Source organism: Coregonus lavaretus (genome assembly GCF_964263955.1).
Source record: "Coregonus lavaretus genome assembly, chromosome: 36".
Classification (NCBI taxonomy): domain Eukaryota; kingdom Metazoa; phylum Chordata; class Actinopteri; order Salmoniformes; family Salmonidae; genus Coregonus; species Coregonus lavaretus.
In genome coordinates, this window is record NC_140023.1 from 27,763,152 (window position 1) to 28,051,509 (window position 288,358).

Here is a 288,358-nt window from a genome sequence, read left to right on the forward strand (position 1 = left end):
CTTATAATTATACTTCAGTATACCATAGTAACATCTGACAAAAATATCTCATAACACTGAAGCAGCGAACTTTGTGAAGACCAATACTTGTGTCAATCTCAAAACTTTTGACCATAACTGTATACTGTGCTGTGCTGTCCAAACTTATGCTGTCCAAACATAGATGTCTATGATTGGTTCAGATTTGGTCCAGTCTGGACCAGACCAAATCTGAACCAAACATTGTTTGGGCCAAATCAAGGCCAGTCCGAATCGGACCAAATCTGAACCAAACATAGACATCTATGATTGGTTCAGATTTGGTCCAGACCAGTACAAAAATAAACGTCTGTAGACGAGATTCCCTAAAAACACGCCACTTCATTACAGCTACAACTTTTTCGTAACAGGTTAGGAGAACATACGCAGCAGGTTAGAGTTAACGCAGCAGGTTACGGGAATTAGGTTAAGGTTAGCGAAAATGCTCTCCTAACCTGCTACAAAAAATTACTAGTATTGAAGTGGCATGTTTTTAGGGAGTCCCGTCTGTGAACGTTGAAATCAAGGCTAGTCCGGACCGCACCAAACAAAGAAGAAAAAAAAGACGTCCAAAAGACGTTGACATAGGTCCCCTTAGTGGGAAGTAGCCATCAACAAGTAAAACACTGGAGGGAGGCTGGGGAATCAGCCAACTTATTCAGTACTTTGAGTCACTGGAACTGGTTTGTGCTTAATTTAAAGCAGCTATTGATATTCACCCCCTCCCCTCTTTAAAGGGAGAATCCATATGTTTTGCATAAATGCGTGTTTTAACGATGCATCGTTTCTATAAAGGCCGAAAAAATCACGTGTTTCCCAAAACATCACGTAGGGAGAACCTTAAAAACGTGCGTTGTTAGAGCATATGTCGATACTGATAGGATCGAAAGAAAGGTGGCGCTGCTCTTAGATCAGCGTTCTCCATTCAAATTTAACCTTAACATTAGATTCTGACAATGGATCAGCTCCTAGAAAGGAATTATCACCTACAGTGCCTTCAGAAAGTATTCATACCCCTTGACGTATTCCACATTTTGTGTTACAGCCTGAACCCATCTACACACAATACCACATAATGGGGTTGCAGGTAGCTTAGTGATTAAGAGCGTTGTGCCAGTAACCGAAAGGTCGCTGGTTCTAATCCCCGAGCCAACTAGGTGAAAAATCTGTCGATGTGCCCTTGAGCAAGGCACTTAACCCTAATTGCTCATGTAAGTCGCTCTGGATAAGAGCGTCTGCTAAATGACTAAAATGTAATGACAAAGTGAAAACATGTTTTTTGAATTATTTTGCTAATTTATTGAAAATGAAATACAGAAATATCTAATTTCCATAAGTATTCACACCCCTGAGTCAATACGTTAGAATCACCTTTGGCAGCAATTACAGCTGTGAATCTTTCTGGGTAAGTCTCTAAGAGCTTTGTACAGCTGGGTTTGCACCATATTTGCACATTATTCTTAAAATAATTATTCAAGCTCTGTCAAGTTGGTTGTTGATCATTGCTAGACAGCCATTTTCAAGTCTTGCCATAGATTTACAAGCTGATTTAAGTCAAAACTGTTACTAGGCCACTCAGGAACATTCAATGTCGTCTTGGTAAGCAACTTGTGTATATTTGGCCTTGTGTTTTAGGTTATTGTCCTGCTGAAAGGTGAATTTGTCTCCTAGTGTCTGTTGGAAAACAGACTAAACCAGGTTTTCCTCTAGGATTTTGCCTATGCTTAGCTCTATTCCATTTCTTTTTATCCTGAAAAACTCTCTAGTCCTTGCCGATGACAAGCATACCCATACCATGATGCAGTACCACCATGCTTGAAAATATGAAGACACATAGAACAGATCTACTGCTTCTTAGACTTGCTTTCAATGAGAATTACACAATTCTATGTGAATTTGGTCAGGTCACCCATAAAGCAACATATTGCAGCTTTAAAGTCACCATTGGCCTCATGGTGAAATCCCTGAGCGGTTTCCTTCCTCTCTGGCAACTGAGTTAGGAAGGACGCCTGTATCTTTGTAGTATTGATACACCATCCAAAGTGTAATTAATAACTTCACCATGCTCAAAGGGATATTCGATGTCTGCTTTTTGCGAGGCATTGGAAAACCTCCCTGGTGTTTGTGGTTGAATCTGTGTTTGAAATTCAATGCTCGACTGAGGGACCTTACAGATAATTGTATGTGTGGGGTAAACTATTGCACATAGATTGAGTCCATGCAAAGTATTATGTGACTTGTTAAGCACCTTTTTACTCCTGAACTTATTTAGGCTTGCCGTAACAAAGGGGTTGAATACTTATTGACTCAAGACATTTCAGCTTGATTATTTATAATTAATTTGTAAAAAATTCTAAAAACATACTTTGACATGATGGGGTATTGTGTGTAGGCCAGCAACACAAAATCTCAATTTAATCAATTTTAAATTCCGGCTGTAATACAACAACGTGGAAAAAGTCAAGGGGTGTGAATACTTTCTGAAGGCACTGTATGGCTGCAAATATTGAGGTGGCTTATTTTAATGCTTAGGCTATGCACTAAATTGAATACTTGGCACATCATTGTTAGGCTTACACATCATGAAATTGATGCAAACATTTGACAGTAGCCTACAATTAGCAAAATAGAACTCAATTGATTGAACATTTAAATTGATAATGCGGTACGACTCGAGTTTCCCCCATCAGCTGGAAGACTGTGTCCCTTTTTGGTCAGTGTTAATAGAGGAAAGGGAGAGCGGAGGGATGTTGAGAGGCGGACCCTCAGTCTGCTGCTCTGTCCCTCCTCTGAGACTGACCATCAGATGCAGGCAACATCAGCCCAGTAAAATAAAAATAAAAAGCAAATTATTTAAATGTGTGCTCAATCAGCTGTGCCTCACCATTGTTTTTATACGAACAACAATGCATTGGCAGGGCAATTCAAGCAATGCCAATATGCAGTGATAATGTATTGGGCCTATAGCCTACTGCAAAAATGTCATCGCTACAGTACTGTTTTTAATTGGTTAATGTTGCATAGGCTTACGTAAAAAAAAATAATATCTGAGCGGTAGATCTCGGCTTGCATTTTGACTCAAAGTGATCGGTGACCACTGTTCTAGAGTTTTCCCTGTTAACACTATCAAAGTTTCCCTTTACTGTGATCGAATCAATGCAATATTAGCCACTTTCAATGCAACATACCGAAACAAAACGAACTATGCAAGATATTTTGTTGTAGGCAGAACGCATTGGAGTAGGATTCTATTGCACTGACACGCACTACTCAGCCTGTACACAGACCTGTGCGGCATAAACAATCAGAGCTGCAGTAGGCCTATATGCAAATAGACCATTGCCATATATGGATCTGTGCCATTTACTTTGAACTGGACTGTGTTTACAGCATGAGCGGTCGTGAGTAGATGCGCTTGTTTTGAGATCAAAGCGAGGGCTGCATGTAGCCACGTGTGCACATTTAGTTAATATTCTTTGCTAGTTAATGAGTCATTAGCCCAGTTATAGATAATTTGTAGTCAGCAATAGGGGAGTGAGCACAAAACGTGTACATTTCTAGGCGTCTTTGAAAAGCGAGTATTTTGAGTAGCCAATATGCAGAGGGTAGCATAATTTGTCTGATTCTCTGTAAAAATGGTATGGTAATAATAATGCATTTTATTTTGTGTGGTTTCTTGCAGCAAACAACACAACAACATTTTCGGACACCTCCTTGTCTGAAGGACAAGTGGATAAACAGGTTAATGTCAAGCCCTGCATGTTTTTTTCAAAAGTCTCATGGAATGTAGGCCTACATTGAACACCACACATTGGCTGCTACTGTAGGCTGAATGATAGAACAGCTATTTCCGTGTTAAAATGTTATGGGATGCATTTTCTCCATTGTTTTTTATGGTAGGCCTCTCTGGTAGGCCTACATTATGATCAAATAGCCACAGTAGCCTACATGGCCACTGTTAACACTGTAAGTTAAAGCGGGTACAGCCTCAGTGTTCACACTAAATGCGAGCTGGAAGTTGCACAGAATTTTCACAACGTTCAAGTTTGCGATTAGCAGACCTCAAATTTGCTCAAGCCAAACTTTTTTGGAGGGAACAATACTCCCATGCATTTCTGTTAGGTTCTAGGGTATTTGAAAAGTATTTCAAAATAGTTTCAAATGGTATTTATAGGAAATAATTTGAAAATACTTTCAAATACTTCAAATAGAATTGGTTGATTTGGTCAAATTATTTAAAAAATACTCAAATACACAGAAAATAAGTATTTCAAATACAAATACTTGAATAAGCATGTATTTGAACCCAGATCTGGTCCGTCAACATGATTTCAATTTGAATCATCTTGCCATGACGTCGAGGTGGTTCGTGGCAGTAGCGTGACTTGCGTCTCCACTTCAACAGCTGTTTACATTTTGCCGCGTTTCACATCTCCAGGAAGCCCTTTCAGCTTGGTTATATTTTACATGTATTATAGTCCCCTGTAGCTCAGTTGGTAGAGCATGGCGCTTGCAATGCCAGGGTTGTGGGTTCGTTTCCCACGGGGGGCCAGTATGAAAATGTATGCACTCACTAACTGTAAGTCGGTCTGGATAAGAGCGTCTGCTAAATGACTAAAATGTAAATGTAAATTACAAAGCCCCAGTATCCAGGAAGGAAACATCTACATCCTATGGGCTCATGCCTTTGATTTACATTTTAGGAGAGGAATAATTAGGAGATCCAGCACAATGGCTATCGCGGAGAGGGCTGCCGATCTCTGCCTATAATTGTTAAAGAATATTCAATGAAGATTAGGCAGCTCATTCTGAAATGATAATTTCTTACTAATTCATGGAGCCCCGGCTCAGACAGAGTGCTTTGGAGCCAGACGTGCCCCTTGTAATAGGATTTGCTATCTATCTGGATCTGTAGGTAGCCCACCAACCACAAGGAAGGCATTTGTACATGTTCTGGTTTTGCATTTTTGAAATCTGTGTAATATAAGCTGGCTATTGTGATTCCTCAAGAATCATTTTTAGAAAGGCGTCTTAGATACTGTTTATTTGCATTGCCATAAATTCATTGTATTGCTCTGACTGAATATTGATATAAAAAAATATCAAATTAGTACAGGAGGTCCAGGTCTACTGGTAAAAACTACCAGCAATTTAAGGCATGAAATGGTAGCTGCTATTACAGCCATGTAATACTGGGAAATAAAGCTTAGGGATACTTATGTCATGTAGTGTTGCAGTCACTGACATTTTAAATTATTACCCTTGTTGTTGCCGGGTGATGTCTGCATGTAGTGACAGTGTGGCTGACCGACTGAGTAGCGCAGAGATGTTGTTCTGGGTGCCGAGTAGCAGATCTTTCTCTCCCATTATGACAGCAGGCTGAAGGGCAGCTTGGGGGCCTCTCTCTCTCTTCTCTCTCTCTCTCTCTGCAACACCCTCCCCCTGTTTAACTCCTCCTTTTTTCCCTCCTGCAGCAGGCACTCCTCTCCCCCCCGGCACCCCCACCATTCCGCTCAGCCAGCTGCACCAGCAGTCCCTGGCCATCTCGGGGCAGCGGGGCCAGACGCTCACCGCATCGCAACTGACACAGCAGGGCCAGCAGGCTGTCTTTCGATTCCCCGCTGCAGTCTCCCTAGGTCAGTCTGTCGGGAGAAAGAGATTAGTTTTGCCCACCACTAGAACCTGGCGCAGTCCTGTAAGTTCGGTGCTGGATGTAAGATGTGTGCTACAGAAACGCAGGGCCCTTATCCTCCCCTTCCTATATTAATGGATAAGCGGGCATCCCGAAGCTCTGTAAGAGAAGGCCCTGCCCCCAGTTGTGTTTTTTGAGATTCGTGGGATGATAAGGCCGGTGTCTTGTGGGCTTTATAAAACACATTTGATTTGAAATTGTATTGTAAGCGGGGGGAATTGGGTAGAGGCCTTGCTACATATTTCGATAAAGGACTGGTATTCATGTTTTATTGGTGTGGATGTAGTTAGTCATGGTCTGATTTGTGCTCTGGGAAGAAATAGGGAGACTTGTCTGTCTGTCTGTGGCTGCAGAGGGGTATGTACAAGGGATAACGGGCATGAGGCAGGCATTAACTTTAGTTGAGTGTATGAAACCATGTCCAAAACTGTATTGGGCAAACTAATATTCCTACCATTTATAAGAGTTCTGACAGTAAAATTAGAATAGTGTACAGGTGAGTGATCAGCTGTTTTGTGTTGCCTGTTCCCCTCCAGGGGGAGGGATGAACCAGCAGCTGCAGGCCATCCAGGTGCACCCCGCCACACACACCAACGACAGCAGCTCGGAGATCTCCCAGACCTCGACTGTCTCCACTGGTAACTCTCCTCTGTTTAACACAGGGCTGTACAAAACCTGGTTATGTGTGATGAGCTGTGTCCATAGTCTAACGTAAGTCTAACTTATCTCTCTGAGTGAGCTGAGTGGGTGGAAGGTTATAGTCTACAATACTGTTATGAGGGGTCAACTTTAGTTGAACAGAATTGACTTTATCCTCAGTGATACAGTGCCATCTGGTGGGCAATGTCTCTTCTCACTTTGTCTCACACACTAATATATTTTTTCCACCCACCACTCCCCCAGCGACCATCGTCACGTCGTCTGTGCCCACGTCCATGGCGGGTCATATGATGTACACCAGCCCCCACACAGTGATGTACGCGTCCAGTGATGTGCTCAACGCCTTTTCCCAGGGCCCCTCAGCCATGCAGGTGTCCCACGGACAGGGCCAGGACACAGGTGAGACAACGCTTGACTACAGTAGGCTACGCTGGGACGCAGGTGAGACTACACCGGCTGTGGGTTAATGGGGGAGGTTGATTGATGTATGATTCAGACCTCGGTTCAATTAGTATTTTTTTCTTTAAAATATTTTTTAGCTGGGTGGATTGAGCTTGGAACCTATGAAATGCTCCCAAAAGTGCAACCTATCCTATCTGGCATTCCTGGCAGGCTTAATCAAATGCTCAAAGGATGAAAACGCATACTGTTTGAACCCAGGTCTGGTATGAATATAGCTACATAGTCAGGAGGTTGACTACGACAGGCTTTGACCCCGACCCAAAGTCCGGAGGTATAGCCTACACAGCATGCACATAGTCTCTGTATATATTCAGTGGTAAAATGTTAGTTTAGATGAGAGGGCTGTGTTCTTCATGTTTGTTTGTGTCCGTCTCTCTCTGGCTAGGTGCTGTCCCTCAGGTATTCCTTACGGCACCCTCAGGCACCATGCAGATCCCGGTTTCTGCAGTGCAGCTACACCCAGTACGGCAAGACCTACATTTTACAAGTGAAACTCTCATATTCTCTCTGCAACCAGCATGCCACTGACCTCCACTAATGCATCCGGACAGAGCACTGTTTATCACTGTGGAGGGAGAGGGTTTGGCCTGCCTCCTGTACTGTTACGTGGATGATATTAGTCCTATGACATTTGGACAACACTTGACACAAGCAAAGCACAAACATCCCCCAACCCCAGTACAGCATGGAAAATTATTGAAAGCCACATATTCTTTGGAATACTTTTTTTATTTTTATTGAGAAAGTCACGCAAGATTGAGATTTCAACAGATTGGCTTTTTATAGAGGTTTTTGTGTGAGTGAATGACTAAAGTTTAGGAACAGAATATAAACCATTGTGTTTCACAGAGTACAATAGGTACAGTACACAGTAACAACACAAATGACCAAACTCGCGCAAAGTGATACTTTTAGAAAAAGCTTTCTTATCTAATTATTAAATTAATCATAGTGGGCAGAACAAGCAAGGAGGTGGGCAGAGCCAAACACGAGCTAGTGAGATCCTATTGCTGCGTTCTAGCATGTATTAGCATATTTTCGTTGGGGAAACGCCTACTCTGTCAAGTGCGCGTGCAATAACTCAATTCGCCCTTGCACTCCTAAACAACGCAATTTTAAAAAACTTTGGCAAAGGGTAAAGTCTACAAAACTTAGTCCACTCTGTTCATAACAGATTCTAGTTTTGGGAACAGAAAACTGTATTGAGATCAACTGTTTCATCGATGAGAACATTCGCAGAATGTCGGGCAAAATCCATCTTCTTCCACTGCCGGCCACTGGGCTTCCTCTCATTACCATATTTGGTGCTGAGTGGAAATGCCAACCGAATGCTTCAGATTTATTTACATTTGTCATTTAGCAGACGCTCTTATCCAGAGTGACTTAGTTTTATTTTTCATACTGGCCCCCCCGTGGGAAGCGAACCCACAACCCTGGCGTTGCAAACACCATGCTCTACCAACTGAGCTACATCCCTGCCGGCCATTCCCTCCCCTACCCTGGACGGTCGCGGCCGGCTACGACAGAGCCTGGATTCGAACCAGGATCTCTAGTGGCACAGCCTTAGACCACTGCGCCACTCGGGAGTACATTTACACAGTACAGACTTATAAGTTACATCCGGTGAAACATCTGGCTCATTGTTCTATCTGTGGTGGACCCATGCTGAGCATAGAATTATGTTCTCTCTTCTCTCTCATGTCACTTTAATTTTATTTGACTTTGATTGGTCTTCAGTGGCGCATGCTGACGTTGATGTGCTGTGTTGCAGATGGTGATTGGTCAGCAGTCGAGCGGCAGCAGCAGTAACCTGACAGAGCTACAGGTGGTCAACCTGGACACCCCACAGAACACTAAGAACGACTGACAGACACACGGACACACTGAGGCCCAGGGAAACCGGCCAGACAGACAGACAGACCTCTATTTATTGATGCCTTCCATCAGCATTTCATTTTACACCTCTGTGTGTTGCATTTACAGTCAAATACTGTAAGTGTGCACACGCACGGAAGGGTATGTGTGTCGCTAACCCTTGTATGTGAGTAGATGTTTGAAAATACGTATGTATTCATTCACTAAAGCATAGGAAGGAATTGAAATATTCACTACATCCTCCTTTTGGATCACCTTGTATGTATTTTTTTTTTTTTTATCTGTAATTATTTGTCAAGTGCACACGATGCAGGTGCTGCGGCTCCACACGTCAGCCAAAGAGACCTTCATGTGTGTGAATGTTTGTGTGTGTGGGTGTGTTTGTGCACGAGAATGCATGTGTGTGTGTATATGTGCAAACGTGGGATTTATAAATGGGAAGGGTATGGGGGACTTTGAGGTTAGACATTTGTAAATGTACATAATTATTTTTTAAATTGAATCAAATTGTATTTTTAGCCTGTTTGTGCGATGGCATGTAGTTGTTTTATATGTAGTTTTGTATATGCAACTAATTTGCATATATAATTAATTATTTACACACCATGTACACTGAGTGTACAAAACATTATGAACACCTGCTCTTTCCATGACATACACTATCCAGGTGAACGCGATGGTCTCTTATTGATGTCACTTGTTAAATCCACTTCAATCAGTGTAGATGAAGGTGAGGAGAAAGGTTAAAGAAGGATTTGAAGCCTTGATACAATTGAGACATGGATTGTGTGTGTGCCATTCAGAGGGTGAATGGGCAAGACAATATATTTAAGTGCCTTTGAACGGGGTATGGGAGTATGTGCCAGGCGCTCCGGTTTGTGTCAAGAACTGCAACGCTGCTGAGTTTTTCACACTCAACAGTTTCACCTGTGTATCAAGAATGGTCCACCACCCAAAGGACATCCAGCCAACTTGACACAACTGTGGGAAGCATTGGAGTCAACATGGGCCAGCATCACTGTGGAACGCTTTCGACACCTTGTAGAGTCCATGCCCCGACGAATTGAGGCTGTTCTGAGGGGGGAGGGGGTGGGGGTTCAATTCAATATTAGAAAGGTGTTCTTAATGGTTTGTACACTGTGTAAATTAATGTAATATACGTACATATTATGTTGATTTATAAATGCGGATGGGAGTTCTTTACAAGTTTATTATTTACAAGTCAGAGAAAGACGCTGGATATTTGTTGACGTTTTCCTGAGGGCTATTTCTTAAAGCAGGATCAACGAGTTGGCCAACTGACCTTACTAGATCATATATTCTGAAGCGTATAATATATTCTGGTAAAAATGGATAAGGTAATGATCCTGCGTTGTGAAATACAAGCCAGCTTGTGCCAAACAACTGACAATGACGGGGGTGAAGAAATGCGTTTTCCTTAGTGATGTCTTTCTAGAGTGAACCACAATGACCTCCTTGCCAGTCACAGTGTTGTGGCCAAGGACTGTGTCTGCATGGCCATGTAGGCTACTGTTATTTTTGCTAGTCTGGGCAGTTGTGAGCAGGGCACTGGCAAGCTCCTGTGTCGGTTAAGAATTGGACATAATGCCAGGATAAAACACTGAACTTTAATGGTTTTCTGCTATTCTCATTTAGCTGAAATACAAAAGGGTCTATGCTCTGGGTGTCAGTACTGTATGAAGGGTTTGTTAGTTTCCTTATAACCATACCTGGATTCATGTATTATATAATACGCTTAATTATGTTAGGTGGGTGGGGTTTGTACTTTTGGGACTTTTATATTGGTTCCATCAGAACAGGCAGGCTCAATCAAGCACAACTTAAGTATTTGAACCCAGGTCTGCTTATAACATGGTTGATCGATCAATCAATCAATAAATCTATACAATGTCATTATATTGCCTCTGAACCATTTAAACATACTATACTGGGATTTTCTTAGGAATTAAAATGTTTGGTTTAACTGTGCTCATGAAGAATAGTGAGGTTTTAAAGGGTAATTCAAAAATGTACTGTTTACTGTTAACCCCCTACAAGTTTTAAAGGAAGCCCTTATATCCATCAAGTGTCACTTCATAGTATTTATTTGGAGAAATAATGGAATATTAAACCCAGTTAGGACCCACTTTACCAAGGTGGATTGGGGGTAGTGAGAGCACCATTTTCTTTCTTTCTACCACAGTGCCTCTCTTTTTCATAGTTGTGGGTTTACGTTCTCATGAAGGGAATTGAAACAACTGTTTATTCTGCAAACCATCAAGCAAGAGCCTTGGACCTTAGCTTATACTGTACATGAAAACTGTCATTGTTGTATTTCGCCCATCCCAGGAATTTGTTTCACCAGTCAGGAATCTTGATGAAAAGTCAGTTTTTTTGCGTATGGATGGATGGACTGGGCTGACAATGTATTGAGTAGGGTCATGCAATGCGTAGATTTTTTAGTTTTTTTGAATTTGCAATCAAAGGCCGGGATTCAAGCCGATGGTGTTTGTAGACATTGCGGCTTTTAAAGGCAATGTTACTGCGTTCGCGGAGATCGCATTCAAGATCAACGGTGCAGATTTCGACCGCTCAATTGGAAATGATCTTTAATGTCAAGCGCGCTATAGCGTGGTTTTGGATTGAATCCCGGCCAAAGTCTTGTGGGTTAGAAGTTGACACTTCTTGTTATATCAGATACTCAGATCCTTCTAATGGATCTCAACAACCTAATTTTTACTTTTTAAGGAGATTATGAATAAATGGAAGTGCAGTCATGGTAAAATAGATAAATGGTTATTTTGTGCAGTTGTTTTCTTTTCGTACTTTTGAATCTAAATGTCACCATATGTACAAAACTTTTTTTAATAAAAACTAATTAAACCTTATGTATTTTGTCCATAATCCAACTTGATTCAGCAATAACAACCAAACAACTTGATGAATAAAGCTACTTTTTATTGGGGACGGAAAATGTTAAAGCCATAATGTCCTGTATGATTTCTCATACACACCGAAAAGTAGCAGGCAAAAAGCAGAAATGGCAGATGAGAATGAAGACGTGATGCCCCTGAGTGTGTGAGAGGAACTGCAGAAAAGAACCCACCTGTCAGCGATAGTCACTTTCAAAACACTGATCATAAGCATCAAGAGGCATGATGAGGAATGAGCATGCAACTTATCTTACATTTAAATACCATTGCACTAAATCACAGAATAAATCATACTGGTCATGAAAAAGTCAAAAAACAAACCATTTCACACCCAGTTTTAAGCAGCAATGGAGGTTAACAATTAAATGCAGCAAACATGTTTACCAAAGATATACAGTGATTGGTCTAAGCGGATACATAACAGGAAAATTAAGTTGGCGTCAGTTTTTTTTGAATAATACTAGACTCTTGCACCCAGACAAGGAAATACAAGCCCTGTACGCCTTTCACAAATAGAGCATCCTATGTGTAACAAACAAACCCAAGCCAAGCAGTGAAACCATTAACGTCATAGTGTGAAGTAAGGCATCATTGTATTTCCCTGTCAGTGTCTTCAGAAGAGGAGCAAAGTGCTGACAGCTAAGAAATCATCATGGATGGGAAGAGAGCCTGGTCCCTGATCTTTGTGCAGTCTTCCCAACTCCTATGGTCATTAGTGTGACAATGGCCATAGGAGTTGGCCAGACAGCACAAACAGATCTGGGACTAGGCTAGGAGAGAGCTGCTGCTTTCCTCATTACAATAAATGATATGCATGCATTTACACCCGGCAATATTACTATTGCCATTGTACACATATAGCCTATATACACAGGTACAGAAAGGTTGGAAACATTGATAACATTTTTGCATGATTAAGAATAAAAAACAAGTCTTTCTTCCATTAAAGTAGACTAGTCACTCCTGAAAGGTACATCCTAATAATTTTTTTGGTTCATGATACAAAAACAAATTGAAAACTAAAAAAGCTTTTTAGTATTGGTATATGTACAACATATGAACAAGAATGAAGACAATGTGCAAATCTGATTTCATGCAAACGTTTGCATAATTAGGTAAGAGGGGTATACTACAAAGCAGGCCAACCAAGTTAGAGAGCTAACTTTAATAAACATGAAATAACGCATTATCTGGTTCATTAATAAAGCTAAACTGCAAAATGGGTTGTTGGTTGAATCAATTCATATAAATATCAAGCATATCCTTCCTAGAAAGTTATCCAGAACATTCAAACAAGTTAGCTGGCTAACAAGTTGATCCTATTTTGTGACATACCCCCCAGGTGCTGAATAGGGTGGACAACCAGAACATCCAGAAGCCAACTTGCTATGGTAACTTAGCAGGAACACCAGATCAGTTCAGTGTCCCGGCAAATGTTGAGTATTTCAACTCCTGACCTCACTGAGACTCATCCAGCCTGCCTGCGTACTACAGCAAGCATTCACACACATTCATCCCCTATAACACAACCACACACACACTGCACACCATCCATGTACAAACCCAAAGCATTCAGACAGGCAACACATCCCCAGCACCGGTTATGTCAAGTAGTTCCCTAATTCAGACCAATTAAAGAATGAAGTGTAAGTGTCCAACCTCCACAAAATTACTCCAACAGGTACTTGCAAGTAACCCTGGTTACACAATCTTCTAATCTACACACCACACAATAGTGTCCTCCATCAATTTTTTTTTTTTGTTTTACATTAAGGGCACATTAATTGGAGTCCTTTCCTCTGCATCCTCAAAGACCATGCTGGAAAACAATATTACTGGTAAATTAAATACCTCTACGGAACAAACTTTATGTATCCAATTGCATTTATAAAATGGTAGCTTATGAAGGAACATATCAAATTCTTGTAATGTGTTCACATACATTTACATGTAGGCCTACATGCCACTGTGTAAGCTAACCAAGACAGAATTAATGATGTAATATGATCACTTTGAGGACCTCCCAACCCCAAAATTAAGATGACCTCTTATAAATAAACACGTAATTAATAACACGTAGAAAATGTGTTCAATGTAAGATCGCTGAAAGACGGCCATGCCAGTAGTACAGATAAAGACAACATAAGTGTACAATGTAGCAGAACACATTTTGAAACAGCAATAATGATTACTGTATTAAACGATAACATTGTCACAGAGGCAAAATGAGAAAAAAGCTGTGTCACTTTCCTCAAAAGCCGACGAAGTTCCCAAAACAAAGCAAAGATTCAGATATACACTACCGTTCAAAAGTTTGGGGTCACTTAGAAACTTCCTTGTTTTCAAAAGAAAAGCAATTTATTGGTCCATTAAAATAACATCAAATTGATCAGAAATACAGTGTAGACATTGTTAATCTTGTAAATGGCTATTGTAGATGGAAACTGCTGATTTTGTATGGAATATCTACATAGGCGTACAGAGGCCCATTATCAGCAACCATCAGTCCTGTGTTCCAATGGCATGTTGTGTTTGCTAATCCAAGTTTATCATTTTAAAAGGCTAATTGATCATTAGAAAACCCTTTTGCAATTATGTTAGCACAGCTGAAAACTGTTGTGCTGATTAAAGAAGAGAAATTGCCAAGAAACTGAAGATCTCCTACAACGCTGTGTACTACTCCCTTCACAGGACAGCGCAAACTGGCTCTAACCAGAATAAAAAGAGGAGTGGGAGGCCCCGGTGCACAACTGAGCAAGAGGACATCAACGTCAACAGTGAAGAGGCGACTCCGGGATGCTGACCTTCTAGGCAGAGTTGCAAAGAAACAGCCATATCTCAGACCGGCCAATAAAAATAAAATATTAAGATAGGCAGTCTGAGATATGGCTTTTTCTTTGCAACTCTGCCTAGAAGGTCAGCATTCCGGAGTCGCCTCTTCACTGTTGAGACTGGTGTTTTGCCGGTACTATTTAATGAAGCTGCCAGTTGAGGACCTGTGAGATGCCTGTTTCTCAAACTAGACACTAATGTATTTGTCCTCTTGCTCAGTTGTGCACCGGGGCCTCCCACTCCTCTTTCTATTCTGGTTAGAGCCAGTTTGCGCTGTTCTGTGAAGGGAGTAGTACACAGCGCTGTTCGAGATCTTCAGTTTCTTGTCAATTTCTCGCATAGAATGGCCTTCATTTCTCAGAACAAGAATAGACTGACGAGTTTCAGAAGAAAAATCAGAGTAGTACACAGCGCTGTTCGAGATCTTCAGTTTCTTGTCAATTTCTCGCATAGAATGGCCTTCATTTCTCAGAACAAGAATAGACTGACGAGTTTCAGAAGAAAAATCAGCACAACAGTTTTCAGCTGTGCTAACATAACTGCAAAAGGGTTTTCTAATGATGAATTAGCCTTTTAAAATGATCAATTTGGATTAGCAAATACAACGTGCCATTGGAACACAGGACTGATGGTTGCTGATAATGGGCCTCGTACGCCTACCTAGATATTCCATAAACAAATCTGCCGTTTCCAGCTACAATAGCCATTTATAACATTAACAATGTCTACACTGTATTTCAGATCAAGTTGATTTTATTTTAATGGACAAAAAAATTGCTTTTCTTTCATAAACAAGGACATACACTACTTTTGAACGGTAGTGTATGTAACGAGTGCAAATGTACATAGAAGTCAATGTCCAAATCCAGTTTGTTTTTCAGGATCCACATTCTACAAAATGAGATGTCACATTACTCTATAATGTTATCCCATTGCTAGTGAGGTTGAGGGTGCAAACAATAAGAAATACACACAACCATTGACATGGTTAGGTAGGTAGCCTAAGCAAAGTTAACACTAACATCTCCACAGTGAAGTTTACTAGTCAGGGACAATTCAAAACTTGACAGATTTGTTGCAAAGTAAGTTGCATTGAGAGTTCCTCCTTGTCTACCATTAGTCCATATAATGGGTAATCTATTAAAATTGGTTAAAAATGGTTTTCTTTCTTTACAAATGCATATGTGACTGTTAAAAAGGCAACCTGAAAGAAACAGTGAAAATAAATACAGGGGCCTTCCATTTCTGCCACAGCCGTGACTAGTATCGTATTATCTCAGATACTACAGTGAAACTTCTCCATAAAAAAAATTAAGTTAAATAATAACATTTTCCATTGTATTGCATGTCCTTTTTTTTTTTTTTACACGAATCGGGTCAATTACCTGATTTTGATAAGAAATTTGGGTGCTAATTAGAGGGGCTATCTTGTCCACATATTTTTTGCGATTTTACATTGATAATCTGACAGAAGAGGAATATATTAGACATGTGGGCTAAAGATAAAATATTTCAATAGGAAACAAACAATCTTTTGAAAATGTAACTGAAAAGGCGTAATAATCCAACACCAAGGCATTGACGCTTACAAACAGCAGAGTCTGAAAAAAACTGAAATAAAAACACACACACAGAAAACAAATTTCTCTCTATGACACACATAGTGAATCATATTTGTTTTGGTTGGTGAGAAAGACAGCGAGAGCGCGCAGGGACTCTGCAGGCCCTGCCCAGCTCAAACCATCCTGAGAATGTCCCCTCTCCTACCGCATCCATCCACACATCCTCTTCCTCACCCTGAAAGCCTCTAGCCCCCAATTGCCAGCCATACTGTTCTGTTCTGGTTAGGACATGGAGCAAAATACTTTCTCTGTAGTCCCAAGAAATTTGAGTCTCAAGACATTTGATGAAACATGTCCTGCTTACAGTATGTCTTTGGGGCACAATCTATTTTAGGGATGACCAGTGGTAAGTAACCCCCCCCCCCAGTCCTGATCTGCCTTGCCTTGGAGGTTGGGTTAGGGGGAGGTGGAGGCAGACGCGTGAAATTTGACAAAGGCAATGGCAGCCAGCTCCTTGCAGAACTCCTCCAGTACAATCACCCCCTCCAGCAGGGTTATGTGGTCGATGCTACATAGGAAAGACCAGACAGACACTGTGTCAAACTTTAACACATCCCCTTCAAGTCAAATACTTCTGGCTACCCGAACTAGGCCTAAATGTGTTTATGTGGTCAACGCTACACAGGAAAGGGGAGGGGTTGGTTTTGGGTTGGGGAACGCTGTCAGCATTGCCGCTGCCCTTTAAATACGTAAATCATTGCTTCAAGCCACACCCCGCCACACACACCAAGTGGAGCAAAAGTAACTCAGTCTGTTCAAGAACGTATAATAAAGTTTTGGGGAAACATACAGTACAAACCATTCCGTATCATGATTACGGATAATCCTGGACGAATCGCGAATAACGATGAGTGATAAAGTTACAAAGGGTCAAAAATCATACCCCTCAACACATGCTAACCTCTCACCATTACCAATAACAAGGTTAGCATGTCTTGGGGGTATGATCTTTGACCCTCCGTAACTTTCTCACTCATCATTATTCGCGATTCGTTAAGGATTATCCATAATCATGGTAGCATCAACATGAATGTAGAAGTGTTAAGAAACATATTATATAATTATTTACAAATAAGAGTGACTCCAAAATTACAATACATGATTTACCATTCATTTATATTGGGGGGGGGAATGCTGCTGAGGGGAGGACAGCTCATAATAATGGCTGGAATGGAAGGAATGGAATGGCATCAAACACATGGAAACCATGTATTTGATGTATTTGACACCATTCCTGCCATAACCACAAGCCCGTTCTCCCCAATTAAGGTTCCACCAACCTCCTGTGTCTGAAACACAACCAAAACGAACTGCAAATACATCCAACAAGTCTGTAGAGTCACATGCTTAATGTAGTCATTGCGTGCTAGGAATATGGGACCAAATACTCAACTTCTGGCTACTTTCATTATAAGGATCTTTAGGAGTGTCAATAATTTTGACGCCTACCTTTGAGAGAACATTTTTTATCACTTGTTAAACATCACCTCTTTCTCTGAGCAACTGTATTAGTATAAAATAATATCATTTCCCCCAAACAATGTGCATACAATATAGCACCGTATTTGAATTATTTATTTTATAAATGCTCATCTTGATCAAGGGTGTCAATAATTTCAGACCTCACTATATACTGAGTATACAAAACAATGCTGCTAGGTTTTTCACGCTCAACAGTTTTCCATGTGTATCAAGAACGGTCCACCACCCAAAGGACATCCAGCCAAAATGACACCACTGTGGGAAGCATTGGAGTTAACATGGGCCAGCATCCCTGTAGAACGCTTGACACATTTTAGTCCATGCCCCGACGAATTGAGGCTGTTCTGAGGGCAAAAGGGGGTGCAACTCGATATTAGGAAGGCATTCCTAATGTTTTGTACACTCAGTATATATATATATATATATATACACATACAGTACCAGTCAAAAGTTTGGACACACCTACTCATTCCAGGGTTTTTCTTTATTTTTTAAAACTATTTTCTACATTGTAGAATAATAGTGAAGATATCAAAACTATGGAATCATGTAGTAACCAAAAAAGTGTTAAACAAATCAAAATATATTTTATATTTGAGATTCTTCAAATAGCCACCCTTTGCCTTGATGACAGCCTATATGTTTTATTTTTGTTCAACGTTTTTTTTTTTACACTGTTTGGACTTAGGCAGCCCAAAAAACCGCTTAGGTGGCCCACCCAAAGATTTAAATGGCAGAATAATCCCTGGTGACACTGTCAAACCTCAACACATACACTTTTTATTTTTTTTGTGGTCATTTAGCAGACGCTCTTATCCAGAGCGACTTACAGGAGCAATTAGTGTTAAGTGCCTTGCTCAAGGGCACATCGACAGATTTTCACCTAGTCGGCTCGGGGATTAGATCCAGCGACCTTTCGGTTACTGGCACAACGCTCTTAACCACTAAGCTACCTGCCGCCACTTCAAGTCAAATACATCTGGCTACCTGAACTAAATGTGCCTATGTGGTCAATGCTACACAAGGAAGATTAGAGAGACATAGCGTCAAATCTTAACACATCCACTTCAAGTTAAATACATCTGGCTAGTAGCTACCTGACTTAAACATATCTTTGCTACCTGAATTCAACACATCTTACTATGTTTTGTGAACTACAGAAACCTTTCACAGAGTACTTACTTCAAACCCTCTGGTTCCAGGCCAAGCAGTCTCTTTCTTACCAGCAGGAGTTTGGGTGTGAAGTCTGGGATGCGCTGAATCCTCAACATGAGGTCCCCAACCACCTGACAGAGTGTAATGTACAGGGGCAAATCAGTGTTACATTATAAAGGCTCAGAGCAGGTTCAATACTGACAATAGCTGGGTTTCCATTCAATTGGCAAGAGATTTTCATGCAAATATTCTAAAAATCAGCATAAAAACAATATGCACATTTTCCCACCAGAGATGTTTCCATCAAATGCAGATAAAAGGCTGTGCGTGAGGACGTAGTGCACTTAAAAATACATTTTGCGGTTAAATTCCCACGTGCCAAATACAAAATACAAGTTAAATGGGTTTCCATTGCATTTTCAACTCTACTGATGGTTTTCTCACAAAGAAAAATGTGCGTTATCTAGTAGCCAACAGCTCACAGGTACAGTAATGGCTAGAGCGTATGGCTAGAGCGTATGGCTAGAGCGCACGTATAACCTACATGATGAGATTATTATGACGAGATCGTTTTTATTTGTCAAGTCACCAGAATAAGACCCTCAATATTGATTGGAAAGGAGCATCTTGCTCATCACCTTGCACTTTCACCACCCTGTGAAGTTCATCATAACTTATTTCATTTGTAGCATAATAAACTGCATGCTTTCCCAACTCGTAGTGGGAGGACCACACAACATGTCATCGCGTGACTCCAAGTTGACTTTGATATGATGGTTATTACATCAATATTTGCGCAAAAAAGCGGTTCAACCGACATTTCTCGCATTAATTCATTTTACCGACACAGAAAGATCCCACTTTGTCTAGCATATTTTGTTTTGTCGACATTTGGAAAGTTTACCGGAAAATGTTCTGTTTCCATCAGGCCTGTCAAGACATGTTTTATCCGACATGTACTTTACTCGCAATGAAATGCTTGGATGGAAACCTGGTTATTGTGGAAATTGTTATATTTACATAAACGTGACTAGAACATAATTGCACTAACTAAATTGATACTCAAGATTTACTCTACTCAACAAAAATACTTCCTCCCTTACTTCACTTCAATATCAGTTCATGAAAGATCAATAGAGGGTATCTGAGTATCTGCTCATGTTGATTCCTCAACATACCCTGACGATGACGGAGAAGAGGGACCTGCAGCCGGGGCCCAGGTTGATGTAGGGATCCAGCAGGTACTCATGCATGTGTGGGTGGGGTAACAGGGACAGCTTGGACAGCACTGACGTCACCTGCAGGTTCACGTCATAAGGCTGGAGGACAGAGAAGGGACAGTGCACCATGATGCGTCTGGATCTAGACACCACAATATCGCTAAACTCACAAAGCCGATTTAAGTGTTTAATCCAATTTGATCCAATTGATACCCAGTCTGAACATTCTGGGTCGGTTTTCCTGACACAGATTAAGCCTAATCTTGGACTAAGAAGCACTTTCAATGGAGAGTCTTCTGGAAATCTGAGATCTTTCCTTGACTTCAAACTCACCTGATCCAAAATACGGCCCATCCTGTCGAAGAGGACTTTGAGGAAGTGGCCCTCGAAGAAGGGACTGTCCAGGTCACACTTCTCCATGGCCTTGGGGGTGCCGCGCCAGTCCCATCTCTGACAGATCCCACAGTAGTCCCTGAACTAAAAAAAGATGAGGACAATGATAATGTTGAGTTATGACATTGGGTAGACAACATGCCATCCATTCAGTGTTAGTTACAAATCAGAGATCCAGGGTGGTATTCAGTAGGCTTGAATCAGAAGCAAACAGTCCAAAACCGAGTGACACAGGGAGATACTATCTAAACTTATATAAGAACAATAAGAAACACGTGCAAAACGGTTTCCAATGGTGTACCCTAATGAACACAACCCAGATTTCTATTGAGTTCAGTGAATTAGAAGCTAGGGAACATGAGAGAGACCTGGAGAACTCACCTGTTTGTGTGCATCTCTTAGGTAGGTGTCATAACCCGTTCCCTCCACATGAGACGAGGATTTGGCTTCATCAGGGACCAAACACAGGAAACTGAAATAAACATAATAAAAACAGAATAGGGTTATATGACGCATGTATCTTACTTGCTAAAAATAGTTTTCAATATGTAACAAGATAAGACACATGCTGCCTAGGAAAGACTGTGTACCTGTTTACAATCTTGTGGACCTCTGTCTTTCCATCAGGCTTAGCGTGGTAGGGATTATGTGTTGGGGAGTTGCTCAACCAATCAGGGCTGGACAACCTGTTCTCTGGAGAGATGACGTCGCCAAACAGAGGGTCCTCTTCAAGGTCTCTGAAAGACATAACAAAACATCAGTTGGCACATTCAATGTAAAATGCATTACATTTTACATCACTAAGGTAATTGGTTACAATTAGCTTAGTGATTTTACATCAAAAGGAGGAGTCTCTGACACTATGCTTTCATATTGTTAGGGATTTCAACCTAATGTTTGGATACTAGGCGTGGTTAATGCATTTTCTAATTCAAAGAGACAGTGGTTCACACAGATATGAAATCTCTCTTATTAGGGTTATGTGTTTGTCATAATGTGAACAGATAGAAGAAATAATGGGCAGAATTCACTAAGGAGTGATATTCCATGGAATTTGCATTAGTTGCCCCAACTAAACTCAGCACCCAGAACAAAATCTAACATCATGCGCGCTGGCCAGAGAATGCTTAATCGGTCACGAGGGACTAGGCCCAAACATACTGAGGAACCATACAAATTAATTTCATATGTTCACATTCCATGATGGCTAAGCTCAAGTCATTTTTGGTGGTGGTTGTAGTGCATTGCCATTTCATTAATGGTTCCAAGTTATGGACACACCATCTGTGAAGTATTGTGTATTGTGGCACATAATGAGGGAATACACTTTTTATTCATTTTATTTCCACTAAATGTAAATTTCTGAATGCAGTTAGATAGTTAAAACCCCAGAGCCCATGCAGGACAGACTCGGCGGAGGGATCCCTTACATGAAGTCGTGGGGCTGGCCGTTCTCCAGGGGCTCCCTCTCCTCCTGGGGCTTGTTCTCCAGGTAGTTCCTCTCCTCCAGGCTACGTAGCACCAGACTGTGGAGGATGTGCTGGTTGGGCTTCTGGATCAGGTGCTCAAACAGACGCAGGGTCATGATGCTGATCTGTGGGAAACATGTTTGGAGACTATGAGCACAAAGGAAGGAACTGAGTTAACAGTGAGTTTGTGAGACACAAATTTAAAAAAGGACAAGTGGTCACTTCTGGTTGTCAGTTTAGCGGTTTAAAGCAAGACTCAGTTATGTAATTTGTTTATATGTCGGGGCGACAGTTTTACTTTTTTGTAAACAAACCCAGGCAAGATGTCATAACGTGCTCTACCTGAGAGCTCTCAAGCGGCCACTGGGCTACAAGCCCACTGGGCTACAAGCTTGGCACATCTGTATTTGGGGAGTTTCTCCCATTCTTCTCTGCAGATCCTCTCAAGCTCTGTCAGGTTGGATGGGGAGCTTCGCTGCACAGCTATTTTCAGGTCTTTTCAGATGTTAGATCGGGTTCAGGTCCGGGCTCTGGCTGGGCCACTCAAGGACATTCAAAGACTTGTCCCGAAGTCACTCCTGCGTTGTCTTGGCTGTGTGCTTAGGGTCGTTGTCCTGTTGGAAGGTGAACCTTCACCCCAGTCTGAGGTCCTGAGCGCTCTGGATCAGGTTTTCATCAAGGATCACTCTGTACTTTGCTCCGTTAATCTTTCCCACGATCCTGACTAGTCTCCCAGTCCCTGCCGCTGAAAAACATCCCCACAGCATGATGCTGCTTCCACCACCATGCTTCACCAGACGTGACGCTTGGCATTCAGGCCAAAGAGTTCAATCTTGGTTTCATCAGACCAGAGAATATTGTTTCTCATGGTCTGAGAGTCCTTTAGGTGCCTTTTGGCAAACTCCAAGCGGGCTGTCATGTGCCTTTTACTGAGGAGTGGCTTCCGTCTGGCCACTACCATAAAGGCCTGATTGGTGGAGTGCTGCAGAGATGGTTGTCCTTCTGGAAGGTTCTCCCAATTCCACAGAGGAACTCTGGAGCTCTGCCAGAGTGACCATCTGGTTTTTGGTCACATCCCTCTACAAGGCCCTTCTCCCCCGATTGCTCAGTTTGGCCAGGCGGCCAGCTCTAGGAAGAGTCTTGGTGGTTCCAAACTTCTTCCATTTAAGAATGATGGAGGACACTGTGTTCTTGGGGACCTTCAATGCTGCAGGAATGTTTTGTACCCTTCCCCAGATCTGTGCCTCGACAGAATCCTGTTGTTTCGGCGCTCTACGGACAATTCCTTCGACCTCATGGCTTGGTTTTGCTGTGACATGCACTGTCAACTGTGGGACCTTATATAAATAGGTGTGTGCCTTTCCAAATCATGTCCAATCAATTGAATTTACCACAGGTGGACTCCAAGTTGTAGAAACATCTCAAGGATGATCAACGGAAACAGGATGCACCTGAGCTCAATTTCGAGTGTCATAGCAAAGGGTCTGAATACTTATGTAAATACGTTTTTTTTTTTTTTAAATTGATAAATTAGCAAAAATGTCAAAAAAACAATTTTCGCTTTGTCATTATGGGGTATTGTGTGTAGATTGATGACGATTTTTTAAAATTCATTTTAGAATAAGGCTGTAAAGTAACAAAATGTGGGAAAAGTGAAGGGGCCTGATTACTTTCCGAATGCACTGTATTATCACTTGTGAATGATGCCCAGCTTAAGGCAAGAAACAGCGCATGCTTCTTTGTTTTGTTGACTTTTTCAAATCATAGTCGCACCCCTCATGTAGTGTAGCCCATAGGCCTATATGTTTTGATAAGGTTTGTATCACAACTAAAGTGGCCAAATAACTTCTTAAAATGAAGCACATTAATCCGCTTTACAACGGGTGTAGAGCCTAACTGGCATACATAGTTTCATGTTTGGGGAAGATAATTTTCACCATAAAAACGCACCTTTATAATAAAAGCATTACATGCATAATCGCATTTGTGGTCACTTTTGAGAATGGTGTTTTCGTGCTAATGGAACACTCGCACTTATAGCCTACTGCCGTGTGCGCATTGCTGTGCTTATAATGTGAAGAAATAGCCTAATAGTGTATCAAAATTTAAGCTAAATGTTCTCATCTGTTGCATCAGGCTCATTGCTTAAAAATAGGTTTTTTGATGCTAGTGGTTGTATTAATTTGGGCTCTATCACATCCCACAACTGTCCCAGACTATGTTTGGAATATTTATTTCTCGCACAGAACAGAATAGGTCAACTTAAGTACTATGGGGGATAGTAGATAGTTGACATAGACTAGTGCTTTTGCTGTTCGTTAAGCCTACTCATCTTGTTGGCTGACGAAAAGTAAATATGGACCGTTCTTCCAATATCTTCAATATTCTCCTCGGAATTGGATAAGGACGCGCGCAGTTGCGTCCCAGATGTGTCTGTCTTCACTTGTAGCCTGTGAGAAAGACCCGATCACGTGACGGAGAGCCATGTGAGTAAGAGGTGCTTCAGCACGCAGCCGGGAGAAGGGAATTATAATTATTATATTCAGCCCAAGGTCACAACGGCCACTGGCCGCAAAAGGCATGGATTTTCTTAGGGGGCATTACGGCCACACAAAGGGGATGCAGCCGGGAAATTCAAGGCATTATCAAGTGCTTGTCAAATTGTGAATGAGAGACTGATGAAGTGTGTACAGCCTGCGCAAAAAAACAAAGCAGAGCTCATGCCTTTCATGCAACTTTTTTCAAATCATCATTAGTCGCATCATGCAGCCTTAGAATGTATTAAAAATCAAAACATATAGCCCAACATTTGTATCACGACTAAAGTTACATAAATAACTCTAAATTAAGCATATAGGAGTACCTGTTTCTTTGTTAACCACTCAACACATAATAGCCGCATGCGCGCACTCCTTCAAATCGTTTTATAGAAAATATATTTTATATTTCATTAAGCTATGTTCAACTGTATTCTTCATACTATAAAATAATATAAAATAATTCCACAGAATTCTAAGCAAATCTTGTCTGCTAAATGAACTAGTGCAGCCCACAGCCATATGGCATAGCCAGATCAGGGCCTAACATCAGGACAACTCAGAGTATGCTATTCTGTTCTGAAATGTACTACATTTTCTTCATATCATGCTTCTTTAGACCTGTCTAAAATAAATAATGGATTTATTGTGATGGTGTAGGCTATATTACATGGATTTATTAGACTTTTTAAAATGTTCAAAATGTCTGCATCAGTGGCTTGTAGGCTTTGTGTGGAAGACAGGAGACGCTAAATGTGTTTATGTTCATTCGGTCAATTACCGTGAGACCGGCAGTTATTTGCTTGACAATCATCTTTATGCTAACCATCTTTATGAGGCTCTAGAGTCTGGCTTCAGGCCCATGCACAGTACTGAGACAGCCCTGGTGAAGGTTGTAAATGACCTGCTCATGGCTGCAGATACAGGATCCCACACCATCTTGATTCTTCTGGACCTCAGTGCTGCTTTTGACACAGTAGATCACACCATTCTACTGTAGCACCTCAGAGAGCACACTGCCATCTGTGGGACCGCCCTAAACTGGTTCACCTCCTACCTCTCTAAACGCAAGAAGTACGTCACCCTCGGAGAGGCAAGACCCTTGCGGTGTCCCACAAGGGTCAGTGTTAGGACCTATCCTCTTCCTACTCTACACGTTCCCACTTGGCCAGATCTTCAGACAACAGTGTCCAATTCCACTGCTACGCAGACGACACACAGGTGTACATCAAAACAAAGCCTGACAACATCTGCTCTGTTAACATTGTCCAACTGTCTGGAAGAGGTCAAATCTTGGATGCAAAACAACTTCCTACAACTCAACAGCAGCAAGACAGAAGCAATGCTGATAGGCACCCCCCAGCAGATCAACTCCTGCAGCATCTGCCCTGTCATAGATGGCCACATCATCCCCCTCTCCTCGGTCGTCATTAATTTGGGTGTGAAATTCGACCCTGCTCTCTCCTTCAATGGCCACATTAGTCACATCTGTAAAACGTAATTCTTTCATCTGAAGAACATCTCCCGCCTAAGACTCTCTCTCACCACATATGAAGCAGAAAAGCTAATCCATGCACTACTTTTCTCCAGAATTGATTATGGGAACGCAATACTTGGGGGCCTGCCTGCAAATTCAATTCCTAAACTACAGCTCATCCAAATCAGTGCTGCAAGGATTCTGACAAACTAAAAAAGTCAGCCCACATCACCCCATCCTTGCTGATCTCCATTGGCTACCTGTTTCTCAAATAATTGACTATAAAATTCTCTGCCTCATCTACAAAGCCATAAATGGCATCGGACCCGCCTACCTGTCAGATCTACTCTTCCCCTATGAACCTCCACGCACCATACGATCAAGCCATGCCAAACAAGGTGTTGAAAGCATTTCCACAGGGATGCTGGCCCATGTTGACTCAAATGCTTTCCACAGTTGTGTCAAGTTGGCTGGGGGGGTGGAAGAAAGTTGTTGCCTGTGCTGCAGACGGCTATATCGGTCTGCTAACACAAGATTATTAAAAAGGCCCAGTAGCCCATTCTTTTCAAATATAAAAGCTTGTTATTATTTTTTGGGTGCTACAGCACCCTAAGCACCCCTACTTCCCACGGCTTTGTGGATTGTTACGGTTCTACTCCAATGATGTCTTTATGAGGACAGAAATATAATGGCAAAGCATTTAGGCTATGTTATCCTTTACGATGAGACAATGTCTGAGGCCAGTTGTCATGGTAACCCATCAAAATACGGGGACAGCGCACTTAACTTATTCATGAAAATGTTTACATCCTGTAATGTCTATTCGTGTGACACTGCTTTCCCATCCACTGACATGCGTTTACACTGGGGTTAGTGCTGTGGCATTGACGTCCAGTAGGCCTAAGTGCAGTACAGATGTAGGATCTTGTCAAGTTGGCTGGATGTCCTTTGGGTGGTGGACATACACCATAATATTGTGTCTGTTTGCTGCTTTTCATTAAATCATGTAGCTGTAGTTGGCCTAAAATACATTTGTTCATATGGGCAGAATATTATATTTTGTAACATAGACTACCGAATGTATGAAAAGAAACAGTTCATGGGAAAATATTCAGATCTGGTAAAAGGCAGATATTTGGACATTTCAAAAGAAAATCAAGACTGTCACATGACAATAAAAATGGAAACGTGATTTTAGAGACACAAAGTAAAAATAGCCTCTATGATTAAAGGGATCGCAGTCCATCTGTTAGTGGGCTTTCACCATCATCATTATTCACATCATTCAAATTCACCAAACATGTCAATAAATATCCTGAATAACAGAAAGGAAAATACCGTTGGGTGTTCGCGCAACAGCCTAGGTTATCCTACACAATTCGCACAGTAGCCTAGACTCGGTTTCCAAGGTAATGCACAGAAACATATGAAAACATTAACTCATTAACTTGATGCTTTGTCTGTGAAATCTTCTAGACCCTACTGTAAATCAAGCTGAGAATAGCAGATAATCAACATAAATGTAGGGGTAAACAGCTGTTTGTCACTTGACTGTCATTCAGAAAAATATTTCCTGGATCAGCTGATGGTCGACAACATCCCTATGCCTGACCAAACAGCTGGATACCCAATGTGCATCCAACAAGTAGGCCTATTAGCCTATGCATATTGAAGAACCATGCATGTTAGGTGACTCTTTCGGTTAAAAGCATTCCATTTTTCAATCGCATACATCATTTCGGATTTGTGTGCCCATGGAAACTATTTTTCACGGCGTAGCCTAAAATATCAAGTTTAACATTTGATAAAGCGGTGCTGCCGTTAACAGCGCACCATTTCATAGACTCAGCAAGAGTTTTGTCCCGCTGATGGCCCATAAGGTGTTGATGGGTTTCAGATTTTATTCATGATTGATTAGAATTAAGCTTCAGAACATTCACACCTAGCCTACTGGTCAATCAGCACACAGTCGTCTGGGCACTTTCCTACCTGTGCAAATTGAAAGAATATAAATTATTACAAGATTGAAATGTATTTTTTCTTTCAGTTTCTCAAATTGACTATGTGCACGTTTGACATTTATTAATGAATGCATTAGTAGGCTTATGGATTACATTTTTCAAGTTATTCGCCCAACCCTTTTTTTTTTTTTATTCTGTCTAAAAGGAAGGCAAAGAATGCAGTGCATAGGAAAATATCACTATAATTATGCTACTAGGCATAAGACTGTTTTTAGCCAGGTTTAAACGAGTTTCCCCGCCGAACCCCCAGCCTGTTGTTTCTCTGCCAATGTGGTGAGGGAGCGCGCACAGGATGGCAGGCGCCCGGACGAAAGGCTTCGCTGACAGGGAGTTCCATGAAGGAGCAGTGTTCACGCTAACATATAACGCGTTGGGGCATTTCTTTGACTAGGAGACCAAACAGTCTTCACTACTTCCGCAGCATCACATTGGAAAAATACAATATATTTGTCCCATGTCAAACCCAACCACCAGAGGCAGAGTGTGTATCAAGGTGTAGCCAACAGAGTATTATGCATGAATATGGGTGGTCACCTCATCTGACAGATGGTCACAGTGCTCTATGAGTCTGTGTCGGAGGGGGTTCTGGGCAGTGCTGGCTAGCGTCTCTGGTCCTTTCTCCTCCCCCAGGAGGAAGTAGACCATGTCCTGCAGCAGGGCCTCCGAGGTCACCTGGCGGATGATCCTGTTCAGCAAAGCCGTGGAGGTCAGGACGCCCACCTCTGACCTAAACAGGGGACAGAAGGGACACCGTCATCCGCTGACACAGCATTATCATCTTTCATTGTCAATGGATCTAGTCAGGGGCAGTCATACATACACATTCAAACGAAGAGAGGAACCTATGAGTGTTCCCCTGAGGATTCTGAATAGGGACTTACGTCTGCATCAGCTGGGGCTCCATGACCGCCACAAAGAACCTCTCTCTCACTGCTTTAGCCAACACTGCAGCAGCCGTCTTAGGGTAAAAGACCAAGAAATGTCTAATTACTCACAAAGTCACTTTGATATAAAAACTATAGATGTACGTAATATAAGTCTTTGTGAGACTTGAATATATAGCTAATTGTATTATCTTATGTTTTTGCTGAATTAAATTCTAACAAGTCACTGTGCCTTCTATTTAAAGCATTTCCCAGTCAATGGTGTGTCAGTGTTGTTACCTTCTGAGCCTCTTTGATGAGCTGGTCACAGTAATCGAGCCAAGACAGGAAGGAGATGAGCGCTCGCTTCCCAGTGAAGATGGCAGCATCATCCTTCATGTTATACACATCCAGTCTGTAACGGACACCAGAGACAATTGAGGTACTATACTTTTCTGATGCCGATTCTTAACTGATCAAGATGTATATTCATTCTATAGTTGTCTTAACTCGGATAGAGATATTTGTTGTGTTTTAACTGAGGAATCGTGTAATGTTTCTATTTTGAACTGAGGCCAGCGTTTGGCCATAGGTTTCTCTCAGGGGGGCTTTTAGCTTGATGGGGTCTAATGTAGCTTGTTAAATGTCCAGTGCAACTAAAACAGGGTTAGCATTGATAAATCATCACACTCAATTGATTAACCAATTTTCTAGGGATGTAACGATTCACCGATACGCATCAGTTCCCGATTCAAATGATCATTCATCGGTCTGCGGACCCCAAACCGATTTAAACCAAACCAATCCAAATGTAGCATCCATTGGTCAGAAAACAGACTCGTAACGTTTGAATCGGCGGTTCACTAAATTGTTTTGCTCATATTACATTCTTTGTACCTTCCTAAAATACGTCATTTTGTGACAACTGTTGTGTCCGCTCTTTCAGTGTTGAACTGCATGTAACTGCGTTGACAGTCATTGATCTACAAATAATTGTGCATACGTGACAAACACCACCAGGCAATATCAGTAGCATTGTCAAACTGCACACTGTGCCCAGTTTTGCGCGCTGACCAAGGCGAGGTTGGAGGCCTGTTCCTGATCTTGCACATCTGGCTTACGTGATATTAGGCTTTATTAGTTGAGTGACAACCTATGTAATTTGCTAGGTTATTGTTATCTATGTGCTGTTGAAAATTGTGTTTTATCGGAATAAAAGTAAGCTACAGGAGCCAACTCTCATCTGGCTATACCTGCTGAATGGGGCTTACAATATACTTTATTTGGATTGTCCAGGTTCACCATCAGCAATAGTTTAGGTAGTTTTGCTTTAAACAATAGGGTAAAGTTGATAATTTCGAGGCGCACTGCATGGCCGAAGCGAAAGGAGAAGATCGCTCTGAAAAAACTTCGAAACGGTCAAAACCATTCGATTTTGAGATAGGGGTGAAATCAAGTCAAAAGATTTAAGTGCCTTTGAACGGGGTATGGTAGTAGGTGCCAGGTGCACTGGTTTGAGTGTGTCAAGAACTGCAACGCTGCTGGGTTTTTCCACGCTTAACAGTTTGTGTATCAAGAATGGTCCACCACCCAAAGGACATCCAGCCAACTTGACAACTGTGGGAAGCATTGCATTCAACATGGGCCAGCATCCCTGTGGAACGCTTTCGACACCTTGTAGAGCATGCCCTGACGAATTGAGGATGTTCTGAGGGCAAAAGTGGGTGCAACTCAATATTAGAAGGTGTTCCTAATGTTTTTTTACACAGACACACACAGGTCAGCTCAGAGAGGCCCAGCTCATGAGCTAAATCAGCAGCAGATTGTAATTTATACTGAACAAAAATATAAACGCAACATGCAACAATTTAAAAGATTTTACTGAGTTACAGTTCATATAAGGAAATCAGTCAATCGAAATGAATAAATTAGGCCCTATGGATTTCACATGACTGGGAATACAGATATGTATCTGTTGGTCAAAGATACCTTAAAAAAACGTAGGGGCGCGGATCAGAAAACCAGTCATTTGCCTCATGCAGCGTGACACGTCTCCTTCGCATAAAGTGGATCAGGCTGTTGATTGTGGCATGTGGAATGTTGTCTCACTCCTCTTCAATGGTTGTGTGAAGTTGCTGGAAATTGGCGGGAACTGGAACACGCTGTCGTACACGTCGATCCAGAGCATCCCAAACATGCTCAATGGGTGATGTCTGGTGAGTACGTAGGCCAAGGAAGAGCTGGGACATTTTCAGCTTTCAGGAATTGTGTACAGATCCTTGGAACATGGGGCCGTGCATTATCATGCTGAAACATGTGGTGAATGGCATGACAATAGGCCTCAGGATTTCATCATGGTGTCTCTGTGCATTCAAATTGCCATCAATAAAATGTAATTGTGTTCGTTTTCCGTAGCGTATGCCTGCCCATACCATAACTCCACCGCCACCATGGGGCACTCTTCACAACTTCACAACTTCAAAATCAGAAAACTGCTCGCCCACACGACGCCATACATGTGGTCTGCGGTTGTGAGGCTGGTAGGACGTACTGCCAAAATCTCAAACGGCTTATGGTAGAGAAATTAACAATACATTCTCTGACAAGAGCTCTGGTGGACATTCTTGCAGTCAGCATGCCAATTGCACGCACCTTCAAAACTTGAGACATCTGTGGCATTGTGTTTTGTGACAAAACTGCACATTTTAGAGTGGCCATTCATTGTCTCCAACACAAGGTACACCTATGTAATGAGCATGCTGTTCATTCAGCTTCTTGATATGCCACACCTGTCAGGTGGATGGATTATCTTGGCAAAGGAGAAATGCTCACTAACAGAGATATAAACAGATTTGTACACAACATTTGAGAGAAATAACCTTTTTTGTGCATGGAACATTTCGGAGATCTTTTATTTCAGCTCATGAAACATGGGACCAACACTTTACATATTGCGTTTATATTTATGTTCAGTGTAGAATGGAAAATGAATGTTTATGCAACAAATGTTACTGCATAGAATCTTATCGCATCGATTCTTTCTCTAATCAAACCTAATAATTTCAAACTAAAACGTATCGTTCCTGTATTGCATCGGAGCCCATGTGTCTAGATACATATCGAATAATCTTGAAAGAGAAAGATGCACATCCCTACAATTTTCCCTTGGCAGACCATTCACTGATACTAATTTAGAGAGGGGGTATGCCGCATACGTGTCCCAAACGTACCCATATAGTGCAATACTTTTGACCAGGGCCCATAAGTAGTCTATGTGCCCTAATCTCTCTTAGACAGACACACGTAACATAGGCTGGCATCGTAGCGCCCATCACCAGACTAACGAGACATTTTTGATTTATTCGTCACTGATCATTTGGACAAATCACGATTTCGCAGTTGTTCGCATGTTTCGAATTTCGGGAGGGGATATTTGGCCCATGCTTTGGTTGAGAGTTTCCGTTTAGGAGGTTGAGACTTCGCTAGTCTGGTTAGTATCTTTTCTCATACATCTCCCCCAGAACATGATGGAGCATCTGACGCAATCACACATGATTTTAGTTCTGGGTTTCCGAGATTAAATGGGCCCTGGTCAAAAGTAGTGCACTATATAGGGAATAGGGTGCCATTTGTCAATATGCCTTGCTTATTGCTGTTTCGGTTATTTCTTATTGTACTATTTCACTGTAGAGCACCCAGCCCTGCCCAACCTGCCTTAGACAGCTCCTTTGTCCCACCCCCCATACACGCGGAGACCAACTCAATCGGTGCCGCCAGTGATGCTATCTCTTTCATCGTTACCCAACGCTTAGGTTTACCTCCACTGTACTCATATCCTTGTCTGTACATAATGTCCTGAATCTACTCTACAATGCCCGTAAATCTGCCCCTTTTTTTCTCTGTACCCAACGCACTAGAAGACCAGTTCTTAAAGCATTTAGCCGTATCCTTATTCTACTCCTCCTCTGTTCCTCTGGTGATGTAGAGGTTAACCCAGGCCCTGTAGCCCCCAGTATCACTCCTACTCCCCAGGCATTATCATTTGTTGACTTCTGTAACCGTAAAAGCCTGGGTTTCTTGCACGTTAACATCAGAAGCCTCCTCCCTAAGTTTGAGTTATTAACTGCGTTAGCACACTCCGCCAACCCTGATGTTCTAGCAGTGTCTGAATCCTGGCTTAGGAAGGCCACCAAAAATTCAGAAATGTCCATCCCCAACTACAACATTTTCCGTCTCGATAGAACTGCCAAAGGGGGTGGGGTTGCAATCTACTGTAGAGATAGCCTGCAGAGCTCTATCATACTATCCAGGTCTGTGCCCAAACAGTTTGAGCTTCTATTTCTAAAAATCCACCTTTCCAGAAATAAGTCTCTGACTGTTGCCGCTTGCTACAGACCCCCCTCAGCCCCGAGCTGTGCCCTGGACACCATATGGTGAACTGATTGCCCCCCATCTATCCTCAGAGTTCGTACTGCTTGGTGACCTAAACTGGGATATGCTTAACACCCCGGCCAACCTACAATCTAAAGTAGATGCCCTCAATCTCACACAAATTATCAACGAACCTACCAGGTACAACCCTAAATCTGTAAACATGGGCACCCTCATAGATACCATCCTGACAAATTTACCCTCTAAATACACCTCCGCTGTCTTCAACCAGGATCTCAGCGATCACTGCCTTATTGCCTGCGTCCGTAATGGGTCCGCGGTCAAACGACCACCCCTCATCACTGTCAAACGCTCCCTAAAACACTTTAGCGAGCAAGCCTTTCTAATTGACCTGGCTCGGGTATCCTGGATGGATATTGACCTCATTCCTTCAGTAGAGGATGCCTGGTTGTTCTTTAAAAGTGCTTTCCTCTCAATCAAAAAATTCAAAACTAAGAACAGATATAGCCCCTGGTTCTCCTCAGACTTGACTACCCTTGACCAGCACAAAAACATCCTGTGGCGTACTGCATTAGCATCGAACAGCCCCCGCGATATGCAACTTTTCAGGGAAGTCAGGAACCAATATACACAATCAGTTAGGAAAGCAAAGGCTAGCTTTTTCAAACAGAAATTTGCATCCTGTAGCACTAACTCCAAAAAGTTTTGGGACACTAAAGTCCATGGAGAATAAGAGCACCTCCTCCCAACTGCCCACTGCACTGAGGCTAGGAAACACTGTCATCACCGATAAATCTACAATAATCGAGAATTTCAACAAGCATTTTGCTACGGCTGGCCATGCTTTCCACCTGGCTTCCACTACCCCGGCCACCAGCTCTGCACCCTCCGCTGCAACTTGCCCCCCCACCCCTTGGGTGCACCTCAGCCACGCTCAAGATCCTAAACGATATTATAACCGCGATCGATAAAAGACAGTACTGCGCAGCCGTCTTCATCGACTTGGCCAAGGCTTTCGACTCTGTCAACCACCGCATTCTTCTTATTGGCAGACTAAATAGCCTTGGTTTCTCAAATGACTGCCTCGCCTGGTTCACCAACTACTTCTCAGATAGAGTTCAATGTGTCAAATCGGATGGCCTGTTGTCTGGACCTCTGGCAGTCTCTATGGGGGTGCCACAGGGTTCAATTCTCGGGCCGACTCTATTCTCTGTGTATATCAATGATGTCTCTTGCTGCTGGTGACGCTCGGATCCACCTCTATGCGGACGACACCATTTTGTATACATCTGGCCCTTCATTGGACACTGTGTTAACAAACCTCCAAACGAGCTTCAATGCCATACAACACTCCCTCCGTAGCCTCCAACTGCTCTTAAACACTAGTAAAACTAAATGCATGCTCTTCAACCGAACGCTGCTTGCACCCGCCCACCTGACTAGAATCACTACTCTCGGCGGGTCTGACCTAGAGTATGTGGACAACTACAAATACCTAGGTGTCTGGTTAGACTGTAAACTCTCCTTCCAGACTCACATTAAGCATCTCCAATCAAAAGTTAAATCTAGAATCGGCTTCCTATTTCGCAACAAAGCCTCCTTCACTCATACTGCCAAACATGCCCTCGTAAAACGGACTATCCTACCGATCCTTGACTTCGGCGATGTCATTTACAAAATAGCCTCCAACACTCTACTCAGCAAATTGGATGTAGTCTATCACAGTGCCATCCGTTTTGTCACCAAAGCCCCATATACTACCCACCATTGTGACCTGTACGCTCTTGTTGGCTGGCCCTCACTACATATTCGTCGCCAAATCCACTGGTTCCAGGTCATCTATAAATCACTGCTAGGTAAATCCCTGTCTTATCTTAGCCCACTGGTCACCATAGCAACACCCACTCGTAGTCTGCGCTCCAGCAGGTATATCTCACTGGTCATCCCCAAAGCCAACACCTCCTTTAGCCGCCATTCCTTCCAGTTCTCTGCTGCCAATGACTGGAACGAACTGCAAAAATCTCTGAAGCTGGAGACTCTTACAGTGGGGAGAACAAGTATTTGATACACTGCCGATTTTGCAGGTTTTCCTACTTACAAAGCATGTAGAGGTCTGTAATTTTTATCATAGGTACACTTCAACTGTGAGAGACGGAATCCAGAAAAACACATTGTATGATTTTTAAGTAATTCATTTGCATTTTATTGCATGACATAAGTATTTGATCACCTACCAACCAGTAAGTGGGATGGGCTACAGGACAATAGGCAAACAGCTTGCTGAGAAGGCAACAACTGTTGGCGCAATTATTAGAAAATGGAAGAAGTTCAAGATGACGGTCAATCAACCTCGGTCTGGGGCTCCATGCAAGATCTCACCTCGTGGGGCATCAATGATCATGAGGAAGGTGAGGGATCAGACCAGAACTACACGGCAGGACCCGGTTAATGACCTGAAGAGAGCTGGGACCACAGTCTCAAAGAAAACCATTAGTAACACACTACGCCGTCATGGATTAAAATCCTGCAGCGCACGCAAGGTCCCCCTGCTCAAGCCAGCGCATGTCCAGGCCCGTCTAAAGTTTGCCAATGACATTCTGGATGATCCAGAGGAGGAATGGGAGAAGGTAATGTGGTCTGATGAGACAAAAATTGAGCTTTTTGGTCTAAACTCCACTCGCCGTGTTTGGAGGAAGAAGAAGGATGAGTACAACCCCAAGAACACTATCCCAACCGTGAAGCATGGAGGTGGAAACATCATTCTTTGGGGATGCTTTTCTGCAAAGGGGACAGGACGACTGCACCATATTGAGGGGAGGATGGATGGGGCCATGTATCGCGAGATCTTGGCCAACCACCTCCTTCCCTCAGTAAGAGCATTGAAGATGGGTCGTGGCTGGTTCTTCCAGCATGACAACGACCCGAAACACACAGCCAGGGCAACTAAGGAGTGGCTCCGTAAGAAGCATCTCAAGGTCCTGGAGTGGCCTAGCCAGTCTCCAGACCTGAACCCAATAGAACATCTTTGGAGGGAGCTGAAAGTCCGTATTGCCCAGCGACAGCCCCGAAACCTGAAGGATCTGGAGAAGGTCTGTATGGAGGAGTGGGCCAAAATCCCTGCTGCAGTGTGTGCAAACCTGGTCAAGACCTACAGGAAACGTATGATCTCTGTAATTGCAAATAAAGGTTTCTGTACCAAATATTAAGTTCTGCTTTTCTGATGTATCAAATACTTATGTCATGCAATAAAATGCAAATTAATTACTTAAAAATCATACAAATGTGATTTTCAGGATTTTTGTTTTAGATTCCGTCTCTCACAGTTGAAGTGTACCTATGATAAAAATGACAGACCTCTACATGCTTTGTAAGTAGGAAAACCTGCAAAATCGGCAGTGTATCAAATACTTGTTCTCCCCACTGTATCTCCCTCACTAACTTTAAGCGTCAGTTGTCAGAGCAGCTTACCGATCACTGCACCTGCACACAGCCATTCTGAAATTAGCCCATCCAACTACCTCATTCCCATATTGTTATTTATTTTGCTAATTTGCACCCCAGTATCTCTATTTGCACATCATCTTTTGCACATCTATCATTCCAGTGTTAATATGAAATTGTAACTATTTTGCACTATGGCCTATTTATTGCCTTCCCTCCATAATTTACTACATTCGCACACACAGTATATAGATTTTCTATTGTGTTATTGACTGTATGTTTTGTTTACCCCATATGTAACTGTGTTGTTGTTTTTATAGCACTGCTTTGCTTTATCTTAGCCAGGTCGCAGTTGTAAATGAGAACTTGTTCTCAACTGGCTTACCTAGTTAAATAAAGGTTAAACAATATATATATAGGGACACAAAATATATGTAGCATTACAGTGCCTTCAAAAAAGTATTCATATTTTTTTATTGCCATTTTTAGCAGACGCTCTTATCCAGAGTGACTTACAGTTAGTGAGTGCATACATTTTTCATACATATCCCTTGACCTATTCCACATTTTGTTGTGTTACAGCCTGAATTCAAAATAGATTACATCGATTTTTCCCATCAACCATCTACACACAATGCCCCATAATGACAGAGAAAACCTGTTTTTAGACATTTTTGCTAATTTATTGAAAATTAAATACAGAAATATCTCATTAACATAAGTATTCACACCCCTGAGTCAATACATGTTAGAATCACCTTTGGCAGCGATTACACCTGTGAGTCTTTCTGAGTAAGTCTCTAAGAGCTTTGCACACTTGGATTGTACGATATTTCAAATCAAATTTTATTGGTCACATGCGCCGAATACAACAGGTGCACATTATTCTTTAAAAAATTATTCAAGCTCTATCAAGTTGGTTGTTGATCATTGCTAGAAAGCCATTTTGAAGTCTTGCCATAGATTTTCAAACCGATTTAAGTTAAAACTGCAACTTGGCCACTCAGGAACATTAAATGTAATCTTGGTAAGCAACTCCAGTGTATATTTGGCCTTCTGTTTTAAGTTATTGTTCTGTTGAAAGGTAAATGTATTCTAGTGTCTGTTGGAAAGCAGACAACCAGGTGGTACTCAGTGATGTGTTGTGTTTGCCCCAAACATAACACTTTGTATTCAGGACATTATTGCAAACAGGATGCTTGTTTTGGAATATTTGTATTATGTACAGGCTTCCTTCTTTTCACTCTCATTTAGGTTAGTATTGTGGAGTAACTACAATATAGTTGATTCATCCTCAGTTCTATCACAGCCATTAAACTTTGTAACTGTTTTAAAGTCACCATTGGCCTCATGGTGAAATCCCTGAGCGGTTTCCTTCCTTTCCGGCAACTGAGTTAGGAAGGACGCCTGTATCTTTGTAGTGACTGGGTGTATTGATACACCATCCAAAGTGGAATTAATAACTTCACCGTGCTCAAAGGGATAATAAATGTCAGCTTTTTTTATTTGTACCATTTTCCCAATAGGTGCCCTTCTTTGCAAGCCATTGAATAACCTCCCTGGTCTTTGTGGTTGAATCGGTGTTTGAAATTCACTGATCAACTGGGGGACCTTACAGATAATTGTGTGTGTGGTACCTAAATGAGGTAGTCATTCAAAATTAATGTTAAACACTATTATTGCACACAGAGTGAGTCCATGCAACTTATTATGTGACTTGTTAAGCACATTTCTACTCCTAAACTTAATTATACATGCCATAACAAAGGGGGTGAATACTCTGACTCAATACTTTTCGGCTTTTAATTTTTAATTAATTTGTAAACCTTTCTAAAAACATAATTCCACATTGCCATTATGGGGTATTGTGTGTAGGCCAGTGAAACAAAATCAAAATATAATCAATTTTAAATTCAGGCTGTAACACAACAAAATTTGGAAAAATTCAAGGAGTATGCATACTTTCTGAAGGCACTGTCTCTCTGACAAAGCAGAGGAAGCTTGAGGAGCGGACAGCAAAGCCTCACCCCCAGTTGACTGACTCCACTGTCTCAATGTCCAGGGGATCCATGGACGTGGGGAGAGCCTTGTAGAAGGCTGACAGTCTGTCAGTCAGGAGCTCACAGAGCTCAGTGTTTTCCGTCAGACACTTGGCAGCGGCCGGCTCGGGCAGACTGACCAGCAGCATGAGGCCCTCGCACGCCTTCACCACTATCCTGCCATCCTGAGAGACAGAGACAGAGAGAGAGAGACAGAGACAGAGACAGAGACAGAGACAGAGACAGAGACAGAGACAGAGACAGAGAGAGAGAGGGGAAAGCATGAATATAGATGCTACTCAAACAACACAAAGACAGTTCAAGCTACATTAAAAACACCACTAAGCCTATTCCCACTGCAACCTCAAATCAAAACAGACTACATCCAACATCAGTGTGGGATGAGTAACCTGGTCCCAGATTTGTGGTATGAGGAGGAACTGACCGGACTCTTGGTGAGGTTGAGGAGAGACGTGACTATGTTGTAGTTGTTGGACTGGGCAGCAGCAGCCTTGGGCTCCTCAGGTGGTTCAGCTGCCTGTCCCTCTGCCTGGGGCTGACCTGTGTCTGGTGAAGCCAAGTCCTCTCTAACCCCCTCTGCACCGGGACTCTTTGGGTCAGGTCTCTTCACTTTATTCTGTGAACCAGGAGATACAAGAAAATAAACATTGAAGGATTCAAACTGTGTGACATCAGTTGAGCTTTCTCTCTAGTCACCTTACTGAAACGCCCTGGGTCGTTTTCATTGGAGCATAAACATAAAACGAAATTTGGCTTTTTTTTATTTATTGGATAAGTACAGATAGTACCTCTCTATTTTAATCTATTTCAGAGCGTTTGGTGCCTAATGAACACAACCCTGCTGTCTCTGTTATGGTAGCATCATATGGACATCATACTTACCTCCAGGAAGAAGTTAACGAGGTAGGGGTCCTGCTTTAGTTTGGCACAGACAATGCAGAGGAACTGGATCTCCTCGTTCTCCGTGGGAGCAGCCAGGATCTCTCCACACAGACGGATGAGTTTCTGAGGAGACAACAAGGGAGACACATTACATCACACTGAAACAGTGTACAAATGACACATCTACATAGTAAAACACATTCATGTGTTAAAACCATCCATATCGTGTTAAAACCATCCATATCGACCAAAGTAAAACAGCTTGGATCTCACCTGTACAGGTCTATGGACATTGATGTGGGGCAGAAGAGGCTGGTGAATGCGTCCTAGCAGCTTGGTGTAGAAACTCAGGACCTGCTGCTTCATTCCCGGAGGACACTGATAGAAACAAAACAACACCAATAGATTAAGATTAAGAAACATCATGGTACTTTTCATACTTGATCTGGTCTTTCTAACATGGTTTGGTATAGGCTAACTATCCAACAGAGTGCAGTTAGGTCTTTTACTTTTTTCACACTACTGAGCCAAGTCTTGCTGTACTGTGCTGGCCTGGGTATACATCCACTAAAGTTGCTGAAAAGGACAATGTGAAAAGAAACTGTCAGAGCCAGTCCAGTGTGGTTTGAGTCGGCATGATAGTGTGAAAAGGGCATTGTTCCCCTTACATCGGCCTTGCCCAGGGTGAAGAGGGTCTCTAGGATCTTGTGGTGCAGCAGGTACTCCATGCAGGGCCCAGTCTCTCCAGACTCCCTCTCTGACTCCTCCTGCGTCAGGATGTCCAGCATCTGCTCCAGATGGGACGGGATGTTGGTGTCTGTCACGGGGGCTTTGTCATCTGACACAGACGAAACAAACAAACATTGCTTTCGATGCATATTGTCATTACAGGTAATACATCATTGATAACATATCTATACTCCATGTCTGTTTACAGTGATTTGAAACTCATACTTGATGTCTATTAAGTGCTGTTGATTTGGTCTTACCTGATGTCTCTATGTAATAATGTGTGATGGCTTTCCAGTGATACACAAAGTCCTCCTGCAAGGGCAGTGAAGGCGCAAGCTGAAACGGAAAGAGAGATGAAATCAAAACGATGTTTATCACACAATATTGAGATATGAGGATGGGATTAGTCCAGTGTCTGATTAATTAGTTTAGCAATCTTTATTACAGGCCTTCAGCCAGTATGTGTGTAAAGCAACCAGACTCTCTTGTCCAGGCAAGATGCACAAACATGTAATCTGCTCAAGCAGATCTTTTCACTCTCTCTGCACATAGGACATGTAGGCCTACTCCTTGTAGTCCCCAAATGTAGTGTCTTATAAACTGTATAAATAGCTTTTGTACAGTCACTCGTTTGCGCAATGTCGACAAGTCACATCTTATCAACAAGGGTGTTGAGAAATCCACCAGAGATGGAACCCTTGCTAACGTTTGACAGCAACAAACGTTGAGTAGCCGACTAACTAGCATGTACATCACAATTAATTTGTCTTTCTTGCTTGACAGGAAACCCATATGGTAACGTTAAAAGGTCAGAGGCAGAGGGGTATACAAAGCAGTTTCAATGAGTTAACCAGCTTTGACAAACATACACAAATAATTGATCTGCCGGCCTTAGGGTTAACTTAGTTCGTTAGGAAAGCTAAACTTAGATTTGTTTTCTGGGTTGTTGACTCAATTAGACCATGCGCCCATTTCAAGCTCATCTTTAAATAAAATAAAAACAGATTTGCCGAGACGTAAACATTAGCTTGCTAGCTAGATAACGTTAGCTAGCCCAGCCACAATCAGGGCAATGTAGCTAACAGCTTTAGCTAATTATTTAAATCACATTGGTTTATATGAAGTGAAACAAGCCCTAAAACCAGAGCGAAACTTGTGTTGTTGTACACCTCTGTTGTTAGCGTCAGCAGCACCTAGGCTCACATCTGGCAAAGCTAACTAGCATACGCTAACAGTTATGTGGTTAACTTCAATAGAACGTCCAGTTGGGCCCAATTGTCTCCGACCTCGATTGAACCTTTCTTCCAGCGGTTTGACATCTTCCACATCAATGAAAAACTCACCGCCTCGACTGCGTGCTGTAGAATCGATGTAAATTTGGAGAACATTTTGTTCTTCGACTGGACCAGTTTGTCACGAGAAGACCTAGAGAATTCCTCTATCTTCTTCCTGTTGTTACCGCTGCGATCCAGATTGGAGTTTTCATATAATAACACCTGAAGGAAAATAAATGCAAACAGTAAAATGCACAGTGGACTCTGGCTTGATATCTCACAACCACTATAACCACACAAACTACTGTAACGTTCGCCTCTGTTGGACACCGTGGCACTTCCCTAGCCAAGAAGTAATATAACAGATTAGAACAATGAGCCAGATATTTCACCGGATGTATAAATGTGAAGCATCTGGTTGGAGTTTCCACTCACTACCAAATATGGTGATGAGAGGAAGCCCAGTGGCCGGCAGTGGGAGAAGATGGAGCGAAATTGATTTTGGCCGACATTCCGCTGATTTTGATCTCAATACAGTTTTCTGTTTCCAAAACTACAATCTGTTACGAACAGAGTGGACTAAGTTTTGTAGACTTTGCCCTTTGCTAAAGTAACAAAAATGTGCTTTCTTTAGAAGGAATGCAAGGGCGAATTGAGTTATTGCACACGCGCACTTCACATAGTAGGCTTTCCCTAATGAAAATATGCAAATACGTGCTAGAACGCGCCAATAGGATCTCGCTAGCTCCTGCTTGGCTCTGCCCACCTCCTTGTTTGTTTTAGACACGACAGGCTTTGGTCTATCTTGGGTTACTTATACAAATCTTTGGTAAAATATTTATTCTGCTTCTTCGTCTTCTTTTTCTTCTTTGGTATCATGGTGTTCGTACATTTTGTTTGTACATGCCGCCACCTACTGTGCGGTAGTGTGTAGTCAATCACGTTACATTTCGTGATACAAAAACTTAAATGGAAGGGGAAAGGAAAACAAAATGCACCACCAACTAACCCTACACCTATATACCACTATTTAATTAAAATTAAAATCACCACCCTATTCCACTAATTTGACCATAACTAATCCTACATCAGGCTGACAGCCTGGGAGGACGGGACACTATTGTTCAACACACCTTGTACCTCTTCTGCAGTAAAACCTCTTACACCCTAGTACTTCTCTGCAGCTGCCACAACAACATCTATGTTCTGTGATTTATCTTCCATTTCTACGGTATAGTTCAAATCAAATCCAATCAAATTGTATTGGTCACATACACATATTTAGCAGATGTTATTGCGGGTTTAGCGAAATGCTTATGTTCCTAGCTCCAACAGTGCAGTAGTATCTAACAATTCACAACAATACACACAAATCTAAAGTAAAATAATGGAATATATGAAATATATAAATATTAGGATGAGCAATGTCGGAGTGGCATTGACTAAAATACAGTAGAACAGAATACAGTCTATACATATGAAATTAGTAAAGCAGTATGTAAACATTATTAAAGTGACTAGAGTTCCATTATTAAAGTTACCAGTTATTCCATGTCTATGTACAGTACCAGTCAAAAGTTTGGACACACCTACTCATTCAAGGGTTTTTCTTTATTTTTTACTATTTTCTACATTGTAGAATAATAGTGAAGACATCAAAACTATATACATACATACATACATACATACATACATACATACATACATACATACATACATACATACATACATACATACATACATACATATACACATACATACATACATATAAAACAAATACATACACATATATACATATCCTTTAAAAAAATACATGACCCTTTAGTACTTTCCAACCCCACCACCCCTTCCCTAATTGGAGTAAACTAGTGAACAACAATACTTAGGCCTCTACTTCCAGCTTATACATACTATATACATTTTATGGACACAGTCAATTTTACAATAATTCTATTTTGTTTGTTTTTACTCCTGAACTTCCTCTACCCTCAACCTCTCCGATCATTTTCATGATGTCCATCCGGTTTGCTTCTATATGCCATATCTCTCCAACTGTGTTCCTTCACATTTTGGGTAGAGCAGAGATTTCCATATGTTTTTGTTAGCTGCATAACTCCACCAGTCCTACCGATGATATAATTTACGAAGATTATACTGGCTTTTTATCAAGTAGTATATTTGAGTTTAACCACAATATTTGTTGCATTATTTATTCTGTTGTTTCTGGAGGATTAAATTGAAATTGCAAACAACGTTTTGGGAGATGATGTCCTTTTCAAATAACTGAAAGTGAAAGGTTGTAATCTGAATAAATGGAAAAATACCATTCTTGAACATGGGGTGAGACAATCTTACTAATTTGCTAGAGAACCAGTTCGGATTTAAGTATAACTTTTGTATGACTGAAGCTTTTAGTGATAGGTCTAATGCTTTAATATTTAATCATTTCTATCCTCCAAATTCATATTCATTATATAAATAGGCCCGTTTAATTTTGTCTGGCTTGCCGTCCTTCTTCTTAGTTGTCTGTTTACTTTCACTCGTTCTGGAAGTGGTCTTCTGAGGACGGCTAATCAGCCATGTCGATGATCCCCTGTGGGGTGATGAGAGCAGTGTAGTAGACGATGGTTTGAAGAGAGTAACAGGATGGTCCCACTTAAATTCACCTTCTTAGATACAGTACTTAGAACAGCTACTCAGCCATGAAATTGATTGTTAGTGGAGTCAACTTTGTCGTATTCACCTCGTGTTGATTTTCAGGGTCGGGACCAAAATGGACAAAAGCTGTAGCTTGAGGTCCGTCTAGTCTGATCTGATCATTCTTCACTCAATCTTTTATGCACTCTGGTAAAGAGGGGCGTTTCTGTCATACTGACTCACTCTCTGAGCTCAATCAGGCGTGGCTAGTTACGAGGCAAAAGTATTATCATCACTATGATCTTGATAGAAAGCTAAAATCACATTCCTATCTTCACGAAAATATTGTCTTCCTCCTTGATATTTTCTACACAACGTATAGGATGTAAACCTGATATTCACAGTGTAAAAGCTCTTCAAGTCACAATGTTTTCGTTATAACGCCTTTATACCATTTTTAATGACATCACAAAATGGACATTCATTTTGCATATTCCATTTCTCATCATTCCCAACATTTGAATGTTGAAATATATTGTCCCATTGTTCATTGTTGGATGTTGAAGTTTTTGGGCGGCGTTAAGTCTCTGAAACAAAGGCATTCCTTTCACCATACAAGAGGGCCAGAGATAGATTATCCTCCTCTCTAATTTATGGCAGTGTTAAGGTGTCAAGACCGGCACAGTCATGACACCTAAATCAATTACGGGCACACAGTTGACCGGCCCCCTTCCCTCCCGGCACTCATCCTTTGGCGTTTCTTCATGTTTTTGTTCAGATAGCGTTTCAGTTCGTCCTCCCAATGGCACATGTTCAAAGTGGATGGCCCTTGATAATGTCTCTCACCTGAGCTGCCACTGTCCTGTACAGTCCATTAAGTCTTGTCCATTTTCCTACCAGTACACCAGCAGCATGAGAGAAGTTTGGATGGGATCTCTCTCCATGCCCACTCCACGTGGACTCATGTTGTACTCCTGAGAGAAAAGGCATGAGAGAAAAGGCAGTTGATAGCTTCGACTGGATGCTGTGTACAGGTTGCTGGCTCGGACTCAGGTCTCACGGTAGAAGTGGTGAAGGATAATACTTCAGCCGGTTAGGGGGGATTGAGGTTCACACTGTTCTTGGTCAAATTATCCCTTCCATGCATCTCGACACCATCTGTGGTCACCTTCGCCATAACCTGAAGAGAGGACAGACCAATATAAGTTGGGTGAATTTTGGCCCATTCCTCCTGACAGAGCTGGTGTAACTGAGTCAGGTTTGTAGGCCTCCTTGCTCGCACACGCTTTTTCAGTTCTGCCCACACATTTCCTATAGGATTGAGGTCAGGGCTTTGTGATGGCCACTCCAATACCTTGACTTTGTTGTCCTTAAGCCATTTTGCCACAACTTTGGAAGTATGCTTGGGGTCATTGTCCATTTGGAAGACCCATTTGCGACCAAGCTTTAACTTCCTGACTGATGTCTTGAGATGTTGCTTCAATATATCCACATAATTTTCCTTCCTCAGGATGCCATCTATTTTGTGAAGTGCACCAGTCCCTCCTGCAGCAAAGCACCCCCACAGCATGATGCTGTCACACCCGTGCTTCACGGTTGGAATGGTGTTCTTCGGCTTGCAAGCGCCCCCCTTTTTCCTCCAAACATAACGATGGTCCTTATGGCCATACAGTTCTATTTTTGTTTAATCAGACCAGAGGACATTTCTCCAAAAAGTAGGATCTTTATCCCCATGTGCAGTTGCAAACCGTAGTCTGGCTTTTTTATGGTGGTTTTGGAGCAGTGGCTTCTTCCTTGCTGAGCGGCCTTTCAGGTTATGTCGATATCGGACTTGTTTTACTGTGGATGTAGATACTTTTGTACTTGTTTCCTCCAGCATCTTCACAAGGTCCTTCGCGTTTTTCGTCGAAGGAATGAGCGTTACACCGAGGCCTGTACTCTGGAGCGGGATCGATTTGGAGGTGGAGGGTCTGTCATGGTCTGGGGCGGTGTGTCACAGCATCATCAGACTGAGCTTGTTGTCATTGCAGGCAATCTCAACGCTGTGCGTTACAGGGAAGACATCCTCCTCCCTCATGTGGTACCCTTCCTGCAGGCTCATCCTGACATAACCCTCCAGCATGACAATACCACCAGCAATACTGGTCGTTCTGTGCATGATTTCCTGCAAGACAGGAATGTCAGTGTTCTGCCATGGCCAGCGAAGAGCCCGGATCTCAATAATAATAATATAATAATATGCCATTTAGCAGACGCTTTTATCCAAAGCGACTTACAGTCATGCGTGCATACATTTTTGTGTATGGGTGGTCCCGGGGATCGAACCCACTACCTTGGCGTTACAAGCGCCGTGCTCTACCAGCTGAGCTACAGAGGACCACTCAATCCCATTGAGCACGTCTGGGACCTGTTGGATCGGAGGGTGAGGGATAGGGTCATTCCCCCCAGAAATGTCCGGGAACTTGCAGGTGCCTTGGTGGAAGAGTGGGGTAACATCTCACAGCAAGAACTGGCAAATCTGGTGCAGTCCATGAGGAGGAGATGCACTGCAGTACTTAATGCAGCTGGTGGCTACACCAGATACTGACTGTTACTTTTGATTTTGACCCCCCCTTTGTTCAGGGACACATTATTCCATTTCTGTTAGTCACATGTCTGTGGAACTTGTTCAGTTTATTTCTCAGTTGTTGAATCTTGTTATGTTCATACAAATATTTACACATGTTAAGTTTGCTGAAAATAAACGCAGTTGACAGTGAGAGGACGTTTCTTTTTTTGCTGAGGTTATATGCTTAACATTGGTAAAGAGGTTTTCATAACTTGCAATACCCTTGCTTCTGAGAAAGGATGGTTCTCCCTTTCTGCTCCCTGCAGCTGGTCTGGGCGTATCGTCAAGGACATGGGGCGACGCAGAGATAACTTGCCACTCGAGATAGAGATAAACTTCTTCTCTCTAAGCTGAGACCTTGACACTGAAATATCCCTTTCTCTAAACAAGGTTCTGGGCGTACTGACAAATTGCAGATTGCAGAGACTGATAGTGAGGATTCGTTCAATCAGTCATTTGCATGATGACAGAAATTGGTTTATAGAAAAGCACAAACATAGAAGATAGAAATTGGTAAATAAAAAAGCTCCAACATAAAATCTTCCAGCACACCATGATCCCCAACATCTTGACAGAGCTTGAATAATTTTTTTAAGAATAATGGGCAATCCAGGTGTGCAAAGCTCTTATAGACTTAAACAAGAAGACTCACAGCTGTAATCGATGTCAAAGGTGTATCTAGCATGTATTGACTGCAGGAGCTCAATACTTATGCAACAACTATATTTTAATTTCTATTAATTAAAAAATATACAGTGGGGAGAACAAGTATTTGATACACTACCGATTTTGCAGGTTTTCCTACTTACAAAGCATGTAGAGGTCTGTAATTTTTATCATAGGTCCACTTCAACTGTGAGAGACGGAATCTAAAAAAAATCCAGAAAATCACATTGTATGATTTTAAGTAATTCATTTGCATTTTATTGCATGACATAAGTATTTGATCACCTACCAACCAGTAAGAATTCCGGCTCTCGCAGACCTGTTAGTTTTTCTTTAAGAAGCCCTTCTGTTCTCCACTCATTACCTGTATTAACCTGTTTGAACTCGTTACCTGTATAAAAGACACCATTACACACACTCAATCAAACAGACTCCAACCTCTCCACAATGGCCAAGACCAGAGAGCTGTGTAAGGACATCAGGGAAAAAATGGTAGACCTGCACAAGGCTGGGATGGGCTACAGGACAATAGGCAAGCAGCTTGGTGAGAAGGCAACAACTGTTGGCATAATTATTACAAAATGGAAGAAGTTCAAGATGACGGTCAATCACCCTCGGTCTGGGGCTCCATGCAAGATCTCACCTCGTGGAGCATCAATGATCATGAGGAAGGTGAGGGATCAGCCCAGAACTACACGGCAGGACCTGGTCAATGACCTGAAGAGAGCTGGGACCACAGTCTCAAAGAAAATCATTAGTAACACACTACGCCGTCATGGATTAATATCCTGCAGCGCACGCAAGGTCCCCCTGCTCAAGCCAGCGCATGTCCAGGCCCGTCTGAAGTTTGCCAATGACCATCTGGATGATCCAGAGGAGGAATGGGAGAAGGTCATGTGGTCTGATGAGACAAAAATAGAGCTTTTTGGTCTAAACACTCGCCGTGTTTGGAGGAAGAAGAAGGATGAGTACAACCCCAAGAACACCATCCCAACCGTGAAGCATGGAGGTGGAAACATCATTCTTTGGAGATGCTTTTCTGCAAAGGGGACAGGACGACTGCACCGTATTGAGGGGAGGATGGATGGGGCCATGTATTGCGAGATCTATGCCAACAACCTCCTTCCCTCAGTAAGAGCATTGAAGATGAGTCGTGGCTGGTTCTTCCAGCATGACAACGACCCGAAACACACAGCCAGGGCAACTAAGGAGTGGCTCCGTAAGAAGCATCTCAAGGTCCTGGAGTGGCCTAGCCAGTCTCCAGACCTGAACCCAATAGAACATCTTTGGAGGGAGCTGAAAGTCCGTATTGCCCAGCGACAGCCCCGAAACCTGAAGGATCTGGAGAAGGTCTGTATGGAGGAGTGGGCCAAAATCCCTGCTGCAGTGTGTGCAAACCTGGTCAAGACCTACAGGAAACGTATGATCTCTGTAATTGCAAACAAAGGTTTCTGTACCAAATATTAAGTTCTTCTTTTCTGATGTATCAAATACTTATGTCATGCAATAAAATGCAAATGAATTACTTAAAAATCATACAATGTGATTTTCTGGATTTTTTTGTAGATTCCGTCTCTCACAGTTGAAGTGTACCTATGATAAAAATTACAGACCTCTACATGCTTTGTAAGTAGGAAAACCTGCAAAATCAGCAGTGTATCAAATACTTGTTCTCCCCACTGTATATAGACTTTTTCTTCCACTTTAAAATTACAGAGAATTTTGTGTAGATTGTTGACAAAAAAAGACAATTAAATCTATTTAAATCCCACTTTGTAGCACAATAAAATGTGATGAAATCCAAGGGGTCTGTATACTTTTGCATAGTGCTTTATAATGTCCTTTACAATGTGTTATACGTATGTACTTCGTAGAAAGTAAAAGATATGGTAATACAGTATATTGCCTCACATAGCATTCACCAATATTGTGGACAAATGTGGACCAGCGTCCGCAGGGTGAAGGGTTCACAGTGAACAGGTTTTAATCCCCCAGGTGGGCCTTTGTTGTGTCCTGGTTGGTCCTAGATTTGAGGGCGATTGTAATTATTTGGCAAGGATGAGGTAAACAACTGCTAGAGATTCTGATTAGAGATACTGACTGTTGTGTGTCCTGTAGGAGAGATGAGCTGACCTCCATAATAATGATGAGTGAGAAAGTTAGAGGCATAAATATCATACCCCTCCCCCCAAAAAAATGCTAACCTCCCCTGTATTTGTAATGGTGAGAGGTTAGCATGTCTTGGAGATATGATATTTGTGCGTCTGTCACTTTCTCACTCATCATTATTCACGATTCATTCAGGACTATCCGTAATCATGGTAGCATCCACATTAATGTAGAAGTGTTTAGAAATATATTCCATTCTTATTTACAATAAAAGTGACTCCAAAATGACACAATACATTATTTACCATTGACTTCTATTTGGCACAAAACAATCTGAAACACAACCAAAACAAACAGCAAATGCATCCAACAAGTTTGTAGAGTCACAAGCTTGATGTAGTCATTGCATGGAGTACAGAGCCACCCCTTTCCCCACAAGTCATAGTGGGAGGACCACACGTCATCGCGTGACTTCCATATGAGGGTTATTATACCAATATTTGTGCATAAATGCGTTTCCACAGACATTTCTCTCACAATTAATTTTACAGACACAAAAAGATCCAACCTTGTCTAGGGTATTTTGTTTTGTCGACATTTGGAAAGTTTACTGAATACTTTTCAGTTTTCCGTCAGGCCCGTCATGACATATTTTATCCAACATGTACTTTACTCTCATAAAAAGGTTGTATGGAAACCTGATTACTGTCCCAATCGTTTTGGAGCTCACTGTAGTGCCCTACTTTTGACGAGGGCCATAGGGTTCACTGCTATGTAGGGAATAGGATGGCATTTGGGACTCACCCCAGTCTCTCTCTGAAGCCCTAGCTCAGTTAGGCAAGCATGCACACAGACCAAGTCGGAATATTAGCCTATAAACGATCGATCATTACAGATTACATGCAGTTTATTAAACAATAGATAATTATATGTAGATGGTTTCACAGATACAGTATAAAGGATAATATCTCTGGTAATGTATTTGATATGCTCAATTAAACTAAACCATTCCAATATTTCTAACTCCATTTGGCATCACCCCTGGCCTCACCATTACTATCCTGTCTATCCATTTAGCTTAACCTCCGCTTAACTGTCCGTTTAGCCTTGTAATCCTCTTAGCCCCTAGCCTCTCCTAGTATTACCGTAGCGCCATCAGGCTTCACCTTGGTATCGCCCTCCATTAGCAATCCCACCTTGAAATATCCTCACAGACATACAGTGGATAGTCACTCACCACACCCTTTAGAATGTACCTCATTTTCTTTTCCTTTTTAATTTGCTACAATTGAAAACCCTTTACATAATGCTTTTACTATGATCTTTTGGCATCTTGACTTTAGATATTATATTCTCCCTTCTCCCCCTTGACTTCTCCCCCTTCCATTGTTGTTATGGTTTATTAAACCTCCCACTAGACCTCTTCCCTAGAATATGGTTCATAGCGCTTTATATGAAGTCTGTTTCATTTGGTTTTCCTTTAGTGGAATCCTTCAGAATTCCCTTAGTGGACTAGTTTTATAAAATGACTCCCTGGCTCTTATCAAGATGACTAATGTGATCCATATTATTCATCCACAGAAGCGGATGTAATTTCGCTTATATGTGGTTGTGTCAAAGACACTGGAGGCAACATCCACAGCCAGAGCCATATATTTTGTATATGGTTCTGTCCCCAGCCAACTCATATGCTCTCAAGCTGTTCACCACACTGTTGGCTTATGCATAGCCGCGGGAAGTAATTTGGGGGGGGGGTTCAGCTAAACCTAGGGAGTGTAGAAATACACCCCCCAGTTGAAGCTAATTTACTGTACTTCTACACAATTTTAAAACTCTAAAATGCTATTTGGAGAACAGCAAAAACAAACCAAAATATATAGATGCATAATACAGGCTATCAAGGCTGACTTCAAATACTGACATCAATGTGAAAGTAACCGGAGCATAAAACAGCTGACTGTGAATGCAAACTATGCCAGATAAATCCTACACATGCATTGAAATAAAAGGCATACATCAAAGGAATTACTTAGGCCTACGATCGACAAGGAGGCATAAAGACAAACAAACTCCACCAAGGAATTAAGAAAAATCTACACGTTAAGGCCATGCTCGTGATTCAGCACCGCTGAATGGACAGTGCCTCGATACAGGAAGGCATAGTGGAGCTCCGTGTGGTGTGGCTGAATGGACAGCGTCTCTGTCTAGTAGCCAGCTAGAATTAGGCTGTTCAGTTTGTGGGCAGTTAGACATTTTCTGGGCACAGTTGAGTAGCCTACAATTGCAAATTGGGACTAATATGAAAAAGGCTGCAGACCCCCTGCTGTAGGCTATATGAAGTCACCCTTGTGGAACGGCGCATAGAGTGTACTATGACAGTGTCATCGTCTCATACGCTTCCCACCAAAATTGCATTCAGAGATGTTCCTTATGATGTCTGCGCCCAGCTCATTTTGGCATTTGCCTGTCTGCATTATTCGCCAGGGATAAGAATATTGAAACATTGTATCAACGAACAAGGTGGCTCTGAGAATATTTAAACGTTTTGAATCAACAAGATTGCTCCGAGAATATTAATATTGCAACATAGTAGCCTACGCGGAGGTGGCCCGAGAACATTTGTCCCCGGGCCAGCTTGTACAGTGGGGAGAACAAGTATTTGATACACCGCCGATTTTGCAGGTTTTCCTACTTAAAAAGCATGTAGATGTCTGTCATTTTTATCATAGGTACACTTCAACTGTGAGAGACGGAATCTAAAACAAAAATCCAGAAAATCACATTGTATGATTTTAAAGTAATTAATTTGCATTTTATTGCATGACATAAGTATTTGATTACCTACCAACCAGTAAGAATTCTGGCTCTCACAGACCTGTTAGTTTTTCTTTAAGAAGCCCTCCTGTTCTCCACTCATTACCTGTATTAACTGCACCTGTTTGAACTCGTTACCTGTATAAAAGACACCTGTCAACACACTCAGTCAAACAGACTACAACCTCTCCACAATGGCCAAGACCAGAGAGCTGTGATAAAATTGTAGACCTGCACAAGGCTGGGATGGGCTACAGGACAATAGGCAAGCATCTTGGTGAGAAGGCAACAACTGTTGGCGCAATTATTAGAAAATGGAAGAAGTTCAAGATGACGGTCAATCACCCTCGGTCTGGGGCTCCATGCAAGATCTCACCTCGTGGGGCATCAATGATCATGAGGAAGGTGAGGGATCAGACCAGAACTACACGGCAGGACCTGGTCAATGACCTGAAGAGAGCTGGGACCACAGTCTCAAAGAAAACCATTAGTAACACACTACGCCGTCATGGATTAAAACCCTGCAGCGCACGCAAGGTCCCCCTGCTCAAGCCAGCGCATGTCCAGGCCCGTCTGAAGTTTGCCAATGACCATCTGGATGATCCAGAGGAGGAATGGGAGAAGGTCATGTGGTCTGATGAGACAAAAATTGAGCTTTTTGGTCTAAACGCCGTGTTTAGAGGAAGAAGAAGGTTGAGTACAACCCCAAGAACACCATCCCAACCGTGAAGCGTGGAGGTGGAAACCTCATTCTTTGGGGATGCTTTTCTGCAAAGGGGACAGGACGACTGCACCGTATTGAGGGGAGGATGGATGGGGCCATGTATCGCGAGATCTTGGCCAACAACCTCCTTCCCTCAGTAAGAGCATTGAAGATGGGTCGTGGCTGGTTCTTCCAGCATGACAACGACCCGAAACACACAGCCAGGGCAACTAAGGAGTGGCTCCGTAAGAAGCATCTCAAGGTCCTGGAGTGGCCTAGCCAGTCTCCAGACCTGAACCCAATAGAAAATCTTTGGAGGGAGCTGAAAGTCCGAATTGCCCAGCGACAGCCCCGAAACCTGAAGGATCTGGAGAAGGTCTGTATGGAGCAGTGGGCCAAAGTCCCTGCTGCAGTGTGTGCAAACCTGGTCAAGACCTACATGAAATGTATGATCTCTGTAATTGCAAACAAATATTTCTGTACCAAATATTAAGTTCTGCTTTTCTGATGTATTAAATACTTATGTCATGCAATAAAATGCAAATTAATTACTTAAAAATCATACAATGTGATTTTCTGGATTTTTGTTTTAGATTCCGTCTCTCACAGTTGAAGTGTACCTATGATAAAAAATTACAGACCTCTACATGCTTTGTAAGTAGGAAAACCTGCAAAATCGGCAGTGTATCAAATACTTGTTCTCCCCACTGTATCTGTCTGATATTATTGTGTTGTCTATGCATCATCTGGGTGCTCATTATATCCAAAAAACAGCCATACATCCACACTATAGCTAAACAACTTAGCAATATTTAATTACGTTTTGCCAACAAGATTGATCTGCTAGAATATCTAATTTTAATTCAGGAAGATGGACAAGCAAGACTGATGAATTATACAATTAATTATACAAGAGGCAGGAAGGCTACAGGCAGAGGATGATGATGAAGCCCTACAGCAAGACGTCCAAAAAGTTAGCCCAACTGGTTAATCATTAATTATTTGCATTATCTCAATTATCATTCTGTCACTGCATGACAATGCACATTTGTTATAGCCTACAACTGCTATTGTCTTTGAAGCCAAAAACAAGACATGCTCTAAATAAAGTTGTTCAGTTGTTTATTTTAATACCAACAGGCCTACATGAAACCAAAATTGCACTAGCCTACTGGGCGAATACATGAAAATAACAATTAGGCTTAAAGCTATCACAACCTATATTTTAATAGCGATAAAACAGCTTATGGTTTTGAATGGTCACCCAAAAAAAAAAAAGAGGTCTCCCCACCTCCCAATTAAATTAACTCTTGGCTATCAGATTACAACAAGGCTTACAAGGCCAAGTTCAAATGCAAAGCAATCGGTGCACTGCCTAAACAGCTGATCGGTAAAGCAAATGGCACTGTCTCTGCCCTCTGCTTTTTAAAAGTGACAGAAAAGGCGTACAGGCTGGCAGATTCTCTCCGAACAATGCTCCGCATGGTCCTAAAGCCAGCCTTTACGGTAAACCGCCATTGCAATGATTTGAATCTACTTTTTTTGTTGTTGCCTACCCATATGACGCCCCTGTTGGGAGGGGATTAACACCAGATTTTTTTTTTTGCCGCGCTACAGACGGCTATATTTGTGACGAGTACTGAGTATACGAAGAGGCAGGACGCAGACGCGGGAATTAACAAGGTCAAGATTTACTTAACAATGACAAAGAGAAGTAACAAAGATAGAGTAAACGACACGAAGCTAAACAAGCACACACAACATCATACAGAACAGTCCAGGGCTAAATAGGGGTGGTGATGAGATGATGAGGTGCAGGTGCGCTGGAGGTGATTAGGGTGCGTTGGGTTTCCATTCCGGTGTTGCCGAGGTGGTGCGCTCAGACCGGTGGCTCAGTAGACTGCCGAATCAGAGCGCCGGAGGGGAGCAACGGGAGCAGACGTGACAGTAACCCCCCCTCCCCCGGACGCGCGGTTCCAGCCGCTGGACGTCGCAGGCCAGGAGGACGACCCTGAGGACGAGGAGCGGGCCGGTCAGGGCGGCAGCAGTGGAAGTCCCGAATTAGGTTGGGGTCCAGAACGTCCCCAGCCGGAACCCAGCTCCTCTCCTCAGGACCATACCCCTCCCAGTCCACCAGGTAATGGAGCCGTCCCCCACGGAACCTGGAGTCCAGCAGGTCCCTCACCGCATACACCGGACTCCCGTCAATGTCCAGGGGCGGAGGAGGCATACCCCGGGGGACGGCATCCGCCAGAGGACCAGGAACCACCAGCCTGAGGAGAGACACATGAAAAGTGGGTGAGACACGGTAGTGAGGAGGAAGGAGCAGCCGGTATGACACCTCATTTATCCACCCAAGGACCTTAAACGGCCCACAAACCGGGGGCTCAGTTTCTTGCAGGGCAGGTGGACACGATCCCCTGGCTGGAATACAGGGGCCTCACTGCAGTGGCGGTCGGCTTGGTCCTTCTGCCGACGAATGGCCCTCTGGAGATGGACATGGGCGGCATCCCAGACCTGTCCGGCCCTGTGGAACCACTCGTCGACAGCGGGCACATCAGTCTGGCTGGGTGTCCAAGGGGCCAGGTCCGGCTGGTACCCCAGGACGCACTGGAAGGGAGTGAGCCGCCAGGCAGATGTCTTCATCCACATCCCAAACGACAGGTGCAATGATGAGATGAGGGCAGGATAGGACCCCCCAGATCCTTCCTTTCTCCGGTATGGTGCATCCTGGAGAGTGCGTCTGCCTTCACATTCTGGGATCCTGGGCGGTAGGTCAGAATGAATTGGAAGCGAGTGAGATATTGGGCCCACCTGGCTTGATGAGAGTTCATCCGTTTCGCTGCCCGTATGTGCTCCAAATTCCGGTGGTCAGTAAGAATCTGGAATGGATGGACTGGGCCCTCCAGCCAGTGTCTCCATTCCTCCAGAGCGAGGACCACCGCCAAAAGCTCCCTGTCTCCAACTCCATAGTTCCTCTCTGCGGGGGTAAGCTTTTTAGAGAAAAAGGCACAGGGATAAATTTTCTCTGGCTTACCGTGCCGCTGGGAAAGGACCGCACCCATGCCATCCTCCGAAGCGTCCACCTCCAGGATGAAAGGACGAGATGGATCTGGGTGTTTTAGGATGGGCGCTGTGGTAAACTTCTCCTTCAGCCTCTTGAAGGCAGCGTCAGCCTCAGGGTTCCAGGCCAGCTTCTCAGGCCCACCCTTAAGAAGAGAGGTGAGCGGCGCGGCTATGGAGCTGAAGGACCTGATGAAACGCCGGTAGAAATTAGCGAAGCCCAGGAAGCTCTGTAGGCCCTTGATGGTGGTGGGCACTGGCCATGACCTGACGGCGTCCGTCTTCACTCCTTCCATGAACACCCCCTGAGGACTGATCCGGTTTCCCAGGAAGGAGATGGCCTGTTGGTGGAATTCGCATTTCTCCCCCCTCACCAACAGGCTGTGTTCCCGGAGGCGGAGTAGGACAGCTCGGACGTCCCTGACGTGCTCCTCGAACGTAGCCGAGTAGATCAGGATATTGTCGATGTACACCACCTTCTGTCTACTCCGCATGTCCTGGAACACGTCATTGACAAAGGACTGGAACACAGAAGGTGCGTTGGCGAGGCCGTAGGGCATGACGTAGTATTCATAGTGGCCTGAGGTAGTGCTGAATGCCGTCTTCCACTCGTCTCCTTCCCGGATTCGGATCAGGTTGTAAGCACTCCTCAGGTCCAACTTGGTAAAGTACCGGGCCCCTCGTAGCTGCTCGATGGCCGACGGAACCAGAGGGAGGGGGTACCGGTACTTGGTGGTGACTGCGTTCAGCCCCCTGTAGTCAATGCATGGTCTCAGTCCTCTGTCTTTTTTGGCCACGAAGAAGAAGCTGGCGGAGGCAGGAGAGGTAGAGCGTCTGATGAACCCCTGTTTCAGGGTCTCCACCATATACTTCTCCATGGCCTCAGTCTCCGCCATGGAAAGGGGGTAAATGCGACTCGACTCTTCATGGGGGTGTTGTCCCTCCAGCAGGTCAATGGCGCAGTCCCAGGGCCTGTGAGGAGGGAGACACGTAGCCTTTAATGAAGAGAAGACATCGGAGAGATCTGCGTACTCACGTGGAATGTTGGGCTGGAGGGCGGACTCCGGACTCTCCACTGACGTGGAACAACAAAGTACCGGCAGGAAGGTCTTCCGGCATGAAGTAGACCAGGCTGTGATCCTCTTGGTGCTCCAATTGATGGTGGGGTTGTGTAGTCTGAGCCAGGGCAATCCCAAGACGATCCGGTGAAGGGGTGACGTGACGATATGGAATGACAGCTCCTCGTGGTGCTCCGATAGTGTGGGAATGGTGATGACGATGGGGAGAGTGATGTGCAAAATGGTGCCTGACCCAAGGGGTTTATTGTCCAGATAGGTGACGTGTAGCGGAGATGGCAGTGGCACGGTGGGCAACCCCCATTCAGAGACCAGCTCCCTATCTATAAGGTTCCTCGCTGTTCCGGAATCTATCATAGCAGTAGAAATGGAAGAGAAGGAATAAAGACACCGTTATGGGAACTAAAAACAATGGTTTTGTGATAGGAACTGACGTAACACTAATGGAGCAGCGACGGGAGTCAGACCGCCTAGATAGGGAGCCGCCAGGAGATCTGTGGTCCGTGGTGGTGTAGGGGGTGCTGCTAACCTCCATGGGTGATGACTCGGAAGCAGGGCGGTTTCCATAGCTCAGATGGGGTGAGCGTCGAGGCTCCGGGAGGTGTTGAGAACGCCGTCTCTCTCTCTCAGCATGTCGTCAAGACGGATGGACGTGGTGATGAGGGTATCAAGGTCCATCTCATCATCCCGACATGCGAGTTCCGTCTTGATGTCCTCCTGTAAGCCTCTCCTGAAGGCCGTGCGCAGAGCATGCTCATTCCAGCCGGAAGACGCCGCCACCGTGCGAAAGCTCAGAGAATACTCGGACGCGGGCCCCTATCTCTGTTGTAGATGGAGGAGACACTCACCCCCGTCCTTTCCCTCCATGGGATGATCAAACACCGCCCTGAACCGAGTGAGGAAGGTGGGGTAGGGTAGTGCCACTGCCTCCTCTCCTTCCCAGACTGCCATGGCCCTATCCAGCGCCTTTCCTTTAAGTAGTGAAATCACCAGCGCTATCCTGGCTTGGTCAGATGGATGTGCCCCAGGCTGACGCACCAGATAAAGTGAAACCTGTAGCAGGAAGCTGCTACATTTAGTAGTTTTACCATCATAGCGCTCCGGTAGGGCGAGGGTTCCCGCAGAAGTGGGTGATAGCACGGAAACAGGTGGATTGGGGGCACTAGCTGCTCCCTGAGGTGGAACCGGAGCGCTGGGCAGATTATGCAGAGTTTGGAGCACTTCCTGCAAGGCGGCGTTCAACTGGGCAAGCTGCTGCTGGTGCTGGTCGAGGCACTGGGAAACTCCTGCTGCATCCATTTTTGTTTGGTGTGTGATGAGTACTGAGTATACAAAGAGGCAGACGCAGACGCAGGAATTAACAAGGTCTACTTAACGACAAAGAGAAGTAACAAAGATAGAGGACACAAAGCTAAACAATCACACACAACATCATACAGAACAGTCCAGGGCTAAATAGGGGTGGTGATGAGATGATGAGGTGCAGGTGCGCTGGAGGTGATTAGGGTGCGTTGGGTTTACATTCCGGTGTTGCGGAGGTGGTGCGCTCAGACCGGTGGCTCAGTAGACCGGCGAATCAGAGCGCCGGAGGGGAGCAACGGGAGGAGACGTGACAACATTGAACCGCTAATACAGGACTGGTAAAGGCCCAGTGCACTACTTTAAAAAAAAATATATATATATAAATTATTATTTTGTATTACTATTTTGCAGGCCTATTGAGATGTTTCCCTGGTATGCAATAGAATAGTCAGGGATGCACACCTCTTCCTCCTGTCCAAAGCCCCACCCTTCCTATGGGAAGGGCCAGCAAGCTCTCCCTACCTGTTGCACTGCAGCAGAATCTGTCTGACTCAGAGTCGGTGCTGAATGGGAAGGCATCGCACCACAGCAGTAACCCAATCCCCTGGCTTCTCCTTAGTCTGACAACAGGACAGGGCTGCCTGCTCACACTCAGCAGCATGAAGACCCTCCGCCTCAGCACTTTCCTGTCTGCATGTGTGTGTGTGAGCGTGTGTGCGTACATTTGGCCTTGTGTGTGACTCTCGTGTGTGTGTGCCTCTGTGTGTGTGTGTGTGTGTCCGTGCAAAAGACTGCATTATTGATGAGAAGGGGAAGGAAGAAGTGAAACAGTGCCGGGACGGGACCGTGAGTGTGTAGAAGAGATGGGAGAGAGGAGTACGGTGCAGCAGCAAAAGCAGCCTCCCTATGATGGTGGGCTCTGCAACTACGCCCAGAAAATCGGCTCCTGCTTCGGACTGGACGGTAAGAGAGAGGGGGGTTTATCCTGTACAGTGTGGAGGAGGGTTGGAAGGAACAGGCCAATGACTGAGGATACATGAGATTCATTTCTCTCAATGATCCAGATGTCTAGGATGACAAAGGGATGCTGTCTTTTGTGTCTAATCATGGTGTGTTTGTGCGAGTGTGTCTTGAAGTGGGTATTTATTTGTGTCGGTGTGTACGGTGGGAGCAGGGGTGTTTATATGTAGTTAGCTACACCCAAAGATAGACCGTTGAATGGAGGAGCAGGGCTGTGCCCCACTGCAGCAGAACAAACCATCCTGTCCTCTAACACACCCAGCCTCTGTCATCAGTCCCTGTGTGTGTGTGTGCGCGTGTCCTCTGCCTCATTGTTTATCCTGCTATATGCTTTTGTATTCATTTTATTGGACTCTTTACTGTACAGTACATTGGATGGATGAGGAATTGATGTAGGCTAGATTTGTGGGTGAAAAATAGACAGATAAATAAAAGATTGATGTCAGGCTCAGCCTAGAGCTATGCCAATCCTCCTGTGTCCGTAGAACTGCTGTGACAAAGGAGCAATGCATTTCATTCGAAATAGAGGCCAAGCCCTAGTTCTCCTCTAGAGTCTGTTTCTGCTCTGTCATCATCATCCTCGCTTGTATCATGATTTTCAAAAGCTTTACAGTGGGTAGTGTAAGGTACAGTATATGTTTGCAATGTGAACTGTACAGTATCTGTTTTGTGGACAGTATATTCCTGTAAGAGAGATGTTAGTAAAACAATTTTTAAAAATGGTTTATACAAAAGTGATGTGTGTGACCTTAAAGTCTTATTCACACTGCAGTCTGAACAGCTAAAAATGCACATGGAATCGGATATTACAAGCCACATTTCAAACCACCTTTGTAGGTGGTTTGGAATCAGATACAAATCTGATTGCTGGCAATGCGACTTGTGTCTAAACGATCAAATCGGATTTATTTGCCTTCAAGCGGTTTTTAGACTTTTATTTGGCATATCTTGTTGCAGGCATTGTTGTCACCTTAGCTTGCTACATAACTTATGAGTAATAGGAAGCACGATAACCAATCAGCCTACACCACTGCGTACACACCCATTGTTACTTTGACAACTAGCGTAGCCATGTCAGCAAATGACTGCTGTCTGAACACACACAAATCCGATTTGGTCATTTGTAAATTGCTGTTTGGACAGCCAGTATTCCAAAACGGATTTGAAAATCTAAACTGATTTGTGCATTAAGGCCTGCAGTGTCAACAAGGCTTAAGTGACGGTGTTCAGTTTGTGCAGGTAGAAGTAGCATGTCAATAAATGTGTTCACCTTACAGACCAAAAAGCGTATATTTGATCTTATATTTTATATTAAATAATTGTTTATCAACGTTCCCTATCAGCATGTTTATTTCTCTGTAGGTTTTGCCAAATGCATACTAGTATGAAAACAGTTCACTTTCTCTGCCTGTTCATTCCACATATAACCTCTCATCAGAAGAATTGGTTGACTCTCTAAATTTGGCATAGGATGGAAAATCCAGTCCTTAATCAAGGTATCATCCTTAATTCATGAAGTCTCATGCAAATCCTTTTATTATAAATCCTTTTTGTGAATCTTAGTGAAAAGAACTTTCCCTCCAAAATTAGATGGTTTCAAGATTACAAGACCAATCCAGGACTCTCTACATAGTTTATATCCCCTAATCCTGTGGCTCAGACTGTGTGTGTGTGTGTGTGTGTGAGTGTGTGTGTGTGTTGCTCATGGTCTTAAAGAAGTAGAGGCAACAAAGGTGTCCCGCGAAGTAATGGAATGGAAATAATGCTATTAATAACGTTTTATTTGGAATCAAGTTGTTGTTGCAATCAATGTAAATGTGACTTGGATCAATGTGGTCCTGTGTGCCTCAGTTGGTAAAAGCATTGCGCTAGCAACACCAAGGTTGTGCGTTCAATTCCCTCAGGGATCACATACATAATGAAAATGTATGCACTCAGTGTTTGGATAAAAGCATCTGCTAAATTGCACATTTAGAGCATATTGTAACTTGAGTAGTTTCGATCGCAATAACCACTCAGCCTGTAGGAAGATCGGAAAGATATGGTCCACTAAAATCGGTCTTTATTGTGTATACGGTCCCGCTTTAAAAAAAGTGTAACTTATGATGGCTTCATAAACCACTCATAAAGGCTTCATAAGCACTACATAAATGGGTCACAAATAATCTCTAACCGTATGTCATGCTCTATAAAGGATTCATAAATGTAGCATAACCATGTGAAATAACTAGCAATGTCAAATGTGACATAACCCGGCAGGTAGCTTAGTGGTTAAGAGCGTTGTGCCAGTAACCGAAAGGTCGCTGGTTCTAATCCCCGAGCCGACTAGGTTAAAAATCTGCCGATGTGCCCTTGAGCAAGGCACTTACCCCTAATTGCTCCTGTAAGTCGTTCTGGATAAGAGCGTCTGCTAAATGACTAACATGTAAATGTGAATGTAAATGTTGACATAAACCAGTGCTTTTTAAAAGGTGACATAAGTACTGCTTAATAAAGGCTTTATAAATCATATAAAATTGAGGCTTCACAAAGCTACTTGAGGCGATCCATAGATCCATAACCTTGTCTATTCAACTCCCCCCCAAAATATAGGATGGCACAACAATGTTTAAGACATTAATTACATCTCAGCTGGTAGAGCACGGCGCTTGTAACGCCAAGGTAGTGGGTTCGATCCCCGGGACCACCCATACACAAAAATGTATGCACGCATGACTGTAAGTCGCTTTGGATAAAAGCGTCTGCTAAATGGCATATTATATTATTATTATTATATTATACATTAAAGATGACAGGCAAAGGTTTCCCTGATTGTTTAAACCTTTGTTTATACATCAGCTAAATACATCATGGGCCCATTTCAACCAACAGACAGAATTAACCGCTGTGCTGCAGGTTAGCGCTGAATTTCTTAAAACGCTACTAACGGGAGATTACATGCACCTATGGGTTAAAACAAACTTGCTTGCAACCAAAAATCCACAAGAATAAACCAGCAGATCAGTTGATCTCTCGTTACCGTGGGAAGTGATTATGATACCAAACAGCTGCGTCTAGGTTCTCTACTCCAGCCCCCAATTAAATTTCGACATGGGAACATTGAAAATCGGAAGGCTGGTAATTGATTTAAAATAGCCTACTTATTGTAAGAATAGGATTATATTTCCTACAAACATTTAATATTGAATGTCAACATAATTAGAATATAATGTGTCATTTGAAATAACTTGATGAGACTCCAATTTAATTAACACATATTTAGTCATTCACAATTGGCTTGATTTAGTTACACATTTTACATATGGACAGTTCAGGGATATTTTATTTTCCCCTCTTGATTAGAAATGACCATAGACCTTCTGTATTAAGACAAGTTGTTCTTATTGGATTAAATAAATTATAAATTATAAAGTGAGTACACCAACATGAAAGGTAAATTGCCACAGTAGATTTGCCATGGTAAACGAGGAAATACTTTATTTCAGTTGTACAGAATTATTGTAAAGACAAATCCTTGGTCTGACAAAAAAAGGTTTAATTTACACCGATGATAATACCCACCAGAGGGCGCAAATGTCTTCAAAGATGTTCACAGCAACCAGGACAAAATAATAACACTGATATCAATTTGAGGGAGAAGCAATACAGCGGCCAATGATGGTTGCAATTTAGATCAACTGGGTGATTTTAGATTTTAGATTACCCAGTGTTAGTACGCTGGCCAATGCTGGTTGCAATTGACCCCATACAATGATCTGCAATAATATTTTGGTCAGAGTAGGCTATAGTATGTATTCTAGATATAACACTATGAGAAGCATGACCAGCTGTCAACATGCTCCTTTGGAAATTATGTCATTTGAGGGCATTGTGAAAATTCCATAATCTGAAAAAACTATTTTGCCCTCTGGTGGGTATTATCATCGGAACAAATTAATCCTGCTTTTTTAGCAGACTAAGGGTGATCTTTTTTTTGTTGTTGTCATTTAGCGGACGCTCTTATCCAGAGCGACTTACAGTTAGTGAGTGCAGAATTTTTTTTTTCATACTCTACAATTGATCTACAATTGATTTTTTCAATCATTCTGTACTACTGAAATAAAGTATTTCCTCATTGACAACGGCAAATCTACGGTGGCAATTTACCTGACAACTTGTATAAATGGAAAACAACTGTTGATGTAGCCCTTACAAAAAAAGATTGCACTCTAACTGCAGTTACACTGGAAAATTACTGCAGTAAAAAAATCAGTGTTATTTTGGATGCAGTATTTGCGGCATTCTGCAGTTATACTTCAGTGTACTGCAGTTATACTGCACTCTGACTGCATTATTTTTTCGTAAAGGAGCCTAGTCTTATGTTTTTTTTGTTTACAATTTATGTAATCCATTAATTACAACTTGTTTTTAAAAAGAAACCTGTCTTTAAAAAGTATGGCCATTTCTTATCAAGATCGGCAGGAAAATATCCCTGGACTGTCCATATTTCAAATGATGTACTGTAACTAAATCAAGTCAATCGTAATCTATCTTTTTTTAATCAAATGGAATTTTATAAAGTTATTCAAGTAGCACATATTATATTATTTTGCCATTGAAGGTGAAACGTTTGAATAAAATATAGGCCTACTACTTCTATATTCTAGGCCTACTGCTTCTAGTATTTTTGCATTCATCAGCCTTACAGTTTCCGATACACCTGATAGGTCAATCTCATTTTGCCCCGGGGGCTGCATTCAGTCTTCAACGAGGTCCGGAGGGCCACACTGAAAATAGGTTATACAATATTTAATCGCTGTCAAAATTGGAAACCAAATAGTCCTCTATCCATCGTTTTGGAAATGTTTGATGATCCCTGACTGCCTAGGTTTCATTTAGGTGATTATTAGCAAGCTGGACACAGTCAAGATTTGGTTTTAGTTATTTTAAAGTATATTGAGTTTGTTTAAAATGTATATATAAAACATTTTTTTAACGTTATGATTTTTTTAAACTCAAACCTCCCGCGGGCTGGATTGGACCCCTTCGGCCAGCAGGCCATATATTTGACACCCCTGAACTAGACGCAGCTGTCTAGAAGTATAATCACTTGACATGGTAATAATGAGAGATCAACTGATCTTCTGGTTTATTCTTGTGGGTCTTTGGTTGCAAGCAAGTTTGTTTTAACATGCAGGTGCATGTAATCTCCCTTTAGTAACGTTTTAAGAAATCCAGTGTTAACCTACAGGTGCGTGTTAATTTCTGCCTATTCGTTGCAATCGACCAATCAGAACGTTTTAGATTTGATCCAGCTATTCCAGACAGGAAATAACCTGGTGCTGGGATTTCAAAGTAGGTTTTACTTTTTACTTGCACTGCACCATCAGCAGTCTGTCAGATTTATGCTGCAGAATTAGAAGAAAAGACTGTGTTCTCCATCTAGCTAACAATAATTAATTTCCTGAAACAACACTACTGTTTACAGTGATCTTTATTTATGGACAGTGCTAAAGCGGTGAGAGTATTTCCAACGCAATTTCGCCAGGAAAGATCGGCCTTGTCCGAATACACCTGTTCTAAATAGTATACTTTTTGGGTATGCGAAAATATAACTTTTTACAGTATGTGAAATGTCAAAAATGTTGTATGCTTTAAATGTCAGGATGTCATACTCATTTGGCTTTTCAGCCAGTAGAATTTGCTGCACACTATTGAGGAAGAGAATAGTCTATTCACATTTACGTGTGTTTGACAACAGCTGATAATCAGAATAGGGCTCTATACAAATTAACGAGTTCAATTGAACATTAGTTGACGCCTTTGCTTACCGCATACGTTTGTACTAAACAGTACGTTCTAAATAGTATGTAGTACTATTAGTACACAGTATGTCGTTTTAGTAAGTAGTAGGCAAGACACATTTTGGACAAGGCCATCATCTTCTTGGCTAGCTAGCCAAAAAACACTTGAGCTAGCTAACTTTTGCTAGCTAGCTAATGTTATAGCTACCCATCTAGCCATTAACCTTGTGTTCACAGTACATTTGGCAGAAAGGGTCTAGCTATATGGTAAGATTCAATCAGAAATACCATAGCCGAATTGTGTTCATGGATAGTGTTAGTTAGCCAGAGCCAGCTCTGGTAGTTTGTTGTCACTTATTAAACATCCTAAGTATTTTATATTTTTTGCGGTCAACTTAAAGGATTGCTGTAGATCATTAGTTATTATTAATATTTTTCCTATTGCCATTATTAAATTTTTTCCACGTAAATTTTTCCACGAGTATTCTGATTTTTTTTTTTTAGCAAGGGGGCATTGCGTTTTCAGTATTGGTCAGGTATATCAGGAGATAATCTGCAAATAAGTTTAGTTTATATTCATGTTTTTTTAATACTGATACCTGTTACGTTTGGGTCCTGCCTAATTCTTTCTGCAAGCAGTTTAATTGCCAGTGTAAACAGGAAGGGGGAGAGAGGACATGTCTTGTGACCCTTTCTAAAGCAATTTAATCAGATAATGTATTATTTGTGTATATTTTTGCTTTAGGACATTTATATAATATTTGTATTACATTTATTATTTCAGCTGAAAAGTTAAAAGCTTCCAAAGTTTTTAATAGAAAAGGCCATTCAAGACGGTCGAAAGCCTTTATAAATCTATATCTTGTTTTTTAGCGTTTTGTATTCAACTGAAACATGTTCTTGTATTTGTTTGTAAGTATCTATTTTTATAAACGCTGTTTGATTGTTATGTATCAAGTCTGGTAAGACTTTTGCCATTCTATTGCTTATGACCTTTGTTATTATTTTATTGTCACAATTTATTAAACTTATGGGTCTGTAATCAGCAAGGGACTCTCCAGATTTTACAAAAAAACTACCAAATGTTCTCATCCATCTACACACAATACACCATAATGACAGAGTGAAAACATGTTTTTAGAAATCTTTGCAAATGTATTGAAAATGAAATACAGAAGTATCTCATTTACTTAAATATTCACACCCATGAGCCAATACATGTTTTACTCACCTTTGGCAGTGATTACAGCTGTGAGACTTTCTTGGTAAGTCTCTAAGAGCTTTGCACACCTGGATTGTACAATATTTGCACATTATTCTTTAAAAAAAGATTTGCTAGACAGCCATTTTCAAGTCTTGCCATAGATTTTCAAGCCTATTTAAGTTAAAACTGTAACTAGGCTACTCAGGAACATTCAATGTAATCTTGGTAAGCAACTCGTGTTTTAGGTTATTGTCCTGATGAAAGGTGAATTTGTCTCACAGTGTCTGTTGGAAAGCACACTAAACCAGGTTTCCTCTAGGATTTTTCCTATGCTTAGCTTTATTCCGTTTCTTTTTATCCTAAAAAAACATAGTCCTTGCCAATGACAAGCATACACATAACATGATGCAGCCACCACCATGCTTGAAAATATGAAGAGTGGCACTCAGTGATGTTTTGTGTTGGATTTTCCCCAAACATAACACTTTGTATTCAGGACAAAAAGTGAATTGCTTTGCCACATTATTAGCAGTTTTACTTTAGTGCCTTATTGCAAACAGGATGCATGTTTTGGAATATTTATATTCTGTAAAGGCTTCCTTCTTTTCACTCTGTAATTTAGGTTAGTATTGTGGAGTAACTACAATGTTGTTGATCCATCCTCAGTTTTCTCCTATCACAGCCATTCAACTCAGTAACAGTTTTAAAGTCACCATTGGCCTCATGGTGAAATCCATGAGTTATTTTCTTAATCTCTGGTTACTGAGTTAAAAAGGACGCCTGAATCTTTGTAGTGACTGGGTGTATTGATACACCGTCCAAAGTGTAATTAATAACTTCACCATGGTCAAAGGGATATTCAATGTCAATATTTTTTTTTTTACCCATCTACACAATAGGTGCTCTTACAAGGCATTGGAAAACCTCCCTGGTCTTTGTGGTTGAATCTGTGTTTGAAATTCACTGCTCGACTGAGGGACCTTACAGATAATTGTATAGTTGAAGTCAGAAGTTTACATACACCTTAGCCAAATACATTTAAACTCAGTTTTTCACAATTCCTGACATTTAATCCTAGTAAAAATTCCCTGTCTCAGGTCAGTTAGGATCACCACTTTATTTTAAGACTGAAATGTCAGAATAATAGTAGAGAGAATGATTTATTTCAGCTTTTATTTATTTCATCACATTCCCAGTGGGTCAGAAGTTAACATACACTCAATTAGTATTTGGTAGCATTGCCTTTAAATTGTTTAACATGGGTCAAACGTTTCGGATAGCCTTCCACAAGATTCCCACAATAAATTGGGTGAATTTTGGCCCATTCCTTCTGACAGAGCTGGTGTAACTGAGTCAGGTTTGTAGGCCTCCTTGCTCGCACATGCTTTTTCAGTTCTGCCCACACATTTTCTATAGGATTGAGGTCAGGGCTTTGTGATGGCCACTCCAATACCTTGACTTTGTTGTCCTTAAGCCATTTTGCCACAACTTTGGAAGTATGCTTGGGGTCATTGTCCATTTGGAAGACCCATTTGTGACCAAGCTTTAACTTCCTGAGTGATGTCTTGAGATGTTGCTTCAATATATCCACATAATTTTCCTTCCTCATGATGCCATGTATTTTGTGAAGTGCACCAGTCCCTCCTGCAGCAAAGCACCCCCACAGCATGATGCTGCCACCCCCATGCTTCACGGTTGGGATGGTGTTCTTCGGCTTGCAAGCCACCCCCTTTTTCCTCCAAACATAACGATGGTCATTATGGCCAAACAGTTCTATTTTTGTTTCATCAGACCAGAGGACATTTCTCCAAAAAGTACGATCTTTATCCCTATGTGCAGTTGCAAACCGTAGTCTGGCTTTTTTATGGCGGTTTTGGAGCAGTGGCTTCTTCCTTGCTGAGCGGCCTTTCAGGTTATGTCGATATAGGACTAGTTTTACTGTGGATATAGATACTTTTGTACCTGTTTCCTCCAGCATCTTTACAAGGACCTTTGCTGTTGTTCTGGGATTGATTTGCACTTTTCGCACCAAAGTACGTTCATCTCTAGGAGACAGAATGCGTCTCCTTCCTGAGCGGTATGACGGCTGCGTGGTCCCATGGTGTTTATACTTGCGTACTATTGTTTGTACAGATGAACGTGGTACCTTCAGGCGTTTGGAAATTGCTCCCAAGGATGAACCACACTTGTGGAGGTCTACAATCTATTTAGTGTCAACTTAGTGTATGTAAACTTCTGACCCACTGGAATTGTGATACAGTGAATTATAAGTGAAATAATCTGTCTGTAAACAATTGTTGGAAAAATTACTTGTGTCATGCACAAAGTAGATGTCCTAACCGACTTGCCAAAACTATAGTTTGTTAATAAGACATTTGTGGAGTGGTTGAAAAACAAGTTTTAATGACTCCAACCTAAGACTCCAAACTTCCGACTTCAACTGTATGTGTGGGGTACAGGGATGTAGCTCAGTTGGTAGAGCATGGCGTTTGCAACGCCAGGGTTGTGGGTTCGATTCCCACGGGGGGCCAGTATGAAAAATAAAAAAAGGATATATGCACTCACTAACTGTAAGTTGCTCTGGATAAGAGTGTCTGCTAAATGACTAAAATGTAAATGTACAGAGATGAGGTAGTCATTCAAAATCATGGTAAACACTATTATTCCACAGAGTGTGTCCATGTGACTTGTTAAGCAGATTTTTACTCCTGAACTTATTTAGGCTTGCCATACAAAGGTGTTGAACGCTTTTTGACTCAAGATATTTGAGCTTTTCATTTCTAATGAATTAGTAAAAATGTCTAAAAACATAATTCCTTTTTATTTTTTATTATTACTATAATTTTTTTTACTTTTTACCCCTTTCCCCCCCCCCCAATTGGTAGTTACAGCGTTGTCCAATCGCTGCATCTCCTGTATGGGCTCAGGAGAAGAGAAGGTCGAGAGCCATGCATACTCCGAAACACGACCATGCCAAGCCGCACTGCTTCTTGACACACTGCTCGTTTAACCCGGAAGCCAGCCGCACCAATGTGTCGGTGGAAACACCATACAACTGACGACCTGTCACCCTAGACCCACTTCAATTTGCTTACCGCCCCAATAGATCCACAGACGATGCAATCGCCATCACACTGTACACTGCCCTATCCCATCTGGACAAGAGGAATACCTATGTAAGAATGCTGTTCATTGACTATAGCTCAGCATTCAACACCATAGTACCCTCCAAGCTCATCATTCAGCTCGAGGCCCTGGGTCTGGACCCCGCCCTGTGCAACTGGGTCCTGGACTTCCTGACTGGCCGCCCCCAGGTGGTGAAGGTAGGAAACAACACCTCCACTTCGCTGATCCTCAGCACTGGTGCCCCACAAGGGTGCGGTCTCCCCAACGCATTACCGGGGGCAAACTACCCACCCTCCAGGACACCTACAGCACCCAATATCACAGGAAGGCCAAAAAGATAATTGAGTACATCAACCACCCAAGCCACTGCCTATTCACCCCGCTATCATCCAGAAGGCGAGGTCAGTACAGGTGCATCAAAGCTGGGACCGAGAGAATGAAAAACTGCTTCTATCTCAAGGCCATCAGACTGATAAATGGCCATCACTAGCAAATTAGAGGCTGCTGCCTATAGACATAGACTAGAAATCACTGGCCACTTTAAGAAATTGAATACTAGTCACTTTAATAATGTTTACATATCTTGCATTACTCATCTCATATGTATATACTGTATTCTATACTATTCTACTGTATCTTAGTCCATGCCGCTCTGTCATTACTCGTCCATATATGTAGATATTCTTAATTCCATACTTAGATTTGTGTGTATTGGGTATACAGTATGTTGTGAAATTGTTAGATATTACTGCACTGTCGGAGCTAGTGTGTATGTGCCTGGCCTGCCACAAGGAGTCGCTAGAGCGTGATGGGACAAGGACATCCCGGCCAGCCAAACCCTTCCCTAACCCAGACGACGCTGGGCCAATTATGCACCACCTCATGGGTCTCCTGGTTGCGCGACAGCCTGGGATCAAACCCGGGTCTGTAGTGCGCCACTCGGGAGGCCTAATGACTGTTTCATCAAAATTAAACTATAGTGGCCTGGAAATACAATGACATTGCTAAAGTAGACAAATAATTGGTAGAAAACGACTTTGCTATCATTATGATGTTGTCAAGCTTACTTTAGAGAGATGGCAATGTTGCCATGAGCTAGCAGTTAGTCAGAAATAGCTAGCAATGCTAACATTAGATAGCTAACATTTCAGTGCTATTCCCTCAATCTTAGCTAGCTAGCTAAAGTTATACTACATCTAAAGTCAATCTGGCGTCATCACAATGATGACCAAAGCATGTCCTACTAATAATTTGCCACCTTTTCAAACGTCACCGTTTTTCTGAGCCACAGTAATTCACTTTAGAATAAATCTTCATCAGCGCCTATTGAGACTGCATTGAGTAGAATGCTCAGCTGAGCATCAGTCCTAAAATGAACGTTCAAAACAATATTGTGACGAAACGTGCAACCGATGAATGCAACGTGCAACCCATGAACTGATAATGCGGGAGCAGATGATGACACAGTACAAGGTGCATTTGTGCTCAGCATAGCAAAATGTCAATGGATATTTCATAGGCCTAATTTCTTATAAAATGCAGAACTTGTAAACATAACTCCCTTTCCCACTGTAATACATTGATATTCAATAGCATGTATAAACAATATTCAATATCATTCCAGTAGCCTAGCCTATGAAAAGTTTTGTTTTGTTTTTGCACGGTAGCCCATCCTGTTACACCTGTATAATTGTGCCACTTATGGATTCTTATATGGGTCCTCCTGAAACATGTAACTAACATATTGACATTTGTGTTTGTGTGAATTTGTTATTTATGAAGTTACTTTCAAGAAAATAACATTGTATGTGTGAATAGTATTTACATTTATACATATTTTACATAATGTCCTTTTTGCTCGAAGATGGCAACTCCTATACAGGTATCGCCGAGGCCACAGGAAGGAAGGCCACAGGAAGGTCAGGGTGTGGTGATATGGGACTGGAGGGTCATGACTGTAGGGTGTAGAGACGAGGTTGTCTTTAGGACGCTGAAGAGCGGGTACTCTTGGTGTAGGGACGAGGTTGTCTTTAGGACGCTGAAGAGCGGGTACTCTTGGTGGAGGGGCGTGGTTGTCTTTAGGACGCTGAAGAGCGGGTACTCTTGGTGGAGGGGCGTGGTTGTCTTTAGGACGCTGAAGAGCGGGTACTCTTGGTGGAAGGGCGTGGTTGTCTTTAGGACGCTGAAGAGCGGGTACTCTTGGTGGAGGGGCGTGGTTGTCTTTAGGACGCTGAAGAGCGGGTACTCTTGGTGGAGAGGCGTGGTTCTCCGTAGGAAGATAATGAGCTAGTGCTCTTGGTGGACGGACGGTGTTGACTGTGGGTGCAGAAGGAGCGGGTTGCTCTTGAAGTTGGAGGCTTGGTGATTCAGTCATGGAGTGGTCATGGAGGAGTGATGGGTTCAGGTGGGGATTGGGACTTTAGGTGTTTGGGGAAGGAGTCCTGTTTGAGGCAGCTGGCTTGTGCAGTGCAGACCCCCATCGGAACCTGCAATAAGGATAGAGAGCAGTAGAACAAAAGGGAGGAGACGGGAGGTGGTGGGATCGCAGGAAGCAAACACACAGGTCAGGGGTGGAACAGGTGAGTATAAATGCAGCTAATGATTAGGTAGAGGGGAAAAACTGATTTGGAGATGAGGTGGCGGAGATGGAGCCAATGGCGGGAGGTGATATGGACGGTTTCTGTGATGAAGAGGGGGTTGTGAGGCACTGCATTTTGTGATAGCCGGAGGTTGAAGAGGTTGGTCAGCGGTTAGTAGGGGCTGAGGAAAGATGGAAGGCGAAACAGGAAGACGGAAGTTTTGCCGAGCTGATCTGTCTTGCTTCTTTTGAGGGTGCAGATGAGGGAGTCTTGAGATTAATAGGTGATGTCGGAGATACAGGGGTGACGGGCAGGATTGAAGGAGTTGGAAGCAGAGGCAAATTCAGGAATCCGAAGACGCGAGGAGGAACATGGTGAGGATATCTGCGGTGAGAGTAAGGGGGTGTGGAGGAAGGACCGGTTTTATTTTTTACCTTTTGAGGAGATTGTGGACTAGAGATGGCAGGGCAAGGGGCACCAGTGAGGAGTTTCACAAAGAAATCGATGCCGTCGGGGTAAACTTGGAAGGTGGACGTGCGCATGGAGAGAGAGGAATGGGCATGGGTGATGAAGCTGGTGATGGTGACAGAGGGGAAGGGGCTGTTGTAGTTGTTGTGGAAAGAGTGGAAGCATCTCCAGGATTTCCAGTAGGAAGAGAGGGTCTGGGGAGTGAGACTAAGGAGGATGGTTCGTTGGGATTGGGCGATCAGGAGGAGGAGGGAAGGGTTCAGGTGAAAATCATTTCCGAAAATGCAGGACCTGGAGTCAGGTGCAGGTTGGAGTCTGGAGCCAAGGTCCTGAATTTCTGGAAAAGAAAACGAAAAAGGGTGTCAGCGATTGAGTTGTGGTGTCTGGGTTTGTGAGCGGTGGTGATGATGAACTGTTGGGTGACAGAAATCCAGGTAAGTCTGCGAAGGAACGACATGATGGAGAGGGAGTTGGATCGGCTATTGTTGATGATATGGACTACGACAAGATTGTCTGAGTGGATGAGGACACTTTTCTGGGACCATTCGTGTCTCCACAGGGAGGCGGCGATGATGATGGGGTATAGTTCGTGAAGTGCTGAGGAGGTTTCAAGGGAGTCAAGAAAGGAGTCAAGAAAGGCGAACTCCGGAGGCTACTTAGAGGAGAACCATCTCCCTCCGATGCCGAGGGAAGGGGCAGCGCCGGTGAAGAGCTGAAAGTCTTTGGGTGAGGAGATGTGGTTGTCATAGAAGAATGTGATACTGTTCCAGTTGGTGAGGAGGAGATGCCAGGGGCGTAGTTCCATTCGACAGAGGTCATTCAAGGTGATGTTGTGGTGGAGGGAAGGAATGGAAGATGATAGGCCAGTAGGTTGGAGATGAAGGAGCAACCCTGGGGGATGTTATGCATGGCGTAGTTGAGGTGGCTGAGGAGGGAGAGAAGCTGTTGTTTGTTGCAGTGGGGGCTTTTGGAGGTGGTTGGAGGTGGTTGGAGATGATGACATGGTGCGCTTGAGTGTGTCCGGAGGTAGTGAGGTTTGGAAGGAGACTGTGTTGAGGGTGATGCCTAGAAATTCTAGGGAGTTGGATGGACCTTCTGTTTTCTCCAGAGACAGGGGGATGCCGATGGAGTTGAAAGCTGATGTGACGGTGTTGAAACCTTGTGCATGAGGGGATGATGGGTAGTCGACGGCCAGGAAGTCGTACAGGAGGTGGAGGACGTTTGGCAGTTTGTAATTGTTGGTCAGGATCCAGCAGAGTGCTTCCAAAAGGGAGTCAAGGAGCCTGGATAGTAAAGAAGAACTGGCCCTTCCAGCAGACCCGAAAAAGATGCCCAAATTCCAGGGCCAGAGGAAGGACCTTGAAGGCACAGATGATATTAGCTTTGGTGAGCTAAGCACCACATCTCGCAAGCTTGATCATAGAAATGGCGTGGTTGACTGTGTGGAACTCTAAAGAGAAGGCTTGGCTTGGGATGATGCTGTTGATACAAGGGATGTGGCTGTTGCGGGGGCAGAGAGGTTGATAATGAGTCATTTCTTTCAGTAGTACTTACGTGTTGCTATCCCTATGGGGCTGATCCTGTAGATGGGGAAGGGTGGTGATGAGAAGGGGCCGATCATTAAGCTTTCTTTAAACTTCTTAGCAAGAAGGGTTTCCACTGATGCGTGATCTGTGCTTGCGGTATGGAGGTTGTGGCATGTGAAGGATGATGATGGCAGAGTAATGAGACTGGGGGAGAAACCATGAGTGAGGCATTTGAGGAGGAACTGAATGAAGGGGATATTGAGGTAAGATGAGAGTTTGGCTGGATGTTGATGGGGTTAGAGAGGTGGTTTGTCGGTCATAATTGCTTGGATTTGAAGGGGTTGTGGGTATCAAGGTTGCGGGGGAAGGTATGACCGGTGTAGGCCATGGCACAGATGGAGAAGACATTGAGCAACTTGCAGGAGGAAGCATTGCAGCGGAGTGCATTAAAGTTATTGCACACTATGCGGCCCCCAGAGAACTTGATGGGACGCCCTTGTTGGTTGATGTCGGTCCATAGGAGCGGATTGGGGACCTGATTGATCAGGGGGCTGGAAGGGCCAGACGGAGGTTCTGGTGTGGTGTGGAGAGGAAGTCTTTGGAGCGTGGCTGGAACAGCGAGTGCCGGGGTGGGAGGAGAAGTTGCAGAGGGGGCACAGAACACCTGGGAGCTTGGCGGTGTTCCTGCAATATAGCTTGTTATCGATAGTACCCTAGTAGGTGCCTTCATTGAGCTGTTGCACCCGGCTGGCGGCCGCGACGGAGAACAGGTGGTAGGAATGGAAGGCGGAGCCACCGAACTGGGCAGCCAGGGAGGTTGGGGGCCGAGAGAGAATCCATCCCCCATCCAGAGCTTGGATTAGGCAGGGGATGGAGAGAGGGGGGGAAGGGTGAAGCATCTGGTTGCATCTGCCATTAGTTGGGAAAGAGGATTGGTAGATGGGAAGATCGGGTTAGGGGGGACGCTGGGGTTACATTGGGGAAAGAGAAAAAGCATCCATCCCCAAGCCATGGCTGTGATTAGGCAGGGGATAGAGAGGGAGGGAAGGCTGCAGCCATACCCGTTAAGGCTTCCGCATGCTTCGGTTCGGCTGGCGCCTAGGCGAACTTGGCTAGGTAAGCCGAACAAGTGTGTTCGCACACTCCCTTAAAAGACCATTGCTTGAAAAAATAGTACTGTTTGCCCATCTTGAGACACCGTAGCCAGTATACACTTCCTCATAACTCAAGAAATCTGTCATTCATTTTGAAGTTTTTGCAGAGGAGATCTTAGTGGCGCAATATTACATCTAACTAAGATGTTTGGTGCAGTGTTGCTCAAGATGAGCATGAAAAGAAGTAATCTATCGTTGAATGACAACAAACACTTAATTGAAGAATCCCTACTGTTGACCAGTGACCGACCAAGGGCTGTAGACTGACCAGAATTCGTCTTGCCTCGAGAATGTTTTTTGTTTTCATGAACAGCAGAAAAAATAACCTTGCTGAAGACCAAAATGAACAAAAACATCACAACATGTCGTCATAATATATGATAATATATGCACAAACTGTTCCAAACTGTTTCAAATGGAAAGCGTGAGGACGCTCTTATAAGACCACTTACATACATCTACGTATGGGTGTGCAAGTTGTATATTATTATTATTATTTATTTTTTCTCCATTGTTACTTTATCATCTCTAGTAACCCAGTATACTTTCCCTCACCAATTCCTCCTTTAGATTAGTGTTCTATTCATACAGGGGTTTAGATATTTACACAAGCTGTTCTATTTAACAGAATATTCGGGAATAATACTATTTTCTTTCATATCTCCATACAGAATCCCTATATAACGTTATAAATCTTTAGTTATTCACATCCACATCACAGCAACGACCACAGCGCAGCAGCCTGAGAGGTACACATATCTTTCATATTGAGGAAATCAGTGTCTGGGGGCTGTTACCCTCTCGAATCTTTCAATGGCTTCTCCTGTCAGTGCTCACTACCTGTAGATCGATGGGCGGTGTTGGACAGAACCCCTAGATAACGTTATAGATCTAAAAACTCAGCTTACAGAACTGGTTGGGGTATTTATTATTTTCCCTATATAACTATACTTAGGTATTCACACCCACACCACTCCATGTGCATCTATGCACCATATGTATCTTCAACGGTTCTAGCCTCCCAGAGACAGTGGTCCCAGACCACATAGACAATTCAGAAATGCCTATAGACTGCCACTTCCTATAAAACTAAATAACCCTCCGTATTCAAAAACACCTTGTGTTATTTGTAGTGGCTGCAGACCACGTAGACATATTCTTATAAATGCCTACAGACAGCTGTCAGCGGGGCTTTCCATGGTACCATTACGCCCTCGCTCTAGTCTTCTCATTAGACTAGTAAATAACCTTCTCTCTACCTTTTTATGCGTTACTCGCATTGATTTTATTTTTTATCATTTATTTGTATTTTTATGCTGATTCATTTAAATTGACTTACTGAAATCAGTTGCCGTCCCTCAATTGTTTGCGGATTATGTGTCTCCTCCTGGGCAGCTAACAGTAAGGTTCTGGTCTGGGTGGGTCTCGTCGTCTTTTGGTCAGATGGGTATTTCCCTCACGCTTCATAAAATGCGCCACCGGTTTTCCTCGCAGACCCCCACTGGAAAGCTCTGCAGGCAGAATAAATTATCCATTGCCATGGAAATGTTTACACAGGTACACTCTAAATCAATCTTAAATGAATTATTGTTTATTAACAGTTAACTGGAGAGGTTCCAACAAACTTGATGCACCATAGTGAACATCTGTCTCGAGCGCTAACGGGGCAGTCCCATTTAGTTCCATTATATACTGGTTACAGAGACGTTACATAGGCATAGTTCATAGGGTCTCCTAACTTAACTTAAAGAACATATTCTGGGCGTTCTGCCAAATGGTCTAAAGGAGGAGGTCATTTCCTTATTTTGGGGGCTTTCATCAAACTAAGTGGTGCCTGGTGTAATGTGACTATCATGATTGCACTTTATAGAGTACGTGTCTTCCTGCAGCATAGCATCTTGGGGAATGTTGGGGTCTGGTCCAATATTGGCTATGCACCCAAGAAGTGGTTGGGCCATCCTAGAACATTTCTAGAGTATGACCAGTGGTGATCCGTCATTTATGTGTTCTGAGCCCCACATAAAAAACAAAAATAAAACATTATATATATATTTTTTGGGGGGTGTTACCTGTTTTGCATGTTATTTTGCATTAATACGTGTCACATATCAGTTTGCAAACGATGTGAATACAGCCTCCATACAAACATGGTGTCTTTTTTGCTTTCTTGAGTAAGGCAGCTCCAAAATGCAGGTGTTTCAGCCTAGCTCAGTGCTTTCTGTGGTGGTAGGGCAGCCAGCGGAAAATATGGAGCATAGGGGTTGGTAATGTTATCTAATTGCGCCGTGATTGGCTCAGTTTTCTGTCACTCATGGGGACACTCCGTCACTGCCAAATCTAAGGGTAGAGCTCGAAAATTCAAGCCCCTTGGGTGCTGCCATGGAGTTACATTAGAAGTGCCCATCCAAGAAGGCTCAAGGTCATTGGCCACAGATAAAATGACGTCAAATCACATTATATCTACAGTAGCTTTGATTGGACTGATCATGTCAAAATCATACTTTCAAAATCTTAGCTAGCAGCCATCATCATGAATCAAGTCGACAATATACTGGCAAATCCTTTTTAATCCTTGTCATACTGTATGAAGAGAAATAATGAAGAGAAATTATACATAAAACGTATCAGTTCTATTCGGCCATTGGACATAAACATTACACAACAAGTTGGAAATCGCAAATTCAACAATGAGTGGTATGGAAGGAATCAGTGGCTAACTGCAAGCATTGCAAAGCAATCACTAGCCTGCTATTCAGTGGAGTGGGTGTGTGGTCCCAATTCTTGGTTTAAGGTTCTCTTTTCCAAGCTTAAAATTATAAACATTCAACATTGGCCATGCTGTCAATCCATCATGATTTCTGCCACGCTCAAAACAACTGTTAACTCAGAACTGGAAAATCTGACTTCAGTGAGTTCAAGACAACTGCGAACTCAGGAAAAAACTAGCTCCGACTTGGAAAATACGTTTTGAACGGCCATCCAACTCGGAATTGTAAGTCAGGAACTCGGGCCTCTTTCTAGAGCTATGACCTGAAGATCACTGACATCATCATGATTTGACCTTGTTTTTTTCCGAGTTCCCAGTTGTCTTGAAAGCACCATAAATCCAGAGAATGCCAGACTTTGATGGCAAAGTTTGATGACAAAATTTGCACACGAAGGACCGCCGCGCCACCTTCCAGTTCAATGAGCACAGCACAACAAGGTCAGTCCAAAAATGTATTGTATGCTGCTGCATGAATGATGTAATATGCCAGGGAGATATGTATACTGTAGCTAAGAAAGTAATACTAAGTGTATGTTGTGTAGTAAACTGTTAGTAGCCCATGTACCTCACCCTAATCATTTGGTCTATTTTCCCCTCTTAAATTAAATTAAATTGGTGGTGCACATGTAGCCTATAACCTGTTTTAGAGGAATGTAATCATCAAATATTATAAGAGCTTTCATTGTCTGCTTATATGCCCCCTTTATTTATCCTACGGTTCTGACTTGACGTACAGGGAGAACACTGTAAGAACGGCCCATGTTCTGAATTCTGTCGATGTACATTTCAAAAGTGCTAAACAAATAGTTATGTTGACTACGTCCGTCCTAGCTCGCTCATTAATGTCTTAATCAAAATTACGGATTGCCTCTTATCCGCCTTTTGTCCCCTTATGCCATAGTTTGTACATCTCAATTGTTAGTAGAAACCACGTTTGTTTAAACCTCCCATTGTCCTAGGGTCAAAATGACCCGCACTGTGTTGAACCAACTTTATTTAATTTTTTTATTTTTGGGATCATTTGTGAGAAGGAGGCAGTGAGACTTTAAAGAAACTATCACTGCCTCCTTCTCACAAATGATCCAAAAAATATAAAAATTTAATAAAGTTGGTTCAACACAGTGGCGGGTCATTTTGACCCTAGGACAACGGGAGGGTTAAGCAAGTCAGCCATATCAGCTATGTTTTTTTAAAAGGCAGTAAATGAGGCTAAATGAACTGTGTTGCTGCCAGACAAGGCTCCGCTGATAGCCAGGTGTAGCAGTGGTAAGGTTTTGGGACTGCTGTTGGGACTCTGCTGTTGGGACAGCTTTATGTAGGCACTAACAGTTTGTGGGCACCATTTGTCACCGTTATAGTGCAATTAATGTATTGTTTAGTGTTGTGTTGTGTAGCGGCTTTGCTGGAATGCGTCCCCCAATTTTTGTTTTGTTTGCCCCACCAAGATTTACATGCTAAAATCGCCACTGAGTATGACATGACAAGGTTATAGAGGCTTTGTGAAGCGTCAATGTAATAGGATTTATAAAGCCTTTATTAAGCGGTGCATATGTCACTGGTTCATGTCTAATTTGACATAGTGGGTTATGTCACATTTGACATTGGTGGTTGTCACCTGGTAGAGTTGGTATACAGAAGCTAGCCCTATTTGGTAAAAGACCAATCCATATTATGGCAAGAAAAGCTCAAATAAGCAAAGAGAAACAACAGTCCATCATTACTTTAAGACATGAAGGTCAGTCAATACAGAACATTTCAAGAACTTTGAAAGGTTCTTCAAGTGTAGTTGCAAAAACCATCAAGCGCTATGATGAAACTGGCTCTCATGAGGACTGCCACAGGAAAGGAAGACCCAGAGTTACCTCTGCTGCAGAGGATAAGATCGTTAGATTTACCAGCCTCAGAAATTGCAGCCCAAATAAAAAGTAACAGACACGTCTCAGCATCAACTGTTCAGAGGAGACTGCGTGAATCAGGCCTTCAAAGTCGAATTGCTGCAAAGAAACCACTACTAAAGGACACCAATAATAAGAAGAGACTTGCTTGGGCCATGAAACACGAGCAATGGACATTAGATAGGTGGGAATCTGATTTGGTCTGATTAGTCCAAATTTGAGAATTTGGGTTCCAACCGCTGTGTCAGACACAGAGTAGGTGAACGGATGATCTCCACATGTGTAGTTCCCACCGTGAAGCATGGAGGAGGAGGTGTTATGGTGTGGGGGTGCTTTGCTGGTGACACTGTCTGTGATTTATTTAGAATTCAAGGCACACTTAACCAGCATGGCTACCACAGCATTCTGCAGCGATACGCCATCCCATCTGGTTTGCGCTTAGCGGGACTATCATTTGTTTTTCAACAGGACAATGACCCAACACACCTCCAGGCTGTGTAAGGGCTATTTGACCAAGAAGAAGAGGTGATGGAGTGCTGCATCAGATGACCTGGCCTCCACAATCACCCGACCTCAACCCAACTGAGATGGTTTGGGATGAGTTGGACGGCAGAGTGACGGAAAAGCAACCAACAAGTGCTCAGCATATGTATGAACACCTTCAAGACTGTTGGAAAATAATTCCAGGTGAAGCTGGTTGAGAGAATGCCAAGAGTGTGCAAAGCTGTCATCAAGGCAAAGGGTGGATACTTTGAAGAATCTAAAATGTTAAATATATTTTGTATTTGTTTAAAACGTTTTTGGTTACTACATGATTACGTATGTGTTATTTCATAGTTTTGATGTCTTCACTATTATTCTACAATGTAGAAAATAGTAAAAACAAAGAAAAACCCTTGAATTAGTAGGTATGTAGGTGTTGCTCATCATTAAGCTCGAGGCCCTGGGTCTGAACCCCGCCCTGTGCAACTGGGTCCTGGACTTCCTGACTGGTCACCCCCAGGTGGTGAAGGTAGGAAACAACATCTCCACTTCGCTGATCCTCAACACTGGGGCCCCACAAGGGTACGTGCTCAGCCCCCTCCTGTACTCCCTGTTCACCCATGACTGCGTGGCAAAGCACGCCTCCAACTCAATCATCAAGTTTGCAGAAGACACAACAGTAGTAGGCTTGATTACCATCAATGACGAGACCGCCTACAGGGAGGAGGTGAGGGCTCTGGGAGTGTGGTGCCAGGAAAATAAACTCTCACTCAACATCAACAAACAAAGGAGATGATCGTGGACTTCAGGAAACCACCCCCCCCCCCCCCCCCCCCCTATCCACACCGACGGGACCGCAGTGGAGAAGGTGGAAAGCTTCAAGTTCCTTGGCGTACACATCACTGACAAACTGAAATGGTCCACGCACGCAGACAGTGTGGTGAAGAAGGCGCAACAGAGCCTCTTCAACCTCAGGAGGCTGAAGAAATTTGGCTTGGCACCTAAAACCCTCACAAACTTTTACAGATGCACAACTGAGAGCATCCTGTCGGTCTGTATCACCGCCTGGTACGGCAAGTGCACTGCCCGCAACCGCAGGGCTCTCCAGAGGGTGGTGCGGTCTGCCGAACGCATTACCGGGGGCAAACTACCCGACCTCCAAGACACCTACAGCACCCGATGTCACAGGAAGGCCAAAAACATCATCAAGGACATCAACCACCCGAGCCACTGCCTGTTCACCCCGCTATCATCCAGAAGGCGAGGTCAGTACAGGTGCATCAAAGCTGGGACCGAGAGAATGAAAAACAGCTTCTATCTCAAGGCCATCTAACTGTTAAATAGCCATCACTAGCACATTAGAGGCTGCTGCTGCCTGTTGGAACACTAGTCACTTTAACAATGTTTACATATCTTGCACTACTCATCTCATATGTATATACTGTATTCTATTCTAGAATATTCTACTGTATCTTAGTCCATGCCACTCTGTCATTGCTTGTCCATATATGTATATATTCTTAAATTCCATTCCTTACTAGATTTGTGTGTTTTGGGTATATGTTGTGAAATTGTCAGATATTACTTGTTAGATATTACTGCACTGTCGGAGCTAGAAGCACAAGCATTTCGCTACACCTGCAATAACATCTGCTAAACACGTGTATGTGACAAACAAAATTTGATTTGATTTGATTTATGTCCAAACTATTGACTGGTACTGTACATTGTAAAGGAAAACAGTAATTTATATGGTACATTTGTGTATTATCAACAGTAAAATGGTGTGAAACCTTTTACTGCAGCTTACTGTAAATTATGGTGCATTGTGGGAAAATGTTTTGGGCAGTGAAAAGATTGCTGTATTAATTGTACTGAAAAAAAAAATATAATTTTAATATAATTTTTCCTTGAGTTTTGGGCTTAGAGTGACAAAAAGTAGCTAACAGCTAACTGCTCTCTCATGTCTCTTCTTTGAGCATAGCAGCCCAAACGGAACCATTGCTATGGATACTCACATACTCAGAGACACCATGAGCAGAGCGCATGCAGAGCAAGCTGCACGCAGGGTGCGAGTGACAGACAGAGAGGAGCAGCTAATGGATTTACTAATGGATAAAGTTATTTCTGATTTCGGGTTTCAGGCAAGGCCGGGCCTTGAATTTGGTAGAAGGAATCGGGCCTAGGTAGGGTAGGGGCCTGAACGTTGCGGGCATGGGTAGGGCTTAAATGTTATGAACAGTCAAAATCATGTTTCCATGAAATTGGATGATACTGTATTTGGATGAAACCAGATGAAAGTATGATGACCAAAGTATGAAAAATGACTGTTGCTTGTACATTGATAAAGTACGATCATAAAGTTACTGGTCCCCTCCCCATGTCAAACACTTAGATTCAGAAAGCGGGATTATTAAGTGTATAGGGTGACATCACCCTAACTCTCATTTTAATACACCAATGGTAACATGATATTCTCTTACCTAATTTAAATAAGTACCGTCTTGTAACTAATATCGGAGAAGGCGTGTTTTTGGAAGGGCGTGGTTTACAGAATTTAGCTAGATAGCTAATCTACTAGTGCCAGAATCTGACTGCAGGGTGTCAGCAAATACACTACATGACCAAAAGTATGTGGACACATGCTCGTTGAACATCTCATTCCAAAATCATAGGCATTCATATGGAGTTGGTCCCCCCTTTACTACTATAACAGCCTCCACTCTTCTGGGAAGGCTTTCCACTAGATGTTGGAACATTGCTGTGGGGACTTGCTTCCATTCAGCCACAAGAGCATTAGTGAGGTCGCGCACTGATGTTGGGCGATTAGGCCTGGCTCGAAGTCGGCCTTCCAATTCATCCCAAAGGTGTTCGATGGGGTTGAGGTCAGGGCTCTGTACAGGCCAGTCAAGTTCTTCCACACTGATATTGACAAACCATTTCTGTATGGACCTTGCTTTGTGCATGGGGGCATTGTCATGCTGAAACAGGAAAGGGCCTTCCCCAAACTGTTGCCACAAAGTTGGAAGCACAAAATCGTCTGGAATGTCATTGTATGCTGCAGCATTAAGATTTCACTTCACTGGAACTAAGGGGCCTAGTGCGAACCATGAAAAACTGCCCCAGACCATTATTCCTCCAAACTTTACAGTTGGCACTATGCATTGGGGCAGGTAGCGTTCTTCTGGCATCTGCCAAACCCAGATTTGTCCGTTGGACTGTCAGATGGTGAAGCGTGATTCATCACACCAGAGAATGTGTTTCCACTGCTCCAGAGTCCAATGGCAGCGAGCTTTACACCACTCCAGCCGATGCTTGGCATTGCGCATTGTGATCTTAGGCTTGTATGTAGCTTCTCGGCCATGGAAACCCATTTCATGAAGCTCCCGACGAACAGTTATTGTGCTGACGTTGCTTCCAGAAGCAGTTTGGAACTCGGTAATGAGTGTAGCAACCGAAGACAGACGATTTTTACAAGCTACGCGCTTCAGCACCCGGCAGTCCTGTTCTGTGATCTTGTGTGGCCTACCACTTCGCGGCTGAGCCGTTGTTGTTCCTAGACGTTTTCACTTCACAATAACAGCACTTACAGTTGATCAGGGTAGCTCTAGCAGGGCGGAAATTTGACAAACTGACTTGTTGGAAAGGTGGCATCCTAGGTTACACATTGAAAGTCACTGAGCTCTTCAGTAAGAGGACGACACAACAGTGGTAGGCCTGATCACCGACAACGATGAGACAGCCTATAGCAGGGGTGTCAAACTCATTTTAGCTCAGGGGCCACATGGAGGAAAATCTATTCCCAAGTGGGCCGGACCGGAAAAATCATGGTATATATAACTTAAAAACAACAACTTCAGATTGTTTTCTTTGTTTTAATACGATCAACATACAACATAAAGCTGGAGCCTGAGGACAGTGTGTCCAAAATAGTACAAGCACAACATCACTATTAATCATAAAACACGTCAAGTTTATTTGAAAATTCTAAAGAAAAAGAACACACAAACACACAATGCCTCAGTGATTAACAGAACTGTTTCACAGATCACAGAACTATATCAGGGTGTCATTTCTCAGGCAGAAATGTAGATAAAAATTATGAAATCCTGTTCCCCAAACAAGTGCAAGAACCACAGAGTCAAGAATAGGTTAAATATACAAATAAAATAAAATCAATTAAAAACAATAGCACATCAACATAAAAACATATAAACATAAAGCTGGAGTCTGAGGACAGTGTCCAAAAGCACAACATCACTATTAATCATAAAACACCTCAAGTTATTTGAAAGTTCTGAGGACAAAGAACACACAAACACACAATGCCTCATGAAAATGGCCAGTTGTGCAACATCTGTAATGTCCGTGCTTTCATCAATTGCAACCGAAAACGCAATAAATGACTTTACTTTTTGCTTCAACTGGCTGTCCAAATCCACTGAAAGATCTGCAACTGTGTTTCTTGTCAGGCTGATATTTGCAAAAACCTGCCGCTTTTCAGGGCACACAATCTCCGCTGCCTTCATCATGCATGTTTTTACAAATTCACCCTCACTAAATGGTTTTGAAGCCACTGCGATTTCATTAGCAATGAGGTAGCTAGCTTTCACTGCAGCGTCACTGATGTCTCGGCTGTGAGTAAACACAGACTGCTGTTTCTTCAGACCCGCCAACAGTTCATTCACCTTCTCTCATCTCCGCTGTCCTTGAAAGTTGTCATATTTGTCGGCATGAAGACTCACATAGTGGCGACGAAGGTTATATTCTTTCAGCACTGCAACATGCTCTGAACACACCAAACATACAGCTTTCCCATTCAATTCCGTGAATAAATAGGATGACAATTTTTCTTGGAACAATCTGCACTCTGCGTCCACTTTTCTCTTTTTTGACAGAGACATATTGGGGCAATGAGGGTGCCAAAGCACATAATGTTAAAAGTAGAAGCCGTAATAAATATTGCGGGCAAAACAAAGTAGCTCATTGGCTGCACGTGCTTGACCTACTTGCTCTGCCCCGGTATAAACAGTTTGCTTGCTTAACACAATTGCTATTGCGCCATCCAGTGGACGCAATTGGAACAGCAGTTTATTTTATAGAAAAATTGCAGCGCATTTTTATACTTTACAAAAAAGTTTTTTTCCTTTTTTTTTTCTTTTCTTCAAAATCATCTCGCGGGCCGGATTAAACCCGTTTGCGGGCCTGATCCGGCCCGCGGGCCGTACGTTTGACACCCCTGGCCTATAGGGAGGAGGTCAGAGACCTGGCCGTGTGGTGCCAGGATAACAACCTCTCCCTCAACGTGACCAAGACAAAGGAGATGATTGTGGACTACAGGAAAAAAAGAGGACTGAGCACGCCCCCATTCTCATCGACGGGGCTGTAGTAGAACAGGTTGAGATCTTCAAGTTCCTTGGTGTCCACATCACCAACTAACTATCATGGTCCAAACACACCAAGACAGTCGTGAAGAGGGCACAACAAAGCCTATTCCCCCTCAGGAGACTGAAAAGATTTGGCATGGGTCCTCAGATCCTCAAAAAATTATACAGCTGCACCATCGAGAGCATCCTGACTGGTTGCATCACCGCCTGGTATGGCAACTGCTTGGCCTCCGACCGCAAGGCACTACAGAGGGTAGTGCGTACGGCCCAGTACATCACTGGGGCCAAGCTTCCTGCCATCCAGGACCTCTATACCAGGCGGTGTCAGAGGAAGGCCCTCAAAATTGTCAAAGACTCCAGCCACCCTAGTCATAGACTGTTCTCTCTGCTACCGCACGGCAAGCGGTACCGGAGTGCCAAGTCTAGGTCCAAAAGACTTCTCAACAGCTTCTACCCCCAAGCCATAAGACTCCTGAACAGCTAATCATGGCTACCCGGATTATTTGCACTGCCCCCCCACCCTCACCCCCCACCCCATCCTTTTTACGCTGCTGCTACTCTGTTAATTATTTATGCATAGCCACTTTAACTCTACCCACATGTACATATTACTTCAACTACCTCAACTAGCCGGTGCCCCCGCACATTGACTCTGCACCGGTACCCCCCTGTATATATAGCCGCCCTACTGTTATTTTATTTTACTTCTGCTTTTTTTTTTCTCAACACTTTTTTGTTGTTGTTTTATTTTACTTTTTTATTAAAAATAAATGCACTGTTGGTTAAGGGCTGTAAATAAGCATTTCACTGTAATGTCTGCACCTATTGTATTCGGCGCATGTGGCCAATAACATTTGATTAGATTTTATTTGATTCTACTGCCAATGTTTGTCTATGGAGATTGCATGGCTGTGTGCTCGATTTTATACACCTGTCAGCAACGGGTGTGGCTGAAATAGCCAAATCCACTAATTTGAAGGTGTGTCCACATACATTTTGTATATATAATTTACACAATAAGTTTACATTATTCATCAATGGCATAGATACTTATATGTCTCCCCTTTCATCTGTGTCTGGTGTTAGCTAGTTACTGGCTAGCTAGTTCTTCAGCTAGCATGGAACAAAAGGGGGGGAAGGGTCGTTCAAAACGCTGACACAGTTGTCATGTCAATACGTCATTCAGTGCTGCTGTGAATTGCATTCCAAGAGACATGCCAAATGGGAGATGTATACAAACATTTGACATCATTGATGCAATTTCAATGTTGCTTTGTGGATCACCAAATTTGCTTGACAGGAGATTACAGCAACACTGCTCACTGCATTCAAGTTTCTTGACGTAGGCGTTTCAAAGAACTGTCAGTCAAGGCGAGCTCATGAATATAAACTCCCAGCCCACTCAACCTGTCTTTTCAAACTTCCTGGTAGTTAGTCATGAGAGAAGTACAAAAAAACAAAAAAAAACAAAGTGTTTCCATCCCCTAAAAATATTATGGGTCATATTTTAGTCTTTCATAATGCTATTTTACATGGGAATCAGAATGGCTGTTCGGGACCTTTAAAATTAATGCTGGTGAAGGGCTCTACAAGAAGTTGCAAGTTCAATTCCCCAGAGCATTCATGAACACTTCCCGTCGAGTGTCCTTGATAGTCGTACAGTTATTGACTTGATATTGGGCAACTTTTAGCAAAGTGCAGAAATGTATTCTTGCAAATAAATCTGTGGCCAATCTCTATCACGCCCACAGATATGGTGGTGTAGCAGGGAATTTCACATTGCTGGCAACCAAGAGTGTACTGTAATCAGAATACAGCAACATACTGTCATGAAACAGCAATAACACCTTCAAGTTGTCGTATATGTACTTTATTTTTCTATTGTATTCTCACTGACCTGGTGGCGTTGCAGGAAATTCAAGTAGTTACCAACCAATAGGTTGTGAGTTCAAATCCTAAGTGATGTATAGTCCCAATTTATTAGCATTCAGTAGCAAAAACATCTTAATTTAATAGTAAAAACACACTAACTTATTGTATATTTACCGTATTTTCACGGCAACCAGTAGCCAGTAGTGTACCGTAAAATTAAATAAATGTTTTAATAGTGCAGTTAACTGTAAGTTACCGCAAAAAAACGGTACCAAAGATTACAGTAAGAGTATTTGTTACCATAAAGTGACTACAGTAGCATTATTGGTACCATAAATCTATTACAGTAACAGTATTGGATACCGTGAAATACAGCACGGTAACATACTGTACCTTTTTTTTATGGTACCTTTTTTTCTTACAGCTGCCAGTACGTTACTGTAAAAACAAAATTATTTTTTTACAGTTTAGCAGCCAACCTGCTTGCACCAATCCAATATTATTACAGTAAAATACTGTGAATCACAAACCCCATCTCCCGTCAATGAATTTAATCAATGAATTTGTTCATTCACTATGAGTACCGTAGCATTTACTTTTGTACAGTATAATAGAGTCAATTTTACCATATTGTACTGTGTTGTCATTACACAGTACATGCTTTGATACTGTATTTAGATTACAGTAGGTGTAAGTTACTGTCAAATTCACGGCAACCCCTTTACAGTATACCCAGGCCACCTAACCCCACCCTGAAGATAATCATGGAGTCTACGTCAGCCCTAAGCTGCTTAAGGAAGTGGGGGAAGAAGCTGGCTGATCTGGTTGGGTGGAAGACACAGTTTAAGCCTCTTTATCCCTACACTGTTCTGCTATATACCTTTAGGCTATGCTATGTGGTAAATGCTCTGTGCTCTCTGCCTGCTGTTTGCTGTCTTGACCTCGACCCTGAAGACTGAAATGAACACCTGTGATACAGGTTCTATTCTTGAAGCGTCACCTCTGCTCTGGAGGTCTGGGATGTCCACTTGAAGGAGATCTACAGGAGGAGATTCCTTTGGAAATCTACATCACGCTCTGTCTTTGGATCTTTACATGACACGTGATGGTGGATGTCTGACATGTTCACAGCTCTGAGATTTTCGAGGCCTGTACCCACGTTTCCGTCGATGTCTTCTGCGCTGGAGGTTTGAAGTGTCCTGGTAGACGTGAAAGCCATCCTAGGATTCTGGCTGAGTTGTATTTAGAGTGTTGTACCCTGCTCTGTGGGAAGGCTGAGGAGGAACCGGGCAACATGCCCACCCTCAACAGACTGGGCAAGCTGTGTAGCTCCAACCGTAGCCACACAGTGGACCGCCTCACCCACATCAAACATAGAAACTCAGTCAAGCGCATGTCCATCATTGAGGATGGGCAAGTGGCTGAGGTGCTCTACCTCATTCCCAAAGTGTACATGCAGCAGCTGCCGTACCTCAACCCTAACGACTATTACCTGAGTGAGAGACTTATCGATCTGGCACCAGGTAGGGCTATGGTATGGGGTAGGAGGAGCCGGCAGGGAAAATCTGTTTTTTCTGTCTGCCTGTCTGTCTGTCTGTCTGTCTGTCGGTCTGTCTGTCTGTCTGTCTACTGGTCTGTCTGTCTTTGTGTCTGCCTGCCAGCCTGCTTGCCTGCCTGTATCTATTAATCTCTTCACTCTTCACTTCATTAGTCACTTTGAACTGGGTATTGTTTTTCAGAGTTATACAACTAGCTCTACATACTTTTTGAGTACTGTTTGATATTAGCATTAAGTGCTGTGGTCCAAGTGCAGCATCAGTCAAAGCTCAGCGTGCTGTTTGTGAGTAGGCGGAATAAAGCAGATTATGAAAGTGAATTGATAAGGTGTTGTAAAGAGATTACTTCATTTTAATTGTGTTGAAAGTCAATAATTATACTACTTCAGGCAGTCCAGCACTGGCCTGTGTGTGTGTGTGTCTGTGTGAGTGCGCGCATGTGTGTGTCTGTGTGCATGTCCACGTGTGTGTGGTGTGTTACGCAATCATATCTTATTGACTCCAAAAAACTGTTATTGCAGAGAAGTCAAAAATGTATTGCTGTCTTCTCGGAATTTATGTAATATAAAACTTATGTGGGGAAAAGGGCCACAGTCTGCCAAGTAAGGAACCAACATGGTGGTTTACATCAGGATTACAGTGTGGATGAGGACTATCCAGACCTTATTCATCCATTGCCTGCACGCCAGGCTGTGAGATATGGTCTGTGTCCCAAATGGCACCCTATTCCCTATATAGTGCACTACTTGAAGTTGATCAGTTGAAAACAATCGATCGTTGGTCCATCCTCAGTGGTGGACAGCGTTTTCTTATGCTAGATATGTACATCTAGCCACAGCAGGGGGGGAAAGTTGCAATGACTTCATTATGACATGGTCAGGTTGTAAACTTGTTGTATAAAGACGTTTTTCAACATCTTTTAGATGGTTGTTAGGTCGTGACATGTCACACTTTAACGTACAGCGTCAGCGGAGTCAGTTTTTTCAACTCTTCTCATTTTTACATTTTAGTCATTTAGCAGACGCACTTATCCAGAGCGACTTACATGAGCAATTAGGGTTAAGTGCCTTGCTCAAGGGCACATCGACAGATTTTTCAACTAGTCGGCTCGGGGAGTAGAACCAGCGACCTTTTGTTTACTGGCACAACGCTCTTAATCACTAAGCTACCTGCCACCCCAATACTATTGGTCCATTACCATGTCAATCAATGCTGAATCGAAACCTAGATCACACCCCGGATTTTGATGCCAACACATTCGCTACAGTCCCATTAGTTTTCATTGCAGCCTCGTTTGAATGCCTCGGTTGCCCACATATGTACGGAACGGAGTTAGCTACCGTTACCTAGCTAGCTGGCTACATGTCTTAAGCTAAAGTGTACAACACCCGTTGAATATGGCCGGTGTCAGTACACATCGTCAAAAAAGCATAATGAAATTGTTGCCAGCAGAGCTGGTTAGGCTGTTTTCATGTTATCCAGAGGTAAACAAATCATTGGCCAGAACGTCAAGTATGCGCTCTGAACGCTCCGAGAGCGAAACGAGATGAGTGGGGCTAAAGCTTAAGAGGGTGTGAATGATGCTGAATGGGTATAGACAAAGAGGTTGTCTATATAATATATAACATTCTTGCTACCAATAGAATGTTATTTATATGGGGGATACAATCTTCCCAGCTCTGCAGATTTTGCTGCGAAGAGACAGAATCATTAGATCATTTGTTTTGGTACTGTCCATTTGTAGCTTGTTTTTGGACACTGGTCCAGGAATGGCTAAAGGATTGCAATATTTACCTGGAGCTAACCCTGCAGATAGCACTACTGGGTGATCTGAAAAGTCATAGTCAATCAATCAATAACATAATAATACTATTAGCAAAAATGTTTATTTTCAATTCACAATCTGTAGAAACAATGAGAATAGAAAGGTTCAGAACTGTTGTAAGACATCACAGTACAGTTGAAATATATATATGGCAAATAGAATTCCTATATGGATGGTGTTAAAAGATAGATGGGAGGTGTTGAATGGAATTGAAGGATGGGACTAATAACAACTAACAACAAACAATAACAAGATAACTAATAATGTAGGCACGCTGTATCCATAATAACTATATGGGTTGTAGGTTGGGAGCTTTTGTGAAGGAGCACAGTTGGAAAGATATGGCATATAGAAGCAAACCGGATGGACATCATGAAAATGATCGGAGAGGTTGAGAGTAGAAGAAGTTCAGGAGAAAGAACAAACAAAATGTAATTATTGTAAAATTGACTGTTTCCATAAAATGTAGATAGTGGGTATGGGCTGAAAGTAGAGGCCTAGGCGTTGTTGTTCACTAGTTTACTCCAAGTGGGGAAAGGGTGGCGGGGTTGGAAAGTAATAAAGGGAAATATATATATTTTTAAAAAGGATATGTATGTATGTATGTAGGTATGTATGTGGGTGTGTATGTGTGTGTGTATGTGTGTATATGTATATGTATATGTGTATGTATGTGTGTATGTGTGTGTATATATATATATATATATATATATATAGTAATAAAGGGTATATATATATAAACATGGGGGATTGGAAGTGATGCAGACAATTACATTGATGGAAGTTACAATCTAATATTAAGCTGATCAACCCCCCCCCCCCCCCCCCCAAAAAAAAAGAAAAGAAAAGAAAAAGAAGAGCTCTTCGCTAGATACCAAAACATTCAAATTCCATTTTCTCAAAAGTGAGTTTACAAGTTTATCAACTTTCAAAGCAGAATTACTTACCCATTGTTCCTAAAATGCAGTGTATGATATACCATTTAGTAGCTCTTATCCAATGTAAAAAATACGATTTCAAATTTTGCTACATAAGACCAAATCCAGGTGGTGAGTCACATATAGTGCACTAAATAGGAAAAAGGATACCATTTGAGACGTACCTCAGATTGAAAGATGTGCATGATAACTAACTCGCTCTTATCACATGGCCATTATCTCTGTTTTGTAATACATTATACTATCAGAAGCCAACCCCCCATCAATGTCCAAAGATAGATAGAGAGCCAATGGCTGCACTTTAATTAAGAGCAGGATTAGAATTAATCCCAGTTTGTGTTGGGTTATTGTAATAATCAGTGGTGGATTTACCATTAGGCAGAAGAGGCAATTACCTCAGGCCTCACATCATCAAGGGACCTCATGAGCTGGGCATAATAAAAAAAAATTATACTAGTAATAATAATTTCTCCGCTCGAGGACCCCCAACCAGTGGCGTGTCCAGAACATTTTGAATGAGGTGGCCAAGGTGGGGCACAGAACCAGTTTAGGGGGCCCATAACATTTTGAACCTTAATCGATGCAAAGTGGATTCATTCAATATGATTATGATGGTTCAACGCATTAAATGCTCCAGTTTAGGTGTGGTACATTTCCCTGTTCAAATAAATCATAAATCAATTCCAAAAGTCTTGTTAGTGTTTGCATTCAAGGTCAGGATTTTATATAAGGATAAAGATATGTTGTTGTTTTTTAACGCAGAAAATCTGGTGTTTATACAGTGGGGAAAAAAGTATTTAGTCAAATCAAATCAAATCAAATCAAATTGTATTGGTCACATGCGCCGAATACAACAGGTGCAGACATTACAGTGAAATGCTTACTTACAGCCCTTAACCAACAGTGCATTTATTTTTAACAAAAAAAAATAAAACAACAACAAAAAACAAAAAAAGTGTTGAGAAAAAATAAGAGCAGAAGTAAAATAAAATAATAGTAGGGAGGCTATATATACAGGGGGGTACCGGTGCAGAGTCATGGGTAGCCATGATTAGCTGTTCAGGAGTCTTATGGCTTGGGGGTAGAAGCTGTTGAGAAGTCTTTTGGACCTAGACTTGGCACTCCGGTACCGCTTGCCGTGCGGTAGCAGAGAGAACAGTCTATGACTAGGGTGGCTGGAGTCTTTGACAATTTTGAGGGCCTTCCTCTGACACCGCCTGGTATAGAGGTCCTGGATGGCAGGAAGCTTGGCCCCAGTGATGTACTGGGCCGTACGCACTACCCTCTGTAGTGCCTTGCGGTCGGAGGCCAAGCAGTTGCCATACCAGGCGGTGATGCAACCAGTCAGGATGCTCTCGATGGTGCAGCTGTATAATTTTTTGAGGATCTGAGGACCCATGCCAAATCTTTTCAGTCTCCTGAGGGGGAATAGGCTTTGTCGTGCCATGAGAATGGGGGCGTGCTCAGTCCTCTTTTTTTTTCACCAATTTCACCAATTCACCAGCCACCAATTGTGCAAGTTCTCCCACTTAAAAAGATGAGAGAGGCCTGTAATTTTCATCATAGGTACACGTCAACTATGACAGACAAAATGAGAAAAATATATCCAGAAAATCACATTGTAGGATTTGTAATGAATTTATTTGCAAATTATGGTGGAAAATAAGTATTTGGTCAATAACAAAAGTTTCTCAATACTTTGTTATATACCCTTTGTTGGCAATGACACAGGTCAAACGTTTTCTGTAAGTCTTCACAAGGTTTTCACACACTGTTGCTGGTATTTTGGCCCATTCCTCCATGCAGATCTCCTCTAGAGCAGTGATGTTTTGGGGCTGTCGCTGGGCAACACGGACTTTCAACTCCCTCCAAAGAATTTCTATGGGGTTGAGATCTGGAGACTGGCTAGGCCACTCCAGGACCTTGAAATGCTTCTTACGAAGCCACTCCTTCGTTGCCCGTGCGGTGTGTTTGGGATCATTGTCATGCTGAAAGACCCAGCCACGTTTCATCTTCAATGCCCTTGCTGATGGAAGGAGGTTTTCACTCAAAATCTCACGATACATGGCCCCATTCATTCTTTCCTTTACACGGATCAGTCGTCCTGGTCCCTTTGCAGAAAAACAGCCCCAAAGCATGATGTTTCCACCCCCATGCTTCACAGTAGGTATGGTGTTCTTTGGATGCAACTCAGCATTCTTTGTCCTCCAAACACGACGAGTTGAGTTTTTACCAAAAAGTTCTATTTTGGTTTCATCTGACCATATGACATTCTCCCAATCCTCTTCTGGATCATCCAAATGCACTCTAGCAAACTTCAGACGGGCCTGGACATGTACTGGCTTAAGCAGGGGGACACGTCTGGCACTGCATGATTTGAGTCCCTGGCGGTGTAGTGTGTTACTGATGGTAAGCATTGTTACTTTGGTCCCAGCTCTCTGCAGGTCATTCACTAGGTCCCCCCGTGTGGTTCTGGGATTTTTGCTCACCGTTCTTGTGGTCATTTTGACCCTGCGGGGTGAGATCTTGCGTGGAGCCCCAGATCGAGGGAGATTATCAGTGGTCTTGTATGTCTTCCATTTCCTAATAATTGCTCCCACAGTTGATTTCTTCAAACCAAGCTGCTTACCTATTGCAGATTCAGTCTTCCCAGCCTGGTGCAGGTCTACAATTTTGTTTCTGGTGTCCTTTGACAGCTCTTTGGTCTTGGCCATAGTGGAGTTTGGAGTGTGACTGTTTGAGGTTGTGGACAGGTGTCTTTTATACTGATAACAAGTTCAAACAGGTGCCATTAATACAGGTATCGAGTGGAGGACAGAGGAGCCTCTTAAAGAAGAAGTTACAGGTCTGTGAGAGCCAGAAATCTTGCTTGTTTGTAGGTGACCAAATACTTATTTTCCACCATAATTTGCAAATAAATTCATAAAAAATCCTACAATGTGATTTTCTGCAAAAAAAATTCTCAATTTGTCTGTCATAGTTGACGTGTACCTATGATGAAAATTACAGGCCTCTCTAATTTTTTTAAGTGGGAGAACTTGCACAATTGGTGGCTGACTAAATTTTTTTTTTCCCCACTGTATGTCAAATGGTTTTGTTATATTTCAGTCTTCTGTGATGTATAAAACTTAAAATTGAATGCATTTCAACTCTATATCTGACATGGTACAGGTGTCGTCTTTTTTTTAAGCCCACACAGTGCATTTGGAAAGTATTCAGACCACTTGACTTTTTCCAAATCTTGTAACAGTGAGGGAAAAAGTATTTGATCCCCTGCTGATTTTGTACGTTTGCCCATTGACAAAGAAATGATCAGTCTATAATTTTGGATGGCGGGGTTGAAAAGTAATAAAGGGTATATATATAAAAAACATGGGGGATTGGGAGTGATGCAGACAATTACATTGATAGAAGATACAATCTATCTGCAATATTAAGCTGATCCATCCCCCCCCCAAAAAAATTATAATAAAATAAATAAAAATAAAACACTAAAAAAAATATATATATAAAAAATTAAATAAAAATAAAAAGGAATGATCAGTCTATAATTTTAATGGTAGGTTTATTTGAACAGTGAGAGACAGAATAACAACAAAAAAATCCAGAAAAACACATGTCAAAAATGTTATAAATTGATTTGCATTTTAATGAGGGAAATAAGTATATATATATATATATATATATATATATATATATATATATATATATATATATATATATACCCTCTCAATCAGAAAGATTTCTGGCTCCCAGGTGTCTTTTATACAGGTAACGAGCTGAGATTAGGAGCACACTCTTAAAGGGATTGCTCCTAATCTCAGCTTGTTACCTGTATAAAAGACACCTGTCCACAGAAGCAATCAATCAATCAGATCCCAAACTCTCCACCATGGCCAAGACCAAAGAGCTCTCCAAGGATGTCAGGGACAAGATTGTAGACCTACACAAGGCTGGAATGGGGTACAAGACCATCGCCAAGCAGCTTGGTGAGAAGGTGACAACAGTTGGTGTGATTATTCGCAAATGGAAGAAACACAAAATAACAGTCAATCTCCCTTGGCCTGGGGCTCCATGCAAGATCTCACCTCGTGGAGTTGCAATGATCATGAGAACGGTGAGGAATCAGCCCAGAACTACACAGGAGGATCTTGTCAATGATCTCAAGGCAGCTGGGACCATAGTCACCAAGAAAGCAATTGGTAACACACTACGCCGTGAAGGACTGAAATCCTGCAGCACCCGCAAGATCCCCCTGCTCAAGAAAGCACATATACAGGCCCGTCTTAAGTTTGCCAATGAACATCTGAATGATTCAGAGGAGAACTGGGTGAAAGTGTTGTGGTCAGATGAGACCAAAATGGAGCTCTTTGGCATCAACTCAACTCACCGTGTTTGGAGGAGGAGGAATGCTGCCTATGACCCCAAGAACACCATCCCCACCGTCAAACATGGAGGTGGAAACATTATGCTTTGGGGGGGGGGGGTTTCTGCTAAGGGGACAGGACAACTTTACCGCATCAAAGGGATGATGGACAGGGCCATGTACCGTCAAATCTTGGGTGAGAACCTCCTTCCCTCAGCCAAGGCATTGAAAATGGGTCGTGGATGGGTATTCCAGCATGACAATGACACAAAACACACGGCCAAGGCAACAAAGGAGTGGCTCAAGAAGTAGAAGTGGCCTTGCCAGTCTCCAGACCTTAATCCCATAGAAAATCTGTGGAGGGAGCTGAAGGTTCAAGTTGCCAAACATCAGCCTCGAAACCTTAATGACTTGGAGAAGATCTGCAAAGAGGAGTGGGACAAAATCCATCCTGAGATGTGTGCAAACCTGGTGGCCAACTACAAGAAACGTCTGACCTCTGTGATTGCCAACAAGGGTTTTGCCACCAAGTACTAAGTCATGTTTTTCAGAGGGGTCAAATACTTATTTCCCTCATTAAAATGCAAATAAATGTATAACATTTTTTACGCGCGTTTTTCTGGATTTTTTGTTGTTATTCTGTCTCTCACTGTTCAAATTAACCTACCATTAAAATTATAGACTGATCATGTCTTTGTCAGTGGGCAAACGTACAAAATCAGCAGGGGATCAAATACTTTTTTCCCTCACTGTACGTTACAGCCTTATTCTAAAATGGATTAAATAAATACAAATCCTCATCAATCTACACATGATACCCCATAATAACAAAGGGAAAACAGGTTTTTAGACATTTTTGCAAATTCATTACTGACAAAAAAAATAAATACCTTATTTACATAAGTAATATTTACATTCAGACCCTTTGCTCTGAGACTCGAAATTGAGCTCAGGTGCATCCTGTTCCCATTGATCATCCTTGAGATGTTTCTACAAATTGATTTGAGTCCACCTGTGGTAAATTCAATTGATTGGACATGATTTGGATAGGCACCCACCTGTCTACATAAGGTCCCACAGTTGACAGTGCATGTCAGAGCTAAAACCAAGCCGTGAGGTCGAAGGAATTGTCCATAGCGCTCCGAGACAGGATTGTGTTGAGGCACAGATCTGGGGAAGGGTACCAAAAAAGTTCTGCAGCATTGAAGGTCCCCAAGAACACAGTGGCCTCCATCATTCTTAAATGGAAGAAGTTTGGAACCATCAAGACCCTTCCTAGAGCTGGCCACCCGGCCAAACTGAGCAATCGGGGGAGAAGGGCCTTGGTCAGGGAAGTGACCAAGAACCCGATGGTCACTCTGACAGCGCTCCTGAGTTCCTCTGTGGAGATAGGAGAACCTTCCAGAAGGACAACCATCTATGCAGCACTCCACCAATCAGGCCTTTATGGTAGAGTGGCCAGAAGAAAACCACTCCTCAGTAAAAGGCACATGACAGCCACTTGGAGTTTGCCAAAAGGCACCTAAAGGACTCTCAGACCATGAGAAATAAGATTCTCTGGTCTGATGAAACCAAGATTGAACACTTTGGCCTGAATGCCAAGCGTCACGTCTGGAGGATACCTGGCACCATCCCTATGGTGAAGTATGGTGGTGTCAGCATAATTCTGTGGGGATGTTTTTCAGAGGCAGGTACTGAGATACTAGTCATGATCGAGGCAAAGATGAACGGAGCGAAGTACAGAGAGATCTTTGATGTAAACCTGCTCCAGAGTGCTCAGGACCTCAGACTGGGGCGAAGGTTCACCTTCCAACAGGACAACGACCCTAAGCACACAGCCAAGACAACCCAGGAGTGGCTTCGGGACAAGTCTCTGAATGTCCTTGAGTGTCCCAGCCAGAGCCCGGACTTGAACTTGATCGAACATCTCTGGAGAGACCTTAAAATAGCTGTGCAGCGATGCTCCCCATCCAACCTGACAGAGCTTGAGAGGATCTGCAGAGAAGAATGGGAGAAACTCCCCAAATACAGGTGTGTCAAGCTTGTAGCATCATACCCAAGAAGACTCGAGGCTGTAATCACTGCCAAATGTGCTTCAACAAAGCATTCTTAACACATTTGCAAAAATGTATAAAAAACAGTTTTTGCTTTGTCATTATGGGGTATTGTGAGTAGACTGATGAGGGAATAAAAAAAAATCAATTTTATAATAAGGCTGTAATGTAACAAAATGTAGAAAAAGTCAAGGGGTCTGAATACTTTCCGAATGCATTGTAAACATGTGTGAGGTGTATATTTTTGTTTCATAGTAGATTTATTTGTTTAAGGCTACCAAGAATCACTCTGTGTGACCCTGATTCAGCCCACTGCGGTAAAATTGAGGAAGTCTTGAGTTTTTGCTCGCCTGAGTTAGAATACCTCATGATAAGCTGCAGACCATACTATTTACCGAGAGTTTTCATCTATATTTTTCTTAACTGTCTATTTACCACCACAAACCATAGCTGACACTAAGAACGCACTCAACGAACTGTATAGGGCCATATCAAACAAGAAACTGCACATTCAGAAGAATAGTTTTTTGTGGCCGGTGATTTTAATGCAGGGAAACTGAAATCCATTTTACCTAATTTTTTACCAGGATTTCACCTGTGCAACTAGAAGCAACAAAACTCTAGATCACCTTCACTCCACACATGGAAACACTTACATAGCTCTCCCTCACCCTCTCTTCGGCAAAACAGACCATAACTCTATCCTCCGGTTTTCTGCTTACAAGCAAAAACTCTAACAGGAAGTACCAATGACACGCTCAATATGGAAGTAGTCCGATGAAGCAGATGCTAAACTACAGGACTGTTTCGCTAGCACAGACTGGAATATGTTTCGGGATTCATCCGATAACATTGAGGAGTATACCAAATCACTCACCGGCTTCATTAATAAGTGCATCGATGACATTGTTCCCACTGTGACTGTATGTATGTATCCAACTAGAAGCCATGGATTAAAGGCAACACCTGCACTGAGATAAAGAGCTGCCTCTTTCAAAGAGTGGGACACTAATCTGAATGCTCATAAGAAATCACCCTACGACCTCAGGCAAGCCATCAAACATGTAAATCGTCAATACAGGACTAAGATCGAATCCTACTACGCTGGCTCCGACGCTCGTCGGATGTGGCAGGGCTTGCAAACTATCACATATTACAAAGAGAAACTCAGCTGCGAGCTTCCCACCGATGCAAGCCTACCAGACTAGCTAAATGCCTTCTATGCTCGCTTCGAGGCAAGCAACACTGAACCATGCATGAGAGCACCATCTGTTCCGGATGACTGTGTGATCTTTAAACAGGTTAACATTCGCAAGGCCGTGGGTCCAGACGGAATACCAGGATGCGTCCTCAGAGCATGTGCTAACCAGCTGGCGAGTGTCTTCACTGACATTTTCAACCTAACCCTGACCCGGTCTGTAATACCAGCTTGTTTCAAGCAGACTACCATAGTTCCCGTGCCCAAGAATGGCAAGGTAACCTGCCTAAATGACCATCGCTCCTTAGCACTCACATCTATAGCCATGAAGTGCTTTGAAAGGCTGGTCATGGCTCACATCAGCACCATCATCCCAGACACCCCGAACCCACTCCAATTCCCATACTGCCCCAACAGATTCACAGATGACGCAATCTCCAATGCACTCCACACTACCCTCACCCACCTGGATAAAATTAATACCTATAAAACAATGCTGTTCATTGACTACAGCTCAGCATTCAACACCATAGTCCCCTCCAAGCTCAGGACCCTGGGACTGAATACCTCCCTCTGTAACTGGATCCTGTACTTCCTGACAGGCCGCCCCCAGGTGGTGAGGGTAGGCAAAAACACATCCGCCACGCTGACCATCAACACGGGGGCCCCTCTGGGGTATGTGCTTAGTCCCCTCCCGTACTCCCTGTTCACCCACAACTGCGTGGCTGCACACGACTCCAACACCATCATCAAGTTTGCTGACGACACGGCGGGGGTAGGACTGATCACCGACGGCGATGACAGTCTATAGGGAGGAGGTCAGAGACCTGGCAGTGCGGTGGCAGGACAACAACCTCTCCCTCAATGACAGCAAGACAAAGTAGCTGATCATGGACTACAGGAAACAGAGGGCCGTACATGCCCCCATCCACGTCGATGGGGCTGTAGTGGAACGGGTCGAGTTCCTCATTATCCACATCACTAAGGAATTAACATTACCGACACACACCCACACAGTTGTGAAAGGGGCTCTCTTCCTCCTCAGGAGGCTGAAAAGTTTTGGCACGGGCCCTCAGATCCTCAAATAGTTCTACAGCTGCACCATTGAGAGAATTTTGACTGGCTGCTTCACTGCTTGGCACGGCAACTGCAAGGCACCCGACCGCAAGGCGCTACAGACGGTGGTGAGTATGGCCCAGTACATCACTGGGGCTGAGCTACATTATCTGCCATCCAGGACCTCTTTACCAGGCGGTGTCAGATCCGACTAAGCCCAAAGCAGATGGGATGGTGTACCGCTGCAGAATGCTGTGGTAGCCATGCTGGTAAGTGTGCCTTGAATTCTAAAGAAATCACAGACAGTGTCACCAGCAAAGCACCCCCACAACATAACACCTCCTCCTCCATGCTTTACGGTCGGAAATACACATGTCGAGATCATCCGTTCACCCACAGCGTGTCTCACAAAGACACAGCGGTGTGTCTATTACTTGAACTCCGTGAAGCATTTATTTTTGGCTGCAATTTCTGAGGCTGGTAATTCTAATGAACTTATCCTGTTCAGCAGAGGGGTCTTCCATTCCTGTGGCGGTCCTTCCATTCGTGTGGCGGTCCTCATGAGAGCCAGTTTCATCTTAACGCTTGATGGTTTTTGCAACTGCACTTGAAGAAACTTTAAAAGTTCTTGAAATGTTCCGTATTGACTGACCTTCATGTCTTAAAGTAATAATGGAATGTTGTTTTTCTTTGCTTATTTGAGCTGTTCTTGCCATGATATGGACTTGGTCTTTTACCAAATAGGGCTATCTTCTTTTTACCCCCCTACCTTGTCACAACACAACTGATTGGCTCAAACGCATTAAGAAGGAAAGAAATTCCACAAATTAACTTTTAACAAGGCACACCTGTTAATTGAAATACATTCCAGGTGACTACCTCATGAAGCTGGTTGAGAGAATGCCAAGAGTGTGCAAAGCTGTCATAAAGGCAAAGGGTGGCTACTTGAAGAATCTCAAATATAAAATATATTTTGATTTGTTTAACACTTTTTTGGTTACTACATGATTCCATATGTGTTATTTCATAGTTTTGATGTCTTCACTATTATTCTACAATGTAGAAAATAGTAAAAATAAAGGAAACCCTTGAATGAGTAGGTGTTCTAAAACTTTTGACCGGTAGTGTATATGTGAAAATATATGTACTCACTGCTCAGAAACGTTAATCATTACTTTCCATACATCATGTTTATGTACAATATACTGTACATTGACTATAACCTCTTTTGTATTACTCCTCACTGCTGGTCTCTGTCCCCCTTCAGGCAAACAGCTGACATCAGTCCTTTGTGTGCCCTAGTAGAAATACAGATGTAGGATCTTAATTTCAGCTAGTTTGCTACAGTAGTAAAATAATCCGGCAGCAACAGGAACTGTGAATTTTTATGTGGATTATAATTCATGGACATTTATGGATGGGATGATACGTTTTTCATTAGGGCAAATCAAATCTGAAAAACCAAAGTGGAAATGACAAACTTTAGAAGCCTTTTAAAAACTCAAACTACAAGTTTGCATTTCCTGCATATCAGGAACATGTTCAGCAACAAAAGAGTGATCAAATTAAGATCCTAGATCTGTACATGGGTGTCTGGATGGAAGTAACGCACCACTGCATGGGGAATTGTGTGTTTTGTCAACTGGTTAGGGTGTTGGCTGTCGTTCATAGGCTGACAACCTAACAAGACTCATGTCTCCCCCAGGAGTCCTTAGTCCTATGTTGTCTAGTTTGAGACTGGAATCAATAGCTGTGGTTTTACTGTAGTTGTCTGTGTAAAGCTTAGAACACAACAAGAGAGATAAAAAGAGACAGACCAATAGATTATTTGAGAGACAGGATGGCAACATGATAGAGGTACTGGGACTTGAACACAGACACAACAGAGTGTGTGTCTGTATTTGTGTATTTATGGACACGTGGGGTTTCTGTATGTGTATAACAGCTGTGTGTGTGTGTGTGTGTGTGTGTGTGTGTGTGTGTCTGTGTTTAATGTAACGTATAGGGGGATGTTTCGGGGGTCCAGAGTATGTTTGTAACACGGCAGCAGCTGCCATCTCCTAGACACTGCAATGAGGTGAGGGCTGGCAGCAGGGGGATGACCAAGGGGAGGTGGGGAAAATGGAGTGTGAGGGGGAGGAGAGGTGGAGAGGAGAGGAGAGGGAGTGGAAGAAAATAGCCTGGCAGGAGGCATACCCCATGCTGCCGAATTGTTTTGTGGAGAAGAGCTTTTCTCCTGCATCTTTCACCTCTCTCTAGCTTGCATAGTTAATTCTTCACTCTAAGGATACACCATCTGCCTGGACATCTTTTATACATATCAACCCTCATTTTCTGGTCAGTTTTACCTCAATACCAATGGTCATGGTCAAGGAAAAAGGTAATTGAATTGTATGTGTGTGTGTGTGTCTGTGAGATTTGTTTTGATTGTCAGCTTTTCTGCCCACAGTCTGATGTGCAGTGTGTGTTTATGTGGCTCTGTCCTGGTTTTAGTGTTACATTGTAGATGTATTGCTGATGTAAGTTGCGGACCAGTATTAGTGATGCAAACACATTTTTGTAAGGATTGTTCTTTGAGGGAGCATACTAAAGCATAACCAATTCACACAGGATAGAAGATCCCTTTTAGTTATCAAGGCGTTATCTGCAGTGTAGCGCAGACACACATGCAAACATACAGTTCCTTATGCTGAAATATTACATTGATATTTGGGTCTGACTGCGTTTTTGGCAGTATTTCACTACATGTAAATATGAAAATATGGCTTGATGGCCAGTTTCAGTGGTGAGTTTGAGATGAGGTAATGTACATTTGTGTACAGAGGGAAAGTGGAGCACTAGTGTAGGGATCCACACGGCGCAGAGCAGCCCTTGTCAGACACGCACTCAGTCTGCAGCCGTAACCATGGTAACCAACTCAAAGGTACACTCCATTATTGTCTGCCGTGGCCTCATTCATAGTGAGGTTTTTCTTACTAAAATCAGTCCATGTCCAACCATAATATGTATCGAGTGTGAAATATCTGTGTGTGTGTCTGTGTCTGTGCATCCGTGCGTGCGTGTGCCTGCTTGTATATAAATGAAGAGGGTGACTGTGTATGTGTGTGCGCGCAAGCGTGTGTGTGTCAGTGGCAGACAGACAGACATACAGACAGACAGACAGACAGACAGACAGACAGACAGGCAGACATATCACATGATATGGCCTATCTGAGACCCACTGAGCTTTGGTGTCTGAGCTGAATGTGTGACACATGGAATACGGAGCTAAACAATGACTACACTCTCAGAGAGATTGTGCTTGTGGGTGGATTTCCCTCCCTATTAAGCTAATAATACTCTAGAAGTACTTGGCAAATTACAAGGTATGTGACGTACACCCGAGGAGACAGATCTACTTACCTTGAGTTACATGTGCTCTTTACGCCATCACATCTTCAGTGTTTGCTTCAGTTGTGTTTGTCTCATTACAGTGTGTGTGTGTGTGTCCATGTCTGCATGCGCGTGAGTGTGTGTGTATTGGGTGTGTATTGTACAGTCTCTGTGTCTAATCCTGTGCTGACTCCAGCTCGCCTGTAAACACAGATAATCATCAAGAGCATTTCTACCTCATGCCACGGAAACAATGATACACAGAATCCCCTAGTTTATCATCATCACAATCACTTGTATATTTTTGTGACTCACCCAGGTTTTGCAGAGTACTGCAGACACTGCAGTAGTGCCTCCTCTTTGAAGCGTACCTCCCTCTATCCCTCGGTCTCTCTCTCTCTCTCTCTCTGTCTCTCTCTCTCTCTCTCTCTCTCTCTCTCTCTCTCTCTCTCTCTCTCTCTCTCTCTCTCTCTCTCTCTCTCTCTCTCTCTCTCTCTCTCTCTCTCTCTCTCTCTCTCTCTCTCTCTCTCTGTCTCTCTCTCTATCTCTCTCTCTCTCTCCTCCCTCTACCCCTCGGTCTCTCTCTCTCCTTTCTGTCCCTCTCCTTTCTCTCCCTCTGTCTCCCCCCACCCTCCCCCTCCCTGAAAGAGTAGCAGAACATCCTCACTATTTATACAACTGTAGCACAGGATCAGCACTTACAGAGGAACAGAGGTAAAGCAGAGTGGGTACACCCCAAATGGCACCCTATTCCCTACATAGTGCACTACTTTTGACCAGGGCCCATAGGGTCCCATTTGGGACACAGACCGTGAGTTAGACACAGCAAGCACCAATGTAGCAGCCTAAAATCAATACACAGAGCTCTGAAGCCTGCATTCCCATTGAGATAGAATTAGGTTAGAGAAGGAAATAGAGGGGACATCCAGGCTATGTATGACAACCCATAGAAATACTCATTATATGTGACAAACATCCCTTCTTTGCCATTTGCTCTGTGCTAAAGCTGAACCACTCGTCTGATTATCATAAGAAATGTGACACATGATGTTAAACAGAGAAGATAGAGTCTAGATTGGAGTCTGATTTTGGATCTTGTAATGGATTTAAATGGATTGTCTTTCAGAGGGAGAGAACCATGCCTTTGATAAGGTCATTTTAATGCATTTATGACAGAAGGGTTTTTATTGTTTAGGATATGATAAGAGGGGGCAAATAGTCTTAGACACACAGTAATCCTGTATACAAATAAACACTATACGCTACCAGTTAAAAGTTTTAGAACATCTACTCATTCAAGGGTTTTTCTTTATTTTTACTATTTTCTACATTGTAGAACAACAGGAAATACATCAAAACTATTAAATAACACATATGGAATCATGTAGTAATTTAAAAAGTGTTTAAAAAATCAAAATATATTTTATATTTGAGATTCTTCAAATAGCCACCCTTTGCCTTGATGACAGCTTTGCACACTCTCTGCATTCTCTCAACCAGCTTCACCTGGAATGCTTTTCAAAAAGTCTTGAAGTAGTTTCCACATATGTGTGAAACTTTCCACAACGTTTGTCCTACCGAACATGGCCCTAATCATCACCCAGGCCTCCTCTCACACTTACAGCCCATAGCCTGCATTGCTCTAGGACAGATATAAGACAACAGATAGCGTAGCCCCCAAATCCATGGTCGTAGGCAAACAATAACCAAAAGAGCATCCCCAGGCTCAGCACACTTCGATGGGGGCTGCCTTCTGCCATACAACCCACCTACTACAACCCCAACCCCCACCTCCACCCCTTTAAAGGAAGCCTCTGCGTAAGCAATAATAAAGGTTGCCGATGATGCACTGGAGGGAACTGGAGAAGGCCAGATTGAATCCCCCAGGGACATATTTTCCTGTTATGCATGTACAGGCCTTGCTGGTAAATAACAATCGAGTGTGTGTTATTGATGGATGGAGAGGGGAAATAACTGATGAAGCCTCCACTCTCATCTCCACTCTCAGCCTTGAGCTTTAACTTCCTATTTTAAAGACTACCTAGAACCATAAAGGGTTATTCAGCTGTCCTTCAGAGAACCCTTTTTCTGGGTCTCCCATTTTTTTTTGGGCATGTGTGTTTTGGTGTGGGCGTGCAGTACTCTTTATCACACAGACATATCAAGGCATCCTATAACCTCCCTCTTATGAATATGTATGATCTGATTCACAACCCCTACCCCCGTCCACCCACCAGCCCCTGCACCAGTGTCCCAGACAAAGCACTTCAAACATGGGCACAAATTGGGGGGAACGTATCTCCCTCTACCATCCCCCCCTGAATAACTAATCCCTGGGGACCAAACACAGAATAATAATTGTTTCTAAATGGCTGGATGTTATAGACCAGAGGGTTGTTGTTGTTGGGATGTTCTAACTAACACAGGGACTTGCCATGTATGAACGGAGAAGGACTTTCAATTCACCCACCCAGCTGTTGGTACATACTGTGTGTGTAGAGACGTGTGTGTACTTTTGTGTATGTGTCAAGTGTGTAATATACACTACCGGTCAAAGGTTTTAGAACACCTACTCATTCAAGGGTTTTTCTTTATTTTTACTATTTTCTACATTGTAGAATAATAGTAAAGACATCAAAACTATGAAATATCACATATGGAATCATGTAGTAACCCAAAAAGGGTTAAACATATATTTTATATTTGTCACGTCTACTCCCGCTCCCTCTCTCCAGCGCTCAAGGTTCATTACGTACACCTGCCACCATCGTTACGCGCACCTGCGCGGTATTATGAGACTCACCTGGACTCAATCACCTTCCTGATTACCTCCCCTATACATGTCACTCCCTTTGGTTCCTTCCCTAGGCGTTATTGATTCTGTTCCTTTGTTTCATGTCTGTACGCTACTCGTGCTTCTTGTTTTGTTCCATGTTCAATTTATTATTAAATTCACTCCCTGTACTTGCTTGCTGACTCCCAGCATACATCTAGTCCCGTGTAGCTCAGTTGGTAGAGCATTTTGTTTGCAACGCCAGGGTTGTAGGTTCGATTCCCATGGGGGGCCAGTATGAAAAAAAAAAAATTATGCACTCACTAACTGTAAGTCGCTCTGGATAAGAGCGTCTGCTAAATTACTAAAATATAATTTTACAATATTTGAGATTGAATAGCCACCCTTTGCCTTGATGAAAGCTTTGCACATTCTCTCAACCAGCTTCACCTGGAATGCTTTCCCAACAGTCTTGAAGGCGTTCCCACATATGCTGAGCACTTGTTGGCTGCTTTTCCTTCACTCTGCAGTCCGGCTCATCCCAAACCATCTCATTTTGGTTGAGGTCGGGGTTTGTGGAGGCCAGGTCATTTGATGCAGCACTCCATCACTCTCATTTTTGATAAAATAGCACTTACACAGCCTGGAGGTGTGTTGGGTCATTGTCCTGTTGAAAAACAAATGATAGTCCCACTAAGCCAAAAGCAGATGGGATGGCGTATCGCTGCTGAATGCTGTGGTAGCCATGCTGGTTAAGTGTGCCTTGAATTCTAAATATCTCACAGACAGTGTCACCAGCAAAGCACACCCACACCATAACATATCCTACTCCATGCTTCATGGTGGGAAATATACATGTGGAGATTATCCGTTCACTCACACCGCGTCTCACAAAGACACGGCGGTTGGAACCAAAAATCTCAAATTTGGACTCCAGACCATAGGACAAATTTCAAATAAAATAAAATAAAATTGTATTTGCCACATACGCCGAATACAACAGGTGTAGACATTACAGTGAAATGCTTACTTACAAGCCCTTAACCAACAATGCAATATTTAAGGAAAAAATTGATAAGGAAAAATTTAAAATAATTAATGAGCAGCAGTATTGAGGTAATATGTACATGTGGGTAGAGTTAAAGTGACTATGCATATATAATAAACAGATTAGCAGCAGCGTACAAGAGGGGGATAGGATGGGGGGGGGAATGCAAATAGTCCGGGTATCCATGATTAGCTGTTCAGGAGTCTTATGGCTTGGGGGTAGAAGCTGTTCAGAAGCCTTTGGACCTAGAGTTGGCGCTCCGGTACCGCTTGCCGTGCGGTAGCAGAGAGAACAGTCTATGACTAGGGTGGCTGAAGTCTTCGATAATTTTAGGGCCTTCCTCTGACACCGCCTGGTATAAAGGTCCTGGATGGCAGGAAGCTTGGCCCCACTGATGTACTAGGCCGTACACACTACCCTCTGTAGTGCCTTGCAGTCGGAGGCCAAGCAGTTGCCATACCAGGCGGTGATGCAACCAATCAGAATGCTCTCGATGGTGCAGCTGTATAACTTGTTGAGGATCTGAGGACCCATGACAAATCTTTTCAGTCTCCTGAGGGGGAATAGGCTTTGTCGTGCCCTCTTCACGACTGTCTTGGTGTTTTTGGACCATGATAGTTAGTTGGTGATGTGGACACCAAGGAACTTGAAGCTCTCAACCTGTTCCACTACAGCCCCGTCGATGAGAATGGGGGCGTGCTCAGTCCTCTTTTTTTTCCTGTAGTCCACAATCATCTCCTTTGTCTTGGTCACGTTGAGGGAGAGGTTGTTATCCTGGCACCACACGGCCAGGTCTCTGACCTCCTCCCTATAGGCTGTCTCATCGTTGTCGGTGATCAGGCCTACCACTGTTGTGTCGTCCTCTTACTGAAGAGCTCAGTGACTTTCAATGTGTAACCTAAGATGCCACCTTTCCAACAAGTCAGTTCGTCAAACTTCCGCCCTGCTAGAGCTACCCTGATCAACTGTAAGTGCTGTTATTGTGAAGTGAAAACGTCTAGGAACAACAACGGCTCAGCCGCGAAGTGGTAGGCCACACAAGATCACAGAATGGGACTGCCGGGTGCTGAAGCGCGTAGCTCGTAAAAATCGTCTGTCTTCGGTTGCTACACTCATTACCGAGTTCCAAACTGCTTCTGGAAGCAACGTCAGCACAATAACTCCAAACCTGTTCCACTACAGCCCCGTCGATGACAATGGGGGCGTGCTCAGTCCTCTTTTTTTTCCTGAAGTCCACAATAATCTCTTTTGTCTTGATCACGTTCAGGGAGAGGTTGTTATCCTGGCACCACACGGCCAGGTCTCTGAGTGGCGCAGTGGTCTAAGGCAGTGCTAGCTGTGCCACTAGAGATCCTGGTTCGAATCCAGGCTCTGTCGTAGCTGGCCGTGACCGGGAGACCCATGGGGCGGCGCACAATTGGCCCAGCATCGTCCAGGGTAGGGGAGGGAATGACCGGCAGGGATGTAGCTCAGTTGGTAGAGCATGGCGTTTGCAATGCCAGGGTTGTGGGTTCGATTCCCACGGGGGGCCAGTATGAAAAATAAAAAAAGAATGTATGCACTAACTGTAAATCACTCTGGACAAGAGTGTCGGCTAAATGACAAAAAAATAAATAAAAATACATTTGTTGTCGGTGATCAGGCCTACCACTGTTGTGTCATCGGCAAACTTAATGATGGTGTTGGAGTCTTTCCTGGCATGGGTGAACAGGGAGTACAGGAGGGGACTAAGCACGCACCCCTGAGGGGCCCCTGTGTTGAGGATCAGCGTGGCAGATGTGTTGTTACCTACCCTTACCACCTGGGGGCGGCCCGTCAGGAAGTCCAGGATCCAGTAGCAGAGGGAGGTGTTTAGTCCTAGGGTCCTTAGCTTAGTGATGAGCTTTGAGGGTGCTATGGTGTTGAACGCTGAGCTGTAGTCAATGTATAGCATTCTCACGTAGGTGTTCCTCTTGTCCAGGTGGGAAAGGGCAGTGTGGAGTGCAATAGAGATTGCATCATCTGTGGATCTCTTCGGGCTGTATGCAAATTGGAGTGGGTCTAGGGTTTCTGGGATAATGGTGTTGATGTGAGCCATGACCAGCCTTTCAAAGCACTTCATGGCTACAGACGTGAGTGCTACGGGTCGGTAGTCATTTAGGCAGGTTATCTTAGTGTTCTTGGGCACAGGGACAATGGTGGTCTGCTTGAAACATGTTGGTATTACAGACTCAGTCAGGGACATGTTGAAAATGTCAGTGAAGACACTTGCCAGTTGGTCAGCTCATGCTCCGAGTACACGTCCTGGAAATCAGTCTGGCCCTGCGGCCTTGTTGAATATTGACCTGCTTAAAAGTCTTACTCACATGGGCTACGGAGAGTGTGATCACATAGCCATCCAGGAACATGCTCTCATGTATGCTTCAGTGTTGCTTGCCTCGAAGCGAGCATAGAAGTGATTTAGCTCGTCTGGTAGGCATGTGTCACTGGGCAGCTTGCGGCTGTGCTTCCCTTTGTAGTCTGTAATAGTTTTCAAGCCCTGTCACATCCGACGAGCGTCAGAGCCGGTGTAGTACGATTCAATCTTAGTCCTGTATTGACTCTTTGCCTGTTTGATGGTTCGTTGGAGGGCATAGCGGGATTTCTTATAAGCGTCCGGGTTAGAGTTCCGCTCCTTGAAAGCGGCAGGTCTACCCTTTAGCTCAGTGCGGATGTTGCCTGTAATCCATGGCTTCTGGTTGGGGTATGTACGTACGGTCACTGTGGGGATGACGTCATCGATGCACTTATTGATGAAGCCAGTGACTGATGTGGGGTACTCCTCAATGCTATCAGAAGAATCCCAGAACATATTCCAGTCTGTGCTAGCAAAACAGTCCTGTAGCTTAGCATCTGTGTCATCTGACCACTTCTTTATGAACGAGTCACTGGTGCTTCCTGCTTTAGTATTTGCTTATAAGCAGGAATCAGGAGGATAGAGTTATGGTCAGATTTGCCAAATGGAGGGCGAGGGAGAGCTTTGTGGTCTAGAGATTTTTTTCCTCTGGTTGCACATTTAACATGCTGGTAGAAATGAGGTAGAACGGATTTAAGTTTCTCTGCATTAAAGTCCCTGGCCACTAGGAGCGCTGCATCTGGAAGAGCATTTTCCTGTTTACTTATGGCCTTATATAGCTCATTGAGTGCAATCTTAGTGCCACCATCGGTTTGTGGTGGTAAATAGACAGATACGAAAAATTTAGATTAAAACTCTCTTGGTAAATAGTGTGGTCTACAGCTTATCATGAGATACTCTACCTCAGGAGAGCAAAACCTCGAGACTTCCTTAGTTTTAGATTTTATGCACCAGCTGTTGTTTACAAATATACACAGACCGCCACCCCTTGTCTTACCGGAGTCAGCCGTTCTATACTGCCGATGTAGCGTATATCCCGCCAGCTGTATGTTATCCATGTCGTCGTTCAGCCACGACTCGTTAAAACATAAGGTATTACAGTTTTTAATGTCCCGTTGGTAGAATAACCTTAATCTTAGGTCGTCCAATTTATTTTCAAATGATTGAACATTGGCTAATAGGATTGATGGAAGAGGCAGTTTACTCGCTCTCCGCCGGATCATTACAAGGCACCCCGACCTACGTCCACGATATCTCAGTCTCTTTCTCATGCGAATGAAAGGGATTTGGGCCTTGTCGGGTGTCTGTAGGATATCCTTCGCTTCTGACTCATTGAAGAAAAAATCTCCGTCCAATAAGAGGTGAGTAATTGCTGTCCTGATATCCAGAAGCTATTTTTAGTCATAAGAGACAATGGCAGAAACATTATGTACAAAATAAATTACAAATAACGCGAAAAAACACAGATAATAGTACAATTGGTTAGAGGGCTGTAAAACGGCAGCCATCTTCTCCGGCACCATTATCATGTGATGTCCATTGCTCGTGTTTCTTGGCCCAAGCAAGTCTCTTCTTCTTATTGGTGTCCTTTAGTAGAGGTTTCTTTGCAGCAATTTTACCATGAAGGCCTGATTCACACAGTCTCCTCTGAACAGTTGATGTTGAGATGTGTCTGTTACTTGAACTCCGTTAAGCATTTATTTGGGCTGCAATTTTTGAGGCTGGTAACTCTAATTAACTTATCCTCTGCAGCAGAGGTAACTCTGGGTCTTCCATTCCTGTGGCGGTCCTAATGAGAGCCAGTTTCATCATAGCGCTTGATGATTTGCACTTGAAGAAACTTTCAAAGTTCTTGACATTTTCCGTATTGACTGACCTTCATGTTTTAAAGTAATGATGGTCTGTCGTTTCTCTTTGCTTATTTGAGCTGTTCTTGTTATAATATGGACTTCTATCTTCTGTATAACCCCCCCCCCCACTCCACGGTGTCCCCCTCCCAGAGTGCAAAGAACCTTGGTGTGACCCTATACAACAACCTGTCGTTCTCTGCAAACATCAAAGCAGTGATTCGCCCCTGCTGGTTCATGCTCTACAACATCCATTGAGTACTACGACCCTATCTCATACACGAAGCAGCAGGTCCTAATCCAGGCACTTGTCATCTCCCGTCTGGATTACTGCAACTCGCTGTTGGCTGGGCTCCCATCAAACCCCTTCATCTTATCCAGAACGCCCCATTCCGCCTGGTGTTCAACCTTCCCAAGTTGTCCCATGTCACCCCACTCCTCCACACTTGCACTTGACCCCCCCCCCCCCCCCCCCCCCCCCCCAATTACAAATGTGGGGTTCTGATGGGTTACGACAGCTGAACTAAGCTCATGAGGCATTTATAAGTTAAATCCATCAAGAGTAAATGGGTATAAATTATATGCCAAACATGGCGGTACCAATCCCATATTGCCCCTTTAAGCCTAGTCCAGGGCTTGTATCATAAAGCCTCTCAGAGTAGGACTGCTGATCTAGGATTAGTTTTGCATTTTAGATCATAGAACTTTTAGCACTCCTACATTTTGACACTTCATGCATGTAGGCCCTGGAATAATAATCAGTATACATGGAGAATCTCCATTAGACATGCTTTTAAGTCTAAGTCTAGGACTAGCCTTAACCTGTGAACAGGAAACCAGACCTATACACTGTTAAAATTAAGTGTTTTGTAACACTAAAACTAGTGGCAACTGAGCTGCCACCAACGTTAAGGTGACTACTTGAGAAAAAGTCTAAAAGTATTTGGTTTAAAATATACTTAAGTATCAAAAGTAAAAGTAAAAGTATAAATAATTTCAAATTCCTTATATTAAGCAAACCAGACGGTCTTGTTTTTTCAATTTATGGATAGCCAGGGGCACATTCCAACCCTCAGACATAATTTACAAATGAAGCATTTGTGTTTAGTGGGTCCGCCAGATCAGAAGCAGTAGAGATGACCAAGGATGTTCCCTTGATAAGTGTGTGAATTTGACCATTTTCTTGTCTGCTAAGCATTCAAAATGTAACGAGTACTTTTGGGTATCAGAGAAAATGTATGGAGTAAAAAGTACATTATCTTCTTTAGGAATGTAGGGAAGTAAAAGTAGTCAAAAATATAAATAGTAAAGTAAAGTAAAGATACACCAAAAAACGTAAGTAGTTTTTTGGTGTATCTTTACTTTACTTTACTATTTATATTTTTTACTACTTTTATTTTATTTTTTACTACTTAAGTAGTACTTTAAAGTATTTTTACTTAAGTACTTTACACAACTGCATGGTGTTTCGAATCCTGTCTAGTGCAGAATTAAATCCCTTCTTCTGAAGTTTCCAAATACTGTAATATTGTATATTCCCTGCTCTTATAAGGTGTGATGATTAAGTCCTCATTAGTAATTCCAAAAGCTCAAATGTATAGTATTACTCTCAAACAAAGGATATGAGAAAATATAGTTTTGTGAAAATACAAACTAATACGTTTATCCATGATATAATTAATAAGTACAAAATTACTTTTTAAGACATGATTTTGAAGCTTCAAATGCTTTATTTTTTTGTGCAAATTATCAAATGACAACATAACATTAACCTTTTACTGCAGTGGCTAAATCAGGGTCACACAGGGTGTTTCTTGGTAGTCTTAAACAAATCTACTTTGAAACAAAAGTATACACCTCACACACAGGTTTATGGGCTATAAAAAATAAGACACCTGTTCCATGTCAGATATAGAGTTTAAATGTATTACATTTTGAGTTTGCATCCCATTAATACATTTTATATACATCACAGAAGACTGAAATATAACAAAACCGTTTGACTTAGAAACACCAGATTTTCGGTGTTTTTTAAAATGTTTATTAATTATGAAATTATGAAAAATATTAATAACACTCCACCCATGTGGCCACTAGGTCATTTGACTGCAGGAAATGGCTACCAGGTCTTTCACATTTTTATATTGATAAAGTAAGACAGGTCAAAGATATGTAATGTATTGATCATGTTCATATTCTTTAAAATCAAGGGAAATATGGCATTATATTTCCTATTCATGGAAAAAATTACAGGCAATGGACTGCTAATGTTAGCAGTAGCATTTATACAAAACGTGTACAAAACTTCAGCCCAGGGCTCAATGTGATCCACCAGTTTTTCTGCAGTGAGACAGAGAAATAGCAAATAATAACAAACAAAAATGATAGCATATGAATGCATAATTAAGTTATTAACTGCTATAATATTAATACATTGCAATATGAATATGCAATTATTAAACATATCAATAGCAATATGCAAAATGTACATACATGAATGAAGCTATGCAAATATAGCAACAAGATAACAATATGAATGTCAAAAGTGGGATGCAATAACATGTGCCGTGGAAGGCCAAAGCTAGAGCAGGCTAAATTGGAAGTGGCTATTTAGTGTAGCATATAGCATGTGGGGCAAGAATCAAACAATATATAAAGCTCATAAATCTAATAGGCAAACAAACCAGCAGTATTAACTAAAACATTTCCGTAAAAACAAGTGCATAAAAGGTGCAAACAATGACGGATCAATTAACAACTACAACAACTAGCATTAAGAATTAAGAATTAAATGTGGAGTGGAGCTTTATAGTTACATGATGACATTATCTGGCCCACATACTTTCAAAATTATTCGGCAATCATAATTTATTCCAAAAAACTATTCCATCATCATTTGTCACAATAAAGAAAGTTTGACAAAATAAAAATCCACCCCAGCATATACTCTCTGATTACAACCTCATTGAATACTGAAGAGCAAAAGAGAACACTTTCTACTCAAACAGGCATAAAACATTATCACGTTTCGATTTCATACTATTATCTACACCTCTATTTTCTTTAAACAAGAAAATAGAAATTCGACATTTGAGCTTGTCTGACCACCACGCTTATTACTGCCAACTTCAAATCTTAGAATCTACTAAAAGAGCTACAAGATGGTATTTCAAAGTTTCATTACTACACAATTCTACATTCTGTGATTAATTTCAAATTGATCTAAATTAATTCATACTGATCAATAAAAAGGCAGTTGATGACCGCAGGATTCTATGGAATGCCACCAAAGTTTTTTTTTGTTAGTTTTTTACTGCATTTGCATCTGGGTTGAATATATCACAATTAAAGATATCAGAATTAGAAATTAACTGCGTTAGAGCGTTCTCAACAAACACTATTTTCAGACCAGGTAGCTATTACTGTTTCCAAGGTCAAGACAGAACTTCATTTATTGATAAGACAGAGAGCAGAATTTGCCATCCATCGAGTTAGACTCAACCATTACTTCCATGGTAATCGTCCCAGTCGTTTACTGGCCAACAAGCTAAGCAGTAATGATCAATTCACTGTTATAGCAACTATTGAATCTGAAACAGGGGAATTACTATCAGAACCCACATTAATCAATCAAAGATTCTCCCACATCTATAAAGAACTATATACCTCAGATTGTAAATCCACACACCAAGTCTAAAAGAATTAAGAACTCCTCATCCCTCAACAGAGGAAGACACCCCGGTTGGGAGCCGGAATTGTTAGGTATGCTGCACTGTTGGAGCTAGAAACATAAGCATTTCGTTACACCTGCGATAACATCTGCAAAATATGTGTTCGCGACCAATAAAATTTGATTTGATTTGAAATCTTTCTCAATGAACTCAAAGGGGCATTGGATAGCATAAATAAAGGCATATCACCTGGATGGGACGGTATTTCTCCTGAGGTCTTTAAAATGTGGTAATCAATTAGGTCCACTATTGCTCAAAATGATTAACACAGCCGTTCACAACGGGTCAATTTGGGAGAGATGTGAATACAGCCCTATTTATGCTTTTATTAAAAAAAGGCAAGGATGCCACCCAGTGTTCTCACTATTGACCCCTATCTTTGATAAACACAGATTTTAAAATGTATTTCAAAATGTTGTCTTCCCATCTCGAGACTTACTTACCCAAATTGGTCCTACTGGACTAAAGCGGGTTTGTTAAAAAAAAAAATTCCTTGGATAACCTATTACACACACTATATATACAAAAGTATGTGGACACCCCTTCAAATGAGTGGATTCGGCAATTTCATCCACACCTGTTGCTGAAAGGTGTATAAAATTGAGCACACAGCCATGCAATCTCAATAGACAAACACTGGCAGTAGAATGGCCTTACTGAACAGCTCTGTGACTTTCAACGTGGCATCGTCATAGGATGCCACCTTTCCAACAAGTCAGTTCATCAAATTTCTGCCCTGCTAGAGCTGTCCCAGTTAACTGTTAATCTTGTTATTGTGAAGGAAAAATGTCTGGGAGCAACAACAGTTCAGCCGCGAAATGGTAGGCCACACAAGCTCACAGAACGGGACAGCCAAGTGCTGAAGCGCGTAGCACGTAAAAATCGTCTGTCCTCGGTTGCAACACTCACTACCGAGTTCCAAACTGCCTCTGGAAGCAACGTCAGCACCAGAACTGTTCTTCGGGAGCTTCATGAAATGTGTTTCCATGGCGAGCACAAGCCTAAGATCACAATATGCAATGCCAAGCGTCGGCTAGAGTTGTGTAAAGCTTGCTGCCATTGGACTCTGGAGCATTGGAAACGCGTTCTCTGGAGTGATGAATCACGCTTCACCATCTGGCAGTCCGATGGACGAATCTGGGTTTGGCGGATGCCAGGAGAACGCTGCCTGCCCGAATGAATAGTGCCAACTGTAAAGTTTGCTGGAGGAGGAATAATGGTCTGGGGCTGTTTTTCATGGTTCGGGCTAGGCCCCTTAGTTCCAGTGAAGAGAAATCTTAACGCTACAGCCTACAATGACATTCCAGACGATTCTGTGCTTCCAACTTTGTGGCAACAGTTTGGGGAAGGCCCTTTCCTGTTACAGCATGACAATGCCCCTGTGTACAATGTGAGGTCCATACAAAAATGGTTTGTCGAGATCGGTGTGGAAGAACTTGCCTGGCCGTCTGAATACTTTCAAGGTGTCTGTATACTTTCGGAATGCACCTATTATTTCTATTTATTTTTACTTTCTTTGCTTTCAGGCCCATGGGTGTAGGTCTGGAAGGTGACTGACGAGCAACCCTAGATGCTAAGGGGGAAGGGGTGGGAAACATGGTTTCCTGGAGGTGGGGGAGACATGTTGGCTGGTTGGGGGAATGGTATGGGAGGTTGGGGTTGGAGGCAGACTTCTTTTTTGTTTTCTTTTCCTCTTTATATATGAATTTATTATTACTTATATGTATTTTTTTCTGTTGTTTTTCTTTTGAGTGGCAGCCTACGGGTACATGTTTTATAAACGTATACATTGAAATGTATAATGACCTGTACCTGTAAATCCCCCCAACAAAAAATTACAAAACAAATAAAAACGTGGTAAAAAAGAAAAAGCAGAAAAAAAAAGAATCCACCCCTGTCAAACTGATAAAAATGTTGGCGATCCTTAGAAAATGTCTCCTATATCTTCCGTTTCCATTACATGTCACAATTACTTTCTTGGATTGTTTTGGAGAGTTTCACCTGAGCGTTTGGTGTGCTCTTTCCTGTCTGAGTTTGTGAAGGGCCTGAATACACAGGAGGCGCATGCAAACATGCCTGTTTTCATACAAGACCATAGAGTTTGCTAGAGGGCACACCAAACACGAATGCCCTCTTTCCACCTCCATGCCCCAGAAACCTGGGGAATTCTGAACAGTACGGCAGTACAATGTTTGAAATTCACAATTTGTCTTTAATCTAACATTTTTATTCTGATATGGGGGCCCAAGTTCTTCACATGGTATGTGTCTGTGTGGTTTAGTGGGTAAAATTCAAATTAAATGTACCATTTTACTGCCCCAACAGTCAGGGGTTCTATTCCCACATCCGCCTATCCCACTTTCACTCCTTCTCTATCTCCTTCTGTTTCTAATCTGTCTAAACAAAGCAGACAAAAAAAGGTATAGTTCCTATTCAGATTTGAGATAAGTTGATTTAACATAGACTTTCAAAAATGTTGACTTGAGTCCATGGTAAGTCTACTTGTCTGAATCGGGTCCCATGTGCTCAGTGTAACAAGGGTGGTTCAGCACAACAGTTTATTCCTGAAGACTGGCTGAGTGGACTAAGGCAGTGTTATGACAAACAGACCAGTAATGAAGGCCCACTTTATACATGTTACCTGCGCTATAACTTACATACCCCTAAATATTTTGATTGTAACATCATTTATAATCTCACGATGGGCCTGGCAACTGTAACCTATAATTAGTGCCATTGTCTACCCTAGGAAAAGTATTCAATTCCCAGTGTCTTCTTTAAAATGTTAATTAAAATATGGTCTGAAAATCGTCATCAATCAATATTTACATTATAAACCATTGGCATTTCAAAACCATTTGATTGTATGAGAGACACAGTCTCTTGATTCTGCACTTTACATTCACTGAAACACAAACAATTGTTTTCACAAGACTCTCTTAAAAACACACCAATATTCAGATTGAAGAACCACTTTCGGTGTTTCAGAGTACTTCCATTCAGTTTAGAAATATATTCAGTGTATTATAAAACTTACATTGGGTTTACATTCAAACACCCTCCAAACACCAGATCTCAGCTTAGGTGTACTACTTTTCATGGTTTCACTACACAATGATGGTGTATTGAGTCTTTCTATTTTAACAGTGTAGTGTGTGTGATTACAGTGGTTCATACTCATGTCTATTTGTTTTCTGTTCTATTCTAGTGCCACACGCTCAGGACACACACAATTCCAATGAGAAGCCTCTGATCCAGTGCTACAAGTGTGGGGAGCCATGTAAGGGTGAGGTGCTGCGGGTACATTCCAAGCACTTCCACCTGAAGTGCTTCACCTGTAAAGGTAAGTACAGTACCAAACCCTGGAGATCATTTGTTGATGATGGTATGACCTATGCTCCTCATGGAGTAAAAGGGTTTAAAGTAACTGTCCAGTGTTTCCAGATTTCTATAAAATATGTCCTATAATATGACAATATGATTAAAATAGTTTTCCTTCCTTAAAATGGTAATCGGTATGTTGAAAAGCAGTTTTTCTGTGTTTGAATGGAGTGGGAATATATCAGCCATTCAAAATATTCATGACAAGTAAACAGCTGATTGGTCAGTGACATCATGTTTTATGAGGAAATAGCAAGCATTTTAGAAACAGTCTGTTTGAGATACAAGTTTGAGGTGGTTTTTTTAAAGTGTTTTTTCTCTAATTTATGCTTTGGCCACAAATCCGAGTATAGGACGAGTCAACAACATTATTTGGGTATATGTTAACATAATTTGTAGTTTTAAAAGTGAAATGTTGTACTTTAACGGGGGATTCAGACTAATAATCAGCAATCAAATCGTTGAACTCTTCCATGGTGAGTGTAGCCTTCAAGCAGCACGCTTTACGGCGGTTTTGTTGTTAACCAATGTCAAAACTAGCTAGCTCAAGCATCCTTCTCCTGATTGGCTGTCACGTGGCGCGTCGCTGAAATTTGCATAATATGAGAACATTTTCAATTCTGATTGCTAGCGCTCTTGTCACCGACTGTTAAGTTGCTGTGTGTCCTCATGTCTCCTCCTTCCATTGAAAATGGCTTGTCGCTGGTAGCTAGGTCACTGATTATAGCCCCAAGTGCAAGTCAAGTCACTAAAGCCTGGTCCCAATGAATCACAGTCTGTGCTTGTTCGTTCACCGAAGGCCCAGAGGACTACAGTGTGTGGCCTGTTTATCTCTTGTTGTGTCAAAGTGACAAGTGCCTTGATGTGAATATGATAATAAACAGATTGAACAGCCAATTAGTTAGTCTTTTCCCACAGCTGCTGTATCATCTCAGACTGGAGGTGGAGCATACTGAGTCCGGCAAGCGAGAATAACAATTAGTCAGTTAGCTAGTTAGCTAGCCAGGTCATCAGATCCTACTCTAAGGCAATTACTGTGGCATTCAGAGTCACATAGCTATATTATCATTTCAACATTCTAAACAGGCAGTGGTTACAGTAAAAGTCCGTTCATTTGGAGTTACACTACATGACCAAAACTATGTGGACACCTGCTATGAACATCTCATTCCAAAATCATGGGCATTAATATGGAGTTGGTCCCCCAACTATAACAGCCTCCACTCTTCTGGGAAGGCTTTCCACTAGATGTTGGAACATTGCTGCGGGGACTTGCTTCCATTCAGCCACCAGAGCATTAGTGAGGTCGGGTACTGATGTTGGGCGATTAGGCCTGGCTGGCAGTCGGCGTTCCAATTCATCCCAAAAGTGTTCGATGGGGTTGAGGTCAGGGCTCTGTGCAGGCCAGTCAAGTTTGCATGGCTGTGTGGTCGATTTTACACACCTGTCAGCAACAGGTGTGGCTGAAATAGCCGAGTCGACTAATTTGAAGGGGTGTCCACATACTTCTGTATATATAGTGTATCTTCTTTCAGATACACTGTGTTGGCTGAACCTCTACTGTTGTGGTTGTTAAAGCTAATCTCTGACGGGGCGACTGTTTTAGATCTGACGTCGCTCACCACCTGCTCAGATGCCTCCCACGTTTAGATAAAGCCCTAAATCTGTCTCTGTCGAGAGTTGTTGTTGCTGCTGGCCTCACAGGCACTATGTTGTGGGGGTGTGTGTGTGCATGCATGTGTGTGGGCTGGCAGTTGTCAAAGCATACGTTAGAGCTTTCGTCTTAAAAAGTGTAAGAGCAACTGTCAAATTGTTGATTCTGTTTTCTTTGGTTATGTCCCAAATGGTACTGTATTCTCTATACAGTGCACTACCTTTGATCAGAGCCCTATGCACCCTGGTCAAAAGTAGTGCACTATATAGGGAATAGGTTACCATTTGGGATACCGCCTTTAACTTAATTTGCATTGTTGTTGCAACATGCTTGCTCCTACACGTACATTAGTCAGAAAATAATTATGCTAAAAATGTGTGCGTGGTTCTATTTTAACCTCTGTGTTGTCTTTAGTCAGTTTGTTTGAAACATACTCCCACAGTCCCTATCCTCCACATACACAAATACTGTACACATGCACGTGTACAAACACACACACACACACACACACACACACAGACACAGAACACAAACCCCAGATGGTATTTGTGCGTGTCTATAGAGGAACCCATTGCATGCTACGCTCAGAGAAAAACTCACCTTAGCACTGTCCATGCATTTCACTTTCAATTACGAATTGCTTTGTTATAGCTTGCAGCCTCTCACACAGGGAGACAAACACATGGCTTACAACAGAGAACACCGTTACCTGGCATGCAAACCAGCCTGGCTTGTGTGGCCTAAACCTGCATTAGACGAGGTGGGCTGAGGACCAATCAAATAGACTGTGTCCCAAATGGCACCATATCCCATACATACTGTAGTGCACTACATTTGACCAGAGACCTATGGGTCCTGGGCAAAAGTAGTGCACTAGAGAATAGGGTGCCATTTGGGACACAGTAGACTGTACCTCTGACTGATGTTTCTCGCTCAAATCGATTAGGTAAGAACTAATCTCGTCCACAACTCTGTGCATTAATTCAAATAAACGTTATTCTCTCTCTCTCTCTCTCTGTCCCATTCATCCTTGGGATTGAATGTGGCTCGTTGCATAAGGACAATTAGAGGTAGCTATCTCAAGCATCGAACCGTCCCAGGCGCCGATAACTCAGCTCTCTGGCATTTTCCAATAATGTAGGACTTTTTTGAGGCTCTCTTTTTTATTCGCACAATGTATCGTACATGACTCATATGGTAATTGTATGGCTATGATTAAGTTGTCACCGACCTGTCAAAACACTGCCTTTTTACACTGAAAGAGCGTTATCAAACACAGAAGTGTGTTTCTGTCACACATTTGTTTATATAACTGAACCTCTCTGCATACTAATGCAAAATGCAAAATAAAGTGTAATATAAAGTGTACTCTAATAGGTGAGACAAAGGCCACATATTGTGACATAATAACAGATCAGTGATCTTAAAGTTGAGGATAACGGGGTGTTGACCCATGATGGGATATAGGTCAGATCCTACAACAGATAGAAATATAACAGTGTCCTCTCAGACCACTGTGGTTGGGTTAAAGGGTCGTTCAGGATTTTACAACTTGATGTTCTAAACTTGAAGTTAGATGGGCCAAGAAAAATAGTAATCCATGCTTTGGTTTGCTTTAAACAGCCATTACACACTTCAGCTAACTTTAGCCACCGCTAGCTACAAATCAATGGGAGTGATAGGGGCAATCGGATTTCCTCTTTGAAATCCTAATCCATCCAAACCCCACTGACTAATGCCATTTAAGGATACAGTTGAAGTCGGAAGTTTACATACACTTAGGTTAGAGTCATTAAAACTAGTTTTTCAACCACTTCACAAAATTCTTGTTAACAAACTATAGTTTTGGCAAGTCGGTTAGGACATCTACTTTGCATCACACAAATAATTTTCCAACAATTGTTTACAGATTATTTCACTTATAATTCACTGTATCACAATTCCAATGGGTCAGAAGTTTACGTACACTAAGTTGACTGTGCCTTTAAACAGCTTGGGAAATTCCCGAAAATGATGTCATGGCTTTAGAAGCTTCTGATAGGCTGATTGACATCATTTGAGTCAATTGGAGGTGTACCTGTGGATGTATTTCAAGGCCTACCTTCAAACTCAGTGCCTCTTTGCTTGACATCATGGGAAAATCAAAAGAAATCAGCCAAGACCTCAGAAAAACAATTGTAGACCTCCACAAGTCTGGTTCATCCTTGGGAGCAATTTCCAAACGCCGGAAAGTACCACGTTCATCTGTAGAAACAATAGTACGCAAGTATAAACACCATGGGACCACGCAGCCGTCATACCGCTCAGGAAGGAGACGCGTTCTGTCTCCTAGAGATGAACATACTTTGGTGCAAATCAATCCCAGAACAACAGCAAAGGACCTTGTGAAGATGCTGGAGGAAACGGGTACAAAAGTATCTATATCCATAGTAAAACAAGTCCTAAATCGACATAACCTGAAAGGCCGCTCAGCAAGGAAGAAGCCACTGCTCCAAAACCGCCATAAAAAAGCCAGACTACAGTTTGCAACTGCACATGGGGACAAAGATCGTACTTTTTGGAGAAATGTCCTCTGGTCTGATGAAACAAAAATAGAACTGTTTGGCCATAATGATCATCGTTATGTTTGGAGGAAAAAGGGGGTTGTTTGCAAGCCGAAGAACACCATCCCAACCGTGAAGCACGGGGGTGGCAGCATCATGCTGTGGGGGTGCTTTGCTGCAGGAGGGACTGGTGCACTTCACAAAATAGATGGCATCATGAGGAAGAAAAATTATGTGGATATATTGAAGTAACATCTCAAGACATCAGTCTGGAAGTTAAAGCTTGGTTGCAAATGGGTCTTCCAAATGGACAATGACCCCAAGCATACTTCCAAAGTTGTGACAAAATGGGTTAAGGACAACAAAGTCAAGGTATTGGAGTGGCCATCACAAAGCCCTGACCTCAATCCTATAGAACATTTGTGGGCAGAACTGAAAAAGCATGTGCGAGCAAGGGGGCCTACAAACCTGACTCAGTTACACCAGCTCTGTCAGGATGAATGGGCCAAAATTCACCCAACTTATTGTGGGAAGCTTGTGGAAGGCTACCCGAAACGTTTGACCAAAGTTAAACAATTTAAAGGCAATGCTACCAAATACTAATTGAGTGTATTTAAACTTCTGACCCACTAGGAATGTGATGAAAGAAATACAAGCTGAAATAAATCATTCTCTCTACTATTATTCTGACATTTCACATTCTTAAAATAAAGTGGTGATCCCAACTGACCTAAAACAGGGAATTTATACTAGGATTAAATGTCAGGAATTGTGAAAAACTGAGTTTAAAGTGTATGTAAACTTCCGTCTTCAACTGTACCTGGGTAAAGGCGCTGGGTATAGAGAAGCCTTGCATGCAGTCTCAGAGCGTGCACTTTTAGACGTCTGTTGGAAAGAGACTTGTTGGAGAGCTAGGGATGATCTAGGCCCCGTACACACTCAGTTTGTACCACTGATTTACAAAGTCCACTGTACTTCTTTTATGACAAGTGTGGTACAACTCAGTGATATCTCAGATGTATTCTAAGGTTATCCCCGTCGAGGAGCTTGTCCGCTCCTCTCTTTTCTCCTGGGGAAGTTTACAACTAGATTTGTTTCCTGATCGGGCGGCCTCGTACCGTGTTGCACATAGTGTCGACCCCGTCACCGGCCTTGATGAGGCTCATCATGGGTCTGGGCTAGTATTCCCCCCCTTTGTGTCTCGGGACCCCCCCACCAGCGGTTGGTGTCCGAGGCACAAATGGAATGGTCGGACCCTTTGTACGAGTTGTCGGCAGCCGCATTGTTAGTAGATTGGCTGTTACCTTTCAACCAAATCTCCTGGTGTTTGTGCTTCAAAACGCTCAGTGGCTGCCATGCCCTGCCAGTCACCACAGCGTCCGCGTGTGGAAACCATTCTAGTACCTGCGAACTGAGACAAGGATATCTTTCTGCAATATCGCTCAGTGTTTCTCCAGTGGGAGTCATCGGGTCAGTTGCGGGACTGATGCCGGGAGTTTCATTGTAAGGGGTTTCAGTCCCCCTCAAAGCGGAAAATGTATCATCGGAAGCAGAGTTCACTCTGCACATTGATGCTTTTATTCCTCAGACGGCCGCGGTGCTTGTGGAATTGTCCGAAGGACAAGATAAGTTAATATTAGCTACAGTATCACGTTTCCAGAGACTGCAGGCTCGAAATCATGAAAGGAATAGGTTTGCTGATTGAATGTGACGAGATATCGTAATATCTCATTGGGTCAGATTTTGAACCAAGAGTTGTCCAAACGTCTGTTTCCCATGGGGTCCTGTCGACAGAAACTCCTCATGGATGACTGTGTTACAGCCAGCGTCAGGAGAAGACAGTGTGGTCAGTGGAGACGGCACGGTTACATGTTGTGTGGTTGGTTTTCCAATCCATCAGTGGGATGATCCATCAAGTCTGCTCCGAGTAGCAGGTGTTCAGTTTCGAGGCTGGTAACGGACACAGGGTGAACAAGCAATACGTCTTGGAAGTGTAGTTTCAGCATGAGTCTCAAAGTGAGAGACGAGGTAGTCTGAGTGAAACCTCAAAGTGTAGTGTCGCATCGTTCCGTTTTTAACCAACGTTAAGCTGGGTTCAAAGCCCTTTTGTTATCATTGAACAACGTTTGAGAGATGAGCGATATTGTCGAGCTCTAATCAATTAGCGCATTACGGGTTAAACAGTCCTCCAGGACTGTTTTTAGGTATGGCAACGTTGAGTTGCATTTTGTGGTCATATTCCCCACAAAGTGGAGTGGTTGTTCGCAACAACGTGATGTGTCATTTGTGTTCATGGTTAAAACAGATCGACTCATCGGGTTTTGAGTGGAATTGGCTATTGTGATGTTTTTTACCTTTTTCTTCGCAACATTTGTATCGGAGTCTATAGTCAAAGCCTGTGGGCTTGTTTCTTGATAGAGCGGGCCCTGGATAGAGTCTCGATTGAGAGTGGGAGTAAGTTGATCATTTATGTCCTCGCTAAGGGTGTTAATTCCGGCTGACCTGTTGTCCGGCAATTCCACGTCTAGTCATAGTGACTTATCTTTTTCCCCTTTCTCTCAAATTGTTCTCACTTTAATATTTCTCTTAGCAGAGCTTCTAGAGAGCATCGGTCTACGTTTTGATCGTCATTGAACCCTTTGTTACCCTTGTGCTCTGAAAGGTTGGGTGCAGGAACGTAATGATCAGGTTGATTGTAGCGGTAGTCGTTTCGCTTGCGACGTACTTTACAGTTATTTTGACCGTTGTGGGTATTGGTATCGTGGCTTCGTGGGTAGAAACCGTTGTGGTGCGTCATCTCAATGCTCCAATACCTGATGGTGCATCCTCTAACTGGAGTGAGTACTCCTGTTCAATCTTCAAACCCGAGATGTCAGGGCTCTTAGTGCTGCGCACCTTTGATGCCTCAAGAACTGTGCTCGCAAGCTCTATGAGTTCTGAGATTGGCAAACCAATGTGGGCAGTAGGTCCCAAGTAGTTAATGAAGTGGGGATACATGTTCGACAGAAACATTTGTTTGAATGGTAATAGCTCTTCCATTCCTGTTTCAGTGAGTAGGCCAAAGTAAGCTGAACGAAGCCTATGATAGTATGCTTGTGGGTGTTCATTCCAAGCTTGTCTGACAGTGTTAGGCAGCGAGTTGTCGTGTTTGCGAGTTGCAGAACCACTGCGTTCTATTTTTAAAGCTGTGATAAGGTTTTGCGTAGTCGTTTTGCACGTGCTGTAGACGGATGAACCTTGTAACATGTCTATTTGACATTCGCTTCAACAGGTAAAGCCTGTCATATCCTGTAGTGTTTGGTTAGCCATCCAAGCCGCCCTCTATGTCTGCTAAGAACGTCTCAGTGTCGTTTGGCTTCCCTGGAACTGGGTCAAAGGTGCAGAGGTTTTTGACGATTTTGTCAAGGCGTTCCGTGCCAAGTGCTCTGAGAGTGTTGCTTTATCCTGAATTTGGGCCGACAGGCCAAGAGGAGAAGCCAAGCTTTGGCTTTGTTGGCGAGGAGGCGCCATATTCCCCTGTGCCAAATGGCCAAGAGGAGAAGACTGAGGGACACCTGAGAGAGGCAAAGTCTGAAACCGTCTTTCGTCCTCACTCCTTTGTGTACCGAGCTTCGGTTGCGAGCTAGGTTGCTTGGTTGGGTAGTCACGCTGTAGCGCGTGACTGTTCTGGAATGCCTCCAGATGGTACCTAAGGGTGGTATTCTGCTGCATAGCTGTCATGAATCCCGCTTCCTGAGTCTGTTTCTGCCTGTGTTGCCTGTTTTCTGTTCTGGAGTCTGTTTCCTGAGGTTCCTGAACGCACCCTGTCTGGTTGCCAGCGACGAAGCTAGGCGGGAGATCTCTTTATTACCCGCACCTGCATCTCATCAGCTATCTGCACACCTGGTCCTGATCATCACCTCTCCACTTCATAAGCTCTGACCTGACATCCATTCCCTGCCGGATCGTTAGCCATGAACAGTATGTTGTGTCAGCGTATCAGCCTCAAGTTTACTTGAGTTAGTTTTGTTGTTCTGTACTTTTTGCTTGCCGTGTACTCACCTCCGTTTACTCTGTCTACAGTCATTCTCCCGGAACATTCACCCCACCCCTGCCAGGTCGTCGGTGGCTTCTGTGACACCATTGGATCTGCCTAGTCACTCCCACCAACTCACCTCCGCTGCCCACTCCGTCTCCTGGATTATTCTGCTTCCACATTTGAGTCTGTAAATAAATACTCACCTTCGTTCTACTCACCTTGTCCTGGTCTGCTTCTGGGTTCTGCTTTAGAGAATCATGACAATAGCAGAGTCCACTTGGGTGCTTAGAGTACTTATTTTAGACACGTGAGTGTCGCACTTGCTCCGTTCGGCCTCATACTTATCTGTCATGGTTTGCAGGTAGAGGTCTTGAGTGCGGAGCGAGAGATTCAGTGATTAGATTTCCTCTGCTTGCTTAGCGATCACTTTTTTCATCTTCATCAGCTGGGTTCTCTCATCATTCGTTTGGTCAGCGACTTCAATGAGTTCCGCTGTTTTGCCATCCAACTTGGTCATTGTGTTCATTAACTGATTGTCTTTGGTCTGCAGCATTTGGACTAGAACATTATTGTTTTAAGTAATGTTCATCAAAACCGCATGAATGTTATCAAGTTGCATGCCCTGTTTGAAGATAACTAGTCAGATTTATCTAGTTTGGCGTGGACTTCGTCTTATTTAGTTTAGGATAAATCAAGTTGTTCCTGTAGAAGACGATTTTGTTGAAGAGTTTGTGCTCGTTCGTCGTCATAAGTTTTTGCCATTACTTTAAATTGTTCCGTTTTCAAACGCAGTTCCTCGGCTAGCAGAATATTTGCTTTTGCCATTAGTTTCCTGGTTCTCTCCACCTGTCCCTTCATGTCAACCATTTCTTTCTCGTGCTTCTGCTGTGCACTGCGGTACTGGACCGATGTCAATCTCTGCTGGTGGCCATACATCATGGTTAAGCTGCAGAGAACCTTTATAAGGCCTACGCCTGATGGTTTATTTTGGAGGGCGTTTGTCGCAATTACAGCAGTTTTTTTCCGCTAATGGCATTGTTAGGGTTTATATCGCTGCTGAGCGATCAATCCTTCTATGGGTGAGGGTTCACTAATTAGCGGGAGATTGGGTACCTCTCCTTCTGATAGCTTGCACATTATAAAATGTATTTGGGTTTTGAGTCATTGGTAGCTGCAAAAACGATTTAAATCTATTTATAGACGTTAATGAATCATCAATACTGGATCAGTAATGTGGGAGTTGGACCTGATTGAATTTTACAAAAGCAAATTTAATTGATTAAGCAATGTTAATGATTAATCATACCTGTATAGGCTATCTGGGAATTCAACTTTAATTAACCTGAAGGCGTCGCTGTATCTAGGTTCATGTGGGAAAGTTAAAAACGTCTCATTGGTTGGAACAAATTAATTTGGTCCTCATTCAAATGATGAACCTGGTAAAAGGTTTGTTTGGCAATTTAACTTCGTTGTTAAATTGAATGAGACAATGATATCCAATTAGTTGAGATTGAGAAGACGTTGGCCCTCATATGGGATTATTTCTTTTTTGACAAAATAAGTACTGGCGATTTTCACCACCAGGGGTCACTGATCCCAGAAAGCTGAAATCAAACGGGAGTCCCAAGGAGGCGGAACTTCCGTCGCCCAAGGTGCAGGATTTTACTGTGAACAAAGGGAAATAGCTGCTCTCCCTTTGTTAGCTTAGCATCTAATGCAAAGCTAGCCTCTGTCTTGTACCGGAATGTTCACTTTCCAGCACACAGGGTCCCCTTCTGATAGGGAACGGGTTTACTAAGGACGTCTCACTTTCAACCCAATCGGCGTTCCTTGATAGCAATGTTTTACCGGAACACGCGGTAACATAAAGAAATATTCGCTGTGGTCTACTCACGCTACTGAAGCGCGATAGACAGAGAGATAATACTTTGCTTCGGCCAACAACTATAGCTTCTCAAATTTCTTTCATTGGCTGGCCCATATGTCCTCGCTCAAGAAATTAATAATGACAGAGTCTACTCGCTCCTGAATCGCGAGAGACAGATATAATACTTTGCTTCGCCAAACAAATGTTGTTTCTCAAATTTCCAAAATTAATGATTCAGCACTATGCAAATTGGTTGAATTATTTATTTACTAGCTAACTAAATAATAACACAGAATACATACTTAATACATGAGAAAAAGTCCCTAGCGGACTAACAATAGCATGACTGCTTGGTTATCAAAAGAGGGAGGGGTAAAGGAAGAGGGAGAGACGAGAAAGTCAACTTATCGTTGATACATTTGGAAACTACCCTCAAAGTAATCATAATACTTTGCTCACGAACCACCGCCCGTTTGGTGTAAGAAATGCAATGTATTTACGTGTAGATGTCTTTGTTCATCATCTCTCGGTTGAAACCAACCAATCCTTCAATGGGGAAGGGGTCGGCTGGTGTCCCGTTTCGGTGTAAGGCTCTGCTTGTCCACCAGAGGTCACAATGTCCTTCTTCTTAGTTGTCTTGGTCTTGTAGTGAGTGTTCAAATAGAACAGATACTCAGATGTACCAGTGATTGTCTTGAGAGGGGATTTTCTCCTTCCCACCTCGTGTGGTTAGTCAGAGTTTGAGCCACTTTACCTGGACAGCTGCAGACTGGCAATGTTCAGGTATGGTCTGGTGAGTTTATCTTCTTCACTGAGGCTGAGGTTCAAAGTTCAAACTATTTCAAATGTGTAGCCACAGCTCCATACTTTCTGGTCTGATGTGAATTTGTCTTTCAAGCCTTTATTTGCACTCTGGGTAAAAAGGTGCGTTCCATCATGCTGACACGATCTCTGATCTCACTCGGGGCGTGGCTAGTCACTGTGCGTGCATAGTTTATATGAAAAACAATTATCTCATTAGAAAACTAAAATCACATTCCTATCTTAACAAAAATGCTCTCATCCTTAATCATATATTTTATACAACATTTGGATGTAAACTTGACAGGTAGAATGTGTACATTTTCCGAGTTACAGTATTTTCTTTATACCATCCTTAATGACATCACAAAATAATAAACAATGTGACATGATAATTCTTTAGATCCCCACTGACCATTCCAAACATTCAGATGCTAGAAATATTGTTCCAGTGTTCTACTTTTTGGACGTTATAGTTTTGGCAGCAAAAGTATTCTGGAGACAAAGGGAAATTCCTTTACCAATACTGAAGAGCAAGGGGGGATTCCCCTCCTGCCTAATTTACGACAGAGTGTTAAGGTGTCAAAACTGGCCCTGTGGGTGAGAGGGGGTCTGGTTGTCGCAACCACTGCCAAGCTGATCTGAGGCCTTGGATCCTCACGTGTAGTCGTGACACATTATATACCATTAATTTCTATTGGGCACAAAATAATCTGAAACACAACCAAAACAAACAGCAAAAGCATCCAACAAGTTTGTAGCTTGTTGATGTAATCATTGCGTGCTAGGAATATGGAACCAAATACTAAACTTTTGACTACTTTAATACACATATATGTGAATTTGTCCCAATACTTTTGGTTCCCTAAAATGGGGGGACTATGAACAAAAGGTGCTGTAATTTCTAAACGGTTCACCCTATATGGATAAAATACCCATATATTAAAGCTGACAGTCTGCACTCTAACTTCATAGTCATTGTATATTTAAAAATCCAAAGTGTTGTAGTACAGAGCCAATACAACAACAAATGTGTCACTGTCCCAACACCTTTGGAGCTTGCTGCATTTTTACAAGTGCAAAATACTGCAGTGGTAGCAATACCATATGGGAAGACCCAAGGAGGGGCCTTCTTAATAATGTATTTATATTCCATATCTCTATAATTGAAGGTGGAAGATATTGTTCTTGTCTCTGGAAACACAATCAATACTTCACCTTACATATCCACAGAGGCATTGGCATTTCACTTTTTGATTATTCTATTTTATCGTACCCTTTGTCAGAGTGACATTCAGTAGCCTAATTTTTTTAATTTAATTGACACACAAACACACATTTCTACACATACACATGTAAAACCCACAAATGGATGGATGGATGGGTCGATGGATGGATGGATGGTTGGATGGATGCATGGAAGGAGGATAGAAAATAACATGACTTTCTCCCTGCAGTGTGTGGCTGTGACCTGGCTCAGGGAGGCTTCTTCATGAAGAATGGAGACTACCTGTGTACCCTGGACTACCAGCGAATGCACGGGACGCGCTGCAACGGCTGTGGGGACTTTGTGGAGGGAGAGGTGGTCACTGCCCTGGGCAAGACCTATCACCCTGCCTGCTTCGTCTGCACCATCTGCAAGTAAGAACCCCCACCCGACACATACAGACTCTTATTTTGAAGTGCATACTCTAATTTTGAAATTGTACAGGTTGTATTGCAAAAGTATTCATCCCCCTTGGCGTTTTTCCTGTTTTATTGCATTACAACCTGTAATTTAAATGGATTTTCATTTGGATTTCATGTAATGGACATACACAAAATAGTTCAAATTGGTGAAGTGAAATGAAAAAAATTACTTGTTTCAAAAAATTCTAAAAAATAAATAATGGAAAAGTGGTGCGTGCATATGTATTCACCCCCTTTGCTATGAAACCCCTAAATAAGATCTAGTGCAACCAATTACCTTCAGAAGTCACAGAATTAGTTAAATAAAGTCCACCTGTGTGCAATCTAAGTGTCACATGATCTCAGTACATATACACCTGTTCTGAAAAGCAAGGGGCACCACCAAGCAAGCAGCACCATGAAGACCAAAGAGCTCTCCAAACAGGTCAGGAACAAAGTTGTGGAGAAGTACAGATCAGGGTTGGGTTATAAAAAAACATCAGAAACTTTGAACATCCCACGGAGCACCATTAAATCCATTATTAAAAAACTGAAAGAATATGGCACCACAACAAACCTGCCAAGAGAGGGCCGCCCAACAAAACTCACGGACCAGACAAGGAGGGCATTAATCAGAGAGGCAACAAAGAGACCAAAGATATCCCTGAAGGAGCTGCAAAGCTCCACAGCGGAGATTGGAGTATCTGTCCATAGGACCACTTTAAGCCGTACACTCCACAGAGCTGGGCTTTACAGAAGAGTGGCCAGAAAAAAGCCATTGCTTAAAGAAAAAAATAAGCAAACACGTTTGGTGTTCGCCAAAAGGCATGTGGGAGACTCCCCAAACATATGGAAGAAGGTACTCTGGTCAGATGAGACTAAAATGTAGCTGTTTGGCCATCAAGGAAAACGCTATGTCTGGCGCAAACCCAACACCTCTCATCACCCCGAGAACATCATCCCCACAGTGAAGCATGGTGGTGGCAGCATCATGCTGTGGGGATGTTTTTAATCGGCAGAGACTGGGAAACTGGTCAGAATTGAAGGAATGATGGATGGCGCTAAATACAGGGAAATTCTTGAGGGAAACCTGTTTCAGACTTCCAGAGATTTGAGACTGGGACGGAGGTTCACTTTCCAGCAGGACAATGACCCTAATTATACTGCTAAAGCAACACTTGAGTGGTTTAAGGGGAAAGATTTAAATGTCTTGGAATGGCCTAGTCAAAGCCCAGACCTCAATCCAATTGAGAATATGTGATATGACTTAAAGATTGCTGTTCACCAGCGGAACCCATCCAACTTGAAGGAGCTGGAGAAGTTTTGACTTGAAGAATGGGCAAAAATCCCAGTAGCTAGATGTGCCAAGCTTATTGAGACATACCCCAAGAGACATGCAGCTGTAATTGTTGCAAAAGGTGGCTCTACAAAGTATTGACTACATAGACATCGATTTTAGCATTGGCAAATTGGTTTTGTCTCGTAGTGAGGAGATTATAAAACGTAGCTAGATTCATAAACATATTTTTTGGAATTCTGAAATGTATTGGAATAAATGACCAAACTATAAAACTAGCTCGCTAGCTATGGGTAATTGTAGCTAGCTACCTGACAGGAGTGCTAGCTAGATACCGTAGCTTACTAGCTACATAAAAAGCTTTAGGTTGTTTGTTTTTAAGCTCAAGTTCAAGATTTCCACCAAGGATGTTGCCTCTTCGATCCTCACTCTCCCTCGCTTGGGCAAGGGACATTTAAGGTACACTTGGATGTGACGATGTAAAACTTCATTCAAGGGCTGAGGGTTTAGGGCCGAGGGCTGTCTACTTTGAGTTTGAAACACAGCCAATCATTTAATCCAAACTGCTCAAGTGCGTCAACGAGCGTCTGCGTAGCCAGGCGCTAAAATAGAACTTGGTTCCATTTTTGACGCTTGAAGCGCTGCAAGTCCCGCCTCTCCCATCTCCTCATTGGTTTTTAGGAGCATATACCCACGTGGGGGACTGAAAGATGAACTGAGGTCCACACTCCAGTCCAGTTGGAAGTGGTAATGCACCTTAAAGTTGGTTGCCAACCGCCATATAAAGCCAGAAGAAGAAGAAGAAGAAGAAGACGGAAGGAGGAGAGATTACTAGAAACAAACTAGGTTTACCCGTGTAGCTCAGTTGGTAGAGCATGGCGGTTGCAACGCCAGGGTTGTGGGTTTGATTCCCACGGGGGACTAGTATGAAAATGTATGCACTCACTACTGTAAGTCGCTCTGGATAAGAGCGTCTGCTAAATGACGTAAATGTCAAATGTTTACCCTTTTTTAAATCTGTGGATTAATTGTCGGAGTAGAGGACCTTGTGCATTTCAGGTAAAATAACAACCCAATGTTTATATCCCAGGACAAACTAGCTAGCAACAGCAAACTAGCTAGCTAAATGGCCATGAATGTTTTATGCGTTTCGACCTGTCCCCAAATTAATAAAGGTGGTTCAGAGTTCGTGTTGAAATTTCAACCTGCACCTCCTGATCGCATCTGGTGTGGATGGACAAAATCAACATGCGCGCGATGGCGCACGCGGACTCACGCGCATGCCCGGTCTAGTCAGCATGTTAGTTATTCAGGAGAGAGCTATAGGAATCTCTTTTTCAAAGGAGCCCTGGTCAAGAGCTAGCAGCATTACTCATTATCTATCTCATTACTCTTATTGTTCACCTTAATTGTACTCTTCTTAGCATCCTGACTGCATCCTCTTATCTACATTGATTGCTTTGGTCTTGAAAGGGGTCAATAGGCTCACTCCAACAATGCTGACACACATTCACTTCATCGTACACTGTTATTCAAGACACTGAATATTCTCAGCCAGACATACACTAATGTGACCTGTGCTAAACTATCCGTCTGTATCCGTCTGGTGTCTGACCATTAGTCTATGTATCTGTCTGTCTCTCCCACAGACGACCGTTTCCTGCTGGGGATAGGGTCACCTTCAATGGCAAAGACTGTCTGTGTCAGTACTGTGTCCAGCCCACATCCCCAGGACCCGGCAAGGACATTATCGACTCCAACTGTGAGTAGCCTCTGTCTCCACTATCCTTACAGTACTGTGTATGGCTTAGTTACATTGAACTAATACTCAAACAAAAATACAAAAAAATGTCCAACCAATTTATTTGAGTTCATATGATGTGTGTAACCCATTGTCAGTGATAAACACCAGAACTCTGTAAACTACTAGTAACCAATATACAGTATTCAGTAATAAGCGCAGCAATATTTCAACTGCAGCTTAGCCATAGCCTGGTCCTAGATCTGTTTGTGCTGTATAGCCAAACCTGGGACCAGCCTAGCTCAGCAATACTTTGGCAATCATTTCACAAATTATGTTGTGCCCCAGCAAAATTCTATTTGCTTCCATTTCTTTCATTTGTGTTTTTTTGGCATGTTGTCGGTATTATAATGTGTCTTTGTTTATATAAAAAAATCCTAAGTACATCTGTGCTCCCCTTTGCCCATGTTATAACATCTGGTATGTAGACTTATGTAGCATGTAGTAACATATGGCATACGTTGTCATGCAGACTATGTAATATCAGTTGTTATTAACAGTTGACATAAGAGCATATGACAACAGGATGAACAATCATTTGTAACACTCTTTATAACCGGTTTTTATAACATCTAACTCATAACTATTTAAAACGACTTATGACAGCTTATGACAAATGTAATAATTTATTATATAGCTGGTATAAAGGCTTTATGATTGCATGCATTAGGACACCTACAGTAAAGTGTTACCAATGTAATATACCTTAATGGAAGATTGAAGCAGCCATGGCTATTGAGCCTGTGTGTGTGTGTGTGTGTGTGTGTGTGTGTGTGTGTGTGTGTGTGTGTGTGTGTGTGTGTGTGTGTGTGTGTGTGTGTGTTTTACAGGCTGTACGGGCTGTGGTAGAGACATTAAGAATGGTCAGGCTCTCTTAGCTCTGGAGAGACAGTGGCACCTGGGCTGCTTCAAGTGTAAGGCCTGTCAAAAGGTCCTCACTGGGGAGTACATCAGCAAGTAAGTCTAACAAAACTATTATACACACGACATGCTTATACACAGCGAAATACACACACAGTATACTTGCAGGCAAAGTAAAACACACTATTCTATTGTACTCTATTTTATTTTATTCTAATGTATTCTATTCTAATGCACATAACATGCACGCGGTATACTTGCAGAAACAGTGAAAGACACAATTCTATTTTATCCTATCCTATTCTAATGCAGTCTGTGTTATGCTCTCTCTCTGCACAGGGATGGCACACCCTATTGTGAGAAGGACTACCAGATCCATTTTGGAGTCCAGTGTGAGGCGTGCCAGCAGTTTATTACAGGCAAAGTGCTGGAGGTAAGCCAATCACCAATCACCTAACATTCATTCCTCCCCCTGCATGCCATTACAGTCTTCTGATTGGCTTAATGCAGTTAAGGACCAATTGGCTGATTGGTTTAATGCATAGGGAGAGCCGAACTCAGTCCGGCTTTCAACTTACTCTTGAAAGTTGTAATAGTAGAATGCACAGGGTGCAATTTCGAAATTGGGTAGTGCATCATCAGTTTTCCTCTTGTCATGTCAGTCATTGCATACCTTAGAGAGCTATTTATAACTTGTCAGAAATGTCCAGATCAACTAGCCCATGTCAGCTAATGTTTTTTAGCTAGGTTTTTTAGCCTATACATTTCGTTGTAATATTTAAGTCACTCAAATATCACATGAATACACATTAGACATGGCAAAATGTATAGAATTGTAAGAAAATTAGCTTTAAAACTGCAACATTTTCTCTGCACCCAGAATGAGTAGAATTCCAGGAAATAAGCTTTAAACCTGCAAAATGTTCTCTCCACCAACAAGAGGGGTGTGAACAGTTTGTGTCATGAACAGTGCTTTTGCCCATAGAAATAGGCGTGGCGCGCTCACACATGGGGGGCACGGGATGTTTCCCAATGCTGGAAGGGGGGCCTGAGTGAAAAAGTTTGGGAACCCCTGCCATAACTCATAGTTGGATTGCATCTCTGTCTGCAAACAGGCTGGCTACTACTATAGCGGAAGAGAGAAAGGACAGATAGCGGAAGAGAGAGAAAGCCAGAGAGATGCAGGGTGGAATGACAGAAGCAGATAGGAGAGGGGGAAACAGAATGAGTTGTGTCACTTACAATGAGGCAGACAGATATGCTGCTTTGTTGTGCTCTGTATGCACTGACAGCAATGGAGCCATCGCTACTCTGTTTTATTTCCAATGGATTTGGCCATTGCATGTGGCTAATGTCTGTGAGTGTGTGCTCACAAAAACAAATCATCTTTAGCAGAACTCAATCGTGTTAGTGACTATTTGGCGTAGTCCCTGTATTCAGAAGATTAATCAGTAGATTACATAAGAGCATTTCATAATTCTGCAAAAAATTTATCGTTTTTGTGTAGACACACATCGACACACGAGTTTCTATTAGTGCGGTTTGTGTGTCTGGACTGGAGGGTGGTCCTGATCCAACAGGGCTGGTTGAAGAATAGACCCATATCTGTGAATTGGCACTTCTCTGTTAGAGTACTGGTGAGTGGGGAGGGTGGTTGGTCAGGGATGTTTGCTTCTCCATTTGGGTATTTGTCTCTTCTGTTCAGTGTCCTGTTCCTAAAAGATTTTGTGTGACATGTCGCTGTGTATGCAAAGCACTTCATTATACAGTTTTCAAAGTACTGTAGCCCCTATGTAATATCAGGGGAGGATACTGTTGACTTTACTTTAGCACAAAGGGAGGATAGCTCCTATATTTGAAGGCATGTTGACTGACAGTGAACCCTTTGTGGTGTGCCTGGATGAATGAGTAAATCAAAGGTTGATTTAATCAGTTAACTGTATATGTATGTCATCTTAACCTCGCCTCCAGGCTCGAATTGCTGGTGCATAAAGCCTGGTAACAGTGTGGGAATGTTTGGAACTTAGGGGGGGTGGATTTACTGAGTGACATGCTAGTCAATTCAAATTCTGAGCGAATCACACGACTACGAGGCGTGGCTCTAAATCAAGGCGGGAGAGGGTCGTCACTAGTTAACACAGCCACAAAGTCATAAACCCTGCCTATTTCTACAATGTATCTTATTCAAATCTGTTTTAAACCTAACCCTAACCTTAACCCTAACCTTAATCACACTGCTAACCTTATGCCTAACCGTAACCTTAAATTAAGACCAAAAAGCAAATTTTAGTAGCCAATTATGACTTTGAATTTTACTTTGTGGCTATGGAAGCTAGTGGAAACCGGGGGTGAGCTAGCCTGTGACAGTTGTATTAGATGGGACATTTAAAAATGGCGAAAATCGCCAATCAAAATAAATGTTATATCACATTAACCATATTATTTTGGGGAAGTCCAAATGATTCTGAGTTTGGGCATTTAAAGTTTAATTGTGAAAACTATTTCTAAGATGAGTACTTTTAAATCACTTGTGCTGCTTGTGCTTTGAAGTCCACAATCTAGGGGGGAGGGTGGCGCTAGACGGTGATGGACTGAGAGATCATCCAATTAAAACCGCCGGCTGTTTTTGCCGCTCCTCCCATAGACTCCCATTCAAGTTCCATTCTGAGGTGCTGTGAAACCAGACGGTTCTACAGAGTGAGAGCTGTCTGGTGGACGAGATTCATTTCATGTAAATGCCTCTTAATGAACTGCTCCTGTGAAGAAATGCACATACGCTGGACATTACACTAAACCATGCCCTGGATGGACTAGTGAGTCAGCATGTTCCAGTCCTTAAGAAAACAGCATGTGGGTTGATTACACATACTTTGTCATGTTATTTGCACAATGTCATCATTTGATGTGCACTATGTTCCTTCTCTCTGCTGGGCTGTTGTTGCTGACGGTGATGAACAAGCAAAGATGGCCGTCAGTGGAGCAGTGTCGGTGTGAAGGAATGACATGGCAATGAGAGAGACACGAGAGAGCTACACACACACACACACACACACACACACACACACACACACACACACACACACACACACACCACTCCACACCACACCACACCACACACTGAGTGCTCTGAAACAGGGTCCTAGCCGTGGCATGCTACTCATTATGTAAGAAAGCATGCTGTGTTAAACTCAACTGGATTCTCCTCAGGGCAGAGGGTAGCCTAGCGGTTAAGAGAGTTGGGCCAGTAACTGAAAGGTCACTGGTTTGAATCCCCGAGCCGACTAGGTGAAACATCTTTCGATGTGCCCTTGAGTAAGGCACTTAACTGTAATTGCTCCTGTAAGTAGCTCTGGATAAGAGCGTCTGCTAAATGACTAAAATCTAAATGATATCTGTGTTTGTTTCCAGGCAGGGGACAAGCACTATCACCCCAGCTGTGCACGATGCAGCAGGTGCAACCAGATGTTCACAGAAGGAGAAGAGATGTTCCTACAAGGTGAGTAGCTGGATGGGCTGAAGTTATGTCTGGAGCATTTTAAGGGTTATTACGGTATAGCTGGGTTGGTTTAGCCTGGTCCCAGATCTGCTGTATTGCCAACTATTAGGTTTGTCCATAAATGTTGGCAAGATAGCACAAACAGATCTGGGAGCAGGTTAGGTTTGGTTGTCTTTGTTCTCTTATACCATCTGTCTCTGTTCTCTTCCACAGGATCAACAGTGTGGCACCCTGGCTGTAAGAACACAACCAGAACAGAGGAGAGACAGAGGGAACGGGTAGGACAGTAGCTACCTCTTGTACCTTGACCTTGTTTGCACTGTGCAAGTGTCTCTTCTGTGTCAGCCAGTCCCAATTTGCCCCCCTGTACCCCTTCCCCTTGGCCCTAAACCTTGTGTTTGCAGATTTGTAAGGTGTAAGTAATATGGTGGAAACTCCACCACTACACTGCTTATACCTACCCAGACACCACAGATCTGCACACATCAAAGGGTTAGGACCAAAGGGAAGAGGTAGGGAGCAAAATTAAGACTGGCTGTGTCTGTTTGCGCTGTGACTGGTTTTTAGGAGGTAAAAAAACATTCAGTGATCACACAGACACCTACAGTATGCCTCTCCCCCTTTAATCCTATGTCTACCGGTGTATGTAGTGTTTCCCTCGCTCTGTGGTGGTTGTGTGCGTGTGAGCTGCAGGTTTTGGGTCAATTCCATTTCAATTCAGTCAATTCAGAAAGTAAACAGACATTTTCTCATTGGAAAGGGTTGATAAAAAAACGTTAATTTTCTAAATGGAAAGCATTGAGAAAAAATGGAATTGGAATTAAAATGACAGTTTACTTCCAGAATTGACAGAATTGAAATGGAATTGACCCCAACCTTGGTGAACTGTGATCTGGCCAGCTGAATGGGCTCCATCTAAGTCAGGTTGGAGAGCCCCTGTGTGTGTGACTTCCTGTGAACCCCCCCTCTCCCTTCCCTTCCTCCACAGCTGTTGCCTCCGTCACTATTACTCCTCCACAAAACAGAAAGGCAGGTACTGTATTCGCTATTGACTATGCGATGGCATCATCCTGTGTTACTTTCTCCATGATGTTGCATAGGTCATAGGACATGATGCGCTGTGTGCTGCCCCCTGCTGGAGCTAGCCTGCAGTGCTATTATTTCTGTGTCTCTCATTCAGACCCATATCTGACCCATTCACCAACAGCACTTAGACTTAGGCCCATGGATACACAAATTTGCACATTATATCTCATACACCCGTATCGCCCTCATGTGGAAACATGGGCTAAAGACAAGGACATTTTTGAGGAGTAGACATAAACAAATTATACATTGACTCTTGGGGATGCCCAATGGCTCTTGGGGGCGCCCGATTTGTTATGGGGGGGCACAGCCCCACTTGTAATTCGAACCATGGTGATTAATATCAAACAATAAATTCATGGTTGTTTTCACCCAAACAACTCTCTTTAAAAAGACCCCATTATTGTAACCATGTGGTTGTGAAAACATGATTAATGTCAATGGCTGCATTCAATCAATACATGAATTCAGGACTGTTGTTTCCATCTGAAGTCTGCATTTCTCATTAGAAGGCATGTGGTATTTACAGTATTAAGGGCATTACTAAGTCACAATGCAAATGCTCTCATTCATTTTGCAAGAGGCAAATTATTGACATCATTGTGCGATTATGTGTTTGTATTTTATTTAAAGATTTAATCTACTTGTCATATGAGATGTGACAATGTGGGGCAGTTAGAGTGTTGGGACAGTACCTGAAAGGTTGCTGGTTCGAATTCCCGAGCCGACAAGGTAAAACATCTGTCGATGTACACTTAAGCAAGGGACTTAACCCTCATTTTCTACAGGGGTGCCATACTACTATAGTTGACCCTGTAAAACAAAACATTTCACTGCACCTATCCAGTGTAAAGTACCAGTCAAAAGTTTGGACACACCTACTCATTCAAGTGTTTTTCTTTATTTTAACTATTTTCTACATTGTAGAATAATAATGAAGACATCAAAACTATGAATTAACACATATGGAATCATGTAGTACTAAAATATTTGAGATTTGAGATTCTTCAAATAGCCACCCTTTGCCTTGATGACAGCTGTTCACACTCTTGGCATTCTCTCAACGAGCTTCATGAGGAAGGCTTTTCCAACAGTCTTGAAGGAGTTCCCACATATGCTGAGCACTTGTTGGCTGCTTTTCCTTTACTCTGCCGTCCAACTCATCCCAAACCGTCTCAATTGGGTGGAGGTCGGGTTATTGTGGAGGCTAGGTCATCTGAAGCAGCGCTCCATCACTCTCCTTCTTGGTCAAATAGCCCTTACACAGCCTGGAGGTGTGTTTTGGGTCATTGTCCTGTTGAAAAACAAATGATAGTCCCACTAAGTGCAAACCAGATGGGATGGCGTATCGCTGCAGAATGCTGTGGTAGCCATGCTGGTTAAGTGTGCCTTGAATTCTAAATAAATCACTGACAGTATCACCAGCAAAGCACCCTCACACCTCCTCCTCCATGCTTCACGGTGGGAACCACACATGCAGAGATTATCCGTTCACCTACTCTGCGTCTCACAAAGACACTCCGGTTTGAACCAAAAATCTCACATTTGGACTCATCAGACGAAAGGACAGATTTCCACCGGTCTAATGTCCATTGCTTGTGTTTCTTGGCCCAAGCAAGTCTCTTCTTCTTATTGGTGTCCTTTAGTAGTGGTTTCTTTGCAGCAATTTTACCATGAAGGCCTGATTCACGCAGTCTCCTCTGAACAGTTGATGTTGAGATGTGTCTGTGACTTGAACTCTGTGAAGCATTTATTTGGGCTGCAATCGGAGGTGCAGTTAACTCTGATGAACTTATCCTCTGCAGCAGAGGTAACTCTGGGTCTTCCTTTCCTGTGGCGGTCCTCATGAGAGCCAGTTTCATCATAGCGCTTGATGGTTTTTGCGATTGCACTTGAAGAAACTTTCAAAGTTCTTGAAATGTTCCGTATTGACCGACCTTCATGTCTTAAAGTAATGATGGACCATAATTTCTCTTTGCTTACTTGAGCTGTTCTTGCCATAATATGGACTTGGTCTTTTACCAAATAGGGCTATCTTCTGTATAACACCCCTACCTTGTCACAACACAACTGATTGTCTCAAATTCATTAAGAAGGAAATAAATTCCACAAATTAACTTTTAACAAGGCATACCTGTTAATTGAAATGCATTCCAGGTGACTACCTCATGAAGCTGGTTGAGAGAATGCCAAGAGTGTGAACAGCTGTCATCAAGGCAAAGGGTGGCGACTTTGAAGAATTTAAATATAACATATATTTTGATTTGTTTAACACTTTTTTGGTTACTACATGATTCCATATGTGTTATTTCATAGTTTTGATGTCTTCACTATTATTCTACAATGTATAAAATAGTAAAAACTAAAGAATAACCCTGGAATGAGTAGGTGTGTCCAAACTTTTGACTGGTACTGTATGTGACAATAAAACATCTTCTGGTGGAATTTCAAAAACAAAGTTAGGTGTTGAACTAGGTGTCTTTTCCCCTCCTGTTGATTACGCAGTGATTGAGTTGTCATACATTATATATACAAAAGTATGTGGACACCCCTTCATATTACTGGATTCAACTATTTCAGCCACACCCGTTGTTGACAGGTGTACAAAATCAAGCACACAGCCCTGCAATCTCCATAGACAAACATTGGCAGTAGAATGGCCTTACTGACAAGCTCAGTGACTTTCACCGTCATATGCTGCCACCTTTCCAACAATTCAGTTCATAAAATGTCTGCCCTGCTAGAGCTGCCTCGGTCAACTGTAAGTGCTGTTATTGTTAAGTGGAAACGTCTAAGAGCAACAATGGCTCAGCCGCGAAGTGGTAGGCCACACAAGCTCACAGAATGGGACCGCCGAGTGCTGAAGCGTGTAGCGCGTAACAATCGTCTGTCCTCCGTTGCAACACTCACTACCGAGTTCCTCTGGAAGCAACGTCAGCACAATAACTGTTTGTCGGGAGCTTCATGAAATGGGTTTCCATGGCCGACCAGCCACACACAAGAGTAAGATCACAATGCCAAGCGTCGGCTGGAGTGGTGTAAAGCTCGCCACCATTGGACTTTGGAGCAGTGGAAATGCGTTCTCTGGAGTGATGAATCACGCTTCACCATCTGGCAGTCCGACGGATGAATCTGGGTTTGGCGGATGCCAGGAGAACGCTACTTGCCCGAATGCGTAGTGCCAACTGTAAGGTTTGGTGGAGGAGGAATGGTCTGGGCTGTTTTTCATGGTTCGGGCTAGGCCCCTTAGTTCCAGTGAAGGGAAATCTTAACTCTACAGCATACAATGACATTCTAGACGGTTCTGTGCTTCCAACTTTGTGGCAACAGTTTGGGGAAGGCCCTTTCCTGTTTCAGCATGACAATGCCCCCGTGCACAAAGCGAGATCCATACAGAAATGGTTTGTCGAGATCGGTGTGGAAGACCTTGACTGGCCTGCACAGAGCCCTGACATCAACCCCATCTCACACCTTTGGGATGAATTGGAACACCGACTGTGAGCCAGGCCTAATCACCCAACATCAGTGACCGACCTCACTATTGCTCTTATGGCTGAATGGAAGCAAGTCCCCGCCTCAATGTTCCAACATCTAGTGGAAAGCCTTCTCAGAAGAATGGAGGCTGTTATAGCAGCAAAGGGGGGACCAACTCCATATTAATTCCCATGATTTTAGAATGAGATGTTGGACGAGCAGGTGTCCACATACTTTTGGTCATGCAGTGTATTTCACTCATCATTTGCAATGGTGGCAAACATAATGTGGTAGCAACTTTAAACTAACACCTAGCAACCTCGTCAAGAGGTTCGGATCTCTTGGTGTAACAGTTAATAGGTGTCACTGGACCCGTGTTTTTGAGTCCTGGTCGGGGCTGCCCCCCGGATTTGCTGCAATACGGATTGAAAGAGGATGAGATGACATGAGCCAACTGAAAGAGAACTAAAAACTAGTCCAGGGATGCCCTTGAACGTGTTCCGAGAGATGTTGTCTTGACTTGTCCCTATTCTGTTCAATAGTGTAACCAACAGTTCTCCTCTTGCAGCCTTCGAGGTCGTCGTCCGAGAGTATCTGTTCCAGACCTGGTTCAAGCATACCTGGCTCACCGGGTCATACCATATATGTGAGTTCTATCTACCGTACATCTAGTCTGACGACTCACAGTAAATTCTTCCACTACTCTGCTCCATACTTTCGTCTGAGACTGCCATCATTGAATTAGTTTGTGGTGAGGAGGGGCACGAGGGGTGTTGTACAAAACAAAGTTATCAGCGATTGGATGGTCTCTAACCAATCAGCGTATCAAAGCCAATGACGGATTTTCAAACCGGACGCTGTACCCACGTGTGTTCTGGCTCTAGCCCAACCCATCGGTTTCTGGACCAATCAGACGGCCCCGAATGTGCTTGGCATTTGGTGAAGGGTCAGGGATGTACTCAAATCCATACTCATTGCGGAGAATAAACTAACGTCTATAGGCGTGGAGTAGCGTTTGGCCGGAGAAGGGAATCTGGGTAGCCAGACAACCGTACATCTATCATCACACACGTACTGGACTGGATGTACTGCTCTTATATTTGGAATTTAGGCCACTTCTCCCCTAGGAAAGCTTAAAATAAATTGTGATTCCCTCTGCAAAATTTGTCTTAGTCTTAGACCTTTTTCTTACCGGTACATAGATTTTCTGTTCCACCTTACTTTGTTCATGTTGCTGGACCCTTACTGCCAGTCACTTCATGTAAAGCACAAGGGGCCCTAGGCTTACCAGACTCCCTAATAGTTCCTCTATAGACAGTTACAAATTGATTGTAACTTTCCCAAAATTCCCAGGTATTCCAGAAATCCTGGTTGGAAGATTCAATCTGGAGGGAATAAGCAGGAAATGTGTGAATCCTCCAAACGTTATTTCTGGAAAACCTGGAATTTACAGGAATTGTGCAACCCTACTGACCACTAATACTTGCTAGTGTTAACCTGTCGCAGTAGATGTGTGCTTTTAGTTGTGTATAACCTCTCTCGCTCTGTCTCTATGTATGTGTCGATCTGTCTGTCTATCTGTCTGTGTCCCTAGGCAAAAGTAGACAATGAGATCCTTGATTACAGGGACCTAGCCGCCATTCCCAAAGTCAAAGCAATTTATGACATAGAGCACCCTGATCTGATTACCTATGAGCCTTTGTACACCACGTCCCTGGATGAGAGGGAGGAGAGGAGGGAGAGTGTGGGAGAGGTAATTAGCATGCAACCATGCATGAACGTGTGTGTGTGCTTGCATGTGTGTGTGTGTGACGCATCATGTCAAAATGAATGAGCCCGCATTCTGAAGTTGCGATCTGTGCTGGGTGAGTATTTGTTTGCGAGGAAATGTCTGTGATGCATAAATCATATAATCATCTTCCTTCCATCTCTCCACCTGGGAAAGTATGTCTGTTGTTGCAGGGTGGAAGGCTGACACTTTTAGTGCACATTCCATTTTTAGTCCAGTGTAAATCCATTCACATTCAGTTTGCTGAGTCATCTTCTGTGTCCACAGCTCCATACTGCGAGAAGGGAGCGTTCCCCCATGCCAGACGACAAGGTAAGCCACGCAATTATTATCATTGGTGGTACATGGTTTTGGTGTGTCAGTTCTTACAGTATGGTAATGTTGGATGTTGGTATTAATTGATTTTTTCTTATTCAGTCCTCAAGAAACATGTCACCTACACCATCCGCTGAGGTGAGTGCCTGTGTCAAGACAGTCAGTGGTTTGATTTATATTCATATTTACTTGGGAGTGGGACAGTGGCTACGATGTAATTCCACCTGCTTCAAAAACAAACTTTGAAAGTAAAAAAGAAAACATTGTATCTCAGTACCGCATTACACCGTAATACTCTTGTTTAGCGTTCAGGAGGAATATAATATAATGAAATAGAATAGAATAGCTCTTGGATTGACAGTGATTGGCAGGTGAGGTCACTGTGTTGTCCACTGTAGGGCTGCTATGACATGAGGGAACGCATCCTCCAGAGGTCCACCAGTCAGGGCTCCATGGGATCACCCGTCTTCAATCGCAACAGCTATACCCCGATGTCACGCTCACCGCAGCATTTTCACAGACCAGGTGAGTGTGTGTGTGTTTGTCTGTGTATTTGTGTGTATGTATGTGTGCGTGGTGCGAGCATGTGTGATTTGTATTGTTACTCTTTACAGGTTGCACAGGAGAAAGAATTGAAAATAGTCTGAGAAATACAGTAGGCACTGCCTCTCTCCACTCTTCCCTTACTATTTTGACAAGTAATACCACTTGTTCACAACTCACAGGAGTAACATTCATGCCTGTCACTCTTTCTTAACCACACCTGAATCTTAACTCCCCACTGCAGCTGTCCTCTTTTATCTTTACTCTTCACATCTTCACTGACCACCCTGGTAACACTAATAACTTTAATTAATAAGCCTTATAAATACTAGTTTATAGTTTATTAATGCTATTCATATAATCAGTTTTTTTTCATTTTGAAGGTATATCTCGTAATACTCTTTTTCCTTATTCCTTATCCCCATTTCCCTCAAATAGTTCTTCCTCCTTGTCTCAAGTTTGTTGTTTTCTAGTTTTTACATGATTCCGATTTTCTCCCCCTCCCCCTTATTTTCCTTCACCCTCTCTCACCTCCACTCCTCATCACTCCCTTCCTAACTGTGGTGGTGTGTCCACTCGGTCTGTCTCCTCTCTCACCTTTCTTCCACCTCTTCCCTCCCTTCCTCCCTCCCTGCCTCCCTCCCTGTCTTTATCTCTGACGGTGTGTCTACCGACTGTCTCACTTCCTCCTCGGCTCCACACTTCCCTCCTCCTTTTCCACCTCCCCTCCACATCTCTCTCACATCTCCCCCTCCACATCTCCCACCCCTCCCTACCTGTGGTGGTGTCTCCCCACCGGCTCTGTCCCACCTCCCCTCCCCTCTCCCCCCCTCCCCTCCCCTGCAGAGACTCTGACAGGCATGCAGAAGCTCTGCTCTGACCTGTGCAGTAACAGCCATAGTGACTCCCGTCCCACCTCCCCATTCAGACACCACTTCCTACCCCATAGCCAAGGTAAGACAGGGCCCTAGTCCCCCATTGTCCCCACTCCCAAGGCAAGCTGTGTCACCTCCTTCAAGTCTTCCTGCCTCAGACTCTATGGCTAAACTACTCCCTACCATCATCTTCAGCCCCTATATAGTGCCTAGTGAAAGTCTGCACACCCCTTGCACAGTTTTCACATTTTGCTGCCTTAAAATGTTATCTAAAAGGGATTACGTTCAAAGTGAAAGAAACATTATAGAACATTTTCTAAATGAATTTAAAATATAAAACAAAGATGTCTTGATTGCATTTGTCTTCACACCCCAGCGTTAAAACTTGGTGGAAGCACCTTTGGCAGCAATTACAGATGTGAATAATTTTGAATTAGATTCTACCAACTCTGCACAACTCTTATGGCAACATACTGTATATCCATTGCTTTTGTCAAGATTGTAATGCCAAAGACACGCCAGAATGGATTTCCAAGAGGTGTTGAGTTTTCCTGAGTTTTCCTTTTCCTGACTTAAATCTGCTTGAAATTCAGAGACTAAGTTTTTATATTGCTGTCCATCAATGATTTCCAACCAAATTTACTGAGCCTGAGCCAATTTTGACAAAAACAATGGATATATTTTGCCATAAGAGTTAAAAATGATTCACTGCTGACAAAGGTGCTTCCACCAAGTATTAACTCCGGGGTGTGACGACATATGCAATCAAGACATCTTTGTGTTTTATTTTTTATTATTTAATAAACATTTATATATATTTTTATTTTACTTGGGGTATGTAGACTTTCACTAGGTGTATACTGTTGCCATGCACATTTGATGTGAAGTGAATGTCAGAAGCTAGCCTGGTCCCAAATCTGTTTATGCCTTTCTTGCCAACTGACTGGCAAACAGATCTGGGATCAGGCTAGAGACGTCTCATCTGCTGTCATGATATAGACATGCAGCCTAGCTCACTTAGACCAGGGGTTCCCAAACGTTTTCACTCTGGCTCCCCATCCAGCATTGGGAACCCCCCCCCCCCCCCCTCCCCCCATGTCTAATTTGAATTCATTCATGTGATATTTGAGTGACTCAAACATTTCAACAAGATCTATGGGCTAAAAAACCTAGCTAAAGAAACGTGCCCCCCCCTGCCGATCCCTCGCATCTCCCCTAGGGGGCGGCGCACCCCACAGTTTGGGAACCACTGACTTAGACCAACCATCATGCCCCTTAACATATGTTCTCTTTGACCTCTGACCTTTACTGGACCTCTGGACATTTCGACACATGTTTGTATTTGGTAGTGGTGATGGCCATGTACGCACTTTGAAATGTTTTTTTTTCTCCACTCAAGTCACATTACTGGCATTCTGCCTGTTCAATGATAAATCCTGGACATTCAAATTAGTATGAGATGTTACATTTGGTATGGTTACATAAGACAGATGGTTACTTAAGGCAAAAATAAAAGTAGGGTGGATGGGTGGGCGTATATCGCAAACGTCTAGCAACCCGAAGGTTGCGAATTCAAATCTCATCATGGACAACTTTAGCATTTTAGCTAATTAGCAACTTTTCAACTACTTACTACTTTTTAGCTACTTTGCAACTAAGCATGTTAGCTAACCCTTCACCTAACCCTTTTAATTAACCCTTCCCCTAACCTTAACCCTATTAGCTAACCCTAACCCTTTAACCTAACTCTTAAACTTAACCCTAACATTAACCCCTAACCCTAACCCCTAGCCTAGCTAATGTTAGCCAGCAAGCTAACGTTAGCAACCTAGCTAGAATTCGTAACATATCATACATTTAGCAAATTCCTAACATATTTTACGTTTAGTAAATTCGTAACATATAATACGTATTGTAATTCATAACATATCATACAAAAGGGGCGATGGACATCCACATTCCATACGAAACGTAACATATCATATTAAAAAAGTGTTCCGGATTTACTTACAGAATAATACGAAATGCTTTGAGACAAGGTTGGCCTGCATGCTTTGGATAGGTCTAGTATTACGTCATGGCTACAGTATGTTACTAACCTCCGGCAATGAGATTAGTAGGATTAGGGACGGGTTAGGGTTTGAGGAGTAACATTTTTCAGCATACATCTAGCTTGAATTAATTTAGCTATCTGCTCAGACACCAATTGTTTGGGATAAAACATGTTTTTTTTTAAAATGATAAACTGGATATTAGATATGATATCAGTCTTTTGGCCTTTTGTGTTTTGATGTTGTTTGGTTGCATGCTAAGGTGTGTCCTCATCCTCATCTATTGTGTTATGATAGGGACAAACAGAGTGAATCTGTAGCTGTACCAAACTCAGAGTTGCATATGGTTCATATTGTATGCTCTGGTATGCTTATTGTCTGCTGTATGCTTTAACTACAACAACTACATGATTTTCCCATCCATTGATTTGATAACACAGGATCCTTCAATAATTCTCAAAACTCGATCACTCTTTCAGAGTAAAGTAACATCCCCTTGCGTCCATTTTTATGCTTGACCCTAATCTCACATGCCAGACTTTACAGCTATATCCAATACTCAGGGACACTCTTGTCTGGCTCTGCGAGATTAGCTTTCTCCAAATTTATGATTTCCGTATGGTTGCCCTGCTTACATTTTGTTCTTGGTTCTTCTCATCGGAGGTACTGATCCACCCAGCGGGCGGAGCTCCCCTATACCCCAACGGCCAGAGAGCCGCCCGGTCACTCCGCCTCTCTCTCTGACCCCTAAACATTTCCACCTCCCAGGTAGGAGATACACGGAGCGCACCCTGTCACTGTCACTGCTACCTGAGACTTTCTATCTCTCGCTCTCTTTTATCACTCTCACTCAACTTCTCTCTACCACTTTTTCCATTTCAATAATGCTTTTGGCTCATGTGTCACTGGAAAAGTGTTTGCTACGTATACATGAAATACAAAACACTGGGCACAAACTGGTTGAATCAACGTTGTTTCAACGTAATTCGTCGACGTATTGTGACGCCGATTCTACGTGTAAAATACATTCAAAAATGTCAACATAAACAAACCTTGTATAAAATATGTTGAATTTGTACCTTTAAACCAACGTCAGATCTTCAACGTTATATCCACTATCAGAAAAACAAACAATAAGCTGGGCAGCACCTCCTACTGGAGAATTGATCTATCTACACATACCTTTGGTCTCCCATCCAAAGTTTTAACCAAGCCCAGCTATGGTATTTGTCACTGACTATTATCAATGTGCTATCGTGAGAGTGATTGTTGATAGATCCCCATTTTAAAATGAAATAGATCGACCGCTGCACCACTCGGGAGGCCCTAAGGTACTGCATCGCAGTACTTGAGGCGTCACTACAGCCCCAGGTTTGATCTCAGGCTTTGTCACAGCCAGCCATGACCGGGAGACCCGTGAGGTGGCGCACAATTGGCCCAGCGTCATCCGGGTTAGGGGAGGGTTTGGCCGGCCGGGATTTCCTTGTCCCATCAAGCTCTAGCAACTCCTTGTGTGCGGGCCGGGTGCCTGCAAGCTGACTTTGGTCGCCAGCTGGACGGTGTTTCCTCTGACACATTGATGCGGCTGGCTTCCGGGTTAAGCGAGCAGTGTGTCAAGAAGCAGTGCGGCTTGGCAGGGTCGTGTTTCGGAGGACGCATGGATCTCGACCTTCGCCTCTCCCGAGTCCATAGGGACAAGACTGCAACTATTGGATATCACGAAAAAGGGGTAAAAGTACAAAAACATATATAATAATTTAAAAAATCATAAAAACAAATAAAATAGATTCACTGTTGCTATCAAAGTCATTCCAAAAGGTAGGTTTAACAGAGCAAAATGACATTTAACCATACTTTATCACTCATTTTTCATCAATGATGATATTTAGGCCTATATATAATTTGCAAAGTCATCAACAGCTATTGTTTCAATTCAACCCAGAATTCAACAAAAAATTAGACAATACAATAGGCCTAGGGTTTTAAGCTCTGGCTGATTTCAAATGGAATGATATTTATTGATTGAAATCTGTTTGGTTGCCAACGCAACCAAATATCAACATTTGAAGGAGATGTAGCCTCTTCTGATTGGATAGTTCCATCTGTGCCACTGTATTAGTCTGGCTTTAATTTCAGTGTGTCTACAAAATAATCATTGATATGTTGGATTCAACTCCATCTCAACTAAAAATCTAAGTTAAAGAATAGGACTAAATAAAATCTAATTATTTAAAGTGCATTTAAAGTTGGATTTGTTTTGATTTAGTCCTATTCTTTAACTTTGATGTTTGATTGAGATGGAGACGTGAATCCAACGTACCAATGATTAATTTGTAGACAAACTGGAATTAAAGCCAGACTTATGGCCTGAACTCACCAAAGGCGAGCATGTGATTTATTTTTAAATGCACTGCTTTGAATTATAATGACCCAACCGAAGCCGGGCGGGCAGGTTGTCCGCTTTGACGCCTCGCTCATTTAGAACGTGTCTCGTTTTTTTGTGGTTTATTGTTGCCGCTGTAGTCACACACATTTTTTTGTGGTTGTCATTATTCACTTTTTTTTAAAGCTCATTTGAATTGGAAGAGGTAGCTAAAGATTGAGGCTTTACCATACATGCTAAATTAGGCCAATTCATCCACTTATGGAAACACAACATCGCTATCAGCAAAGATGATTGGAGATATGGACTATCCTGCTAGCATACAGTCACTGTTCTGCCTGTCCGGTCCTTTCCACCCGCCTCGCTCTGTTTGCTCCACCCACCCGTTTCTGGTGAGTTAAGTTTTTCACTTAAGTCAGTGGCACAGATGGAACTATTGAAGCAAAATATAAATATCCTTCAAATGTAGATATTTGGTTGCGTTGACAACCCAAAACAATTCAATATCACTTTTGTAATACAGTTAATAGCCTAAAGTTAAAGGAGCAACATGCAGAAATTTCCTGGTTGCTAAAATTCTAATAGTTCGCCTAATTTCAGTTTATGTGACAAAACAAGCACTATAAAGTATGTAGAGAATCATTGTCCCATTTAAACCGCTGTGAAATATATTTTCAATAACCGAAAATATTGTATTTTCAGCTGGTTGAAGCTGATGTACAAAACCGAAAGTAAAAGATGCAAAAACAAAATTTAAGAACAGGAAGCATAGAAATAGCGCACATAGAACAGATCTACAACTTCTTAGACTTGCTTTCAATGAGTGACAGATCTATAACTATGTGAATTTGGTCGGGTTGCCCAAAAAGTTACATATTGCAGCTTTAACAACTAATGTAAAATTCTACTTTAAAATGGTTAACACATCCATGGCCACATTTCGAGGTGATGGTAACTATACATTTCTTATTATGTAATCACATAAAGTGTTCTAATTCAAGATATCTTGCGTAGGTCATCGCACAATGCTGTAATAATCTGGCAGAATCTCAAACAACATTGATCAATTGCGCCATTTCCTTTTGTAATGTAATCTCAACTGCAATCTTTTGGTTCAGCCATTAGATGAAGTACAGTGATAACACATTAATCTGTTGTATAGATAAAGAAAATATCTGACATTGTATTCCCGTTTGAACTTTGCTGTGCTTTTAAATGATTGAAAGCGTGGAGATAGCCATTTGGGTGACAATTACACCAAAAATCAGACATTGTTTTTCCATTGGAATCATTGAAAGCATAGTGATAACACATTGGAAATTCAACTAACTTTTGTCTGTCTTTTTGGGTGATTATATCTTGTAATCCCATTGATCAACATCTCAACCAAATATTCCCCGATTATCCACGTTGAAAAGACGTGGTGTGCCCAGTGGATTTTGACTATGTCTTTCTCCCGTTGCCCTTTCAGATCAGGGGATCAACATTTACAGGAAACCACCCATCTACAAACAACACGGTACATTCAATCTCTGTGACCTGGTTTCACCAACATTAACAGCATGAATAATTATACTGATTGCAAATAGAGGCAGAGCCTTCCAAGAGCATGACTTCTCTTAGCAGGGACATGATATGAGGAGTTGGTTTACTGTAAAACAAGCGTGATTATAGAAAGAAAATAGTGTCACGAACCTCATTGGCTAATAAAGAAGATCGATAAGCTTCGCAATACAAAGCAGCACCTTTTAGTAATGGTATAGAGTTGGTAGACTAGATGTCAATGAGTAATATCTGGGTCCTTTCAATTATGTTTTTCTTTCAGTTTGGACTGAAATTGTGTAATCACCACATTGACCTCCAATTGTACACCATTTACTGTAACCACATCCAATGTCAATGTGTCAATACTGTTTGAAGTCTCTCTCGCTGACCAAATACTTTCTGAACACTTTCTGAGAATCTAGAAACCTAAGCAAAAGATCAAGGCATGTGAGCCTACAGTACCCCATAATCTACAAAGAAGGTTTGGGATGGCAACTTAATTCCCTTAAATATTATTTATTGCTGACACGTTTCTGAGCGTGGTCCTTCTCCACAGTGGTTCTGTAGCCCTTTCCTGCTGTCAAATGATCTAGTGGCCTCATGGGTGTAAAGTTAGTAATATTTTTCATAATTAATAAACATTCAAAAAATTACGTTGAAAATCTGGTGTTTCTATGTCAAACTGTTTTGTTATATTTCAGTCTTCTGTGATGTATATAAAGTGTAATATTGTGATGCAAAGTCAAAATGTATTGCATTTCACCTCTATATCTGACATGGTACAGGTGTCTTCTTTTTTTGAGCCCATAATGTGTGTGTGGTGTATACTTTTGTTTCAAAGTAGATTTGTTTAAGACTTCCAAGAAACACTCTGTGTGACCCTGATTTAGGCCACTGCAGTAAAATATTTTAAAGAAGATGCATGCTCCGAAACACGTCAGCAATAAATACTATTGAAGGCAAATAAGTTGCCATCTTGAACAGTCTTTTAAGATTACATTTTTACATTCCTAGGACATTCCCCTTCAGCGGTTCAGACAGTATTATAAATCTTGGTTAGAGCGCCAGCACACTACAACTATTTACATAATCTATGAACAATTTTGAATAATAGGTGTAAGTGTAAGGTTGGGGGATTATCTTTACCATGTACACAGCAAATTTGAGATCAGAATTTTTACATCCACCGTGTTAAACGTAACACTTTCTTAGTGTGTATACTGAATGTGACCCACTGAAAAAGTGTTAAACTGTTGCAAATTCCAACTTAAATTAACATTTATTAGAGATGATGCTTTTACAATTTATTTTTGTTAGGGAATCACATGTAGTGTGTTTCAGAATCTTTGTATTTTTTTGGGTGTGGGGTGTAAAGCCTTATTTACATATTTCCCAGCATGCCTTTCAGGTGAACGTGAGAGATACCCACCCATGTTTGTTAGTGACAGAGACATGGTTGTTGCATTCATTACATTCCAGCCTTGAAGCTTTCAGGAAGTGACTGCTTAAGTGATAGTGTTTCAATTGAAATAAACCGTTTATCGCCATATTATGCAGTGGGGGGAAAAAGTATTTAGTCAGCCACCAATTGTGCAAGTTCTCCCACTTAAAAAGATGAGAGAGGCCTGTAATTTTCATCATAGGTACTCGTCAACTATGACAGACAAATTGAGAAAAAAAAATCCAGAAAATCACATTGTAGGATTTTTTATGAATTTATTTGCAAATTATGGTGGAAAATAAGTATTTGGTCACCTACAAACAAGCAAGATTTCTGGCTCTCACAGACCTGTAACTTCTTCTTTAAGAGGCTCCTCTGTCCTCCACTCGTTACCTGTATTAATGGCACCTGTTTGAACTTGTTATCAGTATAAAAGACACCTGTCCACAACCTCAAACAGTCACACTCCAAACTCCACTATGGCCAAGACCAAAGAGCTGTCAAAGGACACCAGAAACTAAATTGTAGACCTGCACCAGGCTGGGAAGACTGAATCTGCAATAGGTAAGCAGCTTGGTTTGAAGAAATCAACTGTGGGAGCAATTATTAGGAAATGGAAGACATACAAGACCACTGATAATCTCCCTCGATCTGGGGCTCCACACAAGATCTCACCCCGTGGGGTCAAAATGATCACAAGAACGGTGAGCAAAAATCCCAGAACCACACAGGGGGACCTAGTGAATGACCTGCAGAGAGCTGGGACCAAAGTAACAAAGCCTACCATCAGTAACACACTACGCCGCCAGGGACTCAAATCCTGCAGTGCCAGACGTGTCCCCCTGCTTAAGCCAGTACATGTCCAGGCCCGTCTGAAGTTTGCTAGAGTGCATTTGGATGATCCAGAAGAGGATTGGGAGAATGTCATATGGTCAGATGAAACCAAAATAGAACTTTTTGGTAAAAACTCAACTCGTCGTGTTTGGAGGACAAAGAATGCTGAGTTGCATCCAAAGAACACCATACCTACTGTGAAGCATGGGGTGGAAACATCATGCTTTGGGGCTGTTTTTCTGCAAAGGGACCAGGACGACTGATCCGTGTAAAGGAAATAATTAATGGGGCCATGTATCGTGAGATTTTGAGTGAAAACCTCCTTCCATCAGCAAGGGCATTGAAGATGAAACGTGGCTGGGTCTTTCAGCATGACAATGATCCCAAACACACCGCCCGGGCAACGAAGGAGTGGCTTCGTAAGAAGCATTTCAAGGTCCTAGAGTGGCCTAGCCAGTCTACAGATCTCAACCCCATAGAAAATCTTTGGAGGGAGTTGAAAGTCTGTGTTGCCCAGCGACAGCCCCAAAACATCACTGCTCTAGAGGAGATCTGCATGGAGGAATGGGCCAAAATACCAGCAACAGTTTGTGAAAACCTTGTGAAGACTTACAGAAAACGTTTGACCTGTGTCATTGCCAACAAAGGGTATATAACAAAGTATTGAGAAACTTTTGTTATTGACCAAATACTTATTTTCCACCATAATTTGCAAATAAATTTATTAAAAATCCTACAATGTGATTTTCTGGATTTTTTTTTCTCATTTTTTTTGTCATAGTTTACATGTACCTATGATGAAAATTACAGGCCTCTCTCATCTTTTTAAGTGGGAGAACTTGCACAATTGGTGATGGCCTAGTTGTCCTTGACATTTTGGTCTGAAAATGATGGCTCATGGGCCACATCAGACCTGCAAGTCACAATATGCTGGTTTGTGAAATTATTAGTAATTCCTATCAGATTCCAGCCATTCAAAACAACTGTTATTGAGAAGGACTAAAGCAAGACTACCTAAATCATTTAAAGGTGAACAACCATCTCAGTAACGGGTGCAATAAGTCCAACTCCTTACAGATTGGATTAGTTTAGAAAAGGTTATTTATATTTGTATAGCATAAGATCAATGAATCAATCAATGTGCATGCAGAAACATAGATATTAAAACAAACGATTCTAAAAATCAAACTGCAACAAATCATGCTGGGAAATATGATAATGAGGCCCCTCCCACGTCTTTTCTACTCTGAGAGAGTTAACGGAAATGAACTCAACACAGTAAAGTACGCGGTGTTGATTCCACTGTGTTTCAAATAACACTTCATCTATTCACTGCAGGTGGTGTCAGTTTCAATCCCACTGGTGTTAACCCCACTCGAATCAACACTCAGATATAACACTCACAACACCTTTTTACCTCAAATTTGCTGTGTAGAGATTATCACACAACATTTCAGACAGATGATGTTGAAATGTTCCGCTGTGCTTAAGGGGATTAAGGGGACTCACTCAGACACTGATAGTCCAGTTCCTCTGGTTACCAACTTAGATTCACCCGCACCAAAAAGAAAGTCTGCTGATGACATCATCAGATCCGCTACGTTTCCTGCCGCCCATGTCCCCCGTCTGGATGACACATCACCAAGCGAGAACGACCACTGGCCCCCCTGCTCTCCCTCCCTGGCCCTGGCTGCCTTAGGTACAGTAGGCTCCCTATGAGCATGCTTGCACTGCCCCACCTCCCTCCCCTTAGAGGCTCACTACCCCTAACCAAACCCTGAACGTGTCCCTGTCCAGAAACAATCACTAGTCCCTACCCTCTAGACATTTGTGGAGATCTGAGAGAATTTGATAGGTTTGAGCAATATATCAATAGCTCCACCTTGAACTCCGATAGGCTAGGTGGAATTTCTGCCATATTGCTTTTCCAAACCTCTCAGATTTCCACAAGTGTCTAGGATGTAGGAGTTTGGGTTCTTTATGGATAGGGCATAATCTCACTCTTATGCACTTGTATCTTAAACCCACCACTGAGCTTTATTGCATCCCTGCTCTCACTACAATTTGACTCTCTGGAACACAGACTTTTACAATTATTTTGCTGAATTTTGTGCAATGCTGATGAATAATGGATCCTTGAAAGACTATTGTTGTTGGCGTCATGTCACGTTTTGCTTGATACAGCTTCAGTTGCACCTTCCTTTACAGCTACCTATACAATCAATCAATTGATTGGTTGATGTACTGTACCTAGACCATTAACAAATGACTTGGACAGAGCTAACTGAGACTGGCTTCAAACTGACCTGTCTTCCTACACTGTGTTGTCCTGTGTATCAAACTCATAGTAAAAAGCTCATCTTGTGAAGACTGTTGTATTGTCCGTGTTAACATTCTGTGTAGCTGAGTAGTTGCATTGTCTTTGTGTTGTCTGTGTATATGTCTAGTCAACTCTGTCTCACATTTGTGTTCTCCCACACCCCTGTTGCTGGAAAGTCCTACAGTACTTTTGTAAATCCTTTTTAAAATCCTGTAGAGTACTTTTGTGAATGTGATGTCCACAGATGGAAGCATTCTATTATGCCTTCTGTTATAGTTTTGGACAGTCTTGTTTTACTGTATTTAACACTAGTTCTCGGTCAAGATGCCTGTAATTCACACACAGTTATAAGGGTGTGTGCGTGCGTGCCTGCCTGTGTGTGTGTGTCTGTGGGTGCGTCTGTGTTTGTGTGTGTGTGTGCGCATGTGTGTGTTGGCTTATTCGTGGGTTGTGTATGCCACTCAAAGGTTCAGAAGGAGGAAGGAGACGGTCTAGGGAAGAGGAGGAAGAGGAGGCTCTGAAGAGAAAGCAGATCCAGGAGGAGCATATCAACAAGGTTAGAGAAGCCACATTCATACACTTACTCCCACAATCACAATCACACCCACAAACACACACAGGTAGGCAGCTCTGCTCTACTATTGTATGTTCATAAAAAGGTATTCCTGCAGGTACAGTATACCGCTTTATAGTATATAGTATATAGCATGTACAAGCCTTTATACTGTATTATAATAAGGTTTATACTATGTTTTGTTTCTGTATCTATCAACTTTTTAACTGACTCAAAATAGCTGGTATTTAGTCAGTATCATTATAAGATAAAATATATTATAAGATATTATTATACATGCTCATGACAAGTCTTACAATGCATTATACCTGCAGGCTTTAAGTTACGTTTTACCATATGTTCTGTGTGTCCCCAGATCCAGTCTGGTTTGGGGAAGCTGATAATGAAGGAGGAGAATGAGAAGGAGCAGATCAGGGAAAGTCACGCACGCAGCCAATCAGCTCAGCGCTATGAACCCCATCAGACCAACTGTGATGGAGGTATGTTCTGACCAACCTCACCGTATAGTAACTAGCACATTGTTTTAGAAGAACCACATCAAATGAACTGTAAATAAGGGTCATATTCATTAGGTACCAAACTGAAGAAAGCGATCTGAAACGGATTGAAACACAGAGTTACTATCTGTACTTGTCCAATATAACAAACACAATTTTTTTTCTTTTTTTCTGCAAAACATTTAGAAATCTTTTTGTATGATGTGCAACAATTAACAATATCCTGGTCAGGTCCAACCTCAAACGCAACCCTATCAAATAAACAGCACATAACACATTTGAGATCAGAATTTTAACACCAAAAGTGTTAAAAGTCACACTTTCTTAGTGCGTACAGTGCCTTCAGAAAGTATTCACACTCCTTAACTTTTTCCAAATTTTGTTGTGTTACAGCCTGAATTTAAATTGAGATTTTGTGTCACTGGCCTACACACAATACCCCATAATGTCAAAGTGGAATTATGTTTTTTTACTTTTTACAAATTATTTAAAAATGAAAAGCTGAAATGTCTTGAGTCAATAAGTATTCAACCCCTTTGTTATGGCAAGCCCAAATAAGTTCAGGAGTAAAATGGAGTAAAAATGTGCTTAACAAGTCACACAATAAGTTGCTTGGACTCTGTGTGCAATAATAGTGTTTAACATGATTTTTGAACGACTACCTAATCTCTATACCCCACACATACAGATAATTGTAAGGTACATCAGTCGAGCAGTGAATTTCAAACACAGATTAAACCACAAAGACCTATTGGTAGATGGGTAAAAAATTAAAATGCAGACATTGAATATCCCTTTGAGCATGGTGAAGTTATTAATTACACTTTGGATGGTGTATCAATACACCCAGTCACTACAAAAATACAGGCTTACTTCCTAACTCAGTTGCCGGAGAGGAAGGAAACCGTTCAGGGATTTCACCATGAGGCCAATGGCGACTTTAAAACAGTTACAGATTAATGGCTGTGATAGGAGAAAACTGAGGATGGATCAACAGCATTGTACAGTAGTTACTCCACAATACTAAGATAAATGACAGAGTGAAAAGAAGGAAGCTTGTCTAGAAAAAAATTATTCCAAAACATGCATCCTGTTTGCAATAAGGCGTAATAAAGTAAAATTGCAAAATAAATGAACTTTATGTTCTGAATACTAAGCGTTGCAAATCCAACACATCACTGAGTACCATTCTTCATATTTTCAAACATAGTGGTGGCTGCCTTATGTTATGGGTATGCTTGTTATCATTAAGGACTGGGGAGTTTTTCAGTGTAAAAAAGAAACAGAATAGAGCTAAGCACAGGCAAAATCCTAGAGGAAAACCTGGTTCAGTCTGCTGTATATTTGACCTTGTGTTTTAGGTTATTGTCCTGCTGAAAGGTGAATTTGTCTCCCAAGCAGACTAAAACATCACCCATAATGTTTTTTCCTGATAAAAATGCTCAGAATTTTATAAAATGTACTTTTTCTCTCATAACAAACTACCAGGAAGTCTGAAAAGACAGACCTTACCTTGGCGGGCGGTTTCTTGAAAATACATATGTCAAGCAAAATGGACCCAGTGAGCAGTGTTGCAGTGAGATTATCTCAAGCAAATTTGCTGATACACAAAGCAACTCAAACAACATTGAAATTGCATGCAACATCCAATCCTGTTATATATCACATCTTGGTTTCAGAAATGATTTGTATATCCAACTGTTTGGTTCTTGGAAAAGCATCAATATAGACAAAATGTTTGCTGTATAATTTAGCTAGCTAGCCCAAATGGAATTGTCATCACTGTTTTTCAAGCTAGCTTGCTAGTTCATCTTGTACAATTTCAGTTGAAACTTTACACGGTGAGGTCTGGGTATATACTGTATGTATATACAGTGCATTCGGAGAGTATTCAGACCCATTGACTTTTTCCACATTTTGTTACGTTACAGCCTTAATCTAAAATGTATTAAATTAATTTTCTACACACAATACCCCATAATGACAAAGCGGCACACACCTGTCTATATAAGGTCCCACAGTTGACAGTGCATGTCAGAGCAAAAACCAAGCCATGAGGTCGAAGGAATTGTCCATAGAGCTCCGAGACAGGATTGTGTCGAGGCACAGGTCTGGGGAAGGGTATCAAACAATTTCTGCAGCATTGAAGGTCCCCAAGAACACAGTGGTCACCAAGGATCTTCCTAGAGGAGAACCTTCCAGAAGGACAACCATCTCTGCAGCACTCCACCAATCAGGCCTTTATGGTAGAGTGGCCAGATGGAAGCCACTCCTCAGTAAAAGGCACATGACAGCCCTCTTGGAGTTTCCAAAAGGTACCTAAAGGACATTCAGACCATGAGAAACAAGATTCTCTGGTCTGATGAAACCAAGTTTGAACTTTGGCCTGAATGCCAAGTATCATGTCTGGAGGAAACCTGGCACCATCCATACGGTGAAGTATGGTGGTGGCAGCATCATGCTGTGGGGATGTTTTTCAGTGGCAGGGACTGGAAGACTAGTTTGGATCAAGGGAAATATGAACGGAGCAAAGTACAGAGATCCTTGATGAAAACCTGCTCCAGAGCGCCCAGGACCTCAGACTGGGGTGAAGGTTCTCCTTCCAACAGGACAACGACCCTAAGCACACAGCCAAGACAACATAGGAGTGCGTTCGGGACAAGTCTCTGAATGTCCTTGAGTGGCCCAGCCAGAACGAACTTCTCTGGAGAGACCTGAAAATAGCTGTGCATTGACGCTCCCCATCCAACCTGACAGAGATTGAGAGGATCTGCAGAGAAGAATGGGAGAAACTCCCCAAATACAGGTGTGCCAAGCTTGTAGCGTCGTCATACAGTGGGGAGAACAAGTATTTGATACACTGCCGATTTTGCAGGTTTTCCTACTTACAAAAATCCAGAAAATCACGTTGTATGATTTTTAAGTAATTAATTTGCATTTTATTGCATGACATAAGTATTTGATCACCTACCAACCAGTAAGAATTCCGGCTCTCACAGACCTGTTAGTTTTTCTTTAAGAAGCCCTCCTGTTCTCCACTCATTACCTGTATTAACTGCACCTGTTTGAACTCGTTACCTGTATAAAAGACACCTGTCCACACACTCAATCAAACAGACTCCAACCTCTCCACAATGGCCAAGACCAGAGAGCTGTGTAAGGACATCAGGGATAAAATTGTAGACCTGCACAAGGCTGGGATGGGCTACAAGACAATAGGCAAGCAGCTTGGTGAGAAGGCAACAACTGTTGGCGCAATTATTAGAAAATGGAAGAAGTTCAAGATGACAGTCAATCAACCTCGGTCATGCAAGATCTCACCTCGTGGGGCATCAATGATCATGAGGAAGGTGAGGGATCAGCCCAGAACTACACGGCAGGAGCTGGTCAATGACCTGAAGAGAGCTGAGACCACAGTCTCAAAGAAAACGCAAGGTCCCCCTGCTCAAGCCAGTGCATGTCCAGGCCCGTCTGAAGTTTGCCAATGACCATCTGGATGATCCAGAGGAGGAATGGGAGAAGGTCATGTGGTCTGATGAGACAAAAATATAGCTTTTTGGTCTAAACTCCACTCGCCGTGTTTGGAGGAAGTAGAAGGATGAGTACAACCCCAAGAACACCATCCCAACCGTGAAGCATGGAGGTGGAAACATCATTCTTTGGGGATGCTTTTCTGCAAAGGGGACAGGACGACTGCACCGTATTGAGGGGAGGATGGATGGGGCCATGTATCGCGAGATCTTGGCCAACAACCTCCTTCCCTCAGTAAGAGCATTGAAGATGGGTCGTGGCTGGGTCTTCCAACATGACAACGACCCGAAACACACAGCCAGGGCAACTAAGGAGTGGCTCCGTAAGAAGCATCTCAAGGTCCTGGAGTGGCCTAGCCTGTCTCCAGACCTGAACCCAATATAAAATCTTTGGAGGGAGCTGAAAGTCCGTATTGCCCAGCGACAGCCCCGAAACCTGAAGGATCTGGAGAAGGTCTGTATGGAGGAGTGGGCCAAAATCCCTGCTGCAGTGTGTGCAAACCTGGTCAAGACCTACAGGAAACGTATGATCCCTGTAATTGCAAACAAAGGTTTCTGTACCAAATATTAAGTTCTGGTTTTCTGATGTATCAAATACTTATGTCATGAAATAAAATGCAAACTAATTGCTTAAAAATCATACAATGTGATTTTCTGGATTTTAGATTCCGTCTAAAGTGTACCTATGATAAAAATTACAGACCTCTACATGCTTAGTCAGTAGGAAAACCTGCAAAATCGGCAGTGTATCAAATACTTGTTCTCCCCACTGTATATCAATTTTTTATCTACAGTACCAGTCAAAAATTTGGACACACCTACTCATTCAAGGGCTTTTCTTTATTTTAACTATTTTCTACATTGTAGAATAATATATTCAAAACTATGAAATAACACATATGAAATCATGTAGTAACCAAATCAAAATATATTTGAGATTTGAGATTCTTCAAAGTAGCCACCCTTTGACTTGATTACAGCTTTGGACACTCTCGGCATTCTCTCAACCAGCTTCACCTGGAATGATTTTCCAACAGTCTTGAAGTAGTACCCACATATGCTGAGCAATTTGTGAGGCCAGGTCGTCTGATGCAGCACTCCATCACTCTCCTTCTTGATCAAATAGCCCTTACACAGACTGGAGGTGTGTTGGGTCATTGTGCTGTTGAAAAACCAAATGATTGTCCAACTAAGCCCAAACCAGATGGGATGGCATATCGCTGCAGAATGCTGTGGTAGCCATGCTGGTTAAGTGTGCCTTGAATTCTAAAAAAATCACAGACAGTGTTACCAGCAAAGCACCCCCACACAATCACACCTCCTCCTCCATGCTTCACGGTGGGAAATACACTTGCGGAGATCATCTGTTCACCTACACTGCGTCTCACAAAGAAACAGTGGTTGGAACCAAAAATCTCCAATTTGGACTCCAGACCAAAGGACAGATTTCCACCGGTTTAATGTCCATTGCTCGTGTTTCCTGGCCCAAGCAAGTCTCTTCTTATTATTGGTGTCCTTTAGTAGTGGTTTCCTTGCAGCATTTCAACCATGAAGGCCTGATTCATGCAGTCTCCGCTGAACAGTTGATGTTGAGAAGTGTCTGTTACTTGAACTCTGTGAAGCACTTATTTGGAATGCAATTTCTGAGGCTGGTAACTCTAATGAACTTATCCTCTGCAGCAGAGGTACTTCTGGGTCTTCCTTTCCTGTGTCGGTCCTCATGAGAGCCAGTTTCATCATAGTGCTTGATGGTTTTTGCGGCTGCACAAAGTTCTTCACATTTTACGGATTGACTGTCTTAAAGTAATGATGGACTGTTGTTTCTCTTTGATTATTTGAGCTGTTCTTGCCATAATATGGACTTGGTCTTTTACCAAATAGGGCTATCTTCTGTATACCACCCCTACCTTGTCACAACACAACGGATTGTTTCAAACGCATTAAGAAGGAAATAAATCCCACAAATTAACTTTTAAGAAGGCACACCTGTTAATTGAAACGCTTTCCAGGTGACTACCTCATGAATCTGGTTGAGAGAATGCCAATAGTGTGTAAAGCTGTCATCAATGCAAAGGGTGGCTACTTTGAAGAATCTCAAATATAAAATATATTTTGATTTATTTAAAACTGTTTTGGTTACTACATGATTCCATATGTGTTATTTCATAGTTTTGATATCTTCACTATTCTACAATGTAAAAAAATTAAAAATAAAGACAAACCCTGGAATGAGTAGGTGTATCCAAACCTTTGACTGGTACTGTATATACATTTGCTAAAATGTAAAAAAAAAACAGTTTTGCTATGTCATTACTGGGTATTGTGTGTAGATTGATGAGGGAAAAAATAAATGTAATACATTTTAGAATAAGGCTGTAACGTAACAAAATGTGGAAAAAGTAAAGGGGTCTGAATACTTTCTCATTCCAAAATCATGGGCATTAATATGGAGTTGGTCCCCCCCCCCTTTGCTGCTATAACAACCTCCACTCTCCTGGAAGGTGTTCCACTAGATGATGGAACATTGCTGCGGAGACTTGCTTCCATTCAGCCACAAGAGCATTAGTGAGGTCGGGCTCGCAGTCGGAGTTCCAATTCATCCCAAAGATGTTCGATGGGGTTGAGGTCAGGGCTCGGGGACATTGTCATGCTGAAACAGGAAAGGGCCTTCCCCAAACTGTTACCACAAAGTTGGAAGCACAGAATCGTCTAGAATGCGTTGCTGATCTTATGCTTGTGTTCGGCTTCTCCGGCGTGGAAACCCATTTCATGAAGCTCCCGATGAACAGTTATTGTGCTGACATTGCTTCCAGAGGCAGTTTAGAACTCGGCAGTGAGTGTTGCAACCGAGGACAGATTATTTTTACACCCTACGCGCTTCAGCACTCAGCGGTCCCGTTCTTTGAGCTTGTGTGGCCTACCACTTTGCGGCTGAGCCTTTGTTGCTCTTAGATGTTTCCACTTCACAATAATAGCACTTACAGTTGACAGTGTTAGCTCTAGCAGGGCAGAAATTTGACAAACTGACTTGCTGGAAAGGTGGCATTCTATGACAGTACCACATTGAAAGTCACTGAGCTCTTCAGTAAGGCCATTCTACTACCAATGTTTGACTATGGAGATTGCATGGCTGTGTGCTCAATTTAATACACCTGTCAGCAACGGGTATGCTGAAATAGCCAAATCCACTAATTTGAAGGTGTGTCCACATACTTCTGTATATATACAGTGAGGGAAAATAGAATTTGATCCCCTGCTGATTTTGTACGTTTGCCCACTGACAAAGAAATGATCAGTCTATAATTTTAATGGTAGGTTCATTTGAACAGTGAGAGACAGAATAACAACAAAAAAATCCAGAAAAACGCATGTCAAAAATGTTATAAATTGATTTGCATTTTATTGAGGGAAATAAGTATTTGACCCCCTCTCAATCTGAAAGATTTCTGGCTCCCAGGTGTCTTTATACAGGTAACGAGCTGAGATTAGGAGCACACTCTTAAAGGGAGTGCTCCTAATCTCAGTTTGTTACCTTTATAAAAGACACCTGTCCACAGAAGCAATCAATCAATCAGATTCCAAACTCTCCACCATGGCCAAGACCAAAGAGCTCTCCAAGGATGTCAGGGACAAGATTGTAGACCTACACAAGGCTGGAATGGGCTACAAGACCATCGCCAAGCAGCTTGGTGAGAAGGTGACAACAGTTGGTGCGATAATTCGCAAATGGAAGAAACACAAAAGTACTGTCAATCTCCCTCGGCCTGGGGCTCCATGCAAGATCTCGCCTCGTGGAGTTGCAATGATCATGAGAACGGTGAGGAATCAGCCCAGAACTACACGGGAGGATCTTGTCAATGATCTCAAGGCAGCTGGGACCATAGTCACCAAGAAAACAATTGGTAACACACTACGCCGTGAAGGACTGAAATCCTGCAGCATTAAGGTCCTGGAGTGGCCTAGCCAGTCTCCAGACCTTAATCCCATAGAAAATATGTGGAGGGAGCTGAAGGTTAGAGTTGCCAAACGTCAGCCTCGAAACCTTAATGACTTGGATAAGATCTGCAAAGAGGAGTGGGACAAAATCCCTCCTGAGATGTGTGCAAACCTGGTGGCCAACTACAAGAAACGTCTGGCCTCTGTGATTGCCAACAAGGGTTTTGCTACCAAGTACTAAATCATGTTTTGCAGAGGTGTCAAATACTTATTTCCCTCATTAAAATGCAAATCAATTTATAACATTTTTGACATGCATTTTTCTAGATTTTTATGTTGTTATTCTGTCTCTCACTGTTCAAAAAACCTACCATTAAAATTATAGACTGATCATGTCTTTGTCAGTGGGCAAACGTACAAAATTAGCAGGGAATCAAATACTTTTTTCCCTCACTGTATTGTATATACTGCCAGACAATGTTTTTTATATCATGACTATCAATGATGTCAATAAGTTTGTATGAATCTTCCGTTTGGCATGTCTCTTCATGTAATGACAGGACAACTGGGTCAGAGTTTTGGGAAACCTTTCCCCGCTTTTGTTCCATGATGGCTGAAGACCTAGCTAGCCAGTTAATAGTTAACACCAGACATAGATGAAAGCAGAAACCTATTAGTATCTTTACCTTAGATTACTAGGGAAAACCTCTAATTATATTTGTTGAAACTCTGAATTAAAAGTTTGCCACCAGTGGTCTAGCTAACTAGCTATGTAAACCACACCCCTCTGAGAACACGCCTTCTGCGATGTTGGATACAAGGTGGTACTTATTCAAATTAGGTAAGAGAATAAGAAGTTACCATTGGTGTATGAAAATTAGGCTTTTTGTGATGTCACAAAAAGTTCTTAATAATCCCGCCTCCTGAATCCAAGTGTTTGATGTGGGGGAGGGGACCAGTAACTTTATGATCAAACTTGATCAATGTGGAAGCAACAGTCATTTTTCATACTTTGGTAGTTCTACTTTGATCTGGTTTCATCCAAATATCATCAAAATTCATGAAAAACGTACACTTTTCAAAGTGTTGACAAACTCATTCCCTAACACCATGGGTGTTGCAAATTCCGACATAAATTAAAACTGTTTGAGAGTAGATGCTGTTACCCTTTTTTAGTGTTAGGGAATAACACATGTAGTGTTACAGTATTTTTTGTTGTGTTGTTTTAACACTGTAGGGCAGGGGTGTCAAACTCATTTTAGCTCAGGGGCCACATGGAGGAAAATCTATTCCCAAGTGGGCCGGACCGGAAAAATCATGGTATATATAACTTAAAAACAACAACTTCAGATTGTTTTCTTTGTTTTAATACGATCAACATACAACATAAAGCTGGAGCCTGAGGACAGTGTGTCCAAAATAGTACAAGCACAACATCACTATTAATCATAAAACACGTCAAGTTTATTTGAAAATTCTAAAGAAAAAGAACACACAAACACACAATGCCTCAGTGATTAACATAACTATTTCACAGATCACAGAACTATATCAGGGTGTCATTTCTCAGGCAGAAATGTAGATAAAAATAATGAAATCCTGTTCCCCAAACAAGTGCAAGAACCACAGAGTCAAGAATAGGTTAAATATACAAATAAAATCAATTAAAAACAATAGCACATCAACATAAAAACATCAACATAAATCTGAAAGCGTTGCTCAAACTCCCGTAACAGTCCCGTTATTTTATCTTTGAACCGCTTCATGTCTGCCACATGTTGGGTCGCGCACACATTTTTCAGACAGGGGAAGTGAGCTGCATCACCACCGGCAAGTTGCGTCTCCCACAATGACAGCTTCAACTTGAAAGAACGTATGCTGTCATAATACTGCGTGACAACTTTGTTGCGCCCTTGCAGCTGTTTGTTCAAGTTATTCAGGTGCTCTGTAACATCCACCATAAATGCAAGGTCCTGCATCCATTCTGCGGAATGAAATTCTAACACTGGTTTGCCCTTTTCTTCCATGAACTGTTCAATTTCTTCTCGTAAATCAAAGAAACGCCTCAGCACAGCACCTCGGCTTAACCATCTTACCTCAGTGTGGTATGGCAGGCCATAGATGTGGTCTTTCTCTCTGAGAAGGCTGTCAAACTGACGGTGATTCAGGCTTCTGGATCAGATGAAATTAACAGTTTGGATGACCACCTTCATGACGTTATCCATCTTTAATGACTTGCAACACAAAGCCTCCTGGTGCAAAATACAGTGAAAAGTCAAAAAATCACGTCCTCCATTTGCAGATTGCACTTTCTCTCTGAACTTTGTCACAACGCCTGCTTTTTTCCCGATCATTGAGGGCGCACCATCTGTAGCCAGGCTGACAGCGCGGGACCAGTCCACTCCGACCCTGTCCAGCACGCCGACGAGTGCGGTAAAAATATCAGCTGCTGTCGTTGTATCTGTCATCGGCACCAACTCCACGAACTCCTCGGTGACGGTCAATGTGTCATCAACTCCGCGGATGAAAATGGCCAGTTGTGCAACATCTGTAATGTCCGTGCTTTCATCAATTGCAACCGAAAACGCAATAAATGACTTTACTTTTTGCTTCAACTGGCTGTCCAAATCCACTGAAAGATCGGAAATCCTGTCTGCAACTGTGTTTCTTGTCAGGCTGATATTTGCAAAAGCCTGCCGCTTTTCAGGGCACACAATCTCCGCTGCCTTCATCATGCATGTTTTTACAAATTCACCCTCACTAAATGGTTTTGAAGCCACTGCGATTTCATTAGCAATGAGGTAGCTAGCTTTCACTGCAGCGTCACTGATGTCTCGGCTGTGAGTAAACACAGACTGCTGTTTCTTCAGACCCGCCAACAGTTCATTCACCTTCTCTCATCTCCGCTGTCCTTGAAAGTTGTCATATTTGTCGGCATGAAGACTCACATAGTGGCGACGAAGGTTATATTCTTTCAGCACTGCAACATGCTCTGAACACACCAAACATACAGCTTTCCCATTCAATTCCGTGAATAAATAGGATGACCATTTTTCTTGGAACACTCTGCACTCTGCGTCCACTTTTCTCTTTTTTGACAGAGACATATTGGGGCAATGAGGGTGCCAAAGCACATAATGTTAAAAGTAGAAGCCGTAATAAATATTGCGGGCAAAACAAAGTAGCTCATTGGCTGCACGTGCTTGACCTACTTGCTCTGCCCCGGTATAAACAGTTTGCTTGCTTAACACAATTGCTATTGCGCCATCCAGTGGACGCAATTGGAACAGCAGTTTATTTTATTGAAAAATTGCAGCGCATTTTTATACTTTACAATTATTATTATTATTATTATTTTTTATTATTTTTTTAATCATCTCGCGGGCCGGATTAAACCCGTTTGTGGGCCTGATCCGGCCCGCGGGCCGTACATTTGACACCCCTGCTGTAGGGTGTAATGCCTTATTTGCATTTTTCCCAGCATGCCTTTTGAGTGAGTGTGAGAGATACCCACCCATGACTGTGTTTGTTTGTTACAGACACATGGTTGTTGCATTCATTAAATTCTAGTCTTGAAGCGTTCACCAATTGACTGCCTATGTGTTTGAATTAAATCAAAATCCCTTATGACCATGTGTAATTGCGTAAGGCCATTAGTTACCTTGACATTGTGGTCTGAAAGTCCAGGGTCATGGGCCACATCGGACCTGAAAGTCACAATATGCTGATTTGTGAAGTCATTATGAATTCCAGCCAGAGGTAGGAAAGCCAACAATTGGAATATTTTATGACCCACAATCTGCCTTAAGAATGACTGATATGGTGAAAGACAAGACTACCTAAACCATCTAAACTGGAACAACCATCTCATTAACGGGTGCAATAAATCCAACCCCTTACAGATTGGATTAATTTAGAAAAATGTAAATTACTTATCTTTGTATAGTATAAAATCAACTAATCAATCAATGTGCATGCAGAAACATAGATATTAAAACAAACTATAAACTTTTTACTTCAACACCGAGATTTTAACACTTGCAAATTTGCTGTGCATGAACAATTCAAACTAAAGGGCAGCCAAATTGTGCTTAGATGTTTCAGCGAAATGATGCTTACCATAGTTTCAACTTTTCAGATGATTCCAAAACTTCATCGCTGCCTGGTTATGGACGGAATGGATTACACCGGGTAAGATCAGACACTTCACTTGTCAGATGTCACAACTTGATTAAATCCAACAAAATCGATCGAATTAATATATGATTAATGTGGATGGTTTCCACTTATAGGCTATGACGGCAGCAGGTAGTCTAGCGGTTAAGAGTGTTGAGTCAGTAACCAAAAGGTCACTGGTTCGAATCCCTGAGCCGACTAGGTGAAGAATCTGTTGACGTGCCCTTGAGCAAGGCACTTAACCCTAATTGCTGCTATAAAACATTCTGGATGAGATTGTCTGCTAAAATGTGAATGACTGATAAAGTGTTGTTGATCATATTGTTCATATAAATATGTCGTTGTTATTACAATACTGTTTCTGCCTCTGCAGCCTCAGTCCACAGATTTCACTCAGTACAACAGCCATGGGGACATGTGTGGGGGAGGAAGAGGTGAGTGTTGTTCACCAAATAAAGCTGTGGTTATATTCACAGCTACTTCTACAATTTCAATATTCTTAAAGCTACAATCTGGGATTAGCTTTTCACCAAAATGACAGCCCCGCCCCTTGTTTTGGTATACAGCTGAGAAATGGGGCTTGGGAAAATGTAACCCCTCCCAGATCCCAGATTGTACCTTTAACCGATTATTCACATAAATAATTCATAACTATTTTTTATAATAAGCCACCCAATTATTGAGAAGTCAGATTTGGAAATAATGTAGTACTTCTTTCAGATATAAATGATAAATGGTACAGGAAAAACATTAACTGTGAGTCTCATTTTCTGTCCCATTTTGTCTTGCAGAGTTTCAGGTATGTCTCTCATTTGCTTATTCACAAATGCCTTTCATTATCCCTTTAATTTTGCATGTGTTTGCTCACTCATTATTCCCAGGATCGCAAACCTTATGTTGTTCTGAATGTCAACCCACTCCTGCTAAATGCCTGCATCACTGTTGGCTATCCCAAACTGTAGTGATTGCATTGCTGTGATCCTGCATGCTCCTACCTTGGAACACATACAACACTGCTTTAGTTACATATTCAATTGCAAACCGTAACAGTCCTCTAGACTGTGAGAGGTGGAGGTGTCACAAGTGTAGAAGCCATTGAGATTAATTGTATTAAAATAATGCCAATCTTTGAAAGCCAAAACCCATTACCCAAAGAGACAGACAAATGTACTGCAGTGACCATATGTTACAAGTATATTGCTCTATATAATAATACGATACAGTAGCTGGGCTCGTGGTAGCTATAGTAGATAGCTATGCTAGATATATCTCAGTTCCATACCACTATATTACATGTGTGTATATGTTCTATCCTGTAGCACATAAGGGATGGCTGTGCCGCAGTCACAAGAATGGACAGGGGAGTATCTATGCCTAATATGTTGGAACCAAAAGCAAGTATCTTATTTCTTTATATAAAAAAAAAGATTTACCTGATGATCTCTGAGCTGTATGTAGAGCTAGAGCTGTACAGGCGTGGTCAAAAGTTTTGAGAATGACACAAGTATTGGTCTTCACAAAGTTTGCTGCTTCAGTGTTTTTATTTTTTTTTGTCAGATGTTACTATGGTATACTGAAGTATAATTACAAGCATTCCATAAGTGTCAAAGGCTTTTATTGACAATTACATTAAGTTTATGCAAAGTGTCAATATTTGCAGTGTTGACCCTTCTTTTTCATGACCTCTGCAATCCGCCCTGCCATGCTGTCAATTAACTTCTGGGCCACATCCTGACTGATGGCAGCCCATTCTTGCATAATCAATGCTTGGAGTTTGTCAGAATTTGTGGGGTTTTCTTTGTCCACCCGCCACTTGAGGATTGACCACAAGTTCTCAATGGGATTAAGGTCTGGGGAGTTTCCTGGCCATGGACCCAACATTTTGATGTTTTGTTCCCCGAGACACTTAGTTATCACTTTTGCCTCATGGCAAGGTGCTCCGTCATGCTGGAAAAGGCATTGTTCGTCACCAAACTGTTCTTGGATGGTTGGGAGAAGTTGCTCTCGGAGGATGTGTTGGTACCATTCTTTATTCATGGCTGTGTTCTTAGGCAAAATTTTGAGTGAGCCCACTCCCTTGGCTGAGAAGCAACCCCACACATGAATGGTCTCAGGATGCTTTACTGTTGGCATGACACAGGACCGATGGTAGCGCTCACCTTGTCTTCCCCGGACAAGCTTTTTTCCGGATGCCCCAAACAATCGGAAAGGGGATTAATCAGAGAAAATTACTTTACCCCAGTCCTCAGCAATCCAATCCCTGTACCTTTTGCAGAATATCAGTCTGTCCCTGATGTATTTCCTGGAGATTAGTGGCTTCCTCGCTGCCCTTCTTGACACCAGGCCATCCTCCAAAAGTCTTCGCTTCACTGTGCGCGCAGATGCACTCACACCTGCCTGCTGCCATTCCTGAGCAAGCTCTGCACTGGTGGTGCCCCAATCCCGCAGCTGAATCAACTTTAGGAGACGGTCCTGGCGCTTGCTGGACTTTCTTGGGCGCCCTGAAGCCTTCTTCACAACAATTGAACCTCTCTCCTTGAAGTTCTTGATGATCCGATAAATGGTTGATTTAGGTGCAATCTTACTAGCAGCAATATCCTTGCCTGTGAAGCCCTTTTTGTGCAAAGCAATGATGATGGCACGTGTTTCCTTGCAGGTAACCATGGTTAACAGAGGAAGAACAATGATTTCAAGCACCACCCTCCTTTTAAAGCTTCCAGTCTGTTATTCTAACTCAATCAGCATGACAGAGTGATATCCAGCCTTGTCCTCGTCAACACTCTCACCTGTGTTAACGAGAGAATCACTGACATGATGTCAGCTGGTCCTTTTGTGGCAGGGCTGAAATGCAGTGGAAATGTTTTTTGGGGATTAAGTTCATTTTCATGGCAAAGAGGGACTTTGCAATTAATTGCAATTCATCTGATCACTCTTCATGACATTCTGGAGTATATGCAAATTGCCATCATAAAACCTGAGGCAGCAGACTTTGTGAAAATTAATATTTGTGTCATTCTCAAAACTTTTGACCGTGACTGTATGTGCCCTATCCTTATTAGTATATTTCACTGACATGCCAAGTTTTTAATATAGACTTCACTACAAAAATGAATATGCTGTATGCAACAAAAACGAATATGCTGAGTCAGTGGATAGTGAGCTCCAAGGTATATGACTGGTGGTGTGTCTCATAATATCACCACTAACTTACTTGCAGTATGCAGCTGGTAGTCAGTTCCATCATAGGGTTCCTGTAACCAAAGTCAGCCCCTCTACAGTACTACATCTCCCATGAGGCTGTGGCTGTGCTGAAGTCCAGACAGGAGCTAGTGAAATGAGTCACCTCTTGCTTAGCATGCCAGCTTCTCCATGCTCATTCGCACATCGCTTCAATACAGACTGTATGTAACATACAGTGGAAAATCCAACACCAAATGTATCTTTGAAATGACTCAGATCACTGTATACTTTTTGAAGGAGAGATACCTTCATTGTTGGATTTTCATGATTGGTGTGGCTATTATGAGTTGGCCAGACAGTGGAAAAAAGCAAAAAAATCACTCCTCTTGTTGCTTATTAGAGTATTGCAGTAAGAGCTTGCAAAACTCTCACTCTAAATTCATATGGATCTAGGTCTGTTTGTGTACTAGGCCTTAGCATAAGTTAGCTGTAAAGCCCACAGTATGGCAGCTTTCCAGGACTCGATAACTATGTCTTGAATTTTATTGAACAAAATAGTTTAACACTTAAAGTACTGTATCTATTTTGTTACTTACTTACAAAATGTTAGGGTTACAGTTAGTTCTCTGGAAATGTGCATTTGTAGCCTAATCTTGTCCATTTATGTAGTCAGATATTCCAACATATTCACATTTTAACTGATATACATGTTTTGTTAATAATGAGAGCACAAATGCATGTACCTACACAACGATACTGGCATCATGCACCTCCCTATCAACTGATACCCTTATAGTTGAGCTCCCAGGCTCTTCAGCCCCATCCGCCCTCTTACAGCCCTCACTCACAATCTTCTGTCACAGTTGTTGTCCCTACACAGTGCTGTCTCAGACAAGACTATCAGTGTTGAACATGCTATAACTGTAAAAATGATGCCCTATCTAATCAAACGTGGATACCTGGTTTCTGTGGTATCTCTAAAATATGTCTGCATATGTCTGTCTGCAGCAATGAATGTGTGGATTCACAATAATTACAGCATAAACATGCTTTCTTTTCCATTTTGGATTTATTTCAAAAAGCTAGTATCCAGGTTCAATTGAATGGGGTCCTCAGTCAGTTTTTATAGCCCCTTGGTCTATCTTTCAACAGTTTCCTTTTGAAGCTTGATTCAGTATTGTCTTCCTTTACGATCCTTGCTATCCGGGATCCTTGGGATGTCCCTACCCCATTGATGTTGACATTTTAAATGGTTAAGGTAAGGGTTAGGGTTAAGGGTAGGTAAGGGTTATGGTTAAGGGTAGAGGTTAGGGTTTAGGGTAGGGACGTTCCAAGGAGCCTTGATAGCAATAACCCTTTCCATTACTGATGGGTGTCTCCCTTTGAAGGTCGTACCATATGAAATGCTCACGATAACCAGTAGAGGGCGAGCTAAACTGCCCAGGGAGGTGGACAGAACAAGACTGGAGGTATCATTTGATTTCTGCATGTGATGATAGATACTGGATTGTCTACTTTGTGTGCATGAATGCTACACAAATACCTAGCGAGGAAAGTACAGAATCCATAGCTCCATATAGCTTCTTGAGAGTTTTTCAATGACCTTATAGGAGCGTAAATGCTAACCACAACATACCCCTTCCCCCTTCCTTCTTTTCTCAACCTCTTTTCTCACTCTAGCGCCACTTAGCCCCAGAAACGTTCTTTGACATCTTTGGGATGGAGATCCAGGAGTTTGACAGGCTTCCACTGTGGAAACGCAACAACATGAAAAAGAAGGCCAAGCTCTTCTAGCAGTCAGAGCAGCATGCACTCATCCCATCCCTTAAGATAGCACTCTACTCTACCACTGTAACATAGATGTAGGATTTGTTTTGATTTCCCCCTCCTTTTTTCAGACATGTTCAAGGAAGCAATGAAATTGACTCTTTTTACTCTATGCTTCCTCTATGGACTGAATACATAATTTAGTAACCTATAGATGCTACAAGGAAAGAGAATAAAACCATTTCTTCATTTTGCAAAAATGAAAAAGAATGAGAGAATTATAAGTTAGGTCATGTTTTTTTTTACTGCTGCGCTTGTTTTTTTATTTTGTTTTTCGCTTTGCTTTGAATGGAGCTGCTTTTATTTTCTATCCTTTTTCTTTAATCTCATGGCACCAATTGGAACATGTTCTTCACATGCGAAACTGGTCTGTCAGCTTCATAAGTCAATGGTCAGCTTGCCCTCATTTTGGCTGAAATATTTTTGCCCACCATTGGCGTCAAATCAAATGGCTCACAGTCTTCATCATGGAAATTATTGGGCCTTGCCATTTCTTTATGACTCTAGTACATAATAAGAGTCCAAATCTTCAAACACTGCTCATGCCAGCTAGCCTTAGCACCTAACCATGTTACTCTCACTGGCATCAGAGTCTGGAAAAGCCATCAATCAAAACGATATAATGTGGTTTCCATGTAGATCCGGGTTATATTCATTAGGACATGCAACGTTTTAAAATGTTTTGCAACGGAAAACGGAAATGAGTCCAAGTAGTTCCTCCCTATTTCAGTCTGTTTTCTTCCGTTTGATGCCTAATAAATACGACCCAGGTAGCCTACCCAGGCATCTTGACCCTTCAACAAACAGTTTATCCTATCAGGCTCCTATGAAAACGACCCAATTTAGTTTTCCTTTGGTTAAATTGGAGAAGCAATTCCTATTTTACTCATAAATATTCAACAAACACCCCCAAAAAACACAAAAAAAACATTAAATGTACTTAAAAATAACAACTGTATTTGAAATGACTGTTTTATAAATGAAACCCACACTGCCATTTGTTGTATTGAAATATAAGCAAAAATAAAGTTTTAAATCCCTGTGTATGATGATCCTCGGCTACACCAAAGGTATCACGTGTAGTTCATCTCCTCTCAGCTATTAAACTATAATAAACACAGTGTGAGGTAGTATGAGGACTCTCCTGTCAAGTTTTATGGGACCAATCAGGCATAGTGTACTCCGTTGACTTCCTGGACTTCAGCCAATAAAGAGGCAGACACCCATGGAACTGACTGACTGACTGACTGACTGACTGACTGACTGACTGACTGACTGTCTGTCTGTCTGTCTGTCTGTCTGTCTGTCTGTCTGTCTGTCTGTCTGTCTGTCTGTCTGTCTGTCTGTCTGTCTGTCTGTCTGTCTGTCTGTCTGTCGCTCTCTCGCTCTCGCTCTCGCTCTCGCTCTCTCTCACTCTCTCGCTCTCTCTCTCAAACACGCACATACAGATACACACACACCCAGGCTCATAGAATACCTATAGATTTAAAGTATGCTATGAATCAAAGTATAAATGGAGGAAATACAGTTTTGCTAAAGATTATCTGTGTGTCAAACTGGATAGAAACCCTCTGTTAGCTTATAGCCTGCTTACAGCACCTCATACCATCAATGTAAAAATATTACTTACAGTAATTTGCCAGGGATCAGTTTACACAAGTATATTAAATGTTATACAATACATATAGGGTTGGTGTCCCGGACACAGATTAACCCTAGTCCTGGACTAAATAGCATGGTCAATGGAGAGCTGTGACATCATGATGGATGTCACATTGTCTTCTAGTGATTTCTATTGCAAAGGTCAGTGGTGGAAAAAGTACTCAATTGTCATACTTGAGGTAGAGTAAAGATACCTTAACAGAAAATGACTCAAGTAAAAGTGAAAGTTACCCAGTAAAATACTACTTGAGTAAAAGTCTAAAAGTATCTGGTTTTAAATGTACTTAAGTACAGTGGTAGAAAAAGTACTCAATTGTCATACTTGAGTAAAAGTACAAAGTAAAAGTAAATGCTATACATCAAATTCCTTATATTAAGCAAACCAGACGGCACGATTTTCATATTATTTTTAATTACGGACAGACACTCCTACACTCAGACATAATTTACAAACACAGTATTTGTGTTTCGTGAGTCCGCCAGATCAGAGGCAGTAGGGATGAAAAGCATTATATTGATAGGTGCCAGAATTCTGTCCTGCTTGAGCATTCTAAATGTAACGAGTACTTTTAGGTGTCAGGGAAAATGTATGGAGTAAAAAGTACATTATTTTCTTTAGGAATGTAGTAGAGTAAAAGTAAAAGTAGTCAAAAATATAAATAGTAAAGTAAAGTACAGATACCCCCAAAAAACTACTTAAGTAGTACTTAAAAGTATTTTTACTTAAGTACTTTACACCACTGGCAAAGATTGACCAATCCAAAGCTAGAATCATGAAAAAGGGTTAACAACAATGACACTGGAACTTGGAAGACCTGCATGGTCTATCTGGAGTCATTTAAATGATAGTGTGTTTGAGTGAGTTGGACAGACAGCTCAAGGTGAATACTTTCCAAGGCAGAGAAAAAGGGGCCCACTGACATAGAAATAGAATGACTAGAACGGATAATCCCCTCAGACCACAGCAATTTGACTGCACCCTCATGGGTACACCCAATATGGCTCATTGAATGGGTCATGTCTGTTCTAGTGATTCTATTTCTATGGACACAACACTATCCACTATGCTCTGGCACCTGACCTTGTGACACTAGAGAGGCATATGATTGTTAAAGAGGGCCAGGTGCCTGTGTCTTAAATCACACTGCTGCTACAGAGGTATGGTATGTATGAGACAGGCCATTCTATAAACAGAGGAAGAGAGACACAAGCAGAAAGACACAAGAGAATGAGAGTAGCCTATACTGATTTAAGATTCACTGACACAGGACTGAAAGTCTTTGGTTTATTACAACTTCCCTTGGCTGCATCGTTAGCCAAGCTCTTCGTCATTGGTATAACTGATAATCTCGCTTAGAATAAGACCTTGGAGATGAAGACCCAGGATCAGGTGTGTGCTACTGTGCTTCAAAAGAGAGAATTTGGTGGAATCCATCTTGGCTCTTTTTTTTGTATTTCTGAAACTTTCTCTCCCCAGGAGATGCTGTTGAAGCACCAGGAATGTCTGAAGAGGCAAAGAGAAGCGGTGATGTTCAGAATTAAGAAACTAAGCGCAAAGCAAACTGAAATCACTGTAAGTAAACTAACAGCATGGGGATTCATCTGTGTGAACAGAGGTCACATGCATCACAATATCATGTCAGTCATATTGAATGCACACATGAGTGTTCCAGTCAAATTGCTGTGGTCTGAGGGGCTTTGGCCCTTCTAGTAATTATGTTTGGTAACACTTCATTTTAAGGTGTCCTTGTAACAAGTATGTAACAAGTATTGTAATTACTTGTAATAATACATAGTTACACTGTAATAACAACATGAAACTGCTGGTAATTGCAGTCTGTAATTACAGAGGTGGAACAACGAATGCTTGTTACCATGCTTGTTACAAATCTTAACGTTTCCGATAGCATCCCAACCAAATATCCCAAAGCACTATATTTCAGCCTGCACATTTCAGCCTGCACAAACCATGTAATAATTTAGCCATTTTAAAACCGACCACCTCATTGACTGACACAACTCTGCAACAAAGGGCTCTGTCGTCTGATGCCCAGGCCCAATGGCAAAAACAAGTTCACAAACAGTTCACATAAAAAAAATACTTTCAATTGTTAAATCAACGGTGCATTTGACAATCGGTCAATTACTTTAACCAGCAATTAAAAATGTTTAGACACATGAATAAACAGTTATGGTTAAAATTGTGAGATAGTCATTCATGCTTGACAAATTGAAAGCCTATTAAGGTTGGTTGAATAATGGTTTATAAATGCACTTAAAATGTTCATAAGACAAACTTTTATTCCATCATGTAACCTTGCAAGGGTTTCACTGTTGAGGAACAATCTCACTTTTGGATGGGATGTATTGGTGCAATTATTTATTTATACCAGGAACTAAGGCATCATGTCAACATCTACCCATCTGCGCAGCATGCTCAAAATAACGAAGACCTTGAACGGGCCCACAATTGTTGACACTAACGTCATGTGACAGTGCGCAAAGAACAGGTCGAGAAGAAGGTCACGCCGCGTTCAAAACCACCAGGAACTTGGAACTCGGAAATCTCCGACTTCAGTGCTTTCAAGGAAACTCAGAACTCTGAAATAAATGAGCTCCGACTGGGAATAATCAGTTTGAACGGTTATACAACTTGGAATTCGAAGTTGGAAATTCTGGCATCTTTCAAGAGCTCCGACTTTCCGACCTGAAGATCACTGACATCATGATTTTACCTCGTTTTTTCTCAGTTCCCAGTTCTCTTGAAAGTATCACCAGTGTGCAAAGTCAACAGCAGTTTTGGCTACGCTAGCTAGTTAACTGTAGCTAGCTAACATGAGCTTCTCTAGGCTAGTTAGCTAACTAGTTACCATCTACAGAATAGACTTTCAATGCAATCTGTTGAGTTTTTTGGGATATCTAGTTTTCTAAATTTGACTAGCTAGCTACCTAATCTGGGAAATAGCTTTGCTATGGTCGCTACTCACCAGCTAACTAGCTAGCTAATGTTAGTTGGGCTCGATGGTCTAATCTTCCCTGATCCTTGTTCTCAGGGTATCGGTACCCCAAGTGTATTACGTGAGACACACCCAGCATGTTAACGTTAGTTTGCTAGCTTGCTACTTGTGTCACCTCACTATGAGTAACAAAAGTTCCTTTTCCCTTTTCAATGCAGCTAAACACTAGCTAATTTATTAGTGTTAGTAAACACTATTATTGCTAGCTGGATAACACAACTACTAGCTAGGTAGCAGGCCTAAACTATAGAAATCATGATGATGATAATTACTATAGTGTAATGTAAATTGTCATAGATACATTCTTCTTACAGTGAGGGAAAAAAGTATTTGATTTTGTACGTTTGCCCACTGACAAAGAAATGATCAGGCTATAATTTTAATGGTAGGTTTGTTTGAACAGTGAGAGACAGAATAACAACAAAAAAATCCAGAAAAATGCATGTCAAAAATGTTATAAATTGACTTGCATTTTAATGAGGGAAATAAGTATTTGACCCCCTCTCAATCAGTAAGATTTCTGGCTCCCAGGTGTCTTTTATACAGGTAACGAGCTGAGTGTCACGATCGTTAGAGTGAGTAGACCAAGGCGCAGCGTAATGAACGAACATACTTATTTTATTTAATGAATGCACGAACAACAAAACAACAAACGATAACGTGACGTCCTATGTTAAACACAACAAACACGGAACACACCAAAAGGAACAAGATCCCACAAACACTAAGGGAAAACAGACTGTTTAAATATGGCTCCCAATCAGAGACAACCAGCAACAGCTGACACTCGTTGCCTCTGATTGGGAACCACTCTGGCCAACATAGAAATACAAGAACTAGACTGTGAACATAGAACAAAACATATAGAAACTACACACCCTGGCTCAACATATAGAGTCCCCAGAGCCAGGGTGTGACAGTACCCCCCTCCAAAGGCGCGGACTGCGACCGCGCCTCCACATAAACCAAACAGGGGAGGGCTGGGTGGGCATTCCTCCTCGGAGGCGGTTCCGGCTCCGGGCTTGCCCACCACCTTCCAATAATTCCCCCGTAGCGCCCCTGGTCCGGTCTGGCCCCGCTGGCTGGAGCTGGACTGGACATCGTAGGAGCGGATTGCTTCAGCTCCGGTGTGGAGCAACTGACCGGTACCTGACCAGGCACCGGTGACCCAGGCACGGGTTGTGCCGGACTGACGACTCGCACCCCTGGCTTGGTGCGTGGAGCAGGAACGGGCCGGACCGGGCTGACGACTCGCACCCCTGGCTTGGTGCGTGGAGCAGGAACGGGCCGGACCGGGCTGACGACGCACACTCCTGGCTTGGTGCGTGGAGCAGAAACGGGCCGGACCGGGCTGACGACGCGCACCCCTGGCTTGGTGCGTGGAGCAGCAACGGGCCGGACCGGGCTGACGATGCGCACCCCTGGCTTGGTGCGTGGAGCAGGAACGGGCCGGACCGGGCTGACGATGCGCACCCCTGGCTTGGTGCGTGGAGCAGCTACGGGCCGGACCGGGCTGACGATGCGCACCCCTGGCTTGGTGCGTGGAGCAGGGAACGGGCCGTACCGGGCTGACGATGCGCACCCCTGGCTGGGTGCGTGGAGCAGGAACGGGCCGGACCGGACTGACGACTCGCACCCCTGGCTTGGTGCGTGGAGCAGGAACGGGCCGGACCGGGCTGACGATGCGCACCCCTGGCTTGGTGCGTGGAGCAGGAACGGGCCGGACCGGGCTGACAATGCGCACACCTGGCTTGGTGCGTGGAGCAGCTACGGGCCGGACCGGGCTGACGATGCGCACCCCTGGCTTGGTGCGTGGAGCCGGAACGGGCCGTACCGGGCTGACGATGCACACCCCTGGCTTGGTGCGTGGAGCAGGAACGGGCCGGACCGGACTGACGACTCGCACCCCTGGCTTGGTGCGTGGAGCAGGAACGGGCCGGACCGGGCTGACGACTCGCACCCCTGGCTTGGTGCGTGGAGCAGGAACGGGCCGGACCGGGCTGACGACGCACACCCCTGGCTTGGTGCGTGGAGCAGAAACGGGCCGGACCGGGCTGACGATGCGCACCCCTGGCTTGGTGCGTGGAGCAGCAACGGGCCGGACCGGGCTGACGATGCGCACCCCTGGCTTGGTGCGTGGAGCAGGAACGGGCCGGACCGGGCTGACGATGCGCACCCCTGGCTTGGTGCGTGGAGCAGCTACGGGCCGGACCGGGCTGACGATGCGCACCCCTGGCTTGGTGCGTGGAGCCGGGAACGGGCCGTACCGGGCTGACGATGCGCACCCCTGGCTGGGTGCGTGGAGCAGGAACGGGCCGGACCGGACTGACGACTCGCACCCCTGGCTTGGTGCGTGGAGCAGGAACGGGCCGGACCGGGCTGACGACTCGCACCCCTGGCTTGGTGCGTGGAGCAGGAACGGGCCGGACCGGGCTGACGACGCACACCCCTGGCTTGGTGCGTGGAGCAGGAACGGGCCAGACTGGGCTGACGATGCGCACCCCTGGCTTGGTGCGTGGAGCAGGAACGGGCCGGACCGGGCTGACGACTCGCACCCCTGGCTTGGTGCGTGGAGCAGGAACGGGCGGACCGGGCTGACGACTCGCACCCCTGGCTTGGTGCGTGGAGCAGGAACAGGCCGGGCCGGGCTGGCGCCGCGCACCATTAGCTTGGTGCGGGGAGCAGGAACAGGCCAGGCTGGGCTGGCGACGCGCACCGTAGTCTTGGTGCGGGGAGCAGGAACAGGCCGGGCTGGGCTGGCGACGCGCACTGTAGGCTTGGTGCGAGGAGCAGGAACAGACCGAGCCGGGCTGGCGACGCGCACCGTAGGCTTGGTGCGAGGAGCAGGAACAGGCCGAGCCGGGCTGGCGACGCACACTGTAGGTTTGGTGCGAGGAGCAGGAACAGGCCGGGCCGGGCTGGCGACGCGCACCATTACCTTGGTGCGGGGAGCAGGAACAGACCGGACCGTACTGGGGACACACACCACTGGCCCTACGCAGGGATCTGGAACAGGCCGGACCGGACTGGTAACACACCCCAGTACCTCTCGCCGTGCCTCTACACCTTCCTTCCCCTCTTTGACCAGTGGCCCCCGTAACCTGGCGGCCTCCTCTGCCAACCTCCCAATTCGCCCTGTGGCAGCCTCCTGCTGCCCAGTCGCCCATGCCGTGTGCCCCCCCCTAAACATTTTTTGGGGTTGCCTCTCGTCCGTCCGACGACGACACTGTTGACGCCGTTGCTCCTCTCTCGCCAGGGCCTTAATCTTAGCCCATGGCCCTTTTCCCCCGAGCATGTCCTGCCAGGACCACACTTTGCCCACCTGGGCCATCGCCAACCTCTCCAGCTCCTTTCCCGGCGCTTCCTCCCATGTCCAGGCTGCCTGCTCCTGGACACGCTGCTTGGTCCTGGTATGGTGGGATCTTCTGTCACGATCGTTAGAGTAAGTAGACCAAGGCGCAGCGTGATGAACGAACATACTTATTTTATTTAATGAATGCACGAACAACAAAACAACAAACGATAACGTGACGTCCTATGTTAAACACAACAAACACGGAACACACCAAAAGGAACAAGATCCCACAAACACTAAGGGAAAACAGACTGTTTAAATATGGCTCCCAATCAGAGACAACCAGCAACAGCTGACACTCGTTGCCTCTGATTGGGAACCACTCTGGCCAACATAGAAATACAAGAACTAGACTGTGAACATAGAACAAAACACATAGAAACTACACACCCTGGCTCAACATATAGAGTCCCCAGAGCCAGGGTGTGACACTGAGATTAGGAGCACACTCTTAAAGGGAGTGCTCCTAATCTCAGCTTGTTACCTGCATAAAAGACACCTGTCCACAGAAGCAATCAATCAGATTCCAAACTCTCCACCATGGCCAAGACCAAAGAGCTCTCCAAGGATGTCAGGGACAAGATTGTAGACCTACACAAGGCTGGAATGGGCTACAAGACCATCGCCAAGCAGCTTGGTGAGAAGGTGACAACAGTTGGTGCGATTATTCGCAAATGGAAGAAACACAAAAGACTTGTCAATCTCCCTTGGCCTGGGGCTCCATGCAAGATCTCACCTCGTGAAGTTGCAATGATCACGAGAACGGTGAGAAATCAGCCCAGAACTACACGGGAGGATCTTGTCAATGATCTCAAGGCAGCTGGGACCAGAGTCACCAAGAAAACAATTGGTAACACACTACGCGTTGAAGGACTGAAATCCTGCAGCGCCCGCAAGGTCCCCCTGCTCAAGAAAGCACATATACAGGCCCGTCTGAAGTTTGCCAATGAACATCTGAATGATTCAGAGGAGAACTGGGTGGAAGTGTTGTGGTCAGATGATACCAAAATCGAGCTCTTTGGCATCAACTCAAATCGCCGTGTTTGGAGGAGGAGGAATGCTGCCTATGACCCCAAGAACACCATCCCCACCGTCAAACATGGAGGTGGAAACATTATGCTTTGGGGGTGTTTTTCTGCCAAGGGGACAGGACAACTTCACCACATCAAAGGGACGATGGACGGGGCGATGTACCGTCAAATCTAGGTTGAGAACCTCCTTCCCTCAGCCAGGGCATTGAAAATGGATCGTGGATGGGTATTCCAGCATGACAATGACCTAAAACACACAGTGAAGGCAACAAAGGAGTGGCTCAAGAAGAGCACATTAAGGTCCTGGAGTGGCCTAGCCAGTCTCCAGACATTTATCCCATAGAAAATCTGTGGAGGGAGCTGAAGGTTTGAGTTGTCAAACGTCAGCCTCGAAACCTTAATGACTTGGAGAAGATCTGCAAAGGGGAGTGGGACAAAATCCCTCCTGAGATGTGTGCAAACCTGGTGGCCAACTACAATAAATGTCTGACCTCTGTGATTGCCAACAAGGGTTTTGCCACCAAGTACTAAGTCATGTATTGCAGAGGGGTCAAATAATTATTTCCCTCATTAAAATGCAAATCAATTTATAACATTTTTGACATGCGTTTTCTGGATTTTTTGGTTGTTATTCTGTCTCTCACTGTTCAAATAAACCTACCATTAAAATTATAGACTGATCATGTCTTTGTCAGTGGGCAAATGTACAATATCAGCAGGGATCAAATACTTTTTTCCCTCACTGTATCTACCGTAGATTCCCACAAGGTCTCAGTCTCCAGGATGCGAAAATGCTTACAAGAAAGAAACAGATGAAGACAGAGACAGAGAAATTTGATTTCCATTTTTACTTGCAATTTTAAAAAGGGAAAAAAATACAATTCTGTTTTTCTAAATTAACTATCTAGGCTACTACTCACCACCACTAGAATGTTTTATGTTATTGCGTAGGCCTATATCTTTGTTTAATCTAATTAATCAAATTATTAATCTAACAATAAAAATCCTCGTAATTTTGTAAGAAATGTGAGGTCTTTTTACATTGCAATAAAGTTGAGGAGCTCATCTTTTGTTTGTCGGTTTTTTCATTTGGTAATGAGTAGTCAGTAATTATATAGAGTGGGGAGAACAAGTATTTGATACACTGCCGATTTTGCAGGTTTTCCTACTTACAAAGCATGTAGAGGTCTGTAATTTTTATCATAGGTACACTTCAACTGTGAGAGACGGAATCTAAAACAAAAATCCAGAAAATCACATTGTATGATTTTTAAGTAATTAATTTGCATTTTATTGCATGACATAAGCATTTGATACATCAGAAAAGCAGAACTTAATATTTGGTACAGAAACCTTTGTTTGCAATTACAGAGATCATACAGTTCCTGTAGGTCTTGACCAGGTTTGCACACACTGCAGCAGGGATTTTGGTACACTCCTCCATACAGACCTTCTCCAGATCCTTCAGGATTCGGGGCTGTCGCTGGGCAATACGGACTTTCAGCTCCCTCCAAAGATTTTCTATTGGGTTCAGGTCTGGAGACTGGCTAGGCCACTCCAGGACCTTGAGATGCTTCTTACGGAGCCACTCCTTAGTTGCCCTGGCTGTGTGTTTCGGGTCGTTGTCATGCTGGAAGACACAGCCACGACCCATCTTCAATGCTCTTACTGAGGGAAGGAGGTTGTTGGCCAAGATCTCGCGATACATGGCCCCATCCATCCTCCCCTCAATACGGTGCAGTCGTCCTGTCCCCTTTGCAGAAAAGCATCCCCAAAGAATGATGTTTCCACCTCCATGCTTCACGGTTGGGATGGTGTTCTTGGGGTTGTACTCATCCTTCTTCTTCCTCCAAACACGGCGAGTGGAGTTTAGACCAAAAAGCTATATTTTTGTCTCATCAGACCACATGACCTTCTCCCATTCCTCCTCTGGATCATCCAGATGGTCATTGGCAAACTTCAGACGGGCCTGGACATGCGCTGGCTTGAGCAGGGGGACCTTGCGTGCGCTGCAGGATTTTAATCCATGACGGCGTAGTGTGTTACTAATGGTTTTCATTGAGACTGTGGTCCCAGCTCTCTTCAGGTCATTGACCAGGTCCTGCCGTGTAGTTCTGGGCTGATCCCTCACCTTCCTCATGATCATTGATGCCCCACGAGGTGAGATCTTGCATGGAGCCCCAGACTGAGGGTGATTGACCGTCATCTTGAACTTCTTCCATTTTCTAATAATTGCGCCAACAGTTGTTGCCTTCTCACCAAGCTGCTTGCCTATTGTCCTGTAGCCCACCCCGGCCTTGTGCAGGTCTACAATTTTATCCCTTACACAGCTCTCTGGTCTTGGCCATTGTGGAGAGGTTAAGTCTGTTTGATTGAGTGTGTGTACTGGTGTCTTTTATACAGGTAACGAGTTCAAACAGGTGCAGTTAATACAGGTAATGAGTGGAGAACAGGAGGGCTTCTTAAAGACAAACTAACAGGTGTGTGAGAGTCGGAATTCTTACTGGTTGGTAGGTGATCAAATACTTATGTCATGCAATAAAATGCAAATTAATTACTTAAAAATCATACAATGTGATTTTCTGGATTTTTGTTTTAGATTCCGTCTCTCAAAGTTGAAGTGTACCTATGATAAAAAATTACAGACCTCTACATGCTTTGTAAGTAGGAAAACCTGCAAAATCGGCAGTGTATCAAATACTTGTTCTCCCCACTGTATATAGAAATTGCTCATAGGTAACTGTAAAGTTACACTTATCTTTAAAAAGCTAAATCCTTTGTTACAACTAGTGACAACCTTGTACCTATGCAGATATTAGATATATGTGCTCTGTGATGTATTAGTGTGTTTATTTTCTCACTTGGATGGTGCTTTCAGAAGCTAACAATAAGATTGTCAGGATGGGTAACATACTTTGTGTACCCCTCAAGATGCACTTCATTTTAACTAGCTAAATCCTGTGTAACACCTAGTAATTACAAAGTACGTATGCAGCAGTGGAGGCTCCTCAGAGAAGGAAGGGGAGAACCATCCTCCTCAGTGAATTTCATAAAAAATAAAAATGGTAAAACATTGAAAAAGTTATAATTTTTTAGATAAAACTATACTTAATATATTCACATCACCAAATAATTGATTAAAACACACTGTTTTGCAATGAAGGTCTACAGTAGCCTCAACAGCACTCTGTTGGGTAGCACCATGGTGTAGCCGGAGGACAGCTAGCTTCCGTCCTCTTCTTTGTACATTGACTTCAATACAAAACCTAGGAAGCTCTTGGTTCTCTCCCCCTTCCATAGACTTACACAGTAATTATGACAACTTCCGGAGGACGTCTTCCAACCTAACAGAGCTCTTGCAGCATGAACTGACATGTTGTCCACCCAATCAAAGTATCAGTGAATTAATCTAGTACTGAAAGCATAAGCTACAGCTAGCTAGCACTGCAGTGCATAAAATGTGGTGAGTAGTTGACTCAAAGAGAGAGGAAAACAATAGTTGAACAGTTTTCAACAAATTAATTTCTTCAAAAAGGAAGGATAAGTAAGAGAACGAGAGAGAGTGATTTTTTCACTTTCAGTTTCACTTACTTAGCTAGCAAATGCAGCTGGCTAGTTTAGTTACTCAAACACCAGGCTCAAATAGAGAGATACTATGTTAGCTAGCTAGCTAGCAAATGCAGCTGGCTAGTTTAGTTACTCAAACACCCGGCTATGTTAGCTAACACAGGAACCCTTCCAAGTCAAGGTAAGCTTTTGGTTGTATTAATTTATTGCCACCGGGGGAACTGCTTACTGAGTATACACTGTAATGACAACGATGTAGGCTGTGTGTAGTGGTTATGACATGGTTTGGCTTGGAAAGGTTTTTTCGCCTGGTCACATACAGCTGATGTGTTGTTCATTGAAGTCCACAAACGAAGGGAAAAGGTGAGAGGAGGAGAATGCATAGAGGCTAGAATGAATTCAACGTGGCTGCTATGAAAGTGAACTGTGTTTATGCATGATCAGGGGTGTTGAAAAACGTTTCTTAAACGGAAGCAAACAAAACAGGGATAAAAATACCTGAATTTGTCTAGAAACTCTCATTTGCAACTGCTGGACTAATGATTACACCCTAGATCATCTAGATGCAGGCAAGAGTGTGCAAGGCTGTACTGAATGTGTCACTGTCTGTCATCTCAAATTTTTCTCTCGACCTGTGTGCACCTACGTTGTAAACTTTCATTCATAGGCTAGGTTGTAACAACCTCATGATGAGTATAGGGAAAATTAGAGTATCACGTAGTAGCCTAAACCTATCGATGTTACATTGAACTGGGTGAATGGAATTTGAATGACAGTCATCCAACATGCTGTAATAGACAGACATGCTCATGAAAAATAAATGTGTCCTCCCTCATCATAAACGACACTGACCGCCACTGGTATGAAGATATTACATGTGCTCTGTGGTGTACTAGTGTGTTTATTTTCTCACTTGGATGGTGCTTCCAGAAGCTTTAAAATTAAGGCAAGATTGTCAGGATGGGTATTGTAATATAAGTACACATTAATTAAAAGTAAGTACTCCTCAAGATACACTTCATTTTAACTAGCTAAATCCTGTGTAACACCTAGTAATAACATTGTACTTCTGCAGATATTACATGTACTCTGTGTTGTACTAGTGTGTTTATTCTCCCACTTGAGGATGACACCCACTTGAGGATGACACCCGTATGGTAGACTCCAGTCAGTGATGTTGACCAACATCTTATCTGTTTTTGTAAACTCAACCAAGTTAACCCAGATGGTACACTTTTTGGGGGCAAGTGCTCGCAACAATATTGAGTGGACATTTTTGAGAGTGTGCGTTCAAGGGTAAGAAAATAGAGTTTATGTAATGTCTGGGCACCCAGCGCATGTGTCCACAAGAGATTACAGCCTTGTGATAGTTATTACTGAATCAGATTAAGCTGAGAACAAACAAAACACAAAATTGGTGAAGTTAGTGAAAACTTGCCCATTTGTAACAAGCATTCATTGTTATACCTCTGTAATTACAGACTGCAATTACCACCTGTTGTTATTACAGTGTAACTATGAGTTATTACAGTTAACTTCAATGCTTGTTACAGTGTAATTACACATGTAATTACACTGTAATAAGGATCATTAAAATGAAGTGTTACTTTATATTTCTATGGTCACATCTCACATCTATATTTCTATGGTATCTATTTGTGGTGAAAAACTCTCAAAACATGGTAGCATATGAAGCTCTAAGATGGGATGTGTTGCAATGACTTTCACACCGATTGATTCTGTGTCACCCAACCAGAAAAAGTCATCAGCGATGAGGGAGAGTATAAGGAAGAAGTATGAGGACATCCAGAGGGTTCTGGATGAGGACCTGAGGATGACTCTAACCCAGCTAGAGATGGAGGAGAGAGCTGCAGTCACAGCCCTGGAGGACCTGATGGAGAAGAACTGTACCATCATTCAGGAGATAGAGCAGGATCTGGCCAGGCTCACTTCTGAGCTGGCCCAGAAGGACATTCTACTGCCTTATTCAATGGTGATTTGGCTCTTCAGTTCAATGGATATTGTTGATGGATGTAACTGTGATAAGTACATACTGTTGTATTCATTATCACTATCTTCATTTCCTCTCCATCTTCTCTAGGACACTGAGATAGTAGGCAGGTATGTCATTTGATCCAGATAAATGTTTTGTTTCTAATACCACATGCGAAACAGAGATGTTTTCAATTATCATTATTGATCATAAACTGTCACTGTTCATGTGAGGGCCCCTGCAGTAAATATTGGTGTCTGTCCTCTCTCACCCAGAGTGATGGATCTGCTGAGCAGGACAGACCCCAGCAAAGTGAACTTGGATGAGCCTAAAGCTGACCAGATCCTCAGCCTCACCAACAACATGCTGCTACTCATCCGCTCCCAGACCCCCATCACCAAGAGACTCATCAGGAGCTGTGAGTTCCCTTAGTATTCCATGATGTCTTCTACATTTTAATGATTTCATTCTCAAGATGTTGTGATGTTAATTACAACTGGAGAGTTACGCAGGTACTTAAAAAAAAAAAACATGGATCATCTAGTCTACACCATGTGGTTTGTCAGAGTTCTTTCATTATAGATACATTTGTTACATCTATAATTTATGTGTGGATAAGACATTATAATATGCAGCATGTTTCTGTACCTAGAAACGCAATCTGAATTGTACTTCACACTGCCCTCTCCCACCTGGACAAGAGGGGAAATAACTACAGTGAGGGAAAAAAGTATTTGATCCCCTGCTGATTTTGTACGTTTGCCCACTGACAAAGAAATGATCAGTCTAAAAACACCCCCAAAGCATATATTGACGGTGGAGATGGTGTTCTTGGGGTCATAGGCAGCATTCCTCCTCCTCCAAACACGGCGAGTTGAGTTGATGCCAAAGAGCTCAATTTTGGTCTCATCTGACCACAACACTTTCACCCAGTTCTCCTCTGAATCATTCAGATGTTCATTGGCAAACTTCAGACGGGCATGTATATGTGCTTTCTTGAGCAGGGGGACCTTGCGGGCGCTGCAGAATTTCAGTCCTTCACGGCATAGTGTGTTACCAATTGTTTTCTTGGTGACTATGGTCCCAGCTGCATTGAGATAGTTGACAAGATCCTCCCTTGTAGTTCTGGGCTGATTCCTCACTGTTCTCATGATCATTGCAACTCCACGAGGCGAGATCTTGCATGGAGCCCCAGGCCGAGAGAGATTGACAAGTCTTTTGTGTTTATTCCATTTGCGAATAATCACACCAACTGTTGTCACCTTCTCACCAAGCTGCTTGGCGATGGTCTTGTAGCCCATTCTAGCCTTGTGTAGGTCTACAATCTTGTCCCTGACATCCTTGGAGAGCTCTTTGGTCTTGGCCATGGTGGAGAGTTTGGAATCTGATTGATTGATTGTTCTGTGGACAGGTGTCTTTTATACAGGTAACAAACTGAGATCCCTTTAAGAGTGTGCTCCTAATCTCAGCTCGTTACCTGTATAAAAGACACCTGGGAGCCAGAAATCTTTCTGATTGAGAGGGGGTCAAATACTTATTTCCCTCATTATAATGCAAATCAATTTATAACATTTTTGACATGCGTTTTTCTGGATGTTTTTTGTTGTTATTTTGTCTCTCACTGTTCAAATAAACCTACCATTAAAATTATAGACTGATCATTTCTTTGTCAGTGGGCAAATGTACAAAATCAGCAGGGGATCAAATACTTTTTTCCCTCACTGTATGTGAGAATGCTGTCATTCAGCTCAGCGTTCACACCATAGTTCCCCCCAAGCTCATCACCAAGCTGGGGACCCTGGGACTGAACACCTCCCTCTGCAACTGGATCCTGGATGTCTTGAAGGGCCGCCCTCAGGTGGTGAGGGTAGGCACCAACACCTCCGCCACGCTGACCCTCAACAGGGGGTCCCCTCAGGGTTGTGTGCTTAGTCCCCTCCTGTACTCCCTATTCACTCCAAAACCATCATCAAGTTTGCTGACGACACAACAGTGGTAGGCCTGATCACCGAAGGCGATGAGACAGCCTACAGGGAGGAGGTAAGAGACTTGGCAGTGTGGTGCTAGGACAACAACCTCTCCCTCAACGTCAGTAAGACCAAGGAGCTTATCATGGACTATAGGAGAAAGAGGGGAGAGCACATCCCCATCCACATTGACGGGGCTGGTCAAGAGCTTCATGTTCCTTGGTGTCCACATCACTAAGGACTTAGCATGGTCCACACACACTTGCACAGTCAAGAAGAGGGCACGACAAGCTGAAAAGATTTGGCATGGGCCCTCAGATCCTCAAAAAGTTATACAGCTGCACCATCGAGAGCGTCTTGACTGGCTGCATCACAGCTTGGTATGGCAAATACACCACCCTCGACCGCAAAGTGCTACAGAGGGTGGTGCGGACAGCCCAGTACATCACTGGGGCTGAGCTCCCACTAGGTGCCCTTCTTTTCGAGGCATTGGAAAGCCTCCCTGGTCTTTGTGGTTGAATCTGTGTTTGAAATACACTGCTCGACTGAGGGACCTTACAGATAATTGTATGTGTGGGGTACAGAGATGAGGTAGTCATTCAAAAATCATGTTAAATGCTATTATTGCACACAGAGTGAATCCATGCAACTTATTACGTGACTTGTTGAGCAAATTGTTAATTATTTAGGTTGCCATAACAACGGGGTTGAATACTTATTGACTCAAGACATTTCAGCTTTTCATTTTCAAAAATGTCTAAAAACACAATTCCACTTTGACATTATGGGGTATTGTGTGTAGGCCAGTGACACAAAATCTCATTTTAATCAATTTTAAATTCAGGCTGTAACACCATTTTTTTTTTTTAGGTAAAGGGGTCTGAATGCATTCTGAAGGCACTGTACATATCTACCTCAAATACCTTGTAACTCTGCACATTGATCTGGTACTGGTACTCCCTATATATACAGCGGCTTCCGAAAGTATTCAGAACCCTTGACTTTTTCAACATTTTGTTACGTTACAGCCTTATTCTAAAATGGATTCAATAAAAAAAAATCCTCAGGAATCTACACACAATACACCATAATGACAAAGCAAAAACAGGTGTTTTTTAATTTTTGCAAGTGTATTAAAAATTAAAAACAGAAATACCTTATTTATGTAAGTATTCAGACCCTTTGCTATGAAACTCGAAATTGAGCTCAGGTGCATCCTGTTTCATCCTTGAGATGTTTCTACAACTTGATTGGAGTCCACCTGTGGTAAATTTAATTGATTGGACATGATTTGGAGAGGCACACACCTGTCTATATAAGGTCCCACAGTTGACCGTGCATGTCAGAGCAAAAACCAAGCCATGAGGTCGAAGGAATTGTCCGTAGAGCTCCGAGACAGGATTGTGTCGAGGTACAGATCTGGGGAAGTGTACCAAAAAATGTCAGCAGCATTGAAGGTCCCCAAGAACACAGTGGCCGCCATCATTCTTAAATGGAAGAAATGTGGAACCACCAAGACTATTCCTAGAGCTGGCCGCCCGGCCAAACTGAGCAGTCGGGGGAGAAGGGCATTGGTCAGGGAGGTGACCAAGAACTTGATGGTCACTCTGACAGAGCTCTAGAGTTCCTCTGTGGAGATGGGAGAACCTTCCAGAAGGACAACCATCTCTGCAGCACTCCACCAATCAGGCATTTATGGTATAGTGGCCAGACGGAAGCCACTCCTCAGTAAAGGGCACATGACAGCCCGCTTGGAGTTTGCTAAAAGGCACCTAAAGACTCTCACAGCATGAGAAACACGATTCTCTGGTCTGATGAAACCAAGATTGAAATCTTTGGCCTGAATACCAAGTGTCACATCTGGAGGAAACCTGGCACCATCCCTACAGTGAATCATGGTGGTGGCAGCACAACGCTGTGGGGATGTTTTTCAGCATCAGGGACTGGGAGACTAGTCAGGATCAAGGCAAAGATGAACGGAGCAAAGTACAGAGAAATCCTTGATGAAAACCTGCTCCAGAGCGCTCAGGACCTCAGACTGGGGGCAAAGGTTCACCTTCCAACAGGACAATGACCCTAAGCACACAGTCAAGACAACGCAGGAGTGGCTTCGGGACAAGAGTTGAGTGGCCCAGCCAGAGCCCGGACTTGAACCCAATCGAACATCTCTGAAGAGACCTGAAAATAGCTGTGCAGCAACGCTCCCCATCCAACCTGACAGAGCTTGAGAGGATCTGCAGAGAAGAATGGGAGAAACTCCCCAAATACAGGTATGCCAAGCTTGTAGCGTCATACCCAAGAAGACTTGAGGCTGTAATCGCTGCCAAAGGTGCTTCAAGAAAGTACTGTGTAAAGGATCTGAATACTTCTGTAAATGTGATTTTTCAGTGTTTTATTTTTTATAAATTAGCAACAATTTCTAAAAACCTGTTTTTGTCATTATTGGGTATTGTGTGTAGATTGATGAGGGGGGGGGGGACCATTTTATACATTTTAGAATAAGGCTGTAACCTAACAAAATGTGTAAAAAGTCAAGGGATCTGAATAGTTTCCAAAGGCACTGTAGATCCATTCTTGTGTATTTTATTTATCTTGTGTTACTATTTTTTAGAACTCTGCAGTGGTGGGAAGGGCTCGTAAGCAAGCATTTCACTATAAAGTCTACACCCGTTGAATTCGGCGCATGTGACAAATAAAATCTGATTTGATTTTAAAACCTAAAACTCTGTGATTTCAAAGCGGTTATTGCTTGCCATACCCAGCCAGTGATAATATTTTCTTTTAAATACAGTCATTTCTCACTGTAAAAATACACATCTGTCCCCAGATTCCACAGAGGTTTCCCTGGACCCAGAGACAGCGCACCCCAAGCTGATCATCTCCCCGCGCGGTGACAGTGTCACCTACACAGACACCTGGCAGGAACTACCAGAGCTCCCGGGCCGCTTTGACACCACCCTCAACGTGATCAGCCTGCAGGGCTTCAGCTCCGGGCGTCACTACTGGGAGATAGATGTGGCTGGGAAGACTTACTGGGAGCTGGGCCTCACCTACCCCACCATCTCCCGCAAGGGCCGCGCCGAGGACTGCTGGCTGGGCCGTGGCTCTGACTCCTGGGCTGTGGAGTTCTTTGATGGGGAGTACACAGCCTGGCACGGTGGGGTGCCCCACCAGCTGCCTGTCACAAAGCACTTCAGCCATATTGGGGTCCTATGTAGTTTCCCAGCGGGCCTGGTGTCTTTCCTGGGGGCGGACAACATGACCCCTCTGTTCTCGTTCTGCGCAGGGGCGTTCAGGGACTGTCTCCACCTGGCGTTGTGCTCAGGTCATGACCACAATGGTACAAACGCCAAACCCATTGTGATCTGTAACGCACCTCCACCTCCTAGTGTTTTCCAGAATGCCCAGAAATGCTGACTCTGCTCCTTATGATGCTCCTACTGACTCTATTCTTAAAGATTTTGTCAAATTTCTCATGTTGCTGCTCTTTTATCTATTCAAGTACTTAAATATGCATTCTGTAATCTATTAATGACTGTATTTAAGGTGCTGTTTTGAAATATAACGGGAGGATCAAGATCGTTTTAAATGTATTGTGGTTCCAGTTTTAGAGACATCCTTAACTTTCTAACAAAAGTATTAGTGGTTTTAGCTATATATTTTTTTGCTGCTCTGTAAACCACACAGGGCCACAGAAGGAAGATGTTTGGCCTAAAATGCACTTCATGCCCCTGGAGAGTAGCCTACACAGCTAACATGTGATGTGAATCCAAAGTCTACACTCAAACAAACAACAATCTCTCTTTGTAAATAGGATCTCTGAGCCCCAATGGTAATATCCAATAGTAGATGACTAGTCCTATGTGCTAATTATATTTTAACAAACAATCTAGTTCAGTCGCGCCTGTATTGATGAATCACTTACCATTAGAGTTGCAGATAATGTGTATGTTTATTTATTATATGTGTTTCATAATTTAAGGTGAGCTCTCTTGACATGAGAAAAACTCTGACTGACACCCCCCTTGGTCAATAGAACAGTAGTGTGCGGTGAGAGACCTAGATGCCAAAGCACTCTGTACATACAAAGGTTAGTCTTCCCACACAAATGGTTGGGAAATTATGTGGTGATCTGACAGAATCACTCTTCTAGCCGCACACAATCACTGCCATCATGAACTCCAAGCTGCTTTTATTCTGCATCTTCCTTGTATTGCTCATCCTACCTGTTCAAGTATGTATTCTACTCATTTGACTTTCTTTTTAAGGAAATATCAGGAATAAAAGGGTGATAGACTCAGTTGCAAGTTTAGAGTAAATGCCTGTCAAACATGTTTCCAGTTGTTTAATTGTTTATTTTGCTGTGTTCAATAAAATCTAAAAGATGTGCTGTCAATATAATTCCTAGATAAAATTGTTATTTACAAGTTTTGCAGTTTGTTAAATATCGCATGATTGCTTGCATTTGGCCCACTGTTGCCCATAGCACTGGTAAAATATAAATGTACTACTACTACTACTGTCCATAGTGTTACTTGGTTGAAAGAAGAATGATTACATCTTTTATTCAGTTACATAAACATGAGAAGCATGAAAAACATATGAAACAAGAAAAACACAACAAAAAACCTGAACGAAAATACAGAAGATTTGAGGATATTCTGAAGGGTAAGCACATTACCCCATTTATTCATAATGGACAATAGTGTAGGCTTTCACAATAGCCTTTCACGCACATACACACACAGAGACATAGAGAGAGAGAGAGAGAGAGAGAGAGAGAGAGAGAGAGAGAGATAGACCATGTAACACTGCAATATTTGACAGTGTATCTCTGCTCTAGACCCATTCTTTGAGATCGTAGATGAACCAGGTGAGGATGATAGTGATGATCCTGACTGGCTTTATGAACTCCAAGAACCACATGGTAAGATATGAAGAAGAAATTGTCTTCTATTTACGCTACACTGTAAAACCTTTTCTGTTGTTTTTACCGTAACTTAAAGGCAGCCAGTTGACTGAAAGTTACCATAGAAAAAGGTACAATATGTTGCTGTACTGTATTTTACAGTATCCAATACTGATACTGTGATATGTTATACTGTTGTTTTTATGGTAACTTGCAGGCAACTGGCTGCCTTTTTACGGTAATTGTAACGAATGAATGAATAAACAAATTAAATTCATTGAGAGGAGATGGGGTTTGTATTTTACAGTATTTTACCATCATTGTATTGGATTAGTAATGTGTTTACATATTACAGCATATCAATGAATGCCAGTTTGGAAGTCTTTGTTTGGTCTTTTATATCAATTGCACTTCTAGAAGCCTAAACAAAGGCTTCCAAACTAGTAGTGAATACAGGGCAAAACAGACCAAAGGACATGGCAAATACTCAACCATTACATGTTTGAGACTTACTGCCACTCCGATCTTTTCCCTATACACATTTAATTGTTGGAGCACTACTACCACATATCAGTGAAATTGGTACAGCAGTCTCACTAACGGGTGGCACAAATGTAACCTCTTAAAAGGCACGCCTCAAAATATGTTCATGAGCCAGAAAAACTATACCATGTAACCACTAGTGGTCAAAAGATTTTTGGCACTCCAAAAATACGTTACGGTACTGTATTATGTGGGGTGGAATTACAGTACCATTCGAAATACCGCAATTCTTTCCCCGCCCACAACATTTTCCCACAATGCACAATCATTTACAGTATGCTGCAGTATAATGCTTCACAGTATTTTACTGTTGATAAATGTACAAATGTACTGTACTGTATAAATGCAATGTTTTCATTACACTGTAATATTCGGTGTAATTATATTTGTAAATCATATAAATGTTGTACACACCTTGTTTGGTTGGTTCACTTCAGACCTTGATGTCTCTCAATCCTATTACTCAGAATTGCTTGAAAAAGTTGCAAGTTGCCAATCCCACAATGCTGTGCAGTTACAGTAATGTACTGTTATAATTGACTGTTTACGCCTAGAATCCCCCAGAGTGCATTGCCATTTACAGCAATTTATTGTAAATAATTAATGTTACTTTACTGTTCGTTTGATTGTATAATACTGTCAAAACATCAAGAAAGTTTTACACTGTAGATATTTCATAAGACATCTAAAGTCGATGCTGAGTTTAAATCAGTCACTGTTTGAAACTTCTCATGTAAAATTCTTCCTCCTCCCCTTGTCTTGTTCATACTGCAGGTCAATGCAACCCAAACCCTTGCCTCAACAACGGTGTGTGTGAGCAGAAGGGAAAGAAGTTCAAATGTGACTGTGCCAAGCCATTCAAGGGCAAGAAGTGCCAGAAAGGTAGGAAAGGGAAAAGAGACTACATAAATTGAAAAAGATTTGTACTTTAGTGCTTGGCTTGTATAGTAGATTTTAAATAGTTTTTGTGTTTTAACACCAAAAAATATTTACAACAAAGATTATGCCACATTTGCCTTGACACCACATTATGGAATGAACTGATTTGAATCTGATTTGTTCTTACAGGGCCCAAAAGGTGTAAGACGGGCACATGTGGGCGTGGTGAATGTGTGTTGACCTCTAAACCACCTTTCTACGAGTGCAAGTGCAAGCAGCCCTTCCTGCCCCCAGACTGCAAATCATGTGAGAGCCCTTCTAACCTCTGGCCTCTGAAGTGAATGATGAGTGTCCTCATAAATTAATCAAATTATTATCCTCTTTCATTTTTTGGGTAATTGAAGAAAATAGCAATGTATACTATGGAATTTTTTGGTCATTTCTAGCTAAGCATGGTTTCTGTAATCACGTTTCTCTTCCAGTTGCGGTGTGTCAGCCTAACCCTTGTAAGAATGGAGGCTTGTGCGTCAGGGACGGCATGGACTTTGACTGCCTCTGCCCAGAAGGCTTCAAGGGAAGTTTCTGTCATGTTGGTAAATAAATACAGTACATTCCAGCTCTTCAGTCAGCCAATAGAGTTGGGTTCATATCCATTTCAGGAACTAAACCGAAATTTGTTGAAGAAAATGGAATTGGAATTTCAGTTTACTAAATTGCTAGAATTTAAATGGAATGGTCGAGCCGTTCCTGATATACTGACTGGATGTAAATGTCATCATCTTGACTAGGCCCAAATGACTGTTACAAGCTCAAGGATGAAGGGGAGTCGTATCGCGGCAACGTGAGTGAGACAGATGATGGAGATGAATGTCTCTACTGGAACTCCCATTTCATCCTGAAGAAAGGCGTTGATCCCTTCAATGACTTTGAGGATGACGATGGACTGGGCCCTCATAACTTCTGCAGGTCTGGGCCCATATTCACATAGAGTCTCAGAGTATGAGTGATGATGTAGGATCAGTTTAGCCTTTTAGATAATGATGAATACAATTATATGGACAGGGGGACCTGATCCTAGAACAGCAGTCCTACTCTGAGATGCTTTTTAATAAAAGGCCCAGGTTTAATAAATTATCTTTAATAATGATTGACATTTGCTATACAATACATCGGTAGAGTATAAATATTAAAAGACACCTTATATACTTATCTCTCTCACTCAAACCTATTGCTGTATACACTTAACTCTGCTGTTTACTGTTGTGTATTGCCTGGTCCAGAAACCCAGATGGTGACACTAAGCCATGGTGTTTCATAAGAAGAGGGCGGGCGCTGCTGTGGGATCACTGTGATGTCAGGAAGTGTGCTACTGGTCCCAAGCCCACTACTACAACTACTACAACTACCAAGCCCACTACTACAACTACCAAGCCTACTGCTGGTCCCAAGCCCACTACTATAACTACCAAGCCTACTGCTGGTCCCAAGCCCACTACTATAACTACCAAGCCTACTGCTGGTCCCAAGCCCACTACTATAACTACCAAGCCTACTGCTGGTCCCAAGCCTACTACTATAACTACCAAGCCCACTACTACAACTACAAAGCCTACTGCTGGTCCCAACACCACTACTACAACTACCAAGCCTACTCCTGGTCCCAATCCCACTACTACACCACCCAAGCCAAAACCAACACCGGCCAAACCCTCAGCAGGTCCAGAGAAGCCTACAGCGCCAAAGCCCAGTGGAGCCCCAGGACTGACCACAGCCAGCCTCACCTCTGATAAGCAGTTCACCACATGTGGAAAGCCCCAGCCGAAGAAGGCCATCACCAGGATCTATGGAGGCTTGAAAGCCATCCCTGGAGCCCAGCCCTGGCAGCTGTCCCTACAGGTCCGACCCAAGAGCTCCAGCCAGTCATACAGGCACATCTGTGGAGCGGTGCTCATCGATAGCTGCTGGGCTCTGACCGCCGGCCACTGCATGTGAGCATAACTATAATACAGTGCCTTCAGAAAGTATTCATACACCTTGACTTATTCCACATTTTGTTGTGTTACAGCCTGAATTTAAAATGCATTAAATACTTACACACAATACCCCATAATGACAAAGTGGAAACATGTTTTTTGAAATGTTTGTAAATGTATAGAAAATTAAATACAGAAAAACCTTATTTACAGAAGTATTCACACCCCTGAGTGAATAAATGTTAGAATCACCTTTGGCAGCGATTACAGCTGTGAGTCTTAATGGGGAAGTCTGTAAGAGTTTTGCACACCTGGATTGTACAATATTTGCACATTATTATTTTTAAATTCTTCAAGCTCTGTCAAGTTGGTTGTTGATCATTGCTAGACAGCCATTTTCAAGTCTTGGCATATATTTTCAAGCCGATTTAAATCAAAACTGTAACTAGGCCACTCAGGAACGTTCAATGTCTTCTTGGTAACCAACTCCAGTGTATATTTGGCCTTGTGTTTTAGATTATTGTCCTGCTGAAAGGTGAATTTGTCTCCAAGTGTCTGTTGGAAAGCAGACTAAACCAGGTTTTCCTCTAGGATTTTGCTCTATTCCATTTATTTTTATCCTAAAAAAATGTTTTACGCTTGGCTCTCAGGCCAAATAGTTCAACCTTGGTTTCATCAGACCAGAGAATCTTGTTTCTCATGGTCTGAGAGTCCTTTAGGTGCATTTTGGCAAACTCCAAGTGGGCTGTCATGTGCCTTTTACTGAGGAGTGGCTTCCGTCTGGCCACTCTACCATAAAGGCCTGATTGGTGGAGTGCTGCAGAGATGGTTGTCCTTCTGGAAGGTTCTCCCATCTCCACTGAGGAACTCTGGAGCTCTGTCAGAGTGACCATCGGGTTCTTGGTCACCTCCATGACCAAGGTCCTTCTACCCCGATTGCTCAGTTTGGCCGGGCAGCCAGCTCTCGGAAGAGTCTTGAGGGTTCCAAACTTCTTCCATTTAAGAATGATGGAGGCCACTGTGTTCTTGGGAACCTTCAATGCTGAAGAAATGTTTTGGTACCCTTCCCCTGATCTGTTCCTCGACACAAACCTGTCTCAGAGCACTACGGACAATCCCTTCGACCTCATGGCTTGGTTTTTGCTCTGACATGCACTGTCAACCTTATATAGGCAGGTGTGTGCCTTTCCAAATCATGTCCAATCAATTGAATTTACCAATCAAGTTGTAGAAACTTCTCAAGGATGATCAATGGAAAAAGGATGCACCTGAGCTCAATTTTGAGTCTCATAGCAAAGAGTCTGAATACTTATGTAAATAAGGTATTTCTGTTTTTGTTTTTTTATACATTTGCAAACATTTCAAAAAACCTGTTTTCGCTTTGTCATTGTGGGGTATTGTTTGTAGATTGATGAGGAAATAAATAAATGTAATCCTTTTTAGAATAAGGCTGTAACGTAACAACATTTGGAAAAAGTGAAAGGGTCTGAATACTTTCCGAATGCACTGTATATCAATCCCACGGTTCACTGCAAGTTATTTGTGTAACCCTACATTGTGTTTGTGTTGGACCAGTGATCCAAAGGACCAGATGCAGGTGGTGGCTGGGGGTCTGACTCAAGGTACGGATGTGCCCATTGGGCAGACGATCCAGGTGGAGAAAGCCACAAGGCATGAGAACTACAAGGAGACATCCGCAGCTGTATACAATGACATAGGTGATTTTTGCTCTTTCTCAAAGCTCTATTTACTGTAGTTTGCATGTCAGGATTCCCTTAAGGATGGTCTATTGTTATTAGGGGTTGGGGTCAATTCCATTTCAATTTAGTCAATTGAGGAAGCAAACTGAAATTCCAATCTCCAATTCCAATTTTTCGCAATGCTTTTCAATAAGGAACAATTGGAATTAGAATTTCAGTTCACTTTTTGAATATAATTGACTGAATTTAAATTAAATGGATCCTATTTCTACTTTATATTTTATATGGGTCTATACATTTCTACCTCTTTAAAAAAAAAACATGTTCCCATATTATATTTGAATGTATAACATCACGTGCAATACGATTCAATCATTGCTTACATTGTAACTGTGAAGAAATCCCAATAAAACTAGTTTTGAAATTGAAATTAAATCCCATCCCTGATTGTTATATTTTAGTGACTGCAAAGTCAATGTACCATAATATATATTTCCTTTCTGACCCAAAGCTCTGCTGAAGCTGAAAACCACAGATGGTCACTGTGCCAGAGAGAGCCAGTTTGTGAAGGCAGCCTGCTTGCCTGATAGCTCATTCCCTGATGGGACTGAGTGCACCATCTCTGGATGGGGCGCTACTAAGGACTGTAAGAGCAGGCTCTACTGCATTTCCTTATGTTCATGTACAGTGTGCATGTACCAGTGGTGGTCAGTGCCGTTTATTATGAGGGAGGACACATTTCTTTTCCCATGAGCATGGCCTTATGTCTATTACAGCATGTTGGATGACTGTCATTCATATTCCATTCACCCAGTTCAATGTAACATCGATAGGTGTAGGCTACTACATGATACTCAAATTTTCCCTGTACCCATCATGAGGTTGTTACAACCTAGCCTATGAACGTTTACAATGTAGGTACACACAGGTCGAGAGATACATTTTAGATGACAGACAGTGACACATTCAATACCGCCATGCACACTCTTGCCTGCATCTAGCTTATCTAGGGTGTAATCATTAGTCCAACAGTTGCAAACAAGAGTTTCTATTGGACAGATTCAGGTATTTTTATCCCCGTTTCGTTTGGTTCCGTTTAAGAAACGTTTTTCAAAAGAATCGGCGGAATGAATACACCTCTGATCGCGCATAAACACAGTTCACTTTCATAGCAGCTACATTGTATTCATTCTAGCCTCTATGCACTCTCCTCCTCTCACCTTTTCCCTTTGTTTGTGGACTTCAATGAACAACACATCAGCTGTATGTGGCAAGGCGAAAAAACCTTTCCAAACAATGTCATAACCGCTACACACAGCCTACATCGTTGTCCCCATATTAGCTAAAGTAACGTCCTAGTCAACATAGCTAATAGAACTAATGCGTTAGTAAACCCGCTACAATCACGCAGTAACGTTACAGTGTGTAGTCAGTAAGCAGTTACATCGGCGGGCCCCGGTGGCAATAAATTAAAAAAAACAAAAGCTTACCTTGACTTGGAAGAGTTCCAATGTTGTGTTGGATAGTCATAGCCAGCTAGCTAACATAGCATCCGTCTGTTTGAGCCGGTGTTTGAGTAACTAAACTAGCCAGCTGCTTTTGTTAGCTAAGTAAGTGAAACTGAAAGTGAAAAAAAAATGACGAGATCAATCTCTCTCTCTCTTGCTTCTCCTTCATTTTTGAAGAAATAATTGGTTGAAAACTGTTCAACTATTGTCTTTCTCTCTCTTTGCGTCAACTACTCACCACATTTTATGCACTGCAGTGTTAGCTAGCTGTAGCTTATGCTTTCAGTACTAGATTCATTTGCTGATCCTTTGATTGGGTGGACAACATGTCAGTTTATGCTGCAAGAGCTCTGATAGGTTGGAGGACGTCCTAATAATTGTCATAATTACTGTGTAAGTCTATGGAAGGGGGTGAGAACAAAGAGCCTCTTAGGTTTTGTATTGAAGTCAATGTACCAAGAGGAGGACAGAAAATAGCTATCCTCCGGCTACACCAGGGTGCTACGCTACAGAGTGCTGTTGAGGCTACTGTAGACCTTCATTGCAAAACAGTGTGTTTTAATCAATTATTTGGTGATGTGAATATATTTAGTATAGTTTTATCTAAAAATGATAACTTTTCCAATGTTTTACCTTTTTTATTTAATGATATTCAATGAGGAGGATGGTCCTCCCCTTCCTCCTGTGATGAGCCTCCACTGGCATGTACTTATGTTGCCATCATGCACACAGCATATTTATTTAATTATATTACTTGCGTCATGTGCATGTACACTAGTCATGTGTTATTTCAAAATTGAACTGAATTCAATCGAATGGAATCTGATCTTATTACATGGGTCTTTTGTGTAAGCTTGTAATCATCTGTTATACATGTATATATATATATATATATATATATATATATATTATTATTATATATATATATATATATATATATATATATATATATATATATATATATATATATATATTATTATACATATTTATATATGTCATTCTCTTTCTCTACTTTCTAGAAGTGTGTAAACTATTATTTTCCGTTCACTATCGCTCTTTCCCCCCCCCCCGTAGCTGTCTATGGCTCCAACCACCTACAGGATGCCCAGGTGCTGCTGATCAGTCAGAAGAGCTGTTCAAGCAGTAAAGTCTATGGGAGCACCATAGACAACACCATGTTTTGTGCCGGTTACCTGCAGGGAGGAGCGGACTCCTGCCAGGTCAGTGAGGTGGTTGGGTTGGATGGGGACTCGAGGCTGTGTTTGGGAGGTGCTTTGAGACTAACTCTGGCTGAGTACAGTATGATACAGTTGAAGTTGGAAGTTTACATTCACTTAGGTTGGAGTCATTAAAACTAGTTTTCAACCACTCCACAAATGTCTTGTTAACAAACTATCGTTTTGGCAAGTCGGTTAGGACATCTACCTTGTGCATGACACAAGCAAATTTTCCAACAATTGTTTACAGACAGATTATTTCACTTATAATTCATTGAATCACAATTCCAGTGGGTCAGAAGTTTACATACACTAAGTTGACTGTGCCTTTAAACAGCTTGGAAAATTCCAGAAGATGATGTCATGGCTTTAGAAGCTTCTGATAGGCTAATTGACATCATTTGAGTCAATTGGAGGTGTACCTGTGGATGTATTTCAAGGCCTACCTTCAAACTCAGTGCCTCTTTGCTTGACATCACAAAATAGATGGCATCATGAGGAATGAAAATTATGTGGATATATTGATGCAACATCTCAAGTTAAAGCTGGGTCGCAAATGGCTCTTACAAATGGACAATGACCCCAAGCATACTTCCAAAGTTGTGGCAAAATGGCTTAAGGACAACAAAGTCAAGGTATTTAGTGGCCATTACAAAGCCCTGACCTCAATCCTATAGAAAATGTGTGGGCAGAACTGAAAAAGCGTGTGCGAGCAAGGAGGCCTACAAACCTGACTCAGTTACACCAGCTCTGTCAGGAGGAATGGGCCAAAATTCACCCAACTTATTGTGGGAAGCTTGTGGAAGGCTACCCGAAACGTTTGACCCAAGTTAAACAATTTAAAGGCAATGCTACCAAATACTAATTGAGTGTATGTAACTTATGACCCACTGGGAACGTGATTAAAGAAATAAAAGCTGGAATAAATAATTGTCTCTACTATTATTCTGACATTTCACATTCTTTTTTTACAAGGATTAAATGTCAGGAATTGTGAAAAACTAAGTTTAAATGTATTTGGCTAAGGTGTATGTAAACTTCCGACTTCAACTGTATCACATAAAGCATAGTTTGGGGGCATTGAATTATGATTGGATTGAGATTACTTTGTGTTTGGTATTGAATGGTTTGAAAATGTTTAATGAACATTCCGTGTGACTGACAGGGTGACTCTGGAGGGCCGCTGACTTGTAACAAGGAGGGCACCCATTTCATCTACGGTATAGTGAGCTGGGGAGACCAGTGTGGGTTGAAGAACAAGCCTGGGGTCTACACACGGGTCTCCCACTACCTTGACTGGATAAAGTCAAAGACACAAGCAGCATAGCTGGGCTATGCCAGTCCATACAGTTGCAGGCACTAAAAAGTTAGATCACAGCACGGTATTGGCAGAACAATTCCGCAATGCATATGCAACATTGTGATTTAGCATCTTCTAGCGGTAGTTTATCACAAAAACCTTGCAGTAACAAGTGCTAAAATAGCTGTCTCTTAAGTGGTCCGCCACTGAGTAATCATTGATTTATGTTTTGAATATAGCTGTTATTCCAGGATATAAAATGACTGACTTGACTGTAGGAGAACAAAACCATTAAACTTCTCTATATGCACCTTCCTCCAAAGATGGGGATTCTGAATTCTGTTTCTATTCTTTTTTACAATGGTATTCTTGGTAGAATACTTTTGTGGTGATAATGAGAGAAAACTACGTAGTAAGTATAGGTCTATAAAATGAAAGCACAGAACCTTTCATGGCAAATAATATGTAGTTTAATGGTCAATAGCATACTTGTTTGTTGCAAGTACAAGCGAAGTACACCAAAGTCTTAAAATAAAAACAGATGACCAAAGGACAGAGGGACATACAGTACAATGAGAGTCAGAACTTAGGACTGTGTGTGTTTAGCCTGGTCAAGCAGACTGACTGCGGCACACACTTTTCATTTCATTTGACACATGAAGTGAAGCAAAACATGAGCTATCGCTGGTTTCACAAGGCATCTCTTAGACAGAACAGGGTGAGCGGCTGTCTGTTCACGTCAATACAGGGGTTAAACATAGGGTATAGAGGCCCCACACACTGCTGCACAAAAAATCAGTGGAGCAGGCTCAGGTGTGTCCGCATTATAAAACAACAGCTCTCCCTTATGGATGTCAGCCAGCAGGCCCAGCTTTCGGACTCTCCTTCCCCCTCCTGACAGTAACGTCTCTTGGGAATCATTACATTTACGTCATTTAGCAGACGCTCTTATCCAGAGCGACTTACAGTTATTGAATACATATTTTTTTATACTAGCCCCCCGTGGGAATCGAACCCACAACCCTGGCGTTGCAAACACCATGCTCTATCAACTGAGCTACATCCCTGCCGGCCATTCCCTCCCCTACCCTGGACGACGCTGGGCCAATTGTGCGCCGCCCATGAGTCTCCCGGTCGCGGCCGGCTGCGACAGAGCCTGGATTCGAACCAGGATCTCTAGTGGCACAGTTAGCACTGCGATGCAGTGCCTTAGACCACTGCGCCACTCAGGAGTACAAATTCATGACATGCCAGGTACTGTCCATCCCCATGGTAGATGCAGAAGGATCTCTTGTTCATCTTGCTAAACCCAGGTTGGTCAAGTCCTGAGTCTGGTCCATTCTCCAATCTCTACTGGGGATGGACCCATTGGCTGCAACAATCAGCCAATAGGGTTTCTCATGGACAATGACTTCCTAGTAAAGCAGGCCAGTGGAGAAGGACTCCTGTGCGAGGACACTGCACTGTGAGTCACAATGCTCATAACGGTCCTTTCCAATGGGCTGCGTGTTCCAGCGCTCTTGTAGCCTGTCCCCTGACACCTCCAGCTTCGGATGGGCTGTTTTGAGGTCCAACCTAAGTGTTCTTAGATCTACAGATAGACAGTCATTGTCAATGCACCGTGGATATGCAATGCATTGAAAACATATCGACTATTTATTGATGGTGATGAATGAACAGCATTCAGTATACTACTATAAGTTATACATTTACGGCCATGAAAAGTCTACGTGTACATGACCACATACCATTCCATTCATTCCTAATGCAGATTTTCTTACCAATGCAACAAAAAAGCAGCAAGAGAAACACTTGCTATGTGAAGGTCGGTTTCAAAGATTTGAGTAAAGTTTTGTACTAACATGACCACATCCGTGGAAAGGTCAAAGCCTGAGACAACTCATCCACCATTCTCTCCACTGTTCTCATCCTCTCAGGGGCACAGAGCTCCCTCTCCACTTCGTGTATGGGCGGCAGGTCCAGAGGATTCCTATAGTGGGGACACAATGACAATATCCATATCTGGTCTATCAATCACTTGAGGTTTTTCTATAAAAACTATGGGATAAAAGGCTCAATTGGATATATACAGTGCATTCTGAAAGTATTCAGACCCCTCAGCATTTTGTTACGTTACAGCCTTTTTCTGAAATGGATTAAATAGCTTTTTTCCCTCATCAATCTAGACACAATACCCCATAATGTCAAAGCAAAAACAGGTTTTTAGAAATGTTAGCAAATGTACACTACCGGTCAAAGGTTTTAGAAAACCTACTCATTCAAGTGTTTTTCTTCAATTCTACTATTTTCTACATTGTAGAATAATAGTGAAGACATCAAAACTATGAAATAACACATATGGAATCATGTCGTAACCAAAAAAGTGTTAAACAAATCAAAATATATTTTATATTTGAGATTTGTCAAATAGCCACCCTTTGCCTTGATGACAGCTTTGCACACTCTTGGCATTCTCTCAACCAGCTTCACCTGGAATGTTCCAACAGTCTTGAAGGAGTTCCCACATATGCTGAGCACTTGTTGGCTGCTTTTCCTTCACTCTGCGGTCCGACTCAAACCATCTCAATTTGTTTGAGGTCGGGGGATTGTGGAGGCCAGGTCATCTGATGCAGCACTCCATCGCTCTCCTTCTTGGTAAAATAGCCCTTACACAGCCTGGAGGCGTGTTGGGTCATTGTCCTGTTGAAAATCAAATGATAGTCCCACTAAGCCCAAACCAGATGGGATGGCGTATCGCTGCAGAATGCTGTGGTAACCATGCTGGTTAAGTGTGCTTTTAATTCTAAATAAATCACAGACAATGTCACTAGCAAAGCACCCTCACACCATTACACCTCCTCCTCCATGCTTTACAGTGGGAAAAACACATGCAGAGATCATCCATTCACCCACACTGCGTCTCACAAAGACACGCCGGTTGGAACCAGAAATCTCCAATTTGGACTCCAGACCAAAGGACACATTTCTCGTGTTTCTTGGCCCAAGCAAGTCTCTTATTCCTTTAGTAGTGGTTTCTTTGCAGCAATTCGACAATTTTTTTATTTATTTAACCTTTATTTAACCAGGTAAGCCAGTTGAGAACAAGTTCTCATTTACAACTGATTTACAACCATGAAGGCCTGATTCAGACAGTCCCCTCTTAACAGTTGATGTTGAGATGTGTATGTTACTTGAACTCTGTGATGCATTTATTTGGGCTGCAATTTCTGAGGCTGGTAACTCTAATGAACTTATTCTCTGCAGCAGAGGTAACTCTGGGTCTTCCATTCCTGTAGTGGTCCTCATGAGAGCAAGTTTCATCATAGCGCTTGATGGTTTTTGTGACTGCACTTTAAGAAACTTTCAAAGTTCTTGAAATGTTTCCGTATTGACTGACCTTCATGTCTTAAAGTAATGATGGGACTGTCATTTCTCTTTGCTTATTTGAACTGTTCTTGCCATAATATGGACATGATCTTTTACCAAATATGGCTATCCTCTGTATACACCCTACCTTGTCACAACAACACTGATTGGCTCAAACGCATTAAGAAGGAAAAAAAATCCACAAATCAAAAAACTTTCACCCCAGTCTGAGGTCCTGAGAGCTCTGGAGCAGGTTTTCATCAAGGATCTCTCTATACTTTGCTCCGTTCATCTTTCCCTTGATTCTGACTAGTCCCCCAGTCCCTGCTGCTGAAAAACACCCTGACAGCATGATGCTGCCACCACCACCATGCTTCACCGTGGGGATGGTGCTAGGTTTCCTCCAGACGTGATTCAGGCCAAATAGTTCAACCTTGGTTTCATCAGACCAGAGAATCTTGTGTCTCATGGTCTGAGAGTCCTTTAGGTGCATTTTGGCAAACACCAAGTGGGCTGTCATGTGCCTTTTACTGAGGAGTTGCTTCCGTCTGGCCACTCTACCATAAAGGCCTGACCTTCTGGAAGGTTCTCCCATCTCTACATAGGAACTCTGGAGCTCTGTCAGAGTGACCATCGGGTTCTTAGTCACCTTCCTGATCAAGGCCCTTCTCCCCTGATTGCTCAGTTTGGCCGGACGGCCAGCTCAACGAGGAGTCTTGGTGGTTCCAATCTTCTTCCATTTAAGAATGATGGAGGCCACTGTCTTCTTGGGGACCTTCAATGCTGCAGAAATGTTTTAGTACCCTTCCCCAGATCTGTGCCTCGACACTATCAGGCGTCAGTGTGTAGCGGTAGGACGGAGTCAGGCGCAGGACACAGAGCTAGTAGACAACGTACTTTACTCGTAAATATAAATTAACATAATCTCTACGCAGGGAGGACAATCCCTCTCACCAGTCGATGACACCAAACATAGAACAAACCCGCACACAACACAGTGGGAGCCAGAGGGTTAAATAGGGAACAAATCATGGACATAATGTGAACCAGGTGTGTACAATAAAGACAAAACAAGTAGAACACAGAAACATAGATCGGTAGCAGCTAGTACTCCGGTGACGACGAACATCGAAGCCTGCCCGAGCAAGGAGGAGGGGCAGCCTCAGCTGAATCCGTGACAGTACCCCCCCCCCCCCCCCCCCTTGACGCGCGGCTCCAGCCGTACGGGCCTCGGGGACGGCCAGTAGGACGCGGCGCAGGGCGAGTCGGATGACAACGGTGGAAATCCCTCAACATGGAGGGATCGAGGATGTCCCTCCTAGGGACACAGCACCGTTCCTCCAGACCGTACCCCTCCCACTCCACGAGATACTGCAGGCCCCCCACCCGACCGCCTCTAATCCAGGATGGAACGGACCGAGTACGCCGGTGCCCCCTCGCTGTCCAGTGGGGGGAGGAACCTCCCGTACCTCAGACTCCTGGAGCGGACCAGCTACCACCGGCCTGAGGAGAAACACATGGAACGTGGGGTTAATACGGTAATCAGGAGGAAGCTGTAACCTATAACAAACCTCGTTCAATCTCCTCAGGACTTTAAATGGCCCCACAAACCGCTGACCCAGCTTCTGGCAGGGCAGGCGAAGGGGCAGGCTTCGGGTCGAGAGCCAGACCCGGTACCCCGGTGCATACACTGGGGCCTGACTGCGGTGGCGGTCGGCGCTCGCCTTCTGTCGCCTGATGGCCCGTTGCAGGCGTACATGGGCAGCGTTTCAGGTCTCCTCCGAGCGCCGAAACCATTCATCCACCGCAGGTGCCTCGATCTGACTCTGATGCCATGGTGCCAGGACCGGCTGATAACCTAATACACACTGAAATGGAGAAAGGTTAGTGGAGGAGTGGCGGAGGGAGTTTTGGGCCATCTCTGCCCAGGGGATGAAAACAGACCACTCCCCCAGCCAGGCTTGGCAATAGGACCGCAGAAACCTACCCACATCCTGGTTTACTCTTTCCACCTGCCCATTACTCTCGGGGTGAAACCCTGAGGTCAGGCTGACCGAGACCCCCAGACGTTCCATGAACGCCCTCCAGACCCTTGAGGTGAACTGGGAACCCCAATCAGACACTATATCCTCAGGTACCCCGTAGTGCCGGAAGACGTGGGTAAATAGGGCCTCCGCAGTCTGTAGGGCCGTAGGGAGACCTGGCAAAGGAATGAGACGGCAGGACTTGGAAAACCGATCCACAACGACCAGGATCGTGGTGTTCCCTTGTGACGGGGGAAGGTCCATAACGAAATCCACCGATAGGTGGGACCACGCCCGTTGTGGAACGGGTAGGGGTTGTAATTTCCCTCTAGGCAGGTGTCTAGGTACCTTAAACTGGACGCACACCGAGCAGGAGGAAACATAAACCCTCACATCCTTAGCTAAAGTGGGCCACCAGTACTTTCCACTAAGACACTAAGTACTTCCCACTAAGACACTAAGTGCACTGTCCGACCGATGCCAGGATGACCAGAGGAGGGTGACGTGTGAGCCCAATACATCAATCGATCGCGGACATCTAACGGAACGTACATACGACCCTCTGGACACTGGGGGGAGTGGGCTCCGTACATAACGCCCGCTCAATGTCCACGTCAACCTCCCACACCACCGGTGCCACCAGACACTAAGCTGGAAGTATGGGAGTGGGCTCCATGGACCTCTCCTCTGTGTCATACAGCCGGGACAGAGCGTCTGCCTTAGCGTTCTGAGAACCTGGTCTGTAAGAAAGGGTGAACACAAAACGGGTGAAAAACATGGCCCACCTTGCCTGGTGAGTTTTCAGTCTCTTCACCGCCCGGATGTACTCCAGATTGCGGTGGTCAGTCAAAATGAGAAAAGGGTGTTTAGCCCCCTCAAGCCAATGCCTCCACGCTTTCAGAGCCTTAAAAACAGCTAACAGCTCCCGGTCCCCCACATCATAGTTGCGCTCCGCCGGGCTGAGCTTCTTCGAAAAGAAAGCACAGGGGCGGAGCTTTGGTGGCGTACCCGAGCGCTGAGACAGTACAGCTCTTATCCCAGCCTCAGACGCGTCCACCTCTACTGTGAATGCCAAGGAGGGATCTGGATGAGCCAGCACAGGAGCCGAGGTAAACAGGTCCTTCAGGTGACCAAAAGCCTCTCAGCTGACCACTGCAGTCGCACTGGTCCCCCCTTCAGCAAGGAGGTAATGGGAGCCGCTACCTGACCAAAGCCCCGGATAAACCTCCGGTAATAGTTGGCAAACCCTAAGAATCGCTGCACGTCCTTAACCGTGGTTGGAGTCGGCCAATTATGCACGGCCAAAATGCGGTCGATCTCCATCTCCACCCCTTACACGGACAGGTGGTGCCCTAGGAAGGACACAGACTGTTGAAAGAACAGACATTTCTCAGCCTTGACGTACAGGTCATGTTCCAACAGTCGACCAAGCACCCTGCGCACCAGGGACACATGCTCGGCCCGTGTAGCGGAGTAGATGAGAATATCATCTATATACACCACTACACTCTGTCCGTGCATGTCCCTGAAAATCTCATCAACAAAGGATTGGAAGACTGAGGGAGCATTCATCAACCCGTACGGCATGACGAGGTACTCATAGTGCCCAGAGGTGGTACTAAATGCCGTCTTCCACTTATCCCCCTCCCGGATACGCACCAGATTGTACGCGCTCCTGAGATCCAATTTGGTGAAGAAGCGTGCCCCGTGCAATGACTCCGTCATACTCACAATAAGCGGTAGTGGACAACTGTACTTAACAGTTATCTGATTGAGACCTCGATAGTCAATGCATGGGCGCAACCCTCCATCCTTCTTCTTCACAAAAAAGAAACTTGAGGAAGCAGGGGAAGTGGAAGACCGAATGTATCCCTGTCCCAGAGATTCTGAGACATGTGATACCATAGCCGCCGTTTCCTCCTGTGACAGAGGATACACGTGACTCCAAGGAAGTGCAGCGCCCTCCCGGAGATTTATCGCACAATCCCCCTGCCGATGGGGTGGTAATTGAGTCACCTTCCTTTTACAGAAGGCGAGAACCAAATTGGCATATTCGGGGGAATGTGCATAGTGGAAACCTGGTTTGGACTCTCCACCGTCGTTGCACCTACGGGTGGTCCACCAGTGCCCTGCCTGCTGCCTCAACTCGTCCTCTGCGGCCACAGTTGGTGCAGGAATCAGCCCCCCTTCCGGTAACCCTTAAATCAGCACCTCCGAGCTAAATCGGTGTAGGGTCGGAAGTGCTGGGAGATGGACTGGACGTACCCTGATCTGGACGTCCGCGGGTGGCCAACAGGTTATCCAGCCGTATAGATAGCTGGTCCAGGTTGAGGGTGGTGTCCCTGCAGGCCAGCTCTCGACGAACGTCCTCCCGTAGGCTGCATCTGTAATGGTCGATCAGGGCCCTCTCATTCCATCCCGCTCTGGCTGCCAAGGTCCTGAAGTCCAGTGCGAAATCCTGTGCGCTCCTCCTCCCCTGTCTGAGGTGAAACAACCGTTCCCCCGCTGCTCTCCCCTCTGGTGGATGATCAAATACCGCCCAGAAGCGGCGGGTAAAATCCTCATAGCTCACCGATGCTGCGTCTATTCCTCCCCACTCAGCGTTGGCCCACTCAAGCGCTTTCCCTGACAGACAGGAGATGAGGGCGGACACGCTCTCGTATCCCGAGGGAGCCGGGTGGATGGTTGCCAGGTAAAGCTCCACCTGGAGCAGAAACCCCTGGCAACCGGCATCTGTTGTCATGAGCCTCTCACTCCACCGGGTTACCACCTTAATTTTCTTCCACTCTGCTCACCACTCTCTCTACTCAGCCTAACTAGCTCCACCTGTCCCTGCTCTGCTCTGCTCTAATTACTCTGCCAGCTGCGCTGCATTACCCACTACCTCTCCCAGTATTTAAGGCCCTGTCTTTCAGCTCTCCGGTGTCAGATCGTCTGCAAAGCTCACACCCGGAATCTGTTTGCTCGCGCTTCTGGCTCACCCTGGTTTTGTGACCCCGGACCTGCCTGATTTTTGGATACTCTTCTGCCCCAGGAGATCCAGACCTGCTTCTGCCATAACGACTCCTGACTACTCTTCAATCCCGGTAACTCTGACCAGCCTTCTGCCTTGCTACTACGTATTTTGGATTTCCCTTGAACTGTACTGCTGCCTTGTTTCATTCCGCCCTGTTGTGTCTGTGTCTCCCCCCCCCAGGACTTCTGGACCACCCACCACCGGCTTCATAGGACGCATCGCTGCCACTGGGGGGGGCACAGACCCAGCACATTGGACGGGATCCCTGTTACCCCTGGAGCCTTCATTCACTCCCTACTCCCCTTTTTCCTTAAGTTTTAATAAACTTTCTGGTGTGACGCAATTGTGGTCCTCTGGTCGTCTGTCTGAACCGTGACAGTACGATCTGACCATTATGGACTCAGCGCACACTTTCCCCGACATGGAAACCGATGAGCATGAGCAGCAGTTCCAGCAGCAGCAACAACAACTCGCCATGATCATTCAACTCCTCACCAACCTTACCCCAGCCAGTCTGCCCACCAGCCCTGCCCCCGAGTTACCTGCCCCGGTCATTGCAGCCGCTGCCCCGGAACCCAAGATTGGAAACCCCGAGCGGTTCAACGGCGATTCAACCCAGGTCCGGCCATTCCTGACTAGCTGCCGACTTCAGTTCTCCTTGCAGCCAAGGACCTTCGCCACGGAGGGGGCTAAAGTTGGGTATGCCATCACTCACCTGACGGGCCGAGCTCGACTCTGGGGAACAGCAGAGTTCGAACGTCAAACCCCCGCATGTGCAACCTTCGACCTGTTTGCTGAGGAGATGCTGAAGGTGTTTGACCTGGATTCACCAACCGCAGAGGCGTCTCGTGAACTGTTCAGTATTCGACAAGGCAGACGTACAGTCGCAGACCATTCCATCGACTTCCGAACCCTGGCTAGACGAAGTTCTTGGAACACACCATCGTTGGTGGACGCGTTCTTCCATAGTTTGGCTGACTATATCAAGGACGAGTTGGTCTCCCATGAACTGCCTTCCACTCTTGATGAAGCCATCGCACTGACTGTCAGGATCGACAGAAGGATACAGACTCGTCGTCGTGAGAGGGGGCGCCAAGGTCCACCTACTACCGGCATTCGGAGAGATCCGACTGGGCTCCTGTCATCTACTGCCACTCACCCAGGTCAGCTTGATCAGTCTGAGCCTATGGAGATTGGGCGAGCCTCTCTCACTCCTGCAGAGCGCCAGCGCCGCTTCACCTCAAACCTCTGCCTCTATTGTGGAGGTGATGGACATCGTGTGGTAACCTGCCCTTTAAAGGGCCGAAGCTCACCGGGCATAGGGGGAGTCCGGTTGAGTTCAATGACCATCCAGTCCTCCGACCGCAAACCCCTGCTGCAAGTTCACCTCCGCCTCTCTGACTCAACTCACACCCTGGCTGCTCTGGTGGATTCTGGCGCCGAAGCCAACATAATGGACATCAAGCTGGCACGCCAACTGGGACTGGAGAACCTCCGTTTGACACCTCCTATTCCTGCCCGGGCACTGGACGGACACTTACTCGGATCGGTCACTCATGTCACGGCCCCGGTCTCGATGGGTCTGTCCGGAAACCATCAAGAAACTATCCAGTTTCACCTGCTCCCCTCTCCAGGCCAACCCCTCATCCTGGGTTACCCATGGCTCCGCCGGCACAACCCTCAGCTCGACTGGGTGACCGGGGTGATCAGGGAGTGGGGAGAGGACTGCCACCGAACCTGCCGGCTTGCTGCCGCACTACCCCCTCGGCCAGTACCTACTAACTCCGCTCCTGACCTCTCCAATGTCCCAGAATGCTACCATGGTCTCAGAGAGGTGTTTAACAAAGCAAGAGCCACATCTCTGCCCCCTCACCGACCGTACGACTGTGCCATCGACCTCCTCCCTGGAACAGCCCCTCCAAAGGGTCGTCTTTATTCGTTGTCTGCTCCTGAAAGAAAGTCCATGGAGGACTACATCAATGGCTCTCTGTCCGCAGGATTAATCCGTTCATCTTCATCTCCTGCTGGTGCTGGCTTCTTCTTTGTGGGGAAGAAGGACGGATCTCTTCGCCCCTGCATCGACTACAGGGGACTCAACGACATCACAGTGAAAAACCGTTACCCTCTGCCTCTGCTCACCTCTGCTTTTGAGTTGCTCCAGGGAGCCACTGTTTTTACCAAGTTGGATCTCAGAAACGCTTACCACCTAGTGCGGATCCGGGAGGGAGATGAATGGAAAACCGCATTCAATACACCAACAGGCCACTACGAGTATCTGGTTATGCCTTTTGGCCTCACCAATGCTCCTGCTGTGTTCCAGGCTCTAGTGAATGATGTACTGCGGGACATGTTAAACAAGTTTGTCTTCGTTTACCTGGATGACATCTTAATCTACTCCAGAAACCTGTCTGAACACACCCGCCATGTCCAGCAAGTCCTTCATCGTCTTCTGGAGAATTCCCTCTACGCCAAGGCAGAGAAATGTGAGTTTCACGTCAAGACAGTGGCCTTCCTGGGGTACATAGTGGCAGAGGGAAGTATCCAAATGGATCCTGCCAAAGTATCAGCAGTCACTTCATGGCCAGTTCCGGAGAACAGAAAGAAGCTGCAACAGTTTCTGGGGTTTGCTAACTTCTATAGAAAGTTTATCCGGAACTACAGTACCGTTGCTGCCCCTCTCACTGCTCTAACCAGCACCAAGCAACCCTTCACCTGGACCCCAGCAGCCGACAAAGCCTTCAGTACCCTCAAGGTGAGGTTCACCTCCGCTCCCATCCTCCAGATGCCTGATGTGGACCGGCAATTTATTGTGGAGGTGGACGCCTCGGATGTGGGAGTTGGTGCTGTGATTTCTCAGTGGGCTGCGGAGGATAGGAAGCTCCATCCCTGTGCTTTTTTCTCACGTCGGTTGTCCCCCTCTGAGTGCAATTACGACATAGGGAACCGTGAGCTGCTGGCTGTGAAGCTTGCCTTGGAGGAGTGGCGTCACTGGCTGGAGGGGTCCACCATTCCATTTCTCGTTTGGACCGATCATAAGAACTTGGAGTACATCCGCACGGCCAAACGGTTGAACTCCAGGCAGTCCCGCTGGGCCCTGTTCTTCACCAGGTTTAATTTCACTCTGTCATACCGGCCTGGATCACGCAACACCAAGCCAGACGCCCTCTCCCGTCAATTCCAGAAGGATGACACCCCCTCCAAGGACCCTGTGTCGATTCTGCCAAGTCCCTGCATCGTTGCAGCTCTGACCTGGGCTGTTGAGGAACAGGTGCTGGAGGCTCTCCGTAACCAGCCAGGTCCCAGCACTTGCCCAGCTGACCGCCTTTTTGTCCCCGAAGACCTGAGGTCCCAGGTCGTTCAGTGGGGACATGACTCCCGCCTAGCTTGTCACCCTGGCTCCACCCGCACTTACAACCTGCTCGCCCAGAGGTTCTGGTGGCCCTCTCTGAGAAAGGATGTACGGGAATTCGTCCAAGCCTGCCCCATCTGCAACCAACACAAGTCGTCCTGCCAGCCCCCAGCCGGATTGCTGCAGCCCCTGCCTGTGCCCAGACGTCCCTGGTCTCACATCGCCCTTGACTTTGTCACGGGGCTGCCCCCTTCAAGTGGTATGACCGTCATTCTCACCATAGTTGACCGTTTCAGCAAGATGGCACACTTCATTCCCCTCCCCAAGCTCCCAACCGCCAAGGAGACCGCCCAGGTGGTCCTGGAACACGTCTTCCGGATCCACGGACTGCCAAAGGATGTAGTTTCTGACCGTGGTCCACAATTCTCCTCCGCTTTTTGGAAGGAGTTCTGTCACCTGCTGGGAGCCACAGTCAGTCTGACTTCCGGATTCCATCCCCAATCCAATGGGCAGTCAGAGCGGGCTAATCAGGAGCTCGAGAAGGCACTGCGATGCATGACTTCACGCAACCCCCACTCCTGGTCGCAGCAATTGACATGGGTGGAGTACGCACACAATTCTCTGACCTGCTCTGCCATCGGTATGTCCCCTTTCCAATGTGTTTATGGATACCAGCCTCCTCTATTTGCCAGCCAGGAAGAGGAGGTTACTTGCCCATCTGCACTTGCTTTTGCCCGTCGATGTCGCCGCACCTGGTCACAAGCCCGAGCCACACTCCTCAGATCCGTTGCCAGCTACACTACCGGGGCCAACCGTCGGAGAATTCCTGCTCCCACCTACCATGTTGGTCAAAGGGTGTGGTTGTCATCGAAGAACCTGCCACTCAGGGTGGAGTCGCAGAAGCTGGCACCTCGGTTCATTGGCCCATTCCCTATCATAAGAGTGATTAGCCCAACTGCTGTCCGGCTCCAACTGCCTAATTCCCTGAGGGTGCACCCCACTTTCCATGTGTCTAAGATTAAGCCCATCCATGAGAGTCCGCTGGTCCCTGCTGCGCCTTGTCCTCCTCCTCCACGGCTCGTCGATGGTGGTCTGGTTTACACCGTCCGCCGCCTGCTTCGGTCCAGACGGAGGGGTAGGGGTCTCCAGTACCTCATTGACTGGGAGGGCTATGGACCTGAGGAAAGGACCTGGGTGCCAGCTAGTCGGATTGTGGATAGGACTCTCATCACCGCTTTCCACCAACGGCATCCTGATCAACCTGCAATCCGTAGGGGCCGCCCCAGAGGGGTCCCTAACCGTCCTGCCCGCTCGGCTTCCTGTCCTGTGCCTGATCCTGTCTCGGGACCTGTCCCATCTCCCGACCACGGCCCTCCGGCTTCCTCCGAGGATGAGGACGTTCACTCGGACCGTTCGGAGGAGTTCTAGCCCTCCTCCGGCTCCCCTCCTCCCGCCCGGCGTGGTGTTGCTCTTGGGACTTCTGGGGCCGTCCCTTGGGGGGGGGGTTCTGTCATGAGCCTCTCACTCCACCGGGTTACCACCTTAATTTTCTTCCACTCTGCTCACCACTCTCTCTACTCAGCCTAACTAGCTCCACCTGTCCCTGCTCTGCTCTGCTCTAATTACTCTGCCAGCTGCGCTGCATTACCCACTACCTCTCCCAGTATTTAAGGCCCTGTCTTTCAGCTCTCCGGTGTCAGATCGTCTGCAAAGCTCACACCCGGAATCTGTTTGCTCGCGCTTCTGGCTCACCCTGGTTTTGTGACCCCGGACCTGCCTGATTTTTGGATACTCTTCTGCCCCAGGAGATCCAGACCTGCTTCTGCCATAACGACTCCTGACTACTCTTCAATCCCGGTAACTCTGACCAGCCTTCTGCCTTGCTACTACGTATTTTGGATTTCCCTTGAACTGTACTGCTGCCTTGTTTCATTCCGCCCTGTTGTGTCTGTGTCTCCCCCCCCCAGGACTTCTGGACCACCCACCACCGGCTTCATAGGACGCATCGCTGCCACTGGGGGGGGCACAGACCCAGCACATTGGACGGGATCCCTGTTACCCCTGGAGCCTTCATTCACTCCCTACTCCCCTTTTTCCTTAAGTTTTAATAAACTTTCTGGTGTGACGCAATTGTGGTCCTCTGGTCGTCTGTCTGAACCGTGACATCTGTACCGTCATATGCCCTCGGGAGCGAGAGCCGAATCCCACTGGACCAGGTGGTGAAGGAGTAGACAGCGATGTGGGGGTATTTGTAGTAGGAAAACCCCCTCTCTCCCATCGCTCCATCGACTGTAGTACTCGATCCATGGCTGTGCAGAGAGTCTGTAGCATGGTCGAGTGCTGCTGGATGTGTTCCTCCACTGATCCTGGAGGAATGGATGTGCCTGCTGACTCCATTATGGGTGCGTGATTCTGTCATGCGTCAGTGTGTAGCGGTAGGACGGAGTCAGGCGCAGGACACAGAACTTAGTAAACAACGTACAGTGGGGAAAAAAAGTATTTAGTCAGCCATCAATTGTGCAAGTTCTCCCACTTAAAAAGATGAGAGAGGCCTGTAATTTTCATCATAGGTACACGTCAACTATGACAGACAAAATGAGAAAAAAAATCCAGAAAATCACATTGTAGGATTTTTAATGAATTTATTTGCAAATTATGGTGGAAAATAAGTATTTGTTCAATAACAAAAGTTTCTCAATACTTTGTTATATACCCTTTGTTGGCAATGACACAGGTCTAACGTTTTCTGTAAGTCTTCACAAGGTTTTCACATACTGTTGCTGGTATTTTGGCCCATTCCTCCATGCAGATCTCCTCTAGAGCAATGATGGTTTGGGGCTGTCGCTGGGCAACACGGACTTTCAACTCCCTCCAAAGATTTTCTATGGGGTTGAGATCTGGAGACTGGCTAGGCCACTCCAAGACCTTGAAATGCTTCTTACGAAGCCACTCCTTCGTTGCCCAGGCGGTGTGTTTGGGATCATTGTAATGCTGAAAGACCCAGCCACGTTTCATCTTCAATGCCCTTGCTGATGGAAGGAGGTTTTCACTCAAAATCTCACGATACATGGCCCCATTCATTCTTTCCTTTACACGGATCAGTCGTCCTGGTCCCTTTGCAGAAAAACAGCCCCAAAGCATGATGTTTCCACCCCCATGCTTCACAGTAGGTATGGTGTTCTTTGGATGCAACTCAGCATTCTTTGTCCTCCAAACACGACGAGTTGAGTTTTTACCAAAAAGTTATATTTTGGTTTCATCTGACCATATGACATTCTCCCAATCCTCTTCTGGATCATCCAAATGCACTCTAGCAAACTTCAGACGGGCCTGGACATATACTGGCTTAAGCAGGGGGACACATCTGGCGTCCCTGACGGCGTAGTGTGTTACTGATGGTAGGCTTTGTTACTTTGGTCCCAGCTCTCTGCAGGTCATTCACTAGGTCCCCCCGTGTGGTTCTGGGATTTTTGCTCACCGTTCTTGTGATCATTTTGACCCCACGGGGTGAGATCTTGCGTGGAGCCCCAGATCGAGGGAGATTATCAGTGGTCTTGTATGTCTTCCATTTCCTAATAATTGCTCCCACAGTTGATTTCTTCAAACCAAGCTGCTTACCTATTGCAGATTCAGTCTTCCCAGCCTGGTGCAGGTCTACAATTTTGTTTCTGGTGTCCTTTGACAGCTCTTTGGTCTTGGCCATAGTGGAGTTTGGAGTGTGACTGTTTGAGGTTGTGGACAGGTGTCTTTTATACTGATAACAAGTTCAAACAGGTGCCATTAATACAGGTAACGAGTGGAGGACAGAGGAGCCTCTTAACGAAGAAGTTACAGGTCTGTGAGAGCCAGAAATCTTGCTTGTTTGTAGGTGACCAAATACTTATTTTCCACCATAATTTGCAAATAAATTCATAAAAAATCCTACAATGTGATTTTCTGGATTTTTTTTCTCAATTTGTCTGTCATAGTTGACGTGTACCTATGATGAAAATTACAGGCCTCTCTCATCTTTTTAAGTGGGAGAACTTGCACAATTGGTGGCTGACTAAATACTTCCACGCAGGGAAGAAAAATACCAGCTCACAAGAAAGACAGCAAAACAACGAAACAATCACGCACAACACCATGAGGAAACCAGAGGGTAAAATAGGGAAACAAATCAACGTGATGGAAATCAGGTGTGTGCAATCAAAACAAAACAAGTGGAACACAGAAACATAGATCGGTGGCAGATAGTACTCCGGTGACGACGAACACCGAAGCCTGCCCGAGCAAGGAGGAGGGGCAGCCTCGGCTGAATTCGTGACAATGTCACGTTATGCTGGCTTGCAAAGTGATGTGTAATTCCTATTGGAATTCAGCCAGAGTTAGGATATCCAACAAGTGGAATTGTTAACTCTTAAATGTAAACTCCCCATATTTGGGGACCCTATTTTTTTTTTTTTGCAATTCAGTCTGGTATCAGAACAGTATCCCTTATCTGCAAAAGCAGGGTGTCTGCAGAAAGCTGAGTATCTTGGCTATTGATCGGTGCCATATATGGGCATACAAATGTATAAGCGCACGCCGAGCCGATGACGTGTTCACCAAATCTTACAAGGTAAGCTTTGATTTGGTCTGTGTTTGAGCTGTAGCTACATGTGGGGTATTAAATTAATCCTTAGGTTGATAGGAACAAATCTAGCCTATTGCCAATGTTATCTGATGATGTACGACTTAATGGCAACATCGAATGTCCACCGAGTGACTAGATCTTTGCGCATCAAAAATGTGATGTTGCCTGCCTATGCGCTGTAGGCATCCATATCCCCTGTATGTCCCCCGACACCACCACAATGTTTGAGAGAGGTTGGTGTTGTAGAAATGTAGTTGTTATAGTGAACAATAACTTTTAGGCACATCCAGTGTGCATAAACAGTGCAGTTACCACCTTTGGACACTTTGGAGAGGTTGAAAGGACACTTGAATGTACCCTGGATACCCCATAACACCACCACAATGTTTGAGTGAGGTTGATATGGTAGAAATTCTGTTTCTATACTGAACAAATAGCATTTAGGGATTGCAAATATATAATAGCACTGGAATTATCTAATTTACAGACATATGCCACTTTGGAGAGGTTTAGGGTCATTTGGAAACGTCCTGTGACCACACCTGACACCACTTACTAAAACATCTGCCCATTTCTAGTTGTTAGGTCTATCAATCCCATTTTTTTTCTCCAAATATTGTTCACATGTTGTGGAAGCTGATGTGTTTCCAGCTCTAGTCATCAATAATTTACTTGTAGCTTGTCAATGAAAGATGACTTTCGAAATAAAAAAACAAAAAAACGGTTATTTTGTGTGTGCTTGAACCCTATCCCTCCCCAAAGAACCCTTTTGGAACCCTTTTTTCTAATAGTGTACACCTGTAGGAATTTCAAGTTATTTATTTATTGGATGAGAGATTTGCTGGTGCCTCTGAGGAAGTCGATCTCTTGGATAAGGCTCTCCATGCGCTCCCTCTTGGACTCCAGCCACTATGTGATACATCTCCTCTGTGTCCAGTATCTCCATCATCAGCCGCTCATCTTCCTCAATCAGAGCCCGAGCCCTATTTTATCTCTGTAGGCTTTAGCAGAGTGCTACAAGAGTGTGACAACAATATGAGAGACTGTGAGAACTTACTGTATTGTATAATATCAAGCTGTGATATTGACAATGATAAGGGGTGTTATTATGTATTTACGTCACAGTAACTACAATTGGAGATGGCTATCTTAAGAGGATATTAATTGAAATGGATGCATTGCTTTGCCATAAAAACTTAATCATGAAGAGGTTAGTCCACAGTATTTACCGTAGTATTTGTGTACAGTCACTCCAAGTCCTTAATTGCATGTTCTGCCACACTCCTCCTCTTCAGCAGCTGGCTCATATTGGCCTCCAACATGTTGCTAAGCCTGGTCCCAGGTCTGTTGGTGCGGTCTTGCCAACTCCTATGATCATTGTCATGTTTGGCTATAGGCTACTACAGCATGAACAGATCTGAGACCGGGCTAGTCTTTACACTACAGTGTGTTTTCACCTTGAGGTCTGGACAGGCTTCCTGCAGCTGAACAGCCTGGTGGTTATTTTGCAGGCCGACCAGCACACAGAGGGAACACGCAATCCCCCTCTTGGTCAGGGATGAGCAAAAATGACAAAATACAATTACAAAATACCGTAAAAATCAATGTATCAAAATAAAAATACATGTATTCAGTACTTTAAAATACAGAAATACATTTGCAGGTAGCCGGGCTGAACAGCAACAACATTCTCAGTAACGATTACAGAAACGTTTTAATTGCTATGACTGTGATATGTTGTTGTTTATCTACCTTAGTTGAATGCACTGACTGTAAGTCACTCTGGATAAGTGTTTGCTAAATGACCAAAATGTAAATGTAGATGTGAAAATGAACATACAAAAATAAACTGCAAAACACACTGGGTATTATTATTGGCCTTGTTCTGCGGTGGAGTTTATTAGAATACAGTCGTGGTCAAAAGTTTTGAGAATGACACAAATATTAATTTTCACAAAGTCTGCTGCCTCAGTTTTTATGATGGCAATTTGCATATACTCCAGAATGTTATGAAGAGTGATCAGATGAATTGCAATTAATTGCAAAGTCCCTCTCTGCCATGAAAATGAACTTAATCCCAAAAAAACATTTCCACTGCATTTCAGCCCTACCACAAAAGGACCAGCTGACATCATGTCAGTGATTCTCTCGTTAACACAGGTGAGAGTGTTGACGAGGACAAGGCTGGAGATCACTCTGTCATACTGACTGAGTTAGAATAACAGACTGGAAGCTTTAAATGGAGGGTGGTGCTTGAAATCATTGTTCTTCCTCTGTTAACCATGGTTACCTGCAAGGAAACACGTGCCGTCATCATTGCTTTGCACAAAAAGGGCTTCACAGGCAATGATATTGCTGCTAGTAAGATTGCACCTAAATCAACCATTTATTGGATCATCAAGAACTTCAAGGAGAGAGGTTCAATTGTTGTGAAGAAGGCTTCAGGGCACCCAAGAAAGTCCAGCAATCGCCAGGACCGTCTCCTAAAGTTGATTCAGCTGCGGGATCGGGGCACCACCAGTGCAGAGCTTGCTCAGGAATGGCAGCAGGCAGGTGTGAGTGCATCTGCACGCACAGTGAGGCAAATACTTTTGGAGGATGGCCTGGTGTCAAGAAGGGCAGCGAGGAAGCCACTTCTCTCCAGGAAAAACATCAGGGACAGAATGATATTCTGCAAAAGGTACAGGGATTGGACTGCTGAGGACTGGGGTAAAGTCATTTTCTCTGATGAATCCCCTTTCCGATTGTTTGGGGCATCCAGAAAAAAGCTTGTCCGGAGAAGACAAGGTGAGCGCTACCATCAGTCCTGTGTCATGCCAACAGTAAAGCATCCTGAGACCATTCATGTGTGGGGTTGCTTCTCAGCCAAGGGAGTGGGCTCACTCATAATTTTGCCTAAGAACACAGCCATGAATAAAGAATGGAACCAACACATCCTCCAAGAGCAACTTCTCCCAACCATCCAAGAATAGTTTGGTGACGACCAATGTCTTTTCCAGCATGATGGTGTCATGATTTAACTGGATTTGAACCCAAATGCAGACAACTACACCAAGCCAGAGAAGGTTTAACAGGTTTATTTACAATGTTCAATTAGTCCAGGTTTCCAATAATAGGGGAAGAGCAAGTCCAGGTTACAGGGAGGGTAACAGATCCAGGTCAGGGCAGGTGTGGTACCGTAATGTCCTAGTGTCCGTGGTGAGTCCAAAAGGGAGGTCCGGTAGTGGAAAGCAAGATGGTGGTGGCAGGAGTGAAGCGGAGGCAGGAGTCAGGTTCCAATAATATGGTCGTCTTGACTATGATCTGACGATGAGTGGCAAGTTTGACCGGGTCTTAAAGGCTGAGGTGATTATGGTGAATGAGCTGCAGCTGGAACCCTGACTCCCGCACACCAGACTTCACTCCTGCAATCAAGGACAGACAGAGGGGAGGGGGAGAGCAGAGAGAGAGCTACCTAGCAGCAGTAGGCCTAACAGTACCCCCCCCTCTACGGACGCCACCTGGCGGCCGACAGGGTTTATCAGGATGTAACCTATGAAACTCACGGACCAGAGCAGGATCCACAATGAAGCTCCTGGGCACCCAGGAACGTTCCTCAGGACCATAACCCTCCCAATCCACCAGGTACTGGAAACCACGACCCCGGGGGCGAACATCCAGAAGTCGCCGGACAGTGTAGACCGGACCCCCACCCACGATCCTGGGCGGAGGAGGGGGACGAGAGGGCGGGCACAGAGGGCTAACCGACACAGGCTTAATCTGGGAAACATGAAAGGTGGAATGAACCCGTAGGGAGGCAGGAAGCTGTAGCTTAACCGCGCAGGGGTTAACAATAGACAGTATCTTGAACGGTCCTATAAAACGAGGCGCCATCTTCTTAGACTCCACTTTCAATGGAAGGTCACGTGACTTAAGCCATACCTCTTGACCAGGAGAGTAACCGGGAGCTTTGGGACCGGTGACGGTTGGCTTGCCTCTGCATGTACGCCGAAGCTCGGGACAGAGCTACCCTGGCCTTCCTCCAGACCTTGAAGCAGCGGCGCATGTGGGACTGCACCGAGGGTACCGCCAGTTCCCTCTCTTGAGAAGGGAACAGGGGAGGTTGATAACCCAGAGCACACAGAAAGGGAGACAAACCAGAGGAAGCGTTAGTCAAGGTGTTATGAGCATATTCCACCCAGGGGAGCATGGAGCTCCATGACCCAGGGTTAGACCCTGTGACACAGCAGAGAGCGGTCTCCATCTCCCGGTTCGCTCTCTCGGCTTGCCCGTTGGTCTGGGGGTGATATCCAGAGGACAGGCTGGATGTGATGCCCAAAGCTTTACAGAAAGCTTTCCATACCTGGGAGACAAACTGGGGACCCCTGTCAGAGACAATATCCGTGGGTAGACCATGAGAGCGGAACACATGTTCAACCAAAATATCAGCCGTCTCTCTGGCAGTGGGCAGTTTAGGTAGGGCCAAAAAATGAGCGAACTTAGAAAAACAATCAATCACAGTAAGAATGACAGTCTTTCCAGACGAGGGGGGAAGTCCAGTGACAAAATCCATAGCAATGTGCGACCAGGGCCGGCTGGGTATAGGTAGAGGTCATAGATGACCAGCGCTGGCCTGGGTGGAGTTCTTACTTCGTGCACATACCGTACAAGCAGCAATGAAGGCTCGAGTGTCCGCCTCCATCGTGGGCCACCAGAACTTCCGTCGCACAAAGTCAAGGGTCCGCGAAACTCCAGGGTGACAGGTAAGGGGAGACGAGTGAGCCCACTGAAGTACCTGGGAGCGAGCAGACTCAGGGACAAACAACCGGTTAGGGGGACCCCTCCCAGGGTCAGCTTGATGATGTTGAGCCTGTCTAACAATCCCTTCGATGTCACATGTGATGGCCGCAATACTGCACGTAGGAGGCAAGATGGGTTCAGGGTTACTACCAGTATCAACAGCCGAATGAACACGAGACAGGGCGTCAGGCTTGACGTTGCGTGACCCAGGACGGTAAGACAGAGAAAAATTGAATCTCCCAAAAAATAGTGCCCACCTGGCTTGACGGGGGTTGAGCTGCTTCGCTGACTGGATGTAAGCCAGATTCTTATGATCCGTCCAAATGATGAAGGGTTGTTCCGCCCCCTCCAACCAATGTCGCCACTCCTCGAGAGCCAGCTTAACGGCGAGCAGTTCACGATTGCCAACATCATAATTCCTCTCTGCCTGAGAAAGTTTCCTTGAAAGAAAAGCACAGGGATGCAGTTTGTTATCTTCAGGAGAACGTTGTGACAACACCGCACCTACCCCAGTGTCGGATGCATCCACCTCCACGACAAACTGGCGGTCGGGGTCCGGCTGCATCAGAATGGGAGCCGAGGCGAAGCGATGTTTCAGTTCTTCGAACGCTGATTCGGCCCCTTCATTCCAAGCGAACGGTCGTGAGATGGAGGTGAGAGCGGTGAGTGGCGCCGCAATGCGGCTGTAGTCCTTGATGAACCTCCTGTAGAAGTTCGCAAACCCCAGGAATCGTTGAAGTTGTTTGCGGGTGGAGGGGGCTGGCCAGTCCGTGACAGCAGAGATCTTAGCTGGGTCCATCCGCAACTCCCCCTGAGCTATGATGTAACCCAAAAAAGAGGTCTCAGACACATGAAATTCACATTTCTCCATCTTCACAAACAGTTTGTTCTCCAACAACTTTTGCAACACCTGGCGCACATGCAGTTCATGTTCCTGGGAGGACTCTGAGAAAATCAAGATATCATCCAGATAGACAAAAACAAACCGATTCAACATGTCCCGAAGGACATCATTGACTAGTGCCTGAAAAACAGCAGGGGCATTGGACAACCCAAAAGGCATAACTAGATACTCAAAATGTCCCAAGGGTGTGTTGAAGGCAGTCTTCCATTCATCACCTTTACGAATGCGCACCAGGTGATACGCATTTCGTAGATCCAGTTTGGTAAAGATAGTTGCACCATGAAGGAGGGGAAAAGCAGAATTAATTAATGGCAGAGAATATTTGTTCTTAATGGTGATGTTGTTAAGTCCACGGAAATCAATACAGGGTCTGAGGGTCTTATCCTTCTTAGCAACAAAAAAGAATCCCGCTCCTACAGGTGACGAGGAAGGACGAATAATACCTGCCGCCAAGGAGTCCCGAATGTAGTTCTCCATAGCCTCCGTCTCCGGGCGGGAGAGATTGTACAGGCGACTGCTGGGGAGCGGGTCTCCTGGCTGGAGGTCAATGGCGCAGTCGTAAGGCCGGTGAGGAGGAAGAGAAGTAGCTCTGTGTTTGCAGAAAACGGATGCCAGGTCATGATACACGTCAGGGACAGCAGAAAGATCCATGGACTCCAGTGGAGGTTGAGGCACAGTGCTGGCAGGGGTCTGAGCAGAACACAAACAATTCACATGACAAAATGTGCTCCATGAAACAATTCTACCTGTCACCCAATCAATGTGTGGATTGTGTCTTATGAGCCAGGGGATACCAAGGACCAGTGGGGTCTGTGGGCAGTCGATTATATGGAATTGAATGTTCTCCTGATGATTACCCGACACTCTGAGACAAACAGGAACAGTCTGATGAGTAATACGGGTCAACAATTGTCCATTTAGACCCTTAGCCTGCAGCGGACAGTCCATAGGAACAGTCTCCAAATCCATTTGTTGAGCCCACTCTCTATCCAAAAAGCTTTCATCGGCACCAGAGTCAACCAGCGCACTAACAGATAAATTCTGGGACTGCCACTGGAGGGATGCCTGGAGAAGAATGCAGGGAGAAGAGGAAGAATCCGCTGCTCGGCTCACCAAAACTTCTCCCAATAATGATGAGCCGGCCCTTTTCCCGGACGAACTGGGCAGGAAGGAACGAAATGACCAGCTTCTCCACAATACAGGCAAACCCGAGCCTGAATACGACGTGCACGCTCCTCTGAGGACAACCGTACACGACCCACCTCCATGGCTTCGGGTTCAGTGCTCCTCGTATCGACTCGGGAAGACACGGCTTTCTCCGTAGGGAAGATGCGGGGAGGAGTTTGTTGACGACAGACAGGTTGCTTGGAACTAACACTCCTCTCCCGGCGGCGCTCCCGAATCCGATTATCCAACCTGATGGTGAGTGAAATAAGATTATCCAGCGTAGGCGATTCATCATGACACCAATTCATCTTTTAAAGTCTCAGACAAAGCATTGATGAACACTCCTTGTAATGCCTCGTCATTCCAACCACTCACTGCCGCTAAAGTCCGAAACTCCACTGCCATCTCCGCCACACTGCGAGCCCCCTGCCGAAGAGAAAACAACCGTTTCGCAGCCTCCTTGCCCCGTACGGGGTGGTCAAAAACCTTCCTCATCTCAGTGGTGAAGGCAACGTAAGCGTTGCAAATGTCCGACTGACTCTCCCAGACCGCGGATCCCCAGGCACGAGCGGAACCGCTAGTAGACTTGATAAGGTAGGCAATACGGGCTCTTTCTGAGGCGTAGGTGAGGGGCTGTTGTTCAAACACTAACGAGCATTGAGTCAAAAAATCGCCACAGGTTCCCATGTTCCCGTCATAGCGCTCTGGAGCAGGAACAAAAGGCTCTCTGATCTGGACTGAAGGGGTAGGAAAAACAGGTGGAGCAGGAGAAGGAGCAGTTTGTATGCCATGCCCGAGGGGTGCATTATTAACTTGGGTAGTAAGGGCAGACACTTGATTGGTGAGTAATTGAACCTGATTAAGCAGCACCTGACTGTTTTCAGCAATAGTCTTAAACAGGGTATCATGTTGGCCAAGTAAAATGCCCTGATTGGCTATGGCAGTCCAAATTTGAGTGCCCTCTGGGGTGGTATCCGAGCTACTGTCTGCTGGGTTCATGTTGGAGTCAGATCATACTGTCATGATTTAACTGGATTTGAACCCAAATGCAGACAACTACACCAAGCCAGAGAAGGTTTAACAGGTTTATTTACAATGTTCAATTAGTCCAGGTTTCCAATAATAGGGGAAGAGCAAGTCCAGGTTACAGGGAGGGTAACAGATCCAGGTCAGGGCAGGTGTGGTACCGTAATGTCCTAGTGTCCGTGGTGAGTCCAAAAGGGAGGTCCGGTAGTGGAAAGCAAGATGGTGGTGGCAGGAGTGAAGCGGAGGCAGGAGTCAGGTTCCAATAATATGGTCGTCTTGACTATGATCTGACGATGAGTGGCAAGTTTGACCGGGTCTTAAAGGCTGAGGTGATTATGGTGAATGAGCTGCAGCTGGAACCCTAACTCCCGCACACCAGACTTCACTCCTGCAATCAAGGACAGACAGAGGGGAGGGGGAGAGCAGAGAGAGAGCTACCTAGCAGCAGTAGGCCTAACAGATGGAGCACCTTGCCATAAGACAAAAGTGATAACTAGGTGGCTCGGGGAACAAAACATCGACATTTTGGGTCCATGGCCAGAAAACTCCCCAGACCTTAATCCCATTGAGAACATGTGGTCGATCCTCAAGAGGCGGGTGGACAAACAAAAACCCACAAATTCTGACAAACTCCAATCATTGATTATGCAAGAATGGGCTGCCATCAGTCAGGATGTGGCCCATAAGTTAATTGACAGCATGCCAGGTCGGATTGCAGAGGTCTTGTATCAAATATTGACACTTTGCATAAACTTAATGTAATTGTCAAAAAAAGCCTTTGACACTTATGGAATGCTTGTAATTATACTTCAGTATACCATAGTAACATCTGACAAAAATATTTAAAAACACTGAAGCAGCAAACTTTGTGAAGACCAATACTTGTGTCTTTCTCAAAACTTTTGACCACGACTGTACTACTCAGCATGTTTTGCAATTTTTCATGTTTACATTTATATTTAGTTAATTTATCAGACACTTGTATCACACCATAGTGCCATCATACTTCTAACACCAATGCAGGGTGAAAGGGGGCCACAAAATTGTGAACCGCCAAAAAATTTACAAAAGTATAGAAAAGTATTTTGTAATTTGAAAATACAAATTACAGCTCTTGAAAGTATCTTGTTACAAAATACATCGGAGTGTAGTTCAGCCCAGTTTAATACAAATTACAAAATAGTCAGAATAATTGAAATTCATATCTGAAATACTGCCCATCTCTGCTCGCAGTGCTCCCTGCACTTCAGGGAGAGGTGGTCCTCGGTCACCTCCACCAGGGTGTGCGCCCTCAGTGCTGCCCTCTGCTGGTGGATCAGGGCATGGGCCTCGCACAGGGAAGCATCACAGGTAAGACATGGCCTCACTGCCACAGCGGCTGATTCTATGCAGTGGTGAAAGGTGTACACAGAAGCTGATGATGGAGATTGTGATGTCCCAGCTGGAGGTGACGTCCTGCAGTCAAAAAAAATGCTGGGTTAAAAACAACTCAATTTGGGTAAATATTGGACAGAACCCCTGTTGGGTTATTTTGACTCAGCTGGGTCACAAAAAAAAACGTAGTTAAAAAATAAAAATGGGTTGTTGATGCTGGGCTATTGAGCTATGATCCACCGGGTCAGATCAGAAGACTTGAGGCATGGCTTAGTAAGGGCGAGGCTTTCAGATAGTTAATTTTTGCCACCTGTGAGAATAAATGTGATTCCGGTTGAGCGCTGAGACTTTTGTAGCTTAATCCCAATGTTGGGATAGGTACCACTTTGTTATAATATGTAAATAACATTTGTAATTCTATATTAAAATATGCAATGTGCAAAAACATAGAAGAAAAATCCAAACATACAGTGTGCAAACTTAACATGATGAACATTAATTATATTTACTCTCACGGGTGGCCAGAAATAACGCTCTGAAAGCCACACCCCCAATAGGCCACGCATTTGGATTAACCAAACATGGGTTAAATTAACCATCAGTTGGGTTTTTATTCAATTCCATGCTGGGTTGACCCAGCAGATGGGTCTTTTTTAAAGGTTCCAAGCAGTCATTCTGATTCCCATGTAAAATAGCCTTTTGAGTGACTAAAATATCACCCATAAAATTTTGGGAGGATAGAAATGCAAAAAATTACTTTTTCTCTCATGGCTAACTACCAGGAAGTTTGAAAAGACAGGCTGAGTGGGCGGGGAACTTATATTAATGCGCTCGCCTTGACTGACAGCTCTTTGATACCCCTATGTTAAGACATTTGGATGCAGTGAGCAGTGTCGCAGTAAAATCCTTTCTAGCAAATTTGGTGATACAGAAAGCAACTCAAACAACATTAAAATTGCATCAATGTCAATTTTTGTTATATGTCTCCCGCGATGCAATTCACAGCAGCACTGATGGATGTGTTGACATGACAACTGCATCAGAGTTTTGAATGACCCCCCCCCCTCCCCCCCCCCTTGTATTGAAATTGAAATACAGAAATATTAACGTAAGTATTCACACCCCTGAGTCAATACATGTTAGAATCACCTAAACAGATATTACAGCAGTGAGTCTTTCTGGGTGTCTCTAAGAGCTTTGCACACCTGGATTGTACAATATTTGCACATTATTCTTTAAAAAATTCTTCAAGCTCTTTCAAGTTGGATGTTGATCTTTGCTAGACAGCCATTTTCAAGTCTTGCCATAGATTTTCAAGCCGATAAAGGTCAAAACTGTATATACACCACTCAGGAACATTCAATGTTGTCATGGTAAGCAACTCCAGTGTATATTTGGCCGTGTGTTTTAGGTCATTTCCTGCTGAAAGGTGAATTTGACTCCCAGTGTCTGTTTGAAAGCAGACTGAACCAGGTTTTCCTTTAGGAACGCTTTGTATTCAGGACATAAAGTTCATTTCTTTGCCACATTTTTAGCAGTTTTACTTTAGTCCCTTATTGCAAACAGGATGGATGTTTTGGAATATCTTTTATCTGTACAGGCTTCCTTCTTTTCACTCTGTCATTTAGCTCAGTTTTCTCCTATCACAGACTTTAAACTCTGTAACTGTTTTAATGTCACCATTGGCCTCATGTTGAAATCCGAGTGCTTTCCTTCCTCTCCGGCAACTTAGTTAGGAAGGACACCTGTATCTTTGTAGTGATTGGGTGTATTGACACACCATCCGAAAGTATAATTAATAACTTCACCATGCTCAAATGGATATTCAATGTCTGTTTAGTTTTTTTACCCATCTACCAATAGCTGACCTTCTTTGCGAGGCATTGGAAAAACCTCCCTAGTCTTTGTGGTTGAATCTGTGTTTGAAATTCACTGCTCGACTGAGGGACCTTACAGATAATTGTATGTGTGGGCAAGCCCTTCTTGGGCTCGCTGTCCCATCTCTTCTGCCACACATCTATCATAATGGCTCTAATCTTACATTTGGCCTCACCTAAGTCTCCCGGTCGTCCTGTATGGACTAACTTGACTATGTACTTACCTCTCCCCCAGTTTTTTGTCTCTGTGTCCAGTAAGAAGGAAGTTAGAGGTAGTTTTGCGAGCCAATGCTAAGTAGCGTTAGCACAATGACTGGAAGTCTGTGGGTATCTGCTAGCATTCTGAACAGAGAGACATATAAATGGTATCCACAAGTTCATCTGACTCTGGGGAAGTAGATAAAGGGCCTCATTGCCAACATCCCAATGTATCCCTTGAAATACAGTCAGTGAAAAAACTTAACAGGATGTCAAGGTCATATTTGTCCATATTCTGTACCAGTTAAAGGGCTATTCAGATTCAATTAGATCTGTGGACCATACTTTTTTAATGGCTAGCTCAGAATATGAGCTTCCCAAAAATTGTTTATACACTGCTCAAAAAAATAAAGGGAACACTTAAACAACACAATGTAACTCCAAGTCAATCACACTTCTGTGAAATCAAACTGTCCACTTAGGAAGCAACACTGATTGACAATACATTTCACATGCTGTTGTGCAAATGGAATAGACAACAGGTGGAAATTATAGGCAATTAGCAAGACACCCCCAATAAAGGAGTGGTTCTGCAGGTGGTGACCAAAGACCACTTCTCAGTTCCTATGCTTCCTGGCTGATGTTTTGGTCACTTTTGAATGCTGGCGGTGCTTTCACTCTAGTGGTAGCATGAGACGGAGTGTACAACCCACACAAGTGGCTCAGGTAGTGCAGCTCATCCAGGATGGCACATCAATGTGAGCTGTGGCAAGAAGGTTTGCTGTGTCTGTCAGCGTAGTGTCCAGAGCATGGAGGCGCTACCAGAAGACAGACCAGTACATCAGGAGACGTGGAGGAGGCAGTAGGAGGGCAACAACCCAGCAGCAGGACTGCTACCTCCGCCTTTGTGCAAGGAGGAGCAGGAGGAGCACTGCCAGAGCCCTGCAAAATGACCTCCAGCAGGCCACAAATGTGCATGTGTCTGCTCAAAAGGTCAGAAACAGACTCCATGAGGGTGGTATGAGGGCCCGACGTCCACAGGTGGGGGTTGTGCTTACAGCCCAACACCATGCAGGTCGTTTGGCATTTGCCAGAGAACACATGATTGGCAAATTCGCCACTGGCGCCCTGTGCTCTTCACAGATGAAAGCAGGTTCACACTGAGCACATGTGACAGATGTGACAGAGTCTGGAGACGCCGTGGAGAACGTTCTACTGCCTGCAACATCCTCCAGCATGACCGGTTTGGCGGTGGGTCAGTCATGGTGTGGGGTGGTATTTCTTTGGGGGGCCGCACAGCCCTCCATGTGCTCGCCAGAGGTAGCCTGACTGCCATTAGGTACCGAGATGAGATCCTCAGACCCCTTGTGAGACCATATGCTGGTGCAGTTGGCCCTGGGTTCCTCCTAATGCAAGATAATGCTAGACCTCATGTGGCTGGAGTGTGTCAGCAGTTCCTGCAAGAGGAAGGCATTGATGCTATGGACCACCCGTTCCCCAGACCTGAATCCAATTGAGCACATCTGGGACATCATGTCTCGCTCCATCCACCAACGCCACGTTGCACCACAGACTGTCCAGGAGTTGGCGGATGCTTTAGTCCAGGTCCGCCACCTCATCAGGAGCATGCCCAGGCGTTGTAGGGAGGTCATACAGGCACGTGGAGGCCACACACACTACTGAGCCTCATTTTGACTTGTTTTAAGGACATTACATCAAAGTTGGATCAGCCTGTAGTGTGGTTTTCCACTTTAATTTTGAGGGTGACTCCAAATCCAGACCTCCGTGGGTTGATAAATTTGATTTCCATTGATAATTTTTGTGTGATTTTGTTGTCAGCACATTCAACTATGTAAAGAAAAAAGTATTTAATACGATTATTTCATTCATTCAGATCTAGGGTGTGTTATTTTAGTGTTCCCTTTATTTTTTTGAGCAGTGTATATTATAGAGATCAGTCCTTTCGGGATCATTGGATGGTTTGGTAGTTGAGTTTCCCAAGTGACTCCATAGGCCAGCATAGCTGACCTAAATTGTAAATATAGAAAATAGGATTTACCTGGTAATGTGTGTCTTTCAAATATTGGAATGTTCTCAAACCATTACTGTCCATATCGGCAATATTATGGATCCACATTTGGACCATTGGGGGGATGCAAAAGGCTGCCCTCCAGATCATAAGGTGTTATTGTGAAATATTGGAGTATGGCCATGCCATTTTATTATTTATAAGAATTTTGCACCAAATAGAAATAGTGTAGTTTACATTGTTTAAGGGATATATCAGTGAAGACCACCTCTTCCAGGGAAATAGGAGACACCATATTTCTCTATACTCAGCCAAGGGGCGGAAGAGTCATGTACAGTGCATTCGGAAAGTATTCAGACCCCTTGACTTTTTCCAGATTTTGTTACGTTACAGCCTTATTCTAAAATTGATTAAATAAATAAAAATCCTCATCAATCTACACACAATACCCCATTATGACAAAGTGAAAACAGGTTTTTAGAAATTTTAGCAAATATATTAAAAATTGAAAACAGAAATACCTTATTTACTTAAGTATTCAGACTCTTTGCTATGAGACTCGACATTGAGCTCAGGTGCATCCTGTTTCCACTGATAATTCTTGAGATGTTTCTACAACTTCATTGGAGTCCACCCGTGGTAAATTCAATTGATTGGAAATGATTTGGAAAGACACACACCTGTCTACATAAGATCCCACAGTTGACAGTGCATGTCAGAGCAAAAACCAAGCCATGAAGTCGAAGGAATTGTCCGAAGAGCTCCGAGACAGGATTATGTTCAGGCACAGATCTGGGGAAGGATACCAAAACATTGCTGCAGCATTGAAGGTCCCCAAGAACACAGTGACCTCCATCATTCTTAAATAGAAAAAGATTGGAACCACGAAGACTCTTCCTAGAGCTGGCCGCCCGGCAAAACTGAGCAATCGATGAAGAAGGGCCTTGGTCAGGGAGGTGACCAAGAACCCGATGGTCACTCTGACAGAGCTCCAGAGTTCCTCTGTGGAGATGGGAGAACCTTCCTGAAGGACAACCATCTCTGCAGCACTCCACCAATCAGGCCTTTATTGTAGAGTGGCCAGACGGAAGCCACTCCTCAGTAAAAGGCATATGACAGCGCACTTGGAGTTTGCCAAAAGGCACCTAAAGGACTCTCAGACCATGAGAAACAAGATTCTCTGGTCTGATGAAACCAAGGTTGAACTCTTTGGCCTGACAGCCAAGCGTTAAAAAATTGTGGCAAAGAAATTAACTTAATGTCCTGAATACAAAGTGTTATGTTTGGGCAAATCCAACACAACACATCACACGAGTACCACTCTTCATATTTTCAAGCATGGTGGTGGCTGCATCATGTTATGGCTATGCTTGTCATCGGCAAGGACTAGGGTAAAAGGACTAGGATAAAAATTAATGGAATAGAGCTAACCACAGGCAAAATCCTAGAGGAAAACCTGGTTCAGTCTGCTTTCCAACAGACACTTGGAGACAAATTCACCTTTCAGCAGGACAATAATCTAAAACACAAGGCCAAATATACACTGGAGTTGCTTACCAAGAAGACATTGAATGTTCCTGAGTGGCCTAGTTACAGTTTTGACTTAAATCGGATTGAAAATATATGCCAAGACTTGAAAATGGCTGTCTAGCAATGATCAACAACCAACTTGACAAACTCTTAAAGACTTCCCCATTAAGACTCACAGCTGTAATCGCTACCAAAGGTGATTCTAACATTTATTCACTCAGGGGTGTGAATACTTCTGTAAATTAGGTTTTTCTGTATTTAATTTTCAATACATTTGCAAACGTTTCAAAAAATATATTTTCACTTTGTCATTATGGGGTATTGTGTGTAGATGGTTGAAAAAAATAAATATTTAATCCATTTTCAATTCAGGCCGTAACACAACAAAATGTGGAATAAGTCAAGGGGTATGAATACTTTCTGAAGGCACTGTATTATAGTTATGCTCACATGCAGTGGCCGGCGGTCAGAGCCCAGCAGCTATCGATGTCTCACAAAGACATGGCAGTTGGAACCAAAAATCTCCAATTTGGATTTCAGACCAAAGGACAAATTTACACCGTTCTTGGCCCAAGCAGGTGTCTTCTTCTTTTTGGTGTCCTTAAGTAGTGGTTTCCTTGCAGCAATTCGACCACGAAGGCCTGATTCTCTGAACAGTTGATGTTGAGATGTGTCTGTGACTTGAAGCATTTATTTGGGCTGCAATATCTGAGGCTGGTAACTCTAATGACCTTATCCTCTGCAGTATAGGTAACCGTGGGTCTTCCATTCCTGCGGCGGTCCTCATGAGAGCCAGTTTCATCATAGCGATTGATGGTTTTTGCAACTGCACTTGAAGAATCTTTGTCCGTATTGACTGACCTTCATGTCTTAAAGTAATGATGGACTGTTCTTTCTCTTTGCTTATTTGAGCTGTTCTTGCCATGATATGGACTTGGTCTTGTCACGATCGTCTTGGAAAGGAGTAGACCAAAGCGCAGCGTGTTGCACGAATATGATGCTTTATTTAATTAAAGCGAAACACGAAACAACAAAACAAATAACGATTCGTGAAGTCCACAGTGACAATGACTGACTAGGAACACAAAAACCCACAAACACAAGGTGAAAACAGACAGTTTAAATATGGCTCCCAATCAGAGACAACGAGCCAACAGCTGACACTCGTTACCTCTGATTGGGAGTCACTCAAACAAAGAAACACAACAACCTAGAACAACCCAACCAAGAAACAGAACACAAAGAAACGAACACACCCTGGCTCAACATACAGAGTCCCGGAGCCAGAGCGTGACAGTACCCCCCCCTAAAGGCGCGGACTGCGACCGCGCCTCAATAAGGGCTAAACAAGGGAGGGCTGGGCGGGCATACCTCCTCGGCGGCGGTTCTGGCCCCGGCCTTGCCCACCACCCTCCAAACAACCCCCCATAGCGCCCCTGGTCCGGTCTGACCCCGCTGGCTGGATCTGGACTGGACAATGACGGAGCGAATTGCTTACGCTCCGTTGTGGAGCAGCTGACCGGTCTTACCAGGCTGACGACTCGCACCCCGGGCTTGGTGCGAGTAGCAGGAACGGGCTGAACCAGGCTGACGACTCGCACCCCTGGCTTGGTGCGAGTGGCAGGAACGGGCTGGACCAGGCTGACGACTCGCACCCCTGGCTTGGTGCGAGTGGCAGGAACGGGCTGGACCAGGCTGACGACGCACCCCGTAGGCTTGGTGCGTGGAGCAGGGACAGGCCGGGCTGGGCTGACGACGCACACCGTAGACCTGGTGCGTGGAGCAGGGACAGGCCGGACAGGGCTGGCGACGCACCCCGTAGGCTTGGTGCGTGGAGCCGGAACAGGCCGGACAGGGCTGGCGACGCACACCGTAGACTTGGTGCGTGGAGCAGGAACAGGCCGGGCAGGGCTGGCGACGCACACCGTAGACTTGGTGCGTGGAGCAGGAACAGGCCGGGCAGGGCTGGCGACGCACACCGTAGACTTGGTGCGTGGAGCAGGAACAGGCCAGGCAGGGCTGTCGACGCACACCGTAGACTTGGTGCGTGGAGCAGGAACAGGCCGGGCAGGGCTGTCGACGCACACCGTAGGCTTGGTGCGTGGAGCAGGAACAGGCCGGGCAGGGCTGTCGACGCACACCGTAGGCTTGGTGCGTGGAGCAGGAACAGGCCGGGCAGGGCTGTCGACGCACACCGTAAGCTTGGTGCGTGGAGCAGGAACAGGCCGGGCAGGGCTGTCGACGCACACCGTAGGTTTGGTGCGTGGAGCAGGAACAGGCCGGGCAGGGCTGTCGACGCACACCGTAGACTTGGTGCGTGGAGCAGGAACAGGCCGGGCAGGACTGGCGACGCACACCGTAGGCTTGGTGCGAGAGGCAGGAACAGGCCGGACCGGGCTGGAGACGCGCACCGTCCATTTGGTGCGAGGGGCCGTAACAGGCCGGACCGTACTGGGGACACACACCACTGGCTCTACTCCGGGAACTGGAACGGGCCGGACCGGACTGGTAACACACCCCAGTACCTCTCGCCGTGCCTCTAAACCTCCTTTCCCTACTTTGACCAGTGGCCCCCGTAACCTGGTGGCCTTTTGAATACGCCCCTTCTCTGCCTCCGTCAGCCCCGTCGTCCATGCCCTGTGCCCCCCCTAAAAAATTATTGGGGGTGCCTCTCGTCCGTCCGACGATGGCACTGCTGACGCCGCTGCTCCTCTCTCGCCAGGGCCTTGATCCTACCCCAAGGTCCCTTGCCCCCGAGCATGTCCTCCCAGGACCACACTTTGCCCACCTGGGCCATCGCCAGCCTCTCCATCTCCTTTCCCGGCGCTTCCTCCCATGTCCAGTCTGCCTCCGTCTGGACACGCTGCTTGGTCGTTGTATGGTGGGTTTTTCTGTCACGATCGTCTTGGAAAGGAGTAGACCAAAGCGCAGCGTGTTGCACGAACATGATGCTTTATTTAATTAAAGCGAAACACGAAACAACAAAACAAATAACGATTCGTGAAGTCCACAGTGACAATGACTGACTAGGAACACAAAAACCCACAAACACAAGGTGAAAACAGACAGTTTAAATATGGCTCCCAATCAGAGACAACGAGCCAACAGCTGACACTCGTTACCTCTGATTGGGAGTCACTCAAACAAAGAAACACAACAACCTAGAACAACCCAACCAAGAAACAGAACACAAAGAAACGAACACACCCTGGCTCAACATACAGAGTCCCGGAGCCAGAGCGTGACAGGTCTTTTACCAAATAGGGATATCTTCTGTATACCCCCCTACCTTGTCACAACACATCTGATTGGCTCAAACGCATTAAGAAGGAAAGAAATTCCACAAATTAACTTTTAACAAGGCACACCTGTTAATTGAAATGCATTCCAGGTGACTACCTCATGAAGCTGGTTGAGATAATGTCAAGAGTGTGCAAAGCTGTCATCAAGGCAAATGGTGGCTATTTGAAGAACCTCAAATATAAAATATATTTTGATTTGTTTAACACTTTTTTGGTTACAACATGATTCCATATGTGTTATTTCATAGTTGTGATGTCTTCACTATTATTCTACAATGTAGAAAATAGTAAAAATAAAGACAAACCCTTGAATGAGTAGATGTGTCCAATCTTTTGACTGGTAGTGTACGTTTTTAAACCGTACTATGGATTTTATCCCAATAGCAAGAAGTGGGATACAAGGGAAGCATTGAACTACAGAAATTCAGCCTTGGCAATATATTCATTTTCACAATAGATATTGTGCCGGTTAAAGCAACTGGGATATTAGTCCATCTATTGAGGTCTGATTGAATTCATTTGAGTGTTCTGTTTAAGTTTCTGGCAATGGTTTTATCTAAGGAAGGAAATATATCTATCCCAAATATTTAAGATGAGAAACAATTGGGATTCCATGAGTAGAGATGGGTATAGGGTCTTCAGAGGCCGTAGTGCAGATTTGGTTAGAATTATTTATTAACTTGAGATGGAGCTGAATTTGTCTATGATCTTCAAAGCTTTTGGGAGAGATTGAGATACATTGTCTAGATAAAGTAAGATATCGTTGGCGTATAATGAGATGACGTGGTCCGTAGAATTGAGAGATATTGTTAATTTCTTTAGATTGTTGAATTGCATTGGCCAGCGGCTCCATAGACAGTAAAAATATCAGAGGTGAGATGGGATCACCTTGCCTGCTACTTCTAGTTATTCTGAATGGAACACAGCAGGTATTGCCTGTTATTACTATGGCTGAGGGATTGGCATATAGTATTTTAATCCTATTAATGAAATTGGAGTCAAGTCCCATATGTTCCAAAACTATCAAAAGCTTTTTCTGCATCGAGAGATAGAACTGCCCAAGGAGCTTCGTTTTCTGATGAAGCATGTAATAAGATATGTAATAGATGACAGAGGTTATCTGAGGATAATCGTTTTTTAACAAACCCGCTTTGGTCCAGATGTACCAATTTGGGTAAGTTTCGAGACGGGAAAACAGAATTTTAGAAAATAGTTTAATATCTGTGTTTATCAAGATAGTGAGAGCACTGGGTGGCATCCTTACCTTTTTTAAATAAAAGCTAAATTAGTGCTGTATTTACATCACTTCCAAATGAACTTTCTGAACGGCTGTGTTAATCATTTCATGTAAAAGTGGGACTTCAACATTTTTAAATAGACCTCAGGAGGAATACCATCACAACCAAGTGATTTGCCTTTATTCATGTTATCCAATTCCCTTTTGAGTACATGGAGAGAGATTTGGGCTTCCAGCAAACTGGCTTCCTCAGTTGAGAGAAGTTCTTATATCTTTTAAAAAGGACTCGATCTGGCTTAGTGTGGATTTACAATCAGCGGTGTACAATTCTTTATTTAAACGGGGTAATCTTTTGTTGATTAATTTGGGTTCTGATAGTAATTCACCTGATTCAGATTTAATTGTTGCAATATCCGCTAATTGTTCATTACTGCAAAGCTTATTAGCCAGTTGTCACGGATTCAGCCGAGGCTGCTCCTCCTCCTTGCTCGGGCAGGCTTCGGCGTTCGTCGTCCCCGGAGTACTAGCTGCTGCCGATCGATGTTTCACTTGTTTGTCTTGTTTAGTCTTTATTGTTTACACCTGTTCCCCATTATGTTTGATTGTATTCCCTATATTTACCCCTGTCTCTCATTTGGTATTTTGTGTGTTATTGTTTGTTGTCATTCCGGCAGTTCGTGTATGTACGGGTCTTAGTACTTTCCTCCCTGTTTTGGAGGTTTGTTGTTGTGTACGTAGATTTTACTGTGTTCAGTAAATAACGTTGCCAGCCGCTCTGTGTCCTGCTTTTGACTTCGCTACCGCATACACGTCGCATGACAGAATGACACACCACCCATGGAGTCAGCAGGAGCGGCGGTGCCAGCGGGATCACTGGAGGAGCGTGTTATCCAACAAGCGGCCATGAACCAGGATCTTGGCACCGCCATGGAAGGGGTGATGAACACCTTGAGGCGATGGGAAAGAGGAGGTTTGCCCACACCTCCTCCAACGATACCACCACCATCAGCTATACCCATCGCTTCACCTCCGGAGTCCAGTGGGATTCGGCTCTCGCTCCCGAAGGCTTATGATGGCACCGCGGCCGGGTGTCAGGGTTTCCTGCTCCAAGTGGAACTCTACCTGGCAACCATCCACCCGGTGCCCTCGGGATACGAGAGCGTGTCCGCCCTCATCTCCTTTCTGTCCGGCAAGGCACTGGAGTGAGCCAATGCCGAGTGGGGGGGAATAGACGCCGCTACAATCAACTATGCGGAGTTCACCCGCCGCTTCAGGGCGGTGTTCGATCATCCCCCAGAGGGGAAGGTGGCGGGTGAGCGTCTGTTCCACCTCAGACAGTGGAAGAGGAGCGCGCAGGAGTTCGCACTGGACTTCCGGACTCTGGCTGCCAATGCGGGATGGAATGAGAGGGCCCTCATCGACCACTACAGGTGCAGCCTAAGGGAGGACGTTCGTCGGGAGTTGGCCTGCAGGGACACCAACCTAAGTTTCGATCAGCTGGTGGACATGTCGATTCGCCTAGATACCCTGTTGGCTACCCGCGGACGTCCGGAGTTGGGGCCGTCCATTCCATCCCCCAGCACTTCCGAGCCGAGCCCTATGGAGCTCGGGGGTGCTGGTGCTAGGGAGACGAGGAGAGAGACCAGGAGAGAGGCCGTCCCCTGCACCAACTGTGGCCGCAGAGGACACACTGCGGTTCGGTGCTGGGGAGGGTCTCCTAGGAATCGAGGCAGTAGGCAACGCACTGATGAGTCATTCCAGGTGAGTAAGCACCCAACTCACCCAGAGCTCTCTGTTGTACATATGTGTATTAAAGTTGTGTTTCCCGAGGTTTCTTCTCACTCCCAGCATAAGGCGCTAGTAGATTCAGGCGCAGCTGGGAATTTTATCGATCGCCGGTTCACGTATAAGTTAGGGATTCCTATTGTACCAGTTGATGTGCCCTTCCCTATCCATGCCCTAGATAGCCGCCCTTTGGGGTCGGGATTGATTAGGGAGGTCACAGCGCCACTTAAGATGAAGACGCAGGAGGGCCATGAGGAGATTATACAGTTGTATTTGATTGACTCTCCTGCGTTTCCCGTGGTGTTGGGGCTTCCCTGGTTAACATCTCATGACCCCAACATTTCATGGCAACAGAGGGCTCTCAAGAGATGGTCTGATCAGTGTGTCGGGCGGTGTGTAGGTGTTTCCGTAGGGGCAACGACGGTGGAAAGTCCGAACCAAATTCCCACAATGCACATTCCTCCTGAGTATGCCGATTTGGCACTCGCCTTCTGTAAAAAGAAGGCGACTCAATTACCACCTCATCGACAGGGGGATTGTGCGATAGACCTCCAGGTAGGCGCTGCGCTTCCTCGTAGTCGTGTGTATCCTCTGTCTCAGGAGGAGACTGCAGCTATGGAGACATACGTCACCGAATCTCTGAGACAGGGATACATAAGGCCGTCCACTTCCCCTGCGTCCTCAAGTTTCTTTTTTGTGAAGAACAAGGATGGGGGTTTACGCCCGTGTATTGATTACCGTGGTCTCAATTAGATTACAATCAAATACAGCTATCCTCTCCCTCTAATTGCTAGTATGACGGAGTCATTACACGGGGCGCGATTCTTCACAAAATTGGATCTCAGGAGCGCTTACAACCTTTTCAAATTCTGTTATCTTTTTCACTTGTGATTTATTCAGCCAAGATGGAAATGCAGTTGCATTGTTTTTAATAAAACCTTTAATGGCATCTCATAAAATCCGAGGATCCTCGACTGAATTTTTGTTAATCATTATGAATTCATTTAATTCCGTTTCAAATTGTTCACAGAAAGAAGGATTTTGTAGTAAGGAAACATTAAAGAGCCATCTTGTGGCTATTTTAGGAGATTCTGAAATGCGTATCTGTCAGTAGTAAGCATGATGATCAGGGTTATGAGCTCGCCAGGCATCAATGAGGTTGTAATCAGAGAGTATATGTTGGAGCGCCTTGGTCACCTGTAGATTGTTCCTGGTCTTACTAGATTTGTCCCGCATGTCCAGAATGGCATTCATGTCTGTCCCAATAACCCGTTGGAATTCAGTTCATTCTAACAATATTTTGTTCAGAGAATCAAAAATCTCTACAATCATAAAGCGAAAGCCGTTCCAGAGAGGATCATATGAATTTGGAGCACACACATTAATAAATGCAATTGTCTTTCAATTATGGATACATTTAAAGAAAGTGATTGTCAAAGACTCCAGCCACCCTAGTCATAGACTGTTCTCTCTGCTACCGCACGGCAAGCGATACCGGAGTGCCAAGTCTAGGTCCAAAAGACTTCTCAACAGCTTCTACCCCCAAGCCATAAGACTCCTGAACAGCTAATCATGGCTACCCGGACTATTTGCACTGCCCCCCCACCCCATCCTTTTTACGCTGCTGCTACTCTGTTAAGTATTTATGCATAGTCACTTTAACTCTACCCACATGTACATACTACCTCAACTACCTCAACTAGCCGGTGCCCCCGCACATTGACTCTGCAACGGTACCCCCCTGTATATATAGCCTCCCTACTGTCACTTTATTTTACTGTATATATAGCCTCCCTACTGTCACTTTATTTTACTTCTGCTCTTTTTTTCTCAACACTTTTTTTGTTGTTGTTTTATTCTTACTTTTTTTGTTTAAAATAAATGCACTGTTGGTTAAGGGCTGTAAGTAAGCATTTCACTGTAATGTCTGCACCTGTTGTATTCGGCGCATGTGACCAATAAAATTTGATTTGATTTGATTTGATTTGATTCTGCCTTCTTGGTCTTCGCCTTTACCAAGGATGGTGATTTTTAGTTTCTTATGTATCATATTCTATGTGTGTCCTTTCGGAGCAGGTGTGTCTTTTGGAGCATTGCTATATCAATATGGTTTCTAGCTAGAATACCAAGACAGCTGGAACGCGTGATAGGAATATTAAGCCTTTTCAAATTCCAGAAGAGAATAGCTAGTGTTGCTTTTCTAAAATGTAATTGTTATCTTTAGTGTTAATAAGCCAATGGATGTAAAATAAAAGCAGGACCCACAGGGAAACCCACCCATTGGTCGCTCCCCACCCAGAAGACCCTCTCTATAAAATCATTCCCCAATCTCTGTTCCCCCTTCCCTTTCTGCTCCCCCCATCTTGCCCCCCCCCCTTCCTCCCTAGCTCCCAACCCTCCCTCCCCGGTTCCCCCCACCCGACACTATAATTACAGGGTTGTAGCATAATGGTGAGTGGCAGCCTTACATATGAAATCTCTTCAGCAGCATATTGTTGGTCTTAAGGTATTAACATTTGTTTATGTTAATAAAGTAAAACTAAATAAGTAACCAATTCAGACCTTTAGAATTAAGTTAGCAGATTTGACGAGTAACGGTGGACATTGAAGAAAAAAGAACGAGAGTGAAAACAAAAAAATATATGACAGATATGCCTTAATGTCTAAACAGTCACAAATAGGATCCATATATTGTCCATTGTTCATTAATTGTCATGGTGTCATCACTATGTAAATGTGCTGGACCATAGGCAATATAATTATGACAAGTTCAATGCTCAGCAATAATACACTGAACAAAAATATAAACGCAACAATCAACAATCAGTCAATTGAAATACATTTATTAGGCCCTAATCTATGGATTTGACATGAATGGGAATACAGATATTTATCTGTTGGTCACAGATACCTTAAACAAAGGTGGGGGTGTGGATCTGAAAACCAGTCAGTATCTGGTGTGACCACCATTTTCCTCATGCAGCGCGACACATCTCCTTCGCATAGAGTTGATCAGGCTGTTGATTGTGGCCTGTGGAATGTTGTCCCACTCCATTTCAATGGCTGTGTGAAGTTGCTGGATATTGGCATTAACTGGAACACGCCATCGTACATGTCGATACAGAGCATCCCAAACATGCTCAATGGGTGACATGTCTGGTGAGTATGCAGCTTCCAGGAATTGTGTACAGATCCTTGCGACATGGGGCTGTGCATTATCATGTTGAAACATGAGTTGATGGCGGCAGATGAATGGCACGACAATGGGCCTCAGGATTTCGTCACAGTATCTCTGTGCATTCAAATTGCCATCGATTAAATGCAATTTTGTTCATTGTCCATAGCTTATGCCTGTCCATACCATAACCCCACCGCCACCATGGGGCACTCTGTTCACAATGTTGACAACAGCAAACCGTTCGCCTACACGACGCCATACACGCCATCTGCCCGGTACAGTTGAAACCGGGATTCATCCATGAAGAACGCACTTCTTCAGCGTGCCAGTAGCCATCGAAAGTGAGCATTTGCCCACTGAAGTCAGTTATGACGCCGAACTGCAGTCAGGTCAAGACCCTGGTGAAGATGACGAGCATGCAGATGAACTTCCCTGAGACGGTTTCTGACAGTTTGTGCAGAAATTCTCCGGTTGTGCAAACCCAGTTTCATAAGCTGTCCGGCTGGCTGGTCTCAGACAATCCCACAAGTGAAGAAGCCGGATGTGGAGGTCCTGGGCTGGCATGGTTACACGTGGTCTGCGGTTTTGAGGCCGGTTGGACCTACTGCCAAATTCTCTAAAATTATGTTGGAGGCGGCTTATGGTAGAGAAATTAACATAAAATTGTCTGGCAACAGCTCTGGTGGACATTCCTGCAGTCAGCATGCCAATTGCACGCTCCCTCAAAACTTGAGACATCTGTGGCATTGTGTTGTGTGACTAAACTTCACATTTTAGAGTGGCCTCTTATTGTCCCCAGCACAAGGTGCACCTGTGTAATTATCATGCTGTTTAAGAAGCTTCTTGATATGCCACACCTGTCAGAAGGATGGATTATCTTGGCAAAGGAGAAATACTCACTAACAGGAATGTTAACAAATTTGTTCACAAAATGAGAAAAATAAGATTTTTGTGCGTATGGAAAATTTCAGGGATCTTTTAGTTCAGCTCATGAAACATCGGACCAACACATTAGATGTTGCGTTTATATGTTTGTTCAGAATAGTAATATTGTTCCTTTTACCCAAACATGTGGGGTATCCTTATCATTGTCTTATGCTGAGGGCAGCATCATAGCCATAAGCTAGGCTGCATGATTGTGCATGGATAGCATACCTCTGTTTTAGCAGTTCGGCACTCAGGTCTGGGCATAGGTCAGACCTCCGGATTCCGCTGCAAGGTGAACAATTTGCAGCTTGACTTCAAATATGTGCTATCAATGCAAGAGCCATTCCAGAGAGGACCCGTGCGGTGCACAATGTTAATCAGTGGCATGGGACCCAACTTCTCCTGCCCAAACAGTTCATAGAAAAGATTGCTCATGAAAGATGTTGGGTTGTCCGATTCCACACCAGTTTCAAGTCATGTTGATGTGGCAAATTCGTCCTTATACTGATCAAAGAACCAAAGTTTTGTAGAATTAAGATAGACTTTATTACAAATAGACAAAGCCGAGGTGGTTTGCAAAACATCCCCCTCTTATCACTCAGCTCTCCATTTATATAGTCATATTCACATACATCTCAGCTTAAAGCCACTCCCTCTTGGGTTCCCCCACCACTATCCTCAATTTCCCCCTCTCGACCGCTCTGCCCACTTCCTTAGTCTATGATAGTGGCTAAATTTGACTTTTTTTCAGTTTAGAAACAATAGTAGTACAATCAATCAAGCCCTTGTCATGCAAAAATAATCATGTTCAGTTTAAACTCTGTTCAACCCCGGCTCACCCTGGCTTGACCTGGAGATTGATTGTTGGACATGGCAGGTCCACACTCAATCTCTCAAACATACCCAAACCCAACTCCTCTCTTCCCTCCCATCATGATGTAATTACTTATGTTTAGTCTGAACTCTGTTCAACTCTGGCTCCGCTCTCAGGACTTTGTCTGAGGAGAGAGGCAAAAGGCAACAGTCTGGTTTCAGTCTCTGACAAGGTAGGACAGCCGTGGATTAGGTAAGAGCGAGGAATTCGACCCGGGGTCAGATCCCCATTTCACACACACACAAACCCAGTAAAAGGAACCAATTAAGTTCTTGCTCAGCAACAGAGAGTACCCATGTTTAATCCTGGCTCCATGTTCATCATGTTTGTGATTAACTTTGTTTATCTCATAGTTTACTGAAAAATCCTCATCATATCCCCCCCTCTGGGACTTCATTGGTCCCACATCCTTACAAAAGTATATAATTATTAATATAGCAACTAACAAAATAATAACTATGTTTATGATATCAGGCACAATCCTTGCATTTAAGATTATATTTTTCAAACAGTAAAATTCAAAAGTTTCTACTCAAATAAACCATATACGTGTATCCTAACACATTAAAACTAACGTAGCGTTGTTTTAACCATAATATCTAGGGCATGTTGAGAATAGTGTCAACATCTTTAGCTCACATACTCATATCACAAGTAGTATAACAATCATTATAATCAATATCTAAACCATTAATTGCAGTGTCAACATCTTTAGTTATTAACATACTATTAACTTATTCAAATCAATCAGTCAGCTTACAACTCATAATCATAATCAAATTAATTATCCAAAACAAATTTAGAATGACAATTCTTAGTGATTCACCTTGGTCCCATCACTCAAAGTTAAAAAAAAACTCACCTTAGCACCCATTGATACTGGCAGAATGTACATTTATATTAACATACAGTATAGTTATCCATAATTCTAGCATTAGCTTCCTCATAAGGAGAATAACTACAAATCAGTATCTCAATGCATTCTTAGTCTAAATAACTATACATTTTGCAGTATGTATACCTCCTTAATCACCCTAATAAACCCCAAATAACAATCCCTTCCTTCCCCGGCACTCAATCTTCTGGTGTGTCTTCATTATGTTCTTCAGATAGCTTCATAGTTCAACTTGGATTGCCCATGACAACGTCCCAATTTCAATGTCTCACCTGAGCCGCCCCACATCTACCCCCATTCTGTTTTGTCCATTTGCCAACCAGTATACCAGCACCATGAGTGATGTTGTATTTGAACAGATCTCTTTCATGCCCACTCCACCTGGACTCCTGTCACACTCTTGAGAGAAAAGGCATAAGAGAAAAGGCAGTTGATTGCTTCGATTGGATAATGGTTCTGATTCAGGTCTCTTGGTAGAAGTGGTGCTGGACAGGAACTTCTTCAACGCATTTGTTGCTCCTCTTCAGCTGGTTAGGTTTATTTTTTATTTTTTATTGAGGTTCACACCGTTCTTGACCGAATTATCCCTGCTCAGCATCAAGACACCATCTGTAGTAACCTCGAGAAAGGACAGATCATAACAGTTTAGTTGAGTTTGTTTCCAATCCAAGAAATCCATATAAGCATTGACTATATGACAAATTATTATGTTTTACCAATTATTTTTAATAACAATTTCTAATATACTCCCCTTATCACCCTGTCGACTTCACCGCAGAGTCACAGGATCAGAAATTCTTGGAGGTCTTGTATGATGTTGGATGTCTTGGATGTTCTTGGAGGTCTGTCCCTCCGCCGAGGGAATCAGCCAGAGCACGTAGCTCATCAGTAGCATTCCCATTGCTATCCTCCCCCATCTCCTGATTCTGGCCAGCTCCAGCATCCTCAGCTCCCTCATCTCTAGGTCGTCGGCTTCCTCGTGGTACTCTGGTGCAGTGGTTTAGATGATACCAAGTCGAGCTCCCCTCTATCCGTACCGCCGTCGGCGCAGCCTGGATGACAATGTATGGTCTCTTTGGCTCAGGACCTTCTTCCGTCACTAGGGTCTCCGGATCATGCAGGGTCCCTCTCAATCCATTGACATCGGTCTGAGAGTGTGCTTCTGGCAGCGTACAAATAGGAAAGCTCGGAGTCACTACTGCAAAAGACACACAGACGCAGACAGACACAAAAGAAAAACAATGCTACCCAATGGTGGGGCCCTCTTCCTCTTCTGGGGTTTGAACTCTCCTACAGTGGGACACATGGATCCAGGTATCTGTCTCTGCCACTGTTACTGTCATCGAGGTAGTCAGCAACACCTGATACGGGCCGCTCCACCTAGGGTCTTTCCAGCTCTTTCTTCTGTAGTCTTTTACCGACACATAGTCTCCAGGGTGCAGACAATGCTCAGATTCTCCTGCTCAGTTGGGCAGAGTTGCCTTCACCCATGAGAAGAAAGTCTTAAGAACATTGTTAGGTGAGACACAGTATGCTACTGTACCATGTCTTCTTATCAGTCAAGAGAAGCCTTGAGATTAGGAAGTGCACATTCTTGCAACTCGTTGCAGTCCACTAGTTTCATAGACAGGCCCTCTTGCACAAATACATTTGCACATAAAACATTCCATCTAACCCATAACACATTAATTACTACTGCTCATATTCTTAATACAATTAGCATATTTACCAAAAGGCCACAGGGGACCAGTAATTCCCCCCTTTGGACACATGACTCACATCGTGATTCATGCGTTCAAAAAAAAAAGAAAACAACAACATTGCCTGTTAAACCAAAATAATAAATGAAATTAGAATGGCAACCTTTGATAATATCTTAACTTAATTGTATCCCATAAGGTAATTCAGGGAAATAGTAAAATTGTCAAATTTCCCTCATTCAAGGCTAGCGCGCTTTCTCTGTCCTTGTCATGTTCCGAATCACAAATATGGCTATGAACTATAACCTCCTTCATAATTATCAGTGTTTACATATTACATTTAAATCTCACTCAATGTTTTAGAGTCTCTAGTGAGGGTGATCAGGCCTCACCAGAAAGTCAGAACTGTCACGTTCATTGATAGAAGGACTGGACCAAGGTGCAGCGTGGTATGCGTACATGTTTAATAATAATAATAAACACTTGACAAAATAACAAAGCAACTGAACGTGAAGTTCTAAAGGCTATACATCAAACAAGCCAAACAAACAGAAACAAGATCCCACAACTAAAGGTAGGCAAAATGGCTACCTAAGTATGATCCCCAATCAGAGATAACGATCGACAGCTGCCTCTGATTGGGAACCACACCCGGCCAACATAGAAATACATAACATAGAATTCACACCCTGACCAAACAAACTAGAGAAAACCGGGCTCTCATGGTCAGGGCGTGACAAGAACAGAGGTCAGAGGTCATTCAAATCCTTCAAAGAAGTGTTTCATTCTATAGTAGACTAATCATTAACAACAGTCAAAACATTTCATACATTTCGTATCCCAAGTGTACAGTAAATCCTTAGTACAGTTATTTTCAAAATAAATCACGTGTTTACTTAAAACTCACTCAGAAAATAAAACCTCAGAAAATACCATGTGTGTGCCCCTTTAAGATATATCATTTCTAACCTGTGAAAAACCCCTAAAATAAATATAAAACCCCTATATAACTAACCTTTCATAATAGGTGGGTTGTTTGTGGTTATTTGAAAACCATATTGTAAAAACCAAATAAAAATGGCCAGGCCTTATTTAATTGGGTAGTTCCCTCTTATGACCTTATCCGGATATCTTCATACTTATCAAACTGCCGAATGTAACTAACATCTCTTCCAAAGACAATAGTCTCGGGAAACATTTCAAAGAAAGAGAAAATCACGATCCCCATTCTCCTGGAAGAAAAAGTGCACATTTCGTTAGTTTCCATTTTGCTAACTCTTAACCTGTCCAAACAATTCAAATTCGAAATTTTTACTTTCCATTGAATTTACCAGTCTACATCTCTGTTTCTTTTAACTCAGAAAACCCTCAAGAACATTACTCGTGACTCCTCCTCTCTTTTGTCAATTCCATAATCTAGTGTAGAATAAAACAAAATATGAGATTAAAACCCCTAGGTTTTTCCTGAGTCGCATTGTTCCTACTCGATCACGTTTAATATGCTTTGTGACTTTCGAAAAATTAAACCCCCAAATATGTTATCTCTTGTTTCGCTAGTTGAACTTTCCCACATGCCTTGTGGTCCCGCTCTACCAAAATAGTTTACTAATGTGATGATGGTCTGGCCTATCAGTATTCTCATCTTCCACGCCCATAACAATTCACTACAACACAAATATCCTCAAATTCACACCTTTCAGCGATTGTTTAAATGCAGTGTGATACAATGTTTGACTATTTGTAACCATCATTCGTGCTGTCGCCCATACATACTGCCAATTTACATGTCACCTTTCAGAATCCATTATCTTTGACTCTCGGAAGGATTCTCTAACCCCACTAAATGTAATACTTTTCCCTGTTGCAAATACAGTCAATTTCTCAGCGTAAGGAATCAGGGATATTTGATCCCAAGCATCTATTCAAATGTTGTTTGAGACGTGGTCTCCCACATCTCCCTTAGCATTCATACTGTAGGGGACTTTCATCAGTCCTGGAAGAAAAAGTATCAATGTTGTTAACATTCACTCTTAACTTGCAAGAAAACATGTAATTACAAACAAAACCTGATGAAGATAATTCCACTGTACTCTCTCAAATCATTAATCGTTTGTTTCAATCTAATTCCTCATGACTACTCCAGAATAAGATGACATAAAATCTCTCACAAAATGAAAACCACCCAAGGTTCTCTGAGTTTGCAAGGCATATTTTTTATTGATTACCCTTTAGACTTCATTGTCTGCAATTGTAACTTATTGCATTCATTTAGTCTAAATATAAATGTGTTGTTTAATAAATCCAGAACCTACAAAAACGTTGGTGCTGTCCTATCAGCGTAATAGTCAAAAGTGAATGCTTCTCTATTTCCCCTAATAATATTCACGTTACTATTTTCTCAAATATTCCTACATTTCCATTTTCGTACTCTAGGTATCCGTAATATATCTTCCTATACCTTCCTTTCCTGTCTTTCAGTATGTCTATATCATACGTTATTATTTGTATGTTTCCTGTCACTGTGTAATCCACTAATTGCAATGTTACCTAATATCTTTTCTCCTTGATTCTCACAAAGGCAATCCAACTCCCAAGCTAACTGGCTAAAGGTGGCTAGCTTGTTAGCTATTTCCTCACCATACCATACTCCAGTCACCCTAGCGTATCTGGCTATGCTTTGAAATTCATGCTATCACATATGATCATGGCAACAATTCTATTGCAATTGTCAATCCGCTGTTATTAGAAGTCCTTACATTTAGGTAACTGTCCCCACTAATTATGCTACAGGTAATACAACAACCACTTGCTGTTTTTGGATGATCATACATTCAATTCGATTTACCTATGCCATTGCCCCAATGCTTTTGAAATGACAAAGAAATCCCGCAAATAGCCCAATTACAATGGTTTGTCGTCTTAACATCTGGCACATAATGAAATTCCTTCACTTCCTCACCATAGCGCCTCAATGGAAACCTAAATTCCAGTCCTTATGGTCCTATCACATGATCCATAAACGGCATCAACTCCGAAAACATTTATTTATTGTTTCTCACACCCAACATACAGTGGGGAAAAAAAGTATTTAGTCAGCCACTATTTGTGCAAGTTCTCCCACTTAAAAAGATGAGAGAGGCCTGTAATTTTCATCATAGGTACACGTCAACAATGAAAGACAAATTGAGGAAAAAAATTCCAGAAAATCACATTGTAGGATTCTTTATGAATTTATTTGCAAATTATGGTGGAAAATAAGTATTTGGTCACCTACAAACAAGCAATATTTCTGGCTCTCACAGACCTGTAACTTCTTCTTTAAGAGGCTCCTCTGTCCTCCACTCGTTACCTGTATTAATGGCATCTGTTTGAACTTGTTATCAGTATAAAAGACACCTGTCCACAACCTCAAACAGTCACACTCCAAAGTCCACTATGGCCAAGACCAAAGAGCTGACAAAGGACACCAGAAACAAAAGTGTAGACCTGCACCAGGCTGGGAAGACTGAATCTGCAATAGGTAAGCAGCTTGGTTTGAAGAAATCAAATGTGGGAGCAATTATTAGGAAATGGAAGACATACAAGACCACTGATAATCTCCCTCGATCTGGGGCTCCACGCAAGATCTCACCCCGTAGGGTCAAAATGATCACAAGAACGGTGAGCAAAAATCCCAGAACCACACGGGGGGACCTAGTGAATGACCTGCAGAGAGCTGGGACCAAAGTAACAAAGCCTACCATCAGTAACACACTACGCCGCCAGGGACTCAAATCCTGCAGTGCCAGACGTGTCCGCCTGCTTAAGCCAGTACATGTCCAGGCCCGTCTGAAGTTTGCTAGAGTGCATTTGGATAATCCAGAAGAGGATTGGGAGAATGTCATATGGTCAGATGAAACCAAAATATAACTTTTTGGTAAAAACTCAACTCGTCGTGTTTGGAGGACAAAGAATGCTGAGTTGCAACCAAAGAACACCATACCTACTGTGAAGTATGGGGGTGGAAACATTATGCTTTGGGGCTATTTTTCTGCAAAGGGACCAGGACGACTGATCCGTGTAAAGGAAAGAATGAATGGGGCCATGTATCCTGAGATTTTGAGTGAAAACCTCCTTCCATCAGCAAGGGCATTGAAGATGAAACGTGGCTGGGTCTTTCAGCATGACAATGATCCCAAACACACCGCCCGGGCAACGAAGGAGTGGCTTCGTAAGAAGCATTTCAAGGTCCTTGAGTGGCCTAGCCAGTCTCCTGATCTCAACCCCATAGAAAATCTTTGGAGGGAGTTGAAAGTCCATGTTGCCCAGCGACAGCCCCAAAACATCACTGCTCTAGAGGAGATCTGCATGGAGGAATGGGCCAAAATACCAGCAACAGTGTGTGAAAACCTTGTGAAGACTTACAGAAAACGTTTGACCTGTGTCATTGCCAACAAAGGGTATATAACAAAGTATTGAGAAACTTTTGTTATTGACCAAATACTTATTTTCCACCATAATTTGCAAATAAATTCATTAAAAATCCTACAATGTGATTTTCGGGATTTTTTTCCCTCATTTTCTCTGTCATAGTTGACGTGTACCTATGATGAAAATTACAGGCCTCTCTCATATTTTTAAGTGGGAGAACTTGCACAATTGGTGGCTGACTAAATACTTTTTTTCCCCACTGTACGTCTACGTTTTGGTGTTAACATATTGTATACGAATAATATTCCAATTATTACTTCACCAAATCTCTAGTAATCGCTTACACACACATACAATTCATCATATTTTCATATATTCAAATAATCCACATAGAAGTTAGAACTCCTAGGTACTCACATCAAACAATCCCTTCTTTTTTTTTTACGATTCTCAATCGATACAAATCAACTTCTACAAACATACTCCCAGCGGAACCAAAAAACAGACTGTAGTTTCCAGGACACTGCCCTGCCTGTCATGGGATCCACCCAGAAAATACAGACTTTCCACTACTTTGTAAAACATCATTCCGCTCTCATTATCACTCCTTGATCTTCTATGACCTAAGTCTGTTATATATCGAAACTCATTATCCAAACTTACATTAAAACTCATTCTCATATTCACAAAACTCTCATATCACGTTCACACAATACTATTTCCCAACACACTTAATCAATATTCGTATAACCTGCAGGAATATTTATTTTATAAAAGGGCCCAAACTTGGAATGTCCAATCTATCACATTAACATTTTACTATAACCAATGTTACCATACCCCTGAATCTCCTCTAAGGTTTCCAAATTTGGGAAACGTGCAGGGATCGGTCTCACCGAGCTGTAATAGCCAGACCCACACTGAATGACTGGCCGAAATACAATGTCTAGACCTCACACAAACACACCGGGACCTGCGACCTGTTCCTCTAACAGGATTTCTCATACCCCTCCTGGTAAGGACACACACACCTTCTGATCCCCTTCTGATCAGGACACATACACACCTTCTGATCCCCTTCAAATCAGGACACATACACACCTTCTGATCCCCTTCTGATCAGGACACACACACACACACCGGTAAAGATGAGCAGCCGCACGTGCCGACATGAATTGAACAGAATGGCCAGCAAGACGAACAAATGAATCAGACGAATTGAACAAAAGCATTAGACGAACAATCAAGTGACCTCGATGAATTGAATGTCCGAATTGAGCAGACCAGTTGACCAAGATGAACAGATTGCTTTCACAAACTCGATCGGTCCAATAAAACCAGTCTTGTACAAAACGAGTCAGACAAAGCAAACGAATCAACGAGATTGATCAAACTGACCAAATGAGCAACCTGAATGAGACAAATTAACAACCCAACTTAATCAAAATGAATGAATCACAGCTGCCCAAGCAAACTATCCATCCGCACTGGCTAATCAGAACCACCACTCCACCTCGCGCTCTCTCCATGTAGCGCACCCCTGGGATGTATCCGCAGGATTCTTTTTTCGTTACTGCCCACCTACTCTGGATGAGCAAAACTACTTTTTACCTAACTTTTCCCTATGTATTGCATCCACTGGGCTGTATCCGCAGGACTTTTTATTTGGTTACTGCCCATCTACTCTGGATGAGCAAAACTACTTTTTAAATGTCTTGTCTACTAGCCTGCGTGTCTGCTAGCCTGCTTGTCTACTAGCCTGCGTCTCTGATAGCCTGCTCATCTACTAGCCTGCATCTCTGCTAGCCTGCTTGTCTACTAGCCTGCATGTCTGCTAGCCTGCTTGTCTACTAGCCTGCGTCTCTGATAGCCTGCTCATCTACTAGCCTGCATCTCTGCTAGCCTGCTTGTCTACTAGCCTGCGTGTCTGCTAGCCTGCTTAAACATCAATTATCAACAACATTGCATGCATGCTTATTTCTCATTCCAACAAAAACTCTGTACTTCTCCTAAATTTAGCCCTTAATACTGGAGACCCGGTACCTGTGATTCAAAATCAGCCTAGCGAATCACACAATTTCTATGTCTAAAGTAAGAACGTTGCTTACCTCTTGTAACAGCGGCCACTGTTATGTGTGATTCGTTAGGACTTCTTCAGATGCACAGTACCCCTTATGGTCTCTTTTTCCAGTCCCTGTTTGGGCGTCAATATGATGTGTCAAATTCGTCCTTATACTGATCAAAGAACCAAAGTATTTCAGAGTTTTTGTAGAATTAAGATAGACTTTATTACAAATAGACAAAGCCAAGATGGTTTGCAAAACATCCCCCTCTTACCTCTCTGCTCTCCGTTTATATAGTTATATTCACATACATCTCAGCTTAAAGCCACTCCCTCTTGGGTTCCCCCACCACTATCCTCAGTTTCCCCCTCTCGACCGCTCCACCCACTTCCTTAGTCTATGATAGCAGCTAAATTTGACTTATTTTCAGTTTAGAAACAATAGTAGTACAATCAATCAAGCCCTTGTCATGCAAAAATAATCATGTTCAGTTTAAACTCTGTTCAACCCCGGCTCACCCTGGCTTGACCTGGAGATTGATTGTTGGACATGGCAGGTCCACACTCAATCTCTCAAACATACCCAAACCCAACTCCTCTCTTCCCTCCCGTCATGCTGTAATTACTCATGTTTAGTCTGAACTCTGTTCAACTCTGGCACAGTTTTCAGGACTTTGTCTGAGGAGAGAGGCAAAAGGCAATAGTCTGGTTTCAGTCTCTGATAAGGTAGGACAGCCGTGGATTAGGTAAGAGCGAGGAATTCGACCCGAGGTCAGATCCACATTTCACACACACACACAAACCCAGTGAAAGGAACCAATTAAGGTCTTGCCCAGCAACAGAGAGTACCCATGTTTAATCCTGTCTCCATGTTCGTCATGTTTGTGATTAACTTTGTTTATCTCATAGTTTACTGAAAAATCCTCATCAATGAGGGATTCCGTTTTCCCTTTTAAAGGTTTGATTATCCCTTCCAACTTAGCTTGCGCTGTTTCCAGGTCATGGAGTCGCACCTCTGTCGCATTGGCTGTGTTCTCCAGACTTTCCACTTTGGTTGAATAGGTGTCCACTTTATCAGTGAGAACTGCCAATGATTAATTTACCGGTTTTAATTATAAGTTCAGGGCAGTGGTAATCTCCTTACAAACAATATCTCGTATAGCAGCGGCCAGCTCTTTCTGTTGTCTGGTCTTGAGAGCCGCCATGTTCCCACAGTTGGATTGTGGCAGGCTTGGGTGGTATACTGTATATCGGGGTATTTGGAAACAGCGACCAGATGGTTTTTCAGTACCATCAATACTGTTGAAACTATTTCTTTGAAGTTTTTCAATACATTTTAAGATTTGTAGCTACTTTTTCAATAAATACCTGCAGTAACTTGTGCAATACCTTAGGAGATAAAGCAGATCACGTTCTTCATTTCACCTGTCACATTATTTTACATTATGAAGCATACCATAGTTCCCCAGAACAGTTGAGCTAGTCATGTGTTTGTTTGTAAATTGCGTTTTATATTGAAAATCAACAGTGTTTTTTGGTTCAATAGAGTGATCAGGAATGTGCAACTATAGCTTTCCTTCACAGAAAATATATTAGTGCAGCACATTCGGGAGAAAATACACTACATGACCAAAAGTATGTGAACACCTGCTCATCGAATTTCTCATTCCAAAATCATGGGAATTAATATGGAGTTGGTCCCCCCTTTGCTGCTATAACAGCCTCCACTCTTCTGGGAAGGCTTTTCACTAGATGTTGGAACATTGCTGTGGAGCCTTGCTTCCATTCAGCCATAAGAGCATTAGTGAGATCAGTCACTGATGTTGGGCGATTAGGCCTGGCTCGCAGTCGGCATTCCAATTCATCCCGAAGGTGTTCAGTGGGGTTGAGGTCAGGGCTCTCTCTGTACAGGCCAGTCAAGTTCTTCCACACCAATCTCGACAAACCATTTCTGTATGGACCTTGCTTTGTGCATGGGGGCATCGTCATGCTGAAACAGGAAAGGGCCTTACCCAAACTGTTGCCACAAAGTTGGAAGCACAGAACCGTCTAGAATGTCATTGTATGCTGTAGAGTTAAGATTTCCCTTCACTGGAACTAAGGGGCCTAGCCCGAACCATGAAAAACAGCCCCAGACCATTATTCCTCCTCTACTAAACTTTACAGTTGGCACTATGCATTCGGGCAGGTAGCGTTTTCCTGGCATCCGCCAAACCCAGATTCGTCCGTTGGACTGCCAGATGATGAAGCGTGATTCATCACTTCAGAGACTGCATTTCCACTGCTCCAGAGTCCATTGGCGGTGAGCTTTACACCACTCTAGCCAACGCTTGGCAATGCACATGGTGATCTGAAGCTCCCGACGAACAGTTCTTGTGCTAACGTTGCTTCCAGAGGCAGTTTGGAACTCGGTAGTGAGTGTTGCAATTGAGGACAGATGATTTTTAAGCGCTACGCGCTTCAGCACTCGACGGTCTCGTTCTGTGAGCTTGTGGGGCCTACCACTTCACGGCTAAACCATTGTTGCTCCTAGATGTTTCCACTTCACAATAACAGCACTTATAGTTGACCGGGGCAGCTCTAGCAGGGCAGAAATTCGACAAACTGACTTGTTGGAAAGGTGGCATCCTGTGACGGTGACACATTGAAAGTCACTGAGCTCTTCAGTAAGGCCATTCTACTGCCAACGTTTGTCTATGGAGATTCCATGGCTGTGTGCTCGATTTTATACACCTGTCAGCAACGTGTGTGGCTGGAATAGCCGAATCCACTTATTTGAAGAGTTGTCCACATACTTTTGTATATTTAATGTAGCTTCATTTTCATATGGAATTGGTTACTACAGGATTCCATGTGTTCTTTTATAGTTTTGATGTCTTCACAATTTTTCTACAATGTATAAAATAGTTAAAAAAAGAAAAAACCTTGAATGAGTAGGTGTGTCCAAACTTTTGACTGGTACATTTACATTACATTTACGTCATTTAGCAGACGCTCTTATCCAGAGCGACTTACAAATAGGTGCATTCATCTTATAGCCAGTGGGATAACCACTTTACAATGTTTTTTTTTCAAAACTGTTCGCTGTCCTGGCATCGTGAGGGAGCTTGTTCCACCATTGGGATGCCAGAGCAGCGAACAGTTTTGACTGGGCTGAGCGGGAACTATGCTTCCGCAGAGGTAGGGGAGCCAGCAGGCCAGAGGTGGATGAACGCAATGCCCTCGTTTGGGTGTAGGGACTGATCAGAGCCTGAAGGTACGGAGGTGCCGTTCCCCTCACAGCTCCGTAGGCAAGCACCATGGTCTTGTAGCAGATGCGAGCTTCAACTGGAAGCCAGTGGAGTGTGCGGAGGAGCGGGGTGACGTGAGAGAACTTGGGAAGGTTGAACACCAGACGGGCTGCGGTATTCTGGATGAGTTGTAGGGGTTTAATGGCACAGGCAGGGAGCCCAGCCAACAGCGAGTTGCAGTAATCCAGACGGGAGATGACAAGTGCCTGGATTAGGACCTGTGCCGCTTCCTGTGTAAGGCAGGGTCGTACTCTCCGAATGTTGTAGAGCATGAACCTACAGGATCGGGTCACCGCCTTGATGTTAGCGGAGAACGACAGGGTGTTGTCCAGGGTCACGCCAAGGCTCTTCACACTCTGGGAGGAGGACACAACGGAGTTGTCAACCGTGATGGCGAGATCATGGAACAGGCAGTCCTTCCCCGGGAGGAAGAGCAGCTCCGTCTTGCCAAGGTTCAGCTTGAGGTGGTGATCCGTCATCCATACTGATATGTCTGCCAGACATGCAGAGATGCGATTTGCCACCTGGTTATCAGAAGGGGGAAAGGTACTGTATGTAATCAGTCTTTTTCCTCACATGTTGGTGATTATGAATCTTTGCGATTTGATTCCATTGGTCCTCAACTTATCACATTTCAGGAGAAGACCCAGATGCAGACAGTGTTGAACTATTAAAAGTTTATTACAAAAAGAGGGGGCAGGGAAACGACTGGTCAAGGGCAGGCAGAGGTCAGTAATCCAGATCGGAGTCCAAAAGGTACAGAACGGCAGGCAATCTCAGGATCAGGGCAGGCAGAATGGTCAAAACCGGGAAAACTAGAAAACAGGATCTTGAAAAAGACAGGAGCAAGGGAAAAACCGCTGTTAGGCTTGACGAAACAAAGTAGGAAACAGGAGACAAAGGGCTGTGAGAGACACATGAAAAGTGGGATGTATACGGAGGGTACGGGCAACAGAAGATGAACAGCAGAGGGGCTAATGATCTTGGAGATGGGGAAAGGGCCGATAAACCGGGGGGAAAGTTTGCGGGAATCCACCTGGAGGGTTAGATCTCGGGTGGACAGCCACACCTTCTACCCGAGACGATACTGGGGAGCCAGGGTCTGGTGGCGGTCTGCTTGTCGTCGATACCGGGAGGTGGTCTTGAGAAGAGCCCACCAGGCTCTCCTCCAGGTACGACGACAGCGGCGGACAAACATCTGGGATGAGGGTATGCTGACCTCTTCCTCTTGATCCGGGAAGAGCCGGGACTGATAACCCAAGACCCGTGACAAAGTCCAGGGATATGTGAGACCAGGGATGGTGAGGAACAGGCAGAGGTTGGAGGAGACTAGCTGGAGCTTGCCGAGGAGCTTTGTACTGCGCACAGATCATGCAGGTGGCGATGAACGCGGAGACGTCAGGCACCATGGTAGGCCACCAAAAGCGGTGTCGCACAAAGGCCATGGTCTGACGGGAGCCCAGGTGGCAGGCAAGCCTGGAGGAGAGGAACCACTCCAGGACCGAGGAGCGAACAGCGTCGGGAACAAACATCTGGTTATCTGGGCCCCCGGGGTTTGTCTAGGAACGCTGCGCGTCCAGGACCTGCTTCCCTATTCATCAACTGAGTGCCGTCGCCAAGCACAAGGTGGGAATGATAGACTAGGATTGCGGGGGTGTAGCCGTGGGGCTATAGCATTGTGACAGCGCATCTGGCTTGACATTCTTGGATCCCAGTCGGTATGAGAGGGAGAAGTTGAACCGGGTGAAAAGCAGGGCCCACCTAGCTTGCCTGGAATTGAGACGCTTGGCGGTGTGGAGAATTTTCCAAGTTCTTGTGGTCTGTCCACACAATGAACGGCTGGGACAGGACCGCCCCCACGCCGACATCCAAAGCATCAGCCTCCACCATGAACTGGCAGGACGGGTCAGAATGAACCAAGATGGGAGCTATGGTGAAACTATGTTTGAGGTCCCGGAATGCCCGGTCAGCAGTTGGGGACAATGTGAACGGAACCTTGGGAGAGGTGAGTGTAGACAGGGGGGAAGCCAGGGTGCTGTAACCCCAGATAAAGTGGAGATAAAAGTTGGCGAATCCCAGGAAACGTTGCAGCTGCACTCTGGATGTAGGCTGGGGCAAATCCACCACTGCTCTCACCTTTCCGGGATCCATCTGTACACTCCCTGCAGCGATGATGTAGCCCAGGAAGGGGATGGTGGAGCGATGGAATTTGCATTTCTCCAATTTCACAAAAAGCTGGTTCTCAAGAAGGCGTTGGAGGACCTTTCGGACGTGGAGCACATGTTCTTGGGCGGAGTGGGAGAAGATGAGGATGTCTTCGATGTAGACGAAGATGAACCAGTTCAACATGTCGCGGAGAACATCATTAACCAGGGCCTGGAACACAGCTGGAGCATTGGTAAGGCCAAATGGCATGACCAGATACTCGTGGTGACCGCTGGCCGTATTGAAGGTAGTCTTCCACTCGCCCCCCTCCCGTATCCGCACCAGGTGGTAGGCGTTCCGTAGGTCCAGCTTGGAGAACATGTTGGCCCCCTGGTCTTCCTTTCCTGTGGCGGTCCTCATCAGAGCCAGTTTCATCATAGCGCTTGATGGTTTTTGCGAATGCACTTGAAGAAACGTTAAAAGTTCTTGAAATGTTCCGGATTGACTGACTATCATGTCTTAAAGTAATGATGGGACTGTTGTTTCTCTTTGCATATTTGAGCTGTTCTTGCCATAATATGGACATGGTCTTTTATCAAATAGGGCTATCTTCTGTATACCTCCCCTACCTTGTCACAACACAACTGATTGGCTTAAACACATTAAGAAGGAAAGAAATTCCACAAATTAACTTTTAACAAGGCACCCCTGTTAATTGAAATGCATTCCAGGTGACCACTTCATGAATCTGGTTCAGAGAATGCCAAGAGTGTGCAAAGCTGTCATCAAGGCAAATGGTGGCTACTTTGAAGAATCTCAAATATAAAATATATTTACATTGGTTTAACACTTTTTTGGTTACAACATGTTTCCATATGTGTTATTTCATAGTTTTGATATCTTCGCTATTATTCTACGATGTAGAAAATAGTAAAAATAAAGAAAAACCCTTGAATGAGTAGGTGTGTCCAAACTTTTGTCTGGTACTGTCTGGGACATTATAAAGGGATATTTTTTTTTCAAATAAAACAATTGCCAGTTTCAAATCAAAGCAAACTTTATTTGTCACATGCGCCGAATACCACAGGTGTAGACCTTACCGTGAAATGCTTACTTCCAAGACCTTAACCAACAATGCAGTTCAAGAAAGAGTTAAGAAAATATTTACCAAATGAACTAAAGTAAAAAATAATAAAAAGTAACACAATAAAATAACAATAACGAGGCTATATGCAGGGGGTACCGGCACTGAGTCAATGTGCGGGGTTACAGGTTAGTCGAGGTAATTTGTTCATGTAGGTAGGGGTAAAGTGACTATTCATAGATAATAGACAGTGGGTAGCATTAGTGTAAAAACAAATGGGGGGGGGTGTCAATGTAAATAGTCCGGGTGGCCATCTGATTAATTGTTCAGCAGTCTTATGCATTGGGGGCTGTTAAGGAGCCTTTTGGTCCTAGAATTGGCGCTCCGGTACCACTTGCCGTGCGGTAGCAGAGAGAGCAGTCTATGACTTGGGTGACTGGAGTCTTTGATAATTTTTTTGGGCATCCTCTGACACCACCTAGTATATAGGTTGTGGATGGCAAGAAGCTTGGCCCCAGTCGTCAGCAAACATAATGATGGTGTTTGAGTCGTGTTTGGCCCAGCAGTCGTGGGTGAACAGGGAGTACAGGAGGTGACTAAGCACGTACCCCTGAGGATCAGCGTGGCAGACGTGTAGTTGCCTAACCTTACGACCTGGGGCGGGCCGTCAGGAAGTCCAGGATCCAGTTGCAGAGGGAGGTGTTTAGTCCCAGGGTCATTAGCTTAGTGATGAGCTTTGTGGGCACTATGGTGTTGAACGCTGAGCTGTAGTCAATTAACAGCATTCTCACATAGGTGTTCCTTTTGTCCAGGTGGGAAAGGGCAGTGTGAAGTGCGATTGAGATTGCGTCATCTGTGGATCTGTTGGGGCGATATGCGAATTGGAGTGGGTCTAGGCTATCCGGGATGATGCTGTTGATGTGAGACAAATTTGGGTCACAGTTGCATTTTTTTTGTAAAAACAAATAGGCTATGACTGGGCCGCAAATTCGTTGTGTTTTTTCAATATGGCCTGTGCGCTGATTGAGTTTGACCCCCCTGGGCTAGCCTATCTGTTTATCTAGCTAGCTGCTGGGAGGATGTCATGATGGTGGGAGAGTGACCGACTTTTCCCCCTTATACAGTTTTTCGGTGGCTACAGCTAGAGATACAGGTGTCATTTGGTTAGCTAGCAAGAAATGTTAATCGCTTTGCTAGCTAGCTAGATGTGCTGAACATGAATGACTGTTATCCACAGTTAGCATATCTCTTAGTTGTCAATCAAATGTATTTGGCATTGATCAAATGGGTGGGCAGGCAGGCAAGTTCCCATTCAGTTGTCAAAACTTGGGTTGGGACAAGCATGCATTGCTGCAGAAGGACGAGCAGGCTACTTTTATCAGTGGAATTTTGACACCAACTAGCTGAAAACATTTGAGAGGGTTTATCTAATGTTCCCTCGTTAGATTTTTGCTCAACTCGCTCTGGCTAGCATTAGTTGTTGATCTAGTTGTTGTTGATGTGCATAGGCAACTGAGAGAGAAAGAGGCTACCTTTTTGAGGATGTTTGATCACTAGGACTCTGAACTTCCCAAATGTAAGAAGACTCCCGTGGTATTTACATTTTAGTCATTCAGCAGCCGCTCTTATCCAGAGCTGAATGACTAAAATGTAAATACCACGGGAGTCTTCTTACATTTGGGAAGTTCAGAGTCCTAGTTAGTGAGTGCATACATTTTTTCATACTGGTCCCCCGTGGGAATCGAACCCACAACCCTGGCGTTGCAAGCGCCATGCTCTACCAACTGAGCTACACGGGACTACATATTTGAAATCCATTCAGGTGTATTTTGGGGCTTTTGGCGAATGCGTTCAAATGATCTAAAGTTGCGCTGTTGATACTGCTTGTAAACACATAGTCCAGTTCAAAGTGAATGATGGCAGGCCGTGTGGCAAATGGCTTATTTGCATATAGGCCTACTGTAGCTATGATTGGCTATGGCACATCGGTCTGCATAGAATCCGGTCCTGGACAAGACAGATGTTTTTATTAGGTTTTATTTACTGCAGTGTCTATCAATTGTCCAAATGCACGGCCACTTTCCCACAAATGCCTTACTATACGTCATTCCCAAACATTCTATGAATTTATGAAAACGTGGAAATTACCATATCTAAAGGCCCGCTTGTAAGAAAATGTAAAAAAATATATATATATTATACGATTTTATGTTGCGAAAACATTGTCAGTTCCACTATAGATTAGTGGAATGGGATGATGTCTTACGTCTGAAAAAACATATTTACATTACCAAGTAAGTATGTATTAGGCTGTTTGAGAGAAGGTTTGAATCCTAATCAACCCATCCAATGTGAGTACATCTGTTGTTGAAGTACAGTAGATCAATAAAGCTACAGTACTCTTGCAGTAGTCAACACAGCCACCTTTCCCGAGGAATTGCCATTGCAGCAAGAATGCTTGATTATTCATAATTGTTTGTGTTTATTTTATAAAGTGTATTATACTTTTATAAGTTTTAATAGCCGTTTTTGATATGGAACTTTGCTTTGTACTGTGAAACTGCTTGAGGTGTTAAAATCCCATTTGTCAACCAAGCATTTTAGCTTGGCCTTTAATCAATTATGCCTTTGTGTTTTATGCTATTTGATAACATTTGATCTCTTTTATCGCCGTATTTGTTTTGTAATTTGATTGTTTTAAGTGTGTTGCTATTTCAAAGCACTTCAAAAAAAGTTTGAATTCAAGTTTGATTTGATAATTGATGACATGATAAGAGTATATGAATATAGCTACAGATTGTAACACTAGATAATGTGATTTAACCCCCCAAAATTGGTATCCATTGTACTGGGAGTTACAGGCCTGCCTATACAAAACGTTGCTAGAGATCTTTCAACTAACCTGGTAGTGGCGATACTATCTTAATTTCAGGAGTCTCATAAAATGTCTGTGTCCAGTTGCAGCGGTCCGTTTGAATTTAGAAAATGCTCAGTTATTAAAGGTGTCTGTCACCATTAAATGCGGCACTTTGGGGTGGACACCCACCTGTCTCGATCAATGAGAGATTACTTGAAATAGACAAGATGGTGGCGTACACATTGTTGGAATACTTCATGGAGCAAAAAATATATTTTTTAATTCAAACGGAACCCTGCAACTGGAAACTGACATTTTAAGAGACTCCTGTTGCCACAAATTGATAACGAAGATGGTACCGCTAATACCAGGTTAGTTTAATAATCTCTGGCAACGTTTGGTATAGGCAAACCTACTTATTTCCCTCATTAAAATGCAAATCAATTAATAACGTTTTTGACATGCGTTTTTCTGGATTTTTTTGTTGTTATTCTGTCTCTCACTGTTCAAATAAACCTACCATTGAAATTATATAGACTGATCATGTCTTTGTCAGTGGGCAAATGTACAAAATCAGCAGGGGATCAAATACTTTTTTCCCTCACTGTACCTGCGATCTCTCCAGACCACAGAGAAGCAGCAGTGGAAAAAGTACACAATTGTCAAACTTGAGTGAAATTAAAGATACATTAACAGATAATGGCTCAAGTGTAAGTCACCCAGCAAAAAAATATTTGGGTAAAAGGCTAAAAGTATTTGGTTTATAATATACTTAAGTATCAAAAGTATAAATAATTTCAAATTACTTATATTAAACAAGTCAGACATAAACGTTTATTATTTTATGTTTTTTTTTTATCGATAACCAGGTGGACACTCCACACATTATTTACAAATTAAGCATTTGTGTTTAGTGAGTCCGTCTTATCAGCGGCAGTAGGGATGACCAGGGTTGTTCTCTTGATAAGTGCATGAATTGGACCATTTTCCTGTCCTGCTAAGCATTCAAAATATATCAAGTACTTTTGGTGTCAGGGAAAATGTATGGAGTAAAAAGCACATTATTTTGTCAAAAATAGAAATAGTGAAGCACAGATACCACAAACTAATTAAGTAGTACTTTACACCACTGCAGAGAAGTAAGATCAACTGGTGGTAATGTACTTTATGCACTATGTAAACCTCCTTCACTATGGCTGTCTGTCTGTGTGGTGAAATATAGCATATTAAACAGGGCCACTGGTTGGATTGGATTTACTGTACTCACTCCAAAACTCAATAGATCTCCTCCCTGTAAAAGTTTTGGGACACTGTAAAGTCCATGGAGAATAAGAGCACTTCCTCCCAGATACCCACTGCACTGAGGCTAGGAAACACTGTCACCACCGATAAATCTACGATAATTTAGAATTTCAATAAGCATTTTGCTACGGCAAAATCTGGACCCCTACAAATCAGCTGGCCTAGACAATCTGGACCCTTTCTTTCTAAAATTAGCAGCCGAAATTGTCTCAATCCCTATTACTAGCCTGTTCAACCTCTCTTTCGTATAATCTGAGATCCCCAGAGATTGGAAAGCTGCCGCGGTCATCCCCCTCTTCAAAGGGGGTGACACTCTAGATCCAAACTGTTACAGACCTATATCCATCCTGCCCTGCCTTTCGAAAGTATTTGAAAGCCAAGTTAACAAACAGATCACCGACCATTTCGAATCCCACCGTACCTTCTCTGCTATGCAATCTGTTTTCCGAGCTGGTCATGGGTGCCCGTCAGCCAAGCTCAAGGTCCTAAACGATATAATAACCGCGATCAATAAAATACATTACTGTGCAGCCGTCTTCATCGACCTGGCCGAGGCTTTTGACTCTGTCAATCACCGCATTCTTATTGGCAGACTAAATAACCTTGGTTTCTCAAATGACTGCCTCGCCTGGTTCACCAACTACTTCTCAGATAGAGTTAAATGTGTCAAATCGGAGGGCCTGTTGTCTGGACCTCTGGCCGTCTCTATGGGGGTGCCACAGGGTTCAATTCTCAGGCCGACTCTATTCTCTGTGTATATCAATGATGTCGCTCTTGCTGCTGGTGACTCTCAGATCCACCTCTACGCAGACGACACCATTTTGTATACATCTGGCCCTTCATTGGACACTGTGTTAACAAACCTCCAAACGAGCTTCAATGCCATACACTCCTTCCGTGGCCTCCAACTGCTCTTAAACGCTAGTAAAACTAAATGCATGCTACTCAATCGAACGCTGCTTGCACCCACCCGCCCGACTAGAATCACTACGCTCGGCGGGTCTGACTTAGAATATGTGGACAACTACAAATACCTAGGTGTCTGGTTAGACCGTAAACTCTCCTTCCAGACTCACATTAAGCATCTCCAATCCAAAGTTAAATCTAGAATCGGCTTCCTATTTTGCAACAAAGCCTCCTTCACTCATGCTGCTAAACATGCCCTCGTAAAACTGAATATCCTACCGATCCTTGACTTCGGCGATGTAATTTACAAAATAGCTTCCAACACTCTACTCAGCAAATTGCATTCAGTCTATCACAGTGCCGTCCATTTTGTCACCAAAGCCCCATATACTACCCACCATTGTGACTTGTACGCTCTCATTGGCTGGCCCTCACTACATATTCGTCGCTAAACCCACTGGCTCCAGGTCATCTATAAATCACTTCTAGGCAAATCTCTGCCTTATCTTAGCTCATTGGTCACCATAGCAACACCCACCCGTAGTATGCGTTCCAGCAGGTTTATCTCACTGGTCATCCCCAAAGCCAACACCTCCTTTGGCCGCCATTCCTTCCAGTTCTCTGCTGCAAATGAATGGAATGAACTGCAAAAATCTCTGAAGCTGGAGACACTTATCTCCCTCACTAACTTTAAGCATCAGTTGTCAGAGCAGCTTACCGATCACTGCACCTGTACACAGCCCATCTGTAATTAGCCCACCCAACTACCTTATCCCCATATTGGTTTTTACATTGTTATTTATTTTGCTCATTTGCACCCCAGTATCTCTATTTGCACATCATCTTCTGCACATCTATCACTCCAGTGTTAATACTCAATTGTAATTATTTTGCACTATGGCCTATTTATTGCCTTACCTCCATAACTTACTACTTTTGCACACACTGTATATAGCTTTTCTATTGTGTTATTGACTGTATATTTTGTTTTATCCCATGTGTAACTCTGTGTTGTTGTTGTTTTTATAGCACTGCTTTGCTTTATCTTGGCCAGGTTGCAGTTGTAAATGAGAACTTATTTCTCAACTGGCTTACCTGGTTAAATAAAGGTGAAATAAAATAAATAAAAAATGTTAAGTGGAATTATGTTTTTAGAATATTTTACAAATTAATAAAAAATGAATAGCTGAAATGTCTTGAGAATTAGTATTCAACCCCTTTGTTGTGGCAGGCCTAAATAAGTTCAGGAGTAAAAGTCACATAATAAGTTGCATGGACTCTGAGTGCAATAATAGTGTTTAACATGATTTTTGAGTGACTACCTCACCTCTGTATGCCACACATACAATTATCTTTAAGGTCCCTCAGTTGAGCAGTTCATTTCAAACACAGATTTAACCACAAAGACCAGGGAGGTTTTCCAATGCCTCGCAAAGAAGGGCACCTATTGGTAGATGGGTAAATAAAAAAGCAGATATTGAATATCCCTTTGAGCATGGTGAAGTTATTAATTACAGTTTTGATAGTGTATCAATACACTCAGTCACTGAAAAGATACAGGCGTCCTTTATTAACTCAGTTGCCGGAGAGGAAGGAAACCGCTCAGGGATTTCACCATGAGGTCAATGGTGACTTTAAAACAGTTACAGAGTTTAATGGCTGTGATAGGAGAAAACTGAGGATGGATCAACAACATTGTAGTTACTCCACAATACTAAATGACAGAGTGTACAGAATAACAAATATTCCAAAACATGCATCCTGTTTCCAACAAGGCACTAAAGTAAAACTGCAATAATACAAAGCATTATGTTCGGGACAAATCCAACACAACACATCACAAGAGTACCACTTTTCATATTTTCAAGCATGGTGGTGACTGCATCATGTTATGGGTATGCTTGTCATCGGCAAGGACTAGGGAGTTTTTAGGATAAAAAGAAATAGAGCTAAGCACAGGCAAGATCCTAGAGGAAAACCTGGTTTAGTCTGCTTTCCAACAGACACTGGAAGACAAATTCACCTTTCAGCAGGACAATAACCTAAAACACAAGGCAAAATATACACCTGAGTTGCTTACCAAGAAAACATTGAATGTTCCTGAGTGGCCTTGTTACTGTTTTGACTTAAATTGTCTTGAAAATCTATGGCAAAACTTGGCTGTCTAGCAATGATCAACAACCAACTTGAGAGAGCTTGAAGAATAAAAAAAATAACAATATTCAAATATTGTACAATCCAGGTGTGCAAAGCTCTTAGAGACTTACCCAGAAATACTCAAAGCTGTAATCGCTGCCAAAGGTGATTCTAACATGTATTGACTTTCTCCATCTACAGTATCAGAGCGTACAAAGCATAAAAACCTCCTGGGCATGAATGTGAAGCGGTGATGAACCGTTGCACAGAAAAGAGAATGGTCAAAAGTATACCGGTACAGGGGAGAACCGGGATGAAAGTAACACTTTTTGTTTTTTTCCTAATTACCCACAGATCGATAGAGCTAGATAGACCATCTTTTATGACAAACAACTTATGTACAGTGCATTCGGACAGTATTAAGACCCCTTGACTTTTTCAGCCTTATTCTAAAATGGATTAAATATATGTATTTCCTCATCAATCTACACACAATACCCCATAATGACAAAGCGAAAACAGTTGTTTTTTTTATTCTTGCAAATGTATTAAAAATTAGAAACTGAAATACCTTAGTTACATAAGCATTCACACCCTTTGCTATGAGACTCGAAATTGAGCTCAGGTGCATCCTGTTTCCATTGATCATCCTTGAAATGTTTCCACAACTGGGTTGGAGTCCACCTGTGTTAAATTCAATTGATTGGACATGATTTGGAAAGGCACACATCTGTCTATATAAGGTCCCACAGTGCATGTCAGAGCAAAAACCAAGACATGAGATCGAAGGAATTGTCCATAGAGCTCAGAGACAGGAGTGTGTCGAGGCACAGGTCTGGGGAAGGGTACAAAAACATTTCTGCAGCATTGAAGGTCCCCAAGAACACAGTGGCCTCCATCATTCTTAAATGGAAGAAGTTTGGAACCACCAAGACTCTTCCTAGAGCTGGCTCAACGCGCTCTAGCGAGTCATGGCGGGCCGGGCACCTGCAGGCTGACTTCAGTCGTCCAGTGAACAGTGTTTCCTACGACACATTGGTGCGGCTGGCTTCCGAGTTAAGCGGGCGGGTGTTAAGAAGAGCGGTTTGGCAGGTCATGTTTCGGAGGACTCGACCTTCGCCTCCCGAGCCTGTTGGGGAGTTGCAGCGATGCGACAAGGGGGTAAAATACACAAAAAATAGGAGTGGGAGGCCCCGGTGCACAACTGAGCAAGAGGACAAATACATTTGCGTGTCTAGTTTGAAAAACAGGCGCATCACAGGTCCTCAACTGGCAGCTTCATTAAATAGTACCCGCAAAACACCAGTCTCAATGTCAACAGTGAAGAGGCAACTCCGGGATGCTGACCTTCTAGGCAGAGTTGCAAAGAAAAAGCCATATCTCAGACTGCCATCTTAATCTTTTATTTTTATTGGCCAGTCTGAGATATGGCTTTTTCTTTGCAACTATTATTATTTTAATGGACAAAAAAAACGTTTTTATTTCGAAAACAAGGATATTTCTAAGTGACCCCAAACTTTTGAATGGTAGTGTACATGTTACGTCACTTACTTTCCTTAATTAATGCTTAATCTATGTATGCTCATTACCCAATTTCTGACATCAGTCTAGAGTCATTATCATAATTAAAGTAAAATGGAATAGGATATAAGTCTTGGAGATGAATATCTCCAATTCCAGATTTCTCCATCTTTTGCTTGTCCTTGTAGTCATGACAAGCCCATCCTCCTCATGCCACTACCCCATACAGACATTCTGGGTTTCCATAAGGGCAGTCAAGTGGTCCTCCTTTGACGTTGCAGGGCTTCCCATTAGAATTCATATATTTTCCTGGTTTCCCTGGAACTGGGATCGGCTCTGTCAATTTCATGTCCCATCCGGTTTTGGTCCTTATGGTTGTTCTCCTCATAATAATTTGTTTTACCGTGGTTTTGATCAACAGGGATTGCAGCAATGGCAGCACACAGCAAAATACTATTCCCATTACTACCAGTGCTATGCCTATTATCATTGCCATTTTTGTGAACATTGCTCCCCATTTTCCAAAAGTTAAGTCCAGCCAATCCAGGCACGTGCGTCCTGCCAAGCATTGTTCTTGACTTCCTGTCTCAATCCTTTAAGCTTGATCATTGCCTCAGAGAATGTTCCTCCTGGGGCAGTATTATTAGGAATAAAGGTGCAGCACTCGCTTCCAAACATTTTAACATTTAACATTTTAGTCATTTAGCAGACACTCTTATCCAGAGCGACTTACAGTTAGAACATAACACAGACTCCGCCTTTTTCTGCTAGGAGCCAATCTAGAGCCTGTCTCTTCTGCCAGGTCATCCTACTTGTTACTTGTACTTGTTCTCCCAGCGATGACAATGATGAGTCAGTATAATTTATGAACCTCTGCTGATTGTAATATATGTAATCCATATGTATTTTAGTATCTCATGTATCGACCTTTAAAGTCTTCCAGTCAACTATTACAACTTTTTGTATTAGCTGTACTCTGGCACAGATCTCTTTCCATCCTTTTGGTAATAATGTCCTTAGTTGCCCCTGACAGACCCAGAAAAAATCTGCAATGGCCACTGACTGATCCTCATACGGATCAGCGGTAATGCCAGTGTCTGATTTTCGCATACTTCCGGGGTAACTATTACCCCAGAACCTAACCCTGCTGCCTGATACATTTTTATTTAAGGGGTGTCTGCCCTCCAAATGCTATCTGTATCTAGGTACCATGTAGTTTCACATTCTCCCTTGAATTCTCCCAAATTATATAACCTGATTGTTTTGTTGTAACACTCATATTTCTGCTCATAATCTATTTGATATTTCTCTGGTGCTTCCCTTTTCTTGGTTTCTATTCTAACGTCTAATTGCTTATACTTCTCTCCCCATCCTGGTTGATTATAGAATTGTTTATATTTAGGATTTCCTAAATATGACAAACATTCTGCTGGGCAATATGGTCTTTCCGAGTCCCTTAAATGACAGAAGTTGTGGTTAAACGTAGCACAGTCCTGGTAACTGTGGGGATTTGGAACTACTATTAATTATTTTAAAGGAGACAAAGTGCATACTAGAATATTCTCTTTCTTTAGTTTTAATGTAGTATATTGTGCCCATCTATACCAGTCATTGTTCAGCGCCTCCTTCCATTCTCTTCCTTCTGCTTCTGGTGGGGCTCTAACATGTAAGGGGTTTAGTGCACTTTCCCAAGGAATAACTACTTCAGCAACACTGCCTTCTGGAAATGTACAGTGGCTTGCGAAAGTATTCACCCCCCTTGGCATTTTTCCTATTTTGTTGCCTTACAACCTGGAATTAAAATTGATTTTTGGTGGGTTTGTATCATTTGATTTACACAACATGCCTACCATTTTGAAGATGCAAAATATTTTTTATTGTGAAACAAACAAGAAATAAGCCAAAAAAAAACAGAAAACGTGAGCGTGCATAACTATTCACCCCCCCCCCCCCCCCCCCCCCCCCCCCCCCCCAAAGTCAATACTTTGTAGAGCCACCTTTTGCAGCAATTACAGCTGCAAGTCTCTTGGGGTATGTCTCTATAAGCTTGGCACATCTAGCCACTGGGATTTTTGCCCATTCTTCAAGGCAAAACTGCTACAGCTCCTTCAAGTTGGATGAGTTCCGCTGGTGTACAGCAATCTTTAAGTCATACCACAGATTCTCAATTGGATTGAGGTCTGGGCTTTGACTAGGCCATTCCAATACATTTTAATGTTTCCCCTTAATCCACTCGAGTGTTGCTTTAGCAGTATGCTTAGGGTCATTGTCCTGCTGGAAGGTGAACCTCCGTCCCAGTCTCAAATCTCTGGAAGACTGAAACAGGTTTCCCTCAAGAATTTCTCTGTATTTAGCGCCATCCATCATTCCTTCAATTCTGACCTGTTTCCCAGTCCCTGCCAATGAAAAACATCCCCACAGCATGATGCTGCCACCACCATGCTTCACTGTAGGGATGGTGTTCTGTGATGAGAGGTTATTGGGTTTGCGCCAGACATAGCGTTCTCCTTGATGGCCAAAAAGCTCAATTTTAGTCTCATCTGACCAGAGTACCTTCTTCCATATGTTTGGGGAGTCTCCCACATGCCTTTTGGCGAACACCAAATGTGTTTGCTTATTTTTTTCTTTAAGCAATGGCTTTTTTCTGGCTACTCTTCCGTAAAGCCCAGCTCTGTGGAGTGTACGGCTTAAAGTGGTCCTATGGACAGATACTCCAATCTCCGCTGTGGAGCTTTGCAGCTCCTTCAGGGTTATCTTTTGTCTCTTTGTTGCCTCTGATTAATGCCCTCCTTGCCTGGTCCGTGAGTTTTGGTGGGCGGCCCTCTCTTGGCAGGTTTGTTGTGGTGCATATTCTTAATAATGGATTTAATGGTGCTCCTTGGGATGTTCAAAGTTTCAGATATTTTTTTATAACCCAACCCTGATCTGTACTTCTCCACAACTTTGTCACTGACCTGTTTGGAGAGCTCCTTGGTCTTCATGGTGCCACTTGCTTGGTGGTGCCCCTTGCTTAGTGGTGTTGCAGACTCTGGGGCCTTTCAGAACAGGTGTATATATACAGAGATCATGTGACAGATCATGTGACACTTAGATTGCACACAGGTGGACTTTATTTAACTAATTATGCGACTTCTGAAGGTAATTGGTTGCACCAGATCTTATTTAGGGGCTTCATAGCAAAGGGGGTGAATACATATGCACGCACCACTTTTCCATAGTTTATTTATTTTTTATTTTTTGAAACAAGTTCTTTTTTTCATTTCACTTCACCAATTTGGACTATTTTGTGTATATCCATTACATGAAATCCCCCCAAAAATCCATTTAAATTACAAGTTGTAATGCAACAAAATAGGAAAAACGCCAAGGGGGATGAATACTTTTTCTAGGCACTGTAGTACTTGTAAGTACTACATCAAATTGTTTATCTAAGTCTTGGGATGTTATTCTTATGTCTATGATCCACCTGTCTTTTTCTTTTTTTATCTTGAGATCAAAGTTACCCCATGTGTTTTCCCCATAATCCTTGTGCTGGTTCCTCCCACACCAATAATCATTTGACCATCGTACTTTAATAGCGATCCCTTTCTTTATTTCAGGTGTGGTTTTTGCCTGTGCAGGAATATACATTCTAATCCTGTCTGTTTCTCTTCTCTGTCTTGTTCTTGTGCTCTTTACTATTGTCAGAATGCCATTTCCCTTACTCAACTGTTCTTTTTTCAATTTCTGTTAGGGGGACTAGTCAAGGGTAGAGAAATCAATGGTGGGGAAATCTGGTGAGTCTTGCAGGTCTGGAATACCTTGGAGGTCTGGGATCTCTTGGAGGTCTTGTAGGATCTTGGAGGTCTGGGATGTTCTTGGAGGTCTTGTAGGAACTTGGAGGCCTGGGATGTTCTTAGAGGTCTTGTAGGATCTTGGAGGTCTGGGATGTTCTTGGAGGTCTTGGATGGCTTGGAGGTCTGTCCCTCCGCCAAGGGAATCAGCCAGAGCACGTAGCTCATCAGTAGCATTCCCATTGCCATCCTCCCCCATCTCCTGATTCTGGCCAGCTCCAGCATCCTCAGCTCCCTCATCTCTAGGTCGTCAGTTTCCTCGTGGTACTCTGGTGCAGTGGTTTAGATTATACCAGGTCGAGCTCCCCTCTATCCATACAGCCGTTGGTGTAGCCTCGGTGATGATGTATGGTCCCTCACGTCCCGGTTCATTCCACATCCTAATGAAGACCCTGGGACTACTGGTCGTGGTGGATTCGCTTCTGGTTCTGGAACTCTGTTTTTCTCCTGTTGGTAGATAACTTTATGTATCGCAGTTAGTTGCCTAATATACTCTTCTAATTGTCTTTCCAATTGTTCTAGAGGTGGACCATTATATGCCCCCTTATTACTGACACTGGCATGGGTCGACCCATAAGCATTTCATGTGGTGTTAGATGCGTTATTCTGTTAGCTTGCATGCGATAACTCATTAGTGCCAGAGGTAAGGCATCTACCCAATTCAATCTCGTGCTCCTACAGATCTTTGCAATTTTTGTTTTCAGAGTCCCGTTAACTTTTTCCACCATGCCCTGAGATTGGGGGTAGTAAACACATCCCAATCTTTGCTTTATGCGCAATTGCTGCAGCACTAGTTTTACCGTTTTCTGTGTAAATGCTGAATCATTGTCTGAACTGATTTCTGTCGGGATTCCGAATTGTGGCATCACTTATCTTGTTAAGAATTTCACTACTGTTGCTGCCCCTAGAGTTTTAGATGGAACTGCTTATACCCACCTGCTAAATCTGTCAATTACTACTAGCATATACCTTTTCCCATTCACTGGCTTTTTTAATATCCACATAATCTATTACCAGGTGTTTGAAAGGTCCCTCTGGTAACGGTATGTCCAATTGGTGCAATTATTCCTTACTGTTGCTTGCATATATGGAGACCACAAACCTTATTTCCTAATTTTTCTTATTACCTCCCCTCTCGCACAATGGTCAAATCCATGTGTACTAGTAATAAGCTTAGAGTTTAGAAGTGGTGTAGGAGCCACTATTAGTCCATCATGTGTTCTCATTACATTTACATTTTTACATTTTAGCAGACGCTCTTATCCAGAGCGACTTACAGGAGCAATTAGGGTTAAGTGCCTTGCTCAAGGGCACATCGACAGATTTTTCACCTAGTCGGCTCGGGGATTAGAACCAGCGACCTTTCGGTTACTGGCACAACGCTCTTAACCACTAAGCTACCTGCCTTCTCCATAACTTATTCCCATCTTTTGTTGCACCTCTTTCTTCCCACATAGTATGCTCATTTATGTTGTCTCTCTCTTGTATTCTTATTACAGTGAAGGAAAAAAGTATTTGATCGCCGGCTGATTTTGTATGTTTGCCCACTGACAAAGAAATGATCAGTCTATAATTTTAATGGTAGGTTTATTTGAACAGTGAGAGACAGAATAACAACAACAAAAATCCAGAAAAACGCATGTCAAAAATGTTGTAAATTGATTTGCATTTTAATGAGGGGAAATAAGTATTTGACCCCCCTTTCAATCTGAAAGATTTCTGGCTCCCAGGTGTCTTTTATACAGGTAACGAGCTGGGATTAGGCGCACACTCTTAAAGGGAGTATAAAAGACACCTGTCCACAGAAGCAATCAATCAATCAGATTCCAAACTCTCCACCATGGCCAAGACCAAAGAGCTCTCCAAGGATGTCAGGGACAAGATTGTAGACCTACACAAGGCTGGAATGGGCTACAAGACCATCGCCAAGCAGCTTGGTGAGAAGGTGACAACGGTTGGTGCGATTATTCGCAAATGGAAGAAACACAAAATAACTGTCAATCTCCCTCGGCCTGGGGCTCCATGCAAGATCTCACCTCGTGGAGTTGCAATGATCATGAGAACGGTGAGAAATCAGCCCAGAACTACACGGGAGGATCTTGTCAATGATCTCAAGGCAGCTGGGACCATAGTCACCAAGAAAACAATTGGTAACACACTATGCTGTGAAGGACTGAAATCCTGCAGCGCCCGCAAGGTCCCCCTGCTCAAGAAAGCACATATACATGCCCGTCTGAAGTTTGCCAATGAACATCTGAATGATTCAGAGGAGAACTGGGTGAAAGTGTTGTGATCAGATGAGACCAAAATGGAGATCTTTGGCATCAACTCAACTCACCGTGTTTGGAGGATGAGGAATGCTGCCTATGACCCCAAGAATACCATCCCCACCGTCAAACATGGAGGTGGAAACATTATGCTTTGGGGGTGTTTTTCTGCTAATGGGACAGGACAACTTCACCGCATCAAAGGGACGATGGACGGGGCCATGTACCGTCAAATCTTGGGTGAGAACCTCCTTCCCTCAGCCAGGGCATTGAAAATGGGTCGTGGATGGGTATTCCAGCATGACAATGACCCAAAACACACGGCCAAGGCAACAAAGGAGTGGCTCAAGAAGAAGCACATTAAGGTCCTGGAGTGGCCTAGCCAATCATAAATCACCTATAAGGTTTCCAAATTTGGGAAACCTACAGGGATCGGTCCCGCCGAGATATAATAGCCTGACCTTACCCTAAAAGACTGGCCGAAATATAATGTTTAGACGTCACACAAACACACCGGTACATGCAACCTGTACCTCTAACAGGATTTATCCTAACCTCACTCAGAATGTCTCTTTTCCCACACTCAGTATGTCAATGAACATTCACGCACCATTTATTCTTCTCCTCCTAATGCGAGATTGGGTGCACCCTCTCCACCAGGCTGCACTTAAGCAACGATCCAAAAGAGATGCATCACCCACTCCCCACCAGAGACAGACGCTTCAAGCGACCTCAAACACAGCCCCCTTCCTGATTCACTTCCTCAACACAGAAACGGCGATATTCACAGGATTTATTTTTCTTTTCTGATCACCCAGACAGATGGGCAGCCACTCGTGCCGAAATGAATCCAACAGAATGTGCATCAGGACGAAGAAATTAATCAGACAAATTGAACAAATGCACCAGATGAACAACAATGAGTGAGTCAGACTAGTTGACCAAGATGAACGGATTGCTTTTGCAAACTCAAACGGGTCCAATAAAACCAGTCTTGTACAAAACGAGTCAGACAAATCAATTGAATCAAACAGATTGATCAAACTGACCAAATGAGCAACCTGAATGAGACAAATTAACCACCCAACTTAACCAAACTGAATAAATCACAGCCGCCCAAGCAAACTACCCATCCGCACGGGCTGAGCAGAACTACGACTCCACCTAGCGCTCTCTCTATGTAGTGCAGACCTTGCGGCTATTTTATTTAGTTTCTGATCACCTACACCAGATTATTGCTAATTATTGCATCACCTACACAGGATGAGCAGAACTACCCTACCTAACATTTCTCTACATATTGCATCCCATGGGCTATATCCGCAGAATTTTTAATTTTGTTTCTGTTCACCTACACAGGAAATACTTTTAACCTAGCGCTTTCTCTATGTATTGCATCACCTACAGAGGATGAGCAAAACTACCCTACCTAACTTTTCCCCGTCCATTCAGACCTTCAGTTTTTACACCAAAGCGGTATCCACAGGGATTTCTCACCTATCCGTGCTGTCCTCTATTAATGCACTTCCTCAACATAATAGATCGGTATCCATAGGTGACCTGTCAATGCAGTCCTCTAGTGTTATATTTTTTAACATACCCAGAGCGGTATTCACAGGATTTTTTAGACTTATACACAACGCCTGCCCGCGCAGTCCTCAAAACGCTGGAGCGGTACCCATAGGATGTAACTTACATACAACAATCAATAATCAATATCATTGCATGCATGCTTATTTCTCATTCCAACAAAAACTCTGTACTTTTCCTAAATTTTGCCCTTAATACTGGAGAGACCCTGGGTACCTGACCTTTCAGAATCAGCTGAGAGAATCACACAATTTCTATGCTAAAGGTAAGAATAAGGCTGTAACGTAACAGAATGTGGAAAAAGTCAAGGGGTCTGAATACTTTCTGAAGGCACTGTTTATATATTTATATATACAGTACCAGTCAAAGGTTTGGACATATCTACTCATTCCAGGGTTTTTCTTTATTTTTACTATTTTCCACATTGTAGAATAATAGTGAAGACATCAAAACTATGAAATAACACATATGGAATGATGTAGTAACAAAAAAAAGTGTTAAACAAATCAAAATATATTTTTTATATTTGAGATTCTTCAAAGTAGCCACCCTTTGCCTTGATGACAGCTTTGCAAACTCTTCGCATTCTCTCAACCAGCTTCATGAGGTAGTCACCTAGAATGCATTTCAATTAACAGGTGTGCCTTGTTAATTTGTGGAATTTCTTTCCTTCTTAATGCGTTTGAGCCAATCAATTGTGTTGTGACAAGGTAGGGGGGTATGCAGAAGATAGCCCTATTTGGTAAAAGACCAAGTCCATATTATGGCAAGAACACCTCAAATAAGCAAAGAGAAACGACAGTCCATCATTACTTTAAGACATGAAGGTCAGTCAAAACGGAACATTTTAAGAACTTTGAAAGTTTCTTCAAGTGCAGTCGCAAAAACCATCAAGCACTATGATGAAACTGGCTCTCATGAGGACCGCAACAGGAATGGAAGACCTAGAATGAACTGTGCTGCAGAGGATAAGTTCATTAGAGTTACCAGCCTCAGAAATTGCAGTTTGGGCCAAGAAACATGAGCAATGGACATTAGACCGGTGGAAATGTGTCCTTTGGCCTGGAGTCCAAATAGGAGATTTTGGATTCCAACCGCCGTGTCTTTGTGAGACGCGGTGTGAGTGAACTAATGATCTCTGCATGTGTATTTCCCACCGTAAAGCATGGAGGAGGAGGTGTTATGGGGTGGGGGTGCTTTGCTGGTGACATTGTCTGTGATTTATTTAGAATTCAAGGCACACTTAACCAGCATGGCTACCACAGCATTCTACAGTGATACGCCATCCGATCTGGTTTGGGCTTAGTGGGACTATCATTTGTTTTTCACCAGGACAATGACCCAACACACCTCCAGGCTGTGTAAGGGCTATTTTACCAAGAAGGAGTGTGATGGAGTGCTGAATTAGGTGACCTGGCCTCCACAATCCCCCGACCTCAACCCAATTGAGATTATTAGGGATGAGTCGGACCGCAGAGTGAAGGAAAAGCAGCCTACAAGTGCTCAGCATATGTGGGAACTCCTTCAAGACTGTTGGAAAATCATTCCTCGTGAAGCTGGTTGAGAGAATGCCAACAGTGTGCAAAGTTGTCATCAAGGCAAAGGGTGGCTATTTGAAGATTCTCAAATATAAAATATACTTTGATTTGTTTAACACTTTTTTGTTTACTACATGATTCCATATGTGTTATTTCATAGTTTTGATGTCTTCGCTATTATTCTACAATGTAAAAAATTGTAAAAATAAAGAAAAACCCTTGAATGAGTAGGTGTGTCCAAAGTTTTGACTGGTAGTGTATATATATGATCCTGGAGGCCAAACGTCATTGTGAGTGTCTGATGATCACAATCCCTTGCACTGTAGTGGGTGATGCACAAGGTCTCAACAGAATGTTTTATATAGTGACAGCACAGAGATTGGATGTTTTGTACAACGTGTGGCCCTCCTACACAAATAATTGTTTGTATGGTAAAATGTTTTGTAATCATGATTGGTAACTGGCCCTAATAGATTTTTGTGACTTCCAATTTTTTTTAAATATAAACTTTTATCCCCTTCTGTTTTTTATGTTCATGGTCACGTTTGGTGTCCACACAGATCCTCAGAACATCTTCCTGTTTGTGTTATTATCTTTGTCTCCTCATGCAACAGATGCTTTGAAAAATAAATATGATGTACAGTTCAGTAATTGATGTTCTGTATCATGTTTGTTTCACAATCATGGTACACATGTTTTATTTTGGACGCCTTGATTTACAGATTTATTTGGTTTATTTGTTGATCTGTAATGTGATTGCTCTAACTTACTTGTAGTGAACATCAACAACACCAACATTTAATTGTCACACACTTCAAACATCAACTGCTGGAGGAATAATGTATAGTCTGGAGCCCATCAGTACAGATCATATGTCAATGCAACAGGTCAAAATGATAAGATTACAAGAAAGTTTACTTTAGAAGGTGCCTAAATTGTTTACTTTAGTGCCTATTCTGCTTAACGGGACACTATCATCTGATGTGTGATTCTGTATACTCATGGTTTTATCAAGACTTCCTGCCTAAAATACAGTAAGATCGATTAAGATTAAGAATTCTTAGGACTGACTAAGCTGTAGCATATTGAAAACGAAGTTAATTTTTTTTCTTCCAGGACTGATGAATGTCCACTACCAAGTTTACCAATGACTCTGTATTTTGAAAGGCTTCCTGAGGCAGGTGCCTTAGGAGAGCAGTTATTGAGACAGTATACTATACAGTATAAAGGTACCCGGATCCAGCTGTTAAGGGAGTTTCCAAATTAAGTAATGCCATTTTGGTTTTTTTCACCCTACGTTTTACCACACACACCAGCACCCACACAGAAGTAATGGGAAGGGTAAATTCGACCGATAACAGTGTGAGCCTCACCCCCTCTAACCGTCCTTCACCACTTCTACCATGAGACCTGAGTCCGAGCCAGCAACCTGTGAACAGCATCCAGTCAAAGCTATCAACAGCCTTTTCTCTCATGCCTTTTCTCTCAGGAGTGTGACATGAGTCCAAGTGGAGTGAGTATGGAGAGAGATCCTGTCCAAACTTCTCTCATGCTGCTGGTGTACTGGTAGGAAAATGGACAAGACATAATTGGCCGTGAGAGATTCGTCTGCTTGGGAAAATCAGATTATTCCCCAGATATTGGAATCGGGACATTATCAAGTGCCATCCACTTTGAACATGTGTGCCATTGGGAGGACGAACTATAAAGCCATCTGAAGAAGAAAATGAAGAAATGCCAGAAGAATGAGTGCCGTGAAGGAGGGGGAGGTCAACTGTGCCCGTAATTGATTTAGGCTTGTCCAAAATTGTTTATTTGGGGTATCAGGTTGATTGTGGAGATATGCACACTGCGAAATGTTTAGTAATTTAGATTAAGAATGCATGACGAAAAAAGTTAATGAAAAAAGTTAATGCTAGAAATATAAGATGAATATACTGTATGTCAATGTAAATGTACGTTCTGCCAGTGTCAGTGTGTGCTAAATTGAGGGTCTTAAATTAGAGTGATAGAACCAACATGAATCACTAAGGACTGTCATTCTAAATTTGGGTTGGATAATTTATCAATAGTTCTAATTATGATTTGGAAAGGCGAGGCTTCTAGAGACAGAGCGATGACCCTAAAATGTGAGGAGAGCCACTAGATTGTAGCTTGGGCTAACCTTGCCCCAATCTCATTCTTATCAAGGTTGGTATGAAACGGTTATAACATGTTCTCTCTCTTCCCTGTGAAAGTCAAAATAGTTTCTAGGTCGTGTGGATCATGTGAGTGATCATTGTTCCAGATGAGGCATTGTTGGAAACTGACCATTTTTTTTGTAACTTAATTGACTTGAGCAAGTTTTTAGTATGTTTATAATTAAGTGGAGCGATTAATGTGTTATGGGTTAGATGGAATGATTTATGTGTAAATGTATTTGGGGGCCTGTCTCTGGGACAGAATGTTTCTATAAGGGTGAGATAAGTCCCGAGCCAAAGAGACCAACGCAGGCCCGGAGTAGTGACCCAAAAGATTGTAATCGTAGAAGGAGTCCTGAGCCAAAGGGACCAATGCAGGCCTGGAATGGCCCAGAAGTCATTGTGGAAGGAGAACCCTGCTGGGCCCTTACAACCATGAGGACAATGTGTTCTTATCTAGAGCAGAAATGATTGCTGACCTGATATCCAAGGAAAAGGACTGTTGGGTGTGTGGGTTGGGTCCAGTTAAGGTGGTGAACTTTACTATAGCATTGGCAGGAAAAATGCCTTTTAAGACAATGTACTATGAATCTTAATGGATCAAATGCTTGCACTGTTGGGTTTGTGGTGACAGCCATGAGAACCGTTCCAAACAATGAGAAGATCCAAAGGCTCTGTTTGAGAGACTACAAACCTCCTGGAATGAGGAGAGATAAGAGGTCTCTAGCTGACTTCACTCACACTCAGGCACCTGCCTCCAGGTTCTTTGGTGTGTTTTTCCCTGGGTATGGAGTTGCATGTGCCCTAGACCAAATTCGTGACATTTCTAGACACATAGAGAAAATTGGCAATGCTACTCTAAATACCCTGGAACAATTGAATGGGGAACTAAAATAATTGTGTAAATTGGCTCTGCAAAACAGAGAGGCTCTTAACTATCTTTTGGCAGGTCAAGGGGGCACTCGTGCAATCATTGGCGATGAATGTTGTACTTTTGTCCCAGATCACTCTTCTAATATGACTGATCTCGCCAAATACATTGCCACAGTTGTTAAGACAATTTTTTTGCAGAACGCCGTGAATATGTTCTATAAGTCAAGATAGGATTTGGTGCCAGACACATGCAGGAACCAACCCTATGAACCATGCCTACTTAGCTTGTCTGTGTAAGCAGTATATAAGACAACTAACGGGACTGCCCCGAAGAGAGCTCACTTCAGACCGGTATTTTATGCATCTAAGTTTGACTGTGACCTCTCCAGCTTGCTGATAATAAAGAATGATTCATTAAAGTTTGACTTTGAGTCCCTGGTGGTAATTTCCACGACAAGTGTTACACTGACAAGCTAACAAAGTGACTTTGCCTTAGACACAAATTCATGTGTTTCGATTTAGGAGGTCAGAATAATGTTTAAACACCACAACAATTTAAGCAGGCTCCTCAGTTGGAAGAAGTTGCAACTGTCTTTGCCGCTGAATTAGGGACACAATTGATTATACTGTTCTATCCTACCGTCCACTGGTTTATTATTCAATGTGAGTGGAGGGTGTGCATAAATGCACTTCTGTCTGCATAAAGCCTTCTAAATGCTCTTTGTACAACTACACCAGAATTCCAAGCCACTGCTTTCTTACTTCAGCCCAGCCATATTCTCATCAATTGGTCTAATTATTAAAGGACAATCTCCTTATTCCCTGATACCAACCATATGTTGAGATTGACTCATGTTGTCATCCCCTGTACAGTATGCATAGACTTCTGAAGGCTGTTAGAGGGATCTAGAAAGAGCTAGAGAGATCTAGCCTGGCTAGAGAGAGATCTAGAGACTTGGCTTTATTGGTTGGTTTGCTTCAGCTCTGTCACGCGCCGCACTGAGCCGATGGTGGAGTTCATGCTGCCCCAGTCGCTGTGCTTGTTGTACTCGCCAGGGCGCAGGAAGTACTGACGGCCCCGGTAGTTGGGGTGCTCATGAAGGATCCAGTAGCCCTCCATGACGTTGCAGGATGAGATGTCTCTCAGGTGGAAGCGGTCCTGCAGGTTGGGACAGTCATCGCTCAGCTCCATCATCTTGCCCCCAAAGTCTGATCTCTCAAAGATCTTCATCCTGTAGTTTCCATTATACTGCGCATAGAGAAAATGGATTCACTTTACAGAACTTAAATAATGGTTTTCTATATCAGACTTTTAGGTCTGAACACTCAGCATGAAGGCCCTCTACCTACACAAAACATTGTCATAACAATTATGTAAGGTGTTCTAATCAGTCATGACAGCTGATGTAAATTTATGGGAATTTTGAATCTGAATCTGACAACAATCTGACAGCTGAATTAAGCCTGTATTGATTCAAACAAAACTGTTGTTTTGGTCCATTTCAATTGTATATACCTCATACAAACATTTCCAAATAATAATTTGCGTCAAGTCAATTGCCTATACACCCATGTCTAACTTGTGCCAGCTGTCAAGAGCATTTGTTTGTGCTATGTTGTGTCATGTCGGTCAAGATAAAGTCATTCTCACAGCAGGGATGATGCGACAGGAGCGGATGCAGTCGTTGAAGCCGGACCAGCGGTGGTGGTCGGGGTACTTCCCCCTTGTCAGCATGTACTGGTACCCAGAATACTTAGGCTTCTCATAGGCCACCCAGCACCCACTGTCCACCCGGATGGAGTTACACCGGGAGAAGTGGGAGTGCATGTCAGCGCAGTCACCACTGCACTCATAGTGGCGTCCCTCAAAATTCCTGCCCTCGTAGAAGATGATCTGAACAAAGAGCCGCTAAAGTTAAAGGGAATACAGGCAGAAGCACATCTCTACATTTTAATGAAACTAGCTTAGAACATTCTTTCTGGGTGAAAAACACCTCTTTATTTGGATTTACAGATGAAATTGACTTTGCAAGTATATTTGTGAATGGCACAAAGGATAGGAGAACCCCTCAAGTACTATTTTCCTAGCCTGGTCCCAGATCTGTATGTGCTGTCTCACTAACACCTATTGTCATGGTCATTGTCAATGTCATGCCAAACAACCGTTAGTTGGCTATACAGGGCAATCAGATCTGGAACCAGGCTACAATTGTCCTGGGATCATACTACAATTATGATTTCAAACAAAACCCTTATGACTAAATCTGAAATGGAATTGCAATAGACTGGAAAAGAAGGTCTGTAATGTTTTTTTTTTTAGGACAATGATATGTTCTGCTTACCTTAACCATCATGACTGTGAAGGTCAACAGGACAGGCCTGTCCTCATCCCAGAGCCTTTTATGTGTCAGAAAAAAAGGACAGAGCATTGTTATTAAAATCACGTGAGTTATCATGTCAGCACAAACTGTTCTATATATCTGCCCCCATGACACTAAGCACATGTCAACCTCATGCTCCCTTTAAATTGAATTCCATTGTCATGCAAATCCAGTTAGACTCTTTTCTAGGCCCGGACAATAGAGTTGCACACTGGTTTGGTCCTGAGAAAAACATGGCTCGGAACAGGTTTGAAAAAGGTTAGTTGCAAAACTGAACTTCACTCACTCTCACAAACATCTGCCCCTCACCTGTCCTACTCTCACAGCCATATTTAAATCATTCTGAATGATGGCTTTGTTGTATAATCATCTTTGTTCAAATAAGCAGTTTTCAGGTTCCATTTTAGAATATTCTCATACATACTGTAGTGTATTTACATATTTCTATGTTACTGTACATATCCAAATGGAAGAATTGAACTTCAACTTCATTAATCACTTGATTTAGAACCTCAAACAAAAGTAGAGTCATTCTCACAGCAGGGATGATGCGACAGGAGCGGATGCAGTCGTTG

General features: G+C 43.4%; 6 protein-coding genes and 1 pseudogene across 11 annotated transcripts in view; 4 read left to right on the top strand and 3 right to left on the bottom strand.

Moving 5' to 3' along the window:
- LOC311110967 (serum response factor-like) overlaps nt 1-11,595 on the top strand; it is a 66,248-nt gene extending 54,653 nt beyond the window's left edge. Inside the window, exons 4-8 of one of the 5 annotated variants that reach the window (XM_084153617.1) lie at nt 5,493-5,654; nt 6,247-6,348; nt 6,614-6,811; nt 7,218-7,294; nt 8,604-11,595. In XM_084153617.1, the coding sequence (XP_084009743.1) occupies nt 5,493-5,654; nt 6,247-6,348; nt 6,614-6,811; nt 7,218-7,294; nt 8,604-8,699 (635 nt within the window). In that variant the 3' untranslated portion in view covers nt 8,700-11,595. Of the gene's footprint in view, nt 1-5,492; nt 5,655-6,246; nt 6,349-6,613; nt 6,812-7,217; nt 7,320-8,603 lie in introns of all 5 variants that reach the window. The other 4 variants (XM_084153620.1, XM_084153618.1, XM_084153621.1 and 1 more) reach the window with 4 other exon arrangements.
- A 3,617-nt stretch (nt 11,596-15,212) lies between these two features.
- fhip2a (FHF complex subunit HOOK interacting protein 2) lies at nt 15,213-41,868 on the bottom strand. Its single transcript, XM_084153725.1, has 17 exons — nt 41,562-41,868; nt 40,476-40,554; nt 40,155-40,324; nt 39,760-39,864; nt 39,487-39,609; nt 39,029-39,220; nt 38,572-38,768; nt 29,012-29,126; nt 28,730-28,806; nt 28,383-28,575; nt 21,775-21,938; nt 20,935-21,081; nt 20,726-20,816; nt 20,285-20,428; nt 19,910-20,050; nt 18,759-18,862; nt 15,213-16,602 (listed from the first exon to the last, which is right to left on the bottom strand). Exons 1-17 carry the CDS (start codon nt 41,604-41,606, stop codon nt 16,491-16,493), a joined length of 2,199 nt encoding a protein of 732 aa, XP_084009851.1. The 5' UTR covers nt 41,607-41,868; the 3' UTR covers nt 15,213-16,490.
- Nucleotides 41,869-89,127: 47,259 nt separating this feature from the next.
- Nucleotides 89,128-175,602, top strand: ablim1a (actin binding LIM protein 1a; the record flags this gene model as incomplete). The annotated part of the gene is made up of 26 exons (XM_084153068.1): nt 89,128-89,257; nt 119,081-119,215; nt 131,594-131,777; nt 134,751-134,863; nt 135,733-135,859; nt 136,103-136,196; nt 139,172-139,259; nt 139,473-139,537; nt 140,248-140,292; nt 144,388-144,465; nt 145,414-145,572; nt 145,876-145,920; nt 146,026-146,061; nt 146,322-146,448; nt 147,313-147,420; nt 150,056-150,160; nt 153,247-153,294; nt 157,145-157,294; nt 158,383-158,471; nt 158,845-158,968; nt 170,591-170,643; nt 171,002-171,062; nt 171,420-171,427; nt 171,948-172,022; nt 175,197-175,277; nt 175,489-175,602. 26 exons carry the CDS (start codon nt 89,128-89,130, stop codon nt 175,600-175,602), a joined length of 2,442 nt encoding a protein of 813 aa, XP_084009194.1.
- A 3,067-nt stretch (nt 175,603-178,669) lies between these two features.
- On the top strand, nt 178,670-195,644 carry LOC311110782 (E3 ubiquitin-protein ligase TRIM21-like; the record flags this gene model as incomplete). The annotated part of the gene is made up of 5 exons (XM_084153347.1): nt 178,670-178,870; nt 190,024-190,260; nt 190,369-190,388; nt 190,536-190,678; nt 195,055-195,644. 5 exons carry the CDS (start codon nt 178,670-178,672, stop codon nt 195,642-195,644), a joined length of 1,191 nt encoding a protein of 396 aa, XP_084009473.1.
- A 682-nt stretch (nt 195,645-196,326) lies between these two features.
- LOC311110978 (hyaluronan-binding protein 2) lies at nt 196,327-206,571 on the top strand. The gene is made up of 12 exons (XM_084153636.1): nt 196,327-196,461; nt 196,799-196,895; nt 197,071-197,154; nt 198,454-198,561; nt 198,748-198,864; nt 199,041-199,151; nt 199,347-199,524; nt 199,839-200,546; nt 202,107-202,249; nt 202,743-202,877; nt 204,814-204,959; nt 206,122-206,571. The coding sequence occupies exons 1-12, from the start codon at nt 196,402-196,404 to the stop codon at nt 206,281-206,283; spliced, it is 2,049 nt and encodes a 682-aa protein (XP_084009762.1). The 5' UTR covers nt 196,327-196,401; the 3' UTR covers nt 206,284-206,571.
- An 86-nt stretch (nt 206,572-206,657) lies between these two features.
- Nucleotides 206,658-233,877, bottom strand: LOC311110563 (annotated as a pseudogene). The gene is made up of 5 exons: nt 233,831-233,877; nt 231,717-231,975; nt 223,856-223,984; nt 208,119-208,287; nt 206,658-207,174 (listed from the first exon to the last, which is right to left on the bottom strand). The product of its transcript is annotated as an uncharacterized misc_RNA (transcript).
- Nucleotides 233,878-286,363: 52,486 nt separating this feature from the next.
- LOC311110794 (gamma-crystallin S-1-like) lies at nt 286,364-287,831 on the bottom strand (the record flags this gene model as incomplete). Its single annotated transcript, XM_084153360.1, has 3 exons — nt 286,364-286,651; nt 287,054-287,296; nt 287,745-287,831. 3 exons carry the CDS (start codon nt 287,829-287,831, stop codon nt 286,364-286,366), a joined length of 618 nt encoding a protein of 205 aa, XP_084009486.1.
- Nucleotides 287,832-288,358: the final 527 nt, after the last annotated feature.

Coding starts and splice junctions, on each gene's coding strand:
- fhip2a (XM_084153725.1), bottom strand. CDS start 41,606: ATGTTCTCCAAATTTACATCGATTCTACAGCACGCAGTCGAGGCG. Junction 40,555..41,561: donor TACAGCACGCAGTCGAGGCG/GTGAGTTTTTCA, acceptor TTTCCGTTTCAG/CTTGCGCCTTCACTGCCCTT. Junction 38,769..39,028: donor TCAACCTCACCAAGAGTCCG/GTCAGTTCCTCC, acceptor TCTGTCTCTCAG/GATGGCAGGATAGTGGTGAA.
- LOC311110978 (XM_084153636.1), top strand. CDS start 196,402: ATGAACTCCAAGCTGCTTTTATTCTGCATCTTCCTTGTATTGCTCATC. Junction 198,562..198,747: donor GGGCAAGAAGTGCCAGAAAG/GTAGGAAAGGGA, acceptor TTGTTCTTACAG/GGCCCAAAAGGTGTAAGACG. Junction 200,547..202,106: donor CTGACCGCCGGCCACTGCAT/GTGAGCATAACT, acceptor GTGTTGGACCAG/TGATCCAAAGGACCAGATGC.